The sequence below is a fragment of the Mustela putorius genome, unplaced genomic scaffold (assembly GCF_011764305.1).
Source record: "Mustela putorius furo isolate JIRA1106 unplaced genomic scaffold, ASM1176430v1.1 tig00003987_pilon_pilon_pilon, whole genome shotgun sequence".
Taxonomy (NCBI): domain Eukaryota; kingdom Metazoa; phylum Chordata; class Mammalia; order Carnivora; family Mustelidae; genus Mustela; species Mustela putorius.
Genome location: NW_025422126.1, coordinates 5451978 through 5688766, shown reverse-complemented (window position 1 = coordinate 5688766; position 236789 = coordinate 5451978). Strand labels below are relative to the sequence as shown.

General features: G+C 42.4%; 5 protein-coding genes and 1 pseudogene across 34 annotated transcripts; 3 read left to right on the top strand and 3 right to left on the bottom strand.

Annotated features, from left to right (window-relative positions):
• Window positions 1-10056: 10056 nt before the first annotated feature.
• LOC101684494 (olfactory receptor 2AT4) lies at window positions 10057-11400 on the top strand. The gene is given in 2 exon segments (XM_004768215.2): window positions 10057-10983; window positions 10986-11400. Coding segments are annotated over 2 exon segments (1035 nt in total). The 3' UTR covers window positions 11094-11400.
• Window positions 11401-11655: 255 nt separating this feature from the next.
• On the top strand, window positions 11656-14513 carry LOC101684768 (annotated as a pseudogene).
• Window positions 14514-34027: 19514 nt separating this feature from the next.
• Window positions 34028-49933, bottom strand: NEU3 (neuraminidase 3). Of its 4 annotated transcripts, none has more exons than XM_004768039.3 (3): window positions 49307-49933; window positions 44699-44904; window positions 34028-39127 (listed from the first exon to the last, which is right to left on the bottom strand). In XM_004768039.3, exons 1-3 carry the CDS (start codon window positions 49329-49331, stop codon window positions 38048-38050), a joined length of 1311 nt encoding a protein of 436 aa, XP_004768096.1. In that variant the 5' UTR covers window positions 49332-49933; the 3' UTR covers window positions 34028-38047. The 4 variants fall into 4 exon arrangements, with proteins under 4 accessions (XP_004768096.1, XP_004768095.1, XP_004768098.1 ...); XM_004768038.3 differs by having other exon boundaries at window positions 44693-44904; window positions 49307-49929; XM_004768041.3 differs by lacking the exon at window positions 44699-44904 and having other exon boundaries at window positions 49307-49925.
• A 7551-nt stretch (window positions 49934-57484) lies between these two features.
• SPCS2 (signal peptidase complex subunit 2) lies at window positions 57485-81448 on the bottom strand. The gene is made up of 5 exons (XM_004768051.3): window positions 81298-81448; window positions 68960-69043; window positions 66904-67064; window positions 65177-65311; window positions 57485-58256 (listed from the first exon to the last, which is right to left on the bottom strand). Exons 1-5 carry the CDS (start codon window positions 81409-81411, stop codon window positions 58070-58072), a joined length of 681 nt encoding a protein of 226 aa, XP_004768108.1. The 5' UTR covers window positions 81412-81448; the 3' UTR covers window positions 57485-58069.
• Window positions 81449-81506: 58 nt separating this feature from the next.
• On the top strand, window positions 81507-153557 carry XRRA1 (X-ray radiation resistance associated 1). Of its 27 annotated transcripts, XM_045071406.1 has the most exons (21): window positions 81655-81771; window positions 83081-83196; window positions 84179-84234; window positions 87025-87122; window positions 91878-92062; window positions 95844-95915; window positions 97030-97102; window positions 100377-100474; window positions 104759-104833; window positions 107748-107881; window positions 120453-120581; window positions 121247-121464; window positions 125458-125498; window positions 129021-129146; window positions 139202-139295; window positions 140086-140201; window positions 141843-142187; window positions 144858-145056; window positions 145784-145899; window positions 146069-146174; window positions 146586-147069. In XM_045071406.1, the coding sequence occupies exons 4-21, from the start codon at window positions 87029-87031 to the stop codon at window positions 146837-146839; spliced, it is 2475 nt and encodes an 824-aa protein (XP_044927341.1). In that variant the 5' UTR covers window positions 81655-81771; window positions 83081-83196; window positions 84179-84234; window positions 87025-87028; the 3' UTR covers window positions 146840-147069. The 27 variants fall into 27 exon arrangements, with proteins under 27 accessions (XP_012919802.1, XP_044927343.1, XP_044927344.1 ...); XM_013064343.2 differs by lacking the exon at window positions 83081-83196 and having other exon boundaries at window positions 81643-81771; XM_004768047.3 differs by lacking the exons at window positions 83081-83196; window positions 104759-104833 and having other exon boundaries at window positions 81643-81771.
• RNF169 (ring finger protein 169) lies at window positions 150974-235560 on the bottom strand. Its single transcript, XM_045071421.1, has 6 exons — window positions 235013-235560; window positions 204322-204395; window positions 179479-179625; window positions 175222-175340; window positions 157654-157753; window positions 150974-157052 (listed from the first exon to the last, which is right to left on the bottom strand). Exons 1-6 carry the CDS (start codon window positions 235512-235514, stop codon window positions 155883-155885), a joined length of 2112 nt encoding a protein of 703 aa, XP_044927356.1. The 5' UTR covers window positions 235515-235560; the 3' UTR covers window positions 150974-155882.
• Window positions 235561-236789: the final 1229 nt, after the last annotated feature.

Here is a 236789-nt window from a genome sequence, read left to right as displayed (position 1 = left end):
AATAAAATCTGTCTGCTAAGTGACATATCTCAAGTACATATATCATGAGCCTACTATATGGTATATTTTATATCTCAATGTTATTGGGAGAGGAAGGAAGAAAAAAAACACTAAAAAATGAATTCTGAAATGTCAAATGCTAGTTTAAAATGCTTCTAAACTTGGTTACAACGCTGAGTTCTAAAGATGGTTCCACTTACCACTTACACGTAGTGAAAATACTTATGTAGTCATGAGATTATGATTCCATTACAAGAATGATATTTATGGTAATACCATTTCCTCTGCATTAACTTCTTATATTCTTGATGCTAAGTAAAATGCTTATAATATGTTAAATTCTTATTTTGTGCTTCCTGTTTGTTTCAAACAGCATGATTCACTTTAATTTCTTTTATCCTCCTCTTATGTTTTCTTCAAATATATTCCCAGCGTTGTCCACAGTACCTGGTCTAGTTCCATCTTTAAAGCCATCACTATTACTAAACTAGATATTTTGGTCCCAAGCTATATATATTTTAAATAACCTGCCCATTATACTATTCTATACATCTTTAAAATAATAAAAATTCTATCACTGAATGCTGCTTCCACAAATATGTGGAAATTAAACAGCACACCCTTAAAAAACCAATGGGTCAGGGGCACCTGGGTGGCTCATTGGGTTAAAGCCTCTGCCTTTGGCTCAGGTCATGGTCCCGGGGTCCTGGAATCGAGCCCCTTATCAGGCTTTCTGCTCTGTGGGGAACCTGCTTCCTCCTCTCTCTCTGCCTGCCTCTCTGCCTACTTGTGATCTCTGTCTGTCAAATAAATAAATCTTAAACAAACAAACAAAAAAAACAATGGGTCAAAAAAGAAATCACAAGGAAAATGGGAAAATATCTTGTAGAAAATGAAAGCATAGCATAGCCAAAATCAGGGGATACGGCTAAAACAAGTGCTTTGAGAGAAATGTAGACCCATAAATGCTCATATGAAAAAAGAAGAAAATCTCAAGTTAATCATCTATTGCTATTAGATTATTTATTAAATTATTTATGATAATCTAATTTTTACTTTAAGAAATTATTCTTTTATCATTTTCCTTTAAAAACAAACTCAACTCAAAGCAAGCAGTAGGCATGAAATAACAGTAAAGATTAGAATAGAAACAAATAAAAAAGATGGGAAAAATTGACAAAATCAAAACTGGGTCTTCGAATACATCAATAAGATTGACGAACCTTTAAGTAGATTGATTAAGAAAAAAAAAAAAAAGAAAAGACCTCCAAGTACTAAAATCAAAAGTGAAGGAGGGAACATTACGACTGCACTGCAGAGACATAAATACAAAATGTCAAAGGCAGAGACCAGCATGCCACACCTGAAAACAGAAGGCTGAACTTACCACCACCTTAAGCATTGGGAATGTTCCAGCATATGGTTCTGAGGAACACAGGGAGCTAATTTCACACAGGGCTGGGGACGATGTGGAAGGGAGGGGCTGGTGGACCTTCAGGGGTGCTGGTATTGAGGGAACAGTTTGTCTTTGGTGGTGGAAGTGTGGTTACTGGGGTGAGGGTGTTGCTGGGTGGCTGACTTTTAGACTGGCTGGCTTTCAGGAACGTGGATATTAGTGCAAAGCTGTCATTGAGCCATTAAACAGGTTTAAAACAAGTTCTGAGGACTATTTGTAACCATGGCTATCGAACAGCCCATCATTTCCTAGAAACCTGAGGACATTTTCCTTCTCAGAGGTAATAAATTAAATCATATTTTATCCCCTAATGTTATACTAGGAAGTCTTAAAGTGTTGGCTTTTTGCAAAGAAATCTCAGCCACCAGATTAGTTCTATTTTGACTCATTTTTGTAGGTAAAACGAAATAAACTTAGAAACCTGAAAGGGATCTAAATCTTGGTTTCGGTTTGCTTTCTCTGACCTATCATAGTTCAAATGCTGGTGGTTTTCTCTGTGATCCTTTCCTACCAATAACCAAGTCTTGTCGTTAGTTTCATTTGTCACACCCCAAAAAGACTTTAGTCTTTTTCATGCTGCCAAAGGCTGGTTTGCGGGGGTTTCTTTGTTTTCTTAAGATGTTATTTATTTATTTTGAGAGAGAGAGAGAGAGAGAGAGAGAGAGAGCAGGGGGAGAAGGGCAGAGGCAGAGGGAGAGACAGAATTCGAAGTGGACTCCCTGCTGTGGCAGAGCCCAAAATGGGGCTCGACCTCATGAGCCTGAGATCACAACCCCACCAAGAAGCAAGAGTCTGACACTTACCTGATTGAGCCACTCACGCGCACCTGTTTTTGTTTTTGTTTAAGTGCAAACCTGGTTAATTTTTTTTTTTTTTTTAGAGAAGTATAGTTGATGCACAACGTTATAACATAGTGATTCGGCAAAGTCTAGACGTTATACTGTGCAGCTACCATCTGTCACCATACAACACCATCATGGCAATAGGTGTTTATTAAGGAGCTCTGTCGTGGGCAACCCTGTCGGGGTCCCCTCTCACTCTTGAGAGCTTTTTCTGTATCTTCACTTAATAAACTTCTATCATTTTATTCACACACACACACACACACACGCACACAAAAGGAGCTCGATCATGTCTGAGGAACAGAAAACAGAACAAAAATCCACCAACAGTCCAATGATTCTGCGGGAATTCTTTGGTTAGATCTCCTCCCCTAGAAAAACCCTCAGCTTTTGCCTTTGTGGCCGTGAAGCAAAGATCCACATATACAAATTTATCCCAACCCAAAATTCCTCTCTTCAGTTGGAAGGAGTAGATCTGGAGAGGAGGAGAGACCAAAGAAAGTTCTGGTTTGTTCTTCAACAAAATTTCCCAAACCATCTTCAGTGCCCTCAGAAGTTCCTTCGATCAGAAGGGGCTACAGCCTCTGCTGTACTATTCTTTCGGTTTCCAGGAAGCTGCCAATGGCTTAGTAATCTTACATCCCGCAGTTGTAAATCTACAGTCCTCAGACATCGCTTCTGGAAGTCTCTACTGTGGGCTGAAATGCTTTTGCCCTGGGTCAGGGCAGCAGCAATAGGTCCAGGTGCAGCAAGGTCATCTCAGTCATTGCTGGAGTTCATGTTCTCGGAGTCTCAGGGTTTGAAGCTGGGATGTCCCTGCTGCAACAGATGAATCCCTAAACTCTACCTCTGACCCTAACAATGCACTATAGAGTAATTAGTTGATTTAAAATAAAATAAAATAAAAAGTGCTTGCTGCTTGGATCAGGAGTTCTACTTCTAAGGACCTATCTGAGAGAAATATCTGGGTACCTATCCCCAAAATGCATGTTAAAAGGACATTAATTATAATAATGTTCAGAATAGCAATAATTGTGTACAACCTAGATGTTCATTGGCAGGGAAATGATGAAATATTTTGAAATCTGAAAATACATGAAATAATTGGTGTCATATCCATACTATGAAATACCAAGTAACAGATTAAAAGAATGAAGTATGTCAGACAGAAAGGTTCCAAGACTCAGTAAGTTGGAACATAAGTGACACCATAAGAACAAAATGACTCTATGTTAAAGGAAAAACAAAACAGTCCCTCCAACCCCCGCCACACACGCATGCTTAGGGAAGGTGTGGAAGGAACACACCAAATCGTTACCTTTGTCGGGGGGAGGGGAAATATGAGGAAGGGTTGGTGTGAAGAAAACATTTACCTTTTACCCCATAAATCTCCATATTGCTTAAACTATTTTACAATGGGATCTATTTATTACTAGTGAAATTTTAAAAATTGTTTAAATTTTATACAGATTAGTGGAAGTGTGACAGAGTCAGAAAGTGAGAGCTATGGAGCCACAGGAAGGAATCTGACCGACTGAGGTACAAAGAGGCTGTGATCCAACTTGGGCCCTTCCTGGGGCTGGGGCACAGTCCACCCTACCCCACATTCTTCCCACAGAACCTTAGCAAGTCCCTCCTGGAATAGCTATGGTAGTGTGTCCCGGTGGCACAATAGGGTTTTCCTTTTTTGGTTTATCCAAATAACAGCTCTCCCTTACTGAACGTTTACCATGTGCTAGACCCGAGCTCAGCACCTAAACCTTCCCAGAAACCTGCAGGATAGGCAATGCTGTTATACCCTTTTGCACAGATAAGGAAATAAAGGCCCAGGGGGGTTAAGGGATTTATCCAAAGAGACACCACTGGAAAGAACTGAGGTCTCTGCTAAACAGCTGAACCGCAATGGGAATCTTGGGCCCAAATTCCAGCTCTGCCAGCAGCCACTCATGTGACCCTGGGCAAGTCATTTCCCTTCACTGGATTTTTCCTCAGCTCTCAAATAATGAGGACAATCCTGGCCCTGCCTGTCTTCCCTGGCTGTTGTGGGGCCAGATGGGAAAAAAGAATCGAACTCTTACATGGGTGATAAAGTTCTGGGACCCATGAGGGTTGTTAATGACACTATTTCCATTACCTGCAGAGCCCAGGGCCACATCCCCCACTCCACCCTAGGGAGGTGGTCCCAGCTGGCGGGCGTGGAGTCCTTTAGGGGAACCAGCTTGAGGGAGAAGGCCCCAGCAGGCCATGACTCCAGGGTTTAATGGGCTGTGGCCCAGCTCCTTCCTGGCTCTTCTACCAGGGCCAAGTGTGGTGACGCTACAGAAGACAGCAATGTGGATCAGGCCTGCAGGTGAGCTGAGCCGGGGCTGGAGTTTTCCAGAAGCACACAGGTTCAGAGAGGCCGGGAATGTGTACAGCCATAGTCAGGGGCCCAGGGTGCACCCCCCGTCTGTGTGGCTCTGGGACAGACACCCCAACAGGACGGGCAGGGATGGGCAGTCACAGGCAAGAGGCTGATGCTTTTGTGAGAAAGTTTCTCACAGAGAGGCAAGGCCGATGACAGTGAAAGAAAGGGAAATATTTAGTGAGGCATCTGTAACACTGTGAGTCACAGGTGAGGGAACTGCAGTTCAGGGGAAACGTAGAAAGCGGTGAGGCCAGAATGGAAACCCAGGTCGCTGTAGCTCCAATTACTGAGCCAGACTCTATCACGTGCACATATCCTGCTCTTGGACTACGGGAACGGCACAGGATGGTGGGAATACTGTGGGAGGATGGCGTGGATTTGGGAGTTGTGGTGAAGCGTGATGATGCGGTCACCATGAGAGGCAAGCATGCCACAGGGCCCTCGCTCTCCCTCCTCAGAGGCTGGGGCCATGAGATGGCTATTTTGGCCCCTCACCGGGCCAGACACAGAGACGTGCTCCAAGATGCTCACTGAGCCAGAGGAGATCATCTCTTCCAAAGCCTTCTTTTACAGGTGGGAAAACTGAGGCTCAGGGACCCAAAGTCACAGCTGGCAAGAGGCAGAACTTGCCCAGGAAGTGGCACTCTTGGTCACTAGGCGGGATTCAGGCCTTTGCCGCAGGCTAGCCCCAGATCACCCTCTGCTCCCACCCCAGAGAGATGGACCTTGGGGACTTGGGGACCTTGGGGACTCAGTTTCTCCTTTGTTCAAGAGATATAACCACTCCCTGGCAGGCTTGGATGCTGAGAGGAGAGGATGTATGTAAATTGTAGCATCGGGCTGAACCCTCTAGTGAGTGGTTTTTCCGTCCTCTGTCCCCCGCCAGTGCTGTAATGTGGCTCACAGATATTCCTGACCAAGGAAATTTCCCAAACAATATCTTTGGTGCCCTTAAGCACCAAAAACACCCCTATAATACATATTCAACATGAACTCCCTTCATCTAAACTACAAACTAAATGTAAGGAAGTCCAGAAATTTCTGATTATGAGCACAATGCTACATTGGGGCTTTTCAAAAATAATCAGATACCAAATTCTGGCAAAAACGTTTTTCAGCGCTCTTGTCTAGTGGTGCCCAAGTCTGTGCTCTATCTGTTGCCTAGGTGCATTCTGAGAAAATGGGAGTTTAGGGAAGGGAAGTGCCTCAGTGCTTTTCAAGGGGAGCAAATCAGTCTCACTGGTGAGTCTGTTCCGTGGCCCCAGGAGGGAGGGCAGCCAGGGCTCCTCCTGAGGGATCCCCAGCTCCAGGGGAAATCCAGTCCCGTGGAGAGTCTAGTTCTTGTTCTGTCACCGGCTTACTGGGTGCCCTTGAGCAAACCACAGCCCATTTCTGAACCCTCCCTCCCCACCCCCATTTGTGTGCCCTAGCTATGTGAGAAATGGTCAAACTAAAACTCTCTGCTTGCTAATGACTCCTTCATGCCGCCTGCATGATTCAGCAGCCACTCAAGGCCTGCTGGGAAAGCTATGTCTGGCTCCTGTCTCTGGACCACCGGGCTCCTGGTAGGGGTGGTGGCTCACTTTCCAATAGAAACAGTCAGGCTCCATGATGGCCCTGTGTGTGCTTGGGCCTGGTGGACCCATGGACAGAGAAAGAGACAGACACCCCCACCCCCAGTATGATCGTAGTGATGACGAAGGAAAGCACAGGGACCCTAAAAGCCAGAGAAGAGGGCCCAAGCCAGCCAAGACCAGCAAAGCCTCTTAGGAGAGGGAGCATTTGAATTGAGGCAGAAGAAGGCAAGAGTAAGAAGTTACCGTGTGACTGGAGTAAGAAGGCTGCCAGAAGATCGATCTCAGACGGCAGGTGAGGGGGTCATCTTCTCTCATGAAAAATCCTTATGAACACCACACAGGAGCCAGAAAACTGGTCTCAAGACCCTCCTTGGCTGTGAACCTGTTGGCTGACCTTGAGAAGACGCTCTGTTTCCCAACTTCAGACAGCATTTGCCCTCTCTACCAGTGTTGTTGAGTAGAAGTGGGACAGAGGAGCAAGGATAGGGGCTACTGATGGACTTGCTGGCTCTGAATTTTTGCACCTCACACCCCAGCTTGACTTAACTCAGTGACCATCAGTCCCAAATCATCTCCTCTGAGCTATAATGACATGTAGGCAAATGTAGCTGGCACCATTTGGGGGTATGAGGAAAACCTGGTCAGCTGGCCAAGGCAGGTTGGATCTGGTGGTCTTGTTAGCTGAGAATGAACTCTTTTTAGCTGAGGTGCAGCAGCTTTGCTCTCCTGACTGGGGACTGGGGCCTGACCTTCAGAACACAGTATTTTTTTTTTTTCTTTCAAGGAAGCATTCACAATGAAGTGGTTTGTTCCATGTGTCTTTTGGGAAAGGCATTTTACCAGCCTTCACTCCCTAAGGAGAAGCCAGGCCACCCACCACATACACTAAAGAGATTAAAGAACAAATTGAAACTACTTTTTTCCCCCAAGTTGAAATTTCTGATTGTGGCTGCCAATGTCAGCTTAGAAATGGAGAAGAAAAGAGGAAAAAACTTTGCCCCAATCTCTTCCCAAATGAAAACTTCCAGATTGTCCAGGGGACATGATCTAGAGAGAGAGCCCCAGTCTGGGAGTCTGAGACCTGAGTCCTTGTCCTCGTTCTGTGACTGACTGGCCCCATGTGATCTTGGGCAAGCCTTTGGCCTTTCGGTCTATAAAGAAAAAATCTGGCAACCATTTTCAGGTTTAGTATTCTTATGATTCAATGACATGAGAGAGGTTTTAGCACAAGTCAGAGAAACAGGACAGTTCTGGAAAAATCAAGAAGGGAGTCGTTTTAGAAATCATCAAGGTTAACGAGGCCATGATATAAAGTGACCATGGACTTGTTCCTGTGTATGAAAGGAATCCATATACCCAGTCGGTTGAAGGCCTCCGGGTCTGTGAGTGCTCAGAAGCACACATCTCTCCTTCCTTGACAAGGGAAGCCCCTGAGGGAGGGGCTTGTGCCTTAGGCACTGTCACAAGAATACTGTTTTTGTCTCTCCAACAGTGGCCCCTAAGACCCCTAAGTTTCCAGTTTACTGCAGTACCTTCTTAGCTGGGGCTAGGGAAGTCTACAGGCTACCGTTCATCAGGAAATCCTGCTCTCCTGCAGCAGCAACTAGGAGAGAGGGAACAAATCATATCATACTTGAAAGCCTTTCAATCTTTCTTTCTGCCACTGGATTGAATATACCTTTAACCCTGACTCCTATCAGCAAGCAACTTCTCCAACAAAAGGCTGCCTCTGCCATTCCTCTAACTGTAGTAGGACAAAAACCCATACACACAGAGGCAAGATTTAAAATATCCTGTTGTTTTTGTTTGCCTGCTTGCTTGCTTGTTTAAATAAGGTATAACTCAGGCGTAATAAAGCCTACAATATTAGGTACAAATATAGATCTAGCTATAAATATAGCTATAGCTCTAGATTCAGAGATCATAGTCACAGACACAGATACAGATATTGATATACATGCAAATATAGATCTATAGGGGCACCAGAGGTGGCTCAGTCAGTTAAGCAGCTGCCGTCAGCTCAGATTATGATCCCGGGGTCCTGGGATCAAGCCCCGCATTGGGCTCCCTGTTCAGCGGGGAGTCTGCTTCTCCCTTTGCCCCCAGCCTTGCTCATACCCTCTCTCTTCTCTCTCTCTCCCTCTCTCAAATAAATAAATAAAATCTTTTTTTAAAAAAGACAAATATAGATATATAAGTGTAAATAGATCAGCTAAAGATATAGCATATTTTCAGCAACCCAGAAGGCTCCCTTGAGCCCAGCCTAGTCAAATCTCCCCACAAAATTGAGCTAATCAAGGCTTGAGTTAGGTTCAGTTTCAGTTTTCATAAGATTCATTCTAACTTGAATTTGCTCTTGTTCTTAAGGTATGGCCTCCTGGGCTGTGGATTGTTAACATGGCGGATCTCTGTCTCCTCAGCCCTGAAACATTATAGATTTGTTTCTACCCTTTGGAGGTTTTGAACTTAAGCTTTAGCAACCTTGCCACCTACTCTCTCAACACACACACACACACACACACACACAGAGCTTCAGATTTTTTTTTTTTTTTTTTTTTTTTACAGCTTCAGAAATTTTGAAAATGTTTTGAGGATAAGACCTTTATGTTTTGGAGGCAGGCTCTTTCCCTCTAACCTCTTAAGCATCATGGGATCTACCTTTTAGAAGTCTCTTTATTATTTTTTTTGGAAGCTTCAAGCCCTGCTTCCCAAACTCTTTTGCATAGCCCCCAGATTCAGAAGCTGTCCCATGGGGAAAACCTGTTCTGCATTTAGATTGTCTTAAATTCCCAGTTTGTTTTACAAACCTTTTTTGACTGCCAAAAAGCACTGCTTTTTTTCCTTTCGTCATCTGTGTCCCTCTGCCTGGGCCAAGTCCAATCCACGCAATGGTCCCCAAATCAAATGTTCCTAGGAAGGATAAGAACCGGTGCTTGGCAGTTCACTTTGGAAAGTCCCTCCTCTCTGGAGTTCCAATTCATTTCATCCTCATGGAAGCCATGTTTCTCCAATTTATTTTTAAAAATGTTATCTGTGTATTTTCTCCAAGTTTTCCTAGTTGTTGCCATGCAAGTGTTGGGCCACCATGACCTATTACATCGTACATAGAAGTCCAGATATGTAGCTTAAGAGGTATGTGGAAAAAAACACTACTCAAGGCATACAAGCAAGAAACAGGTTTAATAAGTATGTGAGCAGAAGCAAGTTGTGGAGAGCCTTGGAGACAGCAGCCCTTACAAGATGGCGGCAAGATGGTAGAATTTGAGTGAGTGCAAAACTAGAAACACAAGTGTAAGGACTTGATTTGAGAGAAGAGACATCCCAAGCCAGACAACATGGGACCCAAGATGAAGACCAGAAGAACTCTTTCTAAGCATTTTTCACAATTATAATTCTATAATCAACTGTTAAGATCTGACTTTCCCAGTAAGACATGAACTCTCAGATAGGAATTTCGTCTGCTTTCTTCACTTTCGTCACTGTATCACATGAACACAACATAATGACTTCTGTCTGGTAGGTTATTATGAACTAGTAATTAATATTTGACCAAAGAAGAAAGGGAGGAGTTTGGGGTTCCCATGATAGATATCATAGATAAATACCACAACTTACAATCAGTCTACTAGAATTGGCTGTAAGTGATTGTGCTTATGTTAACTATAAACATTAAAAAATGTCATTCCAGTGCCCTTTGTTTCTATGGTTTTCAGATATCTCCAGGATCCAGATGTTCCAGCTGCCTATCTCCCAGAAATCCAGCGCTGCTTCACTATGGAGGCCACAACCTGCAATGGATCAGAGGATGGATCACCAGTCTTCTACTTGGTGGGAATCCCCTCTCTGCCAGAGACCTTCTTCCTCCCTGTGTTCTTTATTTTCCTCCTCTTCTATCTTCTCATCCTTCTGGGAAATGCCCTGATCCTGGTGGCTGTGGTGGCAGAGCCCAGCCTCCACAAGCCCATGTACTTCTTCCTGATCAACCTCTCAACCCTGGACATTCTCTTCACCACGACCACTGTCCCCAAGATGCTGTCCCTGTTCCTGCTTGGAGACCACTTCCTCAGCTTCCCTGCCTGCTTATTGCAAATGTACCTCTTCCAAAGCTTCACATGTTCAGAAGCCTTCATCCTTGTGGTCATGGCCTATGACCGCTATGTGGCTATCTGCCGCCCCCTGCGCTACCCTGTCCACATGACCCCACAAACCAATGCTGCACTGGCAGCCTGTGCCTGGTTTATCGCTCTCCTCCTGCCCATCCCAGCAGCGGTCAAGACCTCTCAGATGGCATATAAAAACATCGCTCACATCTACCATTGTTTCTGTGATCATCTGGCTCTGGTCCAGGCTTCCTGCTCTGACACCATGCCCCAGACCCTCATGGGCTTCTGCATCGCCATGGTGGTATCCTTCTTGCCCCTTCTCCTGGTGCTTCTCTCCTATGCCCACATCCTGGCTTCAGTACTTCGCATCAGCTCCCGAGAAGGACGTTCAAAAGCCTTCTCCACCTGCAGCTCTCACCTCCTGGTGGTTGGTACCTACTACTCATCCATTGCCATAGCCTATGTGGCCTACAGGGCCGACCTGCCCCTTGACTTCCACATCATGGGCAATGTGGCATATGCCATTCTCACACCAATCCTCAACCCTCTCATTTATACGCTGAGAAACAAGGATGTTAAGGCAGCCATCACCAAAATCACGTATCTCAAGACCCAGTCTTGGATAAGAACCCTCGCGCTTTAGACGCAGCTTATTCTGCACTCAGGACACCAAATAACAGTGCCCGAGACAGATTAGGAGCTCAATAAATATTGTTGCGTAAATAAATTAATGAATATAGAATGATAAAAGAGAATTCAACCGAGCAGACGGTTCCAACAGGCCAAGTCAGGTAGACAAGATGACACATCCATGCATTTCAGTTAGACTTCCCATTAAAATAAAAAGCCTACACCATTGGCATAAAGGGTTGAGCCCTTGAGGGCTGTTAATGGTACTCTTCTTGTTATCGGCAAAGTCTAGAGACAAAGCCTACCCTCCCCCATATATGTCCTAAGAGATGCCAGGGAGTTGATCGCTGAGGGATGGAGGGTACAGTTCCCATAGGAGGACCATCTTGAAAGAAAGTACCCAAGAGACCTGGCTAAAAGAAGAGAGCTTAGGGTCTAATGGGTCATGGTGCCACAGCAAAAAAGCCTTGCATGGAGATACCACAGGAGATACCCGTGTGGACCAGGGCTAGCCGGTGAGTAGGGCTAGGGATAAAGTGCCCCATGACAGACAGAGAATGCTGGGGTGGGAAAACGAGGCAGAGAGGCCAGGACCTATAAACCAGGACCAGGGATGAGGAAGAGAGATTGGGTGCACAAGATGGAGGCAACTAGGATCCAGGCTGGCTGTGGATACACGGGCTGTGGGACCTTAGACCTGGACAGATCTGGACAAGGTGCGCCTCTGGATGGAATTGCAAAGCAGCCAAGCAGAGGAGGGAAGAGAAAACTGCTGGACTCAGTGACCCCTGAGGACCCCTTTGGCGTTGACCCTTGGCGTTTCTGCCTCCCGATGTCCTATTCTGCCTCACCCGGGACTGTTGGCCTCAACTCCCTCTCTGAGCACAGAAATGCCCATGCCATGCAGTCACATTCTTTCAGGTGTGAGAAAATCCCAGAGGCCCAACGTCCAGGGTGGGGTTCGGAGAGTAAGGGATAAGCCTCTCAATTTAGGACAGAGGACTTTCTCTCTTGGGCAAGGTCCTTGGGTCTGACTTCTGGAAGATTTCAAAGGAATTTGAATTGGCAGATACCATGTCTTGTTTCAGCACTCACCAGAGGGAGACTCAGAAAGAAATATGAAATATAGATGTCTCTGATGTTATCAACGGAAAAAAAAATGGAAAGGGAAACAGAAAATCTTTGTCCTAGTATTTTCTCCTCAAGTTTCTTTCCTGAAAACTTGAGCTTCTGGATCCTCCAGGAAACATGACATAGAAGAAAGAGCCTGTTTTTGGAAAACGAAGGCCTGAGCTCTGGTTGGGGGCCCTGCAGGTTGCCTGTGGCAGCTGAGAAAGTCCCTTTCTTTCTTTCTTTTTAAAAAATATTTGTTTATGTATTTGAGAGAGACAGAGAGGCTGGGGGAGGGGAAGAGGAAGAGAATCTTCAAGCCGACTCCTCCCTGAGCATGGAGCTCAACAGGGGGCTCAATCCCACGACCCTGAGATCACCATCAAGTGTCAGACGCTTAACCAAATGAGTCTCCCAGATGCCCCAACCCTCTGCCCTTTCTATGCTCACTCTCTGGTCTTTGGGGAGAAAATTGTTGCATTTGAAAATAAAAATGTTTTTTCCAGTTTTTACATTGTTGGTCTTCCACACAGAGGTGTTGTGAGAAGAGAGAGAAATTGGAGGTGACTCCAGGAAAATCACGGGGACACTGCTCATGGAGTCACCGGAATTAGTGAGACAGGAATATCGATATCTATATAGATTTCTCAGGGCCCTTCGTCCAAGGGACAAATCCAACAGGGAGGGCAAATCAGTATTTCCCTTCTCAAACCCCCAGATCTGTGGGTTGAAAACCCAGAATCCCTTCCGGTTCCTCCGAGAGGGGTTCTTTCACCTTTGAGCAGCTACTGCAAGCCAGTTTCTCTCTATGGTCAATGCCCCCCCAGGTCCCATGACAACTTGTGCCCAGACGCCAGGGGCCTGCTGGGTAGCGGGCATGCAATGGTTAAACAGAAGCCCCCCACTGAGCCACAGCAGCCAGCCTGAAGCTACAGAAGATACCTATGTCCTATGGAGTCACACAGATGCTGTCTTGGATTCTTTTTTGCTGCCAATTGTGGGAGAAGCCACCATCGGTTCTGACTCCAATTAGGAATGATTCTTCCCATCAAGAGCATTTCCCTTCACTGTAACCTGACAAAGAGCCTCACACCCAGAGACAACAGAATCCTTCCATAACATGTAACACAACTATAATTAATATGTGATTCGTTGCTTAATGTCTCTTTTTTCCACTAGAAACATGTCCATGAAGTTAGAGACTGTCTTGTTCAAGTATTTACTCTATACCCAGCATGTGACACATGGTTGCATATTGTAGACACTTTCCCATACTTGATTATAAAAGAAAAGAGGGTAACCTTAATTATTCAGTGATAATCACAAAATTATCATTCCAGAAGCATTGATTGTTCTGATTTCCAGATATGATTTGTCCCCGGACGTTTCCACTCCCTACTTCCTGGGCATCCATAGTAACCCACCACAGAGACCATAGCCTGTAATAGATCAGAGGAGTCCTCAGCCATCTTCTACCTGGTGGGCATCCCCTCTCTGCCTACATCCCTCTTTCTTCCTATCTTCTTTGTCTTTCTCCTGCTCTATCTGCTCATCCCAGTGGCTGTGGTGGCAGAGCCCAGCCTCCATAAGCCCATGGACTTCTTTCTGATCAGTCTCTCAGCCCTGGACATCCTCTGCACCACGACCACTGTCCCTAAGATGCCATCCCTCCTCTTGCTTGAGGACCGCTTCCTCAGTTTCCCCGCCTGCTTCCTGCAGATTCACCTCTTCCCCAGCTTCTCCTGCTCAGAAGACTTCATACTGGTGGCTGTGCCTATGACCGCTATGTGGCTATCTGCCGCCCCTGGGCTATACCCTGTCCTCATGACCCCCACACCGATGCCACCCGGGCAGCCTGAGCCTAGCTCACTGTCCTTCTCCCACACATCCCCACCGGGGTGCAGACTTCCCGCTTGGCCTTTGACAACACAGCTCACATCTCTCGCTGCTTCTGTGACCACCTGGCTGTGGTCCAGAACTCCTGCTCTGACACCAAGTTCGAGACCCTCATGGGCTTCTGCATCACCATGGAGGTGTCCTTCCTGCCCCTTCTCCTGGTGCTTCTCTCCTGTGCCCATATCCTGGCTTTGGTGCCACATTTGCATAATCTCCCAAGAAGGACACTCAAAAGCCTTTTCCACCTGCTGCTCCCACCTCTTGGTGGTTGGTACCTACTACCTATGCACTGCCATAGTATCTTCTGTGGCCTACAGGGCCGACATGCCCCTCGACTCCCACATCATGGCCAATGTGGTGTGTGTTCTTCTCACCCCTGTCCTCAACCCTCTCATCTATGCCCTAAGGAACAAGGATGTCAAAGCAGCCATCACTGAAACGACAAGTCTCCAGGACCCAAAGAATGTGAGGAACCCTGATTCACAGGTGTAACTTTACCTACTCACAAATGCTAATAACAATAGAGGGAAAAGTGGAAAATTCAGATAGCCGGGTAGAACAAAAATCTCAAAAAACAGCCCTAAGTGTTTCTCCTCCCTTATAATAAAATAATGATTTTCTTTCCTTTTTTTTTTTTTAAGATTTTATTTATTCATTTGACACAGAGAGAGACACAGTGAGAGGGAACACAAGCAGAGGGAGTGGGAGAAGCAGGCTTCCCGCTGAGCAAGGAGTCTGATGTGAGGCTCTAGCCCAGGACCCTGGGATCATGAACTGAGCCAAAGGCAGCTGCTTAACCACTGAGCCACCTAGGCACCTACCTTTTCTTAATTCATAGATAAAACATAAAGGATTTTTCTATTCAATTTTTAAGTTATGAATCCCAAATCTCACAAGACTATGAAGATAATTGTGATCACAATTCCATTAGTTCAAAGAATTTTGAATCTCAGAGACTTCAAGCCTTTGACTAGCAAGAAATTCCATCTTTCCCCTTGTGTCTCTTCTTCCCGTATTTCTAGATGTCCCCAGGATTGCCAACAGATAGTGTGAATCAGCCTTGCCCTTTTCTGCTGTGGTAGCAAGTCAGAAATCCCCTTCCAGGAAAAAGTCTGACATTGCCACCCTCTAGATCCTTGTTGCCTGAAAACTCACTGCCACAACAAATACTATAACACCAGTCACACAGGAAATTTTCCTCTGATTTCTAGACACTCGTGTCATAAAAGTAGAGCAGACCCTTCCTCTAGCTTCTGCTTAGATAAGGGACGTTCCTTCCCAAACCTGTGTGGGCATCGAAGCCTTACAGTTCTTTTATTTCCCAGTCATTCCACAACAATGGGGAGCTAAGTAGAGAAGTCTCCCTTTACGATTACTGTGTTGTGTCTACAACCTCTACTCTTTCTCTTTTTCCTCTTTCTGGCCCTAGCAGCCCAGCCGGACTCCTTATTCTCCACCCCTGCCATGCCAGATTGTCTCTTGAAGACCTGTCCAGCTTGTCCACACAGGGACAGACAGACCATGCAGCGAAAGTATCTGGGGGACCCAGGTGACAGAACCTCATTTCTGGCTCATCACAGATACTCTCATTCCAGTTTCCAGGGTTCAATGTTCTGCCACTCATGGAGCTAACTTTAACCATTTTCCTGTTGCATAAAACCCAAGGTAGCTGGGAGTTCAACCGGTGTTGCAGCTCAGCCAAGGGGAGGATTTGTTCCAAGACTCCGTGTTCCACGGTCTCACCAATCCTGGTGTGGTCAGAAAGGGTTTCTGGAAGCAGAATGACAGCAAGGCTCTCACTCTCCTTGTTGACTGCCCCTGAGCAACTGAAATCTGGACTCATGCTCTTCTATCTAAATCACATGCACTCTGCAGCACTTGCCTTAGTCCTTGAAATTGGTCTCTAGACCTTCAAGGGACCACAATCCTCAAGGTCTAAAAAAAGACAACTTAGTAAGTTGCCTTGCCTCTGAGCTCCATAAACTCTTAGAATCTAACCTAGGGACGTGGAAGGGATTTTTTTTCTCTTTACTCCACTACCACCCGATAAACAACTCCACAAGTATCACCACATAACTACTGAAGTTCTGTCTTGTGAAAATTCTTTTCTGGTACCAGTTTCAGATTCAGTTCAGGGCTGTGGTTTCCTGCGTGTCTGTCAGAGCCTCATGACATCTTTTCATCTTCAGTTCCCCTTCTAGAAGGAACATTGACCGAACCACAGCGGATTATGGTGCTACGGAATCCCAGGCTGGTTCCACCCCACTCACTGGGTCCCTCTCCTAAACATGTTTCAGAAGCAGGCCTGAAATAATAGCAGCAACAATGATAACGATAATAACGTTTCCCGCCTGCAGCCTCACCCACCACGAGGCACAGTCAATGCGTATCTCCTGGTTAAAACAATAGTTTCAACCTTTTTGCATCACAGGACACTATCAAGAAAGGGAAAACTGATCCCCAGAATGGGAAAAAATATTTGCAAAGCATACACCTGACAAGGGATTAATATCCAGAATATATAAAGAACTCCTACAACTTCACAACAGAAAAATTGACACAATTCAAAGGTGGGCAAAGGAATTAAATAGACATTTCTCCAAGAAGATATACAAATAGCAAAAAAGCACATGGAAAGACACTCAACAACATTAGTTATTGGGAGAAGGCAAATCAGAACTAAAATGAGAAACCACTTCGCACAAATTAGGATGGGCGTTGTTAAGAAACACACACACGCGGAAAATAGCAAGGGTCGGTGGGGACGTGGAAAAATTGAAATGCTCTGGCATTGCTGGTGGCTGCTGAATGCAAAGGCATGGCCTAGGGTATGGCCCCTAGTGAAGGCTCAGTGTAGGACAGTGCTACCCAGGGGAGGGTGATTCTTGTGATAACGATGAAAGACCTCACACAGAGTTAGAGGATGAAAACTCTTCTGTGGTTATGTGCACTTGTATTTTTCCTGTAAGTGGACAGTTTGCCTCTGAGACCTGCTATCCCCAAGAGGGACGCAGCTCAGCACAGGACAGATGGGCCTGCCTCCAGCCCATACACACGTACCTCCCTTTCCTCTTCCAAGCTTCCAGTTGCCCTAATTGGCCTCCAGCGGGGAAACCGTTCTCGTTGAAGGGCCCTAATTAATCCCTAGGAATTCGGTTCCCCACATTCTCCCCTCGCTCCACTCCAACTCCCTAGTTACTTGTTCCAGACAGGAAAGGAACTTCATAGACTCCCTGAGGAAACAGAGGCTTCGGAGGGGATCATATATGTGGCCTGTGCCAACTACCGTAATGAGGCCCCAGGAGACCCTGCCTCATCAAAGCAGACCCTGAACTTAGAAGGTGAATGCTCAGGCCTCTTCCCAGCCCCTGTTCTGGCTTCATGTCCACACCCACTGTGCCCCATGTCATAGGCACTTGCACTCTCACCTGGCTCCCTACGAGCATCTCTGTTTATACAGCTCTTTCCATCCCATGGCTCTGGAGACAGGGTCTGGGTCTCTGCCAGACTCAGGAGGTCCTGCCTTCATCACATCTGTTTCCATCACACACTCCTGCTCATCCTACAAGGCTCAGAGCAAATGCTCCTCAGTGAAGTCTTAGCCCAGTGCTAGACAGGCCACTTCGCCCTCTGTGGGGCACCCATGGTGTGTGGCTCCTGGCAGAGCCCTTAGTGCTGAGGGCCTGGAGCAGAGCTGGTTGTGTGCGTGTTTTCTGGCCATGACCCCTGATCCATAAGCAAGCAGAAGCTGCATCCAAGGCAGAGGAGGCCTCAGTCTTCGTTCTGCTCTATTATCATCTTCCAAGGTGGAAGATGCTCAGCATTGTGTTTGTAACTGTAACTAAAAAATGGCTTCTGCAGTCAAAGAAAATTATGGAAGAAGACCTAAAGCTTTCCTTAGATGCAAGGCTCCTTAGAGCCTTTACTAGGTCCGTATCCACTGGGAATCTCTGAGAAGGTCATTGAGGATGCAGCAGTTCCTAGACTTTCTCACAACAGACCTTTTGACTCCCGAGGATCTTGTGGGGCCAGTACGCTATTGAACCACTCCGGAAAATTCTTACGTAGATCGCAATTCACAGGTACTCAGTCCAGTTGAAAGAAAATTATTTTATTTTATTTTTAAAGACTTTATTTATTTATTTCACACACACACACACACACACACACACACACACACACAAAGAGAGAGAGAGAGAGATCACAAGTAAGCAGAAAGGCAGGCAGAGGGAGAGGGAAAAACAGGCTTCACTCTGAACAGGGAGCCCGATTCCAGTGGGGCTTAGTTCCAGGACCCTGGGACCATGAACTGAGCCAAAGGCAGATGCTTAACCAACTGAGCCACCCAGACACCCTGAGGAAAATCATTTTAAAGCTTCACCTTTTATCATATTCCAAAATAAACCCTAGGTGCATTAAAGAATGAATGCAAGAATGAAACTATAAAAATGAAAGAAGATGCAGGCGGGGAACTGTGGCTTCCCAGAGCCTGAGCCTGGCCCCCCAGTGTTCTCTGATGATCTGTGGGATGAACACGGGGACTGCAGTGTCACTGACAGACATGCTATGGGGGTAACATGCGATTGGGTGTCTTAAACAGGCTGCTTCAGCTGCAAGATTGATGAGGGTCCATTTTGGCCATATTCCTCCTATGAAATTACATCTAGGAAACTAGTAACCTCACACCTGGAAAATCTCCCTCATGGCACCACTTAATGTGACCATCATGTTGAGCCCACCCGCATAAAACAGCCTTTCATCCTAAGCAGTGACTTTAGCCCTGAGACAATGATTCACTAAAATATGGAGAGAGATGGGGAAGGCTCTCCTGGCCCTTTCCCTGGCAGGGGCCAGCTTTCTGATCAGGACTCAGTCCTCTGCAGGCCCCTGTGGGTCTGAGACACATACTTGGCATCCTAGCTCAGGTCTGGCTACCGTCACCCCTGGGCACCCAGGATCCTGACAGCACAGGTCCTCTTGCCAACACCCCCTCTCGGGCACCCTCCCAATCCATCTCCACCCACCACCACGATGATTTAGCCTCATCTTCTTTCCCCTAAAGGATCCCTGTCCCCGATCTCCAGGCCTGTGAGCTGCGAGGGCAGTGACCAAGTGTCCCTGACACCCAGCCGAGGAGTTCGTTCCACTGAATGGGTGGCTCCCATTGGTTAGAGAAAAGTCTTGTCCAGAGATGAAAATGATGTTGGGACAGCCAGGGAGGGAGCTGGGCGCCTTCCAGTGTCCAGGTGCTCACCACCCCCTCCACGTGCCCCAGAGTAGGAATGTGGCAGGCTGGGTGGGCTCCTAGGGTCTTGGATTCTGGTGTCAGGCTTGGTCAGACCTAACATTCTGGGGCATGTGGGCAAATCCTATCCTACCCTGTGCCTTAGTCAGCTAAAGCACTGAGACCTACAATCCCTGATATGACAGAACCAGCAAGGGGCCCAGTAAGGATGGGAACTCAGTCCATAGAAGCCTCTCCCCATCCTTGAGTCTCTCTGGCTGAGCTCACCTAACCACTAGAGGAGAGGCACAGTGGCCAGGAGGTCCCTTTTGCCCAATCCCCTTTCTCTGTCTCTCCTGCAGTTCTGCTCCAGCCCTGAGTCCCCCACCCCAGAGAGCAGGCACCGGAGGAGACCCACCCCCGGCTCTACACTGACTTGCCATGTGGCCACCGCCCCTCTCTGGGCCTCCCATTTCCCCATCCATACAATGGGGGACTAGAGGAGGTCACTTCTGGGACCCCTGTAGCTCAAACATTTCTGGTCGTCAGCTGCAGGAGGGAGAAGAGGTGACATCATTCATACTTGAGGCTGTGGGGACTCGGAAGTCCAGAAGCTTCTGGAGAGGCTAGAGCAGGGACCAGTTTGGGAAGATCCTGTGTCAGAACTGAAGAGAGGGCAGGCGGGAGGTCTAGGAGAATAGTTTGAGCAAAGGCACTGAGGAGACAAGTGAGGAGACCAGCCTGAAACGTGCAGATAGGCGAGGCACAGAGGACAAGACTGGGCCAGATCACCTAGCATCTTCAATGTCAGGGAAGATGAAGGAGGGTTTGGCACAGGGTCCAATACATGCTTTAGGAGGGTCACGTGACCGGAGTGTGGAGAAGGGTGGGCAGAGAACCTTTATGCCAAGGTTCAGGCTGGGACACCAGCCAGAAGGCCCCTGGGTTGGTCCCGGAGAAAAAGATAAGTACTGAGGGGAGGTAGTAGCCCTTATAGGAGGGGGGAGGGGAGGACTGGGACACTTGGAGGGATCCATGACAGGCCTTAGTCACTGACTGGCCCTGGACTCGGAGACCTTAATTACCTCATAGATCACATAGAGAAATCTTACAGACAGGGAAAATGAGACCGGGAGCCGGTCAGAGCCCTGCTAAAGGTCACATAGCAAGATAGTGGTAAGACTGGTCCCAGGCCTCCTGGCCCCCAGCCTCAAACTCTTTCCCCACAGTGATACCGAAACAAAAAAACAAAACAAAACAAAACCCAGAGTTAGAGCCTGAATGCCAAGCCTGGAAATTTGGATTATTTCCATGAGCCAATGGGAGCCAAAGCAGATTCTTACTATTTGGCAACATTTCCTGTTTCGTTGCTTTCCCCAACAGGGAACCTTCTAGTGATGTTGCTAAAATGCAGGACTCAGTTGCTTATAGATCACCCCAACCCCCCGAGCCTTCACACGGAAGACAGAAGCATCCTCTCATCTTTACTAGGAGAAGGCACAAATCTCAGGGGTCCAGAGATTCACCTAAAGCCACACAGGGAGTTGGTAGCCTGGATTTTCCCCAAATCCCGGTATAGCTCTCCTATCCCCTGGTAATGAGATGCAGAAGGCTGAAATGATGGGCCTGGAGGAGGAAGAGTCTGACTCAAGGTCACTACAAATAGATGGTAGAAGTGGGACCTTGACCTCTTGTGGAGGGGACTCCCAGGGCCGGTGCAGCTGCCCACTAGCCGCCTCCCCTTCTCTGGCCTCCCCTCCAGGGCTGCCATCCCGTGAGCATGTCTGCATCCTGTCATCCTCCCTTAGCCGGCATTGTGCCCCCATCTGTCTTGCCAGGGGCTAGTGCTGGGACATCTCCAGGCTGCCTTCAATTACGAGCCAATAAATATGAGATGTGCTGTGCGAGGAGCTGCCGCTTGGGCTGCCGCCCTCCCCCTGCCACCGCCACCTCTCCCAGCCTCTGCACCAAGGAAGATTGGATTTTGTGCCGTTCATGTTTTATCTCTCCTCCATGTCAGATATAGGACGTGGGCAGTAGATAATTTTATCCTTCCCCCACTTATCGAGTGCAGCACTGAGATGAGTGTGTGTGATGTCCCCAGGTCAGCTGCTGCCGTTGCAGGGGGAGACACCACCCAAGCCACCAGCTCTGGGCTTCTGCTCTCTACGGGAGCAGAGTGACCTGTGTGGTGAAAAGAGTCCTGGACAGGAAGACCAGGAACCAGGGTCCAAGGCTAGGCAAGCCTTGGGCAAGTGTCTGAAGACATTCTGTGAGGCCTTTCTTTATGCCAAGCCCTACACAGGCAAGCAGGGGTCATAGAGCTGAGTCAGATCTGGCCCCTGCCCTCCAGTCAATTTCAAGTATATAGACAACACCCTTGGAGGGGTGGCAGGTGTTGGCTCTGGACATGAAGAGGGAGGACGTGTCAGGCAGGGAATAATGGAAGGGTGGGAAAGGAAACCTTCAGGCAGAGGCCATGGGAACTGAGTGAGTAACGTGCTCTGAGACCTGTGAGTGTGGCTGGGACACAGATCAGACAGAATGGGGGAGAGAAGAGTTTTAAGCAAGTAACTGTCTGATCTGATCTGCATTTTATTTTATTTTAAAATATTTTATTTATTTGACAGATAGGGAGAGAGAGGGCACAAGCAGGAAGAGGGGCAGAGGGAGAGGGAAAAGCAGGCTCCCCACTGAGCAGGGAGCCCAACGCGGGGTTCGATTCTAGGACCTTGTGATCATGGCCTGGGTTGAAGGCAGATGCTTAATGGACTGAGCCACTTAGGACCCCCCAGATCTGCATTTTCGAAAAATCTCTCCACCTACTGCCACAAAAGCAGATTTGGAGGTGGTGATGGAGAATGAAGGCTGGGAGCTCTAGGAGGAGGTTGATGCCATCAGTGGTCCACAAGAGAGAAGATGAGGCCCTGGATTAGAGCAATAACATGAATCCAGAAATAATAATAATCTCTGTCGTTATGATGAGTACTACCAGCAAGTGTTAGGACCAGACAGGCACAGGGTAAGGATTTACATCAGTGTTTCTAATCCTCAAAACAAGTCTTCAAAGTAGGTTATTATCCCCATTTTGTACATTAGGAAATTAATCCTTGGGTAAATTAAGAGAGTTGTCCAAAGTCACATTGCCAGTAAATGGCAGAGGCAGGATTTCAACCCAGGTCTGTTTAACCTTAAAGCCCATACTCTTTCAACTGTGTTCTACAGTTTCCAGAGAGTCTATGAGGGCATAGATACATCCGATTTTTGTGTGGCTTGAGTGTGGAAAGCGAAGAGCAGAGGACTCCCGAGAACTGTGTGTGCTTCTGGCCAGGGAGGCAGGGGTGGGGAGAGGGAGCCCAGGAGGAAGGGCAAGTTTGGGAGCAGCCCATGGGCTTGGTCTTGGTCATGGAATTAGAGGGCAGTTCAGTACGTGGGTGTGGAGCCCAGACCTAGCATGGAGATAGAGATTCGAGAATGGCCACGGTTGTGAGAGTGGATTTGGTCATTAGAGGGAAAGTATATAGCAAATGGAAGATCAAGGTTGGAACCTAGAATTCCAGTCCTTAGAGGATAAGCAGCAGAGGACAGATAAGGAATCAGAGTGGTATAATGTGATGTCGGCCCAGGAGGAATGGAATTGCTTCCTGAACGTCAAGGAGTCTGAGGCTGCCGGGTGACCTGGGCTGATGGCCCAGCAGGCTGCAGGCGGCAGAGGAACTCCGTGGAGCAGTCCTTGGTAACCTTGGCAATGCAGCCTTCCTGGGCCCAGTGTTACCGAATGGCTGGAGGGGTCTATCCACACCAGACCCCGACACTGAATTCTCTCTCTTCATTAGGTCTGGGGACATCTTTTGAAGCTTCTTTTTAATCTCGATTACATTGGCCATGGAAGTGCTACATCTGGAACGTGTTTTACAACTTATGGAGCTGATCCCGTGTTTGGCTGACGGGTTTTTTCCAGCTGTGGATGGACACGCCGTTTTCCCTTCGGAAAGGGGAGGGCACCGTCTCCATCTGCTTAGGGCAGAGAGGGAGGAGTGGAAGTCAGTTTGGAAGAGGAGTGAGGAAGTGTAGACAACACCTGGAGAAACTCTGGCACATGGGCTGTGAGTGGGGGAAAGGAACAGAAGTCGCTGCAGAGTAACGTGGGACAGAGGATGTCATTGGCAAGGGAAAGTCGCAAGTGGGCTGGGTGCTAAGGAGCCCACAGAGAGACCTTAAAGGGGTGTGTGCATGTGCGTGTGTGTATTGGGGAAGGGGTGACTGATGGACCCTTCCCAGAGGAAGTAGACAGAACATGGGCTCCAGGGCCTTGAATTGGAATGTGGGCAGCTCTGTGCTGCTATGCTGTAGCACAATAGTCTATGCTGTAGCCATACAGCTATGCTGTAGCCAGGGGTCTATGGTGAGAGGCTGGATCTGTAAGCCGGGGATCTACGGTGAGATGGCCAGGCTGTGAAACCTGGCTGCATCAGGATGACACAACTGTGGCCCACTTATTGAACTTGAGGCAGAGCTCTCAGCTGTTTCCAAAACAGGGATACTGAATGAGCCTATCTTCTAGGGTTATGAGGAGGACCCAGTAAACTGCTTACAAGTAAAGTGCTTACAACAGTGCCTGGCATGCATAAAGGGTCTGATAGAAGTTAGCTGTTAGCTACTAGAGAGAAGGCAGGAAGTACCAGTACACCCCGTGGAAGCCGTGCTTGGGTGGGATTAAGGATGCCTTAATCTGGGGATCTGCAGTTCCAGCCGGCTTCACCTTCTCTCACCGGGCCAAACCTCCCTGTTTTCACGGGGACAAAGCTTCGTCTCAAGGACTGTAAAGCATTCATAATGTGAGTGGGTAAATCACCGAGCACCGGACCAGGTCCTTAAAGATACTCCGTGACTATTCACAGTTGTCACCTACTCCCTTCCCAGGGACAGAGACCTTGCTTGGCAGGAGGTCTGGGAAAGATGGCAGAGCTGGGGTCTGGAACTTTAAGTGGGAGAAGGTTTGCTGGGGTGGGGAGTGGGGAGTGGGTACTTACCCTGTGCCAGGCACCCCATGGGCCTTTTACATGTGTGAGCCTGTCCAGCCTCAACCCTCGTCTGCTAAGAGGCATGGCAGTCCAGAGGCCTGTCCCTCCCACAGATCCATGAGGGACTTGTGACCTCCTAATCAGGGGCAAATTCCCTCTGTCATGAGAATGAATTGGGAAGGATGATGGGAGCATCTGGTAGAAGAAGTGAAGACCAAGGGAGGAACCATGGACTTGGTTGTAGCCACGAGAGGTCATGGTGTAAGCAAAAGCTGGACTCAGCCCTCTGGCTAAGTGTCAGAGCTGGAATTAGAATCCAGGGGCCTTCTTCCTCCAGAGCCCACTCCTCCTGCCCCAAGGGCACCAGGGCTGCTTCTCTTCATCCCCAGCTCTTACCCTCAGACCCTAATGCCTCTGAGAGAAGGGGATGACAGATCCCTCAAATCCCAGCCAGAGTCCTGTGAGTGGGAGCAGAATCAGATCCCAGCAAGAGGGTCTCCCAGAGAGCGTGGAAATGGCCAGACTCAGGACTGATTAGTTCTCTAACCCCATCTTCCCCTCGGGGCCTCCTCTTGGGATCCTCCAACCCCTTGGTTTCCCCACCCTTCTGGGGACCTTGACATTCATGCAGAAAGTACCCACAGTGGCTGGGCACCAAGTTTTAGGGCCCTGGGGAGGGTAAGGAAGGGTATACAGGCCCCAGATGGGGGGACAAGGGCCAGACCTGAGCAGTGGGGATGAAGATAAAAGCTTCCAGGTCTACAGAGGGCCCAATAATGTCCTTGGATCCTGGCAACTTCCTAGTGAAGTCAACACCATCCTCCCCATTTTACAGTTGTGGAAACTGAGGCTCAAAAGATATTGTCACCTTTCCAAGACTACAATGCCATTAAGCGACAAAGTTGGGACTTCCCCTCTGGCCTCCAGACTCCAAGCCCAGGTTCCTCCTGCCCCTGCAGCTGCTGCTTGTCCCCAGGAATGGCCTTCCTCCTGGGGAGCTCCCCTACACCGCATCCCACCTCTGCCATCAAACATGGAAGAGCTAGGGCTCTGGGCCAGCAGCTGGATGGGGAGAGGTCCACCGGATTGCTGAGGTCTGGCTGCCTGCTCCTGTGGGGGGTGCGTCACAGACGCCACTGCCAGGCATCATCCCAGCCACTCCCCCTCCTCCCTAATAATTAATCTCCAGCCAGCAGTCCCAGCTGCAGTGCTTTCATCATCCAATTACCGGGGCTGCTGGCACAATCAATCTTGGTCACACAAATGCAGGCAAATCTGCGGCTATTTGCACGGCCATTACTGTGCATAGGACGTTGAGACTCAGGTCATTTGCCTTTCTGACGTGGGCCATCATTTCTCTGTGGAAGCTGCCTCCTCCCCTTCCACCTCGTATCCGCCTCAGCACACAGCTTCCCTTCACCTCTCCTATCTGGATGTGGTGGGGTCAAGATCAGAAGACTCTCTGTGACCTTGGCCAAGGCAGTTCACCTCTCCGAGCTTCTATTTCTTCACCGGTGAAACAGAAATAACATCACTGACCTCACAGGGTTTTGTGAAAATAAATACCCCAAGTGTGGCAAACATAGGATGTTTATTGGTGGTCTCTGCTAATATTCTTAATAGTTACATATTTATTTTAGTGTGTATTTTAGAAAAAAAAAATAAAACTGATATATCAAGCCTATGCTTTTATGAGTATTATTACTTAGGAGATAGTGAGATTAGGTATATACGTAAAATCTACTGAAGAAAAATATTAAGAATATGTCGATTTAGCAAAAATCATGGAAGAGGCATGAGAAGGAGAGAAGTATGGAAACCCGGAAGTCATAGCTGAGTGGTGCTTGCCTTCATAGACATTTCTTCTGTCCTCCATCCTCCCACTCCCTGCAGAGGGTAATGGCAGAGGGGGGCTCCAGAGGGAGGAGAGCCATCCTGCTCTGAGGGGCGACCCAACTTAATCCAGGGTGTCGGGGGAGATCACCTCAGGGCCCCTCACTCACATGAGAGATCTGCCCAGGCCTACTCCATGCAGGCCCTGTGATGCGTGCTGGCAGCGCAGAATGCAAATGGCAGCTCCCTGCCTTCGTGGAGCTCCTAGTCTCCCTCACTTCAAAACGAAACCCTTTCAATGTCTGTAAATGTAGCTGCCAGGACCTTTGCTTGACAGGATGTAGAAAAGGGCTTCCCCTGAGGTCGCAGGCTTGTGGAACTGCAGGGAAGGCCCCCAGCCGAGGATAGGAGGCTCTAAGACCACACTCTATTGAGACTCTGTGAAGAAACACACGGAGGTCTTAGGAGGGAAAACAGGGGGATGTCAGCTTAGGCCTGGGAGGAGTACTCTGTTCCTGTGGAGAAGTTATTGCCATGATGGAGAATGGGAACTATTCCAGAGCTCCTCAGAGAAACTGGCCAGGGCAGCCAGGAGCAGAACCTTGCTCTCTTACCCAGGCAGGAAGCCTGCTGAGCTGGGAACCCACAGGCCCACCCCGAGCGGTGCGGAGACTGGGACGAAGTTTCTAGTAGAGACATCCAGTGGCAGGAATCCACTGAGAGGGTGTGCTGTTCCAGCCAGCAGCCATGAAAGGAATGTGTGAAGTGTTCCTGGAAGGATGCAGAGGTCCCCCTCCTAGTTCCTCCTGGCTATAGGCAGGCGTGGAAGGAGATCGCTGGTTACAATGGGGCCCGGGTCTGTCAGGCTGTCCAGACAGCCTCAAACCCAGTGAGGGTGACCCACCTACAGAAGAGGCTGGGCCGTGCACCTCTCCCAGAGTCAAAGGACAGCTCAGCTGCCACCACGGAGCAAGGCCTGACAACAGAAGGGGCAGAGGGGTGCCGAGGGAGTCAGGCTCAGCCTGTCTCAGCTGGTGACAGGGCAGCAGGTTCACCAGTCGCAAATGGAACTGGACTGAAGCAGATCCCATGCCCAGGCACACATACAGAACCTCCTTCTCTGGAAGGCCACAGCCCCTCTCAGGGCATTTGAAACATGTTGTTTCCCTGGTGGGAACAACAGTGCTAAGTGATGCTTCAGGGCTGCTTTGAAAGACCAGCCAAAGGCAAGGCTATCAGAGTCGAGGCCGCCTGCCGCCCACAGCAACTTGGGGGAGATCGCCACCTGGTGGACAATGTTGGCAGTGCTACGGGGCTACAGGTGGGAGCACTCCGGTCCTGACTTTGTGTGACCTTGGGCAAATCACTGCTACTCTCTGAGCCTCACTTTTGTCATCTAAAATGTGGGATAGCGAAGCCAGCCTCTCGGGTCCATGGTGAGCTTTACACTAAACAATCATACTGATGTACCCATCTTGGGCAGGCTCTCAGCACACGTTTGACCCACCCGGATCTTGTTCCAGCAGGACTCTAAGCAAGGGGTCAGCCCCAGGAGATTGGGGGGATGGTGTGGGGGTGTGGTGAGGCAAACTCACAGAGATCCCTGCTCCTCGGGTTTCTCTCACAGCCCCCACCCAGGACTCATTCCATGTGGGGGGAGCAGTTCTCAGCCCAAATCCGGACAGTTCCTGGGATTACAGAAGTGCAGAAAAGTGGGGTGTTGACTTCACAGAGCCTCCGGATCAGGAAACTTGGTTCCAGCCTCTGTTCCATCACTTGTTGTGTGACCTTCAGTACTTGGGCAAGTCTACGCTTTTATTTCTTCTTTTATACAAAGCAGGTACTTGCTCCTGGCCCAGAGGAGCAGTGAGGACTGGCTGGGCAGCCTGACAGGACATGGTCACTGCCTTCACTAGCACAGCCGTTCCCGTTGCGAGGAGCCCAGCCTCCTCCGTGGGTCACTGTGGTCCCCCCGATACGAGAGAGACCCCTTATGGCTCTAGTTTCATTGACAAACTGCCTCAGGCCCCCTGGCACTGCCCAGAGATGCAAATAAGAGGAAAAAAGGCGGGGAGCGAGAGGACAAGCTGGCCCATCCCTGCCCCCATTGCACCACATAGACACACTCTGAATCCTCTCGACAACCTGGGGTTCACGTTATTGTGCCCACTTTACATGGAAGAAAAGCAGCCTCAACGAGTTTAATAAATTGTCCAAGGTCTCACTCAGCTGTTTTTTGTTTCTTTGTTTTAAAAAGGAAGAAAGAAAGGAAGGGGGGAAGGAGTGAGAGCTAAAAAAAGAAAAAGGTCTAAGAACCTTTACTGCCATTCCAAGCTTCCTTTTGATTCCTGGCATAACCCTAATTTCCTATCATTTCGCTCTTTTCCGTAAGATTCTATTCAATGAAGTGCCTTCTCCTTAATGTCATTTCAGTGTTACCCTCCCTATTGCCACATCCTTCCACAGTCTGTTACTAATTCCTACCCACAGGCCAGAGGGCCCACTGTCAAGTACATAGGCCTCTTTCGAGAATGGTCTGGGTACAGGGTAGCTCTATCCCAGGCCTAGGTCAACCTCTCACAGACATGGCAAGAGAAGAGGCAGCTCTTGATCCCAGCACCTCCCAGAGAAGCCAGGCGTGGGTTCCCCAGTCCAGAGCTCTCGGGAAGTCATGCTTAGTTTCACCTGAGGCACCCCAATCCGGGGCTTTTCCATGGTCTACCCTGTACTCATGGGAAAACAGGCATTTGCTGCCTTACAGGTCCATCACTGGGGAGCTCTGCATTGGCTGGATTTTGGCTGGGCATTTTAGTACGATACACCAAAAACACCAGCCTTGCCCAGACACATCACCTACCTGAGCTCCTGAATCTGGAACCCAACTCCGAAGCTGGTGGGATCAGGGATAGCTCCTGAGCAAGCCTAACTGTTTGCAGCTGTGGATGCATCCTTGTCAGTCTCCACTGGGCTTAGGGAGGTCTGATGAGGGAGGATCTGGCCCTACCTCCTGACTCTGGGTGGAACAGGAGGCCTGTACCTTCTGTTTGCAGTTCTGGAAGCACTGGGATACTCACTGGCCTGGAAAACAAACATGGCACCCTACTCCCAGCCCCACCCCGATCCTCCTGAGTGTCCCAAGGAAACTGTTACTTTCCAGCAAGGTGGAAACTTGACATGAGGGGTGGAAGGCTGACACACCAGACTTTGGCCTTATGATTCAGCTTCTCCTTTAGGTCTTCTCTCACTGGTTCCTGCTACTGTTACCACACTGACCTTGGGAACCTCACTCCCAACTTTTCAGGATCCAGGCCAGTGGAGCTCACCCAAGTATCCCTCAGTGCTTGACAACACAGCAGATGCCAAACTACGGTGTTCAGATTGGGCTTTAGGAAAGGTTTTCCAGTAACAACACAGACCGTGATGCAGACCCAGATTACTGGGATGACAAAGAAGGTGTCCCTCAGCTCTGGCCTGGGAGACTGCTCAATAACACCTCCCTGAATCCAGGGTTCATTTTAACTCAGGCTACCAGGGATCATCTTCTGGATCATTTAGATGTCATCAAGTCTCAAACCAAAGAAGTGAGGTCAGGAAAGGCAAGCGTGTCCTATCCTGCCTGATATCCACCTTCAAGTTCCCAGTTTTGGAGGATTGAATATGGAATGGCCATTCATTCATTCATTCAACAAATTTTTATGGAGTATCTACTATGCCAGAGGATGGATTAATATGGAGAGCAAATGGACATGGTACCCTACCCTCAAACCTGCCCATAGGACTTGACCTTAACCCAAACTCCCTGGCCTATAACCATCTTTCAATTTCAGTACAGAAACCTCAGCTTTCGAATTGGGCACACAGAGCGGCAAAAAGGGCACCAAACATTCCTGACCATTTTCCAATGTCTCGATCCAAAGATATCTGGGCCTGGGGCCCTGAGGGGAAGGAGCTAAGGAGAGGGTTATCAGGAGAAAGCAAGGATTACCTTTGCCTATGGCACACACTGTGCAGCCACCAAGGGCAGAAACGGACAATCTAAAAGAGACACTGAGTCAGATTATTGACCTTTGACCCTCATACTAATAGAGTTCAGCAATCTCTAGCTTGGCAACTCTCCAGGCTTAGCTCATGCTCTGTGCTGAACCTCACGCTCCCCTGCGCAGGTATGAAAAGCCCCTCTTCATGGAGCTGGGTCCCCAGCAGCCCCACTAACCCAGAGCCTCTTTTTCTGCTGCTTCCTTGGTACTCACTGAGTACAGGAGTCTTGTAAATCTCTTTTCCAGTCAGACAATCACCCTATGCCCACAGGCCCACATCTGTGCCCAAGCTGTAGTGTCCCCTTTAAGCTCCATGAGATTCGACAAGAAAATCAATAGGAATCCCAGACAATTACCATGCCACTGGAAAGCCAAATTTCTGACCCAGGCAAGATGCTGCTCATTGGCAGCCTAGAGACTGAAGTTAGACATCTATTGGGGAAATAAAACGAGCTTCACACAGACGTTAGTAATAGCAGGCTATGCTCCTCTTACACCTGGAGCTGGCCAGGGTGTGAGTGAGAGGCAGCTGGGGCAATGGATGGAGAGGGGAGCACTGAAACATAGAGCTCGCTATTCAAAGAGTAGTCCATGGACCTGCAGCATCAGGGATGACCTGTAGCATCAGGATGTCAATTTTCAAGCCCCACCCAGATCTACCAAAGTAGATTCTTTGGGGTTGGGGTGGGGAGACAGGAATCTATCTTTCTTAACTTTTCCAGGTGATTCATATGCACACGTAACCTGAAAAGTACTGTGACCCCACTAAGCACACTTGATGGGCTAATATAAGAGTATTACAGGGGAAAATCGTAATCACAGCAGATCCCATTCTTTGATGATCTGTTTGATTTTTATCTAAGTTTAAATACACATAGATTATTTACACTTAACCCTCACCACAACCCTATGAGGTACTTTTAGTATCTTAGTTTTTATGGATGAAATTATAGTTAAAATACTTGTCTGATCTTTTCTCTTTTCCAAGGCTCAGTTTCCTCGTCTGTACGCTGGGGAGAATAAGGCCTCGTTCCCCTGGTTGTAAGGGTTAGAGACAATGTAGGGTGGACCATCTCCACTGCATGATGGGCTCAGGCCTGGCCACTGGGTACAGCTCCAAGGACCTGGCCTAGGTGGGGAAAGGCAGAGGTAGGGTTGCTCTCTCCAACCTGTGGCTCAGTCCGAGGCCTGCCCGGCGCATGCTGGCCCTGACCTTCTCACTCGGCACTAAGAAGGCTTCACCTGCCATCCAAGTTCTATGTTTACCCTTCAAGAGAATCCATGCTCTCACCCTGATTCTATTTCTGGTTGATGACAACACAATCTGTGTTTAGGATGACGTTGGGTCGTGGGAGGCAGCTGTTCTGAAGTTTGGAGCTACTGGAAAATAATCTCCAGCTAGATCTGGGCTTCCAAGGAAAGAAACTAATGCATTACTTTTTTTTTTTAATATTTTTTAAAAAATTATTTTTAAGAGAAAAACTAAATTAAGCACACAGGCAGGGAGAGAGGCAGAGGGAGAAATAGGCCCCCCACTGAGTAGAGGGCCCAATCCAGTACTCGATCCCAGGACCCTGGGATCATGATTTGAGCCAAAGGCAGACGCTTAGCTGACTGAGCTGCCCAGGCACCACTAATGCATTTCCCTTGAATGAAATAAAAGGGGAAGAAAAACCTTTGGTCTGAGAGGCCACTTTGGTACGACTATAAAATTACTACAGGGGTCATCATCATGAGCCTCTTACTGGAGACTGGATGCCTACCGTGTTTCAAGGGATTAAGAGGCACTATCTCTGCCTCATGTCACCTACAGCTCTGCTTCTTATTTGCCATATGACAAAAATATAGGCTTGGAATCGGATCCGACTTCATCACTTACAGGTGTGTGACATTGGACCACATCATGTAACTTTGTTGAGCCTCAACTTTTCCATCTCTAAAATGGATTGTTGAAGTAAAAGAGATAATGCATGTATAACAACCCACAGTAGGCACTTTACAAATGCTATTTCTCTTACATCCTTCTTTCCTGTATGTGCTATGCCTGGCCTTATGGTGGGCACTGAAAACACAGATGACTCAGACCAAGTCCCTACGTACTTGAGGCTGGATCATTCTTCATAGAATGGTGTGGGGCAAAATCGGAAGGTTGGGCAAAACCATGAAGGCTGCAGTTTGTTAAGGACAGGACAGAGGTGAGGCAAGATCGCTGTCCAGCCTTGCAGTGCCTTCCTCCGTGTGCCCCCCTGCCTTCTCCTCCTTCCTTCTATCCATCACCTTAATTTTCAGCATTTGACTGTCAAATGTTGCCAATGCTGATGAGTAATGGAGATAAAGGAGTGAAAGGTAATTTGTCCTCTATTTACACGACATTGCACCAGTTCCTAAGCCCTCCTGAGGATTCAGTAGCTCCTCGCCATAACTCCTGGTGGGTCGGAGGGCAAGGATTATCCCCCTGCTGTAGCTGAATAAATGGGCTCCCAGAGAGGGCCAATGGCGGGCACAAAGTTGCCCATCAGATCAGTGACAAGCTCTAGGACAAAGACCCGGGACCCTTAGTCCCGTCCTTCCTCCCATTCTCTCCCAAGGACTCTCCTGGTAGTGTACTCTTTAGGGAATGCTGTTAACTTCAGTAGACTGCACTGAAAGGTAATGCGGTTCTGTTTCAGGTAGTGACTCACACACAGGTTGGGGTACCAAGTAACCAAATTTCCCGTGAACATGGATAGTCTTACTCTTTTACCAGCAAGTGTATACACCCAACTCAAACTGGCTTAAGAGGGAAATAAAAATAAAAACATTCTGGCGGGGGGGGGGGGCACCTGGGTGACTCAGTAGGTTAAAGCCTCTGTCTTCAGCTCAGGTCTCGATCCCAGGGTCCTGGAATTGAGCCCTGCATCGGGCTCTCTGCTCAGCAGGGAGCCTGCGTTCTCCTCTCTCTCTACCTGCCTCTCTGCCTGCTTGTGATCTCTGTCAAATAAATAAATAAATCTTAAAAAAAAAAAAAAAGTTTGGGGGATTCTATGTTCCCTTAACAGGGAGAAGCCTAGTAGGGATCATTAGGACTGTTTCTGCGTGGCTGCATTCCTTCAGGCTTCTCCTGCATTCAGGTATTTTCCACCCATGGAGAAGAAGCTGTGGTTCCAGGCCTCCAACCTCCCATGTTAATGCTCCCAGTGGAAATGGTACTTGTCTGAAATGGTACTTTTCTTTGGATCTGCTATTACTAAAGAGCTAGAAGGTGTGGCAGTGGGGACAGCCTGATCAACCCAAACTCTGGAGAGGTCTTAAAAGTCAGAACCCTCAAAACATGTAATAACAGTAACTAACAAAGTTAAATCTATGGCATCAGCTCTTCTGTACTCCATTTTGGTATAAGGGTATCTTTTATAGTCATTGGACTTATTTATGTTTTATGTACTATTTATGGTGTTTGAAATTTCAAAAGGCTCAGTTATACTAAATTTGTAACTGGTATTTCTATTGAAGGCAGTTTAATCAAATTCGTTACTGCTTAAGTATTCAAGAGATTTTCCATGTTTTACCGAATAGGAATTTAAGAAATTGAGCACCAGGGACACCTGGGTGGCTCAGTCGGTTGAGCGTCTGCTTTTGGCTCTGGTAATGATCTCAGGGTACTGGGATCGAGCCCTGTATTAGGCTCCTTGCTCCACGAGGAGCCTGCTTCTCCCTCTCCCTTTGCCTGCTACTCCCTTTGTTTGTCCTCATTTTCTCTCAAGTAAAATCAATCTTAAAAAAAAAAAAATTATGAAGTGCAAGAAAAGGCCTCAAATCCAGTTTTCGAAAGAAGCTGGGTACAAACGAGATGAAAGTATTAGGATGATAATCACCTCACGGTTTGACAACAATGAAACACACAAACAGCAGTCACCAGAATTAAGCTCTTTATTCATCTCCCTTGTTCCCAAGAGTTCTGGTAGTTTCTATAGAACAGAGGGCACTTTAAGCACTTGGGATCACAGAGCAAGACACGCTCAGAACATTGAACCACGGCCTCAGCCCCAGAGTCCTGGAGGAGGGGCAGTTACAGAAATGCCAATCAGGGACAGAGGGGAAATACCACTGACATGAGAACCCATATCGAGGCTTGGCTTTGGGCTTGGGCTGTAATCCTGAGACACCCAGGCAGGACTCAGCTGAAGCCAGAGAAGAGCTCTTTAGGGACTGACCTGGAAGCAGGCCAGCAGGGAGAAGACCCATTTCAGGTACATGGTCAGCGGGTTAGAACACTATCCAACCCGCAGAGGGAGGCAACCTACTCTTGGGGGGCTCGCCCTGGCCCTCTCACTTGGCTCCAGAAGGCCAAGGATCTTTGATTCCTTGATCCATTCAGCAGAGCCTTACTGCTGCCCATTCTGTGCCGGGAGCAGAGGACAGCGAGAGGAATTGGGCACAGTCCTTACCTTCAGGGAATTCCGAACACAACAGAAAAAGCCAATATTTATAAAGAAATTATTGTTAATTCCAGGTAAAAAGGATAGAGAGAGGATTCATACAGACTTGGCCCTCAAGGAATTCACAGCCTAACAGAGGCCCAGAGGGCACAAGACAGACCACAATGATACCCCGCACCCTATGGTAATGAGCAAAGGGGGGCCTCAACTGGGCACTGTGGGAACACAAAAAGGGATGACTTGACACCTACCGCATAACGCAGTAGGGGAAACGCACAGCCTACTGCAGAAGACTGGGGAGGCTGAGCTGGCCGAAGTGGAAGTATTGAAGCCTACTGCCCTGGAGAGGAGGCAGGGCTGCCTCAGGGTGGCCTCTGTGGGTGCCTCAGGTTCCCCAACAGACAGGGCACGATGTCTCCTATCTATGGCTACTGTTGCATGATATCCCAAAGGACAGGACAGGAGGGAAGACTGATGATCAGGAGAAACAGATCCAAGGAAAGCACCCACATAAAAGCCCTGAAATGAATAGCAGGGGCCTAGGAGTGAGGGCTTCGGGAGGTGAGGAGCCTGAGCCAGCTCAGTAGCTTGAAGGGGTGGGAGTGGGTCTGGATACCTATCAGCAGGAGGTGGCCCCTACCTATGCTTTCTTGCTCTCCCAGGGATGCGCCATGTGTGCCGGATGGATCCATTCTAAGGGCCCAGAGACAGGGGAGAAGCACATCGGGGCAAAGGGGCCACAGCCTCTAAACTAGAGGCCTCCAGTCTGCTGTCCTCTTTTCTTCACAGCTGCCATCACCCGCCCTGTCTTTTTCACTCTCCCAAGCTGAAAGGGCTTGGAAGAGGCTTGGTTAGGATACCAGGGTCACGGGATAAGTCCCAGGGCCCTGAAGGCCTTGGGGAATGGGCACAGACAAGTCAGGAATGCCTACAGCTGTCTCTGTTGGTCATCTGGAAGGTGAACAAGCTAGGTCAGCTTCCAGTGACAGGGCCGGGGAGGAACCGGTCTGTAGCCTGAAGCGCTGGCCGGTCGCACAGCTTGGAGTCAGCTGCCCCAGGGCTCCTCCCACACGCATCAGGAGACACCCCCAGTCTGTAGTCATTTCTTCTTCACAGCAACCACCACCTACGCTGCCTCTCCGGCCTAGGTCTCTTATCTGAGCCACATTCTCTTTCTTCCTAAAGGTGCCGGAACTCCTGCCCTGCTGTTTTCTTCATAGCTGCCACTGTCTGCTCTTCCTCTCCAAAATCTTCATCCTGCAGCCAATGCTCTACCCCTGAGCTCTATCCCCATTTAGCCTCATTCTGGATTACCTCTGTCCCCAACCCTCTTTTCTTTCCAATCCTGAATGATGCACACAGGCCCTCCACCTATGAGGAGTTTCACTTCTAATCACTAAGGAGAAGCAAACATAAAGCAAAGGGGAGGGTAATTCAGAGGAGGATAAGACATCTTTTGAGTGCTGGTCCTGGACATCTGTGGTCCACACTGGCATGTGACTGAGGGCCTGTCCCCTACTCCCCTCTTGGATGTTCCCAAGGATGTCTTGCTATTTTCATTCTCTTCCTCCTTTAGACCTTGTTGGAGAAGGAAGCCATCCCTGCTATTCCTATCTATTTGGGGGTACAATGCTCAGGAAAGATCTGCAGAACATGAAGCTGCTATGACTTAGGAGAGGGCTGCCCGTCCCCGGTTCCTCCCTGTACCACCAACTGCCATGCCCTCCACTGCCAGCTTAACAGAGATCTTCTCTGACAATGGGCTTCATACAAAGAAGCAGAGGTCAGTACGCCTTATCTCCCCCAACAACTGAAGGCCCTACATGCCAGACTAAATGAAAAACACCCTTTGGCAGGCAGTGAAGAGCCACAGATGCTTTTCAACCAGGGAATGGCAACAGATAAAGCACCTTATATTACAGACGGGCTCCCAAGAATATTTAGATAACTGTATAAATGAGTGAATGAGTGAGCAGAACAGCATACTGGGTGGATAAATTTGACAAATGGATGAGAGGTTAAGGGAGTTTTATAAAGTCATTCTAAGCCATGGACTTAAGCCATATGCAGGGGAAATTAACTTCTACTTTCATCCTAGAGGACTCTCCCTCTTATGACAGGAGCAACCGCAGCCCCCAGCCTCCTGGGCTATATTCTACAACTAAGACTTCCTCCCTAGGCAATTACTCAGCACCAAATTTGGTTATCTGATACAAGTTGAAGGTATTTCTTCTCCTAAAATAGGCTAAAAAACCAAGTCTTTTGTGATAATTTCTGTTACAGAACAGGCTCCAGGGGAAAGATTCTAAAATAAGAGCAACTCATCTGGTATCATCTGAGACACCCAGCCGTGGTCAATTTCAGCCCCAAACCCATCAGAAAAAGGAACACCCCTACTTCACAAATAGTGATTGTAATAGGTACAAAAAAAAATTGGCTCGATTCAGAGGTCTAGGGTCTAGAGACCTTCCTCATAGTGAAGACCTTCTCCATGAGTAGAGGAGTAGCTAGGCCAGAACAATATTCTGAGAAAAGCAGACGTGGGAGGAACTCAGTGGCCGGCCAAGCCCTGGCAGCTGACTCTAAGCACAATGAAGATGTGACTAAGACAATGACGTCAGGAGCTACCATAACCCCAACTTAAGGCCCAACGTCTATAAACCAGCTGCATCGGTTTTCTTGAATTCTCTCCACTTCTAGCCCCGTGAACTGTGAGTTCTTTGAGGGCAGAGACCATGGGAAGTTCTAGCCAATGCTTTAGAGTCCTAATCTACGACCTTTTCTCCTCAAGAACCTTTCTAGTACATAAACTTCGGGTTCATCTTTCATAAGATTAACACCCTCAGAAACAATAAGTACCATTATCAAGGGCCACTGGCCTTGTGCTTCCTATTTTCTCCCCAGGAAATAAGGGTTCTGGAGGAGGAAGGGAAGATTGAGCAGAGCTGCAAAGCTGGAGAAGGCAGGTGACCTCATGATTCTACTGTTCTGCCCAATTCCTCACACCTGCCCAAGCCTCACACCTGGATGAGGGGTAAGTCACTGGAAAAGCTGAGTCCTCTGACTTCCACTTCAAGATTAGAGTCCTATCAGAGACCCACGCAGCCAGGACCTGTTGATCGTAGAGCCTACTGGCATTTTGCCTTTCCTAAGAATGGAAAGAAGAAAAATCACAGCACCAATCCTCTCATTTTACAGATGGGAACCTGAGGCCCGGAGAGTTCAGGGGACATGTCCAAGGTCCCAAAGCAAGCCAGGGGCACAACCAGGACCACATTATTGTTCCCCAACTCATAGTTATCCCCACTGCAGTAGCTATGGCATAATTTTCCTTTTGCTCTTTGGGGGAGAAGAGAAAAAAAGTGGAGTGCAGAATATGAATTTTGGATTTTCTGTAGACTTCAACCACCTCTGTTAATCTGGCCTCCATTATCCTGGCTGTGGTTGCCTTCTGTGGTTTCCTTTCTATGGAAATTTGGGTCCTAAGCCAATTTTAGCTTTCAGTTGGCTCAGAGCTCCTACCAGGGCTGCAGCAGTCCTCATACATGTGGCTCAGGATCTCTCGGTCTGTAAACAGGCGGAAGACAATCTGCTCACACTCTCGTTTGGTCCCACATTCAAACAAACATCCAAACAAGCCCTCCTTTTCCAAAGCAGCCAAATCGGAGTAGCCACAGGGCCCGCAGTGCAAAATCCAAGGGCGGGACCAGCAGGCAGCCCCCAAGGGGGTCTGGTTGAGGTAGATGCCTAAGTTGACCCTCCGCTTCTTACTGGTTGGGTGTGAGTACAAGAGCCAAGACTCAGAGAGTGGGCCGGCTTCCTGCTCTAGCCTCGGTGAGCTGTCCAGCAGAGGGCTCTGCTGACCGGTAGAAGCATCTTTGCCATTAGGGTCCTGGCACCCTTGAAGGATCTCCATGGGTCGGAAACTCACCACACTGCCTTGGCAGCCATGTGGGGGCTCACAGAGCTGAGGGCTCAGGGCTGGTCTCTGAAAGCATTCACCATGGTTAATGCTGAAAGCCTCTGCCCGGCACCTGTTTGGTGTCCGGGCGCTGCAATACAGCACGGGGTCGCCCGCCCTCCCGGTCACTTCTGCCACTTCACATTCTACGGTTGCCATGGGCTTTATGAGGCTGCCATGGTGCCAGGTGGCCCCCAGGTCATCACTGTAGATCATCAGGGAATGAGGCTTGGCTTTACATGGTAGCCGGAAGCAAAAGAACCAGTAAGGGATGTAGTAGGCATATGCAGGGATGACCAGCCTCCCCGACTGCAGCTGGATCCCATGACCCGGGCCCACAGCAAATGTGGCCCAGCGCTTCACCTCGGTGCCAATAACCTCTTCAGTCAGGTCCCTCACCTCGCTCCACGAACAGCCAGCATCCCGACTGCAGATGAAGCAGAGGCGGGCCGCATTCCTGCCTGACACGACCTGCTGACGCTCAGTGACGTGGCCCCGCACACAGATGAAGAATAGGTACACGCAGCCACTCTTCTGCTCCCACACAGGACAGGGGTTCATGGTCCGATGCCCCGGTAGTGTGGCTTCCATCAACGGCAGCAGGGGTCCCCACTAGACAAGGCAAAGGGAGAGGAGGAGTGAGACTAAGAGGAAGACATGAGGCTCACTGAAAGCATCATTTTTCAGTGATAAAAAGTAACTGGTATTAGAACCTATGAAATCATGTCATATTCACTAATAGTCACTAATTCTCAAATATTACAGGACAATTTATAAAGCTGGGAAGAGGCAACACCAGATAATGTATATGCGGTCCTCTGTCTAGAACACTCTTCCACACTTTGTCTAGATGCCCAATTCACCCTCCAAACTCAAAAGTCACCACCTTCGTAAAGCAGTCTATGAAACTTCCTCCCCCCGTCCCCTTCCAAAAGCAATTGGTAGCTTCCTCTTTGTACATACAGAAGAGTTATAGCACTTATTATATAATAATCATAATTTTTTATGTGACTGACTGACTTCCTTCCTTCCTTCCTTATGAGTCTTTTGAGGACAGAAATCAAATTATTCTAATTTTGTATTTCTTGTACCTAGCACATGATAGGAGCCAAATAAATATTTTTTAAAAGTAAGAAAAAAGGAAGGAAGAGGGGGCAAGAACAAAAAGAAAAGAAAATGAAGAAAAGCAAGCAAGGTGGACAAATAAAGAATTTAGGCAAATAAAGGGAAATTTAAAACAAAGATTTTTTTCCTTCTACTATCCTGGGAAGGCAATTCATAACACTGTCATTAAAAACTCAAGCAAGGAGTCAGAGATGACTAGGTCGAAGCAGACTTTATCACTTTTTGTGAGGCGCTGGGCAATTTACTTAAACTTACTTTACCTCAATTTCTTCCTCAGTTAAATGGAAAATGTAGTAACATGCTCACATAGTAATAACATGCTCACAAAGGAGTTGGTGTAAGGCTAAAATGAGATAATGCCTAACGAGACGTATCACAAAGAAAGGCCTGATTTCCTTAATATACTTTAAAAACTTTATTAGAAATTGGTAAGAGGGGCTCCTGGGTGGCTCAGTCAGTTAAGCCTCTGCCTTCGGCTCAGGTCATGATCCCAGGGTCCTGGGATTGAGCCCCACATTGGGCTCCCCTGCTTCTCGGGAAGCCTGCTCTCCCTCTCCCACTCCCTTGCTTGTGTTCCTGCTCTGTCTCTCTCTGTCAAATAAATAAATAAAAATCTTAAAAAAAAAAAAAAGAAATTGGTAAGAAAATTTCCAGAAACCCAACTAAAATGGGCAAAGAGCAAGATCAGGCAACTCACAGAAAGAGAAAAAAACAATGAAAATATGTTTAACCTCACAGATAAAAGAGAAAAGCAAATTAAAATGATGTCATATTTTTCATCTAATAAACTGGCATATCATGAACACATCATGAACGTTGACACTATTCTGTTGGCAAAAATGTGAAGAAACAGGCACCTTCTTACATGGACCGAAGTGCAAAATGGTTCAGTATTTATGTAGGGTATATCAAAATTCCAGACGCATTTATCCTTTTCCAGCATGCCCAATTCTGGGAATTTATTCTAAAATATCTCTGCTCATCTAATTAAGTATATACAAGATTACTCACTGTGGCATTGCTTGGAACATCAAGATATTCTGCATCCAAATAACCATTAACAGGGGACTGGTTAAATGAACATCCAATGCAAGAGATGAAAAAAGAATAAGGAAGGCTTCTACACATTGAGATAGAAAGATCTCCATAATATATTGTTAAATGAACACAGTACAGGCCAATGTATGTAGTATGCTACTTTTTGCATAAGAAATAAGAAGAAAAATCCATTAACAGAAAACCAGGTAATTTGAACCAAGCTTTCCACTGAGACTAGTGAGGACAGATAAAACCTTAAAGAAAAACATCTGGTTAAAAGCACCAGAGAGGACATAAGACAATGAAAAGTTATAGGCCAAGAACAGAGAGAAGTTCATTCAGACATATTGGCCTGATATTTCAAGTCCCTTTTCCTTTCAGCGTGTCTCTGCTGATTCTCAAAGAGAGAACTGAAAAGCTGAGAAGCTGAACAATTTGTTTGACAGCCATATGGGGCTAGGAGAACAGAAATTTGGGGACCCTGGTAAACCCCCATGCTTTATGACGGAACTTTAAAGAGCTAAATGCACAGAGTAAGGGTGAAACTGATGTAGACCAGTTCTCACGACCACCACTCTAGAAAACTAGATGGCATTATCTACTGAAGTGGAACATACACCTACCCTATGATCCAGTAACACCATTTCTAGACAGAAACCCAACAAAAATGCACATATGCCATAGCAAAAACACGTACAAGAATATTCAGAGCAGCCTGTACGCAACAGTTCAGATAAATCTCAAAAATACTGAACAAAAGAAGACAAACATAAAGAATATAGATTAAAAACAGGCAAAACTGGGGGACCCGGCTGGCTCAGTCAGTAGAGCAAGTGACTGTTGTTGATAGGGTCATGAGTTCAAGCCCCACGTTGAGTGTAACGTCTACTTTAAAAAGCAACAACAAAGACAATCAAAACTAAGCTCTAGAGCTATAAATCAGGATAGTAATTACCTTTGAGAAAGAGAGGGAGGATAAGAAAAGTTTCTGAGGCGCTGGTAATATTCTATGTCTTGAGCTTAAGTGATGAGTCCACAAGTGTTGGCTTTCTCAATTCACAGGGATAACATTCATGTATTGTGCATGGACATTTATGTTTTATGTTTTCTATCTATGTGTTATCACTTCATGTTAAAAAGTTTCAAAGGGGAGCATTAAGAATATATACTCGTATTTCTTTGTTTCTGTAAGAAGCAGCACTAGAAGGGTAGATAAGAAACAATCGTTGACAACCTATAGGAAGTAGGGCAGCAAGAATGGGATATATACCTTTTTATAGCATTTTATATCATATATGCCACATGAATGTATGTGAAATAAAACATTAATTTGTGCATAAGTAAATAAAATCTTTAAAAAAAAATGAACAGCAAACATAATGGCCAACAAGCATAATGAAAAGATAGATACTCAGTATCACTAATAATTAGGGAAATGGAAATCAAAACCACGATGAGATATCACCTCATATCTACTAGGATGACTACTATCAAAAATAAATAATGGGGAGCCTAGGTAGCTCAGTGGGCTAAGCCTCTGCCTTTGGCTCAGGTCATGATCCCAGAGTCCTGGGTTCGAGCCCTGCATCAGGCTCTCTGCTCAGCACGGGAGCCTGTTTCCTCCTCTCTCTCTGCCTCCTGCTCTGCCTACTTGTGATCCCACTCTCTCTCTGTCAAGTAAATAAATAAAATCTTAAATAGAATAAAAAATAAATAATAATAAGTACTGGCAAGAATATGGAGAAATTGGCACCCTGTACAGCCTTGGTGGGAATATAATGTGGTCAAGTCATTGTGGCAAACAGCATGGAGGGTCCTCAAAAAATTAAAAATGGAATCACTACACGACCCAATAATTCCACTTCTAGATATCTACCCAAAAGAATTAAAAGCAGGAGATATGTGCATTCCCACCTTCATAGCAGCATTACTCACAATAACTAAAAGGTGGGGAACACAAATGTCCATCAACAGATGAGTGGGTAAACAAAATTCAGTATACACACACAATGGAATATTGTTCGCCTTAAAAAAGAAAAAAATCCTGTCACATGCTACCACACAAATGAACTTTCAGGACATTATGCTAAGTGAAATAAACTGATCACTGGATGAGTCTACTTAAATGTGTTATCTAAAAACTCATAATAGCAAAGAAGAAAGGTGGTCATTAGGGGCTGGGGGAAGGGGAAATGAGGAGTTGTCCAAAGTGTATAAAGTAGCGGTCATGCATGATGGAAAAGCTCTAGAGATCTGGTGCACGACAGCGTGCCTCTAGTTAGCAATACTGCAACGAACACTTAAAATGGTTAAGATAGAAAATTTTATGTTAGGTGTATTTTACTATAATTAAAAATTGTTTTTAAAAAACAGCAAATGTGAAATGGATTCAGAGGTTTTAGCTGACCGTCTACTTGATGTTAGTCACCCTGTGTTGACTAAAGCAGATGCTTCTTTATATTAAAATTGCTTTAAAGAAAGGATACAAAATGGGATAGCAGCCTCACTGCTGAGCTGGTCAGGCTATCCTTGGAGCCCTAAATTCAGAGTACCATTCTTTGAAAAAGGACACCGACATCCCAGATCAAATCCCAAAGTCAATAATCATGGCTTTCATGGGACAAGAAACCAAATCAAGACTGTGGCCCAACAAGCCACTAAAATGACTAAAGCTGGTGAGCCCCCAAATCAGAAGACCCAGAGGGTATGAACATCAAAGAGCATTCTCTGGAAAAGAGATCTCAGGTTATATATAGATGAGATGTCCCAGAAGACCAATGGGTGATTTGAGAGAAGTATAGTTTGTCTCTCTCCCAAAACAAAAGTTAACAGTTGCCACAGGATCAAGTTCCTCACTTGAGGAGTTGTGTAAGCAGATCCTTTATGGAAGATGACTAATGTTGAGTTCCAACTATGTAACTGCTATTATTAATTACATTTTACAGATGATGAAACAGAGAAGAGTCAAATCCAAGGTCAAACGGCCATTAAATGGTTAGGTCTTGTCTGACTTCAAAGCCAGGGGCTTAACCCCTAACTAAGCTCTAATGTACAGGTCTGTGAATGCGAGACAGCTGGGCAGTGAGGTGATGGGACAGGCATGGTCTGGTAAGAAGTGCTCATATTTCTGTGGGTAGAAAATCAGGGCAGGTTAGGGGGATGAGAGGGCCTATTACAAAGACATCTATGTCTGTTTGTTTGTTTACAAAAGACTCTCAAATTCATTGTCTCATTGATCCACACTTGAGCCAGCTCTGCAGGAGAAAAGACAAATGGGAGTCCTAGAGTCCCAGAGGCAGCAATCACTCTCTTCTAAAAAATTCAGTGAAGATGAGCCCCTTAGAGGTGAGAACTCCAACACCAGCTCTGTTGCTTGGGATGCCTGTGCCTGAGGCAAACCACTTTAATCCCATTTCCGCCTGTACTATGGGGCTGCTGTGCGCCTCACATAGAACATGCAGGAAGATGAGGATCATTTTTTTCCTTACCCCGACCATCTTGCTAGCTGTGGTCTTGAACAAGCTACCTATCTCCTGGAGGACCAGGATCCCTCACCAGAAAACTGGACTAACAGTGCTTACTTCCCCGGGTGACTTATAAGAACAAAAGAGAATGTGAACGAAAAGCATACCGCGTGTCAGTTGAATCTGAATGAACCCTGGAGGCCTCTGGAATCTGAGATGGGAGTTTAAAGCCTGCTTCTGCTGCTTCGTTATAGTTGTGTGACCTTGAACATGTGGGAATGTCTCTGTGCCTCAGTTTCCTTATCTGTAAAATGGGACTGACAACCGTTCCTATGTCACAGAGTAGCTACTGAGGATCCAAAATGGGTCTGGCACACAGATGTACTCAGCAAGTCAGAGCCATTGCTTTTACTGTTTTGGGGGGTTTGTTTTTCCTTCCTTCCACACAGGGCTTTTCCAGAGTGGACAAGAAAGGGCAGAGACCCTCAAGCAGTCTAAGCAATGTGGAGAGAGACTGAGGCTCAGAGCCAGATCTGGGATGAGGAGTCACCTGTACCGAGTGCCCAGTCCTCAACCCTCGCCTCAGCACCAGGTGGAGAGCATCCTCGTCCCTGCTCGTGGAGCGCTTCTCTGCAAAGGCCAGGAAGGTGTGGGTGGGGGGGATGTAGAGCAGGGCTGGGATCCGGTAGGTGACCCCTCTCTTGTCTTCCTGCTGGAACAGAGGGCTGTTGGAGGAGCACGATGTCACTTCTTCCATGACCTCTGTAAGGATAGGAGGCAGCTAAATGTGTGTCCGTCCCCCAAATGCTGCCCTGCATACAAGTTCCGCTCCATCACCCCATTTCTGGAGATCACATACAGGGAGGGAGAGACTTACTCAGATGTTTATTTTTGAATCCAAAGTCACATTCATGGTCTCAAAAGCATACAGCATGGAACAAATCTCCATGGAACATGCTCATGGAACAAATCTATCCTCCAGACTCTACGGAAATCCTACACAGCCTGTGCCCAGTATGTTTCTCCAGAGATTCATGCATATACTTCTGCCAGGCATCCAGGGGTAACACGGGCCTTGACTGTTTCTAATGTCAATTTCTTTGGAGTTCTTAGGCCATTTGGGAAATGTAAATATAAATCCAAATCCACATGTGGAAATGGCTGTGGTTAAGGATTCTCTGGGGAAACTTCCTCCCTCTACTAGAGCCTAGGACATAAGGCAATCTTCTTTATCATCTCTCCATGTCAGCAGTGAGAATCCTTTTTGCCTAGTCCACCCCATCAAAGGATGTGGACTTGCAAAGGACCTAGCCTCATGCAGGGATCTCAGTTCCTGAGAGCCTAACCCATGTCGGCTCATCGTAGCAATCACTGCAACAGCAGGTCTGTTCAAGCCCAAACTACTAGGTAGGGGAGACTAGCAAACATCCAGGGCAGCTGAGCTCGGGTTAAAGAGCTAATTACTCTGGTTTTCAGTTCACTCTTGGTTTCTAGGCCCCTGAGAATTTCTCTTTCCTTGCAATTTCAGCTGTAAGGGACTTTGTTATATTTTATCCACCATGGTACAGGTTAGCTAGCCATTAATGCTGAAATGGAAGTCTCCACACACACTTCTCAAAGAAAATCAGGTACTCTACTTCTCAGAGGCCCAGAACAGGAGTTAAGCCAGACAAAACCAGGCTTAGAATTCTTTTTTCTTTTTCCCCCTCTCTCATCATCTGTCATCCCAGCCTTCTTTTTATAAATCACTTGTAAAAATGGTCAGGCTATAAAAACAAGGCTTTATTCATTTATTTAATAAATATTTTGGGGTGCCCACTCCAAGTCAGGCCATAAGGTAGGTGCTGAGGCGACAGAAAGAAATCAGAAGTCCCTGCTTTCAAGAAATCCGCATCCAAGTGAGGGAAAGAGACATAAATGACAATTACAACGTCATGCGGTGTGTGCCACATGAGAGGTAAACATGAGAGTATGCAAGAAAACGGAAAAAGAGCATCTGTCCAGATCAGGGCAGCCAAGTGAGCTCCCGTCTCATATCCTACACTCTGTGCCTTTCTGGTACATTCTCCTTTCAGATAACCTAGAGCTCACTCCCTCAACTCCTTCAGCTTTGTTCAAATGTCATCTAATGGAGGTGGCTTTCCCTGACAACTGCCATGCTCCTCCCTCTCCCCTCTCTCTGCTCTCTTGGCCATGCCACTAAACCTCCAGATCATACCTGTTTAATACAAACTACAGAAGCCCCATGAAGGGCAGGGATTGGTCTGTTCTATTCTCCGCTACATCTTTATACCCAGGATCATACCTGGTAATTGATAGGCACTTGATGAATGACTGAATGAATGGGCAAGCTGGCTCCTAAAGGGTGGTCAGCCAGTTGGAGGGGGTGAAAGGGCAGAGGGAGTAGATGTAAAAAGCCTATAAAGGACAGAAAACAGAGTGAACTCTGGGGACTATCGGTCAGCGGTAGGACTAGAGTGGAGTGCAAAGGTGGGACTGATCAGGAGAGGCTGGATATCTTATTAAGGTGTTTATCCCACAGAGAGGGGGTCACTCGAGAGTTTTTGGCAGAGGAATGGCATGATCAATTATGCATTTTAGACCAATCTCCCATATAGCCTGTAGGTAATAAACGGAAAGAAAAAGTTGTACTGCTTTTGGCTACAGCTGCCTAGTGTCAATCAAGACAAACTTACCCACAGCATAGGAATGATTCATGTGTTCACTTGTTCCTAACTTAAAAGAAAGAAGAACCATGGCTCATTATCATGAGGGGGACTGGTCTGGGGGCTGGCCTCCAAGGTCCAGAAGAAAAGCCTTTCCTCACTCCAATTCTAGGCACTCAGTAGCAGAATTGAAAAGCAAGTGAGAACTGTCTTCTTCCCACGGTGCTAGAGCACACCCCTTTCTCCTCAATTCAGGCTCTCCTCCACAGAGGATCCGGCTTTTTCTGAGTAAACATCTATCCTGGAGCCAAGCTGTTTTAATGATTAAGAACACAGGATTTGGGGGCACCTGGATGGCTCAGTGGGTTGAGCCTCTGCCTTCAGCTTGGGTCATGATCCCATGGGATCCCTGGGATGGAGCCCCGAATTGGGCTCTCTGCTCAGAGGGGATCCTGCCTCCCCCTCCCTCTCTGCCTGCCTCTCTGCCTACTTGTGATCTCTGTCTGTCAAATAAATAAATAAATAATCTTTTAAAAAATCATATTAAGAACACAGGATTTGGGCAACACTAGGGACTACATGACCTTGGATCTGTTATTTAACTTTCCTAAGGCTTCAGGATCTTCATGTATAAAATTCAGTAAAGTTGCTGAGAGAATTAAATTAATAAGTTAAAGTGACTGTTACAGAGCCCATGACATAGTATGAACTCAATATATGGTGGTTATTATTTTCAGACTGTCAAGCAATACACATTCTACACTTGACCTTTCAACAACACAGCGACCAGGGGTGCTGACCACCCCCACCCTGGCAGTCATAAATTCATGTATAACTTTTGACTCCCCCAAAACTTAACTATGAATATACTACGCTTGACTGGAAGCCTTACCAATAACATAAAGTCAATTAATACATAATTTATATGTTATATGTAATATATACTGTATTCTTATCATGTTAGAGGAAAAAAATCTTAAAATCACAAGTCAGAGAAAATGCATTTATAGTACTCTACTATATCTATGAAAAGAAATGCTTATATAAGTGAGACCATGAAGTTCAAACCTGTGTTGTTCAAGGGTCAACTGCAGTTTTATTCCTTGAAATCCGTGGGTGATGATGATGATAATAGTTAACAACTCTCCTTCTTAAAATCATTGAAATCCCTCTATGTCTCTGGGAAAGATCATAGTTTGAATTCTCATGAGCCAACTCTCTAATTATGAGTTACTACCAACACTGTTCATCGTCAATCAACACATGATTATTAGTTAACATGGAAAGAGAAATTCTCTGGGCGATAAGCATGGAGTGAGGAGATGGGACTAGGATAAAGGAAAGGGAGAGGAAGGGGGAGAGCACCAAAGCAGAAGCACAGCTTGTCAAAGAGGACCTCACTGGCATCCCAGCTACACTTCTGTGTGACCTTGCTTGAGTCACTTAATCTCTCCCGGTCCTGGACTCCTTGTTTGTAAAATGCGGGTAATAGCTACCTAAGATGACCAATATGAAGAACCACTCAAAAGTGCCTTATAAACTTTAAAGCACTACATAAGTAAAAGTATTATAAATTTTGAGGTCTTCACAATTTCACTTATGGCTTTGCTATCCCTATAACAACTGGAATCACTATCATTACTTATTATTTATTAATTTTTATGAATTATGATTATGCTGAACATGATGATAGTGGCTCACACAAACTATATGCTGGAAACGAAGGATAGAGAAGAATCAGATAGAGTTCTGCTTTGGAGTTGGTCATTTTAGCCAAGAACACAAATTATTAATTGCTGCTCCATATGATCACCTATCAATCAAGTCTGCCCTGCTCTCTTAATGGGAAAGAGTACAGTGGGGCCAGGACTTTGAAGTCTGACTTACTTCTGTACCTCTGTTTCCTCACTTGTAAAGGGGACAATGCCACCTATTTCTCGGCACTATAATGAACGATGTAATTCCAAAGACTCCAGTTAATTCTGTGCACCAGGCAGCTTCCAGTGAACCCCAGGAGGAGGACTTCCTAACTCATTTATTTACTCTTCACAGCTCATATTTAAACAGCACCCATCCTTTGTCAGGCCTTTGGAGATCTAGTACTCCAAACCCCTCTCACTGTACACATGGGAAAACTCAGGCCTGCAGTGGGGAACAGCAAACCTGGACCAAGATTCAGGTCCCTTAAGTTCCAGCTGGGGACTCTCCATGATCCCCACACCCCTCTCTAGAAAGAAGGGTTGCCCCAAGCTCAGTTCCCTTTCATCTCTAAATGGTAACTCTAAGGTTTAGGTCTGGCTTCACTGGAAGGAAAACAAAAATAGACCAACCAAGAATACTCTCTGGCTACGTCTGAGATCCTAGTCGATTGCGTGACTCTGACTCAATATTCTCCCCCAGACTGGATTTCCTAAGCCCAGACGGTGCTGCCGAACCTGTCCCCACACTCACAGTGCCCCACTTTTGGGGAATCTCTGCAGTGTCGCCGCCCGGCTCACCTTCGCGGGACCCCGGCTCCTCCATCTCTCCGGGCAGAGCTGGGCGCCGGGCAGCCCTCAGGTCTCGGACACCGAAGCACGGGAGAATGACCCAGGCTAGGGAGACGGAGGTGGGGGGTGGGAGAGGAGAGAGCGAGACTGCGGAGGACTCGGAAGCAAGCCACGAAAACTAAAGAAACAGGGCGACAAAACCCACGGGGAGGCGGGGAGACCGACAGACCCCAGACGCCCCGAAGAGCAGGCCGGGATGCGGGGGCGGGAACGCGCGGAGGCCGCTGACAGCCGGCCGTTGGACCTGCCGTTGGCTCCTCCCCAGACTCAGCCCCGCCCCGTAGGACGGACGCCTCCTCGAGGCCCCGCCCCTCCCCGCCCCCTCTCTGACCATCCGCGGCCGCGCTTTCCGTCTCTCGCCTCTAGCTGAAGCGATATGGAACCTGCCCCTATCTCTCCGGCCACCACCCGCTCCGGCATAGCCCTGAGTTGGTCCAGGCCCTGGGCCTATCGCGGGTCCCACAGGCCGCGGAGCTCCCTGGCTCCGCCCCGCACCCTTCTATTTCCTCCCCCTCCTTCCCTCCCTCCCATCAATCCCCTAGCCCCACGCTCTTATCTATTGGGTCGCCTGTCAGTTGATAGGTATCACCGCCTAAAATTTCCCCGGACAGCCTGAGAGCCAAAAAAAGGTTCCGGCCGCCAAGCGAGGACTCCGCAAAAAGGACGGGAGATCTAGAGCAATGGACACCCGCCCTTAGAAAAATAAAAATTATATAATTTTAAATGTGTGTGCATGATTATATATTGAGTGCGAAAAAAGTATTACAAGCCACTGAATAAAAACCCATGAGTTCATATTGATGTAATTGAATAAATGGAGGAGAGAGGACAGCCCTTTCTACACTAGAATTCCAATTAATCAGTGTAGACTGTGCACAGACTGAATACGATTTATTGTCTGTGCACAGACAATACGATTTATTCTGAACACCTGCTTTTCTTCTGGGAGTCTGGAATTTTGGTACATGCTAGGAGAGGGTGTCCACACACCAGCCCTCAATAAATCTGTGAGTACTGAGTCTCTTAACAGATTCCCTAGACAAAAACAAGGTACACAAGCTGCATTTTCCTTGCTGGGGGGAAAGTGCGCTTAGTGCAACCCCTCAATGAGAGGGAGAAGCATAAGAAATACTACACATGGATTCTTTCAGACTCCGCTTGTGTATTTTTCTCTTATGATCCCATGTGTCCTTACTACATTGCTGTAATAAATCTTAGCTGTGAGTCCAACAATAATGCTGAGTCCTGTGAGTCCTTCTAGCAGGTCTGTGAACCTAGGGCTACTCTTGGGAATCCTTAACCAAATACCATGTATAGTTTTAAAACATATAAAACAATAACATATATTAATGGATGGGCATGAAGAAATTGCATAGGAATAATAAATAGCAAATTCAGGGTAGTAGTTACTTCTGGGAGTGCAGGGAGTAGGACCTCATGAAGGATAAGGACCTGATAAGGATAAGAAGTCCTGATTAAGGGGCGCCTGGGTGGCTCAGCGGGTTAAAGCCTCTGCCTTCAGCTCAGGTCATGATCCCAGGGTCCTGGGATCGAGCCCCGCATCGGGGTCTCTGCTCAGCTGGGAGCCTGCTTCCCTCTCTCTCTCTGCCTGCTTCTCTGCCTACTTGTGATCTCTGTCAAATAAATAAAAATAAAATCTTTTAAAAAAAAAAAAAAGAAGTCCTGATTAAGGACTTCAATTGTATTGATAATTTATCTTAAGGTGGTTCGCTTTATTCTTCTTTAAATCTTATTGTTGAAAATATTTAAGTTTTATTTAAAAAAATTTTTTCTAAATATCTTCGTTTTCAAAGATTGGCTCATAGAAAGTCCTAGGGTTCTTCACCCAGACTTCAAACTCACAATCACTAACTCTGTAGATCATTCAACTAGTCAATTTAAGAAAAATATCTAAAGCTAATGCCAAATTTTTCTCAATTCTTCTTTGACTGGTGGTCTCAGTCTTATGCCTGAAACAGTGAGTAGCAATCGCTATATCTGGAGGGGAAGAGATTTAAACCTTGACTTCCCACTCCTAAACTCAGTAACATTGGCAACTTATTTAACTTCTGTGCCTTAGGTTCCACATCTGTAAAATGGACACATGTGGGACTAGTTCTCATTCATGGCTCAGATCAAACAGGTTTCATTTCCTATATGAGAACCTCTCAGGCTTCCATTTAAGTTAACTCCTCTTCCAGCCCCCACAGCAACTTGTACAGATGACTTCTGATGAATTTTCTACTGGCCGCTGATTAATCTGACAGAAATGGGACCAAATCCCTTCTAATGGTTTCATACAGAATTTATTTAGCATTCTATCAACAGAACTTCAAGCAACAGGATGAGACCAATCTGCAGAATTGGTCAGAACTCGATCAAGGGCCAGAACTCAAATAGCTAGAAAAACGACATCCAAAAAAACCCCAACCATAAGCCATCAAGGTCTGCCTTAGAAATCCGGTGGCATTCTCTAATTCCTGTATTGGCTCTATACCGAGCCTGAGGGATTAATTCAGGTACAGCAGGATATACTTGTGATGGAGACCTACCTTGGCCCACAGAGAAGTTGAGGGCCATTCTATCATCCATAACCACATTGGCCAATGAGCTGAGGTTCCCCTGAATGTCTTCCAGGGCTGAGATGGTATCATTGATGGCTTCAGCTAAAGTCAGGGGCAAATTTCCTATCAACATTTCAGATAAGATGACTCTCAAGATAGGGATAACTTCTTGCAGAATGTGTATATATAAGCCACCCATCCAGAAAGCTCTTCCATATAACCAAAGGTAGCCTAATTTTGGCGCAATCTCCACAGTCATCTCAGGGATACGTGATCCAATGGTGATGCTAATGCTCCTCCCTATGGTGCAAGGCACCATGTTTTCAGGGAGGGGGGCAAGCTAATGCCTGGCTTCCACACAGAAGGTATAGTCCTGAGGGAATATGTGCTACCTGTTTACAGCTGTTGGGGCCCCCCAAGGAGGACTTATATTATTCAGGGAACAGGTTGACAGTGTCACTAATGAGGCCACCGGGGCACCTGGAAGGCTTCAGAGTTCCCCTTAACTTAGAATAATTGAAACCAGTCCTTATTTTTGGAAAGACTGCCTGATGGCAGTTGGCCCAAACTCTCCCACAGGTCCACAGCACCAGCTGTGTGGCATTAGTCCACCCCACAGGAAAACAGAGGAACAACTACTAGAATGGGGATTAGGGAGACATCTACGGGTTGTGACGTGTTTTGCAGGAGAGGTATGGGAGCGGAAACGGCACCTGAAGCTTCTGATAGACTTCTCAGTAGGTTAAATACTAAATTATGGTGAGAGCCATCTAGGAGCAGATGTCAAAGCCAGCAGTCACTCAAGTTTAAGGAGTCTGTGATAGTTTGTGAGAGTTGTACTTGCCCATTTTCCTTTGAGACAAAGGCTCCAAGGGTGACTCTTTTTCCAAATGTCATGATATAGGATCATGTCAAACCAACACGAGAATCCAGGTGCCTGAACCAGAACTGAATGAGAATATTCTAGCCTCCTTTGGCCAGACTGCCACCTGGAAGTCACAGCAACAAGGCAGGCCTGTGAATGTTGTTACGGCAAAGATAACATCACACCTAGCAATAGTCAGGGCAGAATACTGAATTTTCGGAATACATCTACACAATACTCTCCAGCCCTTCTCATTCTGATCACTGCACCATTGGCAGCTATGATAGTTAATTTTACATGTCAATATGACTGGGGCACAAGGTCCCCAGATACTTGGTTAAACATCATTTTGGGTCCATCGGAGGGTGTTCCTTGATGAGATTACTATTTGACTGAGTAGACTCAGTTAAGTAAACTGCCCTATCCAATGTTGGAGACCTGAATAGAACAAAAGTTGGGTTAAGGGAGAATTCATTCTGTCTGCCTGTCTTCAAGCTAGAACATGAGTCCTTGTTTCTGGACTGGAACTTATACCATCAGTTCCCTTGGTTCTTGGGACTTCGGATTTAGACTGGAATTAGGCCACTGGCTCTCCTGGGTCTCCACCTTGCAAATGGCAGATTAGGGGACCTTCCAGCCTCCATATTCATGTGAGTCATTTTCTGATAATACATCTGTTTATATACACAGGAACTATTGGTTCTTCTTTTCTGGAGAATTCTAGTATGTAACGAGGAAGTGACTGCTTTCTGGGGACAGCCATATTCAGTGGCCAAACTGTCTTACAAAGGTTTATTGATCAGGATGAGATAGTAGAAATCTTTTAAGTACATTTTTTGAGTAGGCAGTCCCAACATACAACGACAGTCGATGCTGTGGATGGAGAAGTGTAGGGTCCATCAAATACCTTAACTATCTGCCCTCTTTTGAGTGATTTTTGCAGTAAAAGATTCACCATTGTCAGGTTGTATGTAGTCAGGAAAAACATAAACATGAGGCAGATTAGGTTCAAAATCAAAACAGTGTGGTTGGAGTTGGCTGATTGACTAGAACAGCAACACTGTAAACTCTAACCTGAAAAAGTGTCAAATAACCCAAGAGGGAACCAAATGTCTGACAGAGCAGTCAGTCAGGAGTGGGTGAAGGCCATGCCTGTGCTATGTGGTTTCACTCATGGTCAGACAAAGACTTTTAATAGGAGTCACAAGCCTGATCTGTAGTGGTGACCTCTGCATCAGAAGCATAAATATTTTACTCTGTGCCCAGGCTATGATGGTACATGTAAGGGCGTATCTGGTATGATGATGAATCCAGGCACTGATGGTGGCAATCAGGCTCCATCAGCAGCTTGATTCCCAGGTGGTCTCATCAAGAATGAACCCCCATGATGGGTATCTACATGTGGCCCACACAGTTCAATGACTGCAATTCATTTCTAGTTTGTGGCCCCCAAGAAGAGTGTCTTGATTTAATCTGACAGTCTTCTAAGTGAAAGAGCAGAAGATAGGCCATTGGCAATAGCCCGAGTTAGTAAAAATGTAATATGTCTGGTCCCTAGGGATTGTCTAGGACATGGTAAATTTTCAATTCAGCCCATTGTGCTTATCAGCCTTCGCTGCAGTTTCCAGAATGATCACTTGACACCATCAGCTCTTAACTTAGCTGGACCATCAATGAACTGGGCCCAGGCATTTGATTAGGGAAGTCTCTGTGAATCCAGTGTCCTATTGAGCCAGTGGCTTTGCTTCAGGCAGCTGAGTGGGAAAAGAGTTCTTCCAAAGGAGTGACTATCACTTCTTCATGTGAAATTAAGAGGGACAGCTGACTGTATCCCCAGAACACATAATTTCCATTTGACAAGGGAAGGCTGTTGCAATTTTTGTTAGTTTCACATCTAAGTTCACATAACCCCAAATGGGGGTGTAGGCCACTTACCAGGCTTCCATGGGTCGGATATTATTTCAGCAATAGCTCAGTAGTAGTCTTCTCCCGGCTGTCCAACTTTTGTTTTTGTTTTTTGAGAGGGAATCTTAAGCAGGCTTCACGTCTCAGGTCATGATCTCAGGGTCCTGGGATTGAGTCCCGAGTCAGGATCTTTGCTCAGCAGGGAGCCTGCTTCCTCCTCTGTCTCTGCCTGCCTCTCTGCCTACTTGTGATCTTTCTCTGTGTATCAAATAAATAAATTCTTAAAAAAAAAAAAAAGAATATTCTACTAAATAAGAGGCTTCCAGTGGGGACACCGATACATTCTAGAAAACTGATTTAGCAGTTTTCTCAGATGATTTCCATCGGGGAGACAAAGTTTGGGGTAGGGAGAGGGGTGTCTAGCCAGGGGTGGACAAGAAGTAAACAGAGAGCGGGTTCTCAATGAAGGAGGAACCTAGGCCCAGAGAAAAATAAAACTGGTGTGTGTTCAAAGGAACTTTGCATTTTCGGCCATTCCCTTAGGCTGTTTTGAAGCAAAAAGACAGTTTCTAAAAATATATAAAAGCACCAAACATCAATACACATTAGCAACTGAAATTTGCAAATAGTGAACATTAGACATCTTTTCCCAGTTTCCTCTTTAGTCTTAACTATTTTGGAAGACCCAAATCCATTCTAGGCAGGTGTGAAGAGCTGAGAGCCAGGAGGAGAATGTGCTGGATGTCAGGGTGTGCTAGTGGAAGGGTGCTGCAGACCTAACAGAGGGAAAGGAGCAGCCCAGGGGCACTAAAAGGGGCTGGAATGACCACTGACCAATGGAGGTGCTAAGACCCAGCAGCGGTGCTCTGCAGCTCCACAAACCCACAAGCCCACAAACCGATGCTGAGGCTTGAGCCTGCTCAAGTGAAAGGAGTCCTAAAATACCACAAACGTGGCAGTGAGGTGGGTGACCAAGTGCAACACATGGCTGGGAGAATATCATATTGCCTCAAATGGTTTCTGGAGTCAGGGAAAAACCTTAAGAGATCCATGCAGCCTAGGAAATCTCGAAGCAGAGTTTATGGGCAGACTAAAGGGATTACAGCACTCTTATCTTTATGCTCCTAAGAAGTATTTTCCATGTGGGCATTGCTGGGAGGTAAAGAGCTTTAATCATCTCAAAACATACGTGATCTAAAACCTCTTGACAGGTTCAGACACATTCCTGAGAAGGAATGAGATTTACCAGAGGTCTCTAGAATAAAGATGGAAACAACCCAGGTTTCTTGTCTCTGTCACCCTGAGGAACTATTTTTTTCCCCTCTCTCTCCCAAAGCCACACCTCCCTTGGGATAGTGAAAAACTAGAAAGTAAATGTTATCTTTCAATAGGGAAATAGTTAAACTTAAAACGTTTATACTGATATGGTATATTATGCAGCTATTAAAAATGAGTTTGCTATATATACACTGACAGGGAAAGTACCTAAGAATATTAAGTTAGGGGCACCTGGGTGGCTCAGCTATGCCTTCAGCTCAGGGTCCTGGAATTGAGTCCTACACTGGAGTTCCTGGTCGGTAGGGAGCTACTTCTCCTTCCCCCTGCTCTTGTGTTCTCACTCACTCACTCTCTCCCTCTCAAATAATAAAATCTCACACAAACACACACAAAAGATAGAAACATTAAGTTTAAAATACAAATTACAGATGGCGGAAAGGAGCAAGAAAAAACAAAAACTACAAGACATATTTCAACATACCTGAGTTTTTGTAAACAAAACCAAAACCAAAAAACGGACTTGTGTTTGTGATGTAAAGAAAAAGGAACACCTGGTATGACAGAACTCAAAAGAATCATGGAGAGGGTTAGTCCCTACACCCACAAGCCCTGGGACTCCCCTGCCTAACAGTAACTCCTTCATTATAAAAATATGATTATCCAACTATATACTTTCGAAAGCTCCAAGCAGCTGACAGAACAGGATTATCACCTTAAAAAAAAAGGAAACTAGGAGCTCAAAGAATTACGTGACTTACCCAAGGTTTTTAAGAGTAAAGAGTAAATGGACTCCAAGGCTTCGACTCCCCATCCAGAGATGTTTCATAATCCCCCACTGTGTGGTACCAGATAGGGCAACATTCCCACAGGAAAATGTGATAAGCATTTATTTCTTATAAACTGAATATAGTTTTAGGTACTGGGCTCAGCTGGAATTGTACTTCTGTAAGCTAGAGGGCCAATATTTCCGAAGATTAGAGGATTTAGGCAAGTGCCCAGTCCTCCTCTGCTACAGTGGGAAAGTACTAAAAAAGATACCAACTCACAACTCTGGAGCCAGACAAACCAAGGTTAAATCCAAATTCCAACACCAGCTGTGTGACAAATTATTCAACTTTTGTGCCTCACTTTCCTCATCTATAAAATGGGGATAATAACAGCACCTGCTTCTTGGGCTGTTATGAGCATCAGTGAGTTAAAATACCACAAACACATCAAGCACTCGGCACACTGGCTGGCACCAAGTACTGAGTGTCATAATTATTATCCCTGGAAAGCTAGCGGTTCCTCACCTACAGGTATGCACAGGTTTCTGACCAGTAAAACAGCCTAAAAACAAAAGAAACCTATCATAGTAAGACTGTTAACACTTGCTGCTCTGTTTCTTCCATCAAGACTATGACTCCATTTTTTCACATCTTCTTTCCTTTTATTGAAAAAAATTTTAGAAAATGGCAGTTAATAAAGGGCACAAACAAATCAACAGGGATATACTGGTGGAAAACATAGACGATATAAAATTAAAAATGCCATTGGCTTCTTTAATTGGTTAAGAGCACAAAATGTAACAGAAGGTCTGTTTTAAACAAATTAAAAAGCTGTGTTTTTTTCCCAATTCCCCCCAAGTCAGATATATACACACCCACAAAAATGGTGTGTGAAGGAAAACTGTCATACACAAGAAGTTGTATCCTGAATTATGGGAAATAGCTGTTGAAATAGGAATTAACACAATAAAGTCAGCAACAGGTTAACAATTTTAAAAACTGAGTCTTTAAATGCTGCATGGCACAAAGCTATACAATATAAAGGACTACTAGGTATGAAGGACAAAGTCTGTATGGCTGCTAGCAAAAGTGCTTTTCCAGAAAAGCAAATCAAAACAATGCAATTAGCAGACCAAGGCTAAAGGCAGATATCAGAGCTACAACTTCTCATATCTGGACTAGAAAATCCCATTTATCCGGAATGGACTAAAATTTCAGGACAAAATAGGGACATTTTAAACATATCTTACTTTATCCATTTTAAGTTCTGTTTCCTTCTCCCTCACCATGAAATTCAGCATGATCCAGCAAAGATGGTTGCTTTTAGACCTGGCTATTTTATTTTTCTTTCTGTTGCAAGGCTGTCATGAAGCCTGGATATTTCCGGCTCGTATGCATCCATGACCAGTGTCCCACTGTGGTCAAAAAACTTAGCAATGGACTTGGTGAACTCGGCCTCTCGCTGCTGCTTTGTTCTTCCACTGATAAAGGTCAACTTCAAAGTGTATTTGTCATCGAACCTAAGCAAAGATAATAAATCAAAAACCAAACATAGAGATTCAACAAGTAACACTAGAGCATCAAGTGCTTTTGAAGAACAGAGCTGAGGTGGCTACTGGTGATAGAGGTAACATGCAGATTGATCCTTTAAAAAAAAAAATCCAGGGTTCCTAATTGCCTTCAAGATATTAGTTCTGGGGGCACCTGGGTGGCTCAGTGGGTTAAAGCCTGTCTTCAGCTCAGCTTCAGCCTAGGACCTTAGGATCGAGCCCCACATTGTGCTCAGGAGAGAGCCTGCTTCCTGCCCCCCCCACCTGCCTCTCTGCCTACTTGTGATCTCTGTCAAATAAGTAAGTAAAATCTTAAAAAAAAAAAAAAAAGACATGAGTTCTGATTCATAGGTATTGCCATGTCTGCCTTACTTACTGTGTACCTCCTTTACCTTGTCATAGACCGTTAAATTATATGGCCCACCTCCTACCTCTGAACCTTAAACTTGTTATGCTAGAAGGGTCTTCCTAGTAGACACTTCTCTCTAATCTCACCTGACTAGTTCCCATTTGTTAATATTAAGGCATAAACTTTTCTGGGATACCTTTCCAAAAATGGGTCAGATGTCTCTCCTTTGTCATACACCATCAATTGTCACCATACCATCAACTGTCAACTCAGATACTGAACACCTAGCATATGCCAGGTCTAATGCTAGGCTCCCATGCTGTCAATCAAATTATCTACTGGAAGATGTTTAAGCATCTGTGTTCTTCATTAAACTCAGAGATTCTTAAGGATAAGAATTCCGTCTTACTTATTTTTCTATTCCTAGCTTGGCACTTGGCACCAAATCTTATGAAAAAATGAAGAACCTTTGTTTTCCAGAGATGTTCACCAATTCCAGGATGCTCAGTCCATGTTCCCTGTAATCAATTGAGTTTCAGGTTCTACCCATATTTCAGGCCGGAAATATCTTTTACTACATGAATTCCCAAGATTCCTTACCTATACCTTAAGGTATTTTCAAGGCCTTCGCTATCTCCACACATTCAAAAGGGTTTATAAAAATCAACCTCTGGCAGGATGACGTTCCTCCCCCTGACTGTGACCTGTTTGTTTCTGTCTCCATTTAATTAGGGCACATTCAGTGGACTGTCAAGCTGTTACTACCTTTAGAGAAAGCAACTGCTGAAGCCTCTGTTTCTGCATGTTTAAAACAGGAAAACTACCACCCAGTTTTCAGTATCACCGTCAATGTTAAAACAGTGCCTATTATTAACCAGCGCTCAAAAAATCATAGCTCAATAAATTATTGTCTAAGAAATAAAAAGTGTTGGTAAGGATGTGGAGAAAAAGAACACTTTGGATTGTTGGTAGGAATGTAAATTGGTGCAGCTAATTATAATGGAAAACAATATGGACGGTCCTCAAAAAATTAAAAATAGAAATACCATATGATCTAATAATTCCACTACTTGGTATTTACCCAAAGAAAATGAAAACACTAATTTGAAGATACATACACCCCTGTATTTACTGCAGCATTATTTACAACAGCCAAGATATGGAAGCAGTGTCAACTCAGATACTGTGTCCATCAATAAATGCATAAAGAAGGTGTGGTGTATATACACAATGGAATATTACACAGTCCCAAAGGACAAGATCTTGTCATTTGTGACAGAGAACATGGATGGACCTAGAAAGTATTATGCTAAATTAAATAAGCCAGAGAAAGAGAAATATAACATCATTTCACTTATATGTGGAATCAAAAAAAAAAGGAATTAACAAACAAAAAGCAGAATCAGACCTGTAAATACATAGAACAAACTGACTGTTGCCTGAGGGAGGGTGGCTGGGGAGACGGGCAAAGTGGGTAAAGGGGAGTGGGAGATACAGGCTTCCAGGTATGGAATGAGTAAGTCACTCAGTGATAAAAAGTGATAAAAAGCACTGCATGGGGAGTATAGTCACTGTACTGTAACAGCACTACATTGCATAGTGTAGACAGTAGCAACACTAACGGTGAGCTAACTACAGAGCTGCTAAATCACTATGTTGTACAACTGAAATTACTGTAACATTGTGTGAACCATACTAAAAAACAACAACAACAACAAAACTGTTATCTAGCCAGTTAGTCCCAACCTGGAAAGCTATGAGTGGAAGTCCTTAAACTATTTTCAACACCTCAAAATTTTTCTCAAACTCCAGCCAGCAGCTATTAATTGATTTTACAGTAATCTCAGAACTTTTAGGCCAAGTTCCACTGGCCATTCCATGGCTTTGATGGTAGAACATGATCTGATGAGTTGTGATCTGATGCACTTTAGTTAGTATTTATTTTATATTATGTAGTACACAACTTACTATACAATTACACAACATATAATTACATCTAAAATATTCTCAGAAAAATCTAACAATATATTATAGAATAATTATATATTCATTCAGTCCTAACTTTACATGTCAGGTAGTTTCATATGTTAAGGCTATACAGCAGTGAACAAAGAGGCAAGACTCTGCCTTTTGGGACTTTTACTTTAGTGTATATGAAAGAATCAGCAATAAAATAAAAAATATGATATTTTAAATATAGTAGGCAGGAAAGGCTTCACTAAGCAGTTATTTGAGCAGAGCCCTAAAGCAGAGAAGAACAAGCTATCTGAAAAAAGAATAATCCAAGTAGAGTTCACAGCAAATGCAATGGCCTAGGGCAAGAACATGCTTGGAACGTCTAAAGAACAGAATGAAATTAGAGAGGAGGAAGCCACGGAGATAAGGAAGGTATGTGCACTATGTGTGGGGGTTGCAGAGGAAAAGATGAGTATGGACTTCTAAGATAGGCTTAGGATTTAGATTTTTCTGAGTGACATGGTTTGGAGCAGAGGATATGCCTTCCATTCTAAAAAGGAAATAGACTATGAGCAGGGAGAGCAGCTGTGGAGGTCCATGAAGACATTGTTATAGTAACCTAATTGAGAGATGAGGTAGCAGAAGAAATGGAAGTGGTCAGACTGATACATTTAGAAAGCAGAGCTGATGGGATTTGCTGAAAGACTACTGGAAAGACTGAGAGAGAGAGAGCAGTCAAAATGACTGAGTTCTGGCCTGAGTAACTAGAAGGATGGAAGTACCATTTATTGAGATGGGGAAACCTGGGAGGAATGCAGGTTTGGATGAGGGATAGCAGAGTTAGATTTTTGAGTGTGTGGATTTTGAAATGCTTATTAGGATCCGACATCAAACAGGAAACTGGAATGTAGCTGGGAGTTGAGGACAGAGGTCTAGGATGAAAATACAAATTCAGAGATCTTCATCATATAGATGGTATTTTAAAGTCTTGAAATTCTTGAAATTCTAGATAAGATTACACCTAGTGAGTGTAATAGAGAAGAGGCACTAGTAACAAGCACTAGTGGCATTTCAAATTTAGAGGCGTCACAAAGAAGACTAAAAAGCAGACATTAAAAAGAAAATTAGAAGATTATGGTATCCTAGAAACCTAGTTTAAAAAAAAGACAAGTATAACAAGGAGAAAGTAATCCACTATCAAATGCTTGTTGAATAAGATGAGAAAAGAGAAATAAAGATAAGCAAATCCAAGAGATAGTGACAGGAGAAAAAAGGGATAGAGAAATAAGACCATGCGGGGCGCCTGGGTGGCTCAGTGGGTTAAAGCCTCTGCCTTCGGCTCAGGTCATGATCCCAGGGTCCTGGGATCGAGCCCCGCATCGGGCTCTCTGCTCAGCGGGGAGCCTGCTTCCTCCTCTCTCTCCTGCCTCTCTGCCTACTTGTGATCTGTCAAATAAATAAAATCTTTAAAAAAAAGAAAGAAAGAAGACCATCTGAGGAGAAAAAGAGGAACAAAACGGATTTTCTTTAGTTGGGAGAAATGACAGCATGTTTGCATGCCGCAAGGAATGATCCAGCAGAAAGGCAAACATCAAGTAAATGAGAAGAGAGAGAATCTAGTAGACAAATCGACAAAAGGCAGCAGACAGAAATTCAGGAAGAAACAGACTCTGAAGAGCACTGCAAGCAGGTAATGACGGGAGATTTCTGACTGCTTCGATCTCAGCAACAAAAAGAGGCTGAGAGTAAAGACGGGAGAGGAGGGTAGGTTTGAGGACAGAGGAGAAGGTATCAAAGATGCTCTAGGACAGTGAGAGTAACTAAACTACAGAAATGCCATGGAATATAAATTGGGTAAGGGAGAACTGAGACAATGAAGGAGAAAAGGGACAATGAAAAAGTTGGGACTCTCAATGAATCAAGGATGGCACTGGGGCTGAAGAACCAATGGGACAAGAGAACCAGAAAAAGAGGAATCAGAAAGCGGGATACTCAAAACTGAAATTATTGAAGGTAATTAGTTATCAGCCAAGTCTAGGATATATCCAGGAAATAAGTGTTAAAGACATCGTAGAAAACAAAACGATCAGAAGAGAAGCCAGAGAACTGGAACTCATCATCTATTTGGATAATAAAGTCACCAAGACTTCCAAAAGGAGCTCTGCTAGAGAGAGTGCCAAATGAGCCAGGAGCTATCTTCAAGGAAAAGGAAGTGAACCCGTATTTAACTGCAATGAGAAGGAACAGGGGTGGCATATTTCCTCACTACAGGAAATAACAACATGGCAGCTGGTAAAAAATCAGCAAGAATGAGGAAAAATCAGAATCCTTGTACACTGCTAGGGGACTGAAAATGGTGCAGCTGTTTTGGAAAACAGTCTGGCAATTCCTAAAACAATTAAAAAGAGTTACCATATGCGACGCTGAGATGGCTGAGTCAGTTAAGCAGCCAACTCTTGATCTGGGCTCAGATCGATCATGATCTCAGGGTCGTGAGACAGAACCCTGTGTCAGGCTCTACACTTGGCTCAGAGTCTGTCTGACATTCTCTCTCCCTCTCCCTATGTCCCTGCCCCTCTCCCCCTGCTTGTGTGCATGCATGCTCTCTCCCTTTCTCAAATAAATAAATCTAAGGAAAAAACCAAGGGGGTTACCATATGACCCCCAATTCTTCTCCTAGGACATTACCTGAGAAATGAAAACATATGTCCACACAAAAACTTGTATGTGATTATTTATAGCAACATTATTCACAATAGCCAAAAGTGGAAATGACTCAAATGTCCATCAACTAATAAATGGCTAAACAAAATGTGGTATAGCCATGTAATGGAATATTTGGCATAAATACTGATACATGCCATAACGTGAATGAAACTTGGAAACATTATGTTAAGCCAAGGAAGCCAATCACAAAAGACCATATAGTCCAGGATTCCACTCACATGAAATGTCCAGAACAGAGAATCTATAGAGATGGAAAGCAGAACAATGGCAACTTTAAGACTAAAGGAATGGGGTGGGAGACCATGGATAGGGAGAAGATAGCTAAAGAGTACAAGGTTTCTTTTTGAGATGATGAAAATCTTCTATGTTGGCTGTTATGATGTCTGCATTATCTGTAAACACACTAGATTACTGACCTGTATACTTTAAGTGTATGTATGGTATGTGACTTGTATCTCAATAAGGCTGTTAAAAAATAATACACTGTGTAAGGGTGCCTCAGTGGCTCAGCCGGTTGAATGTTTGCCTTTGGCTCAGTTCGCAATCCCAGGGTCCTGGGATTAAGCCCATGTTGGGCTCCATGCTCAGTGGGGAGTTGCTTTTCCCTCTTCCTCTGCCTCTTCTCCCAGCTCATGCTCTCTCTCAAATGAATAAATAAAAATCTTTTAAAAAATACACTGTGTGTTTGAATGCACATATGAATGAAATGGAATGTATGAATGAAAATAAAGAAATCAAGATGTTGCTAGGGTCTAGAATTCTGCAACTCTATTTTTAGGAGCCTGGCACAAGGTATAGATTTATGACCTCTGAGGTCAAAAGGCAGGTGGGAGCCCTGCCAGAATTCAGCTGGAAGGACATTTTGCTCCTCCTCAAAGGCATCTCCACAAGCTGGTAATGAGAGAAGCTCTTTGGTGTTGATGCTATGCTTACCTTTGCATATGCATTAACTATACTTATAATTTAAGAGCCTACTATGTGCTGGGACCTATCCCATGTGTTTTCAGGATAGGAACGAAGAGTATGACGTCTGAACTCAGATGTGGGCTGGGACACCTACTAGATTTCCCTTCTGGGGTCTAGGACCCTGGAAGAATTAAGTAAACCTTTTGGGTCTGTGTTCTTATCTACAAAATGGGGTGTTCTAATGTTGAATGAGATAATGCACTTGGCATAATACCCAGTATATGGTTAATGCTCCACAGACATTTGCTATTTTTACTTGGTATATATAAAAGCTGGCATCTTCCCAAAAACCCTCGGAGTCATTCTTGACCCAGTTTTGACTGAAGCTCAAACAGTTTCCATGATATACAGGAAGTCATACAGCTAGAGATAAGCTGAAAGATAAACCCAGCTCTGGATACCTAAAAAGACCTCAGGTGTCACCTGCATGAAGTTATACTCACAGCTGGTCAGAAACACTGAAATGTGCTCCTCTGAGTTGCCAAGTGCATTGCTGCAAATATTCCTGATTGCAGAGACTGCAGTCAAGATCACAGAAGACATAGAAGCAATAGGGTTCTTCAATGACAACTCACTTCACAACTTTGGCCTTCATAGTTCTGTATTCTAATTGGGTCCGTTTATTGGCCAGAGGGAAAGAGACCTATTCTTCTTCGTTCCACCAAAGTTCTTTCTCCCACAGTTTATCTTGAGGGCACTTCCGTGATAATACAATCTCAGAAGTATAATGCTAGGAAAAACATTCTGGACCATTCATACCCCTTAGTTAGTTTGACATGACTGGCACTATGATCTGCATGGAGTAAGCATAAAATTGTCTGTTGCTGAAAATGACTCGACTCTGAAAGAAAATCCAACAGTAGGAGTTAAGGATCTATGAAGATAGTCATACCTCTTGAGACTGGAGGACAGTTGCCAAATATCATCAGGATCCATTCCTGTAGGATCTTTCCTGTGGGCCACAAGAAAGATGCTCTTCTCCTTATATGAGGTATAAATCGTCAGGATCCCCATCATCACAAAATAGGTTCAGATAAAGTTAAGGAGAAAACACATACACACGCAAAAGAAATAACACAAACTGACAAGGGCTATGAAAACTTACATAATGATAATCCTGGAGAAGACAGTTTCATCTTGCTATAAAAACACTGAAAATTTAGCTATTTCATTTTTCATCCTTAAGTGTGTGTGTGTATCTTTAGTGTCTAGCACAGAAGAGTCATTACCATTATATGTAAAACTAAGATGATTATAAAAATAGCAAGATCATGCATGTTTTGCTTTAAACACCAAACAAATGAAGCTTCATCATGGTAGTTCTCTTAGAAGCCATATATTTGTAATAATGTTGCCCTCACAGTTTAAACTTTTTGGAACTCCTTTGGTAACTGCCTCTAAAACCTACAGCATAGTCTTTGGAACTGCCTTAATGGTGAAAAAATTCATACTGGGATGATTTATCTGATTACCAAAGGGAGTGAAGGTGCCAATTCTGGGGCTATGATTTGGGATCAATTTGGATAATACCATTTTTAATCAGGACCTGCTTTATTAAATGGCTTGATAGAAGAAAAATCCCCAAAGCACATTTCTTAGAAATATTTCAGGTAGTGGCAGCATTGTTAAGAAAAGTAAACTGCCTACCAAAATGATTTGTTTTAAATTAGTACAGTGCTGGCACATAGCAGACACTCAAAAATACTGTGTGGATATTAATAAGGCAGCCCTATATATTCCAACATGAAAAGACATCCAATATATTTTAAGTTACAAAGAAAAATTCAGTATGTCCAGATTGACTTAGGGAGGAGGTGGTAGGCACCACAAGAAAACTGTTACTATGAACAAGTGGAATTTTTATAATTACGGTGACAGTGTAAGAAGTTCTTTGCATTTAGCTTTTTGAGAAATAATCAAGGTGGATAGGTAACTAACATGATTCTACTAATATTGTAAAAGGAGAGGGGAAAGGAAAGAATCTGACAGATTACAAAACCAAACATTATGAAATGTCTCATTTAATATTTTTAATTCTGAATGTGCATTGCCCCTATTTGTAACAGAGCAGCATTCAGTCTCCAGTAAGTTAAGTTCTTATTATCATAAGATCACAAAAACAGCTTGGATTTCAAACCCAGAGCTCCAGAATAGGATTTAATTCCATGTTACACAAACCACACCTCTATCTCATACTCAGTAATTCTCAGTCTAGCCCTTCAGCTTCAGGGAACCCTGAATCTCCAAAATCTGATCCTTCCCTACTATCCTGCAATGAGTTTCTTGAAGCAGTAGGTCTAATGGGAATGTGGTAGGCTAGAAATGAGAACTGGGTCTCACTATAATGGGTGTTTTGCTCTTAGGCACTCACACTTGGATTATAATCATCTCTACAATAACTAAACAGAATTAAAGATAAAATAACCACATTAAATCTCAAATATCAATGATAATCACTAACTAAAGTTACAGAGGCTCATAGCTCATAATGTTAAATTCTAACACTAGCGGGCCCTAGAATCAAAGTTTATTTTTTTTTGTAGGGAGTGGGGAGAATTATCAGTAGAGATTTTAGTAAACAGTCACTAGAAAACAAACCTGAGCATAAATAAAGGATATGATATGACACACAAAGCCAAAACAGGCTTAGATTCTGGAAAGGGGTGCATATAATCCCAAATCAAAGCCACTATGGCAAAGAAACAGGAGATGGTACAGATGGTGAGGCGACCGTCAATCAGACCAAAATTCTCCACATACTTGTACTTTTCCAGAAGTACCTAGTAAAAAGAACAAGGAATCAAGCTCACAGGACTTCTTCCTTCCTAGTATGTGCTTTTATTCTTACTTCCATGATAAAAGTTGTATTATCATACAATTACCAACAGCTCTCTCCAATCAGGATTTTACCACTTCAAGCAAAAGAAGACTCAAGCTATTCTCAGTGACCCCAGAGAAAAAGTTCATCAACTTCTCATCATTTTTTTAATCCTCAACTTTTTCCCTGGGAGGAAGCTAAAAGTTCCCCCTGCATTTTTCTTTTAAAGAGAGAAGGGGGGACACCTGAGTGGCTCAGTGGTTAAGTGTCTGCCTTCGGCTCAGTTCATGATCCCAGGTCCTAGGATCATGTCCCGGGCTCCCTGCTTCTCCCTCTCCCTCTGCTTGTGCACTCTTTCTGTGAAATAAATAAAATTTTAAAAATAAATAAATTATCTCAATGTGGTTTTAATTTGAATCTCCCTGATGGCTACTGATGATGAACATTTTTTTCATGTGTCTGAGAGCCATTTGTATGCCTTCATTGGAGAAGTGTCTGTTCATATCTTCGGCCCATTTTTTTATATGATTGTCTGTTTTGTGTGTGTTGAGTTTGAGGAGTTCATCATCACTAGCCATCAGGGAGATTCAAATTAAAACCACATAGAGATACCACCTTACACAAGTCAGAATGGCCAAAATTAGCAAGACAGGAAACAACATGTGTTAGAGGGGATTTGGAGAAAGGGGAACCCTCTTACACTGTTGGTGGGAATGCAAGTTGGTGCAGCCACTTTGGAGAACAGTGTGGAGATTCCTCAAGAAATTAAAAATAGAGCTTCCCTATGACCCTGCAATTGCACTACTGGGTATTTACCCCAAAGATACAGATGTCATGAAAAGATGGGCCATCTGTACCCCAATGTTTATAGCAGCAATGGCCACAGTCGCCAAACTGTGGAAAGAACCAAGATGCCCTTCAACGAACGAATGGATAAGGAAGATGTGGTCCATATACACTATGGAGTATTATGCCTCCATCAGAAAGGATGAATACCCAACTTTTGTAGCAACATGGACGGGACTGGAAGAGATTATGCTGAGTGAAATAAGTCAAGCAGAGAGAGTCAATTATCATATGGTTTCACTTATTTGTGAAGCATAACAAATAGCATGGAGGACAAGGGGAGATGGAGAGGAGAAAGGAGTTGAGGGAAATTGGAAGGGGAGGTGAACCATGAGAGACTATGGACTCTGAAAAACAATCTAAGGGTTTTGAAGGGGTGGGGGGTGGGAGGTTGGGGGAACCAGGTGGTGGGTATTGGAGAGGGCCCGGATTGCATGGAGCACTGGGTGTGGTGCAAAAACAATGAATACTGTTACGCTGAAAATAAATTCTTAAAATTTTAAATAAATAAATAAATAAAATAGAGAGAGAAAGGGGATGGGGCAGAGAGAAAGAGAGAATCTTAAGTAGGCTCAATGCCCAGTGTAGAGCCTGACCTGAGGCTCAATCTCACAATCCTGAGATCACAACCTAAGCCAAAATGAAGAGTCAGATGTTTAACAGAGTGAGCCACCCAGGTTCCCCTCTTCCCTTTTTAAATAGAGAGATGTCCAATCATGAATGAATTTCCTATATTCCCTCAACCCTCTTAGCTCTAGGCCAAGTAACCTTAAAAAACAATTTATTACCAGCTTTCTGGAATTCAAAAATTAAATTTGACAGAAGCTTGAGGTAGCTAATATTTTAACACATGTTCCTCACATTTACTGACTGTAAGGATTTCAGAAACTGCTTTATGGCTCAATTCCTTAAACTAACAACTACAGCCATTCCAAGTCTCAGAAAAAAAGATCTTGCAGACATGTCATAAGCTATATATACGCTAACAGACTCCCAACCTCAATAAAATACCTTTTTGGCAGAATCATCCAAAGAATTCTTCACAGCTGATCCATCCCACTTGTCAATTTTTACAGGTTTATCATCAATCTTCCACTGTAAAATAGAAAAGTTGTGAATCAAGAGGCATAGGAGCTTACTGAAAGTAAAACGAACTACTTCCTTAAGAGTATTTAAATGCTTCCCCCCCATCCCAGGCACAAAATGGTGTCACTTAGGTTAAGACCTCACGTCAGTAAACTACGACCTAGTACCTAACCTAAGGGCAGTTTTAACCCCCAAGAAATATGCCTTTTAACCAGTCAACAGAAGAAATTCCTGGTCAGCACTAGGAAACCAATAGGCTCCTTCACCTTAAAACAATGGCTTCTTCACTAATAATTTCCTTTTTTCCACTCCCTCTCCAGCTTTAAAAATCTTTCCATTTCTGTAGCCTTTTGGAGCTTCCCTCTACCTGCTAGATGGGATGCTGCCCGATTCAGGAATCTATTATTAAAGCCAATTAGATTTTTTTTTTTAAGATTTTATTTATTTATTTGACAGAGATCACAAGTAGGCAGAGAGGCAGGCAGAGAGACAGAGGAAGCAGGCTCCCCACAGAGCAGAGAGCCCGATGCGGGGCTCGATCCCAGGACCACTGAGCCACCCAGGCGCCCCAAGCCAATTAGATCTTTAAAAACTACTTAGTTGGGGCACCTGGGTGGCTCAGTGGGTTAAAGCCTTCTGCCTTCAACTCAGGTCATGATCCCAGGGTCCTGGGATCGAGCTCTGCATGGGGCTCTCTGCTCGGCGGGGGGCCTGCTTCCTCCTCTCTCTGCCTGCCTCTCTGCCTACTTGTGATCTCTTTCTCTGTCAAATAAATAAATAAAATCTTTAAAAAAAAAAAACTACTTGGTTGAATTTTTACTTAACAGAGTATCTTCAAGTATATGTACATTTACTCCTTGTCCTCTGATGCTAGACAGCTAAAAGACAAACACTTAAAAATGAAGTTGAAGGAGACTAAGTCACTAGAATCAGGTGGTACTCATATGATTTTGCCAGTATCCATGCCGGAAAGTTAAATCTACAAGCTCCAAACCAAACATTTACCTAGGCTACAGAGACGACAGTGTGATTTCACATATTCCATTCTCATTTTACCCAAATGTGGGAACAAGGAAAAAAGCTCCACTTGTTCATCCTTTCATTCTATGACCACAAAACTTAAGACAACTTACATCCATGAACTTTCAGACACTAACAAAATGTCAGCTAACAACTTTTGTATTTCACCAGCGTGTCTTAACCATAGGAAAACAGCAAATCCAGTGTAGTCTGTTGGAAAGAATATTCTGAATTAAAAATCAAGCCCCAGTTAGTTATATGACTTTGGACAAATCCCTTTCCAATTTCCATCATCTACAGAGGTACAGAATCAAGTGATTGTCTCACATGTTGTTGGTAGAAATTCAAAATGGTACAACACATATGAAGACAATTCAGCACCTTGGATTCCACTTCTGGGAATTTTTCCGTATCTGCATGCACACTGACTAATATACAAGCCTACTCACTGCAGCAGTGCTTTTAATATTAAAAAAGTAACTCAAATACTCAACTACAGAGGAATGGTTAAACAAACTGGTGCACCCAGGTATCCTGAGATGGTCCAGGTACATGGGTGGGACTGACTTATCAATGTATGGCTTTTTGGATTTTTATTTTCTTCAAACCACTTTCAATTTTATTTGATTAAAAAGAATGCCTTTAAAATTTTTAAACACGTGAATATTTTATACAGTAAAAATGTTCTCAAATGCAAATTACATGAACATAGTTTAAGTGACAGGGTACTACAAATACTCTAATAAACCTATCTTTTATAGATCATAATGCTCAACTCTTAATTTTTTATATCAAGTAAACAAATACCATATTTGATAAAAATTTCAAACCAGTAGGCAATCCATTTTGGGTGCGTGAAAAAACCTTTAGCCTATTTTAGAGGAAACAGCATCTCTGCTGTAGTATAGAGACTTCTGGAAAAGAGCAGGAGGGTGGACATCAGGCACTTATTTTTCTGATTTACTTTCTGTAATTCTTAAAACTGCTCATCAACTAAAATGTATGCTACTCTTCTATTTTCTCTCTACTGCTATTTGGGGCATTTCAGAAACTTTTTTCTCCCACTCTTAACTTCTTCAACCATAAGTGCAAATTGCTTTCCCTTAGTAATAAAAAGGCACAGCCAAGGTTGGCTTCTTTCATGTGGGACCTCACAGGATAAATTACGAAGAAAGGTTCTGTGCAAAAAAGAGGTAATTTAGGCATGAGACTACCATCCCTCCCGAGAGTTAGAAAGGCTGGTGAACAGTCTCCTACGATGATAAAAAAAACTTTCCCTAAGTGATCTAAACCGTTTGTATAAATAAAGTGGTTTATGCTAAACACTAGTTTTTTTTCTCTCTAGGAGTCTGGCATTTGGGCACAGGTTAGGCAGAAGGTGCATACTAAACCAGCTCCCAGTAAAAAAATCTGGGCACTGGGTTTCTAATGAGCTTCTTTGGCAGACAACACTCCACATGTACTGTCAGAGCACTGCTGCCAGAGGAATTAAGCACAACTTATGGGACTCCACTGGGAGAAGACTCTTGGAATCTTGCACTTGGTTTCTTCCAGACTTCCATCCTATGCATCTTTTTCCTTTGCTGAAATAAACCTTGTCCATGAGTACAACTATACACTGAGTCCTGTTGAGTCCTTCTAGTGAATCACTGAACATAGTCTTGGGGATCCCTGATACAGGCATATTGCCAATTAAGACAGAGCAGATGCTGTAACTTCACACAGTTCCTCTTTCCCACATTCCCGCCTGCATATTACAGATACGTGTATACTGGGCCTAATTAACAATCACAGATACTGACTTTAAGACCATTGCTATTGTCAATCCCATTCCCCAAAAGAGACACTACTTTTATCTCCTTCTGATTTTTTAAAATATTTTCATCTTTATTAAAAAATGTTTACATTGCTATTTCTTAATTTTTCAGTTTTTGACATTAAATCTATGGACTTCTCACCATAAAAAAGGAAATGTATCCATTTCATCCCTGCCACACTCACATTAATTTTTCCTGTTCCTCCTCCACCACATTTTTAATACAGTCATAGCAGATCACTGGTGATTGTGTCTTCTATAATAGCTTAATTTTGGCTAGATCGTTATTCAAACGGTACATTGTGATTATAAATGCTATTCACAAATGAATCATGTAGTATACTTGGATTACTTTTTCTTTCCTGATAGCTTTTGTTTTCCTTGAAGCTACTGTTGTTTTGGTGGTTGTTTTTAATCAATGTATCTGTCACCAGTATAGTTTTGAATTCTCTTGCAATTGTTTAATTGCAATTAATTGAATTCTCTTGCAATTGTTTAATTGTTTAATCTCCTCTTAATATGTGCAAAAGTATTCAGCATTCTGTGATTTTCATCTTTTTAGAGAGATTGGTCTTGGAGCCTCCTGACCTGCTCTGACAGGCCTGCTATACAGTTGTCACCCTGGAATTTCCCTTTACTATTAACTATTTACTATTTCCCTTTACCTTCTCGTGGGCTGAACCTACTTTTCTTAGACGCCATGTTTTACTCTTTTCTTGGTTTACTATTCCCTTGATCTTGTGAGCACATCCTCTAGGAGGTTCCTTGAAGAATGCACATGGGAAATAAATTTTGGGACTGCACATCTGGGAATGTCTTTTTATTCTACCCTCACACTTAAATAAGAGAAGTAAGTTCTCTTCAAAAATTTTAAAGTTGTATTCCATTGTCTCAACAGTTTGTGGGATTCCTAAAGCCATTCTGATTCCTGATCCTTCATTCAATGCTTTTTCCCTTCTGGAAGAACTCACACGAAGTTCTTTATGTCATGTATCTAAAATTTCAAGATGCTGTCCCTTCTGCAGGTCAATTCTCATTCACTATTAAACTGCCACTATTACTGCTAGGCTGTAAGCAGATCCTCAATCTGGAAACCAATGTCTTTCAAATTAGAAAACTAGCATTCAGGGATATTAAGTGTCACACAGACAGTTAGAGAAAGCAACAAAATTACTTAGGGCTAAGTTACAAATACAGGGCTCACCATAAAACTGTCCCTTCTTCAATGATAGAAATTTATTTTTAACTTGTCTTCATTTCTGAACTCAATCCCAAAGAAGATGGCTGACCAATTCATAGAACATACACATTTGATAGCTTTGACAGAACATGACAAAGACTCATTTCAGTTAAAGACTCATTTCAGTTACAAGTCTCTGCTGCAGATATGAATAGTAAGTTCTACGAAGACATTTCACTGCAGATGTGGTAGTAAGAACTCTACCTTCTAAGGACTTTGGAAGAATATTAAACACAATCCAGGTCTTGAGCTTATGTAAATAGTGCAGGAAGACATTTTCTGAGTTAAATGATTTGAAGATTACAGGCTTTTCCTGTTCCCCATGCATCTTCTGGCCTTAACGGCAAAAAAGGACAAAATACTTGGTCATTAAAGGCATGTCCAGTAATACAAAACTGCCCTGGGTATGAAATAACAGGATGAACACTTCTATTTTTTTTTTTTTTTAAGATTTTATTTATTAATTTGACAGAGAGAAATCACAAGTAGACGGAGAGGCAGCCAGAGAGAGAGAGGGAAGCAGGCTCCCTGCTGTGCAGAGAGCCCGATGCGGGACTCAATCCCAGGACCCTGAGATCATGACCTGATCTCAGGGCTTAACCCACTGAGCCACCCAGGCGCCCCTATTTTGTTATTTTAATGAATGTGAAAACAGAAGTTATGCAGTGATAAAGACTTCAATGAATTGCTTCATAAAGTTTCTTTGCTGACAAAGGGCAGTAAGACTCAAAAGATTCAATTTGAAACTGAAGAGATGAGCAGTGCCACCGGGACCCTGCTCTGACTCAGAAAGAGCCTTAAGTATAGCTCTAAGAAAAACTAACACACTTTCTCTCTCCCTTCTTTGAAAGGTCTCTCCTAGTTTAGAAAGGGGATATAAGCTGCAAAGAGGAAAAGTAATAAGAGATGAGGCACTTGACAGAGGAATATATCCTAGATAATCTTACTATGTTAAGGGGCTTGGACTTTATTCTGAGACAAGCAATAGAGAATATTTTAAGCTGACAGAAAAACAACACAATCAAATTTATGTTTTGTTTTTTAAAGTCATTTTTAGTGGCAACTTGGTAGATGGTCTAGAGGGGAGTAATGATGGAGAGAAATACATCGGATAGGGACCGATTTAGATGCACGGGCTGAATAAGAGCAGCAGCAAAGGGATAAAAAAAAATTCAGGCTTAGACAGCTGAGCCATCATGTCATTTTCCAAGAAAAGCCACATAGATGCACAAAGGAGAAATACACATTTGTATATGCTGAGTCTGAGACGTTTAAACTCTAGTTTTGAGATATTTCAGAATTTTCTAAACCAAAATAAGAATATAAAAACCGATGTTAGGGGCGCCTGGGTGGCTCAGTGGGTTAAGCCGCTGCCTTCGGCTCAGGTCATGATCTCAGGGTGCTGGGATCGAGTCCCACATCAGGCTCTCTGCTCAGCAGGGAGCCTGCTTCCTCCTCTCTCTCTCTGTCTGCCTCTCTGCCTACTTGTGATCTCTCTCTGTCAAATAAATAAATAAAATCTTTTTTAAAAAAATAAATAAATAAAAAATAAAAACTGATGTTAGACTCAAAAGGTAAGATTACTATTTGAGTTGGAAATATGGATCCCTAAAGCCATATGCACACATTCAAAATAAGAAAAAAATGTTCGACCTGGAGAGAAAATAGTATCTGTCTTAAGAATAGACACTATCACCAAATTTAGATCCCAACTCAGAAACACCACAATATCTCAAAAAGAGATTATAGCTCTTGGTAACATACTTCATTTTCAATCTTTTTTTTAATTTATTTTTATTTTTTTAAAGATTTTATTTAATTGGGGGAGAGAGAGTGAGAGAGAGCATGAGAGCAGAAAAGGTCAGGAGAAGCAGACTCCCCACAGAGTTGGGAGCCTGATGCAGGACTCGATCCCGGGATTCCGGGATCATGACCTGAGCTAAAGGAAGTCACCCAACCAACTGAGCCACCCAGGTTCCCCTCAACCTATTTTTTTAATAAAAATGACCAAGAAATACTGCAAAGAAAATTACTTACTAGTGGCTTATTAACAGCTTCATTTATCCCTGGAGTTAAGCTGGAGGTTAATAATTACCATGTGTTAATTATAAGCATGAACATTAGTGGCAACACCAGAGAAACGAGGTTAAGTAGACTGGTTCTGGCTATTTAAGTCTAATATACCTACTATTAGATATCCATGTGGACATGGCAAGTAGGTGGTTGGACATATAAGTCTGAGGTTCAAAGGACAGAACCAGGTTGAAAGTTCAAGTATGGAAATCATCAATTTACAGAAGATATTTAAGCCAGGACACTGGTATTTCCTAGGGATGAGTATAGAGGAAAGGGGCTTACCAGTATTTACAGGTCGTGAGAAAACAAAATAGTGACAGTAAAGGCAGAGGCCAATGAAGGAGGAGGAAAACCAGAAGCAAATGATCTTCTTAGGAAGACACACACACACACACACAAATTCAAGAAAGAAGTGATCAATGAGTCAAATACTACTGAAAGTTCAAGTAATACAAAAAACTATTACTGAAATTTGACAAAACAGAGATCAGAGCAGAGAAATGGAGCAGGAAACAGCTAAAAAGAGATGTGGCAGATGGAGACTGTTAACATCTGTGATATCACTGTTACATAATTGTGAATGACTGGTTAAGAAAATAGTAATAATAATTTGAAACTTTAGAGGTTACTCCATAAACATAAGGAGTATGTTTAACTCATAAAGGAATGAGTTAAAACTGAGATGTAATTCACACACCATAAAATTTACCATTTAAAAATGTGTAACTCAGTGGTTTTTATTATGCTCACAAGGTGGTAAAACCATCACCATTAATTCTAGAATATTTTCATCACCCTAAAAACAAACCCCATAACCATAAGCAGTCATTCCCAATCCCCCTGGTTGCCCCAGCAACCACTAATTTACTTTGTGGGCACCTGGGCTGCTTCTACCTTTTGGTTATTGTGAATGATGTTGCTATGATCATTTGTGTACAAGTTTTTATGTATAGACATACACTTTCAATTCTCTTGTGTTTATATCCAAGAGTGAAATATACTAAGTCATATGGTAATTCTATGTTTAACCTTCCGAGGAACTAATAAACTATTTTTCCAAGGGGGCTGCATCATTTTACATTCCCACCAGAAATGCAGGAGGGTTCCAATTTCTCTATTTCTCTACTTCCTCACCAACAATGGTTATTTCTCTTTTCTTTTTAAAATTATTATTATAGCCATCCCAGCGGTATCTCACTGTGGTTTTGATTTACATTTTTCCAATGACAAATGATGCTGATCATCTTTTCATGGGTCTATTGGTCATTTGTTTATCTTCGTATGAAAAAATGTCATTCAAATCCTTTATTCTTTTAAAAATTAGTTTGTCTTGGGGTACCTGGGTGACTCAATCGATTAAGCATCTGACTCTTGATCTCAACTCAGGTCTTGATCTTAGGGTTCTGAATTCAAGCCCCTGCACTGGGAGCTTTATGCTAAGCATAAAGCCTATTTAAAAAAAAATTTTTTTTTTAGTTAGTCTTTTTATTATGGTTGTTAAGATTCTCTATATAGTCTAGAAATTAGACATTGATCAGAAATATGTTTTCAAATATTTTCTCAGTCTATGGACTATCTTTTCACTTTCTTAATAGTGTCCTTTGACATAAGAGTTTTTAATTTTGATGTAGCAAAACATGAGTTTTGAGATGTTATTAAAGTTTCGTTTGCAAAACAATGTTTAAAAGCAAGCACCTTGTTTCCTTAAACATGTACACACACACAAACCACAGCAATGCCATAAAACTGTTCATCTTTGGTCAAGGGTGGGTAAGGGTTCAGGCATATCATATCAGAAATCTGGCAAGCTAAACTACCACTGAAGAAGCCAAAAGGAGATACATGACTTGTCTAAGGACACATGGTTGATGGGTGATAAACCCAAGACTTGAATCTAGGTTTTCCAACCTCAAAACAGATGGTCTTTCCACTACTGCAGTATTTAGCACAGGGCCTGCTCCAGTATGAGAGGCAAGAGCACTGGATTAAAAACTGGGAAACCAGGTTCTGGAACTGCAACTAACTCAATGTCTCATCTTGAACAAGTTGCTTCGTCTTCCCCTCTTCAACTGTGTCATGTCTATAAAATGAGGAGGCTGGAACAGATCAATTTCAAAATCTCATTATAAAGATTTTAGAGAAACCACTATTGATTAAGCAGAACAGTTATAAACCAAGTAAAAATAAACAAAAAACTCTTACTGTATTAGAACCAGAAGTGAGTGCTCGCTTCGGCAGCACATATACTAGAAGCAGAAGGGATTTAAAAAGTAATCTAAGATAATTCTCAACCTGGAAGTAACTGTCAAAATGTAGAGGAAAGAAATAAATAAATAGCTATGTGTAAAAACATACACCTGTCCATGTCCCACCTCCAGAGAATCTGATTCAGGTCTGGGATGAGGTCCAGAAATCTGCATTTTTAACTAAAACCCCAACAGAGTCTGATATCTTTAAATGATGTCAGGAAAAAATATGTATCTAAGGAAGCTGAAGACCAGAGTAACCGGCTAGTTAGTAGTAGCTACATATATTTTTTGTTAAGTGCTTACTATGTGCTACTCATAGTGCTAGACACATTTTAAGGTAAATAATATATTCCCACTTATAGATGAGGAAATCGAGACACAAAAAATTTATTAAATTGTCTAAGAATACATATCTGCTAAGTGGCACAGCCAGGATTCAAAGCCAAGCAGATAGGCTGGCTCCAGAGCCTGTGTCCTCAAATATTAAAATAAAAAACCTGTTTTACCATCAGGATGACAGTCCAGCCAGGAGACAGAAATGAAGTTAAACAGGTATGAAGTTAAAAGGGTCTGAATACAGCTTCTAAAAACACAGTTTAACACTGCATTTTCATAGCCAAACAATTTTAGTAGCCTAAACTAATCCAGCCAGGGGATAGAAATCCATGTACAAGGTTAAAAAGACTTGGATATAGTTCTGGAAAGCATGGTTTAATACCACCTGTCAATTATAATAGCTAAAACAATTAAGCAAGCAATTTTCTTTATAGCCTGTTAGGTAAAAGAAAATGCTTTGATGTATTCTGGGCAGAATAACTTACTGCAATGATCTAAGTTATTCTGTGACGGAGGTTGGAAGATTGCATTTGCATACCTATTTTTAAGATCAGGAAACTAGAACTGCTTTGTTCTCAAAGTCAGTTTCACAGGAGCAGAAATTCACATCTGCTTAGGGAAAGCTAGAAGCACAGTGAAGCACATTTACATCTTGTTATTACATTTCTTATGGCAAGTGAAATTACAGCTGCAGGAAACAAAGACCCTCCAAAAAATCAAGACAAATAAAATTAAAGAGATTATAAGGTAACAGGCTCTCAGTCCTGCAAAGCAAAAAAGCTTCTCTATTCATTCAGATCCTGCTCCCCTGAGAATAATATTTTCTCCATCTTCTCTTCCACCGTACCTTCCTTCAGTTTTCAGACAATTAAAAGCATCATTCTCTAAGGCAATTTCTGAAGACTGAGGAGGCAGATCTGAGGGGTTTTTTGTCTGCTAAATTTAATGAAGCAAGTACTTATTCTGTGTTGTTTGTCTCAGAGAACTATAAGGACCTTTCAGGGGAAACTGGACAAATACAAATTGGTAGGAAAATATAAGACAGTATGTCATATTAAGTGACAGCTTAATTCCCACGTGCAATAAATGCTAGAGAATTCAGAGGAGGAACAACTTTATGTAAAGCTGAAATGAAATTTCCCGAGAAAAATCACCTAACAAGATCTTATTTTCTATCCTCTATGACCCTCACTTCTTGGTTAACTCTGTCAAGTGCTCTTTTTTAAGGCCTTTTATCTATTGCTGCTACTCAAATTAGGGTTCTCATGGCCTGGCCATTCTATTTTTATAGCAAAGAATGCTTACCCGATACTGTACAATGTTTACAACAAGTCCACAATACATACGGGAACCTACATTATTTACATAAGGAAATTTAAGTTCAGTAGTATCATGTAACCTATCCAAGGCCATGTGGATTTTAACAAGCTATATTAGAATTCAAACTTGTCTTTTTTTTTTTATAATAAATGCTACACACTAGTACGATATAAGGTCTTATTCGAAAGCTTTTAATTTCTAGCTCTCCAAACTAATTTTCTGAAAACCACTTCATATAGCCTCAACAGCTTCCTACTCCAAGCAATCCATGCCCTCTTCAATCTGATTCCACTGTCATGTCACTACAGGTCTCTTACAGAGCAATCCAGTCAACTCACTACCTGAAACATCAAGCACCATCTGCTCAAGGACATTCTCAGCTAGTATACCATCCTTCTCTCCCAAAATAAGGTCCCAGGTCCACCCTCAGATGTGAGGTCTTCCCCTGAGCCCTCACCTCCTTATCAATTAGTTCTGAGGAATCACTCTCTTTCTCCTTTTTGTAAAAAGCACACATCTGAATACACCAAATACTTTTAATATTTGGGATTCCTCTTCCTAGTCAGCTATACTGAGTACTTTCGGACAGTAGGATTCTTGACTTTTTTCCTCTGCCATTGCGCATGTGTATGCAACATGTGTTACAGAGATCATTCTTGTATATAACCCCATTTGGTTCTCCCCAAAACCATACGATTTCAGATGGAAGGTAAGCTTAACTGACTTGCCAGTCTTCATACAGTTTGAAAGTAGCAAACCCTGCATCTTATGATCCTCAGATCCAAGTTCTTTCAATAATGTAATGATACCATATACTCTTCAGTAAAAAATGCCCCCGATAAATGTTTGCTGGTAATGATCCAAACGGAGAGAACAGCAAGAAGAGCCAATGGGACAGGATGAGCAAAGGCTGTGAGATGCTCACCAGCAGAAAGGCAGGGTTTATGTATGAAAATAAACATCAGTTCCCAAAACTCTCACATGTCTTGGAGCAACTTAACCATTCCAATCCCCAGAACTCGTTCCTCTTAAAAATGGTTAGAGTGTGAGAACCATATGATTCAAAACCAGTGACACCTGAAAACAGAAGCACAAAGACCTGGATCTGAACCCCTCAATATGATCACATATTTGTTTCTTAGACCCTATCATGCGTTAGGCACAGGGTGTCTGAAAGGTGCTTTCCATTACAGCAAAAAATCCTACTTACTATATTAATGGTCCCATGCTTAACATTTCTCATGAAACTGGCCCAGAACCCTACAATGAGAGAACTGGAAGGGACTAAGTGTACTTTAGGCTAAGCCCCTCATTCACAGAAGAGCCCATAGACACAGGGAGAAAGCATATTTCAAGGTCACACAGCTAATTAGAGGAAGAACCAGTACTAGGACCTACATCTCCATGCAACTGTTTCTTCCAAGATCCTCTGCAAAGGACAAGAAGGGCCAACCGAGGAGCACGGTTCCCCTTTTTGCCCTGTTACTAGGGTCACAGTTTAAAAAAAAAAAAAAAAAATGAATGGGCAGAGAGGGAAACAGGGTACCCAGAGCAGGCAGCAAGCTCAGAATCCGAGTCACTTACTGCACTTGGTTGCAGGCAGAGAAGTAAAATGGGGGGGGGGGGGTGTGAAGAAGGAGAAAGAAATAAAGAAATCTTAAGAGGGTTCCTGTCAGCTCAGTAAGGTAAGTAAATACTCAGTAAACTTAGTATTCGGACTCTCGTGATAAAACGCCTAGAAACTTCCATAAGCAAAAGGTCAAGGAACACTTAGAATCTGTAGCAGCACCCACTGTGGTGGTCGTGGTGGAGAGTTTGGGGACTGCTGACTTCGAATAGCTGCGTTCATGCCTTCGGGCTTGGGCTTGTTTTCCCCGTGGGTGAAATGGGCACATTCACTGTGGCCCCAATCACCTCCGAGGAAGTGTCGGCTGCACTGAAATTGGGGATAAATTATCCCAAGTGTGGTGGCTAGCGTTAAGGACCATACACACTACCAAGGAAAAAAGAAGGCCTGAAGAGGAGATCTGGGGTGCGAGGTATGGAGACACCCGCCTACAAGCGCCGGTAGGTTTCCGAGGGTGGGCCAGATGAGGACTACCCGCTGAGAAGCCACAGAAGAAAAGGGGGGCGGGGATGGGAAGGTGGGCTGGCCGCCTCCCGGGCCTCCCAAATTCTCGTCCGTCCCCAAGAACCGGCTCCTCACCTTGTCCAACAAGCCGCTGCGGCCACTGCCCGTCCCGCAGTTGGGACCACCGCCGGCCCCACTACTGCCTCCGCCACCACCACTCCTCCCGCCCTGTGCAGACGCCGCGGCCATCTTGTCTGCCTCTGTGTCTCCCTCCTTCCTACTTGTCCGAAGCCAATTGGCTGAAGCTGACGGCGTGACGCGCCGCCCGGAGTCCGTCGGGATCCGTAGTCCGGAGCTGGATGACGCGAGGCGGCCAGCGGAAGTGGCCGCGGGGCTTGCCGGGACTTATAGTAGTTAGAAGCTGCGTTCACCGGTTGCCGCCTACACGGTCAGCTGCCGCGTCGCGGTTACCAAGGGGTACAGAAGGTTGTGGTAGGCGCCACCGTGGAGCGGCTCCGAGGTCCCCGGGAGTCTCGCAGGCGCGCCTCCCGCGTTGCCGGGACGCAGCCCCTGCAGACGCCTCGGAGGCGGAAGCGACGACGGAGGCAGGTGAGGCTGGAAACTTAGTTTGCGTGAGGGATTAGAGTCTCCTTTGCCCTAGAAGAGTTTCCAAAGGGGCGACCAGAGCTCGTTCCTCATCCTTTTACAGCACTTACCGGTTATTCTCTCTGGTGACTGTCAACTAAGGTCTTAGTAGTGTTTTCGTGTTCTAGAGAACTCACATTTGCTGAGTGTCTTCCTCTGGAAGCTGTGTACCATGGGCGTTTATAGTCATCCTTTCAGGAGTCCCTTAACACCCCAGTCAGATGAGGAAACTAAGAAACTTACCCAAGGCCGAACAGCATGTCTCGGGACCTCGTTTAGAAGCCAGGGGGGTTTAGCCCCCTGGTATGTTCCCTTTGCCACTCTGCTTTTAATCGTTTTAGAATGTAATAGTAGGGGCTCCTGGCTGGCTCAGTTGGTGAGCGTGCAACTCTTGATCTCAGGGTTGTGAGTTCGAGCCCCACGTTGGGTATAAAGATTGCCTAAAAATAGAATGTAATAGTATTCTAGATTCTTATTAATTCATTTTTCCACTTTTTTTTTTTTTTTTTTTTTTTTGAGAGAGAGAGAGTACCCTGGGGAGCGGGGTGAGGGGCAGAGAAGAGGGAAAGGGAGAGAAATCTTGAGAAGGCTCCACACCCAGAGCCGAACCCAACTGGGGCCTCCCTCTCACGCGGGACTTGAACTTGGGGGCGTGATCTCACCACCCTGAGATCATGACCTGAGCTAAAATCAAGAGTCAACTGCTCAACCAACTGAGCCACTCAGGCACCCCTTTTCCATAGTATTTATTGAGCACCAACCAACATTGCTCCGAAGTGTACTAAGGGATACTGAAAGATCAAAGCAGACCTGTTCACTACTCTTTTGGAACATCTACTTTAGTGACCTAGAGTTACCACATAACGGGATTATATTATACTATGATTGTATTATACTATGATTTCTTACATTGCATCACTTGTTGGTGGTTTTTTTTTTTTTTTAATCACCTCCTAAGTGTCAAAATGTTGAACAAATACTTATTGAGTGCTACTATATAGCAGTCGCTGTTCTGGTCACTGGGGATACATTCCTAAATAACGTAAAATATAGGCAAAATACGTCTTGGTGAAGCTACCATTCATGGGATAATAATTATCAGTAACTACTGTTCGTTGGGATTTCTTCACTTCTGTGAAGCAATCCAGTCAGATGCTCCTATAGCTTTTTGCTGTTTATCTTCTGTACTATCCTTCTCATTTTTCAAGACCCAGCTCTAATGTCACCTGCTCTGTGAAACCTTTCCTGATCCTTATTTTTTCCTTCTTTGCAGACAGACTGAAGAACTCCATAGCATTGTTTTTATGGTTCAGTTTAGTTCAGTAAACACTCATTGAACCTCTTCAATGGGCCAGACCCTGTATTGAAGTGCTGGGGATAAAGATATAGGTAGGCCTGGCCTTTGAGGGGCTCACAGCCTGGGATTGGGGGTGTGGGGAGTGGGGAACAGACAGGTAAACAGACCATTGTACTACAGCGTGTGGTGGAGTGTTTCCATTAAGAGGTGGGCTGAGATGGTAGCACAAAGAAAGGTCAACCTGAGGAGGGGAAGATATAGGAAAGCTGTCTGTATAAGCCAGGTAAAGAAATGGAGCAGCACTTATATGCAAATGAGCACCATTACTCTGTGTGTGTGTGTGTGTGTGTGTGTGTGTGTGTGTGTGTTTTTGCAGCTGGGAGACATTACAATTAGACTGAGATTAGCCGCTTCAAGTTTGAGACAGAGACCTGAGATAGCTGAGGTTAACTAGGCAGGCAGCCTCTGAGTCCGGAACTTGGACTTTCTCTTTTCCACCATCCAGGTAAAGTTCATATTTTCCTTAGGGTTACTTTCTAGACAATGTAACATCAGGATTATGTGCCCTTCCTAGCCCATTAGTTGTATAGCCACACTTTTCTGGTGTTCTTTGGGAACTGGAAGTTACCAGTGGATTAGTTGTGTCCAGATCTGTATGCCCTCCCCAAGTCTGAGTCTGATTGAGCCTTATATATGTATAGCAAATATCTTTTCCCAGATTGTGTCTTATCTTTCAACTCTGTCTTTGCTGTTTTTATTATTACATATTTATTTTGTATTAATGATTATATAAAATATTCTTCCTTCCTGATTTGTGATTTGTACATCATATTTAAGCACTCTAGCCCCACCCCATCATCACAAAATTACCCCCTTGTTTTACCTTCCTCCCATCCATGTTTCTGTCTATCTCTACATCTCTAGTTATCTGTTTCTGGGAGCTTTAACTTTGTGGGTTTTTTTTAGGCCCCAGCTGAGACAAATTTTAGAGGCAAGGGTCACAATAGGATGCAATAAGAAAGTTCAAGAGCTCTGAATGACAGGCTAAGAAGGAGTATAATATCTGTTTTACAGGTGAAGAAACACAAAAAAAAGCAAGTCAAGGGGTCTTTCCCAAGGTCAAAGATCAAGTAAGTACTATGCAGATCAGAAGCAAGGTCCTCATAGTCTGTAAGTTATTTCTCCCAACAGCCACCATCTCTAACATTTCCCAGCCAGCAATTTACTCATTCATTCATTCACCTGTGTAGCAGATAGGTGTGGTTGGTCACAAGATAGGTTTCCTGAAAGACAGATTAACTGAGTGACTGTTGATCTTTCCCCATCCATCCATCCTTCTGTTCATTCATCTTCTTTACACATTTTTAGTGAATTCTAGGTTCAATGCTAGGCTCTGGAATTACATACATGAACAAAGTATCATAGGACCTATGGCAGGTGAGAAGTTGATGAAGGGGAACAATTACCATAAAGTGATAAGCACTGCACTAGGAGAAGTACACTGTATTGTGGGAACACACCAGAAGGGCATTAACCCTTCTTGGGATGATAACAGATTAGGAAATTCATAGTGCCCTGTGTTGAACCAAAGGAGATACCAACATCACTCATTTATTCCACGGATAATTGTGCATCTGTTATGTGCTAGGTGCTGTGTTAGGTACTATGAATAAAGAAATGAACACTATAGCGTAGCATAGCATAGCGTAGCATAGGTGCTCTCCCTCCTTTAAAGGAGTTTAGAGTTTCATTAGGGAGATCAGAAATATATCCTTGGGCCCTGGGAATACATCATATCCTTCATTTGGCTCACACATGTTTAAGGGTTATTTCCTGTGAGCATTCCAGAGGTGGGAGAGAGATGGTGAATTGGATATGTTTCCAGACTTGGAGGTTCACAGACCATTGAAGGAGCCCCTTCACGATTATTAGTAATCTTATGAAGTAGAAAAGACTGCAGCCATGAAAGAGAGAAGAAATACTCTGGTATTTAGCCAAAGTAGCACTTATTTCCTTCTGGAAGTTTCAGTGAAAGCATTGAAGAGAGCGTGACATCTGGATTTTTTTTTTTTAATATTTTATTTATTTATTGGGGGGGTAGAGCGCAGCGGGGGAGTACAGCAGGGTGGTGGTGGGACAGGCAGAGGGAGAAGGAGAAGCAGACTCTTGAACCCAGGACTCCAGGATCATGACCTAAGTTGAGGCAGACACTTAACTGACTGAGCCAACCGGGCACCTCCTGGCTGGATCTCTTTATTTTATTTTTTTAATTTATTTTTATTTATTTGACAGATAAAGATCACAAGTAGGCAGAGACAAGCAGAGAGAGAGGAGGAAGCAGGCTCCTGTTGAGCAGAGAGCCTGATGTGGGGCTCGATTCCAGGATCCCGGGATCATGACCTGAGCCAAAGACAGAGGCTTTAATCCACTGAGACACCCAGGCACCCCTAGCTGGATCTCTTTAAAGAAAAATCTCAAATCCTTAAGAGCTCAAGTTTTAAGAAATTTAGATCTTTGATTTATTCCTAACAACAGTAACATTTGAATTGAAAAAAAAAAAATTTTTTTTTTTAAAGAGAGGGAGAAGGTGGGGGGAGGGGCAGAGGGAGAGGGAAAGAAAGAGTCTTAAGTAGGCTCCATGCCCACATGGAACCCAATGCAGGGCTCTGTCTCACAGCCTGAGATCATGACCTGAGCCAAAATCAAAGAGTTGGTTGCTTAACCAACTGACCTACCCAGATGCCCCTGAACTGAATCTTAAAGCATGAAATTAACCAGGTAGTGGTGGAGAAAACTATTTTAGGCCAAAGGAACAAAGGCAGGGAAGACTGAATATGTTTGGAGACTAGAAAATGATTGTGTGCGACTGATGGGCAGGGCTGACTAGAGCTAGAAAAGTTAGAACATGGGACTCCAAGAGCTCAGTGGGAAATCTGATCAGAAGGCCGTTGCAGTATTCTAGGTGAGAGATGGTAAAAGATTTAATGAAAACAGAGAGAGACAGAGAAAATTACATTGGAACAGTTTTCCTGAGCAGGAATTTTCTTGACTCAGTGATCAGTTGATGAAATCCCATTTCACCTAGCATTATTTTTGTCAGAGCTCTCTTTATAAAGCACAGCTGGAGTCATGGCTCTCACCAACTCAGATATAGTTTGTGGCTCTCAGTTACCTACAAGGGGAAGACTGAGCTCCTAGCCTGGCACTGAAAGCCTTCAAGAGCAGGCACCATCCTTTCTGTCCCGAATTAATTGTCCCAAACACAGATCCTTCTTCCTGGATCTGGTTGTTTCTTTACTACGCCAGATGTGCCCCCTACTATGCCCTTAGTCCTGTGGCCCTTTTTGTTTAGAATGCTTATCCTTTTCTCTATTAGCAAACTCAGTTCATCTCTCAAATTCTATTTATGCAGTTCTAATATTATTTTCACAACATCTTGCCTAAAATGTGAGCCCCCTCTTCCCTGAAGTCTGTTAAAACAATGAACATTTCTAGTGAGCACTTAATATGTACTAGGCACTATCTTTCTAACTTGATCCTCTCATCTGTCTATTAAGGTAGGTGTTATTAATCCTTATTTGCAGATGAAGAAACTGAGGTTCAGAGTAGAGGAACACTACCAGTCATAGAGTGAGGAGAGACAATCAAAATTCAAATCAGGTCTTTCTGGATCCAAAGGTATTCTGTATAGTGTTCCACTGAGTTAGGGTTGATTTGAACCAAAAAACCCAGGGTCTTGATCTCCCTCTTCATTCAAAGGGCCAGCCCATTTCTGAAACAGGGGAGGGCCTCCTAGGCCCCAGAGACAGGGTGGATTTAGGGATGGTGGTACTGGTGGGCTCACAAGCCACATTGTGTGAGAGACTATGCTGCCCCTTCTCAGTGCTTCTACTTCCTCACTTTCCTTGCTTGACTCTCAGGGAGATGGCCTCTTCAGGAATATACAAGCTGGATAATGGGAAGTCTTACCTGAACAACTGCTTTCCAGCCAAAAATCTCCTTCGGATGCCAGACGAAGGTCAGCTGACTTCTCAAATTGATACCTTTGCTTCACACTCAGCTCCTACATCCATTTTTTCCCTTTCCAGCCCATTTATTACGGGTCCCTGCACTACCCAACCCCATCCCTTCCCATCCATCTTCCCTCAGCAGTCTCAGGGAGCTTTCAAAAGTGCATGTTGAACCATAGTGTTCCATTCTGTTCTGTGACTTCTCATTGCTGACTTCCTTACATGATATTTTGTGTCCACAGTCTGACCTCCATTTGTCCTTTGCTACACCCCCATTCCTTTACGTATGCCTTGTTCCATTGTACTCTCTTTTCACATAGCTTGTTTTATTTGCCAGAATATTACAGCTGTCATTTCAGTTATCCAAACTCTTTCCATCTCACAAAGCCCAGATCTTTTTCCAATAAGCCCTGTCTAGCTACTCCAGCCCTTAGTGACCATACTCTTGTGAGCTGTCTTCCTCTCTGTGTTTATTAGTTGTTGAAGAATCATATTCTGCCAGGCTCCTAAATAAAATGACTCTGCTAAGTAGTTTTTCAAACATTCATCTAGTTAAAAGCTCCCATGGGGCAGGGACTCCTCATAACTCTGAGCAGAGCCATACAGATAGAACACTGCTGAGAAGTATGAGTTCACTGGATTGGATTTGTTGATTTGAAAGGGTAGAACAAGAGGGAAGTACCCCTTGTTTACTCTATATGAAATGGCTTGCTGGTTACTCTGTATGTGGAATATTGAAAGAACTTTCTCCTTCAGTCCATTCTCCCCATTTCTCTAGAGCAATTTCTTTTTTTTTCATGCAGAGACCTCTGGCCACCTACCTATTTTAAACCCTCCCATGGAGCTCTCAGTATGAACTCATGATTTCATCCCTACACCCCAATACACATATACATGGACAATAGAGAAATAAATGCAGCCAGGTGCATCTGCATGTGTTAGTACAGATATGTATCTTTCCTAGTCCACTGAGAGCAATGACACCTCACTCACAAAGAGCATTCTTGGGCCCTAGATCTCGGTTTCTGGATACGATTCTCCAATAAAAAGAGCCAGGACTTCTCAGAGAAAAAGTTGTTTCCAGGGCTGGGGCCAGAAAAATAAAAATTGCACCTAGAATGTCGTATAGTGATAGGAAGTACAAAAGTGCTCAGAAAAATGATGAGTGCATATCAGAAGGACATAAGGGCTAACCTGAAGGAGCTCCCAAAGGTCAAAGCTGGGACCTAAACAACAAAAAAATTAAAGTAGAATTGGGTTGTAAACTATACAGTAAATATCCATGAGCCCATACTGATACAAATAAATATTTGAATATATAAAAAAGTGTAGGCGAAGGAGCAGCTCTTCCTACAGTAGAAGTTCAGTTAATAAATGTGTAAGGAATGAATGAAATAGAAAATCACTGCTAAAGCATCACAATAATAATTTTTACAGGTAAGAAGTTTCTATAGATGTTGTATTAGGATTCTACAGCAAAATAAAACCAATAGGATATGTATGTATATTCTATTTGTTCTGTTTCCATAGTCATATGTGTGAATTATCTGTTTTAAGGAATTGGCCTATGGAATGATGGGAGCTGGCAAGACTGAAATCTGTAGGGCAAGCAGGCTAAAAACTCAGGAGAGAAGAGCTGATGTTGTGGTCTTATGGCAAAATTTTTCCTCCTTTGGGAAGCATCAGTTTTTGCTTTTTTTTCAGCTGATTGTGAGGCCCATACACATTATAGGGGATAGTCTCCTTTACCTAAAATCAACTGATTACAGATGTTAGCCACATCCATAAAATACCTGCACAGCAACACCTAGACTAGTATCTGAGTAACTCCTTACCACAGCCTAGCCAAGTTGACACCTAAAATTAACCATCACAGATGCTAGAATTAGTGCGTCAAAGTATGATGAAAATCAGATTGTTAGCATAGTCTCAAGGTATCTTTATCAATTACAAAGAGAAAAATCATGACTTCTCTGTAGGGAAAGTAGGCTGACACCACCTTAACCAGGTGATCAAAGTTAGCATCACCAGTCATCAGACATACTGACATCACCTGCCATCTGATTAGATGCACCGAGAAGGGCACCACAGACTTTTGTGGTAGTTTTGGCAAAGCACAGAGCCTTATTTTAATTATGGGAAAGCATCAAACAAATTCAAATTGAGGGACTTTCAATAAAGTAATTGACCAGTACTCTTCAAAAGTGCTAAGATCACACAAGAAAAAAGAAAGACTGAAGAGCTGTCACAGATTGGGGGATTCTAAGAAGACATGATAACTAAAATATGAGATTCCCTTGGAACAGAAAGGAGACATTAGTGAAAAAACTAGCAAAATTTAAAGAAGGGCTATGGATTAGTTACTGATATTGTACCAGTGTTAACCTACTGCCTTCAATCATTCTATTATGATTCCATAAGATATTAATATTAGGAGAGGGAGGTAAGGGGATAAGGTAACTGGGTGATATACTATATGTTAATAAATAGAATTTAAATTTAACAAATTTTATAACAAAAATGTTAGCATTAGGGGAACTGGGTGAAAGCTGTACAGAAATTCAGTATTATTTTCATAACTTTTATGGAAGTCTTAACTTATCTCAAAATGAAAGTTATGGGGGCGGGGGAGAGGATGTTCCCATGGATACTTTTTGTGCTGAAAGCCTCCCCCAATAAACCCAGTACTGTTCTGTGTACTACCCAACCTCATCACTTCCCATCCATCTTCCCTCAGCAGCCTCACGGAGATTTCTTTCTTTTTTAAAGATTTTTTTTATTCATTTGACAGAGAGAGATCACAATCAGACAGAGAGGGAGAATCAGGCTTCCCGCTGAGCAGAGAGCCCAACGTGGGACTCGATCCCAGGACCCTGAGATCATGACCTGAGCTGAAAGCAGGGGCTTAACCCACTGAGCCACCCAGGTGCCCCCTCACAGAGCTTTCTAAAGGGCACATTGAACCACAGTGTTCCATTCTGTTCTGTGACTTCTCATTGCTGGCTTCTTTACATGATATTCTGTGTCCACAGTCTGACCTCCCTTTATCCTCTGCTATACCCCCATTCTTTTACCTTTGCCATATTCCATAGTACTCTCTTTTCATATAGCTTGTTTTATTTGCCAGAATATTCCAGCTATCATTCCAGTTATTCAAACAATCTCCATCACACAAAGCCCAGCTCTTTTCCTTTTCTTGTTCTGGTCCTCTAGACTTTTTCTGATCTGACTCTGCTGACCTCCCCAGGCTCATCTCTTTTGTCTCCTATTCAACTCTGGACACAGTCTGGGCCTTCCTTGCTCACTTTGTTGGGAGTTTGGACACCAACGCACACTGGAATCTCTAGGAGTCAGAGCTTTTGGAATGACAAAGTTCCATGACCCAATTGGGGGCAACCCTGGAAAGTAGAATCCTGGCCACTCAGCCCCAGAGTGGGAATGGGAAATAACTCATGGCAGACATAGGATAGGAGTTGCATTCAGGAGTCAGGATTGGCAGCTGTAGTTAGGTGAGCCAGGGCAAGCCCCCAAAGCAGAGGCTGTGAGGGCAAGGAGCCAGTGATCAGAAGCACTGAGCTGGTTCCCGCAACTCTTTGCTGGTCTGTATTTTTCTGATCTTTAATGGGGCCCAGATACTTTTGGGGCCCTTCCTCTGCCCAGGCTGCCTGTTTTCTCCATCTCCATCTAGTCAATCTTAAACTTACTAGATCTAGCTCATGAACCTAGACTGGTAGCTCCCCTTTCTGTGCTTTCATAGCACCTCTTCTACTAGGCTTCTTTGTGTCAGGACCTCCATCTTAATTCATCTCTACAGCCCTAGTTCCTAGCACAATGTAGATGCTTAGAAAAGCTCTGTTTGGGCGATTGTGGCTAGGGGCTGTGGCTCAGCATTCATTCAGCTGTTCATTCAGTCATGCTTACAATATGGTAAGCTCTGTGAATATTCTTGGGAATACTGAGCTGGATCAGACAGACAAAATCTGTCTGGGGGACAAGGCAGACAATAAACAAGTGAACAACAACAACAACAAAAATTACAGATTGCAATGAATGCCTTGGAGTAAATAAACTGTTGTAAGAGCAAACAGATTCTAGAATGTTGTCATGATTTTTGTTAGGTGAGCTTACTAGTAAACCTCATATTCTTTTTTGCTTACATAAATTTTCAAGTTCTTTCTACAGTGAACATTATTGGATTTTTAAAAAAAGTTTCAACTGTCGTATCATTTTCGTATTGAGCTCCTAATATAATCTTTACACTATAGTGATGGTATCCAGGGTAAGGTTTCTCAAGATGGAGCCCATTGAGTTGATGCCACTCATTTATTTTTACCCAAGAGATGACAAATGGGAGAGCTGGCATAGGAAAGAATAATCAGTTCTGCTTAGGAGAGTCAGAAAAGGCTTTGAAGAATAGGAAATACTTGGTCAAGGGTCTTGAAGGAAAATTAACATTTGGAGACAAAAGCGTCGAGGAGAGAACTGGGCAAGTCATTCCACATCTTTGAGTCTTAGCCTTTTCATCTGTAAAATGGGGACAGTAACGTGTCCTTCATTGGGGTTTGGGACCAGTTAAATGAGATAGCTATGCAGACATCCCCATCACCAGCCCCAGCAACAGCAACAGCACAACAGTATCTGGTGCATATCAGGTCCTGAGGAGCTAGTTTTGGTTTTGGTATTATATGTAAATATTCTGTAAGCACACTAGTTGTGGCTTTAGAGGAGTTTGCTCCTCCTCACTGTTCTGATCTTCTCAACAGGCCGAGGACACTGGTTAGTGGCTCGGAAATGTAACCTCAAGAAGAAGCCCAAGAGTGTGCTTGAGGCACCCGCTGAAGTTCAGGAAAGCCAGAAGAAATTTTCTTCTGAGGTCAGGGGAAATAAAGGGTTTCAGCAGGAAAACCAAGCGGACGTTCTTGGACATGTGCTGGACCGGGCTTTTCTGGTGAGAGTAAATGTATCCTGGAATGACTGGCAGCATTAGCTGACGACAGTCTTGGTGGGAGACAAGGATTTGCTCTGTTCCACTCTGGTACCATGACCCCCAACCCACCCCAAACTATTAAAGTGATCTTGACTAACTGAGCACAGTCAAATTGATGAAGGGACCCAAAGCTTTCTTTACATTCTTTACATGTTTAGCTTTCTTTACATCCACCTTGTGAGATAGGTATTATGGTCCCTATTATGTTGTGCCATTGTGAAGATGGGAGAACTGAGGTCCCAAAGAGGTAATTTGCCTTGGCCATGGTCTCACAGCTAATAATTAGAACTTTGTCTATTCAGGATTAGAACTACTCAGGATGAGAGCTCTGGTCTACTAACTCCAAAGCCTGTGCCTTTTAGTATATTAGGTAAAAAAAACTTTCAATTGAGTTGAAGAGACAAAGGAGTACGGGAAGAGGAGTACAGGGAAGAGTAAAGTGAAAATTCCATTCCTGCACCTGGTAGGGGTAGAGATTCCTGTTCTCTGGGGAGACTTTTCCAGGAATGGGGGAACTGGAGAGAGTCCACACTCCATAACTTTTGTCCTTTGGTTTTAGTATCTGGCTAAAGTCTGGGGGAGCCAATCAGATAGTACCCACTGTCTGGGGCAGGCTTTATGAAGAAGACTGGGGTGTCTGTATTGGAAACCAGCCAGTTAATTTCACATCTGCTCTTTGCAGTGCCTCAGTGGCTTGGCAAAGAGAGACATATTTTGTAAACCAATATTAATGTCCAGACCAGTTCTCACAGCTCCCTATGATGTATTCTCTGGCATCCTGCTTTGTTCCCAGATTCTGCTTATGGTTTCCAAGAGGTCACTTTCTACACAGGTCAGATGTTGAAAGAGAGCTTTGAGAAGATGGCTTTGAGGTTGCAACTTACCTCAAGTGGGTAGTGTAAGCTTTTTGCAGAGTCCCATGGTATGTCCTTTGTTGTAATGTCCGCTTCTCACTGGGGATGCAGAGGACTGAAAGAGCAGTATTGAGGAAGGGCAGAAAGCACGTACCATAGTAGTCTTCTTTTGTTTTGTTTTCTACAACATACATTCCCACTTTAATGGAGATGGCTATTTACCCATGCTACGGCTTTGTATAGCAGAAGCAATGTTGTTTCTTACAGTAATGGGATACCTACTTACCTGATGGATAGTTCCACTTGAATGTTTCATTGACACCTCCTATTGAACTACTGCACCAATCCCCTTACTCCAAATCCCAAGACATACCTCTTTTCTAGTGTTTACTATACTGCCTCAGTGATGGTGCTATATCCAGTCACCAAGCCAGTAATCTGGGGTTATCCTTAACACTTGCCTCTCCGTCACCACTCCACTACCACCACTAGTAAGTCTGACGCTTTTATTAAATAGTTGTCAAATCTGTATTCTTCTCATCTCAACTGCCTCTATCCTAATCTGGACTACCATCACCTTGTATTAGAGTAATTAAATAACTTCCTGACTGGTCTGAACCAATTAGGATGCTTTTATTTCATATAAAAAGAAGCCAGAGGCATTGTTATTCCAGGCTAGGTTAATTTACTATTAAAGGCCCTAATGTGCTTAGCATGTTAACTTGTTCTCTTCGGCTAATTGCCTTCACAATCCCAAGATGGCTGTAGCAAGTCCAGTAATCGTATATAAAGAATAACATCCAGAGGTACAAAAGGGATTGTCATTATTTTATATCTATATTTAAAATTAAGAAAGAGCTCCTCAGAACTGGCCTCCTACCCCCAGCATCCAGTGTCTGTCTGATTGGCCAGACCTATAACACAAGTCCTTACAGTCATTAGTTAGGGGATTGTGACCTCCAAGATTGGTTTAGACAGTCAGGACTTAACACTTGGAGCTGGGGCCCAAGGACACATCTACTCAGAAAAATGGAATAATGTTGGGGTTCTCTTTCTCTCTCTTTTTTAAAGATATATTTATTACTTGAGAGAGAGGGAGATTGAGAGAATGAATACGAGGAGGGGCAGAGGGAGAAGCAGACTCCCCTCAGAGCAGGGAGGCCAGCATGGGACTCCATTCCAGGACTCTGGATCATGACCTGAGCTGAAGGCAGACACTTAACCGACTGAGCCACTCAAGCACCCAACATTGGAGTTCTTTAATAAGGAAGTAGAGAGGTTGCCCTAGGGAAGGTAATTAACAATGCCTAGTGTATTGGTCTCATCCTATGAGTATCAGACAAAGCAATTTTTATAAAATTGCTATCAGCTCTTGCAATAAAAAAAAGTCTGTTAGCTTTCCACTGACTATAGAACAAAATCCACACTCCCTTACATAGCCAGGGACCCAGTTGATTTAGTGGCTGCCTCCCTGGCCTTGTTCCTTTCCTTCCTCTCAGAATCACCTGGCTTTTACCTGTCTTGATAGCTTTCACTTCCTGCCTCCCACTTTCTTGGGACCAACTCCTACTTAGCTTTTGGTTCTCACTTGAAATAGTACTTCCTCAACTAAATAGTTCCTCTCCTCCAGGCTGAGGTCAGGACCTCCTGTATTGTCTCCCATAGCTTCTTGAATTTCTCCTTTAAAATATTTATCACATTTAGGGGTGCCTGGCTGGCTCATTTTGTAGAGCTTTTGACTCTTAATCTCGGGGTCATCAGTTCAAGCTCCACATTAGATGTAGAGATTACTTAAATAAAAAATAAATATGCAAAAAATATTTTTCACATTTATAAATGCTTGCTTGCTACTTGGCTTCCATGTTGTGAGTTCTGTGACTAGAATATTTTTATTGGTTTTTTTTTTTAGACAGATTGGACTCTGTGACTAGAATATTATAAACATCTAATTCCATGCCTAAACATGATACTATAGATAAATGATTAACAGGAAAAAAAATGAGGCTTGGTTAAACAGAAATAGAAACTCCAACACTGAGATTTTCCTCTAACTTTTAACCTAAGGGGGCAACATATAGTAGTCAGAAAAGCAGAGGTTAGTGATTCCACATTTGGATTCAAATCATTTATCACTTACTAGCTGTGGGACCTTCAGCAAGGCATTTTATCTCTCTTAACCTTATTTTTCTTATTTAAAAAGGAAAATGGTCATACTTATGTTAAAGGGCTTAGTTGGGATTAGAAGAAAACATATTGATGTGATTAGCACAATATATGGCCTAAAGCAATATTTAGTAAATATTTAGTGAATGAAAGAACGAACAAATGAATGAACAAGCAAATTATTATAAGCATGAAGAGATTGGTAAGGTCCCAGAAACAAATATTTTTTTTTCAAAGATTTTATTTATTTATTTGACAGACAGAGATCACATGTAGGCAGAGAGGCAGGCAGAGAGAGAGGAAGGGAAGCAGACTCCCTGCTTTGCAGAGAGCCCGATGCAGAGCTGGATCCCAGGATCCTGGGATTATGATCTGAGCCGAAGGCAGAGGCTTTAACCCACTGAGCCACCCAAGTGCCCCGAAAGAAAGATTTTTTTTAAAGAGCCAGGTAGAAGTGGGGCTCAGAAAAGACAAAGAAGAAACAGAGAGGAAGGAATTCTCCTAAGAACCCTGTCAAGTCAGTGTTACTACGATCTCCATCTTGCAGATGGGAAGCTGAGAGGTGGAAGAGCTGAGGTGGCAGCTCTGGTCTAACAAACTCCCAAAGCCCATGTTCTTTGTGCTGTACGAGGCCCCCTTTCTCAACAGGGAGTCATTTGTTTTCTTGGCCAATGATATAAACTTTGTTGAGGCCTTGAGAGCTGACTCTCTGCACTGTGTTCCAGCTGAAGCACCATTGTGTGAGGAAGCCATCAGACCTGATCAACATCAATGTGAGCGGCCTGAAGTTCTCCAAGGTAGGGCCAGCCAGCAGAGATGTGATTAGGATGAGCCAGACCTGAGGTGGCTCCTGGCTGTTTGTCCATTGTACCTCCAGAGTCCCTAGGGACTGAGGGGTTAGGGTAGGGGACATCAGACAAAGCCTCACTGGGTAGAAACAACATTCAGACACAATATTTTGCTGTAAATTTGGTATTACCATTGGCTTATGTGCGGTGAATTAAAGGAAGTAGCATTATGGGAGTTGGTTTGAATTTGTTGTAGACCTCTGTTGGGGTGACACTGAGTTCCCGTTAGAAGAGCCTCTAGGAGAAATTTCTCTCAAGTCTCAGTGCCAGGATGCTGGCTTGTTCTTATATATACTGTGGCTCATGTAATGAGTCATATTTTTCCTATATTGGCTAATTGGCAGCTTGAGCCACATTTGTGCCACCTCCCCCATTAGCCAATGTATATGAAGGATATCATGTCATATGTTTTTGGTTTATATGCCTACCATGGCATATGAAGAGAGATAAGTGGTATAAAATATACAGCAATTAAAATAGATATATCAGTACCATAAGTAACATAACCATAGTAAATCTCAAAAGATCTAGGTGTATCAACACAAATAAATCTCAGAAACATAGTGTTGAGTGAAAAAGGCGGGTTGCAGAATGACACAGTATCATTGCATCTAATATAGAGTTTTAGAACTTATAAATAATATTACATATAGTTCATAGATATACATATATAGAATACAAGTATAAAACAAGTATGAGAATAATAGTCACCAGTTCAAGATAGCTGTGAATAGTTGGGAAATGTGGGGATGGGGGGCATGGTCAACTCTTTAGTATTTTATTTCTTTAAGGAATTGAAGGGAAGCCAGCAAAATCTTCTTATTTATTAAAGGTGGATAGTGGTTACATGGGTCTTCAGAGTTATCATTCACTAAATTTTTCTGTACATTGGAACTATTTCATAATAGAGAAAAAGAAGCAGAAAAGCTGTTCTGGTCCTCAGCAAGTGGGTGTTCTTTGCTAAGAATATAGCTTATCCCTGTAGGTTGTTGTGCTCTGGAGCTTTGGCATCGTCCCCTTTGCAGGGGCTAATCTTGTGTTCTTTTGAAATGCTTTCCCACAGGCTAAGGAAAAGGACTTCAAGCATTTTAATTCAGTGATTTACATCAATGCCTCAGAAAACCTGCTTCCTCTAGGTAAGCTTTTCTTCCTGAAAACTACCTTCTGCATCTTAGCAAGCACAATCAGTCACTCCTGTTAGAACTTGCCTAATTATTCAGTCATTCATGACTGGCAGCTCATCCCTTTTTCGGAGTGCTGTAGGCTAGGTGCTGGAGATCACCCAGACCCGGATTTCAGCCCAGAGCTGGCACTACCTCCTTAGAGTGTTTCTGTCTGGGCTGCTGCTTCACTGTCTGTAAATGGAGACAGTTCCATTCCTTTCTTCCTCCCCAAGGCAGGATGCCGTGTAGGCTGAGATGAGATAGGTACATCAAATTTTTTTTAAGCCTGTACGAGTTCCTATGGGAGCATAGAGACTTCTCATTTATTCAGCAAGTCTACAGCGACCCCTGCTGGGTGTCAGGACTATGTGAGTGCTTGGCTTTTGAAATGAATGCATTCAGTTTATAAGGTGAGCCTATAGTTTGGTGGGAAAGATGGGTTCAGATACAGATAATTATAGCAGAATATGGTAAGTGCAATGATAGAGGGAATCAGAAAATGCTGTGCAAGCATATAAGCGGAGCACCAATCCAGACCAGAGTGTCAGGAGAAATTTCTGAGGAAAGGGCAGCTAGCTGAGACCTAGAAAATGGACAGGAATGAGAAGGTATTTCAGTTCAGTGGAGCAGATGTGGGACAGCAGTGCCTGATAAGGACACGGAAGAGGCTCTGTATGTTTGCATGGGATGTGAATAGGGGAAAATGGAGACCAGAAAGGCTGGCAGGGACTGGAGTATCAAGGGCCCTGAGTTGTCACTAATCCTGCAGGCAAAAGAAAGCCTTGGAAGGCTTTTAAATAAAGAATTTCAGTGGGGGCCATGAGGAAGGTGAATAATGAAAGAAGAAGATGGGGACCAGGACACCTGGGAGGTGATTTCGTTTTTCTCAGGGGTAAGGTAGGGAAGCCTGAGCCAGGCAGTAGGGATAAGGGCAAGTGCAAGAGAGATTCAGCAGGAGGTAGAAATAACAGGATGTGATAGCTAATGGGCACATGGAAAGAAGAAAGAGCCAAGAGGGTTCACTGAGAATGGAGAGCACTAGAGGAGAGGCAAGTTTGGGGAGAAATAGGATGAGTTCGGTTTTTAGTGGTTGAGGTTGAGGGGCGTTTTTAAAGAAGCTTGTGACACAACCCCTGCCCTTAAGGGAACAGTGCAGTCTGTCAGGAAGGTGGGCTTGAAATACAAAGGCCAGTAGGCATATGAAAAGATGCTCAACCCCATTAATAATTAAAACAGCATCAAAATCCCATTTTTTGCCCATCAAATATTGGCTAATGTAAGAAGGACTGATTGATGACAGCCAGCATTGATGGGGAAATGGATACTCTCATTGAACCAGCAGAAGTATAATAAATTGAGGCAACATCTTTAGAAGACAGTTTGGCAATGACTCTTAAAATAGTCATTGCCTTTAATCTAGTAGTTTCCCTTCCAGGAATTTATTCTACAGAAACACACTCGTACAAGAACGTTCATTGGAAACATCCTGAAATACCTATTAAGCAGTCTTTTCCGTGGGATCTACTGAACATTCTGACTCCCAAGACCACCATAGGCCCCACTTGACACCAGGGAGCTCTAAGTCATTCCATATAGTATACCTGTAGCACAGCACCTGCAGTTCCTCTTCAGTGGGATCTCACAGCAGTGCCTACTGTAGCAGTCCGTGCAGCCATCTGGGCCATTCTCTGCAGCCACCTGCTCAGGTCCAAGGCAGTAAGACTTGCATTTGGTGGATGTAGGAGCCATTCTGGCTTAGAAGCCTCATTACCCAAAGGAGCAAATAGCTATTGTAATGCTCCATAGACATAGCTCCTAGAGTTCCAGCAAAGGATGCGACTAATTATGGGATTCACCACACACAGGGAATCCAAATTTCTGGTGCCCCTTCAGATGTTTATAGTTACTTCTAGTCCAGATGTGAGATACCAGTCTGGCATCATTTTTACCATAATAATATTGTATAACTATGTTACCGTATCATCTGTTTAGATTATCAGGGAAAAGGGCTAGAAAGTTAACCCAAAGACCAGTTCTCATGCAGAAGGGAAAAAGGGTTCTTGCTTTTTATCCAGATAACCCAAAGGCTATCAGTAGGTGAGTCGTTCATAGATGTGTACCCCTCAGGCTAATAATACATTATATGTTAATAAAAAATAAAACATTTTTAAAAAGTAGGGGAATGGTTAAGTAAATTAAGATACATCTATAATGTAGAACATAACTCAGACATTTTGCAGATCTATATGTTTTGACATGGAACAAGCTTTTTTTTATTTTTTAAGATATATTTATTAGAGAGAGACAGAAAATGCAGGGCGGAGGTGGGGAAGAACAGAGGGAGACAGAAACTAAAGCAAACTCTGCACTGAGTGTGGAGCCTGATGCAGGGCTTGGCACAGGGCTCAAAGTGGAGCTCAACATGGGGCTCAGTCTCACAACCCTAAGATCACAACCTGAGCTGAAAGCAAGAGTTGGACACTTTAACCAACTGTGCCACCCAGGCACTCTGGCATGGAACAGTCTTTAAGTCATACTGTTAAGGGAAAAAGGCAAATCAGAGTACAATGTGTATGGTATGATTCCATTTGTGTATAAAGTGTGTGTGTGTGTGTGTGTTTCACTGTACGCATGAGAAAAATTCTGGAGTATTATAAATGAAACTTTCATTGGTTATCTCTGGGCATTGAGATTAAAGGGAACTTTTTCTGTATTAACTTTTTTTGGTAGACATGTTTTACTTTTACAATAAGAAATAACAAAGATAATTTTTTTTAATTTTTTTTTTTTTAATTTACTTGTTTGACAGAGATCACAAGTAGGCAGAGAGGCAGGCAGAGAGAAAGGAGGAGGCAGGCTCCCTGCTGAGCAGAGTGCCTGATGTGGGGCTTGATCCCAGAACCCTGGGATCAGGACCTGAGCCAAAGGCAGAGGCTTTAACCCACTGAGCCACTCAGGTGCCCCAAAGATAATTTTTAAATAGGCTTTGGAGTTAGACATAGACTCAATTCTTGACCCTTTCACTTCCCAGCAATTCCATTTATAGCAAATCACTTAGCTTAGACAAGCTACAATTTCCTCAGCAGTAGAATGAGAGTAGTAACTCTTATTTCAGGGGTGTTAGAGATTTAGAGGCCATGTGTATAAGACACCTGACCATAAGCTTAGTCAGTGGGAATCCAGTAAACAACCACTCTTAACAGCTTTCTCTTAAAAGTAGCTAATTCTCTTTCTCCTCTCCCTGTAGAGGCATTTCATACATTTCCAACCTTAAAGGAACTGGAGCTCGCATTTAATGGAATCAAAACAGTCTATGTGAAATACGGAGACTTTAAGTTCTTGGAAGTAAGTTGGAGGTAGGGAGTTTTTGGTGCCCACCTGTTTCTTTATAAAGAATGGGTATAAAGGTCCCTACTGATTATATCTGTTGGGAAGGAGCTCTCTGGGCCTTTATAGTCAGACTATTGCTTCACAGCAGTCTTCTGCAGAGAGTGGTGGGCTTGGTGGTGCTCATGACGGTAGTGGTAGTGGCAGCTGTGGCAAATAGGTGAGACTGTATCATATCTGTGGCCATTGTGTGTGGTCCTGAAAATAAATGCCAAATTTCATGCCAGAGGGGTCTGTGCAGAAAATTGAGTTTAAACAGAATAGGAAGGAGAGTTTGAGGGGATATCTGGATCCAGTGGGGGTTATGGAGCCTGAGAGGTTAAGTGCTTGGCACAGATCAGGCCAGCTGAACTAGAGGCATTATGGACTAATGCCAGAGACCCATCCTGGTCCAAATGAGCCAGATTGGCTCCAGTGGGCTCAGGTAAAGGAGGCTAAAGGCCTAGTCTGTAGGACAAGAGATGACTATGAGATTGAACGGGACTCCTATAAGTTCCGTAGCGCACACTTTTTTTTTTAATGTATTTATTTTTATTAATTATTTTTATTAACTATAATGTGTTATTTGTCCCAGGGGTACAGGTCTGTGAATCGTCAGGCTTACAGACTTCACAGCACTCACCATATCACATACCCTCCCCAGTGTGCATAACCCAACCACCCTCTCCCTACTCCCCTCCCCCTGGCAGCCCTCAGTCTGTTTTGTGATAATAAGAGTCTCTTATGGTTTGTCTCCCTCCCCATCCCATCTTGTTTCATTTTTTCCTTTCCTACACCCACACCCCCCACTCTGCCTCTCAAATTCTGTATATCAGGGAGATCATATGGTAATTGTCTTTCTCTGATTGACTTATTTCACTCAGCATAATACCCTCTAGTTCCATCCATGTCATTGCAAATGGCAAGATTTCATTTCTTTTGATGGCTGCATAGTATTCCGTTGTGTATATATACCACATCTTCTTTATCCATTCATCTGTTGATGGACATCTAAGCTCTTTCTATAGTTTGGCTATTGTGGACATTGCTGCTATAAACATTCAGGTGCACGTGCCCCTTCAGATCACTACATTTGTATCTTTAGGGTAAACACCCAGTAGTGTGATTGCTGAGTTGTATAGTATCTCTGTTTTCAACTTTTTGAGGAACCGCCATGCTGTTTTCCAGAGTGGCTGCATCAGGTTGTATTCCCGCCAACAGTGTTTCCTGACTTGTTAATTTTCGCCATTTTGACTGGTGTGAGGTGGTATCTCATTATGGTTTTGATTTGTATTTCCCTGATGCCAAGTCATGTGGAGCACTTTTTCATGTGCCTGTTGGCCATCTGTATGTCTTCTTTGCAGAAATGTCTGTTCATGTCCTCTGCCCATTTCTTAATTGGTCTATTTGTTCTTTGGGTGTTGAGTTTGATAAGTTCTTTATAGATTTTGGATACTAGCCCTTTATCTGATATGTCATTTGCAAATATCTTCTCCCATTCTGTCAGTTGTCTTTGGTTTTGTTGTCTGTTTCCTTTGCCATGCAAAAGCTTTTGATCTTGATGAAGTCCTAGTAGTTCATTTTTTGCCCTTGCTTCCCTTGCTTTTGGTGATATTTCTAGGAAGAAGTGGCTGTGGCTAAGGTCATAGAGGTTGCTGCCTATGTTCTCCTCAAGGATTTTGATGGATTCCTGTCTCACATTGAGGTCTTTCATCCATTTTGAGTCTATTTTTGTGTGTGATGTAAGGAAATGGTCCAGTTTCATTCTTCTGCATGTGGCTATCCAATTTTCCCAACAACATTTGCTGAAGAGACTGTCTTTTTTCCATTGGACATTCTTTCCTGCTTTGTCAAAGATTAGTTGGCCATAGAGTTGAGTTTCTATTTCTGGGCTCTCTGTTCTGTTCCATTGATCTATGTGTCTGTTTTTGTGCCAGTACCATACTGTCTTGATGATGACAGCTTTGTAATAGAGCTTGAAGTCTAGAATTGTGATGCCACCAACTTTGGCTTTCTTTTTCAACATTCTTCTGGCTATTCGGGGTCTTTTCTGGTTCCATATAAATTTTAGTATTATTTATTCCATTTCTTTGAAAAAAAGTGATGGCATTTTTATAGGGATTGCATTAAATGTGTTGATTGCTCTAGGTAGCATAGACTTTTTCACAATATTTGTTCTTCCACTCCATGAGCATGGAACATTTTTCCATTTCTTTGTGTCTTCCTCAATTTCTTTCATGAGTACTCCAAAGTTTTCTGAGTACAGATTCTTTGCCTCTTTGGTTAGGTCTCTTCCTAGGTATCTTGTGGTTTTGGATACAATTGTAAATGGGATTGATTCTTTAATCTTTCTTCTGTCTTGCTGTTGGTGTATAGAAATGCATGCAACTGATTTCTCTGCATTGATTTTATAACCTGACACTTTACTGAATTCCTGTATGAGTTCCAGCATTTTTTGGAGTGGAGTCTTTTGGGCTTTCCACATAAAGAATCATATCATCTGCAAAAGAGTGAGAGTTTGACTTCTTCTTTGCTAATTTGGATGCCTTTTATTTCTTTTTGTTGTCTGATTGCTGCGGCCAAGACTTCTAGTACTATGTTGAATAGCCATGGTGATAGTGGACATCCCTGACGTGTTCCTGACCTTACAGAAAAAGCTCTCAGTTTTTCCCCATTGAGAATGATATTTTCTGTGGGTTTTTCATAGGTAGCTTTGATGATATTGAGGTATGTACCCTCTATCCCTACACTTAGAGGAGTTTTGATCAAGAAAGGATGCTGTACTTTGTCAAATGCTTTTTCAGCATCTATTGAGAGTATCATATGGTTCTTGTTCTTTCTTTTATTAATGTATTGTATCACACTGATTGGCTTGTGGAAGTTGAACCAAGCTTGCAGCCCAGGAATAAATCCCACTTGGTCGAGGTGAATAATCCTTTTAATGTACTGTTGGATCCTATTGGCTAGTATCTTGATGAGAATTTTTGCATCCGTGTTCATCAAGGATACTGGTCTGTAATTCTCCTTTTTGTTGGGATCTTTGTCTGGTTTTGGGATCAAGGTACTGCTGGCCTCATAAAATGAGTTTGGAAGTTTTCCTTCCATTTCTATTTTTTGGAACAGTTTCAGGAGAATAGAGATTAATTGTCCTTTAAATGTTTGGTAGAATTCCCCTGGGAAGCCATCTGGCCCTGGGCTTGTTTGTTGGGAGATTTTTGATGACTGCTTCAATTTCCTTATTGGTCATGGGTCTATTCAGGTTTTCTATTTCTTCCTGGTTCAGTTTAGGTAGTTTATATGCTTTTAGGAATGCATCCATTTCTTCCAGATTGTCACATTTGCTGGTGTATAGTTGTGTAGCACACTCTTGACATTTGTACATCCATAGCTGCTCTTTCCTGCATGTTGGCCTTATAGTACAAGTGTTTTATATTCAGATCTCAGCAGAATGTCTGTGCATCATAAGCCTTGGCGTTGACCCCAAAGAGTTGATAACTTTAATTATTTAATCTGCCAGCATCAAGAGTCAACCACTCTTCACAAAAGCCTCACTTAACTTAGTCTTGCCAGAAGGAGAGAGAGAGTTCTTCCACAAGAGTGAATATTTCAGACTTGATGGCCTATGTATGCCAGAGTTTTTAAAAGCTTTAACTGCTTGGGACGGCAGTCTTCTTAAATGGGTTATTTGTCCTTTTGTTCTTAAAACATGCTATACTAGATGTAATGGTACCTTTTCTCCATGGTTTCAAGCTATATTGAGGATGGGGTGATTTACTATGACTTGGAACAGGAGTTGTCCCCAGACTTGTCCAGGAAGCAGAGCTCTTGAAAGTCCAATGAAACAGAGAGTGTAAATTGATAACAACTGGTAGTTTTTTGCTATGTTAAAAATAAAATTGAATACTAGAATTTAGTATAAACAGTGGGAAACAGATTCCAGATGCTAGAGAGAGAGGTAGCCATTTCCTTTATCGATAGGCTTGGGAGCTTCTTATGAACTTCCATTTTTTTGTTATTTTACCTTTTTAAAAAGTAGTCATTTTGTGTGTCATATATTGTCATGCATTGTGCCAGGCATCTTGTTTTCCTCTCCCCTACTATTTCAAATCCCTAATTCAAGTCCCTATGGGCCCTGGGGAGGGAACATGACTGTAGGCTCTGATCCCACAGCTGACTAGCTTGGATCTACTGATTGATCATGATTGACTTAGATGCCCTATTTCTTAGTTTGATAGCTTCTGATAAAGTTTATTTATCTGGCAGATCCAGCCTTACCCAAAGGAATTTATTTACATAAGAGAGCAGACCAAAGTCAAGATGCCGAATGTAAATGAGAAGGTGAAATCTCTTGGCTAATCATTTATTTCTATCTCTGTGATTTATAAGGTCTCTCTAAGAAAAAACATAAAATTGTCCAAAGTCCTGAATTTGCAGTTCACAGTAATGAATACTTTGATGTATAATAAAACTTGATGTGACTCAGCAGGTATAGTAGGTTAGGAATCTTCTGTTCTTGTTTGCCAGAAAGGCTGCCACCCGAGGAGTAGAATTCTTCAGCAGTCAATTTAGAAAAACTTAACTTTGCCATGATTTGATTTTCTGCATACTGGTCTGAAAAAGTCTCAGCTGGAGCCTGGCCCTGAGAGTCAGGAGACTGTTTCTTGTTTTGGTTCTGCCACTATTTTGATACAGCTCCTTGGCCAAACCACTTCTTTTCTCTGAGACTTAAGTATCCCCCTCTGCAAATTCTGGGTCAGCTGTCAAGTTCTGTGACCTGTAATTCTAAAACTATTCGTTTCTTTGAGCTGTCCTTGATTCTGTGGAGAGCAGATTTGGCCCCAACATTAAGTAACCAAATCAGCTAGGACAGGGGTCAGTAAACTTATTCTATAATGTGAATATTTTAAACTTTGTGGTCTATATGGTTATAACTAGTCACAACTGTGATAACTAGACAACTCTGCTGTTAGAGAAGGAAAGGAGCCATAGATACCACATAAAAAAATGAGTGTGGCTGTGTTTCAACAAAACTTTATGATGCTGAAATTTGAATTTCACATAATTTTCACACAGTATTCTTCATTTGATCTTTTTTCAACCATTTAAAGTGTAAAAATTATTCTTAGCCCACAGGCCTTACAAAAGAGGCAGCAGGATGGAAATGGCTGAGAGGTGTTAGTTTACCCACTCCAGAGCTAGCACACTGATGAAACAGCTCAGTGTGATTGGAATGGAAAGTGAAACACAGTGGAGTAGTGATAGGTGAGCCTGGAGAGGTAGCAGAAGAGAGACTGTGGGAAGCCTTGGAAGCCTCACTATGGAGTTTGAAATATCCAGTGGGTGTTAGGTATGGCTGCTGGCATGAAGCATGAGTTGGGGGGAACAGTATGAGAGATATTGAGACAAAATCCATAGGTCTCATTGACTGCTATGAGGGAGAGGATTTTCCCACCTTTACCTATGATTATCTGAGTCCTCTTTCCAGGTCTTCCTCCTTAAAGGCTTCTATCTTTGCCCCTGCCAAATAGAATCACCCGTTAGTGTGAACTCTCAAAATTTGGAATTTGCTGATGGCAGCATGAACTCATCACTCCATTGGTGCTTGGCACCTTTCATAGTCTGCCCAGTCTTCTCAAACCCTCTTATACCATGGACTCTAGTCATACCCAAACTATTTGCAGTCCTTAGAACAAAGTACACTACCTCCTGTCTCCGGCTACAGTGCTTGTTTTTTTGCCTTTAACAATTTGGTGAATACTGACTAGTCTCTGAGGACAGCTCCAGCGACATGTGCTCTGTGAAGTCTCCTGGATCCTCTGGTAGAGCTGACTGTTCCTTTCTTTGTGCTTCCACTGGTCTGTGTTCAGACCTCTATCCCAGCAGCATTTCTACTTAGTAGACATATATGTTTATCTACCTGAGCAGCTAGGTTGTGAGCTAGCAGAGGACAGGCTGGTACAGAGTAAGCCTTCAGCATATGGTCCTTGAATGAAGAGATGGTTATAATGATGACAGCCAACATTAACTATACTTACTATGTAGCAGAGTCATGCTAAGGGTTTTATCTACACAGTTTTTCGTAAGAACTCATTATTATTTCTATTTTATAGAAGCTCAGGTTAGGTAATTTGCCCAAATCCCAAATTTGGCCAGTATTTAAACTCAGGTCTATGGAATCCATCAATTGATTACTACAGTGGAGTCAGACCAAATCCAGTCCTCCTCTGTTAGTGGCCTACAGCCACTTGTTTATATGTCTGTTTGACTGTGCAACACTGATGTGGTCAACCAGCTGGGTAAGAGGCTGAAATGCCTCCATTCAGTAGGCTTCAATGAGTATGTGTGGAGAAAGAGGGAGGAAAGAAAGCAGACTTACACATGAGAGCTTAAGTGAGTGTGTAGAGGCCCAAAAGAGAAAGAACAAAGATTGGGTTGATACCATTTATCACAATTGTCTTTGTCTTTGCAGACAGAAACTCAGTTTCCTCACTGGACCCTGACCTAGTCAACTATTTCATGAATCTAGGTGGCCAGTTAGAAAGTGGTTGATAGTGACAGTTTGGATTATTGCCCTCATAAACCTGTTCATTTCAGATGATTTTTTATATGCACCTACTATGTACCAGGTCCTATCTAAGTTACAAGGATATAGTGATACAGTAACATGGCTATTGACCAGGAAGTTTATGGTCTAGCCTACCATCATGTGCCAAGGTTATGCTAGGCACATCCATGTACCAACATCCCTGTTCCTCAGATGTGTGTCTCCTTATCAGGTACCTGGCTGACCATGAGAAGTATCCCTAGATAAAGCACCCAAATTCAGGGGAGAATTCCCTGAGAGATTCCAATTGGCTGGTAAATTAAGAGAAGTTTTATAAGGAGGCAGCTTTTGAGTTGGCTTTCTGGGGCTTAAATTCAGATACATGGAGAGTGAAAAGCTCTCCAAGTTGAGTGAAAAGCTCAAGCAAACACCTCTAGGTGGGGTGGTGCAGGAAATAGGGAAGGAGTCACTTTGGTCAGCACCACAGGATAAATCAGGATTTGTAGTGAGAGCTAAAGCTAGCAAATAGGCTGGGAACAGACTATAGTAGGCCTTGAATGTTAATCCAGAGAGTCAAGAAGGTTTGAGGCTTATGAGTGATGGGGTTGCCTAGAAGGTTAAAAAAAATGGTGAGCCCCCACCTCATGTATGAGCATCATTGTCATGTGTAGTACTTCTGTTCTCCCATCTTTTATCTTTGTACCATAGTTCCTGGACCTTTCCTTCAACAGCCTGACTGCAGAGGCCATTTGTGATCTGGGGATTCTCCCGCACCTCCGTGTCCTGCTCCTTACAGGCAATGGGCTCACCTCCCTGCCACCCAATTTGGCTGTCAAAGAACAGTAAGTTCTACATCCTAGGGTCCATCCCATGTGTTCCCTCATGAACCTTTGGGTGCAAATATGCAAGGTAATAGCCCAGAGCAGCTCAAAAGTGCTATGAAGACGGCTGTGAGTGTTCAGAGCAGGGAAAAATGCTGCCTACCGAAGCTCCTATGAAAGGAAGTCATGGGAATGGGGCCCCAAAGAATGATTAGGGCTCAGATGGGTGTCTTCACACTCTCCTATGCTGTTAGGAGACCCTCAGGTATCTAGCAAGTCACTTTCCCTGTCTCTGATTGGTCACTGGTAAATTGTGGATATTGCTCTTGCCAGACTTATCCCTTCACAGACCTACTGAGCTTTGTATGTTCCCATTCTGCACCTTGGTTCAGGCTGTGCCTTCTGACCATGATATAATAATGGTCAATGCAATATACATCATAATAATAATGCTAATGCAATATACATGTGCTTACTATGTGCCAGACACTGTTTTCAGCATGTTATACATGTTAACACATTTAATCCTCAAAACAGCCCTATGAAGCAGGTGTCCTGTTATTATCTGTGTTTTATAGATGAGGAATTTGAGGCCCAGCTATGTTAAGTAACTGCTGATAATGACTAAGCCAGAATTTAATGAAGTCCATCTGATCCAAAGACCATGCTTATGACCATTACGTTCTCTTCTCATATGGATTTTGCATATCTTCCAAGGGCCTATTCAGACCCTCCTCCTCTCCCTATCAGAAGCCTTCCCTGATGGCTTTAGACCATACTTCTTCCCTTCTCTAAGCATCTGTTGAATTTAATGTTTTCCCTCTTACTTTAGAAGTTTATATATTCTGTTGTGACTTATGTCTCACAAATAGGTATATATATGTAAATAATAGATAAATGGGTGAAATACATAGAGTCTCCCAAAAGTATTGTGAGCACTATGAGGGCAGAGGCTCTGTCTTAGTCATCTTTGATCTGAAGCAGCTGGTTGAGGAGTCAGTATTTTGGCACAAGTACCTATTCAATGGATGTTAACCAGTTTAGAGATGGTGTAGGCAAAAGTCATGGTGATAATATTTGTTGTGATGATGGCAGTTGCGATGGAGTTTATAGTGATGATAGTGGTTGGTTAGTTACCCAAGAAGTTTGGATAATAGTAGTGATCATTGTATTAGGGATTTCATTAGGCTCCTTTTGTTTGCAAGTGACAGAAGTCAACTCAAACTAGCTGAAGCAAAAAGGGAATTTATGGGGCGCCTGGGTGGCTTAGTTGGTTGAGCATCCAACTCTTGGTTTTGGCTCAGGTCATTGTCTTGGGGTCATGGGATCGAACCCACACTGGGGTCTGCACTCAGTTGGGAGTCTGCTTGAGGATTCGCTTTCTCTCCCTCTGCCTCTCCCCTGATTTGCATGTGTGCACTCTCTCTAAAATAAATAATTTTTCCCCCAAAACCCCAATAAAGCCAAAAGGGAATTTTTGGCACATTTACCTGTAAAGTCCTAAGGCGAATGCTGGATACAGGTGCACAGCATGTTGTCAGGACTTTGCATGCATCTCAGTGTCTTTCTTCATCATGTGCGTAACTTCTCTCTCATCTTTCTCTCACTTACTTTCTCAGGCACATGCACACATCTTTTTTTTTCCTTGGTGTTGGCAGGCTTTCTCTATGACCAGACACATATCAGTCAGGGTCAAGTCAAGAATATGAAAACTACTTGAGGTATTGCAAATTGAGGGGACTTAAATGTTTGTCATGGGGAGAGATAATAGTTGGCATTTTATTATGAAAATTTCAGACACACATAGAAGTAGAGTCAATGGCAAAATGAACTTCCATGTACCCATCACCTAATGATTATTGCCTGACAGTTCTGAGGTCACAGACAATCCTGTTTAATCTATACCCCCACCACTTTTTTGAGCTTTTATTTATTTGTTTGACACAGTGAGCAAGAGCATACAAGCAGGGGAGCACCCAAGGGAGAGGGAGAAGCAGGCTCCCCCCTGAGCAGGGAGCCCAACATGGGGCTCAGTCCCAGGACCCTGGAATCCTGACCTGAGCCAAAGGCAGACGCTTACCCAACTGAGCCATTCAGGCACCCCACCTTAAATTAGTCTTAAGAAAAATCTCAGACGTATCTAGCTATCAATGAATACTGCAGATTCATGTAGTTTCATCTGTAATAATCCAGTGTATACCTCTCTAAAAGAGAAGGACTCTTGAAAAAAATCATAATCAGAGTACTTTTATTCCACCTAAATATTAGCAACAATAAATAGAGGGAATTGGTTTTATAGGTGGTGGAAGGGCTAGAAGAGCAAGAAGGAAAAAGATTGATGCCCAGAGGTCAGATGCCTCCCAAATCCTGGACTTCAGGCCACAAGCCTGTCCCTGCTGCTGGGCTTTTAGAGAGGTTGTTGCCGCAGTTCTAGATCTGCTGCAGATGTGCTGCCCCAGTCAGGGCTGGAACCTCACCAGCAGGGATGCCGGTGCAGCACTGCTGCCGCCAGCAAGCTGTCAGAAACAAATGAGAGAGTTGCTTCTCCCCCTCTTCTGGCCTTCCAGTCTCACCAATCCCTCCCTTGGCAGTATCTCACTGGAAGCCAATTGGAAAGATGGTCTGGGAAGTGTAGGTTAGGGGTGACCATGGCCCATTAAAATACATAGCAGAACACAAAGGAAAGGAATAAAGTTCAAGAGCAAATAGGCAGATGACTGGTGCCTCCCAGCCCTTGGAAGCCCAACATCTACTCTCCTTCTCTCCATATTTAATCACAATATGCTTTCATCTTAAGTGAAGGATCTTTTCCTTTTCCATGAAGATACTTTCACCCTCTTCTATAAAGGGATATGAGACCGTTCCATAGGTCACTGTATCCATTTCTGAATGATATCATTTTCTCTTCTAAAGCAGTCACAGTGCCAAATAGATATTTTATAACCTAAAAACTAAGTTTCGAAGTCATTCACCATTAGTAATTTACACACAACAAGCAGAGAAGAAAATATATGTATTTGCTACAATAATCTTTTCTTAACTGGTCCAGAGGCCATAGTACACATTTATGAATCCTTCCTTCATCACATATTTAATGTTTCCTTCTCCCTTATCTAGCACCTTGGCAGTTTGGGCTCTTTAACTGGCATGATATCCTAAATGATCATTCCTGAAGAATCAGAGTTATGAATCCTTTTTTAATAGGCTGTGGTAGTTTTCTACGAATGCTTTTTAAAATTGTGGTAACATAACATATAACATAAAATTTACTATCTTAACCATTAAAAAATTTTTTTAAATAATCTCTATACCCAACATGGGGCTCAAAATCATGACCCTGAGATCAGGAGTCAGGTGTTCTACTGACTGAGCCAGCTAGGCACCCCGTCTTAACCATTTTTAAATGTACAGTGGCATTCACGTAAGTCCCTTCACATTGTTGTTGTACCATCACCACCATCCATCTTCAGAACTCTTTTCATCTTGCATAAATTCCATTAACTTTGATTAATGGACATGACACTTCTAAGAGGAATACCTTATAATTCCCTGGATTCCAGTCATATTTCTCTTTGTCCTCAAGGTATAACAGCAATCATACCTACTTTGGATAATCAGTATCAATCACCCAGCCAATATAGTAAACTCCTTTTTTTTTTTGTCTAATGGTTTGTTGGATTGAGGAACCCAAGTGGCCAGTAGCAATCTCAGGTTCTAGTTAAGAGAAACTATTCTTTGTGTCCTCTGTAAAAGTATTCCTCCCTAGGCAACTAAGACCTCTACTTGTAGGAATGGAGGCAAAAATTCGGCAAGTGGATGATTGTAAGAGGATCTGTTCTTATTTCCTTTCATTAATTCCTAGATCCTATGTTCTGGTTATGAGGAAGACCGCATCAGTACTGGTTGCTGGTTTATGTGAAACCTTATCTTTTTAGTAGTCAGAGCCCTGTCTTCACAGGGGTTAGTCTCCTAACTGGTATGATAAATAAGTTGTTAAAAAACTGCTCTACCTTTCTATTAGATCAGCTGCTTCTGATGGGGAAAATGTGGTAAAAAAGTGAATTCCATTTTTATGGGCTCATCATTGCACTTATGTGCTATCAGAGGTGTTCCATGGTTAGAAGCAATGTTATGTGAGGTACCAGGATAAAGAATATGATATTCTGTAAGTCCCCTGATGCCGATGCTGGCAGAATATTAGGGAATGTAAATCTCTATCCAAAACACATGTTTATTCTGGTAAGCAACAAAACAAACCACTGTTCCTCTTATGAAGGAAGGTGCTTATTAAAGTCATCCTCCCACGAGGTGGTTGGCTAATCCTTGCAGAAATGGTGCCATGTTAGGGGCTCAACGTTGGCTTCTGCTCTTGGCAGTTTGGGTACTCAGCAGGGGGGTAGCCAGATCTCCTTGGTGACGGGATGTGTGTAGCCTCCATGCCTGTGCTAAAGGCCATTTTTCAAGTACTAGGGTATCTGAGGAGAGAGGCCATCTGACTTCATGGAATGGGTCATCTTATCCACCTAATCACTGAGAGTCTCCTCTAAAGTGGATAGCCTTTGGGAAGCATTCACATGGGATGCAAATAATCCTTGTACTCTGTCCATTCTGAGAAGTCCACTCACATAATTTCCCCCTTAGACCTTGCTCTCAGCAGTTTTACTTTTTTTTTTCCCAAGCTTGGACTATTCTGCTAAACTGTTAGCCACTGCCCGTGAATCAGCGAAAACAAAAAAAAAATAGATATACACATTGCTCTAAGTTTTACCTATTGGGAGGATTTTTCTTCCCTTGTCTTTCAGAGTCACCCCTGTATAAAGTTGTAATACTGTAATAGTCTTTTAGTGTCAGCATATCATGAACAATCATTTGTAAACCCAACTAGGGTGTTTTCTCCTACATCAACTGCTCACAGAACCTTAGTTGTGCTTTGATGGAGAGGTAACAGCAGGAGTAGGCATCATAGGAATCTGAGCCATATTCATTCACACATTTTTTCCAGACTTGCTTGAGCTGGATCTCACATACTGCTTTCACTTGCTGAGGGAATTCTGCCCATTTAGTTCATGTTGAGTCACTCAGGTCACATGGTCACTTCATGTTCCTATGATCAGCTAGCTGTTCAGTCTTCACCAACATAGGGTAGTAAGCCAGAAACTATTTTTCAAAAGGAGAATAGTTATCCACAGAATAGGGCATATATAACTTTGGAGTGCCTGAGTGGCTCAGTTGGTTTAAGCATCTGACTTCAGTCCAAGTCATGACCTTGGGGTCCTGGGATGAAGCCCTGTGTCAGGCTTCCCACTTGGCTGGGGGTCTGCTTGTCCCTCCTCCTCTCTCTTTGCTTCTCCCCCTGCTCGTGCTCTCTCTCTCTCAAATGAAAAAAGAATAGGACATAACTTGGCTCAAAAATTATTCTGCGGGGTGTCTGTCTGGTTCAGTTGGAAGAGTGTTTGACTTTAAATCTTGGGGTCGTGAGTTCAAGTCCCCTGAGGGGTATAGAGATTACTTAGAAAAAGAAAACAACTTAAAAAATAATTCTGCAATTGGGACCTATAAAAGGCTCTATTCTTAGAAATGATATAACCTATCCATCTAACCAGGACAAACTTGAGAGGGAAAAGGAACACTGTTAATTATTTTAGGGTAACAGGTGAAAACCCAGAGTGTCCTTGAAAACCAGGACGTTATGGTAACCCTGTACTATACAGCACACCCATTTGCCTTAGACATTTAGAACACTGTTGGACCTATTACAAAACCGCATCTTGCTCTGGGCCGGACACAAAACTGGCATCCCCTGGGATGTTCAGTAAATGGATTAGAATAGCACAAATGTTTTATGCATTGCTTCCCAAATCTAAAAAGACCAACAAAGCTTTGTGTCTTTTTCTTAAGTAAGAGGTGGTGCGAGGTGAAGGATTATGTCTTTCACATTGGAGGTATATCCCAGCATGCTCCCAGCTACCTGGACATCAAGAAAATCGATCAAGGTGGTAGTTCTTTGAATTTTTGTAGGGTTTCCCTCCATTCTCTGACATGCATGCATCTTACTAAATTGTCTAGAGTATTTGCAACTTCCTGCCCATCAGGTCCAGTCAACATGAGGTTCTGTGGAATACCAAACTGGATTAGCAATAGATGTGTAATAGATTATGTAGGCTGAAAGAGTTGATGTTGATGTGGCCCTAAGAAAAGAGAGCAAAGATGTACTGTTGTCCCCATCAGGCAAAAGCAAACTGCTCCTGGCAGTTCCTATTCACCAGTAAAGAGAAAGAAACATTTGATGGGTCCTTAGCTGTATTGCAAGTGCCAGGGGCTGTGTTGATGTACTGTAGTAAGAAGAGTCCACATGTGGGGCAGCAGCTGAAATTGGAGTCACTACTTGATTAAGTCTGCAGTAATCTATAGTCATTCTTCATGACCTGTCTTCTTCTACACAAGCCGAATAAAACAAGTTAAGCAGGAATATCATAAGACCCAGTATCCTTTCACCTTTCTTGTCTTTAGTAATGGGAGTAGTCCCTGTAGTTACCTCAGGGATGCAGAATAACTTTCAGCTTACTGTTCTAGAAACGGATAAACTGGGGCTTCAGTTTGTCCCTTCCTGCTGTAATAGTTCTCACTTTGTTGGTCAGTAAACATATGTGGTTATTCTGTCAGTTGCTTAGTATGTCTGTTCTAACTATCCATTCAGGAACTGGGGAGATAACCAAAAAGTAGGCTGATGACTTCACTGGGTTCATTCACAGGCTAAATTTCCATTCTTCTGTAATCCCCTGCTTTGAGTGATAGACCACCATACCTTTCATATCCCCCGACATTAGCACTGATTTGCAGATAATTGTCTAGTAATCCTTGAAAGGCCTGGTTCAGACTATCTGATAGAATTTTCCACAATGTTGCCAATGTTCTATATCTCCATTGTCCAATATGGTAGCCACTATTATTAAACACTTGAGATATGATCAGGGTGACTGAAGAACTGAATTTTTACTTTGATTTAAGCTTGTTTTTAATTAAATGGAAATAGGAAACTGATTAAGAGGCTGTGACTCTCCCTTTGGGCAACTCAAATCATTTTTATTCTCACCAGCTCTAGATTTTTTTTTTTTAATTGTATAGTTCACGCATAATTATTTGAAGCTAGTCTTCAGTCTCTACAAGGACCACACTATTTCTAGTTTACACCTTCCTATAGGATTTAGTCCTGCAAAGCCCTAACTTAAAGCAGGGGCAGTTTATCAGGAATCCCCTTCTCTGGTGCACCCTGGACTCTTGGCCCCTAGACTAGCAAGGTTGTCAGAATCTCTGCTTAACATCTCAGCCTGTCTGCCACTTCTGGCCCTAGGGGAAAAGAGACCCCCAATGTTGCAGAATCCCCTTTGATCTTAGCCCCCTAACTTCTCACAGCTTGTTAGTTCCCAGATACCTTAAAGAAAATTGTTTTTAATATATATATTTTATCTGGATTTGTTTATACTCAGAGAGGTGGCCCAATTATTTAGTCTGCAATACCATAAACCTTTCCATTTATTTTGGCCAGGTGCCTAGGGTCACTCAGTATGGAACCATTTTAAACTAAACCAAACTAGCTGGATATTCTCTGAGCCATTCCAATGATACAAATTTGGGCTACAGTTTTGCACAAGAGCAAATCTACTCTCTCCCTTCCCTTCTTTTCATTCCAAGGTAGTTTTACCCTAGCTGTGGGATGAGGAGTGTGGGTTTAGTGCTAGTTCTCGCTCTTCTGAGTGTGTATCTGTTTAGGATCCTACGTTCATGTAGGGGGTCTCCAATTACATGCTATTTCAGCAAGATCAGCAAGTGTCTAAAAAGGCTTCTTGTGCTTGGTTTCTGTCTCTGGATTTTTAGATTTTGGCATATGACTGCTTTATTGTCTTCACATCTCTTACATGTTTTAAAATGATGAATCTTTTTTCTTTTTAGGTTTTATTCATCATTGTAGTTGTTTTCAGTGGGAAGTCTTGTTGCATAATGCAAGGCAAGTCTTCACCACTAGGTATTTCTATTTCTTTATATATAAGATGGGGAGAATAAATGTACTCCTATTTACATCAGAGTATCAATTGAAATAATTGTGCTTTGAAAGCTATGAGGCTCCAAACAAACTGTTATTTTCTTCCTGGTTGTCTGTCCACACAAGAATGTTCTGTGGATTCGCCTTCTTCTGCCAACTTCTTAAATGTTGATGGTCCTCAGTTGTCCATTCTCAACCCACTGTTTTTCTTAATTTTTTTTAAAGATTTTATTTATTTATTTGACAGATAGAGATTACAAGTAGGCAGAGAGGCAGGCAGAGAGAGGAGGAAGCAGGTTCCCTGCTGATCAGAGAGCCCGATGTGGGGCTTGATCCCAGCTTGCTGAGCCGAAGGCAGAGGCCAAACCACTGAGCCACCCAGGCGCCCCTGTTTTTCTTAATTTTTATAATCTTCTTTGTGGTTTCATCCTTTCCCATGTCTTCTTTATATCTCTACTTCACATCCATCTTCTGAGCTATAAGCGCATATATTTTACTTAATCATACCAAAGTCATCACACACATGCCCGTGCTGAGATCTTCTCCTCCTATGTCCCTGACCTCAGTGACAGGAGCTGCTGTCCATCAGCTGTGCAGTTGTCCAAGTGAGAAACGTGGGTATCAGTCTGCATTCTTCCATCCCTCACCCTGCACATCCATTCAGTCACTGGAGGCAATGAGTTGTGTTTCCTAAATGTTTCTCAAACATGGCCCTTTCTGTAGCCCATCAACACAGCCCCTGCTACTTGGGATACAGCTAATGACCTGTCACATTTTTCTTTCTCCTTATCACCTCCTAACCAACCCTCTTCATCATCAGCCGGAGGGATGTTTCTAAAAGCACCTCTGATTCTATCACTGCCCTGCTTGAAGTCCTTTGGCAGCTTCTCGGCATTCTAAAGATAAACACCATTAACATTGATCACAAGGCTTTTCGTGACCTGACTCTCTCTGCTTCTGCATTCTCCTTTCTCTTCACTTTTTTCCATTTCACCACATAGCTCATCTACTCTGAATTATTTGTGTCTCCATTTCCGGATCGATCATATGACTATGTCTGGGTAAGTTGGAATTGTATCGTTAGGGTCCGTGATCAAAGGAACGAGACTGATACAAAGTGAAGGTCAAGCAAAACTTTATTTCGCGCCAAGCATCAAGAATCAAACTGACCGGTCAGGGCTATCTCTTATGAAAAGGTGATGATGATGATCCCAACAAGGTCACTCCCAAGAAGGCCGCTCCGGACGAGGCTGCTCTAGATGAGGCTGCTCCGCAGATGAGGCCACTGCTCCATGAGGTTGCTCCCCAGACAAGGCCGCTCCCAAGATGCCATTCTGGACAAGACCGCTTCCTGGACGAGGCTGCTCCCGACAACGAAGAGGCAACGATGACAGCGACAATGACAAGGAGGACAACCCGGATGACACAGACTCTGCTCCCCACGATGCCACTCTGACAAGGCTGCCACCCAGAGGAAGCCACCGCTGCGGACAAGGCCACTCGTGGCTCGGGGTGGCGAGGCATTTTGCGGCGAGGCTGCTGGCGGCTAGGGGCTGTTGGCATCTCAGGGCCGCTGGCGTCTCGGGACCACTGACCGCTGGACTGCTGGACCGCTGGTGTCTCAGCACTGCTGACGTCTAGGGGCTGTAGGCGTCGGGACCGCTGACCACTGGACCACTGGTATCTCAGGACCTCTGGCGTCTAGGGGCTGCAGGCGTCGGGACTGCTGGCCTCTAGACACCTGGCATCTCGGGACCGCCATCAGCGCAACTGCCGGAGGCTGCAGCTCTGGGCTGCTGAAAGCGGGGCCGCTGGAAGCTGCAGGTGGCTGGAGGCTGCAGGCGGCATTTCGGGGCCGCCAGAGGCGGGGCCGCAGGCGGCTGGAAGCTGCAGGCAGCTGGAGGCTGCAGGCGGCTGGAGGCTGCAGACGGCTGGAAACTGCAGGCTGTGGCTCTGGGCCGCCGGAGCCGGGACCGCCAGAGGCTGGAGACTGCTGGCGCAGGGACCGCTGGCAGCGGTTATAGCTCTTACAAGAGCTGTTACAGCTCCTCCACTCCTCCGACTCTTCCACTCCCGTCGACTCTTCCACTCCCACCAACTCTTCCTTCTGCTCCCGTTACAGCTCTCCTCTTCCCCTGCTAGCCTCGCACAGCAACCTTTATGTGGTTGGTTGAGCCCCACCTGTATACAGGTGGCCAGTCGGATCTCAGTTCACCCTAGTGGATATACACATGCCGCACTGTTTGGACATCTCCACCTGGCCTGCCCCACCCCTACATCCGGGGTCCACAAGCAAGTTCCTCTGGGAGGGGAAGGCCCTTACAGTATTTGACCTACTCCATCATCAGCCTACCCGTTACTTGTTTGGATAGGCATCTGAGACTTTGGGTGTCCCTTGTGGCCCATTCCCTGTCTCCCCTTGGACTGTACAAGTCTGCCACCCAGGCTTGACCAGCATGGAATAGAGGGGGATGGTGACCTTCTGTTTTCTAACCACTGTTTTCCTTAAAATGCCTCCTAAAGGAGCGCCAGCTTTTTTAGCAGCCACATCATAAGTCCTCTTTTACACAAGTGAGTTGGGAAGCTACATCTCCCACATTCTGTGTTTGCATGGTGCATTTTCTATATCTCACCACAGAAGTTGACCTGACATTTTCATGGACATTACCACTTGCTCAGTTTCATCTGTTTTACTGCAGCTCTTTGTCCAGTTTGTTCAGCAATATTTTTAGCCTCATGCAAAGTCTTACAATGTGAAATAAAAGACATCCTCTTTCATCGTTTAGATAGAACTGACTGGGACCAGAGACGCTCAGCACCAGCTTGAAGTTACCCAGCAAGCCAAACAGCAGCAGCGCCAGAATGAGAGGCCAGGGCTGCTGACCCCCATTCCCAAGTTTCTTCTGATCCAGCACACCAGTTCCCATTCCTGAATCCAGTCACCAGGGCATACTCTTAGCTTCTAAAAAAAATTAGTCAAATCTATCATATTTTAAATGCTATTAATTCCTTTTGCCAAGAGAAGGTATAATAAAAATAGCATCACTCTGAACAGCCAGAAACCTCAACCTCTCCACACTAATAGACTCCCGCCACTTCAGAGAGCTTTTCTTCCAAAACTGCCATGGGAAGGACCCAGTGGAAGAGCCTGATGCTGTCCTCTGAAGCCTTGCATCTTGTCCTCCTTACCCACTCATTGACTCCCCCCTATTTTAAAACATCTGTCTTGGAGACAAAATGAAGCTTTTATATGTTATAATTAGGGTGAAACTTGTAAAAGGCAAAACACTATAACTTGTCATAAGAGACAGGATAGAGCTTCTCCATTATGGAGTGTAAGGGGAATTTTTTTACAGGCTTATTTTTTAGCTCTTTCACATCTGACTGGAGTAAAAAAGAGATGGGTCAATTAATTATAAATAACAGAGCTGCTATGTACCCTCCTGTAATTGCTCTGTGGTAGAAATTAAAAATTTAGTGCATGAAAGTTGGTTCTTTCAGAAGAGGAAGAGAGTCATCTGTGTCCTTCAAATACCATCAACTAAAGGCTCCTTTCCTTCTTGGTTGAGTGTGTTGAGTGTTCATTTGGGTGTATGGAGGGGAGAGAGTTGGAGGGAGGAATGAAAACATGGTTTGAGTCATCTGCCTTTGTATACTTAAAAAGAATTACGTAGGGGCACATGACTGGCTCGTTTGGTAGAGCATGACTCTTGATCTTAGGGTTGTAGGTTCAAGCCCCGTGTTGGGTGTAGAGATTACTTTAAAAACCAAAATCTTTAAAAAAAAAAAAAAAAAAGTTGAAAAAAATAAAGTATTACCCAGGTCTCATCCACATGGGGACATAAGTCAGGCCACATTAATGGTAGTATCTAAAATACCAGAACTTCCTGCCCCACCAGTGTGATTCAGGATCTCAGCCCATGGAATTCCACTCTCAGGTATTTCTGGGACTCCTCAGAGAGTTTGAGTTTTGAGAGACTTTGCAGCTCCTTACTGATGTGTGCATTTTATTGGTCACTTTAGAGAAGAGCATCACTGTGGCCAGCCTGCCTTACCCACGTGAACCAAAGCTGTGGTCCATGCCAAGGGCTCTGTCTCCTGATGCTCCCATGGTTGCTGATACTTGGGGTGATGCAGCATACTCAGGAGTTCGACCTGACCCAAAAGTGTTCAGTATTCTTTCTGTGGAATGTTTTCCCTCAACTTGGCCATGCCTTAGTCACTCTGTTACTTTCCACGAGCATTCCTGGTGGCCCCATCCTGCTCCAACCCATTCTCACTGAGTCCATCTGTGAATATGTGCAACCTTTCTCCATACAGAAGACTGATGTGTGAGTGGGATTTGGGGAAGAAGGTCAGTTGGGGAAGAACTTACACCTTCGGGTCCCTCTCTGCAGGGATGTCTCAGGGGCACTAGAGAAGTTCCCAACCTGGTTATGCCTCTTGATTGATTCCCTGTCCTCCATCTCTTCCTATCCCCACTCCTGCTTCCTGGGGATGGTAGAGTTTGTCCCCTGCCCTTGCTCATTACCCAGGATCTTGCACTCACAGGGAAGCATCTGTAACATCACTGACAAGCAGGAGGTACATCCTGAGGTTCCCAGCACTGGAGACGCTGATGCTAGATGACAACAGGCTGACCAGCCCCAACTGCTTTGCCAGCCTGGCCGGGCTCAGAAGGTAAAGCCACAGTCCCCTCTCTGTAGGACCACCTGCATCCCCAGCCTGGCCCACACCCTGAGCTGCTCTGGAATCCGAAAGGCCTGGTCTTAAATCCTGGCTCCACCACTTATCTCTCCTGTGTGGCCATGGGTGATTCACTTCTCCCCTCCTAGCTTTAGCTCAGTTATGAAAGTGGGGCATCAGTAGGACATTTCTGATCAAGTGCCTGGATTATAAGTGGCAAAGAGAAAGGAGGGTAAAAGGAGATATTACCAGGGATAGGCTCCTGACCCTTGAGAGAGGGGACAGAAAAGAAAAAAAAAAAGGAATCAGAAAGATAAGGTTACCTGCTGAATTCTACGTATTTGATTAGATTACGGAAAATGCTGACATTTAAATGGTTAAGCTTTAGATTCAGGTACCCTTTACTGAATACTACTTTGTGCCTAGCCATTTACATTGCTTTATTCACCTTTACAGGAACCTTGAAAGATTAATGAATATTATCCCCATTTTAGAGATAGGGATATTGAGGCCCAGAGAGGGTAAGTCACTGGCTCAAGGTCACAACAGAGAAATAAGTGTCCAAGCCTGAATCCATGTTCTTTCCCTCCAGTTGCTTAGTAAATGCCCCTGAAGTATCATTATTGCTGTGATTCTGTATTCACTTTCCTTACTTGAAGACTGAAGAAATTAAGCCTGGACCAAAACAGGATTTTCCGGATCCCGTACCTACAGCAGTTTCAGCTCCGTGACGGGTCAGGGGACTGGGTTGGAGGCAGGGGGTGTCCCCAGAAAGAGCTCCATTCCATGCGACAATCCAAGTCATGGATGTTTGAGGCTTCTGATGAGCAACCAGATTATACTGTACTGCCCATGAAAAAGGATGTTGACCGGACAGGTGAGTGATGCCCCTTGTTCAGAGATTCAAGCCCTGTGGTGGGAATAATCTTCTAACAGCTTATTCTGAAAGTCTGTGACTCCCTGAGAAGCTGCTGCCTGGGAAGGTGGAGGTCTCCCATGAATTATTCCAATGACTTCCTGACTTATTCTCTGTTAAGATCCTTTTAAAATCCAGGGGCCTGTGGGTGGCTCAGAGGTTTAAGCCTCTACCTTCCGCTCAGGTCAAGATCTCAGGGTCCTGGGATCAAGTCCCAAATGGGCTCTCTGCTCGGCTGGGAGCCTGCTTTCCCCCCTCTCTCTGTCAAATAAATAAATAAAAATCTTTTTAAAAATTTTAAAAGATTCTTAAAAAAAAAAAAAAGTTCCTTTTAAAATCCAGTTAAAAGTAGCTTTTTAAAAATCTCAAATAACCAGAAACTCAGAAGTGAGGCTTTCCAGAGATGGCTAATTCTGAGGTGCACTGATCTTCTCAAGGAATTCAGGTTCTTTCCGTCCTCTTCTGCCATCCTTGCCCTGCTTGCTTGTCTTTGTAGGCTGGTTCCCATTGAGGTCTCAAGATCACTACCATGGTGCCAAAAACTATATCCAAATGGCAACATTAGAGGCAGAAAAGGAAAGGAATGTTACCTTTATTATAAACCAAAATCTCTTTAATACATGAGTATTTTTGGATTATATACTCTGTTTTACTGATCTAGTTATCTGTTACTGTGCCAGTATCGCAGTGGGTTTTCTTAATATTTATTTTAAATTGAGAAATAACCAACTTAAACATATAAAAGTATTGTGTACAGCCTGAATTTTTACAAACATGCATCCTTTTAACCATCACCTGTATTACAATATAGAACATTTCCAGCATCCCATGTGATATTCTCCTGATCAGTCCCTCCTCCAAGAATAATCACCATTCTGACTTCTGTCACTAGCGATAGCTTTTGCCTGATTTGAAATTTATGAATATGGAATTATACAGCATGTGCTCTTTTGTGTCTCATTAATTTCACTCAATTTTATGTCTGTCCAATTCATTCATGTTGTTGCATATATTGGTAGTTCACTATTTTTCATTTCCCTTCGGTATTCCAAGTTATTTACCATTCTTACAGAGTAAGAAGGATAGACATTTTGGTTATTTTTATTTTTGAGGCTATTATGAATAAAGCTACTATGGATATTCTTTTACATCTTTTGGTGGACATAAGCACTTGTTTCTGTTGGGTATATACCCAGGAATGGAATTGCTGGGTCATAGAGTATAAAGTTATGTTTAACATTAGTAAAAACTGCCAAGTATTTTTCCAGTGCAGTTGTAGAATTTTGATCCCTATATTAATGTAAGAGATTTCATTTCCGGGTGCTCCCCAGAGAGGGGGGGTCCCCTTATGGGTGTCCCCAGATTATGGGATGTCCATAATCTCATTGCGGTTTTAATTTGCATTTCTTAAGTGACTAATGATCTTTTTTTTTTTAAAGATTTTATTTATTTGTTTGACAGAGAGATCACAAGTAGGCAGGGAGGCAGGCAGAGAGAGAGGAAGGGAAGCAGGCTCCCTGCTGAGCAGAGAGCCCCATGTAGGGCTCTATGCAGGGCTCCATCCCAGGACCTGGAGAACAGGACCTGAGCCAAAGGCAGAGGCTCAACCCACTGAGCAATCCAGGTGTCCCAGGTGACTAATGATCTTAAGTGTCTTTCATATGTTTATTCCTTATTTTGATATGCTCTTTTGGAAGTACCTATTCAAATCTTTTGCCTCTATTTAAATTGAGTTATATGTCCTTTTCTTGTTGATTCGTTTGAGTTCTTTATATGTGCTAGGTACAAGTCCTTCGTAGATCTATATATTACAAAAATCTTTTCGCAGTCTGTAGCTTGTTTTCTCATGTTCTTGATGAATTTTGGTGAATAGAAGTTCAGTTCAATCTTTTATGCTTAGTGCTTTTTATTTCCTGTTCAAGATTTTTTGTCTACTTCAAGCCATGCAGATATCTCCCTATATTTTCTTCTGGAAGCTTGATTATTTTAGTTCTTAAATTTTGATCTATGACCTGTCTAAAAGTTTCATATATGATGTGAAGTAGAGTCAAAGCTTACTTTTTTATATGGATATCTAATTGCCTCAGTACCACTTGTTGAAAAGACGATATCCTTTTCCCCACTGAGTTATAAGAGAGGTATTATGATAAGGTGGTGTCTGTACGGGTCTACATTATTATAGCTTTAGGGGCTCTTGCGTGGTTCAGTTGTTGAGCATCTGACTTTTGATTTCTACTCAGGTTATGATCTCAGGGCCATGTGGGGCTCTGTGCTGGGCATAAGCCTGCCTGGGATTCTCTCTCTCCCTCTGCCCCTCCCACCACCCTTCTCCTGTGCATATGCTCACTGTCTCTTTAAAAAATAAAAATAAAAAATTAGTGTAGCTTTGTAACACATTTTGAGAACTGATAGTGAAGTTTTCTAGCTGCGTTGTTGTGTAAAAACTGCTATAGCTATTATAAAGCCTTTGCTTTTGTATATAAATTTCAGAATCAGCTTATCAATTTCCACACAAGATCCTGCTAGGATTTTGATTAGAATGGCATTGATCATGGCTCAGTCTGTTAGGCGTCCAATTCTTGATTTTGGCTCAGGTTATGACCTCAGGGTTGTGAGGTTGGGCCCCACACTGACTGTGGAATCTGCTTAAGATTGTCTCCCTTGTCCTCTGCCCCTCCTCCCTTCCTCTGCTCACTCTCACTCTCACAAAAAATAAAAAACAAAAGATAAAAGAATTATATTGATCCTATAGACCAATTTAGAGATAATTGACATCTTTACAATATTGAGTTTTCTAATTCATTAAAATAATATATCCTACCATGTTTTAGGTCTTTTAAAATTGTTCTCATCAGTGCTTTGTAGTCTTCAGTGGTGAGTTCTTACATGTCTTTCATTAGATTTGTTCTTAAGTATTTGGTCTTTGTCAATGCTATTGTCAATGGGTACTGTTTTTTTTATATTACATTTCCACTTGTTTGTTATTGCTACATAGAAATTTTGTACTTGTATCCAATAACCTTTCTAACCCGAGATTATAGGGAGAAGATATGCATTCAGGCAGAGTATCCCATGGCTCATCTTTCTAGATGTGGGGGCTGTCTCCTCAGGGGATCACTCTTTAGCAGCCATACTTCAACCATGGCCTATCCTCTTGCTGACTCCTACTTTGTTTCTTGTACAAACCCGTCTTCCAGACCGTTACAGGCACTTGTCATAGGAGAAGTTATTTGGGCCATGTGATGTTCCACCCCTATTATTATTTACTTCATTTTCCTGTAACTTTTAGCAGTATAATATCATTAACATGTGCATGGGGTCCTGTTAGCCAGGGCAGTGGTGAGTAGTGCCTGCACAGGATCCAGTCCAAGAAGATGTTTTCATGTATGGTTTAACTCAGATGTTTATTGGCCCATCTCATTCCGATGATGCCGAGAACAAAAATCACTCCACAGCCTCTTCCTTACTGCTGTGCTGCTAGTTATTCTTAGTATCTCTACTGAATTCACTGACTTAACATTCTGTTTCTACTAGCAAAACCAAGAGTACTTTCAAATCCTAAGACAGTTGGTCTGCCTTCTCTGATCAGTACTATCTGCCTGCCTAACAGTACTGATGCTAAAAGAGCTTGCATGTTGCAGAGTCAGAAGGAAGATCAGTGTGGCTGAAATGTAGTGAGTGAAGGACAGAGTGGCATGAGATAAGACTGGAGCAGTAGGTGGGAGCCAGATCAGGCAGGACCTGGCCAAGGAGTTTTGATTTTATTCTAAGTCTCACCACCTGACAAGTATCACAGCCAGCTCCTCTTCCCAGTTAGCGTTAGAGATGAGGACCAATGAGAACTCTGCTAGGGGTCACCCTCCTGTACACCAAGGTTGGGTGAGCCAGACCCCAGCCTCTCTGGGGGCAGTCAGTACACTCACCAACCTTCATTCTGTTTCTCTTTTGTTTCAGAGGTTGTATTCTCATCTTACCCTGGATTTTCAACGTCAGAGGTAGGAACTGCCTGTTTTATATTTGTATCCTTAAGTTAGAACATTAATTTTAAAAAACAAAAGTAAGCTGATGAACCCATGAGCGACATTTATATATATCACACTGAGGAAGCCCGTTCATTGGTGTTTACCAAGTACCTACCATGTGCCTGGCACTGCTCTGGCCTATGCACATACAGTGGTGAGGTTACCACCAATATGGAGCCTTGGGGACTCCCTAGTAAATGCCCCCAAAAGCTAGACTCATCCTTGCCAAATACACCACCATCTAGGCTCTGATTCTTGGTTTGATTGGCTTAGATGCTTGATTTTTGTTTGGACAGAAAATTGGCTTTTCTCTCAGGGTTAGATGCTTACTAACCAAGCTCACGAGGACTGATCACTATTGATTTATTCATTTACAATAAGAAGTACAGTTTCATGTTCAGCCAACCCACATCCTTGAGAGGCACCTCAATACACTCCCTCCCCATGGATAAAGCTGGGTGAGAAGTTATATCAATTAACTCTTGCCACATGACAAACCAACCCAACAATTGAGGACTTAAAACAATAGCAATTTATTATTTCTCACAATCATTTGGGCTGGTTAGATGTTCCATTGGTTTTGCCAGGGCTTATTCATCCAGCTGGCTAGGTCACTGGGGCCTGGTTTCTTGGAAAGCTGGTGTGGCTTGGCATCTATACGGAGTCCTTTTAATTAATTAATTAATTAATTAATTTTTTAAAAGGTTTTATTTATTTATTTGACAGAGATCACAAGTAGGTAGAAAGGCAGGCAGAGAGAGAGGAGGAAGCAGGCTCCCTGCTGAGCAGAGAGCTCGTCGCAGGACCCCGAGACCATGACCTGAGCTGAAGGCAGAGGTCCAACCCACTGAGCCACCCAGTCGCCCCTATATGCAGTCCCTTTTATTATGGACTTCTTTACAGCATGGTGGCCTTAGGCTTCCAAGAGGGCAAGAGTGAATTGCAAGGCTCTGAAATTCAAATGGTGGCACTTCTGCCACATTCTATTGGTCAAAGAAGTCATAAGTATAATAGGTACAATTCTGCATGTATAATTCTGTATGCTAGCCACCTTGAGATAGCCCAGACCCCACAAGTGCAGGGCACACTGCACAAGACTGCCCTCACTCAAGACACTAGCTGCAAATTTGGGGGTCCCCAAGCTATCCACACTTAAGACAAACTGGCTATAAATTCTGGAGTTCACACAACCTTCTCAGGCTCAGTAATTTACTAGAACAACTCATAGAACTCAGGAAAGCACAGTCCTTATGATCACAGTTTTACTACAAAGGGTACAAATCAGGACCAACCAAATGAATAGATACATAATGTGAGGTCCAGAAGGGTCCCAAATGCAGAGCTTCTGTGCCCTCTCTCTGTGGAATCTGGGTTTGTCACCCTCCCACGTCTGCTGTTCTCCAGTCAGGAAGTTCACTCAAGCCTCAGTGTCCAGAGATTTCTTTGGAGCTTCACTACATAAGCATGGATGATTGAACCACTGGCCACAGGACTGAGCTTAATCTCTAGCCCCTCCCCTTGCCATAGGTGAAGCTGGCTCAAAAACCCCAACTCTGTAATTGAGAGGCTGTCTTTCAGGTACTCCGACCTCCATCCTGAGTCATTCATTAGCATAAGCTTAAGTGTGAACCCAGGGCTTACGAATAACAAAGGTATTCCTATCACTCAGGAAGTTTCAAAAGTTTTGAAAGCTCCCATGCTAAAAACCTGTGACAAAGACCAAGTTCTTTATTATACAATAGCCAGTCTAGTTTCAAGGGCAGAGAGATACAGACTCCACCTCTGAATGAGAGGAGCACCAAGGTCACACTGCCCATGGGCATACATATGGCCTAGAGGGACTTGGGGCCGTTAAACAGTCTGCCACAAAAGTCAGAGATAATTGGTGGTTGTTCAGTGCTCAGATCCCAACTCCCTGGCATCTGAGTGTGTAGTCAAGTGTGTTAGATGGTTGAGACTCGTAGTGGCCCCTGTCTGTAAAAGTCAGGTTTGTATCCCTCATGCCCTCAGGTCAGGACACTCACGCCCCTGGATAGTGCAGTCTAACTGCAGGACCCACAGCCTTGCTTCGCATAGGGAATTGCAGGGTGGAGGAGTCTGCCTTACCACAGTGCCACCACTTTCCACTGTGGTGTCTGGCAGATTGCATTTGGATCGCCTGGAGGGGAGAATGCTAGACGTTCCCAAGCACCAACACTGGCTTTTGTTTACTCTCACCCATCACTCACCTGTCCCACTTGTGTGGGTGTACAAGTTGGACCCTAGGAGGGCACAAAATACTTCCTCCAAGTAGGTGCTCTGCTAATGTTCACTGAATGAACAATTGAAATTTAAGTGACTTGCTCAAGATTACACAGCAATTAATGTCGTTTAGAACAGAATCCAGTTCATTTGAACCCAGTGATTAGCCCAACATCTACCCTGTAATTTCCTCTGGTCCCATCTAACTCAAGGAATCAGTGAGTGAACTGAGCCAGGCACGGTTAATCCAGTAAGTTTTATTTTCTGTTTAATGAAACATGTTGATCCTGGCTGGGTTGTGCTGAAAAACCACGACTTGCAAGTGACCCGGGTGCACCAAGTCACATTCAGGCCCAGACTGCTTGAAGTCATCCAGGATTTAGCTATTGATTTATCCTGGAATGAAGAGCCTCCATGGTAGGGTGTGAGCTAACCCATCAGACCAGGTACTCAAGACTCAGATCCCTCATGCTCTCCTTCTCCCAACTAGGAAAAGTCCCCTTTAAAATGTAAGTAGCTGCTGAGACAGGAAAGTGTGTAGCTCTTGATAAGGTGGTGAGTTCAAGCCCCGTTGGGTGTGGAGATGACTTAGAAATAAAAAAAATCTTTAAAAAGAGAAGTAAGGGGGTGCCTGGGTGCTCAGTGGGTTAAAGCATCTGCCTTCGGCTCAGGTCATGATTCCAGGGTCCTGGGATCGAGCCCCACATCGGGCTCTCTGCTCGGCAGGAGCCTGCTTCCCCCTCTTTCTCTCTGCCTGCCTCTCTGCCTCCTTGTGATTTCTATCTGTCAAATAAATAAATAAAATCTTTAAAAATAAATAAATAAATAAAATAAAAAGAGAAGTAAGATAAAATGCAAGCACTGTCCTTTTGATTTTTGGAGAAATTTTAGCCCAAATGCAGAGAAGAGCCATTTCATGATAAGCTGCTATAGGGCAGAAAGTGGGAGGTGGGGGCAAGGAACTTCTGATGTCTGCATCACTGCTCTGTTATCATTTGGTCTTAGAGCACTTGAAACCTGAACTTTGGATGCTGGAGAATTAGCTCACCATGTGACCTCAGAGAACTTGGAATCAGAACTCTGGGCCCTTGGTAACATCTCCCATTATGATCCTAGATGTCTCTTTTGGCCAAGACTCTCTAGAATGGTTATTCTTTCCATCACCTTCCATAGGAAGGTGCCACAATGGCCCTTGGCAGCATTCAGCCTCTTATCATCAGGACACTTTGTCAATAGACCTTTTTTCCTTCTAAGGCAACCAAGGTATGTGCACTTCCTCCCATATTTGAGATTCTTCCCGTGAAGTCACTGAAGGCCAGGAACCAGACGCTGGCCCCACCCTTTCCAGAGCTGAGGTACCTTAGCCTGGCCTACAACAAGGTGACTCTTCTGCTTCTCTACCTGTTTCCTCGGGGGCACAGATGGGAGGGCGGGATGCAGTCTGCTCTGGCCTGAAGGCTAGCCCTATAATTCCCCATTACAGATATGTGGGCTCGGAATTCTCAGGGTAGGGGAAGTGGAGAAAGTGCAGACCAAGGCAGGAGTCCATCCATTCAGTTATAGATGTTTACTTACTACCATGAGCCAGGCTCTATGCTGCATACTAGGCCCACAGCTGTGCAAAGAGAGATTGTGCTTCTTGCTTTTTGGAGCTTGTCACCCATAGGGAAGACTGATAGAGGACAAATGGTCTCAATATAAGCATGCTTAGTGTTAGCAAGAAATTCACGATGCTATGAACTGTATGATAGGGGCAGTCTAACCTAGTATTTGGGAACAAGGAAGGTTCCCCAGAGAGTGGTTTCATGAGTTTAGGTAAAGTGTGAGGGAAGAGTGAAGTGAGAAATGTTCTAGTATGTGGGAACAGCAGATGTAGTCCATGGGACAGATTTAATATGTTTCTCCTTCATGTTTTATGTTAACATATTTTTCCAGTAGCCATGTACTCTTTGACTTCTATAAACCCCACCAACTGAGCTCTACTTAAGTCTGAAATGTAACCAACTTTTAAGGTACTCCGTTTACATTCCTTGTAAGGCAAACAGTTGGTACAGCCACATTCCTCAAGTGTTTTCTTCCTAGGAGTTTTATCATTTTAGCTTTGACATTCAGATCATTGATCCATTGTGAGTTTATCTTTATATATGGTGTGAGATAGGAGTTCAACTTCATTCTTTTATGTGTGAATATGCAGTTTACTCAACACCATTGATCAAAAAGATTACTCTTTTCCCATTGAATGGTCTTATCGCCTTGTCAATAATCAGTGGACCCATAGATGTATGATGGATCTCTCTTTGATTCTTGAAATTGGTAACTCGTGTCTTTTTTTTTTTTAAGATTTTATTTATTTATTTATTTATTAGACAGAGAGAGAGTTATCACAAGTAGGCAGAGAGGCAGTCAGAGAGAGGGGGAAACAGGCTCCTTGCTAAGCAGAGAGCCCAATGTGGGGCTCTGTCCCAGGACCCTGAGATCATGATCTGAGCTGAAGGCAGAGGCTTAACCCACTGAGCCACCCAGGTGTCCCCACTTGGGTCTTATTTAAAAAAACTAAACTGCTGGTTTCACTGGATTTTTCTACTCATCTCTTTTCCCATTTCTTTTTTTTTTTTTTTAAGATTTTATTTATTTATTTGACAGAGAGAAATCACAAGTAGATGGAGAGGCAGGCAGAGAGAGAGAGAGAGAGAGAGGGAAGCAGGCTCCCTGCTGAGCAGAGAGCCCAATACGGGACTCAGTCCCAGGACCCCGAGATTATGACCTGAGCCGAAGGCAGCGGCTTAACCCACTGAGCCACCCAGGCGCCCCTCTTTTCCCATTTCATTGATTTCTGCTCCTAACTTGATTTCTGTCCTACTCACATGAGTTTAATTTGTTCCTCTCTTTCTAGTTTCCTAAATAATCTAAATAGTGTAGTTTTAGATTATTGATTTAGACCTTTTTCTTCTCTTTAATATAAATATGTAAAGCCATAAACTTTTTCTGTAGGCACTGTTTTAGCTGCATCCTACAAATGATTTGTGTTTTTATTTTCATTCTATTCAACTTTTTAAATTCTTGTTGTGATTTCTTCTTTTACCCATGGATTATTTAGATAAGTGAAATGCTTCATTTCCAAATATATGGAGATCTTCTAGATGTCTTATACTTACTATTTTACTTTAATCCTGTTGTGGTCAGATAACATAACCTGTAAGATTTCATTCTTCTGACATCTATTGAAACTTGTTTTATGTCCCATCCTATATTCTGTCTTGGTGAATGTTCTGTGTGCGCTTAGAAAAAATGTGTCTTGTGCAGTTTTAAGTAATAGTGTTCTATAAATACCAATTAAGGTGGTTGGTAGTATAACTCAGATCATTTCTGTATTATTGTTTGTCTCTTTGTTCTACCAATTATCAAGAGCAGCATGTTAACATCCCCAATCATGACTGTGGATCTCTTTATTTCTCCCTTTAGTTCTGTCAGTTTTTGCTGCCTTTGTTTTGAAATTTTACCATCAGGCACATAAATATCTAGAATTTTTATATCTACCTGATGTGTTGATTCTTTTATTATTTTGACTTGTTTCCCTGTGCCTTGAACAAAATTTCTTGTCTTGATATCTGTCTTGTCTGATTTTAATGGATTATTTGTTCTTTGGGTGTTGAGATTGATAAGTTCTTTATAGATTTTGGAAACTAGCCCTTTATCTGATATATAATTTGCAAATATCTTCTCCCATCCTGTCAGAAGTCTTTTGGTTTTGTTGTCTGTTTCCTTTGCCATGCAAAAGCTTTTGATCTTGATGAAGTCCCAGTAGTTCATTTTTGCCCTTGCTTCCCTTGCTTTTGGCGATATTTCTAGGAAGAAGTGGCTGTGGCTAAGGTCAAAGAGGTTGCTGCCTGTGTTCTCCTCAGGGATTTTGATGGATTCCTGTCTCACATTGAGGTCTTTCATCCATTTTGAGTCTATTTTTGTGTGTGATGTAAGGAAATGGTCCAGTTTCATTCTCCTGCACGTGGCTATCCAATTTTCCCAACACCGTTTGTTGAAGAGACTGTCTTTTTTCCATTGGACATTCTTTCCTGCTTTGTCGAAGATAGTTGGCCATAGAGTTGAGTGGTGTCCATTTCTGGGCTCTCTATTCTGTTACACTGATCTGTTTGTCTGTTTTTGTGCCAGTACCACACTGTCTTGATGATGACAGCTTTGTAATAGAGCTTGAAGTCTGGAATTGTGATGCCGCCAACTTTGGCTTTCTTTTTCAACATTCTTCTGGCTATTCGGGGTCTTTTCTGGTTCCATATAAATTTTAGTATTATTTATTCCATTTCTTTGAAAAAAAATTGATGGCATTTTGATAGGGATTGCATTAAATGTGTTGATTGCTCTAGGTAGCATAGACATTTTCACAATATTTGTTCTTCCACTCCATGAGCATGGAACATTTTTCCATTTCTTTGTGTCTTCCTCAATTTCTTTCATGAGTACTCCAAAGTTTTCTGAGTACAGATTCTTTGCCTCTTTGGTTAGGTCTCTTCCTAGGTATCTTGTGGTTTGGGGTGCAATTGTAAATGGGATTGACTCCTTAATTTCTCTTTCTTCTATCTTGCTGTTGGTGTATAGAAATGCATGCAACGGATTTCTCTGCATTGATTTTATAACCTTACATTTTACTGAATTCCTGTATGAGTTCCACCATTTTTTGGAGTGGAATCTTTGGGGTTTTCCACATAAAGAATCATATCATCTGCAAAAGAGTGAGAGTTTGACTTCTTCTTTGCTGATTCGGATGCCTTTTATTTCTTTTTGTTGTCTGATTGCTGCGGCCAGGACTTCTAGTACTATGTTGAATAGCCATGGTGATAGTGGACATCCCTGCTGTGTTCCTGACCTTACAGGAAAATCTCTCAGTTTTTCCCCATTGAAAATGATTTGCTGTGTGTTTTTCATAGGTAGCTTTTCATAGGTAGCTTTGATGATATTGAGGTATGTACCCTCTATCCCTATGCTTTGAGGAGTTTTGATCAAGAAAGGATGCTGTACTTTGTCAAATGTTTTTTCAGCATCTATTGAGAGTATCATATGGTTCTTGTTCTTTTATTAATGTATTGTGTCACACTGATTGATTTGCAGAAGTTGAACCAAGCTTGCAGCCCAGGAATAAATCCCACTTGGTCGTGGTGAATAATCCTTTTAATGTACTGTTGGATCCTGTTGGCTAGTATCTTGATGAGAATTTTTGCATCTGTGTTCATCAGGGATATTGGTCTGTAATTCTCTTTTTTGGTGGAGTCTTTGTCTGGTTTTGGGATCAAGGCAATGCTGGCTTCATAAAATGAGTTTGGAAGTTTTCCTTCTATTTCTATTTTTTGGAACAGTTTCAGGATAATGGAGATTAATTCTCCTTTAAATGTTTGGTAGAATTCCCCTGGGAAGCCATCTGGCCCTGAGCTCTTGTTTGTTGGGAGATTTTTGATGACTGCTTCAATTTTCTTATTGGTTATGGGTCTATTCAGGTCTATTTCTTCCTGGTTCAGTTTTGGTAGCTTATACATCTCTAGGAATGCATCCATTTCTTCCAGATTGTCTAATTTGTTCGCATATAGTTGCTCATATATGTTCTTATAATTGTTTGTATTTCTTTGGTGTTGGTTGTGATCTCTCCTCTTTCATTCATGATTTAATTAATTTGGGCCCTTTCTTTTTTCTTTTTTGATAAGTCTGGCCAGAGGTTTATCAATCTTATTAATTCTTTCAAAGAACTAGCTACTAGTTTCATTGATCTGTTCTATTGTTCTTTTGGTTTCTATTTCATTGATTTCTGCTCTGATGATTTCTTTTCTCCTCCTTGGTTTAGGCTTTTTTTTGCTGTTTTTTTTCTCTTGCTCTTTTAGGCATAGGGTTAGGTTGCTGTTTGAGGCCTTTCTTATTTCTTGAGAAAGGCTTGTATTGCTATATACTTTCCTCTTAGGACCGCTTTTGCTGCATCCCAAAGATTTTGAACAGTTATGTTTTCTTTTCATTTCTTTTTTCCTTTTTTTTTTCTTTCATTTGTTTCCATGAATTTTTTTTCAATTCTTCTTTAATTTCCTGGTTGACCCATTCATTCTTTAGTAGGATGCTCTTTAGCCTCCATGTATTTGAGTTCTTTCCAACTTTTCTCTTGTGATCAAAGCCTTGTGGTCTGTAAATATGCAGGGAATGATCCCAGGCTTTTGGTACTGGATGAGACCTGATTTATGACCCAGGATGTGATCTATTCTGGAGAATGTTCCATGTGCACTAGAGAAAAATGTGTGTTCTGTTGCTTTGGGATGGAATGTTCTGAATATATCTGTGATGTCCATCTCGTCCAGTGTGTCACTTAAAGCCTTTATTTCCTTGTTGATCTTTTGCTTAGATGATCTGTCCATTTCAGTGAAGGGGGTGTTAGAGTCCTCTACTGTTATTATATTATTGTTGATGTGTTTCTTTGATTTTGTTATTAATCGGCTTTATATAATTGACTGCTCCCATGTTAGGGGCATAGATATTTAAAACTGTTTGATCTTCTTATTGGACAGACCCTTTGAGTATGATATAGTGTCCATCCTCATCTCTTATTATCATCTTTGGTTTAAAATCTAATTTGTCTGATATAAGGATACCCCAGCTTCCTTTTGATCTCCAGGCTTCCTATCTTTCTGACAGTGGCAGGGGCTCTCCTCCTCCAGGCCTATGCCCCAGGGATGGCTTTCTCTTGTCTTGCTCCCTGGGTCCAGTCTTTTGTGTATAAGTGGCCATGAATTCTCCTTCTCTCTGCAGCTCTTGAGAATTCTCATCTCCTGCTCTAGTGCACACATAACCTTCAGCAGCTCATTAAAATGGTAGCTCATTTCTTTCTAGTTGCTTGTATGGCACTTACCATCTCTTCCTCCCATTTTCTGCCACACCTGAGCCAGTGTCCATGTCTCATCATCCCTTGGAGGTACCCACCTTTCCTTACATTTCAGTCCACCTGATTGACCTGAGACCTTAGCTCTCTGATAGATGCAAGAAAAGTTATGATGTTATAGGTTATTCTGTCTTTTTTCCTATTGTTAGGAGGGTAGTAATACACTCCATTTTCCTTTTTCTTTTTTTAAGGATTTTATTTATTTCAGAGAGAGCATGAGTGGGGGAGACAGGCCAAGGGAGAGGGAGGAGCAGACTTCCCTCTGAGCAGGGAGACTGACATAGGGCTCGATACTAGGACCCTGGAATTATGACCTGAGGGAAAGGCAGAGACTTAACCAGCTGAACCACCCAGACACCCCTACTCTCCATTTTTCTACATGTTTACTTGAGTTTTTAAATTACATTTTTCTTTATGATGGTTATCACCTAATATATATATCTTTTTTCTTTATTATCAGTTGTCTACTGCCAGGATGTAGGTTTGAGAGTAGGATTTTGTTTTACTTATAACTATATCCTCATCGTCTGGAATAGAACCTGGTACATGATAGGTACCCAGTGAGTTTGTTTGATGAATGAATGATGTTTTGATCACATCAAGGAAAACTCATGCTACCTGTGTTGAAATTAACATTCCATTTATTTTTTTTTTTTTAAAGATTTTTATTTATTTATTTGACAGAGAGAGATCACAAGTAGGCAGAGAGGCAGGCAGAGAGAGAGAGAGAGGGAAGCAGGCTCCCTGCCGAGCAGAGAGCCCGATGCGGGACTCGATCCCAGGACCCTGAGATCATGACCTGAGCCGAAGGCAGCGGCTTAACCCACTGAGCCACCCAGGTGCCCCTAACATTCCATTTATTAAAGTTACAAATTTTAAAACCTATTTTGTGTTCAAACAGAATTTAAATGTCTAGAATATCCTCTCAAATCTAATAAGTTTTGTGTCAAAAGTAAAGTAAATGAGGTGCCTGGGTGGCTATGTCAGTTGAGGGTCTGACTCTTGATTTTGGCTCAAGTTATGCTCTTATGGTCCTGAGATTGAGCCCATGTCAGGGCATGAAGCCTGCTTAGGATTCTCTATCTCAGGGCACCTGAGTGGCTCAGTTGGTTAGGTGTCTGACTTGTGATTTCAGCTCAGGTCATGCTCTGAGAGTCCTGGGATCAAGCCTTGCATTGGGATCTACACTTGGTGGGAAGTCTGCTTGAGGATTCTTCCTCCCCCGTCTCTCTGTCCCTTCCCCAGCTTGTACACATGCACATGCTCTCTCTCTCTCTCTCTCTCAAATAAATACATAAATCTCAAAAAGAAAACAAAAAAGAATATCTCCCTCTTCTTCTCCAACCCCCCTTGGCTGATAATGCTCATTCTCCCTCCCTCTCTCTTAAAAAAAAAAAAAAAAAAAAACAGGCAAAGTAATCACTTTCAGTCAACCTTTAACTAATATTTTCTTAGTTCATAAATTTGGTAGGTTAAATTGTATTTGCCTTAACCCAATGAAATTGGACAGAAATAGTAAATTGACATTGGATCCTGAATTTATTTTCAAGGGCATTCAGTTCACCTTATGGGGATAGGCTAGCCCAATGGCCACATTTTCCTCACTATATCATCCAGAATCCCAAGCCCATATCTTTCAGCTGGGACTTAATTTCACAGAAAATGACATCCATGCCATGGATATCTTTCAACTTTCTATCAGTTTTAATTGTAACTTTCTTCAGCTTTTTAGTCACTTGATTTGGATGGATGGAATTTTGCATCCTGACAAATTTAATTTTCCCTCCCTCATTTTGTTGTCACTGCTTCTTGACCACCAGATTTGCATATGAGAGACTCTGCACTCTCTTTAACCACTCTCTTTAACCTCTCTTTAACCAAATATAGTTATTTACCATATTATACTTCTTTGTAGATTCTTCCTTCTTCCCTAGAGTCTAGATAAGAAGTCAGCAAGTGTTTTCTATAATGGGCCGGATAAATCCATTACTCCGTCACAGCTACTCAGCTTTGCCTTGTAGCACAAAGGGGAACATGTAAATGGATGAGCAGGGCAATGTTCTGACGAAGCTTTATTAAACAGATGGAGGGATGGATTTGGCCCACAGACATTAGCAACTGACCTTGGGTTTTGTATAGCCTTCAAGCTAAGGCTTTGATTTGTAAGTGGTTGAAAAAATCAAAAGAAGGATACTACTTCATGACACTTTAAAATTATATGAAATCCAAATTTCAGACTCCATATCTAAAGTTTTGTTGGAAAAGAGCCATCACACTTAACAATATGAATTGTCTTGTGTTACAACACAGACCGTATGGCCAGTAAAGCCTTAAATATTTACTCCCTGGTCCTTGACAGAAAAGGTAGGCCAAGTCGTGGTCTCGATGACCAAATTTAGAGTTGCTCAGAGGCCAAGCCTGGTCCCTCTCCTCTCACTCTGGACTCTCCCAGTAGGGATGGCTTCATATACCCACTGTCCCATGAACTGTGGCTCACAAAGTTATAATTCCAACACAGAACCCTCCTGTGTACTCCAGACCAGTATATGCACTGCCTACCTGAATCTCTACTGGAAAGTACATGTATCCAAAGTGAATTAATGATCTCCCATATCTTAAAGAAGAGCACATGGTTTACTCACACCAAAATCTGGCTGTTGTCCTAAATGTTTCTCTCTCCTTTACATCTTTCCTCGCCATGCATATCTAATCTGTGACCAAATCTTGTCATATTTAGGTCCTCCTACTTCTACAAATTTATGTAATAGGTCCCCAGGGACCAAGATCTTTCTAGCTTTGATCTGCCCTCAACTTACATCTCTAGCCTCATTTTCTTTCTGCTGTTAATCAAAGTGGCCTTCCTTCGTCCTTCCAGCTGGCTTTCCTACTCCTCGCTGTGAGGGCCTTTACGCATGGTTCTCTGTGTCGGGCACTTCCTCTCTGCAGTAGGCGGAGCATGCACCGTTAGCTGCTGCCATACACCTTAAATTCCCCCACGACCTCCTGAGTAGGAGTCTATTTCTTGATTTCATAGAATCTACTATGAGAATTCCAGGTGGGCTGGTGGCCTCACACATGATCTCCCAGAGACCCAGGTCCCTTCTGGCTGTGTCTTTGTCATCCTTCATTCCTGAAGGGGATTTTATTGGCTCCTTTGTGTCTGGCAGACTGATTGCTGAGTAGGGGAGGGGGTAAGAAAGGTAGAGGGTCACACATGAGGTTTCAAATGGGCTGTGCCCAGAAATTATCCCTTCCACCCTGGTTGCATATGACGTGAGTCATACCAGCACATCTAGCTGCATGGAGGCACGAAGATCATGTCGCTGTGTGCTCAGAAAGTAGAGGGAACGGTTTTGGTTAATATCGAGGTTTCTGTGGTGTATACTCTGTCCCTACCTCCTCCTTAGCATTCAAATCTCAGGGAAGCCTTCCCTCTCTCCCTGCCTGGACCAGATCACCCTGGGACTTGACACGTCCTCTCTTACAGCGCTCATCACAGCTGCTGAGCTCTTGTGCTTCCGGTTACTACTTTGGTGCCTGTTTCCCCACAGGCAGTGCTCCCTGAGGACAGGAGTTCTAGCTGTTTTGCTCATTTCATGTTGGCATTCACTAATATTTATTTATTGAATGAACACAAAGGAATAAGAATGGATAGATTCATTGCCCAGTGGACATCTAGTGCTACCCACTGGGGCTCCAGAGGAAGCCAAACTGAAGGGCCCTCCCTCTCACAGTCCTCAGGTCTTGTTGCCTTCCACGGGTCCAGAGTCTGACCCAGTGACTTTCAGGGTGCATCTGAAAGGCCACTGATCCACTCTTTGCCCCTCTTATTGTGTTCTGTTGCTAAAAGACACCCTTCCCAGGGATGTTCCAACCACTCTGCTCAGCAAGGATTAGGTATTTTTCACCCTTCAGAAGCTGGCCACAAGAGGGTAGAGCAGCCTCTGGGCCCCAGACAGCTGGGAGGTCTTATCATTGGCTCGGCTTTTCCCTTAGATGAATGGGTCCCCCCTGTCCTGCCCTCTGTCTTTCCCCAGCTTAGTGTCCAGGACAGGTCTTAAAAAAAGAGACCACCAGGAATGCTGTTGACAGACTGTTGGGGTGTGTAGAGGTTGCATTGAGGAAGGTGAAGTGTCAGACAAAGAGTATCCCGAAGTCAAAATCAATGCCTGGCCATACTTCCAGACTCCTTGTGCTTATTCTCATTTTGTCACCAACATCTCCATTCCTTGGTCTGGGCTACATTTCCAGTGTGGAGAAGAGAAAAGAATTCTTAACTTTTAAACGTGAAATAGTGATGTGGAATTTCAGACAGGATCCTGATCCTGTGGGTGTGAACAGGTGAAACCACAGGAGCAGACCATGCCCAGCCCTGAGGTCTGGCACAGCAGCCTCACGTCCCCGGCCCCACCCCTGCCCTAGCAAGCACGTAGCCCCACAGTATGGGACCTGGCAGCCCTTGGGCAGAAGTGGGGCAGCTTTGACCCAAAGCTTTTCCCTGTCTTCCTTATAGATCGCCAAGGAGGATGCCATCCTGCCAGTAGCTCTTTTCCCGTCTCTCTGCGAGCTCATCTTTCATAATAACCCTCTGGTGTCCCATACACGAGGTATGGTGCCTGCAAACCTGCGCCCCCATCCCGGTGCCCAGGGGCAGTCTGGGCACCCTCAACCCCACCTCTTTGAGGCTGAGTCCTGGGCTTGTCTGTGCATCATGGTGGACATGGGTGGACATTCATCTGGGAATGGAGAGAATCACAGACGTTGCTAAGCACTTCTGTACCAGCTTACCTGACAGCAACCCTGTGAGGCAGGTGTCATTGTCCCCGTGCCCAGTGAAGGATGCTGAAGTCCAGGAAGGTTCATGATCTACCCAAAGCCTCACAGCAAGAATGAGGCAAAGCTAGATCCTGCATGAGATCTTGGAGTAACACCTGGCTTTGTAGAACAGGTCTATTGTGACCTCATTTCCTACTTCCCATCTGGGGAGGGGCCTGCAGGGGAGGCGTGGCTGAGCAGGGGAGGGGGTAAGAAAGTAGAGGGTCATGCAGGAGGTTTCAAGCAGCTGTGTCCAGAAGTAGGTGTTGCATCGTGGGTGCGGTGGGTGCTGCCACTAGCGCTATACCTTGGAGGCACCTTAGAATCCTGGGTCCTAGAGTGACACCAGCAGAGTTCTTACCCTTGCTTTGAACTATCCTTGTTGCCGTGGGCAAATTTCTTAACGTCTCTGTGCCTCGGTTTCCTCACTTATTGAATGGGAATAATACAGGTACCTACCTCCCAGGGTTGGTGTGAGAATGATGTAAGTTAATACAGGTCTGGCAGTTGGAACAGCGCTGGGCGCATAGTAAGCCCCCAGTAAATATCCACTAATAGTAATCTTCCCCGTCATGGCTCCAGGGGTCCCTCCACTGCTGAAAAGCTTCCTCCAGGAGCGGCTGGGGATCCACTTGATTCGCAAGAAGATAGTAAAGGCTAAGCATCATATTTTGATGCCTCGGAAGGTCTCGAGGAAGGTAAGGCCTCCAGGGCAGGACTGCCAAGGCCGGAGGAAGTGGAGCCCATTTTACTGCGTGTGAACTGATCTTTCCCACTCATCATGGATTCCTTCTGTTGGGTCTGTAGTACTGGCTTTGTCTTCTGCTTTGTGTGTCTGTTACACACAGATACACGCAGAAGGAGGACAAGACAGTCACAGGGACCCAGTTGTCAGAGTAGGGAGAAGCTGTGAAGGTCATGGAATCTTGCTTCCAATTTTGACAGAGAAACTGAGGCCCTGAGAAAGAGCTGTGGAGAAGTAGGGGAGAAATTGGTCTGAAGACCCAGGGATGAGCCTGGCTTCATCACTTTGCACAGCTGCCCAAACTTGGGCAAGAGCTTAACTCTCTGAGCTTCAGCTTCTCAACTCCAAGCCTCCCTGAGGTGCTGAGAGGACTGGATGAAGCAGCAGATGCAAAAAATATGTTATAATCTCCCAAATCTGCCCCTATGCAAGTTCTAACCACCTGTGGGAATCGTGAATGGCTGCACCAGGCCTAGAATACATATCTCTTACACATAAAGAAGCATTTCCCTATGTTGAGAGCACTTTGCTCCCCCAAACCAAACCCAACCAGTGGTCTTAGCCTTCTGGGATGCTGTAAAGTAAGTCACATCTCTCCTTCATTAGAAGGATTGCAGAAATTTCTGTGAAATGCTTTTCCTTCCTGAACTTTAGCCTTTCCATGACTAAAAGCTAGACTGGGCATTGCTGATCACAAAAGTTATCAGTAAATACAGTTACTTCCTCTTGACTCCCTCTGCAGCCTGTCACTGTCTAGCCAAACTCTAGTTTTGGAGCCCTTAGAGGACCAGAGTAGAATTAAAAGCCGGAAATAGACAGGAGTTCAAAAGGTTTCCATCATCTTCCCCTTGTTTGTTGCCTCCTCTAAGGACTGGACTGTCTCTTTCCCATCAGCCAGCTTGAGAGGGGCACAATCAGAGTGAGGCAGATGCTCAGTACAGAATCCTCTCTCCCAGGATGGTGGGCTTTTGCTAGTTAAAGAAGCTGAGAATTTCAACAGGAAAGAAGTTATCGTCTTGGTTCTGAACCCTGAGAAAGATTTGCCATATGAAACTTCATTTAAGGTGTAGGCACCAGCATCCTGAAAGGGGCCTGGTGCTGCTTCCTTCCAGAAGGGACAGGACCATCTCCTCCAGGTCTTACTAGGAGTCTCTGAGGAAAGTCAAGGGCACCATGTTAAAACTCCAACAAAAGAAGACTGTTGAGAGCCAGAGTAATAGGACCGGGGATGTAGAATGAGGCAGAAATCAGATACCGGCTCTGCCACCAAATGATTCTGTGACCTTGGACAAGTCATCTCTCTGAGCCCTCGCTTCCACTTTGATAAAATAAAGAGAATTATTTATAATGATAAATATTTAATATGTTTTATAAAATAAGAATTATTTCCTGGGTAGTTTGAGGTGTAAATCAAGCAACATCTGCCATGTACAGGGCACATTGTAGATGCCCAGTTAGTGGGATTTGGCTCCCTCCCTCTCCTATGAGCCCTCGTCTAGTACCCTGGTCACAGTACCACTGCCTTAGTCTGGTGAGGTCCAGGAAGAGAGATTCTGATTAGGAAGCTAACAGTCCAACATTTCTCCCGTGACAGGTGAAAACCCAAGTCCCAAAGGTGCCAAAGCAGCCTCTACTTCTCCATCATCTCCCTGTGACCGCAGTCCCATCTCCCTCAAAGGAGATCCCAGAGTCTGAGGCAGGGCTGACTAAAGAGCTGTCTGCGGCCGGCAGTCCTCTGGAGTCACAGATACCTGTTGAGGCCGTGGAGGGCCTCTCCCTGTCCCACCGGACCTTCGTGCCCCTACCTCCCATCTGCTCCGATTCCACCGTGCACAGTGAAGAGACCATGTCCCACCACAGTGACAGACCCAGCCGCCTCAGCCCAGAGCACCTATCAGACGAGGACACCAAGAGCATGGAGTCCATATTCTTGACCCAGGTGCCTGGTTCTCCTTCCTCTGCCTTGTTCCTAGCTCCCGGAGGCTCCTGTATGACCTTGGCATAGCTGGCTTGCCGTAGGCAGCCAGAAGTGAGCCCAAGACAGGTCTGGAAACCAGAAGGAATCACCCCTGGCAGGCCTGCAAGCCCCTCTGGGAGCTCCACTGAGCCAAGGCTACTGGTGGGGGGTTACCCCCAGAGAGAGTTCATGGTCCTGTGGCACAGACAGCATCTGGGGCCTGGTTGGGGCACGGTTCCGACCAGTTTTTCAGAAGAGCTTGACACTGCCTCAACCTGTCTGTATAAGGTCACATCACTTCTCCCATCCAAGTGCTAACCAGGCCCAACCCTGCTTAGCTTCCGAGATCAGACGAGATCGGGTGCGTTCAGGGTGGTATGGCCGTAGACAGGTCACATCACTTCTGATGCTGCCTCTGAATCCTGGGAATACAGATGGCTGAGATGAAGGTCCTGCCCTTGAGCTATCCTCAGCCTGCTGGGGGAGTGCAGGAACAATGCTTGCAGTCAGGGCTGAGACTAAGGGAAACCCAGGTGCTGGGAACCTGGAGTAAAGCAGGATCCTCTGCCCAGACCAGGAGGGCTCCTGAAAGAGGTTCTGATGAGCTGAGCTTTGCAGGCTGAGTAGACAGTGACAAGGTGAAAAGGTGGGCAGGAGGGCATCCTGGGCAGAGCAAATAGCATGAAGCAGGCTACAGAGGACAGAAAGTGGCAGGTGCAGAAACCACAAATGGTTCAGTGTCTGGGGAGCAGGGTGACACTTAGGAAAAGGGAAATAGGAAGCTGGAGGAGCTGGCAGGATCCCTTGAGTGTTACTATACCACTGCCTTTCCTCAGCTCCCTACCTGCCATCTCACCCCTCCAATCTGCCAGATCTTTCCAAGATACACACGCATACATCTACGTCTGACTCCATCCATCTGTTATTCCACAAGTGACTTACAGTGACATACATATTTATATGATATAAAACTATCTTTATGAACTATAGCTGAACCTTTTAGAACAAAGCAGAGTGTAAATAAATATTTTAAAACGAGCTTGAAAAAAATGAGCTTGCTAAAGTTGGATGAAAGGAAAATACGGACAGGAAAGGAAGTAAGGTCTCACTCACTCTGACCTGCTCATCTGCCCTGCTGCTCTGGGAACAGAGGTGTATTGCCAAAATGCAATTCTGGGCTTCCTAGGAGCCAAAGGAATACAGTCAACTGTGAATCACTGTGATGGGAAAAGTCTTTTCTCCCCTTGCTGAATTGCCAAGGCTATGACCTCCAGCACAGAGTGGAACAGAAGCAGAAAGAGCAGACATGTCTTACTCCTGACCACAGGGAGAAAGCTTTCAGTCTTTCACCATCAATTCTGATGTTAGTTGTGGGTTTTTCATAAATAACCTTTTTTGTGTTGAGGAAGTTTCTATTCCTAGTTTGTTGAGTGGGCTTTTTGTTTTTGTTTTTGTTTTGTTTTGTTTTTTTGGGTTTTGTCACAGAGATGTTAGATTTTGCCAAATGCTTTTTCTGTGTGTACTGAAACAATCATGTAGTTTTTGTCCTTTATCTGTTGAAATAGTATATCACATTGATTGATTTCCAGATGTTTAATCAAGCTTGTCTACCTACGGTAAGTCCCACTTGATCATGATATATAATCCTTCTTACAGGTTGTTGATTTGGTTTGCTAATATTTTTTGAGGATTTTTGTGCTTACATTCATAGGGATATTGGTCTGTATTGTCCTTTTGTGATGTATTTCCTTAGTTTTGGCTTCAGGATAGTAACTCAGAGAATGAGCTAGGAGTGTTCCCCTTTCTAATTTTTGGAAAAGTTCATGAAGGATTGGTGTTAATTCTATAGATACTTAATAGAATTCACTGGTGAAGCTAACTGGCCCTTGGCTTTTCCTTGGAAGAATTGTTGAAATCTCTACTTGGTACAGATCTGTTCAGACATTCTGTTTATTCTTAGCCACAAGTTTTCGTGTAGGGTATAAACAACATCCCTACATATGAAACCCAGTCTCAGCAGTATGTCTCTTATAAAACTATTAAGGTAAGCTAAAAATATGAGTGCAGACAGTGGTCACTCACCCCCTTAAAACTCCTCTGCTGATTTTGCCATCTCCATGAGAATAAAGAAGATTCAAAAACAACCCAAAACCCTCAGGTTGGCTTTTTAAAGTCCTTACTGATCTGCAGCCTGTTTATTGCTCCAGTGGCCCCTTTCTTCATAGTACACCCCAAAGATACCAATTTGAAGGTCCCCCAGATCCACCTTGCCGGGACTTACATGGGTGGCTTGGTCACTGCTCTTCATGGCCTGCAGCAGGCCTCTCTCCTCAGCACTTGTTGCCCACCCCTCTCCCCACGCCTGCGTGGGGACGGCCATCCCACTGCTTCAAGACTTCATGCAGGTTAAGACCTCACTTCCTCCAGGAGGCTTCCAGGCTTCGCAGGAGGGGTGAGGGCTTCCTGGGCCCACCCAGAACCTTTGTGCTCCTTTCTCCTCCAGTGCTTACCAAGGTGCACGATCACTGTCTTTCATGACTGCATCCTCTTACCCCAGTCTTGGTTCTTTCCCTTAACAGGGCCCAGCATGGGAACCTGCACAGAGCTCATGCTCAGACGTGTTAATGGAAGCTGGTTTTCTTTTGGACACAGGTGGGTGAGCTGCCTTCCTCCATCCTCCAGAGGGATGATTCAGCCATGAAGGAGGAAGAGCAAAGACCACCCCACACAGCACCCAGAGAGGTAAAGAGGGCTTGTCGGAAGCCCCCGACTGCCTCCCTCCCCAGCAAGTACCATGGCTACGAGGAGCTGCTGACAGCCAAGCCTGATCCAGCCTTTGTTGAGCCAAAGGGTACGTGAGGAAAATGGTTCAAAGCAGGGTCCCTCTCCACAGCCCAGAGCAAGTCAGGGCAAAGCCTCATTTCTAGACCAGGATGCTGTCCTTTGTCAAAGGGCTCCTGAAGGTATCCTGGTTTGGAGCCTCCCATATCAGGTCCCCTGGCCTGGGCCTGCATTGGATTTTGAGGCACCACAGGTGTTCTGAGATTCTAGCCAGTCTAGCCCCAGCTGCTCGCTCTGGTTGGAAAAGTGTCTCCGGGAGGTTTTTGGGAACAGATACCTAGACTGGTCGGATTCCTGAGCTCCTTCCCAGCCCAGCTAAGGCTCAAATGGGACATCCCCAATCCTCTCTCTGTGGTTTGAGACAAGGGAGGCAGTGCTTCCTCTGAGCCCTTTATTTTAGACTGATGTGTTACCAGTGTTTGTGCTTTCAAAGGAACTTGCTGGCACTCAGCTGTGGTGTCATGGGAGTCCATCCCTGTAGTGGAACCCACTGTGTTTAGTGGGGTTATACTGGGGTCAGTTCTTTTCCCCTAGTGCACCCAGGGGACGAGTATTCACCGAATGAGTGATGGAGGTTCAGGCACTGCAGCAAATCAGAGAGAGATGTGTGTTCATCTTGGGGCCTCTGAAATCCTTGCACCCAGGGCTGCTGTGACAGTGGGGAATGATGAAACTGGAGGAGGCATCCAGCAAATGGAGGAGGAGTACCTTGCCCAACCCTCACCTTTTTGCCTTAGGAATCCAGAAGAACACACAGGCCCTGCAGCGCATGCTGAAGTACCCGCTGCTGTGCCACTCCTCCAAGCCCAGGCTGGACACACTTCAGAAACGTTACGTGCCCAAGAAGAAGCGGGTATACGGGTCCCCCCCATGGTGGCTGTCACCTCCCCACCTTCTCAGGGCCATGCTTTCCCAGTTTCCCCAAGTGCTCCCCTGCTTATTGCTGCGTCTATATGAGGAGTGGAGGCTGTTGGAGGCTGAGCACCGACCTGTGGTGACCGGCTCCTCTTACCTTGTGTCAGGCCCAGAGGATCCCTGTTCCACCGCCACGGAAGACTCGAGCCCAGCTGCTGGATGATCTCTTCATTCGCATGCGGGATCCCCGGAACATTACAGAGGCTCCACTAGGTACAGCTCTGCCCATCCCCCACCCCCATCCTCAGCAGCCAGAACCCAAGATCGAGACATTCGCTCACCTGCTGGGAGGAGGCCCAGGGCCCTTGGCTTCTGCCCCAGCCCTGTCTGGTGTGCAGATGGAGAAGAAGCTAAGGCCTGCCTGGAGGGAGGCAGGGTGTTGCCTAGACTCATACAGCACGTTACAGACCAGAACTAAGGCTTGAGGTAGCATCAGGAGGGGACACCACTGGCTTCTTACTGCCCTGAGCTGGGGAGGCCATTCTCAGTCCCCATAGCATCCTCTTTTCACTCCATCCCACTTTCACTGGGTTTGGGGGGGGTGCTCTGGACGCAGACCGCACTGCTTTGGGCTAGGGGGAAACCAGAGCAAGTTTGGTGCCCCTCGGGCCTCTTTCCCTGCAGGAGCTGTCCTGCGCCAGCAGACTGAGAGGCGGCTGGTGAACCAGAAACAATACCTGGAGGCCAAGCGGCTGCTGAAGGAGTTCCAGGCCCGCTACAGGCAGCTGGTGCGCTGCTCACTGCGTACAGTGTTCAGGGCCGCAGCGCCACCCCCGGGCCGCCCAGCACTGAGTGAGGGCCAGCCTAGGTTCGGCCGCTTCCTTGAGTTCATGGATGAGTTCTGCCAGGGGCCCACGGCCAGCGACTCGAAAGGCTAAGGGCTATGCACGGGGCCATGCGCACTCCCCGGCCTGTGCCTGACGCCCTCCCAGGGCTCTGTGCCCTGGACCACACCTTGGGGCTGGGTGTGCCAGGTGCAGGCCTCAGATCTTGGCCTGGCCTTGCTTGCTGGCCGCAGAGAGTGGGGAACTGGTCAGGACCTCCCCTCCCCGGGCTGGGCAGGACCCAGCCCCTGGCCAAGCAGCAATAAAGAGTAGGTGCATATAGAGCAAGGTAGCCTGTGTGTTTTCTTGTAGTTTGGGCCTGGCTGCCAAGCTAGAGAAGGATCCCGGCTATGCGTATCCTTCGGGAAACCTGAGTCACACCTGCCCAACAGAGCTGTGATGAGCACTGGCATGAAAACAAGTGGGTTGATGGAACAGAAAAGCAGCACAGACTAAAGCTCAGAGAAGTGAACTAATCCATCCACAGCCAACAAAGCATACATGCTTTGGGGGCAGGGGGCAAAACTGAGGTCACCAGGTCCCTGAAAAGCAGCTTTATTTTGTTGGGCAGCTTTGTCCATGATGAGGGCAAATGGAGAGGAGGGAGAAGAGAGCATCAGGAATTCCCTTACCAGATGGCCATGGCCATGGCCAGAGTTGGGACAGGCCGAGGGGAAGGCTTGCATGGTTTCCTAAGGTCCTCTAATCCTGGACACCAGCTGCGGTCCCATATGTGAACGCTGGGGCACGGGAACGGATCCTGGGGCTATGCAAGTCCAGCCTGGGCTCACAGGTAACCTGATTCCGGCCAACGCAGCCTGTGGGGTTGCCCCATTTTTGTGAGTCTCCCAAGAGTCAGCACCTGCTACAGAGCTGGATCTAGAGAAGCCAGTGGGACTGACCACAGCCAACTGTGGTCATAGCAGACACACTCATCTATGTACCTGTGAGTCACACACATAGCCACCTGTGGCACAGGCACCCGGACGGATAGATGTGGTACAGGCTCACCCCACAGTGGCATTTGCAGGCAGGGTGTGTTGCTGACTCGCCACTTGGATCTCCTGGGGCCCCAAACCACCCTTCCCCTATAGCCTTAGGAAGGAGAAACCACCCCAGGGGTGACCCTGCAAGCCCTGCTGGGCTCCAGTGCTAGAGAACTAGATTGCTCCTTTCAGCTAGAAATACTTACCAACCATAGGCTCTCCAGCCTGAAAGTCTCTTGGGAACATCCTATCCCAGCCTCAAGACCTGAAGCTTCCTGCAGTCCCTGGAGTAGATCATTCAGCTCCAGCTTGCACCCCTGGACAGGGAACTTATTCCCTCCAAAGGCTGTCCCTTTTTTTGTTGGCAAAGCTACCAGACAGTTTTAGCTACTGGGCTGACCTGTCTGCCTAAGTCCCTCGGGATATCTAGCACTGCTACTGGCTTGGGAGTGTGTCAGCTCCCTCTGCCCAGCCAGGCCAGAGCCCTCACCAATGTGAGAACATCCTGGAGAGGCTACACCTGTCTGGGCTAAACGCTCTTCGACTCAGTTATTCCACATAGGATACCATGTAAGTAAGTTGGTTGCCTCTCCTAGTGCCTGTTTGAAGTATGCGAGGCGGGGTTTCCGTCTACTAGTCACCCTCCCACGCAGGCAAATTGCTGCATCTCTGGAAGCCGTATTATCGTTTACCAATTGTGTCCATTCTTTTCTGTCTCCAGAGTGATCTGGACTGAATCACATCACCAGGGTTCCATGTATTAACTCTCTTACTTGCTGTAGGATAAAGGGCAGGTTGCCATCTCCTTACTGCGCACGGGAGAAGAATGAGGCACAAACAAATCAGCTGCAAGGGAGTGGGAGCGGGGGCGCTGGTAGAAAAGCCTATGTCGCTGCTCCCTTCTCTCATAATTGACCTGTGTCTGCCTCATTCTTCTGTGCGCCGTCAGGGGGCGGTCGCAGGTCATTTAACCTTACCTACAGTGACAGTGGGGTTTGCAATCTCTGTGGGTCCTTTTGGTGTTAAAAATGTACTTTGAGGGCTCTTGAGCGAGCAGTGAAATCTGCTTGTTTTCCTGAGTTTTGTCGTTTTTTGAAGAGACCTGAATTGGTCCACACCTGACTAGAATTGTCAGCCTCTGACTAGAATTGTCAAAGGAGCAGGAATTAATAACTATTTGGGGAAGCCTTTCGGGCGGCATCCGCCCTCCCTGCTGCCAGCAGTTACTTACTCTCACAGAACATCTGCACTAGAAGCTTCGACGCCCTGGGCTGCTTTCACCCAGCACCCCCTTCCTCCTCCATAAGCAGATGGGAAGCTTGCTGCCACACTCTTCTGAGCCTTCCACAGCCCTCTAACAAGGGCAAACCAGAAGAAATAATTTCTCCCACCACTAATTCTCCAAAACTAGGTAGGGCCATCCTGTTCTCCTAGCCACTCATCCAAGATGCCGGTAACTCCTTGGGAGCTGGATGTGGCCACAGGAGAGAGAACAGAGAACTTAGACGCAGACTGTGTCTCACGATGCTTGGTGCTGCAAGATACCTCCCACCCCTACGGTGGGTGCAGAGGGAAGATTCTGGTCTCTCTCCCCTTGGCAAGCCCAACCCAGAAAGCAATGCAACCTTAGAGTTAGTCGAGAACAGAGAGGGAGGGCACCACCCTGAATTGACTCAGTCCAGGCAACAGGAAAAGCAATCGGTGACTTGGAGTTGGAGGACCCAACTTTCAAGCTATGTCAGGGCCAGAGTTTCCCTCCCATCTGTAAATGAACCCCCCCCCCCCCGCCACCCACCACACCAGGCTAGCATGAGTGAGCTGTGTAGAACACTTTCTGTTACTTTAGAGGTCAAGGGACAATCCTATTCTGTTCATATACCTCCAAGCAGCTGCCTTATTTCTTGCAAATCATTTTAAAAACTGTCTTTTGGAAGAGTCTTGGGCCAGATTTCAAAAGTCCCTTAAGTTCTGCTTCACCACATACAGCATGTCCTACATTAGTCCTTCAAACTGGTTTTACACGTTTAGATGGGACAGCAATACATTTGTTCTGTTTGATGAGAAATGGACACCAAGGGGATTCTGATGAATTCCTGAGCATTACTTCCAAAGCTGGTATTTTTAAAATCAGACGTTCTGAGTATAATAGCCCCAATATGCAAGGACAGTCTCGCCCTGTACATCTGTTCTTTACTCAAGACTCTTGTGCCTTCATTAGGAGTAAGACTGGTTGAATAGACCATTCTTAACTTAGACCTCAGACACACAGCACACCATGGAAACCCAATCTCGCCTCCTAATTTCTCCCATCATTCTGAATGCCAAAGCAAGGCGTTCCAAAGTGGAGCATCTCCCAGAGCAAAGACAGCTCCAAAAATCAAACACACCTAGTCTAAGCTTAGCCCAGATTTGCCTGTGATTGCGCTCTATAGAAGTTAAGACTTTTGACGAGAAAGAGAATATTCGCTTTCATGAGTTTCCTTTACTGTGTTCTCAACGTGGGCTTCTCCTTGAGCAGGCAAACATACACTGAAGTATGCACTTTGGTACTGTTTAAATAACCACATCATCCTGTTTGATTCTGTGCCATTTCTTTGTTGGCAGCAGCATCCCTGACAGGGCCTGCCCTGTTCTGGGTCTTTCTTTGTCAAGATGCTATTTGTGATAAGTCCACAAGGGTCCAGGCCCCGTGTCCAATTCTAATGTACACAGTAGGTTGGAAACCACATACATCCCATTTTCTGTTCCTAAGTGGGAAGAAGAAAGCCCCTACAACTGTGTGTGTACAGACTGAGAGTAAAACAGCACATGGGGAGAAACAACAAAAAACCATTAGGTGGCATTGAAGATAATTTCCCCTGGGTAGTTCTCCATTCTCTCCTTAGGAATTTAAGGCCAAGGACTAGACCTACTGACAGAGGGGCCCTGCTCCCACTGGTGGCATAGTTGGAGGGTAGACAGGGCCACCCAGGGAGACTCAGCTGCCCTCCAGACCCAGAACCCAAAAACTACTCTTGAGCTCTAACAGCTTCATCTTTGAGGAATGCATTGCCTGTTTTTACACTTATTAAATGAGAAAAAAAATGAACAAGCCTGGCCTTCACTCGGTTTTGTCCAACTAGTTGATAGAAGACCCCAGAAAGGATAGAGAGGAAGCCTGCCACTCTTATTAACAAGAATTAAGGAAGCATTTACTCACAAATCAAAGTGTGTAAATATTTTTCTTAGGAAGAATAAAAATACTGATAATACATCGAACAATGTGCACATTCAGTCTTGGCACTTTTTTTTTTCAATTTAACCAATCTAAGCTGATCATAACCTCTGCTTATGTCCCTTTTCTCTGTAGAACAATCTTTTTCTGAAAATTACAGTGAATAACAATCGTGTACAGATGCAACTTCTGTATCTTTGGTGGAAAAGCTATTCAGCAACAGCTTTCCCTAGAATCCTGACCCCCCCCATACCTGCTTTGTCACTGATTCACAAGAATTTATAAGCAACTATGCTTGCTTCTAAAAACCAGGCCAAAAGACCACTCTATGGGAAAAGGCTGGTTGAGGAAGGTAAGTTCCTAAGGAGTTCTTGATTTTTCAAAGAAAAATGAAGGGCTGGCTGGGTTTTAACCCTTGGTTAAAATGAGGACTAGTCCAATCAAAATATATAACTTCCCAAGATTCCATATTCACATTAGTCACCTCGTGGGGTTTTCTCTATCTGGGTGTGTGTTCAGGAGATATAGGTATATTTTAATTCTAACTGAAAAATTTTAGAAGCAAAAGCTATTAAAAAGCCTGTATCATTTGGGTGTCCTCCTCATTAGCAAATTGTGTGTGTGTGTAATTTAAACGGACTATTTACTTAGATCCTAGAAAACTAAAATATAAAATAGGGCATAGCACAGTGGGCCTCATCTTCCGTATTTCTTAGGGAAAAGGGGCAGCAGGTGGGCAAGTTTGATCTGAATGACTTCCATGCCCTTTCCAGCCATAGCATTTTAGGATTATAATCCAGCTTTCAATTTTTCTTTCCTTCCTCCCCCACTGGTTTTCCATCTCAATGAAAAGTCAGGCAGGAAAAAGGAAAACGAATCCAAAGTTGCTGCCAGCTGTGGTGAGAGGTCTGGTTGGGAAAGAGGTGAGCAGGTCGGTGAGTTGGGATGTCGGCCTCCTCTGACCCTGTCAGTGATCCCTGCCCTGCCTCACTTCCTGGCACTTGTGCAAAAGAGATTACTGTCCTGTGTCACTGGAGAAGAAAATTCATTCTCCTCTGGTAAAATTACTTAGGAAATGGAAAGCAATGTTGCAATTAAATTCAGAAATATTGTTAGGGGCTGGGGGGCAGGTCTAAAATGTTCAAGGCAGTCTGCTGGATGCTGGACAGCATCTTAAATGGGGCCATCCAAGATGGTCACTATGAAGAAGTGCTCTTTCAATGACCATGAACAAACTCCAGCCACCTAGACATTCAAATACATTCCATTAGAGACTGAGCTCAAGAGCAGGGACTGTCCCTTCCATCCTGTATCTCCACGACCCAGTATAGGGTTGGCACAAGTTCGAAACTCAGGAACGTCTGTCAAACGGAATAGAAAGGGCGAACAGCACAGCCTTTGGTCATCAGCTTCACCAGTCAAGCGCAGTGGCAGCTTCCCATCTTAGTTTGTCACTTTATACTCAGACAGCAATTAATTAAGCAGCTTTAATCTCTTAAGGGCATTTTTCTTTTAGGGAAAATGAGCAAAAACAAAAACAAAACCCTAAAAAACAATAAAATCAGAAGGCATTCATCACCAGTTCTTCCTCCAAACAAAAATCTAAAAAATTTAAAAAATAAGAAATGGAACCACTCACAAAAGGTTTTCCTGGGAAGCTTCAGCCAAGACGAATTAACCTTTTAAAAAGAGGCAATTATATGAAAGGGTCCAAGGGCTGGATGCTTAATCCTCTGACATGGATCCAGCAGACCCAGATGACTCCTTCCAGTAGATACAATCAACACATCACGAATATGCTGCCCACGGTCTTCCCCACTCTATGGGAAAGGGCTGAGAGCCCCCTTCTCAGGGCACCACATTTCTTGGATTTCCCATCAGAATGACCTTCATCCTCCAACCTCTCCTAACTTCCCTTTTAATAAAAACCAAACCACACCAAACAACAAAGAATGCCTAAACACAAGGAGCAGAGCTTGTAGGACGTGGGAGATTTGTATGATGAATCCGATTCCAATGATTCATGAGACATGTTTGGTTTGTGAAATAGTGTCTTTCTCGTTCTCCCTCACCAACCCTCCTCATCACTCTGTTTTCCCTTCTTGTCTTTCTACAAATAATTCATATCAACAAGCAAGCAACAGGACACAGACATTTTTCATAAGGAGAAAGTGTTCAGATTTTAGTTAAGTAGGGGAAGCATCTTAAAATACAGATAATACCTTAGTGGTTTTTTCCTCCTCCAAAGCCGAGCAGATGAGAGGTTAAGCCCTGTAACTCCTTAACCTAAACTGCTTTCCCTCCACAGCAAGGACTCCAGCTCAGCCGGAAGTCTGGACAACTGTCAGGCCCCCTCTGGACACAGCAGGAGGTGCAAGGGGCAAAGTCTGGAAGCTGGATCTAGCATTTGGAATACTCACTTCACAGGAGGGAGCTTTGCACTCAGCACCTGAACCTAAAATTCCTTGCTACTGCTATGTTACTTCTTAAAACAAAAGTATGACTTTGGGGAAATATTTAAAATATATATATCTTTTTCTATTAAAAATATCTTTTTTTCCAGAACCAAAAATTAGTTCCAACTGAAACGTGTTTTTCAAATGAGTGAAGACATAGAAAAAAGGTGGTAAGTGGAAAAAGAAGTGTTTTTGCTACCACCGAGTGGACGAGCCCCCTAGGGGATGTTCGCTCAGGCCAATGAGCAGTTCTAGGAAATGGCAGGAGCTGAGGCTTTTTCTCTAAGGGTCTTTAGTGAGTCACCTCCCCCTTCCTCCGCAGACCAGCACCGGCTCTGCTATCCTGGGGACCGACCGTCCAGCAGCCTGTGGAGGCCTATGTTGCTGGCAGGGCCTGGAATCAAAGTGGTGCGCATATAGAGAAAGGCGGTGGACGCATGTTTTTTAAACACACATCTGCACGTGTGCACGCACACAGACACACACAGAACACATACATTCAAGTGAGGGACACTCCCACCTAAGTAGTCACCAAGGAGGTTCCACATATCTCAATGATGACCAAAACACTCACATCATCTCTGGAACTTCTCTCTGGAAACTATTCATGAGCCGCAGGAAGAAATGGCTCCAACTGCTTGATGGCTAGACCTTGTCTGTAACTCCAAACAATTCTGACCAACCTTCTCTTCTAGAGGCTTCAAACAGCTTCTGACTAGTTTCAGACTTAAAATTCTCCCTCCTGTCACCACATAGCTGCCCTGAGAAGAGGGGGCAAAAATCTCCTGAGAGAAATCAAATGAAGGTGATACAGGAAATCTCTAGTCACCAGGGGAGTCACCATTCTGGATCTCAGTTTCTGCCTTAGTAAGAGGAAGAGGGTGGAAAAGGTGACCATTAAGGTCCCTTCCAATTCTAACATCTTAGAAGTCTGTATTTCTAGATGTTTCTAGATGCTGAGGACGGTTCCAGAAATGTTTTTGCCAATGGCAACATCATTAGAAATCTGTGCAGTCTCCTGCTGGAGCCACTCAAGGGGGACAACACATACTGGGATACAGAAGCTCTAAAACCTTCGTTAAATTGCCAGTCACATGACTTTATAGGAACAGCTCGTACATGCACAGGGAATGCCAGCCCGAGATTCCCTAAAATCATCTCTTAATCCCTATTCTCAATGAGCCCAGACGGGCAGAAGCACCAAGCACCACCAGGGATGCAAAAGACACATGGTGTCAGCTCCTAAGGAAAGTAAACCCCAAAGGTCCATGGGACTGAATTTACCAGCTGCATCCAGCCAGATACCTTGTTTCCACAGTATGGAGTTTCAGCATCACTCTTGCCTGACTTCTGGGCAAATTTGGGGGGATTTTAGATCAACATTGCAGATAACCCTTGGACATGTGGAGAGTAGTAACGAAGTTCAACTGTAGTTTGTCTCACAAGGTGGAATCCCCTCTACCCCCCCACCCCCGCCCAGAAAACAGAAAGCTGTAAAGTGGGGGGCTGGGCGGGCAGAGAAGGGTGGATATCTGCACAGTACTTTATAGCTCCCATCGATCTCAATTCTCTGCCTGTGGATCTTGCACAATCAGTACTCAAATGCTCGGTCAGCTTTCCCTAGGCTCCCCTGGCAGGTCCCTGGGTTGCTGTCCATTATGGCAACCTATCGAACGTGTTAGTGTGAAAAAATCTCTGGGATCTGCTGACAGGAGCCCCAGCAGTCAGCTGGGCTATGCCACTGAGTGAAGGACAGGACCTGAACGTCCGCCCTGCAGTTCCACCCTCAAAAATGGCACTGATCCCACTTACAGGTGAGGCTCCCAGGAAGACCAGACTGAATGATAACCGTGAATGTGGTCTGTCAACTACAGAGCATTAATCCAATGTTAGTTTTTACACGGGAAAGGTAAACTTTTGTAGTAGGGTAAACTCAACTGATTTCATTAGGTGTATTTACTTGCAGCACAGGTAAGGAAAAGGGGGAACATGATTTTTGGGGATCTGCCAAACAGCGACACTGCTCCACTTCTCTAAGAGGGAGGGAACTTTTTATCTGCAAGGCTGATTTAAAATAACACCCTGTTGGAAGAAGTCAGGAGATCTGTCCGTTTCAGAAGGTATCCCCTGCCTCCTCTACCATCTCTAACTCTGGCCCCTGTGCTCCCGCATCTCCTTGCAAGTGGGTGCTGCCAGACCTGGCCCAGAAGCCCTCAGGGCTGGGGGTCTCTTAGGGGTGAGGCGTGCTTCTGGCTTCCGTCACCGAGAGGCAGAGACACAGCATCCTTGGACAGAGACCACAAAGGCCCTGGGACCTCTCCAAACTGTAGCAGACAGCGTTTTGCCGTGAAAAGAAACCCAAAGTGAGAACGCCCAGCTCTTCAGGATAAAATGATCAGGCCCAGAGACCTCGTGAAAACAGTTCACATGTTCCTGGGGCACTACTTGGCCCCGGCCACGTGGCTGGACCTCAGGAGATACTGATCCACGCTCCCTTTCCTCCGGCTCACAGTCCGCCTCTCGCTGTCGAATATGCGTTGCAGCTGCAGGGCCAGCCGCCGGTCCTCCTCCTCCTGCCGCAGCTTCTGTTCCATCTCCCGCAGGGCTGGGCCTGCCTCCCCGCCGCTTGGCCGCAGTTTCTTCAGGGAGCCATTCTGTTCCAAGTGCTTGGTCTTACAATGTCTTTTCCGGCCCCGGCGCAAGGAAGGAAGGGGCTCCTCGCCGAGGTTGTCTGCCAGCACACCATTGGGCAGGTCAAAATGATTCACAGTCTTCAGCGGCTTCTTTGTTTTGAGGACCGCCCCCAGAACGCTATTTTTGGGTAGCGCGGAATGAACCACCGGGTTTTTCACGGTTGTGCTCTGACAGGTGGTGTCTAACTTGGCCTCTGGGGTGGGCCCCGGCCCTTCCTCCTGCTCTCTCTCTGAGGAAGTCCCACTGGCGCCCACACGCAGTTCTGAAGAGCAGCGGGTTTCGGATGCAACCTCGGGGCTCCTTTTACTCTCGCTGCCGGCTTCCACTTTTGTTTGGCTCACAGAGGGGAAAGAATCGAGGCCAGTGGGGGTGGGTCCGGCACACGCAGAGAGGGCCTGCCCACCCGCCAGTCTCGTCTGGAAAGTCAGAGGTGGCTTTTCCTTGCTAGAATGGGTAACTTCGGACACTACTAAGTCTTCCCCTGTTTCTGGAGCCAGGGATGTGAGGGTGGCTTTTGAAAGGGTCTTTTTGATCTGCCGCTCCTGAAAGATCTGTTCCCACTTTTTGAGGATCCTTGGGCTAGCCTCATAAGAAGTCTGCTTCTGCAGGCTTCTGTTGAGGTTGCGGGGTGTTGATTTGATGATGAGGGGACTGAGCACCCGGCCATCGGGGAGTCTCTTGGGAGGAGTACAGGGTGAGCAGACAATGGGCTTGAAATGGTTTAGCTCCTCAGAGATGCTGTCGTTGCTCTCAGGACTGATAGAGCGCTCTGGCTTATGCAGAGAAGCCAAGGATGAGAGGGAACTGAAGGGGAGACGTTTTTCCACCGTTAAGTCCGGGGCGGAGAGGCAGCGGTTGTTCTGAGTGGACAGGAGGACGCCAATGATGGGGTTGGAGCCTGGGGCCATAGCTGTGACCTAAAAGAGGTTAAAAAGATTTTATAGACATGCATATAGACATACTGTCTCTCTTCACAGTTCCTTCATGATGGTAGAAAGAGGACAGCAGGGGAAGGCTAAGAAAAGGGATAAAGGGTGACATGAGAGTAAGAAAGGGGGAAAATCCCTACCCAGAACACACACCATTTGCAGAAATTCCTACACAACTGAAACAATTAATAAAATTGAAAACCTACGGGGAATAAGACTGATGAATCACTGAACTCTACTTCTGAAACTAGTAATACACTATGCATTAATTCATTGAATTTAAGTTTAAAAGAAAGAAAAAAAAGGGTAAGAGAAGGAAAGGAAAGGAAAAGAAAAGAAAAGAAAACCTACGGGGAAATAAACTCAACCAGAACTTTCAAAAAATTCTTCTACTGGCCTTCAATTCCACCCATCTGGCTACTAATTCAAACTCTCGTCCTTCACATTTATTTGCAAACTTCTTCAACATAATCAGTATGCCTGGGACCCACTGTGCCTCTGCTCATCTGGAATAGTGTCTTCTGTGGCCACGTGCAGGAAGCCACCAGATGGGAGCGGAGAACTCCAGAAGCCCGTGTCGGCGGTGTACCTTGGTTTTGCTGGTTGGGGCTGCTCGTAGTCGGCTCTTTGCTCTGTCTTGAGCAGTGTCACTGCAACTCTGACTCCTTTCCACCTTGGAATTTAAGTTCCTAAATAAATAAACACAAGACAGTCAAAAGGAGCCCATATGCTAACTAAGGAAAAAAAATGACAATCTCTTCTGTGCTTTAAAAGCCAAGTGCCAAGAAAGACATTCCCTTGGGAAGCTACAACAGGAAATCAGTTAGTTTACTAAATCAATTAGTTTACTAAAAAACATGCTGTAAGAACAAATCCTGTCAAAAGTACTTTTGGTTTAAGCCTTTGTTTCCAAACTAGACCTGGCTTAAATGATAAAAGGCTGTTCCAGGCTGTTCTGCTCCTGCTTAGAGAGATGCAGGGATACTCTGCCTTCTTTAATAGGGTGGATCCAGTGTTAAAACCACCAATACAAACAAATTTTTTTTAGGCCCAAACATCTCCTCAAGCAATCTGTTAGCCACAAAACAAATATTTAAGTACTTACAAAATACACAGCAGTGCACTAAACTTTTAAGTAAGGAGTCAAAATTAAATGCAGTCTCTTCCTTAACTCATTACCTTGGAGCTTCCGAAGGCCTAAATCTTGGTGATTTAAGGCATTTCAAGGACACATGGTTTTTTGGTCTTAGTCATGCAACATTATAACCCAATCCAACCCCACAGTACCCGTATGGTAACATTAATCTTACTGTGTAAGAATTATATGCAGATGACTGTTACCTACCCTGCTGAGAAGGGGGGACTGTAGGAATTTTTTTTTTTAAGTCAGGATTATCTTATTATTCACCTTTTTTTCCTACCCTCCAATCTGTGCCTCATATACGGTCTGTGAGAAAAATGCTTTTACCACCAATGTGTCCAGCTGTTACTTTACCCGTGCTGCAACTCTATGCAACAAGCATTTATCATACACTTCCTATATGCCAGTCCCTGAAAAGCACCATGTGGGCGCTGGGAATACTGAGAAAAATGACATAGTTTAAGGTCTTCACGGAACCAGAGTCCAGTGGGGCAGACAAATAAATAATTCAGTATACTACAGTGAAATGGTACAACAATAAAAGTATGTCTAGGAGACAGAATGGCATGAAAGAGTCATGAAGTACCTGGGATGGAGTGAAAGCCGGGCTGGAAAAGCCTCCCTGTGGCACATGTATTTTGAAGGATCAATAAGAATTTGCCAGAAGTCAAGGTGGATGCGGATGATCCCAAGCAGAAATGATTTCCTTGAATGATTTTATTTAGCTTTAGAATTAACTACATCATCATAGCTACTCTTTTGTAGCAAAAGATTTACTTTTTTAAAGTTTCAGTATGCTAGGATTAGCTCAGAAAACTTACAAAGGAGGAAATAAGGTACATTTCTAGGTGTCTCTCCTCTCCCCATATCTCTAGCAAAGGCCTGTCCTACCTGCCCTCAGTGGCTTCTATTCTAGCATTTCTGTGCTATTCCTCCCCTTCAAAAACCTCTCATCTTCTGTCTCATCACCTTGCTATATGGTTCCATCTGCTATACTCATCTAGGCCACGTTATCAATAAGAAAATATGGTGGCCAACCTGCATATGTCTAAACTTTGTCAAGAAAATTCAACACCGAACCTAAGCGAATAATGTGAGCATCGTACTGTCTAGTAGGAAATGTGTTCTGGAACAGGGAGGAAATTTCAACATCACCCTACAAAGGCAGCTGCTTAAAAATCAGCTTGGTTCATATTTTACCTAGAACAGTATTGAAATTCTTTTGCATTCCCACCACTCACAGAAATTGTCAGTGGTGTAAGCTGCCTGGAAGTTAAGTAGATGACAGATTACAATGCTGGAGTGAACAACATAGACTTTGAGTCAGGTGGAATCAACATAGGGCTGAAAGAGAATGCATTACTATTTCAAATATGTGACTTGTTTGACATCATTCCACTGGAGTAATAGTAGACATTAAGACAAAAAGGATTTTCTGACCAACATAAGAAAGAACAGAGTAACTTTTATTGGAACGGTTCACCAATAGCTGCCTTGGGAGATACTGAGCTCCATATCATTACAGGTGCTCAAACTGAGGCTGGACCCATACTTTAAGGTCCAAATATTCCATAATTAAAAATTAGCTTAGGGGCTCCTGGGTGGCTCAGTTGGTTAAGCATCTGCCTTCGGCTCAGGTCATGATCCCAGGGTCCTAGGATCGAGACCCGCATCAGGCTCCCTGCCCAGCGGGAAGCCTGCTTCTCCCTCCACCTGCTGCTCCCCCTGCTTGTGCTCTCTCTCTCTCAACCTCTTTCTCTGACAAATAAATAAATAAAATCTTTAAAATAAATAAATAAAAATTAGATTAATATGATTTTTAAAACGGGCCATGTATCCGTATTTTCAGCAGTAGCAGTCGAATTTGAAGACTCTTGGCTACATGCCCAAATTATCAGATGTACAAATCACAGCCACCTATCTGGGGAGAACCTCTTCACATGCCCCCTAAACTCCATTCTGGTGAAAGAAAAGGCCCAGAGAGGAAACCTGTAGTTGCAGAGTTGAGCACACAACAAGGACACCCAACATAGTTTCTGATGATTTAAAATCTATTTCGTAAACCTCGGTATGGCTGACACTGCCATTGTCTCTCCCATTCGCCTGGTCAGCAGACTTTACTGAGCAACAGCTCTGTGCAAAGCAAGAGAGACAGACTGATGAGAGAGAATCTTGACCCACGGGAGCAGCCAGTCAGTTAAGTCCACCATAAATGTCACAGAAGTGCTATAAGAGAGCAGTAATTGTACAGCTAAACTCTTCAAGCATTTCCTTCTGAGAGTTTCATAGTTTCTGCCCTTACATTTAGGTATCTGATGCAATCTGACTTCTCTCTTGTATTTGGTGTCACCTCACATAATTACCATTTTTTTGTGGTGAGATCATTTAACTTCCAACTTCATTCCTTATTTAGCATGTGGCTATCCGGTTGTGGTCCCAGCACCTAAACGAAGACTATTCTTCCCCCCATAGAACAGTCTTGGTACCCTTACGGAAAATCAGCTGACATATGGGTTTATTTCTGGACTCCCAATTCTGTTCCGCTGATTGATATATCTACCCTTATTTCAGTACTACCCTCTTAATTACTGTAGTATGCCATAAATTCTGAAATCAGGCAGTGTGAGTCCTCTGCCCTTGATCTTTTTCAAGATTGTTTTGGCTATTTGGGATCCTCTGCAATTCCTTATGTGAATTTTCATTACAGCTTGTTCGTTGCTGCAAAAGAGGAGACTGTAATTTTAATAGGTATTACAATGAATCTATAAAACAAGTTGGGGGGTATTGCCATCTTAACAATGTTAAATCTAATCCATGAACATAGAAGGTCTTTCCCTTCATTTAAGTCTTCTTCAACTATTTCAACAATGTTTTGTAGTTTTCACTTTATAAGCCTTGTACCTCCTTGGTTAAATTTACTCATGACTATTCTATTCTTTTTGATGCTATTGTAAATGAATTGCTTTCCTAATTACATTTTCAGATTGTTCATTGCTAATAGTATAGAAATGCAACTGATTTTTATGTGGTGATCTTCTACCCTGCTACTGGTTAAATTTATTAGTGTTAATAGTTTTTCCAAAATTCTAATATTTTTTAGGATTTCCTAGGAATAATATCATGTCATCTGTGAACTGAGATAATTTTACTTCTCGCTCTATAATCTGGATGCTTTTTCTTTTTTCCAGCTTTATGAGATATCATTGACATATAATACTGTATACATGTAAAGTGTACAATGGGTTGATCTGATACACTTATATATTGTGAGATGATTACCATAGTAGAGTTAACATCTCCATCACCTCACATAATTACCATTTTTTGTGGTGAGATCATTTAACTTCCAAGTATATTTGAAGGCAGCTTTCTTTCAAGTATAATACAGTATTGTTAACTCTAATTACCATGTTGCACATATGATGCCCAGAACTCACTATGGAGTGTACCCTTGACCAAGATTTCCCCATTTCCTCTATTCTCTGACAACCATGTTTCTGCCTTCTGTTTTTATGATTTGACTTTTTTAAGATTCCACATATAAGTGATATCATAGAGGCAGCATCTTTCTCTCTTATTTTACTTAGCATATTGTCCCCAAGGTCCACCCATGTTGTTGCAAATGGCAGAATTTCCTTCTTTCTCATAGCTGAATAATATTCCACTGTGTGTACGTGTGTGTTTGTGCGTATACAGATACCACATTTTCTTTATCTATTCATCCATGGATGGACACTTCGAGAATTTCCATAGCTTAGCTATTGTGCATAATGTTGCAATTAACATGGGAGTGCATATACCTCTTGGAGATCCTCATTTCATTCCTTTGGATGTATATCCAGAAGTGGGATTACTGGATCATATGGTAGCTCTGTTTTCATTTTTTGAGGAAACTCCAAACTGTTTCCACACTAGCTGTACCAGTTTGCATTCCCACCAGCAGTGCACAAGGGTTCCCTTTTCTCCACATCCTCACCAACACTCATCTCTTATTCTCTTGAGGAAAATGGCCTTTCTGACAGGTGTGAGGTAATAGCTCACTGCGGTTTTGATTTGCATTTCCCTGATGAATAATGATACTGAACATCTTTTCAAGTACCTGATGGCCATTTTTTTTTTTAAGATTTATTTATTTGAGAGAGAAACAGAGAACAGGGGAGCAAAAGCAGGAGGAGTGGCAAAGGGAGAGGAAGAACCAGGCTCCCTTCTGAGCAGGGAGCCTGATGCAGGGCTCTAGCCTAGGACCCTGGGATCATGACCTGAGCTGAAGTCAGAGGCTTTAACCCACCGAGCCACCCAGGCACACCCCTGTTGGCCATATGTATATGTCTTTGAAAAAAATGCCTGTTTAGTTCCTCTGCTGATTTTTCATTTGGGTTGTTTGGGGGGTTTTGTTACTGTTGTTGTTGGGGTGTGTGTGTGTGTGTGTGTGTGTGGGTGCAGGTGTGTGCGATGTGCTATTGAATTGTATGAGTTCCTTAAATACTTTGGATATTAACTCCTTATCTGACAGATGATTGATAAATATTTTTTCCCATCCCTCAGGTTGCCTTTTCATTCTGTTGACTATTTCTTTTGCTGTAAAGAAGACTTAGCTTTAAAAAGACTAATAAGACTTTAGCCACTTATTTCCCTTTTTGCTTTTATTGCTTGTGGTTTGGGTGTCATATCCAAAAAAATTATTGCCAAGACCAATATCAAATAATTCTTCTCCTATATTTTCTTCTAGGAGTTTTACACTTTCAGGTCTCATGTCTAAGTCTTTAATCTATTACAAATTAGTTCTTGTGAGTGGTGTAAAAATAGGCATCCATTTCATTCTTCTGCATGTGATTATGCAGGTTTCCCACTACCATTTGTTGAAGAGACTGTCCTTTCTCCACTGACTATTTCTGGCTCCCCTGTCTAACATTAGCTGACCATGCATGCACTGGTTTATTTCAGGGCTCTCGCTTCTATTTCTTTGGACTATTTTTTATGGCAGTACCACACTGTTTTGATTAATATAGCTTTGTAATACAGTCTGAAGTCAGGAAGTGTGATACCTTCAACTTTATTCTTTCTCAAGAACAAAGGCTATTTTGGGTCTTTCATGGGTGCATACAAATTTTAGGGTTGTTTCTGCTACTTCTATGAAAAAGGTCATCAGAATATTGATATAGGTGGTTTGGTTGGTATAGAGTTTTTATTATTAATTCCTCTGATCCATAAACAGGGATAGCTCTCCATTTATTTGTGTCTTCAATTTCTTCCATCAATGTCTTCCAGTTTTCAATGTACAGATATTTCACCTTCTTGGTTAAATTTATTCCCAAGTTTTTTGTTTTTTGATGCTATTGGTGAATAGGGCTGTTTGCTTTTTTTTTTTTTTTTGTAAGATTTTTAAAAAATTTATTCATTGGAGAGAGAGAGCAGCACAAAGTAGAGGGAGGGGCAGAGTGTGTGTGAGAGAGAGAGAGAGAGAAAAAAGAGAGAAGCAGACTCCCTGCTGAGCAGGAAGCCTGACACAGGCCTCAATCCCAGGACCTGGAGATCATGACCCAAGCTAAAGGCAGATGTCTGAGCCACCTATTTCTTTTTCTTTTCTTTTCTTTCTTTCTTTCTTTTTTTTTTTTTTTTAAGACTTATTCATTAGAGAGAGAGTGTGTGTGTTGGGAGAGGGAGAAAGGGAGAGATTCTCAGGCAGACTCTGGGCTGAGTGCAAAAGCCCAATGCGGAGCTTGATCTCACAACCCTGAGATCATGACCTGAGCTAAAATCAAGAGTCAGATATCTAACTGACTGAGCCACCTAGGTGTCCCGGGGCTGTTTTCTTTCTTTTTCAGATATTCCATTGTTAAGTGTTAGAAACGTAAGTGACTGCTGTATGCTAATTTTGTAGCCAGCAACATTACTGAATTCATTGACTAGCTCTAACAGTTTTTTGGTGGTCTTTAGGATTTTCTGTATATAAGAACATATCATCTACAAACAAAGACAACTGTACTTCTTGCTTTCTAATTTGGTGAAGACTCTCCAAGTTTGTTTGGTGACCTGTGAGCTTCCCCAAAATAGACAGCCAAACCTCTCCCCAAATTTAGTTCTTTCTTCTTCAAATAACTTTTCTACTCCCTCCTCCTGCTCTTCTCCTTCTGGAACTCTAATAATTTGCAAATTGTTTCTTTTGATGCTATCCCACAGGTCATACTGGCTTTCTTCACTTGTTTCTCATTCTCCTTTCTTCTGCTTGATCCACTCTGATGTTGATGTTCTCCGCTGTGTTTTTCTTTTCATTCACTGTATTCTCCAGCTCCAGAATTTTTGTTTGGTTCTTCCCTAAGATTTCTCTTTGTGAGATTTCTCTTTCTTTTTTTTATTGTACTGTTGTCCTGATTTAGTTGAACTGTCTTTCTGTATTTCTTGTAGCTCACTAAGCTTCCCAAAATAGCTATTTTGAAGTCTTTATTGGGTATATCACAGATCTTCATGTCTTTGGGATTCATTACTGGAAAATTATTATGATCTTTTAATGGTGTCATATTTCCTTGGTTTTTCATGCTTCTTGAAATGTTGCAGTACTGTCTTCACATCTGAAGTAGCAGTCACTTCCTCCATTCCTCTTCATTAACTGCCTTTGGGAGAGAAGTATCTTCCATCAGCCTTGGTAGGGATTCTGAGGCTTTCTTAGACCTTCTATGGGTACAGCTGCTCCTTGCTTCTTGCTTCCTCTTGTGGCAGAATTCTTAAGCTTGTATGACTTCTCTTGATCCTGGAACATACCAGGTCAAAGCATCCCTTCTGCTTTTCCAAGGGTGGCACTAAAGATCAAGTTTGTGGTCTCTCCCTCCTCCAGAGAGTCTGACTGGCTTTCTACAGTAGTCATCTACCAATACTCATTCTCACTACCACTGGGAGTATGTACTGGAAGCAGGCGACAGGGTGGAGGTGTGAATAACATGTACAATGTGCTGGTAGTGCCTGTGAGTCAGGTGGGAAGATCCACAGATGAAGATCTGGTTATTTATTTGAGATTTTTCTTCATTTTAAATCTAGGCCTTTAAAGCTATAAATTTACCTCTAAGCACTACTCTTAGTGCATTCCAACAGTTTTAGTATGGTGGGTTTCATTTTTATTCCTCTGAAGGTATTTTCTAATTTCTCTTGTGATTTCTCTTTTGATCCATTGCTTTTTTGAATGTATTGTTTTAATATCCATATATTTGTGAATTTTCCAATTTTTCTTCTGTTACTGACTTATAGCTTCATTCTGTTGTGGTCAAAAATGGTATTTTGTATTATTCCGATCTCTTAAAATTTATTGAGATTTGCTTTAGGCTGTAACATATGGTCTATTCTAGAGATTGTTCCACATGCACTATAGTAAAATGTGTGTTCTGCTGTTGTGTAGGAAAGTGCCTTATATATGATAAGTCTATCTGTTATATAGTGTTGTGAAAATCTTCTATATCCGTGTTTACCTTTCATCTGTATATTATATCTATTACTGAAAGTGGGTATTAAAGTCTCCAAGTATTATCATTAAAATTCCTACTGGCCCCTTCAATTCTGTCAATTTTTGCTTCACATATTTTGTGCCTTTATTATTACGTGTATATGTGTTTACAATGATTATATCTTCCTTTTTTTTTTTTAAAGTAATCTCTACACCAAACATGGGGCTCAAATTCACGATCCAGAGATCAAGAGTCACATGTTCTACTGACGGAGTCAGTCAGGTGCCCCATATAATGGTTATATTTTATTAACAGATAGACATTTGTATCATTATACAATGCCTGTCCTGTCTCTTGTAGTAATTTTTGTCCTAAAGTCTACATTGTCTAATATTAGTTAAGCTACTCCAGCCAGTTCTCTTTTGGTCACTATTTACATAGAATATCTTCTTTTATCCTATTGTTTTCAACTTATTTCTGTCTTTGGATCTAAAGGGGTCTCAGCATATAGTTGGATTTTTTGGGGGGAGGGGGAGAGGCAGAGGGAGAGAGAGAGAATCTTAAGCAGACTTCACGCTCAGTGCAGAGCCCAACGCAGGGTTCAATCTCACAACCCTGAGGTCATGACCTGAACTGAAACCAAGTCAGACACTTAACCAACTGAGCCACCAGGCACACCTATTAGGATCATAATATATATATATATATATATATTTTTTTTTTTTTTTAAGATTTTATTTATTTATTTGACAGAGATCACAAGTAGGCCGGGGTGAGGGGAGCAGGCTCCCCACTGAGCAGAGAGCCCGATGCGGGGCTCGATCTAAGCACCCTGGGATCATGACCTGAACTGAAGGCAGAGGCTTTAACCCACTGAGCCACCCAGGCGCCCCTAGGATCACATTGTTTTAAAAACCATTCTACCATCTCTTTTATTTGGAGAGTTTAAGTCATTTACATTTAATGTAATTACTAATAAGGAAGGACTTACTTCCGCCATTTTGCTATTTGTTTTCCCTATGTCCTATACCTTTTTTGTTTCTAAATTCTCCATTAATGCCTTCTTTTCTATTAGATATTTTCTGTGTATTACTTTGAGTCTTTTCTTATTACTTTACTAAATATGTTGTAGTTATTTCCTAGTGATTGCTATGGGGACTACAATTAACATCTTAATTTACAAAATCTATTTCAAAATTAATAGCATAGCAGAATCTATTTTAAAATTAATAGCAATTCAATAGCATACAAAAACTTTGTTCTATATAACTCTATTCTTCCCCTTTTACATTGTTGTTACATGAAGAGCCACAAAAATCATGATGGTAAAAGCATCTTATAGCAATAAATGTATTATTATTGTAGTATTTGGTCACAGCAACAGGATTCAAGACTAAGAATAGTCAGGACTAGTGAACTTGATAATATTCTTAGGGTTGGAAGAACTCAAAAATAAAAGAAGTAACTACTCTTACTACTTTGTGCACATTCATTTTTGTACCCCCAAACCCTAACACAGTGGATATAATTTAAAAATTTTCTTATAAATGAACAAAAATTAAGTACAGAAACATCTCTCTCCTCCTTATGAAAACAAAACAAAACAAAACAAAACCAGAAAACTTCAACATTCATTAGGAATGTAGTATCTGTCAGGCACTGAGCTGCTTTAAATATATTTTATCACTTTTAATACATAGAAAAACCCTACAAGACAAGCATCATCATCCTCATTTTACAGACAAAGAACTGAGGGAAATGATCTTCCAAGGTCACACAGCTGAAGCCAAGGTTTAAACCCATTTCTCTATAGATACTAAGCCTGTGCTCTTTCTACCACAGCATATTGATCTTTCATTCTACTCTGCCACAGAACAGACCCAGCACATCTAGGGAAGCTCTCTTTTCCAAAAACATAATGGAGTCATAAACAAGAGAAAGCAGCATTGTCTGAAAGGCAACTGGCTTAAAATTTCCATTGCCAAGAGACCAGATGGTTTCTGGGATATAGAGTTAGGCTAAAAATACCAACAACCACAATGAATCTGACTTACAAAGAAAAGGAGGGGCAGCCAGTATAAACATGCAGCTGGAAAGCTAGAAGATTTAATGCTTATAAAACATGGCTTAAAGGGTATAAAACATTAGACAGCTCATGCTCTCAACTGTTCAATCATCACTCTCACATATCCAAACCACATTAATTTTTTAATTAAACTCTCAAGTCTGATAGAGCTGAGTTCAACCAAGAAGCTAAAGGCTGGAGAGGAGACTCCTTTGAGCCCCTAACCTGCATGTATGAGCCCTACTACCACCACATACACACATACTTGAATGAAAGCAGCAGCTTCCTTAGGCTCAGAAATGGGTGAGATTTTGTTATAATCCTTCCTTTATATATTTATGATCTGGGTTATCTGCCTGGTGTACGCTAGTATTCTTTTTTTTAAGTGTACAGTTTAATAGTTTTTAATTCACAGTTATTTAACCATTACCACAATCAATTTTAGAATATTTCTATCACTTCAGACCCCTCAAATGGCAGGATAACTGGACAGGTTCTGTTTACCTCTGATAGAACTAGACAGAGTATAAATTAAACCAACAGAAAGCAGGCAGCTTTCCTTTGCAAAGGTAGATCATTTCAAAACCAGGTTCCAAGTGCAGAGTCTTTGGTCACAAGGGTTCTGACAATGGTTTGATGAGAAAGTGCATAAGTTTGATATAAAGAGAGACCTGAGTTCAGTTCCACCTCTGTCACTCTAATGAGGTGAGAAGCTCTTGGGTGATTGACTTAACATCTTTGAGCGGCATGTTTCTTAGCTATAAATTGGAAACAGTACTATAAAACTTGTAGAATGATGTGAGAACTAAATGAAATGAGGAATGTAAAGTACTCAACGTGACAGGAAGCACGAAGAAAAACTAGCTCCCCTAATAGAGACCCCAACCACTGCCCATCCTGCCCTCTGAAAACTACCAAGTATTTCTGTGCTGGTGCGGCAGAGATTACTGACACCTATAATCCTGCCTCTCTCCCTAAATTCCACATCACTTCTCCTTAAGCTAGCTTTCCTTTTCAAACAGATTCCACTACTTTTAACAAGATTTGTCCTCTTAATAACCAGCCCATCTGCTTGATTTGTTTCAATTCCTTTATCCCTCCCAAACACACACACACACACACATACACACGGGCACAGGACATGACCCATGCCATCACCAAGTCTGTGGCTTCTTGTAACTCACTATGTCATCTTTTCTCCCAGTCTCCACTCCCCCATGGCTATTGTTGGGACTACTCCCCACATACAACTTGCTATGTCTAATCCTTAGATTTTTACAGAACTTTCCAACTACCATCACCCCCTTTATTTTCATGCCACAGCCTCATTCTCTCCACTCTTTAAAATTCTGCTTTAAGCCACTTCTAGATGCTTCCATTTTAGAGGTCGAAAGAATCTTAAACTATTCAGTAAAATCCCTGCCCAGCAGTAGGTCACCAAAACAACCTGAATTTTATATATATGACACAGAAGGGGGTCAATTGAGTTTACTAGGGCTCACACTCCTACTTCCCTACCATCTTCCTAGACCAGCCTCCCCATCCCCACCTCTCTGGCTTTGCCTTCTTTCATCCGTTCTAGAGCTATTCCTCCAATATCATAACACTCATATATGTATGGTATCTGTTACCAGAAATCATCTATATTTTCATTGTTCATTTTAAGGAAGAGGGACAAGTCTGCTTATTTTAATTTACTCCAACACTGACTGGGCACATTTAATACTGCTGAGTCTGTCAATCACTAACTATTTCTCCACCAAAACACCTTATAGTAAGCACTTAAGGTCTCTTGATATGTCCCACTCTGAACCACAGACTCAGGCTTAAAGTATTTGGACATTAGAAAACAAAATAATGTGGTTCATTTCTACTTAATTAAGGCTTAATTACTACTCAATGAGAAACAGATTTTTCTTTTATACAATCTATAAAAAGTATCACCATACACTGCTGTTAATGCATTAGAAGGCTAAAAGCAACTTTATACTCTATAAGCCTTATCAGTGTGGTCACTAGACTCCTCAAATCCCATATTAATCCTATGGAATCTAGTCTATAAAATAGCCACCAGCCCGTCTGTTCCTCAACAGCTCCCAGAGCCCTCCCTCCAATGCCACAAGTCTGGCAGTTGATTCTGACAAAATTCCGGTTTAACTAGCCGCAGGTACAAGACCTATCTTATTCGATTACTCCCCAAGTATTTCTTGAGCTTCCACTACAGGCCAGGCACTGTACTAAGCACTGCAACTATAAGATGTTGTCCCTGTTCACAAAAGATTTAAAGTCCAGTGTGAAGACGGGCAGAGGTGCAGAGGGGTCCACACGAAGGAATGGTGGACAATGGGGTAGAGTAGGAAGAGCCAAGAAACCTCAGTTCTCAGATCCCTACTGTTCTAGCTATCTACAATTTAGCAAACCATGTTGTCTCTCCAGGCTTTAGTTTTCTCATCAGTAAAACAAAAGAATTAGATAATATTTAAAATCTCTTCCAGCTCTAAGAGTCTACATTCTAAAGATTTTATTAATTTGACAGGGAGAAATCACAAGTAGATGGAGAGGCAGCCAGAGAGAGAGAGAGAGATAGGGAAGCAGGCTCCCTGCTGAGCAGAGAGCCCGATGTGGGGCTCGATCCCAGGACCCTGAGATCATGACCTGAGCCAAAGGCAGAGGCTTAACTCACTGAGCCACCCAGGTGCCCCCAAGAGTCCACATTCTAAAAGAATTTAACAGGCACACCTGGATGGCTCAGGGGGTTAAGCCACTGCCTTCGGCTCGGGTCATGATCCCAGGGTCCTGGGATCGAGCCCCGCGTCGGGCTCTCTGCTCAGCAGGGAGCCTGCTTCCCCTCCTTCTCTGCCTCTCTGCCTACTTGTGATCTCTGTCAATTAAATAAAAAATATATATATTTAAAAGGATGTAACAAAAGAGTGGCAGTAATAGTCACTGAACTTATCATGTACCAGAAATCCTGCTAGGCGCTGTATACTTAAGATACAATTTTATATGGAATGGCAATACTGGCAATGCTGGATTACTATCTTCTTTGTTGTTGTTCATTTTTTAAACTGGAAAGAGGATAGATGGTTGAATTATATTCCTTTTTATAATTATGCCTATTTCCAAGAAGAATCCAAAGTAACTTACTGCAAAAATACCTAAGACTGAGCCTTAACGGAGGACAGAGATCACATCAAGTAATAAATACAGAAAAAGTATTATACCAAAAGTGTTTTTTTTTTTTTTTAATAGGCCATGTTGGAAAGTCAGGATGACTGAATTAAAAACCCTGTCCTAATTCTAAACCTCCTGATAGCCAAAGCAAAGAGGAGAATGCAAGTAGATATGTAGCCTTTTGAAAAGATACTACCGCAACACAGAAAGTTTTTTCAGCCTGAGCTTTTGGAAGAATTTGCAATCAGGTTTTTTGTTTGATTCTAGTGAGGAAGAAGGGAATGAGGACTGAAGGGAAATAAGTATAAACAAACAAAAAAGTTTCTCAATATTTAAAACAAAAGTTTAACTTTACAATGATATATCTTATGCTTCAAGTTCATTTTTTTCAATTAACATATATTTTGTGATTAACTTAGAAATGATCTTGGATTAAGTATTACTCTATCTGCCTCCCATCAAGAAGTTTCATTTTCAATAGGACTGCAAAAGTTTACAAACAGTGCTTTAAAGCTCTCTTTGCTTTGAATTTTTCACATAGAAAGAGACTGAGCTGTTGGCAAGACTTATAACCAGAACCAAGTAATGGATTCCTTCCAAAATAACCATCCTATTAGGCCTACTCACTCCTACCTCCATGCCTTTGGGCTTAAGAAACAGTTATGAAGTAGATAAGTAAAACAAATGCAGATTGATTTGATTTAAATACAGTTTTTAAAACTTCCAAACCTTTTATATATGACCTCTCTTTAGGATAAGAACTTAACGGAGAAAACCTATTTTTTTTTTTAAGATTTTATTTATTTATTTGACAGTGATCACAAGTAGGCAGAGAGGCAGGCAAAGAAAGAGGGGGAAGCAGGCTCCCTACTGAGCAGAGAACCCGATGCGGGGCTCGATCCCAGGACCCTGGGATCATGACCTGAGCCGAAGGTAGAGGCTTAACCCACTGAGCCACTCAGGCGCTCCAAAAACCCATTCTTTTGTTGTTGCTTAACACATGGAAAAAACGTCACATGAAATATCCAAAAACTATTAAAAATGCCAATACTTTTTTAACACTTTTTTTACAGTGGTAAAATATATATAACATAAAAGTCACCATTTTAACCATTTAAGTTTACAGTCACACTGTTGTGCAACCATCGCCATGCTAATTATTTTTTAATATATCCAAAAGCTACATCCCATTTTGTTAGAGTAGGCAGTTAGTTAGGCTTTAACAGGATGCCTGGAGGCCAGCCAAGAGGGGGAGGCACATCATGGCTCACTACTGCTATCAGGGAAAGTTAGAGACCCATCCTGGCTGTGTTCCAAAAACAAAGCCACAGAAGCCAAATCAAACCAGACAGATCCAAGACAAAGAAGGCCAGAGACCTAGACCAAGTAGGGAGGACAGGTGTGAAACCCTGCTCCCAAGAGATAAATATCCCACACCTTAGTGAACAACTGTCAATAAGAGACAGACACCCAACCCCAGGGCACTCTCCCAGAGCTTGCCCATCCTCACATCTCAACAGTGGACTCTCGCTTTCATAAATTCTCCTACTTGCACCGCTCAACTGTTCTGTCTGATCGATCCTTGAATTCTTTCTTGCAAGGAGACCCCGAGCCTTCAGCAACATCTTTGGGATGGGATGGGCTGGGTCCAGGCCTCAGGGCCGAGGATCTCACCAGCTAACCTGGCAACAATTTCAGCACTAACAAGTCCATATCGTTTTTCTAAGTATCCTTTGGAACTGAAATTTAAATATTTTCTTATCTAAGGAAGAAAAGCATGTTGACTACATAAAAGAGGCAATTCACAGTATTACCATAATTGATCTTCCAACCTAAGTTTTCCATGACATCAGCGAACTATATCCTAAAAAGATAATATGCCTACCAACCAAAACCAATGAATTGTTTTAATCATTGTACTAATAACTGAACTCACTCCACAACCTTGGATATTGGGAAATGAATGCTGAAATGTGTAAGACAAATTGCAAACATTCCTTAATAGTAAAATGTTAAGTGACTCTTTTCCTATAAAGTAGTCCCATTGTGGCTCAACAGAGTAAGGGCAAGCGTGGGCCAAGGAGAAGGAAAAGAAGATATGTTACAGAGATTCCAGAGCCACACATAATCAAAAGCAAACCCTGGGCACCTGGGTGGTACACTAGGTTGGGCATCTGACTCTTGGTTTTGGCTTAGGTCGTGATATCAGGATCATGGAATTGAGCCCCGATTCAGGCTCTGTGCTCAGTACAGAGACTGCTTGAGATTCTCCCCCTCTCCCTGTGTCCCTCCCACTGGTGCGCTCTCTCTCTCTCTCTCTCCCCCAAATAAATAATAAATCTTTTTAAACATTTAAATTTAAATTTAAAAAAAGCAAACCCCTTCATAAGAGCTTTACATTTTATCCCTTAGAAAGAATTTTCTAAGTTCCTTGCAAGGCGGTTCTAAGTAATGACATATTAATCTGCCACTCCCTTTACAAGAACGAATTGTAAGAGTACAGACTGGAATTGGTGATAACCAATTGGGGCAATTTGGCCTTGGCATCATACTTGGATTTTAATAAAGAGTTCTCTTTTTTCTCAGTCATTTCAAATTATGAGATATTAATTAGCTAGTCATAACTGCCTAAAAGCAATATTTACTTGTTTTCAGGAGTATTTATAATGACTTAACTGGAATGAATGATATAATCTTTTTCTCTTTTCAGTAGATCTCTCTTATAATCATTAAAATATGCCTGCTGTAAACGGGGAACTCCATATATACAATCAGCAGCTGAAAAATTCTTAGGTAATCTTGAATTTTTTAACTTTAGAGGGCATCTGCAGTTCAAGCTCATATGCACAATGTAAGAGTTTCATCTTTACCATAAATGGAAAATATGCTGGCTTACATCTTTCCTTTTTTTTTCTTTTAAGATTTTATATGTTCATTTGACAGACAGTGATCACAAGCAGGCAGAGAGGCAGGTAGAGAGAAAAGGAAGCAGGCTCCCCACCAAGCAGAGAGCCCGACGCGGGACTCGATCCCAGGACTCTGGGATCATGACCCAAGCCGAAGGCAGAGGCTTTAGCCCACTGAGCCACCCAGGCGCCCCTGGCTTACATCTTTCTTATTGGGTTCTGATTACATCAATCAGACCTAAGTGGCTACAATATAGTGACCATTAAACAAATGTCAAATGAATGAATAAATACTCTAGGAAAGTGCCTTCCTGGAAAAAGGAGTTACCATTACCTAGCGAAGGGAAGGCATTTAAGGGAGCGGGGCGGGGGTGGGGTGGGGTAGTGAATTTTACTCTCAGAAATAACAGGAAAATCAGACTGCTCCAAAAGAACACATACAAAAAAGATTCAGAGATTCAGATATAAAAACTACATCAAGGGTCACAATAGTTTGTAATTTATAAAATTTGTAAACTTGGAAGCTTTTTGGGGTCACATTTATTAGTGATTAGAAATAGCCTCAGAATAAAAGAATAAATAGGTGCATCTCCACAGGGACAGCAAGAAGGAGAGATCTACCTTATGGGGCTGCTGGGAAGGAGGAGAGGAACCCCAGACATAAGGGTGCGCAATGCCAGTCTTAACCAGAAACAGACAACAAAATGGCATAAGATGATGTCTTTTCATTTTAAACTAAAACAGAGAGCATGGCACATAGTTGCTGTTCACAAAATGCCTCCTGAGTGAATGATTCTCTTCTGCCATCCCTTCTTCCCTTTGTCCTATTTATGTATCCCGCCCCCCCAACCTCCCTTCCTGCTCTTTTTCCTTCCATCCTTCCTCCTTCTTTCCTTTTTCCTTCCATCTAGTCCTTCATTATTCCTCCATCATCAACATCCATCTGTTTCCTCCTCCTTTTCCTCCCCACAGCCTGCAAAGTCTAAAGGATCAAGAGATTCCTTGAGGAAGGCCTTAGAAACTTTTCAGTTTGCCCTCTTGAAATCTATTCAAGATATATTTTAGTTCTAGGCATTGAAAATAAAATGAACTCTGGCCTCACTTCCTACGAAGAGAAAAAAGTCCACTGAGAGAATGGTTGGATATTGTTAAAAGAAGCTATCTTTGTGGTTCCCTCCTAGGATAGAAAGGCCACACTTCACAGCACAGAAATTAGCATAATCCTACCCTGAGGATCCCAGAAATATGTTAAACTTCCTTTTAGATCAGCTCCATGTTCCAAATGGATATCCGAAAACCAATTCCCACATCATTCCCCCCTTCCCATCTCCCACAAAGTGGCTGCAACAAATACTTTTGCTCCCTCCTGCCCCGGTCCCCTTCAGTCTCATACTGTAAAACGAAAGAACCGCAACTGAATTCAGTACCAGTCTCTTACCCTGCCAGGAAAGCTAAGGAGTAGGAGTTGTTCTTGGAAACAAATGCGGAACGATGGGTCTGTGTCATCTTGCCTCGGGAAGGTTCTTCGTTCTCCGAATCTGAGAGGCGTGCAGGACACTGGCAAGAGACAAGGGAGATAACACAATTTGGTGGGTCCACGGACTCTCCCAAAGCTACTGTTTCTCAGCTGGTGTAGGTCATGTCTCTCTGAGCACCTGTGTTTCCAACTGCCTGTTAAAGATCCCAATCTGGATATCCCAAATGTGGCTCAAACTTAATACAGCCAAAATTCAGTTCACTCTTTTCTTCTCTAAGCCCCACTACCAACTCAGCTAGAAGCCTCAATGCCATCTCTTACTCTCTCCTTTCCCTTTCTTCAAAGTCATAATAACAGCGTATGGAGGTTCTGAATACACCCAGTACTTCTTGATAGTTTATTTCATTTGTGTTTAATATCAGCCCCATTAAGAAGAGATGACCCGCCTTCTCTAGGTGGCAAACTGAGGCTTAGAACAGTTAATGTAGAGGACTGTAGAGTTAGTAAGTAGCTAACACAAGGACTTCAGAATGTCTGTTTCCAAGCTGCTTCCATGCCGGTTCCACTCTACTCCACTCCACTCCCAAAAATGCCAGTCAGATCTAACTCTTCCCAGGTATAGTCACTGTCACTGTCTTTCTTTAGATTCTCATCCTCTTCTGCCTGGACTGTTGCAAAAATCTCGTTACTGGTCTTGCTCAGCTGGCCTCTCTTCCCTCTGATCCTACCATACCATCAAGCACGCGGATAGAATCCCATCACTCTACTCTCCGTGTACCATCATAGCATTTCAAAGCCTCCCTTCTGGGCATGCTATTATTCCCTTTGCTTAAAACTCTTTGTGCCACATTACCTGCCTAAAAAATATTCATTAGCTCTTCAGGGCTATCTCAAATGCCACTTTCTCCGCAAGGGCTGCTAAATACCCCTAGAGTCAGCTTTTTCCATTTTCTTGATACTCATTCAGTTACCTTCATTTTATTTTAGACTCCTTTTTTGAGTTTTTCAATTTACATTTGAAGTTTCTTTATATGCACTTAGAAAAGAAGTCTGGAAGGATGGTTACCAAAAATGTTCATAAGGATTATCTCTTAAGTTGCTGGGTGATGAGCAAGTTTTCACTTTTTCTTTGCTGTAACTAAAATTGTTATACCACATTGTTTTCCAACAATTCACAGTTATTGGTATTAACTGTACCATAACAAATCATAAATTGCCATGTCCATTGTATTTCCACTCCAAACTGATAACAACAGATGGTAAATCTTCTTCTAGGAAAAGCACTTTCCTCCATTTCAATTCAACTTGACAAACATGAATCAAACACTTCGTGATGTATAAGACACTGTAGGAGATTTTCAAATAGCGAGGATACATTTCTCTTACTCAACAAACTTAAAAACCTAGTAGAGAAACACAGATACAAAAGCATAATGTAAAGGAGAATGACACTGGTCCTGTAAATTTACGAAGCTGGGAGGGGCGAGAGTAAATAATAGGAGGGAGAAACAAATGAGGAATCCCTCGAAGTTCCAGGAGGGTGACAGGTTTTGCACTGGGTATGGGCAGATGAATAGTCTTTCAACAGGTAAGCAGGGAAGCATTTCAATTAGATGAAAATGTAAGAGCAAAGACTAAGGAGGAAAAGAAAAAGTTATATATTTGGGGGCACTCAAACAGCTCTGTTTTCTAGTACTTGGGGGTATGAACAACGATGGGAAGAGCAGTTCAAACCATACTAAGGACCTGAACACTGGGGTAAAGAATTCTCGTTTAATTCCAGAGGAGGGGCGCCTGGGTGGCTCAGTGAGTTAAGCCTCTGCCTTCAGCTCGGGTCGTGATCTCAGGGTCCTGGGATCGAGTCCCTCATCGGGCTCTCTGCTCAGCAGGGAGCCTGCTTCCTCCTCTCTCTCTCTCTGCCTGTCTCTCTGCCTACCCGTGATCTCTGTCAAGTAAATAAATAATTCCAGAGGAAATGGGTTGTCTTTTGGTGCAGAAAAGTAAAACAATCAGTTCAGCTCTAATCATACTGTTCTTTGTATAAAATACAATCCCTTCAGCTGGCTTTCCACTGAGCCTCTCTTGGAGCCTCTCTTCGGTCCCAATTTTAATGCAGTCTTGGCAGACGAAATTATTTTTCCAATACTGAAGACTCTTAAGAGACATTTAAAGCAAAATCAGAACTATTTAAAAATCAAAAAGACAAAAGCAAACAGAAAAAGAGGTAAAATCACAGAAGTCTAAAATTTCAAGTGTTCATAAGTCAGTTTTTATTCCATGTGTTTTTGCATATAAAATTTTGTGAAACTGGCTATTACCAACAAAAACAAAAACAAACAAACAAATAAAAAACCACCAAGTCTGAGGATTTATATACTTCCTGATTACTTTTAAGATTACAATTGGGTTACAATTCTTTTTAAGATTACAAAATGCAGTTGATTTCTATTTCAAAGCCAGTAGTGCAAAAGAAAAATTAATTAGAGCCATTTCCTCGCCTTGACATGAATTAATACTAGAGATCATTTCCTGGAGGAAACTTGGATCTGGCAAGGCCAAAAACAGCAGGTTCTTTATATCAAAGGACTGCAGTGGAGGGTAAGCTCTCTTTGTCAAGATCCGTTTGTCCTAAAGATAAAGGTCCTTCTGGGTCATTTTGCTTAAGGGATCTAAAGGATGGCCCTGTTGGGGTGAGGAGGCAGAGCTGTAGTCTAGAGATCACAGACCGCAGTTGGGGCTGGCTGGGGCTATTAGTCAGAAAACACACTGTATGCACAAGGCTATCATATTTCATTCTCACCTTCCTAGCTAAATTGCATCCTCTCCAGTCTTTTTCCTTTTGTAGCTCCCAATGAACAGAGGATTAAGAGAATGCAAACATTTCAGGTTTGTTAAACTGAATCTTTTAGAAGGGTGAAACCCTCCAAAATCTAAGTGACTACTTTTAGTAAGTAAGTAAGTAATAATTATTATTGTTATAACTGGGATAAAAGATGCACAGTTAACAGCAAATACCACTGATTCAAGAAAGCTTAAATAATTTCATTTCCTAAAGTTCAGGAAAAATGCCTTTGCAAAGAGTAAAGCAAAAGCACAGTGAAATTAAGCTGGCCAAAGTTGTACAGTCTGTTACAATGCTGGGACATGTTTAAAAGGCTAACTTCTGGTGCAGAGATTTTTTTCCTCTATTCTCTATTATCTATCTTATATACAATAAAGCTTTATTAATCCCAGCTAATTAGAAAGTTAACCTGAAATACTAACAAGTTTAAATGACAAACTCTTTTAATCTTTTTTTTTTTTTTTAAGATTTTACCCATCTGTTTGACAGAGAGACATCACAAGTAGACAGAGAGGCAGGCAGAGAGAGAGAGAGAAAAGCAGGCTCCCCGCTGAGCAGAGAGCCCAATGCGGGACTCGATCCCAGGACCCTGAGATCATGACCTGAGCCGAAGGCAGCAGCTTAACCCACTGAGCCACCCAGGTGCCCCAATGAAAAACTATTTTAAAAGATTACAACTCTAAGTCTATCTTAAGTACACACAGCAAGCCACAGAAAATGTCTGATGCAGTATGATATACTAAAGAAAAAAACTCAATTATAATTATCCATTTGAGCATCCAGTGAGCCTTCCAAAAATGCTTTCTTACATACATTAAATATACCACCTACAACCTTTCCCAGGAATTTGCTTGGTAAATAAGTAACGAAAAAAATTCAGGCAAGATTTGGCAAGATTAGAGGTCTAATTAGGGTTAGTTTAAACTAAGTAATCTAATATTGAAGATCTACCTTATATCTAGCACTATGTTGCTTAACGCATTAAAAAGAATAGCAGGAAATCAAATCCAAGTTTTACGGAAACCTAGCTTAGGATGTAAGATGTACAAAACTCAAACATCAAATAACAATACGTAGGTCAAAATGACAACATACGTATAAAATTTGCACAAGTAATATTCTATACTATGTCCCTCCCCTCACTCATTTTTTTTCTCTGACTATTCCCTTACTCTTTCTACCCAAGTCTGTTGTCCCACTCATGAATTATTCTCTCTAGCTCTCATCTGGACACTAAGTTCTCCACTACTTGTATACTACATGGTCAGCAACTGTTACCACCCTCATAGGTCAACAACCCAGGTTTTCAGACCCAAGTGACCTGGGCTAACGACTGATTTTGAGACAGCTGTCCATCAAGATGGTGATCTACTTACATGCTCCAGATCTGTCTTCAGTGCTAATGGCTCATCTCTCTTCTTCTGGTCATCCATTTTCCTTTTCCCCGTTTCCATATCCTCTGATAACAGCTTGTGGATTTGATCTTCAGAGGTTTTCTCCTCTTGTAACTTTTCCTCTCTCAGCTAAAAATACAAATCACACCGTGAAGGAGAGTTTTAGGCAACGGCAGACTTCAAAACATCTACTCAGTAGTATATCAGAACGAACAGAACAGATCACATGGCAGTCTGGGACTATTTTTCTTACTAGATGTAAAGCCCTCTTAATTTTTAAGTAAGTCTGCTTTTATTTGATTCTTGTCGAACTTACACTGCATGGCTTAAGATTTAAATGCTCTGCATTCTTGAGCAATCTGAAATGATAAAAGCCAAGATAATACATCATCAAAAAATAAGATTGATTCACTTAGCCAAAAAAGGTTGAACCTAAAAACGTTCCTTATTCCCATAAACCTGATTTAACTGTGTTAAGTGTAAAGAGCCCAGATAGAAGCTACAGAAGGCCAGAGAAGCGGGCGAGGCAAGGCAGTTCTTCAGTCCTAGAGGCAACAGAAAAAATTATCACAGTTTCAATGTTCTGCAATTTATGCTATTATCTTGTGGTCCACAGGGTAGGTCAAACTACATGGTTTACAAAGAAACTTAAGGTAGAGGCCTATGCTCCTAATATAGAGGAGACAGCAAGGCATTATGAAAATAAGATGAGCTTTGGAATAAAAACCTGGGTTCTGGTGGTTCTGTCACTTAGTTACCAGCTATATGATCTTGGGCAGATGAAGCATCAGAAAGGATCATATTCTCACCTATAGAATAGGGATAATGCTACTTACTTTGCAGATACTGTTGTAAGAAATAAATGAGATAATATGAAGTACTTAATGTAGTGTCTTGCTGTGTCCTTATAGTACATTAAAAGTTTCCTTTCCAAATCTCCTTTTATTTTCTTCACTGCCTGGGGTTTTAATAAAACTTAAATGCCATAATGAATAGCAAAGCAATTATAGGCTACTAATATTTTCAATCATATTTATAAAAAATAAATAAACCTAAAGAACAAATATTTTTCATTGGCTGTTGCCTCAGGGTTATAAAGCAAAATCAACAATAACAATAAACAACAATAAACAAAGATAAGACTTAGTCTTATCTTTCCAATTTCTATAGGTCTGATTGCTACAGGCCTGAACTAGTCTTTAACACACTGAGTCTAATTCAAGAGGTTACCAATATACAAAGAACACCACACACAATGTTATGTCAGGAAGGGGCTCAAGAGAAACAACGTACTCCCAACTTGCCCCAAGTCAAACAAGAACACAAAGAGGAAAAAAGCAAATCCACAACCAGGGAGAAAGTAAGCCTAACATCAATGCTAACTGCCCACATGAAAGCTCAATGCCTTTTGATGATATTAGATGAGAAATTCTCGTTCAACAAGTTGGCCAACAGCTACACAAACGGGTATTTCATTTTCACAATATGAACAGGCAGTGTGGCAAAAAACAGAACTAGTTTTAGCATTGCAAGAATTGCTATCATTTACCCAAGTCCTAGGTATAAGGTGTCATACATATGTACATTATCTCATGTGAGAAAACGAAGTTCTAGGAATTAGGTAATATGTTCAAATTCACAGAGCCATAGTCCTGGAGCTAGAATTCAAATCTAGGCTTATCTCAGTGGTTCTCATCTGAAGATGATTTTACTTCCCAGGGTACATCTAACAATGCCTCGTTGTCACCACTGAGGGTGTGGGGTGTGCATACTACTGCTAGACAGTGGGTGGAAGCCAGGGATTGCTACTAAAACTCTTAAATGCACTGGAGAGCCCCCAATAACATACACAAACATTGTCATTTTCTTGAAACTATTAAATTTCCTATTTTATATATTTTAGCGTTTTGTTTAGTGGTTATCAGAGTTTGCATACTATGTCCTCTGGTTTTACCAGTGTTTTAAAGTATATCCTTTTGCTTCCTAATAATGTTTATTGTTGCTTTCAAAGTTTTTGCCAATGAACTTTGACAACCACTATGGCTGGTGAAACCACCTTTCCATTGCAATGTTGAGTCTCTAACACTATCATGTTAACACAGCTAAAAATTTAAAACTTGAAAAACCCACATATGGATTTAAATCTTCACTCGAATCGTGTTTGTGTCTTCTCCATACCGGGTTCTTTTTGTTTTGTTTTGTTTTTGTTTTTATTTCTTTTCAGTGTAACAGTATTCATTGTTTTTGCACCATACCCAGTGCTCCATGCAATATGTGCCCTCCCCAATACCCACCACCTGGTTCCTCCAACCTCCCACCCCGCACCCCTTCAAAACCCTTAGGTTGTTTTTCAGGGTCAATAGTCTCTCATGGTTCACCTCCCCTTCCAATTTCCCTCAGCTCCCTTCTCCTCTCCATCTCCCGATGTCCTCCATGTTATTTGTTATGCTCCACAAATAAGTGCTCCACAAATAATGTGCTCCACAAATAAGCTCCAATAATATGGAGCATACTGGGTTCTGTAGAAGTTATTTTCTTGTCCCTTCTGATAGTTTTTCATAAGGACTTAAGAACTTGGGTCTCTAGGAAAGAGTTTTCATATTCTGGGAAAATGCCTCAGGGACTGTCAGAAAGTAGCATATACACTTGAGAAAGAATTATCAATAGCTGCCCTGTACTGAACTTTTCTTTGTCCAGGCATTAGGTTTATAGAGCTATCCTCATTCAAACATTAAGGGCTCTGTGTGTATATCCATCATTATCATTTTACAGACCCAAATATTAACACTCAGCAGTTAAAAGTTGCAGAGACTGAATACTGCAGAGCTTGGATTTTAAAGCAAACCACTGGCTTCAGAGATCAGGGTTTCCCAACCTCAGTACTTGGGGCCACATAGGTACTTTTTTGGGGGAGCTATACAGAGTCTGAGAAGAAGGCTCATGCATAATAAATACCTTATTTGGGAGCAGGAGTTAAGGACAGAGTAACATAACACGGAAAGAAAGCCAATAAAAGTGGTGTGACAGTTGGTCCAGTAACTGGCTACAAAGGACAATATGAGAAACCACATGAAACACATCTCAAGACTATCAGTGTGAAGTGAGAAAAAGGGAAACAGATCAATTGACTCCAACCTCCCACGGACCGAAGTTCGCTCCGCAGTGTGTTAAACCCCCCTGACACTGGCTTGTACAACTTGAGCAAGTTCCCATGGTGGGCACCGCCACAGCGATAACAGAGAAGCCCAATGCTAACAGCAAGAGGCAGGCAGTAGGAGCTAAATGAGATCTCAAGCTGCGCCAAAGTGAAGCTGCCTACAACTGTAAAAGCAATGATTTTTACTGCCACTTTTAGATGCTAATTATTAGAGAAAAACTACTGACTTCTGTACATTCATCTCATACTCAGTCACATTACCACGAAATACCATGTAATTTTTTCCTGAAAATATCTTTACTTGGCCTTCACTAGTTTTTTTAAGATTTCATTTATTGATTTGAGAGAGAGAAAGAGAGCATGCACAAGCAGGGGGAGGAACACAGGGATGAAGACACTCCCCGATGAGCAGAGAGCCCGGCGCCTGCCTGGCTTGATCCCAGGACCCTGAGATCATGACCTGAGCCCAAGGCAGACATTTAACTGACTGAACCACTAAGGTGCCCCTTTCATGTGTCTAAACTGGTATACCTGAGAGCACCAAAATTCGTTTATCCATTCAAGTGCTGGACATTCGGGTTGTATTTAGTTTGGGGGTATTATAAATAAAGCTGCTAAAAAAACAAGTCTTTTTGTGGACAGATGTTTTATTTTGCCTGGCTACATAGCTACAAGTGGAACTGCTGGGTTACATAGTAAGTATATGGATTTTTTTATTTTTGTTTTTTAAAGATTTATTTATTTATTTGTCAGAGAGAGAGCATAAGCAGAGGGAGCAGCAGGCAGAGGCAGAAGCAGACTCCCCACTGACCAAGGAGTCTGACGTGGGACTCAATCCCAGGACCCCCAAATCATGACCCCAAATCAAAGTCAGCACTTAACTGACCGAGCCACCCAGGCGTCCCTAGTAAGTATATGTTTAAAATTAAAACATAATTGTCAAAATGTTTCCCATCATGGTCATACTATTTTATACTCCCACTAGCAATGCATGAGAGTTTCAGATGATTCATAGTTTCATATTCATTCTCACTCTTGGAATGGTTAGCCTTTTAATTTTAGCCATTTTAGAGGATGTAAGGGGACATTCCACTGTGGCTTTAATAACTATTTCCCTGTAGGCTAATTCCACTGAGCATCTTTCCATGTGTATAGAAGCATATTTTCTTTTGTAAAGTATCTGGTCAAATCTTTCACTCTTATTATTATTATTACTATTAACCTTATTGTTTGCTAGGTGCAAGAGTTCTTTACAAATTCTGGATACAAATCACACATTTTGAGAATATTTTCTCCTGATATTTGCTTTGCCTTTTTATTTCCTTAACAAGTAAAAAAAAAAAAAAAACTTTTTTTAAAAGATTTTCTTTATTTATTTGACAGAGAGAGATCACAAGTAGGCAGAGAGGCAGGCAGAGAAGCAGGCTCCCTGCTGAGCAGAGAGCCTGATGTGGGGCTCGATCCCAGGACCTGAGATCATGACCTGAGCCAAAGGCAGCGGCTTAACCCACTGAGCCATCCAGGTTCCCCAACAAGTAAAAATTTTTACTTTGATAAAGTCCAGTATGTCAATTTTTTTCTTTTGTGATTAGGATTTTTTGTGTTCCTGTCTAGAAAATCTTTGCCTATTCCAAGGTCAACGTTTTTTTCTTCTGTGTTTTCTTCTGCATAATTTTAGCTTGTAAGTTTAGTCTATGACCATTTCGAACCAACTTTTGTATATTGTATAGAGATCAAGATTCACTTTTACATATTCATAGGATATTCAGTTTGTTCCAGCACGACTGTGGACAAGACTATTCTTTTGCCACTGAATTACTTTTGTGCTTTGATGAACATTAGTTGACTATATATGAGTGGGTCTATTCCAGCACTATATTCCATTCTATTCCATTTATCTATATGTCTTTTCCTTATGCCAATACCATACTGTCTCAGTGACGAACATCATAGCAATTCTTGAAATCTGGTAGTAAAGCCCCCCAGAACAACATTCATTATTCACAGACAAATAATGCTCCATCTAGAACATCCACTAGAACCTACAAAAAGGCTACTAGAAATATTGAAGAAATTTTAGCAAGGTAATAGGATAGAATAGCAAAATATAAAAATCAATTGTGTTTTCATTGACTCACATGAACAACTAGAAAATGAAAATTCAAAAATACCATTTACAGTAACATCAAAAATATCAAATACTTAAGATAAATCTGACAAAAGATGTGGAAACTGAAAGCCACAAACACTGCTGACGTATTAAAAAAAAACAAAACAGGACATATCATGTTGATGGGTCTGAAGACTCAATATTATTGAGATGCCAATTCTGCCTCAATTGATCTACAGGTTCAATGCAATCCCAGTCAAAATCCTAGAAGGTGGTGGTGTTGTGTTGGAGGAGGAACTGGCAGGCTGATACTAAAATATATAGAGAAGGAAGAACAAAGATAACTTTGAAAAAGAACAATCTGGATAATTAACACTATGAGATTTCAATAATTGTTGTAAAGCTACAACATTCAATCAAAACAGTATGATAATGGTATAAAAATAAATAGGTCAATGGTACAGATAGAATATACAGTTTAGAACCTAACCCACAAATATATAGATAACTCATTTTTGACAAAGGTATGAAAGCAATCCAGTGGAGAAGGGATAGTCTTTTCAACACAGTACTGGAACAATCGAATATCCATATGCACAAAAAGGACCTTGGATCTATACTCACATCAGGTATAAAAATTAACTCAAAATGGATCATAGACCTAAATGTAAAGCCTAAAACTATAAAGCTCCTGGAGAAAATCTCTGTGAACTTAGGCTGTGCAAAGAATTCTTAAATATAACCCCAAAAGTACAATCTACAAAGAAAAAAAAAACTATAAACTATCTTTCATGAAAGTTAAAAGTTTCTGCTCTTCAAAAGACTCTAGGATGGGGCACCTGGGTGGCTCAGTGGATTAGGCCGCTGCCTTCGGCTCAGGTCATGATCTCAGGGTCCTGGGATCGAGTCCCGCGTCGGGCTCTCTGCTCAGTGGGGAGCCTGCTTCCTCCTCTCTCTCTCTCTGCCTGCCTCTCTGACTACTTGTGATTTCTCTCTGTCAAATAAATAAATAAAATCTTTAAAAAAAAAAAAACAAAAAAAACAAAAGACTCTAGGAGAATGAAAACACTGACACGGACTGAGAGGAAAACATCTGCAAAGCACATACCTGATAAAAGATTTGTATCCAGAACATACAAAGATCACTCAAAATTCAAAAGCAAGAAAGCATGTGACCAACTTTAGAAATAAGGCAAAAGATGTGAACAGACATTAAGCCAAAGAAAATATATGGAAAGCAACTAAACACACGAAAAGATGTTCAAGATCATTAGTCGTTAGGGAAATGCAATTTTTTTTTTAAGATTTTATTCATTTATTTGACAGAAATCACAAGTAGACGGAGAGGCAGGCAGAGAGAGAGAGAGGGAAGCAGGCTCCCTGCTGAGCAGAGAACCCGATGCGGGACTCGATCCCAGGACTCTGAGATCATGACCTGAGCCGAAGGCAGCGGCTTAACCCACTAAGCCACCGAGGCGCCCCGGGAAATGCAAATTTTAAAACCAAAATAAGATACCATTATATAACAATTGAAACTGCTAAAATGAAAAAGACTAACCATACCAAATGTTGGCGAACATCGAGAGAAACCAGAACTTTCATACATTGTTGGTAGGAATTAAAATAGTAAAATCACTTTGTAAAAGTTTGGCAGTTTCTTAAAAAACAAAACACACATCTACCATATGATCCAGCCATTTCAGACCTACACATTCACCCTTCTAAGAAAAAAAAGACTTGTCTATACAAAGACATACATGAATGTTCATAGCAGCTTTCTTCATAACAGCCAAGAACTAGAAATAACCCAAATGTCTATCAATGGGCATATAAAGTAAACAGATTGTGCATATGCATACAATGAAATACTACTCAGCAATAAAAAAATAAAATACTGATACAGGCAACACAGTGAATGAATCTCAATATAATTTTGCTGAGTTTTTTAAAAAAGCCAAACAAAAAGAAAAAAGAGACACACTAGACTTCATCCAAATTAAAAACGTTGTGCATAGGACACATTATCAATAAAGTAAAAAGATGACCTAAGAGTTATCTACACTAAGAGTGTGGGAGAAGATATTTGCAAATCATATAACTTATAAGGATTTCATTAAAGAGCTCTTACGACACAACCCAGTTCAAAATTAAGCAAAGGACTTGAATAGATATTTCTCCAAAGAAGAGACACAGGTGGTCAATAAGGTACTCAACATCATTATTAATAAGGGAAATGCAAATCGAAATCATTATGAGATAACCATTAAAATGACTATCACAAAAACATTTTTTTAAAAGATTTTATTTATTTATTTGACAGACAGAGATCACAAGTAGGCAGAGAGGTAGGCAGAGGGCGGTGGCGGGCGGTGGGGTAAGGGTGCGTGTCGCAGGCTCCCCGCTGAGCAGAGAGCCCGATGTGGGGCTTGATCCCAGGACTCTTGGATCATGACCTGAGCTGAAGGCAGAGGCTTTAACCCACTGAGCCACCCAGGTGCCCCTATCACAAAAACATTTTTTTAAAGATTTTATTTATTTATTTGACAGAGATCACAAGTAGGCAGAGAGGCAGGCAGAGAGCGAAGGAAGCAGGCTCCCTGCCGAGCAGAGAGCCTGAGGTGGGCTCAATCTCAGGATCCTGAGATCATGACCTGAGCCAAAGGCAGAGGCTTTAACCCACTAAGCCACCCAGGCGCCCCTCACAAGAACATTTTTTTAAAAAGTAACAAGTACCAACAGGAATGTGGAGAAACTGGAGCCCTCAGACATGGTTGGTAGGAATGTAAAATGGTGTAGCTGTTGTGGAAAAGTTTGACGATTTCTCCAAAAACTGAACATACCATCACCCATATGACCCAGTAATTCTACTCCTAGGTATATACCCAAAAAACCTGAAAACCAAAACTCAAAACAAATACTGGTACACTAGGGTGTATTGCAGCATTAATCACAACTGCTGAAAAGTGGGAATAACCCAAGTGTTCAAGAGATGAATGGATAAACAAGATATGATCTGTCCATACAATGGTATGTTATTCAGCCACAAGAAGAAATGAAATACTAAGACATGCAATAGTGTAGACAAACCTCCAAAACATTATGCTATGTGAAATAAGCAGACCAAAAGTAGAAATACTGTATGATTCCATTAATATACCTAAAATAGGCAAATCTGTAGAAATAGGAAGTTAGGTTAGAGGTTACCGGGGGCTAGGGGAATGGAGAAATGGGGAGATATTGATTAATGGATACAGGGTTTCTGTTTGGAGTGATGAAAAAAAGAGAGCAGTGACAACTGCACAACACTGTGAATGTACTTAAGGACACTGAACTATACAACTTAAAATGGCTAAAACGGCAAATTTTACATTATATATATTTAATAGCACTTTAAAAAAATGTTAAGTGTTGGGGTGCCTGGGTGGCTCAGTGGGTTAAAGCCTCTGCCTTCAGCTCAGGTCATGATCCCAGGGTCCTGGGACTGAGCCCTGCATTGGGCTCTCTGCTCAGCAGAGAGCCTGCTTCCCTTCCTCCCTCTCTCTGCCTGCCTCTCTACTTGTGATTTCTGTCTGTCAAATAAATAAACAAAATCTTTAAAAAAAATGTTAAGTGGCATATAAACTATTCTGTAAGTATCATTAAATTCCAGCTAGCTTTCTATCCTCTTAGATACTACAATAAATACCTTACATGACAGGTTCACTCTAGGCAATATTTTAGAGACACGATTCAACTAATCTCCTGGTCAGAACCAGGTAACTGAATTTTCCACTAACAGCTAAACACAAAGCCAAACAAAATTCCTAGCCACAGGGCAACGTTCCAGAGATAGAACAGGCTACTGAGCTCACTGGATTCTTAAATCCTACTCATGGAAGTTCAGAAATGCCTGTACAGTATTTGTAGCTAATTCATCTGTCTTGAACAGGTAATACTCGTTTCACCATGAAAAATTATCTTCAAAATTGTAGAATCTAGCTATCAATATCCAGGCATTCATTTTATTGTTCTCTCCACTTTTATATTTGTTTGAATATTACAAAAATTTGAAATTTTGAAATCATTTCTAACATCTGTTACGCTAGTTAACAAACCTCAGGCACTAGATGACTATAGAAATAAAAGGGCTTATCAGAGCCTATGAAGTGAAGGTTCTGATCATAGTATTTCGAGGGCTATATAACTACTCCAAAGCGTGTATTATCTAGGAGTACTTTGAATGTTAACTAGCCATGCTTAGAGATTAAAATAAAACAGATACATATACCACACTATTTTTTTTTAAAGATTTTATTTATTTATTTGACAGAGAGAAATCACAAGTAGATGGAGAGGCAGGCAGAGAGAGAGAGGGAAACATGCTCCCTGCTGAGCAGAGAGCCCGATGTGGGGCTCGATCCCAGGACCCTGAGATCATGACCTGAGCCGAAGGCAGCGGCTCAACCCACTGAGCCACCCAGGCGCCCCTACCACACTATTTCATATGAAATATTTTCAAGTCTCTTTTATAACATCCAGAAAGTACTTCTATTGTGGATTTTCTAAAATAAATTACCGGCATCTAGCTACTTGTTTTCAAATCTCTTGGCCCCCAGACACTATGAGCTTCTTTTGAAGGGGAACATAGAACTGTGTCCTATTGATTCTTTTTTTTTTTTAAGATTTTTTAAAAATTTATTTATTTGACAGATCACAAGGCAGAAAGAGAGAAGGAAGCAGGCTCCCCGCTGAGCAGAGAGCCCGATGCTGCAGGATCCTGGGATCATGACCTGAGCTGAAGGCAAAGGCTTTAACCCACTGAGCCAACCAGGCGCCCCGTGTCCTACTGATTCTTGATTTCCTCTCTCCTGCTTGGAGTTCTAAACTAGTATCTGTGTTCAGAAAGTTCAGTTACACAAATAATTACAGAGTACTAGAGGCTACGTGTCAGGCATATTTTTAGTGCTGAGGATATAGCTCTGATCAACAATGACAAAGTGGTTCGCACTGGGCTTACATTCTTGTAGAATGCAAGTGAAGTGAGTAATAAGATTGGACCAAACAATTTTGAAAGGTCCTTCCAACAAATACTCTCTGTGATACAAATTGTACTGCTGTGGTGACCAACTAGTCCCCATGCTTTGGGGAAGCTTCTCTCAATTGCACAACAAAAGGTAACCAACCAACCTGCGGAGCAAACACAGAGCTGGTGGGAGGAGGGGTGCCCGACACTTTTTAAAGACAAGCGGCTCATTCATCCGTAATTTCCTCATTTTCTTATCTGAATTAGTATAATGGTCTACTGTCCAATGACAGACTACAGAAATAGTTTGTGACAACTGTAGGACCATAAAGCTTCCTTCACGGTGTTTCATTTATCTGCCTCCTACCAACAAGTGATAACAAATTTTTCCTATAAATGAAGATGATGATATAAGAAAACATTCAGTAAATTATAAGAGTTACACACATGTAACTCATTTCCTACATTTTCTAGTTATCTCCAGGCCAAAGGGTCTCAAACTGGGATCCTAGACCCCTAAGATATCCACAAAGGTGGTAATGGGAATCTTTAAGTTAATTTTCAACAAAAAGATTAACAATCTTACAGATCATACACTTATAGCCCATAAAGTTGTACCCACTAAATACCACCATCTCAATAAATGGGTCGAATACATTTTTGTTGATGTCTAGGGCTTATTCTTTAATCGATGGTATTGAAAAAATTTTCAATTCTTAAGGAGCTTATGAAAGGAATATAAGCTGATAAAGTAGTATAGTACCACTGCTTCAGAACCATTACTCCAAGCATAATGAACCTGTTAATCAAATTAGTGTCAGAACATTTTAATTTACTTTGGTATCTAGAGAAGTCAGTGCTTTACATCTTCTATCTGGTTCCTACAGTCTCGTTTGATACTAATGGCTACCACTTCTATAGGGTCTAACCGGTGATTATTGCTGATGCTGGCACCAAAAAAAAAAGCATTTGGGGTAAACTAGAACTATGCGCAGTTTCCGTTTCAAAGCATCCTATATCATAACAAATGATCTCTTGCATACAAGGCTAAAGCCTTAATTTCTACTTGAGCAATCACATAAATAGCACCAAAGCAACTGACTTGCTCTTATGATTCTTCCCTAATTTTAAAGGTATCATATGGATGACACTATGCTCCCTTCACTTTAAATTCTCAAACACTTTTCAATTTAAATGTTATGTTTAGAATTAAGCACCTATAAATATTTATGCCTAGATAACATTTTACAAATTTTCTCCTTTATGTAATAAGGTATTTAAAATTACTCCGAATAGGTTTTAAATTACATGCATTATGCAGAAATGCATATAAAAGTAACTGCAGGCATTCAAGTTTACATGTAAATTCAGCCAGCAGATACTGTAGAAGGCAGATGTTTAGTTGCCAAGCTAAAGGGCCGAATGAATTACAGGGAACTCACCTATGAGAAGTAGAAAGAAAGGTCACTAAGTAATCAATTATGAAAAGGCAAAGACAGACTTCTTCATTGTCCAAAGTTCAAGAAAATTTGAATTCATTTGATTCATACCACTAACTTTCCAGCCTCCAACTATGACTTTTCCATGGTCAGTCACTGCTTACTCAAATGAACAAATGGTAGCAATGGAGGGGGTTACTTGTGCTAGATATTTCAGAATTCCAAATTTTGAAGAATAATGATAATCCTTATATATGAATTACTACGTGCCAGGCATTATTTCACAGTAACCCTACAAGCTAGGTACTATGGTGTACATTTTACAGCTTAAGAACTAAGACACAGGGGCGCCTGGGTGGCTCAGTGGGTTAAGCCGCTGCCTTGGGCTCAGGTCATGATCTCAGAGTCCTGGGATCGAGCCCCACATCTGGCTCTCTGCTCAGCAGGGAGCCTGCTTCCTCCTCTCTCTCTGCCTGCCTCTCTGCCTGCTTGTGATCTCTGTCTGTTAAATAAATAAATAAAATCTTTAAAAAAAAAAAAAAAAAAAGAACTAAGACACAGAGAGACAAACTAACCTGCCCAAATTCACACACAGAGCCAGTATCTGAACTCAGTTGGCTCTTACTCATTTTAATATAATGTCACTCGGCGTAGTATAAATTATTCACACTGCATCTGTATTGTTACCTGTAGAATACATGCATTTTTTTTTCAGTTTAAGATAAACAGAAATGTTGAGTCTCAGATATAAGAAGCAGCAAAGGAGATTTTATTTTATTTTTTTTTAAGATTTTATTTATTTATTTGACAGAGATCTCAGAAAAGGCAGAGAGGGAGGCAGAGAGAAAGGATGAAGCAGGCTCCCTGCTGAGCAGAGATTTTCCTGATGCGATGCGGGGCTCGATCCCAAGACCCTGGGACCAAGACCTGAGCCGAAGGCAGAGGCCTTAACCCACTGAGCCACCCAGGTGCCCCGCAAAGGAGATTTTAAACTCTCATTTGTATCCAGAAAAATATAACAATGCTTACAATTCCATTGAAAGCAAATTACTTGTGAATTTTCACACAAATCTGGCTAAAGATGAAGAAATTTTTTAAAATTATCTTGTGAAATCTTTTTGAAATATCATTTTTAGAAGTTATTTCTCATTCTTGAATGGTTTTTGGCTTTAAGGAAAATGTTAGTATATATGTGATATATTACGGTAATATTTTCTGTTATTCAATATAATCATAAAAATGTTGGCATGTTTCTAAATTTATTGATACAGAAAGTTTCACATGATATGCGGAATAAAAATATCAGTAAAAATGACTTGTACAGGGGCGCCTGGGTGGCTCAGTGGGTTAAAGCCTCTGCCTTCAGCTCAGGTCATGATCCCAGGGTCCTGGGATCAGGAGCCTGCTTCCTCCTCTCTCTCTCTTCCTGCCTCTCTGCCTACTTGTGATCTCTGTCTGTTAAATAAATAAATAAAATCTTAAAAAAAAAAAATGACTTGTACAGGTTGCCTGGGTCGCTTAGTTGGTTAAGCATCTGCCTTTGGCTCAGGTCATAATCCCAGGGTCCTGGGATTGAGTCCCACACAGTCTCCCTGCTCAGCAGAGAGTCTGCTTCTCCCTCTGCCCTTCCCCCTGCTCATTCTCTCTCTCTCTCTCTCTCTCTCACAAAAATAAATGAGTAAAACTACTTTAAGAAAATGGCTTGTATAATATGATTCCAAATCTATTTTGTGAAAAGTCTTAGGCTTTATGATAAACATTTAAATGTCATTATTAAAGGTGGCAAGATTACTGGTAATATTTCCTTTCTTCTTTTTTTTTTAAAGATTTTATTTATTTGACAGAGAGAGATCACAAGCAGGCAGAGAGGCAGGCAGAGAGAAAGGAGGAAGCAGGCTCCCTGCTGAGCAGAGAGCCGGATGCGGGCCTCGATCCCAAGACCCTGAGATCATGACCTGAGCCCAAGGCAGCGGCTTAACCCACTGAGCCACCCAGGCACCCTATTTCCTTTCTTCTTTAAATCTTTTCATTACCTGAACTTCTTCCCTTTTTATAATTCTGTTTACTTTTATAAGCAGGAAAAAAATTTAATTTATTAAAATCTTCATTCATCCATATTTTTTATTTTGTAAGAGTTTTATAAACAAGAGTTGCAACTGCTCTACAAAATTCCCTAGTTTGGCTTTCATAGGTGGTATTGAAATGACTTTATAAAAACTATTATACTAATACAGTAATCTTATAACTACTGATCCTCTCCTCTCACAAATCAAAAAGATAAGGAAAGATAGCACATCACAGAAATCACTTGAATAGTCTGTTAGTATAATTACATTTGATCAGGCTTTGCATTTCCTGAATGTTATTTTCTTTGAAAAGCTATTAGGTGATAAAGTTGCTCCTGATCTTGTCTGAATAGTTACAAATAGCAAAAAAAAAAAAGAAAAAAGAAAGAAAGAAAACAACCAGGTTTAACATTTTTAGATTTTTCAGCAACAGCTGTTCTTCCCTCAGGCAGTCAAAATACAATTTATTGTTTTGAGTTTTTCCTTCTTAATACCACCTAGCTTACCTTCCCTTAAGGTACTATGTACTATGAGATGTACTATGAGATACTGTACCTATTTTCTGGCTCTAGAAATAGGCACATCAGCACCTGCCAAAAGCAGGCACTTCCTCAAAGATTACACAATAATATTTCAGAGGAATAAGAATAACAAATATTGCAGCAAAAAGAATTCTAGAAATTTTAAAAACATATCTAGTTCTATTGTGAGCCAGCTCTATATCCCTACACAAGCCATTTATTTATTTATTTATTTATTTATTTTAGATTTTTTTATTTATTTGACAGGGAGAGAGAGATCACAAGTAGGCAGAGAGGCAGGCAGGGGGCGGGGGGAGGAAGCAGGCTTCCTGCAGAGCAGAGAGATGTGGAGCTTGATCCTAGAACCCTGGGATCCTGACCTGAGGCGAAGGCAGTCTTTAGCCCACTGAGCCACCCAGGTGCCCCACACAAGCCATTTATCTTAAAAGAAGGAGCTTTGAAACTAGATGGATCGACCAATGGATTCAATCATCGTTCAGTGAATACCTCTGTGCAAGATCCTACAGTAAACTGCTCCCACTGCCTTCTCACCCATGAAACTGCCCATGAAACTGCCATGAAACTGCCGGCAGTTTCAGTCAACCATGGTCTGGAAGCAAACGATCCTCCTTCTGACATACCATCAGGTCAACAGTAGCCTAACTCTACCTCACAGTCAGTGCCTACTCACTTCACTTTATCTCATCACACGGGTATTTCATCACCTACATTACCAGGAGAAGGGTAAATACAGTACATGAAGATATTCTGAGAGAGAGAGGGAGAGACCACATTCACAGAACTTTTATTACAATATACTGTTATAATAACTATTTTATTATTAGTTATCATTGTTAACCACTTTACTATGCCTAATTTATAAGTTAAGCTTTATCCTAAGTATGTATATGCAGGAAAAACCACAGTATATACAGCAGTTGGTACCATCCACAATTTCGGGCACCCACTGGGAAGTCATGGACCGTATTCCCCATGGATCAGTGGGATGACTTTATCTTACACGCAGTGGAGAGTTAAAGAGACTAAACAGATCCACCTTGAAAAATTTTACAAGCATTTTGCTGCTTCGACAGTATGCCAGAACATATTTTAAACTTTCTAGGTAAATACAAGCTCCTTTTAAAATAAATGGAATTTTTAAAAAGGCGTGGGGGGGTGGGGCTGCTGAAGGCCAGCTCAACATTCAGCTCGTGATGCACTGAATAGCCAAATAAACTTAAATGTTCTAGAGAGAGGAAAAAGAGAGACAGAGAGCATGAGCAGGGGGATGGACAGAGAGAGAACCAGGCTCCTCGATGAGCGCGAAGCCTGATCAGGACTCTGGGATTATGACCTGAGGGGAAGGTAGAAGCTTAACCTACTGAGCCATCCAGGTGCGCATGAAATGTGCTAGTTTTAATAGAGTGCATTATATTTTAAGTTCATGGCATAAAAATAATAAAAGAGACTTTAAAGATACATAATTTCAAAATCAATTAGCTTCTACAAGTTTACTTACCTTGAAAAAATTCTTTCACAAAAGTTAGGATCTGCCTTATAGAGACAGTATTCACTTTGGTAACCCATTGACCATATCTGATTACCCTGTGCTCTGGCTGAGGACTAAGAACTGCATACTTACTACTTGAATAATTCAGCCAGCAATGGGGAGAAAATACTCCTCAAAAATGAAACCAGTAGGGAGGGAGAAAAAAGAAAATGGATAGGTCAGTAAACCAATTCAGAGAAAGCCTAAACCACTCATGTGACCCACAGAATTACCGAGAGCAGTTCATCTTTCCCACTACAAAAACCAGGGAGATAAGCAGTCTAGAAGCAGAGGCTGTTTTTTTCCCCTACTTTCAACCTTTCAGAGTCCAATGATTCAAAGAAGACAAACAAGAGCATGTGGATTATAGGTTTCCTAACTCTAACATAAAGCAACTATTTAAACATGTAGTCTAAAAACTATATGGACAGAAGAAATAATGGTGTAAAAATAAGCTTAATCCAATAAATAAATAGAACTTACAGAGAGGAATCAATTATTTCAAAAGACAAAAATCACTAACAGTCTTACATAGAATAGAAACATGAAGATATCAATATTGAAATAATTTGCTATAATTTATTTTTTGATTTCAACATTATAGATAAGAATGTAACAATATATATATATACACACACTATATGCACACACAAACAAAACACACACCTATATATACACATGTACATACACATACGTATTCAAGAATGAATACAACAAAACTATTAAAAAAAAAAGAAACTATTTCCTTAAGCAATGTAACAAGACAGAGGACTGAGCACATGTTAATTTTCTCTTTCCACTTAAAAACCCCATAAAATGTCAAGGAAAAAAAGAAGCCAGGAACTTTTTTCAATCAATATAATACATCTATAAAAGCATGGGGGGTGGAGGGGGAGGAAGCATGCCATTAGTAATCAAGTTTACAAATGCTCAAAAGATAGAACTGGTTTTCACGTTCAAAGACTGTGAACAAGTGATGTGCAGAAAACGTATAAATGACCAGCAAATATACGATGCTCCTCCTAGCTAGTAATCAGGGAAATGTAAACTAAAACAATGAGATATCATTTTTATCTAGCAGATTAACAAAATACTAAAAATAATGATAAAAGTGGGGTGCCTGGGTGGCTCAGTGGGTTAAAGCCTCTGCCTTCGGCTCAGGTCATGATCATAGGGTCCTGGGATCGTGTCCCACATGGGGGGGGTGTCACTGCTCAGCAGGGAGCCTGCTTCCTTTTCTCTCTCTCTCTCTCTCTCCCCGTCTGCCTCTCTGCCTACTTGTGAGCTCCATCTGTCAAATAAATAAATAAAATCTTTTTAAAAACATGATAAAAGTTTGGCAAAGATTTAAAGAAAGGGGAATCTCTTTTACTGATGGTGAGAGCATTAGTTGAAAAAACGTCTTTCTAAAAGGCAATTTTTTAGGGGCGCCTGGGTGGCTCAGTGGGTTAATCCTCTGCCTTCGGCTCAGGTCATGATCCCAGGGTCCTGGGATAGAGGCCTGCATCAGGCTCTCTGCTCAGTAGGGAGCCTGCTTCCACCTCTCTCTCTCTGCTTGCCTCTCCTGCTTGTGATCTCACTCTCTCTGTCAAATAAATAAAATCCTTAAATAAATAAATAAATAAATAAATAAATAAATGGCGATTTGTTGGAGCCCTTGGGTGGCTCAATTGGTTGAGCAGCTTCCCAGGGTCCTGGGATCAAGAGCTGAATGTCAGACTCCCAGCTCAGTGGGGAGTCTGCTTCTCCCTCTCCCTCTGTCCCTCCTCCCCCGACTTGTGATGGCTCTCTCTCTAATAAATAAAATCTTTTTTTTAAAATTTTTTAACTTTTTTATAAACATATAATGTATTATTAGCCCCGGGGGTAGAGGTCTGTGAATCACCAGGTTTACACACTTCACAGCACTCATCATAGCACATACCCTCCCCAATGTCCATGACCCTACCACCCTCTCCCAATGCCCCTCCCCCCAGCAACCCTCAGTTTGTTTTGTGAGATTAAGAGTCTCTTATGGTTTGTCTCCCTCCCGATCCCATCTTGTTTCATTTATTCTTTTCTGACCCCCCAAACTCCCCACGTTGCATCTCCACTTCCTCATATCAGGGAGATCATATGATAGTTGTCTTTCTCCAATTGACTTATTTCGCTAAGCATAATACCCTCTAGTTCCATCCATGTTGTCGCAAATAGCAAGATTTCATTTCTTTAGATGGCTGCATAGTATTCCATTGTGTATATATACCACATCTTCTTTATCCATTCATCTGTTGATGGACATCCAGGTTCTTTCCATAGTTTGGCTATTGTGGACATTGCTGCTATAAACATTCAGGTGCATATGCCCCTTCGGATCACTACGTTTGTATCTTTAGGGTAAATACCCAGTAGTGCAATTGCTGGGTCTTAGGGTAGCTCTATTTTCAACTTTTTGAGGAACCTCCATGCTGTTTTCCAGAGTGGTTGCACCAGCTTGCATTCCCACCAACAGTGTAGGAGGGTTCCCCTTTCTCCGCATCCTCGCCAGCATCTGTCATTTCCTGACTTGTTAATTTTAGCCATTCTGACTGGTGTGAGGTGGTACCTCATTGTGGTTTTGATTTGTATCTAATAAATAAAATCTTAATTAAAAAAATAAAAGGCAATTTGTTAATATCCACCAAAATACAAACTGCACATCCCATTTGCCCTGGAACTTTCACTTCTAGGAATCTAAACTAAAGAAAGTACTAGCTTGCATATGTTCCTGTGTATTCAGCATAACATCTCTTTAAAACTGGGAGAAATTGGGGGTGCCTGGGTGGCTCAGTGGGTTAAAGCCTCTGCCTTGGGCTCAGGTCATGATCATAGGGTCCTGGGATCGGATCAAGCCCTGCATTGGACTCTCTGCTCAGCATGGAACTGCTTCTTGCTCCTCTCTCTCTGCCTGCCTTTCTGCCTACTTGTGATCTCTCTCTCTCTGTCAAATGAATAAATAAAATCTTTTAAAAAATAGTAATAAAAGCTTAAAGATTTGAGAATCCCTATCTTCCCCTTATGCTACGGAGCTAATCATTAAGTTTGTTAAATGCCGGGACTTAAGGAATCTTGCCTTCTCAAGTACTATTCTAACATAGCACTTTGTGAAAGGATATTTCTACCATCTCACCAGCATTTTTAGCTGTAATGATTTTTCTCTTGTCTCTACTTCTGTGGAAAAAGAAATTTTGACCTGTATCCCTGGAGTTAATAATACATTATATGTTAATGAAAAATAAAAAATTTTTTTAAAAAGAGAAGCAGAGAGCCTGCTTCCCTTCTTCTCTCTGCCTGCCTCTCTGCCTACTTGTGATCTCTGTCAAATAAATAAATAAATATTTTTTAAAAAACACATAGTGGAAAAAAGAGCAAGTTACAGAAAAGATCATACTATTCCTCAAAAAACCTAGCTTCTCTGAAATATTTACCCTCAGACTATAACACCCACAACCGCTCTTTGTGGTAGACACCCACCAATCTTTGTCAATCCCCTTATTCACAGAAAAACTTAGCACCTACATTTCTCTCCAACTACTCTAATGATCATTCCTAAAGAATTCAGCCTTAGTATACTCTCAGTTCCTTTACTTCCTCCTAAATAAGTCTTTTCTTCCATCCTACTTCAGTGTCTACTCTCTGATCATACTCTGAACATTCTCCTGTCTAGTAACTAAACTACCTCCCAGTCTCAGTTTTGAGACTCTCACATTTAGACCACAACTTCCTAGCTTTCCAGCTTGACTGGTATGCCAGTGACCCTATTTTTACAATTCTCTATCGCCATCAAAACCTCGATCCATTGACCCTACTGCGCAACCACTGTCTATCACGTAGTCATCTCAATTCCCTCCTTAAATAACCTCCTCAAAAACCATGGTCCAAAACGAAACAACCTCCTTGTATACACTTTCCTATCCATTGCATCTCTCCTTCCATCATCTTCTAAGCAAAACCCTAACTCTGCTTAAACCCAACATACTGCTGAATCCAAAAGTGCCCTAATTGGTCTTATTTCCATTCTTGTCCCATGAGTCATAGACTGCTAGCCACCTAACCCATTATCTGTTCTTTACTTCCTTTCCAAGAAAACCCAGATTTTATGTGGAAAGTTAATGTACCCAGCTAAAACACTGCCTCCCAGACTCCCTGGCAGCTAGCGACAGTCTATGACACTGGACTATGAAGCACACATGAAGTCACTTAGTTGGGTTCTGGAGAAAACTCTTTTAAAAAAAAAAGGAAACCAGGAAAAAAAATAAAAAAATAATAATAAAAAAAAAGAACTCAAGGACATCAGGTGCCTCAGTCGGTTAGGCATCTGCCTTCGGCTCAGATCATGATCCCAGGGTCCTGGGACTGAGTCCACATTAGGCTCCTTGCCCATTTGGGAGCCTGCTTCTCCCCCTGCCTCTGCCTGCTGCTTCCCCTGCTTGTGCTCTCTCTCTTTCTGACAAATAAATAAGATCCTAATAAATAAATAAAGATTTTAAAATTATTTTTTAATTAAAAAAAAATTCAGCTGACATGTGCCTTTCTTCCCCTACCTTCTGTCTAGATGTGATTCTAGAGAAGGATCAGCCATCCCACAGTACAAGGAAACAGGCACACTTGAAGATGTCTAAACAGAAAAACAAAAGGAACCTGACTTCCTGATGTCATGAAGCTGCTGTATCAGCTCTGGGCTGCCTACATCTGGTTTTTGTTAATTGAGAAAAATAAAACTCCTAATTTGCTTGGGTTGTTATTTTTGGGTCTCTACTATTCACAGTAAATACATTTCCTAACTCCTAGGTGCATTACTGTTTATTCCCTACAGCACAACCAGAGACCTTTAAAAGTATGAGTTGGATCATATTACTGATTTCACATCACACTTAAAATAAATTTAGGTTCCTTAAAAGGTCAACTAGGCCTTCTTTGATGTGGCCCTTCTATTTCTCCCAACTCATCTCCTACCAAATCCCCATACCACCCTGCCCACCACTTGCACACCCACACTGTTCCTTGAACAAGCCAAACTTGTTTCTGTCTCAGGATCTTTGCATTTGCTGCTCCTTTGCCTAAAATCCTCTCTCCTCATACTTTTACTTGGTTTGCTACCTCATTTCTTCGAGGCAGCAACTCAAACGTTGCCTTCTCTGAGAGACCTTCCTGATTACTCTATTTAAAACAGTCTTTTTGTGTCTCCTCACGTTTCCTCTCCATTCTCCCATAACTCTTCTGATCCTATCTGATCCTACCTTATTAATATATAGTAATTATTTGTTTGCTTATTTACTGTCTTTTGCACTAGAATGGAATCTCCCTGGGCAAGGGCCTTGGGTGTCTTCTTCAGCACTATTTCTTCAGTGCCTGGCACATAGGACACAAAAAATATCTAATGTATAAGTCAATATACATCATCATTTCATTAGTACTGAAAAAGACTAAAGCGTGTGTGTGTGTGTGTGTATGTGTTTAAGTATATAAAGGACCTAAGATAATACACTAACTGCTGATACTCGTTAACCATGGTGAAGAGAATGAGAAATGAGGAACTTTCACATTTTGCTCTACATATTCCTCTATTTTTAAAAAAAATTTTTTTTTTTAAAGATTTTATTTATTTATTTGACAGAGAGAAATCACAAGTAGATGGAGAGGCAGGCAGAGAGAGAGAGAGAGGGAAGCAGGCCCCCCTGCTGAGCAGAGAGCCCGATGCGGGACTCGATCCCAGGACCCTGAGATCATGACCTGAGCCGAAGGCAGCGGCTTAACCCACTGAGCCACCCAGGCGCCCAAAAAAAATTTTTAAAGATTTTATTTATTTATTTGACAGAGAGAGAGAGATCACAAGTAGGCAGAGAAGCAGGCAGAGATAGAGGGGGAAGCAGGCTCCCCACTGAGCAGAGAGCCCGATGCGGGGCTTGATCCCAGGACCCTGAGATCAAGACCTGAGCAGAAGGCAGAGGCTTAACCCACTGAGCCACCCAGGCACCCCTCTTGTTTTTCTTATTACGAAAACAAAATTACCTATGATATATGGCAAGAAGAAAGCTTTAAACATATTCAGAAATATAAATCCACTCATAGAATCATACAACTTAGAAACTCAGTAACCTTAGTAAGTGTAACAGTACCTACAGGTAGGAGGATCTATGATTACTAAGGAAATATCTTTTAAAAGAACTAGAATTAGGGGGCGCCTGGGTGGCTCAGTGGATTAAAGCCTCTGCCTTCAGCTCAGGTCATGGTTCCAGGGTCCTGGGATCGAGCCCCACATCGGGCTCTCTGCTCAGTGGGGAGCCTGCTTCCTCCTCTCTCTCTGCCTGCTTCTCTGCCTACTTGTGATCTCTGTCGTCAAATAAATAAATAAAATCTTTTTTAAAAAAATAACTAGAATTAGAAGAATAAAAATTTCTTATTAACTTTTTGTAGCCCTTATAAAAGTTTTTACTCTCACTTAAACAAAATAAAATATACCAAACAAAAAGTATGTTAGTAGCATATTATACATCAAAATAGTAATGATAAGTTGCATAGAACTAATTTCCACTCACCATCCCTTGCTTGTAGCAACTTTTTTTAAAAGATTTTATTCATTTATTTGAGAGAGAGAGAGAGAGAGAAACACCATGAGTAGGGGGGAGGAGGCAGAGGAAGAGGGAGACCTGAGCAGAGCACTACTGTATGGCTCCAATCGCAGGACCCTGGGATCATGACCTGAGCCAAAGGCACCCAAGGATCCCACTTATAGAAACTTTTAAGGATTTTCCTTCCCTGGATATTCATCCAATAATCTAGATATTTACTTTGTTTTGTTTTAGAAAATATGTACTCTACGAGAAACCTTTTCTCTATCAAGTTCTCCATCTGAATGTCTAGTGCTTTTTAATTCTTCTTTACAACTTTATTGAGACACATTTTACATGTTATATATATAATCTATCCACCTCAAATGTACAGTTCAATGACTTTTAGGAAATTTACCAAGTTGTGGAACACACCAGATTTCAGTTTTAAAAATCTTCACCACTGCAATTAAATCACTCATGCCCTTTTATTGTTAATCCCCATTCCCACCCACTAATTCAACGAGCCACTGGTCTCCTGTCTCCATGACATCTGTCTATTCTGTACAGTTCCTACAAATGGAATCATAGAATATGTGGTCCCTTGTATCCGGTTCTTTTCACTTAGCATCTTTTTGAGGTTCATCCAAGAGGCAGCATGTACTAATAGTTCATTCTATTTTACTGCTGAATATTATTTCACTGTATAGATATGACACATTAGGGTCTTTCGATTCTCTGACTTGAATTTCCATTTTCCAGGTTGTACCATGGGTGCCAGCAACTTGGGAATTGTGGGCAAGGAGCTATATATGTCATTTATTTAACCCAAATGACACAGGTGAATGTTTTTCAAACCCAATCCAGTTTATATAGGATAAGATTGTCCTAGCTTCACTTAACATCATTTCTGCCATTTAAAATGCTTTTAAAACCATTTTTCTGTCCTCCCTTTTGAAATGAGTAAAAGTACAGTTCCCCAAGGTTTCTTTCTCTCTCCCAAAGCTTATAAAAACCTCTACTCTTACTATGCAATCTGTTTTAATCATTTTTCTACCTTCAATTCCTTGTTTTCTCTTTATCTTCAAGCTGATAGCTTTCCATATTCTCCAAGTTTGTAAAAAGGTATATTAGAATTAAGTATCTGCAGATTCTGGAATTTTATTTAAGAGAAATCTGTGGTTTTTTTTGAAGTGGTCCCTATAAAGAATTTCTTCCTATGTAGAAAAAAGCTTTGTAAGTCATTTAAAAACCAAAAAACCCTCACAATACCATTATGAAAGGAGCATGAGGACCCAAGTTAACATATGACACTCTCATCTAAAAGAGAAAGTCAAAGAATGTATAGTAATTAAACAAAGTTCTCTATTTTCTCTTTAATATGGCCTTTTAAAACATTTTTTTCATTCACTGTAAAATGCCACAATAATGTTACTATCTCACCTGTTTTATGATGATGTCTGATTCAGATTAAATGGATTATTTACCTTTATAAAATATTAAATATCCATATGTAGAATCATTTACAAAGGTAGATAACAGGGAAAGTGCTAGGGAATGATGACACAAATCTTATAACATACCTATCACCAGCCTTTTTGACACCTTAATTCTCTAAGTGATTTTGCAGACAATTAGCTTGAAAACCTTGCAAATAAGATGATGGGGACATAGCTAAAAGCTTTCCTAGAGGTAAACATTCTCTACCTAGGAAATTATTTTACTACCCCCCTTACTATCCTAAGTTATAGTTCTTCTGCAGTATATAACAGAGTAAAGGCAACAAAAGATAACACCAGTTTCATGTAATTAGAGGAACCTTGCAAGATAAGGAAAAATAATACAATCTATTATTTTTAGAGCTTAAACGTTGGTTTTTAACCAAGATTTAAATGCCAAGAATAAAGGCACTTGGGTTGCTCACTGGGTTAAAAATTTGACTCTTGGTTTGGGCTCAGGTCAGGTCATGATCTCACAGACTGTGGGACTGGAGCCCCACAGAAAGCCCCATCCCCCCAACCCTGTGGCAGGCTCCAGGCTCAGCAGGGAGTCTGCTTGAGTTCTCTCCCTCTGCCCCTCCCTACACTGTAGCCTGTGCTTGCTCTCTCTCTCTCTCTAATAAATTGAAATAAGTAAGTAACTAACTAAATGCCAAGACTACTCCTGTTAGTGGTCAGTTATTGTGTTAGGTGTAAGACAGGCCAGGTGAGCTACAGTTTCATCTGTAAAAGGACAGCCAAAAAGGGGTTCTTAGTTAAGGTATACTCTATGTCTATTATAGCTACAGTATAAGGTGATATGGAGAAAGACAGGCTCTACATTGTAAACTTGAAAAAACTCTAAATACTCTTTAATGTCATCATTTTAATTTACTTTAAGAAAACGAGTGGTGTGATCATGCATACACTGTACCTTTCTCAGGCTTTCATATTCCTCACGAAGTTCCCCAGGCTTGCTTAATTTGATTGGTGCTCTGAATATAAACTCTGGAGGAAAGGGAAAAGAAAACACTTTTTAACAGGAGTTTCTAAGAAAGAACCCAAAACCCCACCTACTGCTGTCCCACCTTATAAACCACATAAAAAAAATTACGGTCATCTTAGTTTAAATATTCATTCACTCATTAACGAATATTTATTAAAGGGTATAAACAAGGCACAATTCTAAGTACAGGGAAGAAGCATTGAACAAATAAAGCCCTTGTTCTCAGGGAGTTTACAATCTTACAAACAATAAGTAAACAAGTGTGTGCATATAATAGAACTGGTAGGATAAAGTATTATGGAGAAAAATAAATGTAGGATGAAAGAAAAAGATTATCTTATAAAGAATGGAGCCTCACTGATAAAGTCACATGTTAAAGGACCTTAAGGAAAAAACATATTTAATGTTACCAAGTAACATTTTAAATGAGTTAAAGTTTTATTCATAGCACTGTATTTTTCTATCTCTTTTTCAATATCGCCAGCAGAGTATTTTCCTGCATATAACCTGTAGATATTTTTGGCATATAACCTGATTTTTTTTTTAAAGATTTTTATTTATTTAACACACACAGAGAGAGATCACAAGTAGGCAGAGAAGCAGGCAGAAAGAGAGGGGGAAGCAAGCTCCCTGCTGAGCAGAGAGCCTGATGCGGGATGTGGGGCTCCATCTCAGGACCCAGAGACCATGACCCAAGCTGAAGGCAGAGGCTTAACCCTCACCTGAGCCATCCAGGCACCCGAACCTGATTTTTTTTTTTAATCCTTAAAGCCTTTGTGGTTTTTATTGGCCTAGAGAATAAAGTCAAAACTCTTCAAACTGTCATTCAATGCTCTCCAAAGATGGATCACAACTTCATCACAATTTCTTCTTTCTCCAGCATTAGATCTCTTAAACCTTGACTATCAAATTACAATAGATACATGCCATATATTTTTAAACCTTCTGCTCTGTTTTCTTAGCTGACATTGTTTTTTCACCTTATCTCTACATATTTTTAAATCCAAGATATTCAGGACTGCAGGAGGCACACAACACAGGTTAGTAATATAAATAGACGATTAAAACCCAAATTAAGAACAGGAATAAGAGAGAAGTTCTAAATGCTATCAAAAAGGAGGGGGGAAGTACACACCTCTGCCTCCTTAAATGTACATGACACTTCTATAAAATTCTATGTACCTGCAGTGATCAAAATATAGTATTAATTTTAGGACTTACTAAGAACTCTATACCCCATTGAAGATGATAAATATTTGTTGTAGAAAAGCAGGCTCCTTAGAAAGTTGACTTTTGTCCCTTTTCAGTTGTCTCAACTATTCTGAAAGACTCTTATTTAATACACCTGAGAAATGTGGAAGAGACTTAGAAACACTGGATCTAATGCAAAGGCAGGGAACAGCAACTTAAAGGCCTACAAGTACAAGGGAATTGTCAGACTGTTGGTGTGGGAGGCAAACATTCCACCACCTTCACTCACTTATTAAAAAAAAGTCCTGACGACTATTTTAATCACATCCCTTAAGCACATTTCCAATTATAGGCAAATAGTATTTAAAATCTGATACTTTAATAGAGAAGGAGAAGGAGAGAGGGAAAAGAATCCTTAAGGCAAAAAAAAAAGTACTTTCAATCCATTTATGGAGAAACTATCAGATGTAAAATACTTCATATATATTTCCTTAGTAAATCTTCACAGAAACTTTATAAGGTAGGTCTCAAACCCATTTTACAATAAGGAAAAGGAGAGGATAATGACTTGCCTAAGGCCACAAAACCAGTACATGGCAAAACCAAAAGCATTAATAGGAATAAAGAGGGAAATTACATAATGATTAGAAAGGCAACCCAAAAAGGAGATATAATAATCATGAACTTGTATGAACATATACCACAGCAAAAACTAATTAAGATTATAAGGAGGTATTAAGAAATCCAAAATAATGCAAGAAATTTTAATACACCCCAATTAAAAACAGATCAGGCAGACCAAAAGGTAGTAAAAATGTAGAAAAACTGAACAAAATTAACAAATTTGATCCTAATGTATTTATATATATATATATATATATATATATATATATATGTATAGAGTGTGTGTGTGTGTATAATAAACAGAATATATATTCCTTAAAGTAAACAAGGAACAATTAAAAACACATCAGGTAACAAAGAACCTTTAAAGAATTCATATTATACAGACTTTGCTCTTGGATCCTAGCTACTATTTTCCAAGCCAAGTTTTCTGGCTACCTGGCTGATAATTCTGGATTACCCAATATTCTTTCTCAATAAATTCTTCTGCTGCTTAAATTTGCGAGTAGATTTCTGCTGATTAAAATGAATAATCTGGCTGATTCCATCTTTTATACAGAACTATGAAATGACCATAAACCAACCTCTAAGAAAAAAAAGACAGACAACAAAGGAATACTAAGAATAAAGAGGACCAAAATACAGATATCAAGGGGAGTTCAAATCTCCAAAGACTACTCAAACAATGTTCTCATGAATAATCTTACAGGTATAATATTTTACAAGTATATTCACAGATTAAATTGCTGGAATCAGAATTACTGTGTCAAAGAATATGTGCATACATGCTTTTGTAATTCTGATAGATAATACCAAGCCGCCCTTCCTTCCTATAGCCTGTGCAGACTTAGGTCCCACCAGCAATGCAAGAGAGTGTCATCTCCTTGTATCCTGTTATATCACACAATGAGTGTGATTTTTTTTTTTTAAGCTTTGTCAATCTAACAGGTGAAATTCTGTATCTTATATACATACTTTGAGTAAAACTGAGTACTTTTCATGTTTGAGTAATTTGCGTTTACTTTGATATGAAACGTCTATGCATTTCCTTTACTCTTTACATTAACTTTTTCTTCTTGATTTGTTAAAGCTCTCTATAAGGCAAATTAGCCTTATGTCATATGACTAGCAATACTTTTCCTAGTTTATCATTTGTCTTGACTTTGCTTGTAGTGGTTATTTTTATGTAGTTATATTAATCAAACTTCTTTTTCACAGCTTCAGTATTTTATATATTTGGAAAGACCTTCCCCAGGCCAACATATCATAGTTTATTCTGGTACAAAGTATAAGGTACTTCTCCTACCTACTTCAAAAAATTCTATACCTGGAGCACCCACGTGGCTCAGTTGTTAGGCATGTGCCTTCAGCTCAGGTCACGATCCCAGGGTCCTGGGATTGAGCCCCATATCAGGCTCCCTGCTCGGTGAGAAGCCTGCTTCTCCCTCTCCCACTGCCCCTGCTAGTCTTCCCTCTTTCGCTGTCTCTGTCAAGTAAATAAAATATTTTTTTAAAAATTCTGTATCTTTATTTTTATTTGGGGAGCAACATAAGGAGCATAATCTTATAAATTTACTATCCAACACAAGGGACCAAAATCTTTTAGTGATGGCCTGATGGAAATTATGAAAAACATTTTCTTAAAGATTTATGTATTTATTTGAGAGAGAAAGGGGGGGGTCAGGGCAGGGGGAGAGAATCTTCAAGCAGACTCCCCATTGAGTGTGGAGTGTGACATGGGGGCTTGATTGTACAACCCACGAGATAATGACCTGAACCAAAACCAAGAGTCAGCTTCTTAACTGATTGAGTTACCCAAGCACCCCATGAAAATTTTTACTTACTGTTGGGTAACTGGCTTTCTCTATAATGGTTCTTGCTAACATTTAGAACAAAAATGTCCAAATAACTTAACATCTTCATTATATCATGTAAAATAATGCAAAAAGCCTGATCCCCAACTTAGAAGTTTCCAGAGCCTTGGATAAGTCAGTCTTAACTTCCTCTCCTATAAAACTAGAATAATACCCGTCATGACAGGCCATTATGGCCAATAAATGAGTGTATTGAGAGTGAATATACTACAAACTATTTTAGTCAATAGAGTGGCATACAACAGAATCTAAGAACTACAAAATTGTCTCTGGTGTTGGAGAGAGAAAGAAACTGTGGTTTGGTCTGATTTACTTGCAAGTATAACTTCCAAGAAACAGAGATAAATGATCCAATTGCTTTGACACGTGTATTACATGAAAAGTTAAAGTCACTTTAGGATACCTATTAAGAAATCTCAAAGTTCATATATAAGGCCAAGTAGAACTCAGTATAGTGACTGAAATCTTACTATGCCTTGACTTATTTGAGAGTAAAAGGTAACAGTAGGGTAGAGGTAAAGGAGCAATTTACATTCAACAAGATCAGTACTGATATAGATTAGTTTAATCGTGGATTAAGATTAATAAAGTTTAATTCATTAAGAATATAAAATGTTAAATAGTCAAGATCACTTTTTACCTCAACAGAGCTGTGCTACATTAAATGACATTGTATCCAAAAATTCAAAAATTACATAGCTAAATATAAAACATGAATTGGTCTAACATGGCATTAACTTAAATATTTAATCCTATTTCCTATTTTACTAATGCCCTTCAGAAATGTCAACAAGGCAAAAAAATAAAAAATCCCATCTTTTTCCTATGGATTTACAAAAAGAACATATTAGATTCTGATACCTGCTCTGTCAATTAAGTGCCAAGGCTTCTCTTTGCCTTGGTCTCCTCATCGATCAAATGAAGTTCAAAATACTGGCCAACCTACCTCCTAGGAATGCAGAAGATCACAATTAATAGAAATAGTAGTAATCAATGAAGAATCCCTATAATAAGAACATTTAATAAAAGCACACTACATGCTAAGTGTGACACACACACACACACACACACACCATACACTAAAATTAAAATATCTTTAGATCTCAGTTTCTACCCAAGACACAAAGGCAACACACTGGATAACTTCTGAAATTAATGATTCAGTAATAATATTTTTATTTCATTTTAATTTACCATTCAGTAGCTTTCTCTAAATTCTTAAATACTCTATAATAAAGTCTAAACTGATGGGTAAAAATGTTATTAGGATTTTAAACTTACATAGAGTAGCTATAATATCAAAATAATTTCTTTGAAACTTTATGAAACATGGTGTTTCATTCCACTTGGATGACTGACAAATGGAACAGAAAAAGGCTAGAAAAATGAAAATTCCCCATTTATTTATTTATTTATGAGAGCAAGAGCTGGGGTGGGGGGGATACAGAAGGAGAGGGAGAGAGAAAATCTTAAGCAGACTCCATGTCCAGCACAGAGCCTGAGGCAGGGATCAATCTCACAACCCTGAGCCAAAATCAAGAGGCAGACACTTAACTGACTGAGCCACTGAGATGCTCCAAAATCTCCCCTTTTAAATCAGAGTCTTCTATGGGGTTTCTTAAAACTGATTGGAGAACATGTATATAACCAACATTTAATTTTATATTTATCAAACATTATTAACCTTTCAGTTTCCCTGTTTTTTTTTTTAATTAAAAAAAAGCAATCATTTGTAATAAAATAGTTGGTGTCTGCTGATGTAGGACTCTCTTAATTTCCTTCTGCCTTTCTAGGGTCATATGTCAGATTCCTCCTCTCCAAAAGATGAAATTGTGGTTGAAACACATGCAATACTACTGCTAAAGCAGAGAAACAGGAAAAAAACCCAGATGACCTTGGTATGGAGATGCCTTTTTATTTTATTTTTTTAAGATTTTATTTATTTATTAGACAGAGAGAAATCACAAGTACACTGAGAGGCAGGCAGAGAGAGAGGGAAGCAGGCTCCCCACTGAGCAGAGAGCCCCTTGTGGGACTCGATCCCAATACCCTGAGATCATGACCTGAGCCGAAGGCAGTGGCTTAACCCACTGAGCCACCCAGGTGCCCCGGAGATGCCTTTTTAGATACACTTTCTTACTTTCTTTCTTTTTTTTTTTTTTTAAGATTTTATTTATCTATTTGACAGAGATCACAAGCAGGCAGAGAGGCAGACAGAGAGAGTTGGAGGGAAGCAGGCTCTCCACTGAGCAGAGAGCCCAATGCGGGGCTCGATCCCAGGACGCTGGGATCATGACCAGAGCTGAAGGCAAAGGCTTTAACCTACTGAGCCACCCAGGCGCCCCCTAGATACACTTTCAAAAACATAATCCGTGTACATCATTAAAATTAAAAATTTCTGCTCAGCAAAAGACAATGTCAAGAGAATGAGAAAGTAAACTACAGACTGGAGAAAATACATGCAATAGATATAGCTGATTTAAGATTGTTATCTCAAATATATAAAGAACTAGTGGTGCCTGGCTGGCTCAATTGGTAGAGCATGCAACTCTTAATAGGGTGGAGAGTTCGAGCCCCTCGTTGGGTGTGGAGATTACACACACAAAAAAAAAAAAAAAAGAAAGAAAGAAAGAAAGAGAAAGAGAAAGAAAAGGTAAATAAAATAAAATATACCAATAACTATTAAAATTCAAAAGTAAGAAAAAACCTGATTTTTTTTAAATAGGCAAAAGACCTTAAGAGACACCTCACCAAAAATATTCACATGGCAAATAAGTACATAAAAAGACACTCCATATTGTATGTCATTAAAGAATTACAGATTGAAACAAGGTACTACTGCTCCACACCTCTTAGAATTGTCAAAATCCAAAACACTGACAACACCAAATGCTGGGGAAGATGTGGAGCAAAAGGAACTCATTCATTGCTGGTGGGAATGCAAAATGGTACAGCCGCTTTGGAAGACATATCTGGCAGTGTCTTAGAAAACTAAACATAGTCCTACATATGATCCAGCAACTGCACTCCTTAATATTTACCCAAGTGAGATAAAAACTTATGTCCATACAAAACCCTGCACAAAGATATTTTTATCTGCTTTATTCATAATTGCCAAAACTTGGACGCAACCAAAATATCCTTTAGTAGGTAAATGGATAAATTGTAGTACAGACAGAAAATGGAATATTATTTAGTGTTACAAAGAAATAAGCTATTAAAGATATGACATGACATGGAGGAAACTTAAATGTGTATTACTTAGTCAAAGAAGCCCTTCTGAAAAAGCTACATACTGAATGATTCCAACCATAGGACATTCTAGAAAAGACAAAATTATGGAAACAATAAAAAGATCAGTGGTTGCCAGGAATGGAGGGTAGTGGGGATGAAGCGGCAGAATTCAGAGAATTCTTAGAGCAATAAAAAAAACTCTGTATGATATTACAGATGGATATATGTCATTATGTGTTTTTTCTCCCAAACCCACAGCATGTACAACAAGAGTGAAACCTAAAAGTAAACTATAGACTTTGGGTGGTTATAATGTGTCATTTTAAGTTTATCCTTAGTAACAAATCTATCTGGTGAATGTTATCAATAATGCGGAGACTAAAAACACCATCACCCTCCTTAGTCCAGAGGAGTTAGTCCCAAACCCAATTCCTCCACCACCTTCTATAGGGATTTTCAAATTTTATCAGTACAGAAACAACTCCTCACACTTCCTTCACTGCACAGAAAGACATGCTAGAAACTACTTCAGGTGTCACCGAGGTGCTGGATATCTTGGTATTTGTAAATGAATCCAATGGTTGTAGGAATTCTTAATGCCTTTCCTCCAACAATGACTATGTTTAACAGGAAGAGAAACTCTCTAAGGAAATGATGCCTTAAGAATGACCCCACCTATGGCTGGTGACGTAAGCTGAGCACTGCACTCAGTCTAATGTGAACTGTAGGAGCAGCTCTACTTCCTTGAAGGTCCTTCCTGAAAAGGATTTTCTCTGTGGTAGGGTGACTGGTTACTAATAAAAGCAAACAAACAAAACTAAATATAAAACAGGCATTTTTCTAATTGTACCAAACCTCAGGAATGAAGTATCATTGTCAAACCATACTCAATACAAAATTAGAAAGAGAAACTCACTCAACTCTACTGGAAAGATGTTAACCCTAACAACTCCAAAGCCAAAGTTAATCATGTCTTGGTACCTGACGGTGCTTGAGTTTTCACCCCCATAGGTTCAGTATCTTATCAGTACATCAGGATGAATAAGAACTTTGGAGTCAGATCCGAAGACCTAGATCCTAATCTGAATACTCCTACTTACTAGCTATTTGTCCTTGGGCAAATTTTAAAAAAAAAAAATCTCTTTGGATGTAGTGCCTGGTGGGCTCAGTCGGTAGAGCACACAACTCTTGATCTCAGGGTTCTGAGTTCAAGCCCCACATTGGGTGTGGAGCCTACTTAAAAAAAATAAAAAATAAATAAAAAAAGAGAGAGAGAGAGAAAAGCAAAGCAAGGGAAAGAAAAAAGAAAAAAAATCTCTTTGGGTAATTTCCATCTCAATCAGCATCACAGCATGGCTATGATGGCTGGCAGTTATGTAGCACTTAAATTATATGCCAGGCTCATTTCTAAGCACTTTGCATTTATTAACTTATCTAATTTTCATAATGACCCAAAGGGAAGGCACTATCATCCTCATTTTAGGTAAGGAAACTGAAGCACAGAGCATTTATTTTGCCCAAGGCTATACTGCTATCAATGAAGGAGCTATGACTTGAACCCAAGCAATCTGACTCCAGAATCTGTGCTCTTACCTACTATGCCTTATTACTTAATAATTTTTTAAAGATTTTATTTATTTATTTGACAGACAGAGATCACAAGCAGGCAGAGGGGCAGGCAGGGAAAGAAAAGGAAGCAGGCTCCCCACCAAGCAGAGAGCCTGATGCAGGCCTCGATCCCAGGACCCTGGGATCATGACCTGAGCTGAAGGCAGAGGCTTTAACCCACTGAGCCACCCAGGTGCCCCTAATTTTTTAAAAAGGAAAAAAAAGCCTAACAACCCTATAAAACAATGGGCAAATGCCATGAATAGGCAGTTTTGGGAAAAAGTAAGCTCAGATGACTTAAAAATCTATTAAAATGTGTTCAATGTCACTCAGATTTTAAGATATTAAAAACTTAAAACAAAATACTTCTTTATATCAGATTAGTAAAGACCAAATAATTTGATAAAGACAAGAGTTAGTAAGGGTATCCTTTATCTTAAAGATAAATCATACACCGACCTAGTACAAAAACGTAGTACAAAGACATAGTATAAAAATGTTCACTATGGATCATCACAATACTAAAGACTGGAAACAACCTAAATATCCTTCAGTCAGAAACTGACTGAATAAATTTTCAGATGACTGGAATACCACGAATCTTTTTCTATACTGTCTGTTTTTATTCCTGGTCTGGTGTCTGGGTTTACCCAGTAACTTTTGTTAGAATGTCATTCATTGTGTATGAAAAGCTGTAGAGGCTCTGGATGCTATTATATTCCCACAGAGCATTCATCATTCTCCACACGCAGAGAGAATGCGGGCAGATCACCTCACAATCCAATCAGGACATGAGCTGATTCAAGGCTGGCAGTGATCTTTGTTAACACTAGTGAAGCCTAGCCTAGTTTATAGTCCAAATACCAAACCTTAAGGCTACTTACTTAAGTACCATAACTAACACCACATATTATTCCTGCAAGAACTTACCCTGCTTTTATTTTAAAACTATCCTTTAAAAAATAACTAATCTAATCAAAATGTCATAGCCCACATACTAAGAACATATACAATGCTTATAATTTTTGACCTAATAATTAATTTCCAGGAATCTATCAAATAAAATAACCTAAAATACAGAACAACTTTTATATAAAAAGATTTTCATTGTGGGGCTTCTAGGTGGTTCAGTCAGCTAAGTGTTTGACTCTGGCTCAGGTCATGATCTCAGGGTCCTAGAACTGGGCCCAGCATTGGCCTCCACATTTAGTGGGGAGTCTCTTTCTCCCCCTCTCTCTGCTCACCCACCCCCCTTGTGCATGTGCCTTTTCTCTCTCTTGTTTTCAAATAAATAAATAAATGATCTTTTAAAAAAAGATCTTCATTGCAACCCTACTCATAATTGTAAAACAAAAACTGAGAATAACCTAACAATCCAATTTTGAGGGAATGGTTAGGCCAATTATGGGTAGTCTATATAATGTCTGATCATCCTACCATGAAAATTATATAGAAAGACTTTTTAATAATGAGAGCTATTGCATTAATAAGACAGGAAACCATTTGTATGAGAGATGCAAGTTGCCAGACTGAATGGCTTATAATTTCAAACATAAAAAACAAAACAAAACAAAAAAACTATTAAACAGGGGTGCCTATCTGGCTCAGTCAGTAGGGTATATGACTCTCAATCTTGGGGTGGTAAGTTAGAGCCCCACAATGGGCATAGAGCCTGCTTAAAAAAAAAAAATTAAACACAGAAATGGCAATAACAAAGGGACAAAGAACAGCAATATAATTGTAGAAATCACAAAAGAAAAAAAATAGTGATTAGATATCAAGTTATCCTGCAAAATTATGTAAGAATAAGGAAAAAGGTTTCCAGAAATTAAGAAATTAAAGCAGGAATGATCATTAAAGAAAAAGGGAGTTGCTGTGGAAAAAGAAAATACACACAAAATAAGGCACAAGACCCTTTCGCCAAGCTTATAAGTGAAGATGGGCTTATAGTTTTTCAAAATATTTAAATAACAGAGACAATGACAGAATATCACAAGTAAACAATTGCTAAATGAAGTTTACAAGCAAACACTGCAATCAACAGCCCCCACATCCCCATTCCACAGGAGGAAGAGAACCAGGAAAGAGAGGCAGGCTTTTAAAGATGGACCAAGCAGAAACTAACTGGTAAAACTTAGGTAAGTCCAGAGATGGAGAAAGAGCAATGCATGTGAATAACGAAGCACAAAGTATGAAGGCTGGACAGTGAATGAATATGATTTGCTAGAGCAGAAAGGTTGTTTGGAAGAGATGTACAGGTCAGATAGGTAGGCTGGGGAATAGGGTTTTCTTTACTTTTATGTGAAAACAATGCCAAATTTGGGGAGAATCTCCCCTGCATAGAATATGAAGGGTCTACTTTTGGGACTCTATCGTAGTGTCTACCTGTGTCGGTCACTCAGTTAAATATCTGTTTGTCTGTCTGCTTTTTTAATATAGCATATTACCAGCCACATGAGTATGCCTGATTCCACAAATACAAACATCCTGGGCTGAGGAGAACACTTAGACACTATCACTTACCAGTGTGACACTGGGCACACTACAACTTCTCTGGCCCTCAGTTTCCCTATTCCCAAAAGGATAACAGTGCTTCCCTCAACAGAACCATTATGAGTAGCTAAACATGATTTAATGTAATGTGTCTGGTACAGTGTTGGCTATATAACTAATACTCATTAAATGTCAGAAACTTCCCCATAAGGAAAAAGAAATATTGTACTTAACATTTTTCAGGGACAGAAATTTCTTAGAATTGTAGGGAAGTATAAGGAATTCAGTGGGAAAAAAAAAGATTTTTTTTTTCTATATATTAGTGGGGCAACTCAAAAGTACTTACTAAATTAATTGCTTAAAAAAATGAATGATAATACTCAAATTTCAAGTTATATCTTGCTCCCTTTGCTTAAAAAATTAATCTGATTTGTACCTTGATCTGGAAAGAATAATGAGCAGCCTGGGGCTATAGACTCACGGCCAGAAATTAAATGTTTTTGGTTTGGCAGACCATAAGGTCTCTGTAACAACTGTCTACTCTGCTATTGTAGCATGAAAGCAGTCATAGACAATATGAATGAGTATGGCTATGTTCCAAAAAAACTTTAATTACAAAAATGAGCAGCAGTCTGGATCTGACCTGTTGACTCTAGTTACCAACCCCTGGAACTAAATGTTTGCATCCCCCCAAAATGCATATGCTGAAACTTAATCGCCAGTGTGATGGAATTTCAAGGTGGGGCCCTGGAAAGGCGATTAGGTAATGAGAGCAAAGCCCTCATGAATGGGATTAGTGTTCTTATGAAAGAGACCCTAGAGAGCTCCCACTTCCCTCTATCAAATGAGAACATAGCAAGATGAACTAGGAGGTGGACTCCAGTGTGACACTAAACTATATGCACCTTATCTTTCACTTTCCAGCCTCTGGGAACATGAAAAACCAATTTCTGCTGTTTTGGTGTTTTTTTGGTTTTTTTTAAAGATTTTATTTATTTGAGGGGCAAGTGGGTGGCTCAGTAGTTAAGCATCTGCCCTAGGCTTGGTCATGATCCCAGGATCCTGGGATCCAGTTCCACATCCGGCTCCCTGCTCAGTGGGAGGCCTGCTTCTCCCCCTCCCACTCCTGTTTGTGTTCCTCTCTTGCTGTGTCTCTATCGAATAAATAAATAAAATCTCTAAAAGAAAAAGATTTTATTTATTTGAGAGAGAGAGACAGAGACAGAGATAGCAAGAGAGATAGCACAAGTAGGGAGGAGAAGCAGGCTCCTCACTGAGCAGGGAGCCCAATGCGGGGCTCAATCCCAGGACCCTGAGATCAAAACCTAAGCCAAAGGCAGACACTTAACCGACTGAGCCACCCAGGCACCCAAATTTCTGTTGTTTGTAAGTCCCTCAGTCCATGATATTCTGTTATAGTAGCCCAAATTGACTAAGACACATGGATGGGAGAAAGACAGAGTAAGAGTAGAGACCCACAGGATTTGCAAAAGCAGGTATTAAATAAGAGCAAAGTGAAAGCAGTAAGTTCCTTGTTGAATCCAGAAAAGGCCCAAATAATAAGACACAGTTAGGGAGCACCTGGGTTGCTCAGTGGGTTAAGCCTCTGCCATTGGCTCAGGTCATGATCCCTGGGATAGAGTCCTGCATCAGGCTCTCTGCTCACCCGGGAGCCTGCCTCTCTGCCTACTTGTGATCTTGATATCTCTCTCTCTCTCTCTCAAATAAATAAATAAAATCTTTAAAAAAAAAAAAAAGACAGTTAGGCAGCCTGCACTGGATCAGCCCAGTCAAAGCAACATGAGACACACAGTAAAAGAGGTCGCAGAAGCAAACACAGGTATAGGAACACTACAGAGATGAAGGCCCTGTAGATCTAAGCAGAAAAAGACCGCCATATGATTGCCCCCACCACATCCTTTGGATTTACTTTCTGCTCTGTTGGAAGCAAAGAATCATTCACACTACTCCATAAGGTGAAATGATACCAAAATTAGAAAGAGTACAGGATTTGGAACCATACCACATACATTCAAATCTACCACCCACCAGATAAATACTGTCTTTACGAAGTCTATGTTTCTTCATCTGTAAAATGGGGAGTCATATCTAGCTTAACAGGGTTGTTCTTCTCATCTAATCTTCCAATATCTACTCTAAAAATTCTGTGTGTATTAAATGGTAGCCTAACTGGCCTGTTGACTCTTTTTGTCTTTACATCTATCATCAACACTCCTTCCTTGGTTCTTCATAATATAAACAGACTCCTGACCCTATCATTCTCCTGCTTACTTTTATTGGCTTCTCTCTGCCTCCAAGATTTATAACCAGGACCCAATCTACCATTCCAGTCACATTCTTCCATTCCTGCAATACTGATCCCCTCTCTAGCCTTAACACATCTCACTATAACGAGATATGCCATACCTGTCTCCTCTATGAGAGGAAGATGATTACTTCAAAACCCTGCCTACTGCCCTCTCCTTTGTGAGGCTTTTCTCACTAACCCAGAGAGAATGACATTAGCTTCCTGCAGGCTCTCATAACATTCTGGACTTAACTCAATGGTAGTAGCATTTATTACCTGTGTTATAATTACTTATCTCTGCCTCTGCCTCCCCAAACTAGAAGATTTCCTTGAAAACAGGTATCTGTCCTAGTGTAAGATAGTGGCTTAAAAACTTTTTGTTGAATGAACCAATGAGAACGATCTTTAATACCGTTAGCACTATTGGGGCACCAGGGTGGCTCAGTCAGTTAACTGCCTTTGGCTCAGATCATGATCCCAGGGTCCTGTGATCAAGCCCCACATCAAGCAGCTCCCTGCTCAGCAGAGAGCCTGCTTCTTCCTCTCCTTCTGCCTGCTACTCCCCTGCTTGTGCTCTCTCCCTCTCAAATAAATAAATAAAATCTTCAGAAATAATACTATTAGCACCATTTCGTACTAAAGTCTTTCAAAGAATGTACTGTCTGAAGGGAATTGTAGTAAAGCTTTTCTTTACAGTTAAGGCAAAGGTAAACTTCAGAGTCCAATCTTTTGAGGTTTTTATTTTAATAGTTCTACAGAACCAAACACTGGACAAAACACAAGAGAAATAGCAAAATAGAAGTAAAGGGAAAATAAGTTCACTGCTACTCAGAAAATAAAAACCAAACCCAAACTGGAAATAAGTTATCTTCAAGCCTAAAAATCTTGTGGTAAATACATGTGACGAGGAAGACCGTCTGATAGCAGCTCACACCAATAACAAACAAGCCAGTTTTGTTGCTGATAAATTCAGTTGAGTAAGGCTAATGCTACCTTTAGCAGTATTAGGAATCTAGCATCCAGATGGAGAGACAGTCCATCCCATTACACTCTGCACTAGTCGGGCATTATTTTAAGTATAAGGGTATACTTTCCTCTGAAAGGGTAAAGGAAACATCACATATAATCAAAAACTTTTAGGGATTTTTTTTCTAAGGAATCGTTTTCCTTCATTAAGCATTGTCTATGTATCCAATACATTCCAAGTACTATACTAAGTGTTGAAAACAAAGAAACATCTTCTCTGACTTCAGAGAGTTCACTGTAGTGCCAGACACACAAAATGAGGAACTGAAGTCCAGTGACATGAGTGACAGGCATGCTTATGTGGTGGCACAAAGGAAGGTAGCTGACTCCTATGTGGGTGAGAAAAAATTTCACAAAGCACTTATGCTTCACCTGGGCCTTAAAAGATGAGTATAATTTAGCAGGAAGACAGTGCCTTCTAAGGCAGAGTAAGGTCAAAAAGGATCCAAAAAGCATATCCATTAACTAGATCACTAAGTAATGTCTTATGGCCAGAACCTTTGGAAAGGGAGGAAGAGAACCAAAGAGATTAATTTAAGAAGTTCAACCTAAAAATTCAGATAGAAATAATCATTTTCTTTAAATACCTGAATATTAGAACTAGGCAAGCAGATTTTAATTCACTAGAAAACTTAACTTTCAAACCATTAAAACTCTCCAAATATAGAGAGCAATGAGTAGAGTCACCAGAATGGTAGAAGTATCCCTATTCACGTGTAAGATCAATCTCCCCCTGGTGTTCCAAATCACATCTTCTCTTCCTTCTTCATGACCTGAGCTCATCAGTTAACTCTCTCCAGCACCATCGATTTCTCCCTAATATGAAAATACACAAATCTAATACACAAACATGACTTAATATCATCTTAACAAGAAAAACACTCCTGAGCTCTTGTCCCAGATACTGGCCTTTTTCCTGCCCCCACCTTTACAGCAAAGCCCTCCAAAGAGTAGAGAGTATATTCAGTTTCTCCTTTCACACTTTAACCCATGCTAATAGGACCTTTTTGTTTGTTTGTTTCACCACTCTCTAAACTGTTTTTAATAAAGTCACCAAGAAGGACCTCCAAGGTTCCCCAGGGTCAGTTTATAATATAGGCATATTATAAAAGAGTTCAATCAATGGGTATAATCTGATAAAAAGAACTAAGGATCTTTCCAATCAAAACAGCTAATACCAGCCTCACGGAAAGTATAAATCTGGGATAAACCAGCTCAGATTCTGCACACAACTATCTTCATAGTAATACTATCTATTTCCTTTGGAAAACCAGAAAGGATAATGAGGTGTTGAAATTAGACAGTCTTGCATCATCTTTATCAGTATGAATATCAGCAAACACTCTTCTTCCCTTACATAGCTTCATTACAATTGTCTAACACTTATTTTAATCTAATCTTCTAAATTAGACTGAGGCACAGTTACTAAGTATGAAAGATAATCCTTCTTCCTTCAGTGTTCCTCCTCTAGACATTCTTGTTCTCTTCAAGTCCATCCTTTCTAAGTATCTAGTTCAATGACTTACACAGATGAGGTACTCTGTAAATGTCTAGTAAATAAACTGTAAAACCTAACATATGGGACCTAGTACAAAGTAAATTCCATAAATGCTAACTCCCTCTCCAAAACCATCCTAATTTGAAGAATGCAGAAGTCTGATAAAAACCTCCCTAAGGTACATGAACAAGTTGATCTATTTCTCTCTCAGAAGTACCTGCATTGTTAAAGAACGACAAGAATAAGGGACCTAAAGAGAACTTCCGATACCACAGGATATATGAGTGATATCCTGAGGCAACAGAATCTTCCCTCATCACCATAAGTGGTTAATCATCAACATGACCCTATATATCAAAAGAAAGTTAAACCATTTCTTTTACTAATTCTTATCATTAAAAAGCCATATACACTTGGCAATCACTGGAAACAAGCTAGTAAAGTCTGGCAGGAAATATATAATTATTAACATTGGATTTCTCTGGAAAGACAGACAATAATTGTCTTAACTGTTATTCATCCCCTTCTCTTTTCCCACCAAGGACAGCTGTTATTATTTTTTCCAGTACTATACTTAGTATCATTTTTAAAAATCTTGTCATGTGTATAGGTATATATACATATGAATATATATGTCATACACATATTTCTGTATAGGGCAGACACCTATTGATGGAATTACCACATGGTAAGAAATGTAGCTCTTCAACCTTACTAAGTGTGGCCAAACTGCTCTCCAAAATGGTTGTACCAGCTTATACTCTTCCAGCAGCATATAGTTCTCCATTATTAATTATCAATAACTGATCATAAATCATGCCAATCTGATGGCCTCTCATCATTGGTTTAATTTGTATTTCCCAAATTACCAACGATAGTGAGCATCATTCCAGATGTTTGTGGCCTTTCAGTTTTCCTCCTCTATGAAATGTCTATATCCCCTCACCATTTTTCTAGTGAGGTGTCTGTCATAGCGATTTGTGGTTCTTCATATATTTTGCCAAATTCATTTTCAAGGAAATAACTGGCAAAATATTGTCAGTTATTTCATTGAAAATATTTTCTTCCACCCCATGGTGTATCTTCTTACTTTATAATATCTTTTATCATACAAAAGTGTTTTACCAAAAAAAAAAAAAAAGTGTTTTACCTTTATGTGTCAAATTGTCAATCTTTCCTTTATGCTGTTTGTTTGTATGAAGAATACTTCTCTACTAGAAATACTTCTAGTATTTCTTAAGCTTTATAGTCTGACCTTTAATTCATCTGGAATTAATTTTTTGTATATGCTATAAGGTAAAGATCTATTTTTTTTCCCCTGCTTTCTCTAAGGTTGGCTACCTAACCACAACACCTGAATATGGTGTCTTTGCCCCACTGATCTATAATGCCACCTGTCATCTACCAAATTCAAATATATGAGAGCATGTTACTGGACTCTTTATTTTTTTTTTTTGGAATTTTTAATTATTTAACATTGGTTATCCAACTATCCTGACACCAATACCTCACTGTTTTAATTAATATAGCTTTATAATAGCTTAATTAATTTGATAAAGTAATGTGCTCAAAATGGTCTTGACTGTTCTTGGCCACTAAACATCCTTATTGACAAGTTCCACCTTAAAAAGTTCCCTCCTGGGGCATCTGGGTGGCTCAGTCATTGGGTGTCTGCCTTCAACTCAGGTCATGAGCCGAGGTCCTGGGATTGAGCCCCACATCAGGCTCCCTACTCTGCGGGAAGCCTGCTTCTCCCTCTCCCACCCCCCACCCCCCGATTGTGTTCCCTCTCTCACTGTCAAATAAATAAATAAATATATATATTTTTAAAAGTTTCCTTCTGTTCCAAGTGTTCTTGCTTTGTAAATAATGAGTGGCAAATTCCATCAAATACTCTTTTAAGAATCTGTTGAGATGATCTAGGATTTTATTTTCCTTGAGTTCATTAATATAGTGAATAACATTTTTTTAAAAGATTTTATTTATATGAAAGATAGAGCATGAGCAAGGGGGAGGAGGCAGAGGGAGAGGGAGAAGCAGACTCCCCACTGAGCAGGGAGTCCAATGCGGGGCTTGATCCCAGGACCCACGGATCATGACCTGAAGGCAGAAACTTAAATGAGCCACCAGGCGCCCCACACTAGATTCTTAATGTTACATTGAACTTGCATTCCTAGAATAAATGCTACTTGTTTATGATTTTTTTTAAATGTACTAACTTAGCATGTATCTCACTTGGGATTTTTTAAATATACATTTAGGAGATTGGCCAGTATTTTTCCTTTCTTATCCTGTCCTAGTATGATTTTGATATCAAGTTGTAAAAGCCCTCCAAAATGAATCTGGGAACACTTTTATTCCCCGGAATAGTTTGCATAAGGATCACCCATCCTGCAATATTTAGATAACCTGTAAAACTCTGTGCCTGGTGCTTCTTTAATGGACAGAATTTTCCTTCCACTTTTTATTACGGAAAAGCCTCAAATATTTTTTAGAGAGACTTGCATATAATGAACCCCAACCTATCCATTCCCCCAGCTTCAACAATTCATTGCCAATCATATTTCATATAATCCCCATCATTACCTTCCCCCCCCCTTGAAGGAATGATTTCTGAAACAAATCCCACAGACCATATCATCCTAGTATCTCTCCTAAAGGACTCTTTCAAAACATGGAACTAGAAAACTACTGTCACATTAAAAATTCCATAATCTTTAATACCAACAAACATCTACTCAGTATTCAATTTCCTGTCAAATGTTTTTATAGTTTTTCAAGCCAGGATACAAATAAGTTCATACACTTAAATTTGTTGTATCTTTTAATCTACAGGTTTCCTTTCTATTGCTCTTCTTCTTCTTCCTCTTCCTTCCCACCTCTCCTCTTTTTCTTCTTCACCTTATTTGCGGGAAAAAAATGGGCCGTGTATCCTGCAGCTCCCAACATTCTGGATTTTGCTTATTACATCCCCATATTACTTATAATATTTATACTATAAACATAAATATAATATTTATATTACCCATATTAAAAATAGATTTTACTATTTAAGTTCTTTTTTAGTTATACTTTTATTCATATTTTCTATTTATTCTTGAGTAAGCTCTGACAGTTTGCATTTTCCAGGAAGTTGACTATTTATACTTTTCAAACTCATGGCATAAAATTCCATATTCTATATTTATGGCATTTTTATATATTTATCATATCTATAGCTGTGTTCCCTATTTCATTCCTAACATTTATGACTTCTTGTTTTTTTCTTTAGCCAATCTTGCCAGAGATCTGTCTATAATATAAATCTTATATTAGTACCTTCTGTGAAATTCCCATTTTGGCTTTATTAATCCTCTTCACTGTTTGTTTTCTATTCCATTAATTCCTGTTATCTTTATTCTTTCTGATCTTTACTTCCTTTGGATTTAATTTGCTGTTACCTTCCTACCTTCTTCAGCTGGCCACTTAACTCAATAATTTCCAGTCTTGGGGCGCCTGGGTGGCACAGTCTTGGTTTCGGCTCAAGTAGTGATCTCCAAAACCATGAGATCAAGCCCACATTGGGCTCTGTGCGCAGTGCAGAGTCTGAGACTTTCTCTCCCTCTGCCTCACCCCCTGCAGTCTCTCTCTCTCTAATATATACATAAATCTTTAAAAGATAATTTTCAGGGGTACCTGGGTGGCTCAGTCGCTAAGCAGCTGCCTTCAGCTCAGGTCATAATCCCAGGGTCCTGGGATTGGGCCTGCACTGGTTTCCCTGCTCAGCAGGAAGCCTGCTCCCTCTGTTTGTGTTCCCTCTCTCGCTGTGTCTCTGTCAAATCAATAAATAAAATCTTCAAAAAATAATAATTAATAATAATTTTCAGTCTTTCAATTCAAATACCTTGAAGATTCGGGCTCTGGCTCAGGTCATGATCCCAGGGTCCTGGGATCGAGCCCCCCATCGGGCTCCTTGCTCAGCAGGAAGCCTGCTTCTCCCTCTGCCTCTACCTGCGACTCTGTCTGCTTATACTCTCTCTCTGACAAATAAATAAATAAAATCTTTAAAAAAAAGAAATACCTTCAGATTCTAGGACGTATATTTCTTCACGTTAACATCTCTGAAATTGGGATGTTTCTTACAACTTAAGTTCTATTATTCAGGCAGCAGTGACGATCCCCCTGTCCTTGCTTATGCATAAATGTAGATAATTACAGAATAAACTTGCAAAAAAAATGTAGTGATTTGGTGGCTATGCCTGGTGGCATGATTGGACAACTGTAATCTCTCAATATTAGCCAACAAACCTATTTAGACCATCTGACAAAGAACTATGAGTCTCATCTGAAAAGCTTTTGTTGAAGCCATTTGGCAAGCTCAAGAAAGCATCAGCATCAAAACTTGCTGGGTGCCAGCAGTGTCAAAGAAAATGATAAGGATAGCTATAGGGCACTCTTTTAAGAAATGCTGTATCACCAATGATCTCTCTGACACAGTAAGCAATACTAGGTAGAAAAACACAAACCTCTATGATTCAGTTGAAACCTGATTTAGAAGAATCATGAACAGGAATATCCTAATCTATTACCTCACTTCCTTTTATAAATACATGCTCTAGTCATATGTTAAATCTATAAATAAATTTATAAGAGCTCTTGCAGGAAGCATAAAGTTAAAAGGTATAAGTGATAGGAAAGCATTGTTTGGTAAATGATAGTGCATCTTACAAAAGATGGCAACCTAAGATTCAATGAAATATAATATAGGCACTTAAATTTTCCTTAGTTTTGCTTTAGCTGTATTCTACAGATTCTGAATGAGTTGTTTCCACTGTTACTCAATTCCAATTTCCATGATTTTGTTTTTTACCATACATATATAAGTCTGTTTTTGCACTTTTAATTTCCAAACAGACTAGGAGGGATATTGGTTATATTTGTCAGTAATTTCTAATTTTACTGTATTGGGGTCAGATAACATGGTTTATATAGCAATCTTTGGTATTTGTTGAAACTTTATGAGCCTAATGCATATTCTCTAATTAGGGAAAGGTATGTTTCTCTATAAATGCAGCAGATCAAGTTATTCATAGTATTTCTTTTGCGGTTACCCTTAAATTTTTAATATATGCATCCAAGAGCCTAGTTAATCAATATCTCTATCTCCCTGAACTATATATGGAAACTTAGAACTTTTTAATACTGACTACTTTCCCTCCCAGTTTACATTTTATCCTTGTCCAATATTTTAGTTCCGCTTTGGTTTTGGCCCCCACAAAATAATGATCATTATTTTTGTTTTATATGGTCAATCTTGGCTTAGTTTACACACCAATTTCTCTATTCACCATGATTTCTTGTATCCTACTTTCTCCCATTACATTTCTTTCTTCCTGAAATACATTCTTTAGCATAAGAGTTCTTTCAGAAATAGCATGGTAAATACTCCGTATTTTTGTTTATCTGAAAATATTTTTATTTTTCCCTCACTCTTGAATGATAATTTAGCTGAATACAAAATTCAGATCTCTGTCAACACTTAGAAGACATTATTCTATTTTCTTCTGGCCTCTTTTGTTGATTACAAGGTGTCTGATCTCGGTCTGTTGCTCCTCTTTTCTTTCTGGTTGCTTTTTAAATTGCCTTTGTCGTTCTACAGTTTCACTGCAATGTGTGTGGTTGTGGGGGTTTTTTGTTGTGGTTGTTCATTTAATTATTTCTAGAGCCTCTTAAGTCTAAAACCTAAGGATTCACATCTTTCTATTAATTCTGAAATATTCTCAAGTCATCATCTCTTTCAATTCCATGTCTCCTCATTCTACTCTTCTCCTTCTGTAATTATTATTACATGTTGGGTCTTCTTGATCTTTCATTTTTCTTCCCCACTTTCAGATTTTCCTTCATTGTTTACTGTTTTGTTCTTAGGATTTCCATATATGTAATTACCAGTTTACTGATTTTCTCTTCATCTGTGTAAGCTATCGCTTATTTACTGAACTTTTTTTTTTAACCTAACGGACTATATTTTTCATTATGTTTAGCTCTTTTTCAAATGTACCTGTTTCATAACATCTTACTCATTTTCTGGGATGTCAATTAATTCTTTAATGTCTTTAGTCACTTAAAATATGTTAATTTAAATTATCATTCAAGCTGCTATTCTACTATGCTGGTTCCCAGAGATATAATCCTCTTGCTTGTTGTATCTACTAACTCTCATTTATGTTAGAAAATGGTTTCCAGGGTGCCTGGGTGGCTCAGTGGGTTAAGCCGCTGCCTTCGGCTCAGGTCATGATCTCAGGGTCCTGGGATCGAGTCCCGCATCGGGCTCTCTGCTCAGCAGGGAGCCTGCTTCCTCCTCTCTCTCTGCCTGCCTCTCTGCCTACTTGTGATCTCTCTCTGTCAAATAAGTAAATAAAATCTTAAAAAAAAAAAAAGAAGAAGAAAAGAAAATGGTTTCCACATGTGTCACATTTAATTATAAGTTCATCTTCAGCTGGGATTCTTTCTTAGAGAATCTCTTCTGGCCCAAGCTGGGAGTACCCCTTGGAGTCTTGTTTTTCCTTTCTCCAGGTGACCCAGGGGTATTACTAGTTTGGAGACAGCTTTTATATTAATTTCTCAGCCTGGTGATACTTAAACCATATAATATAAACTCAGATCCCAAATATAAGCAAGGCATGTATCTTGCGCTTCAATTCCTCAGAGAAGCCAGGATCCTGGGATCGAGCCCCTCATCGGGCTCCTTGCTCAATGGGGAGTCTTCTTTTCCTTCTCCCTCTGCTTGCCTCTCTCTCTGCCTCCACCTGCCTCTCTGCCTGCTTGTGTGCTTTCTCCCTCTCTCCTTCTGACAAATAAATAAATAAAATCTTTAAAAAAAAAGAATCCCAGTTTTGTGCAGAAGTTTTAGTTTTGGTTCCTTTTTCTACATGGTTAAAACTTAGTCCATTAGGAATAGAAACCAGAAATAACCCCTCACCCCGCCCCATCACCCTACTCCAGGACAGCACAGCATGAGCTCAAGGCTTACTAAAGTTCTGGTTTTTAGTTTCATTTGTATTTCTAGAACCCGGAGATTTTCCTCTATTTCCTGCAAGCTCAGGAATGCACTTTAAAAAAATGTTAGTTCAGGGGCTCCTGGGTGGCTCAGCGGTTAGGTGTCTGCCTTCAGCTCAGGTCATGATCCCAGGGTCCTGGGATCAAGCCCCACATCAAGCTCCCTGCTTGGGGGGAAGCCTGCTTCTCCTTCTCCCGCTCCCCCTGCTTGTGTTCCTGCTCTTGCTGTCAAATAAATAAATAAAATCTTAAAAAAAAAAAAAAACCTGTTAGTTCTATATCATCCAGCTTTTCTGGATATTTGTAGCAGAGGAGTCTTCTTAACTCAGTTATCCATCTTGCTAAAAGAGCATCTGGGTTCTCCAATCTATTTCCTACATTAACCCCATAGGAGTAATCACTCTAAAATGCAAAGATGGAACTCCTCTTTAAAACTCTTCAGTGGATCCTTAGTCCTGAGCACAGCATTCAAAGTCCACTATTATCCAGTAACTGCTTATTTCTGGAATTCCATCTCCTTCCACTCTCCCACACACACTTTTTGCTCCAACAACTCCTACTTACAATCCCTAGAGGTCTCCTTGTTACTTCATACTCCTGTGCTTCTAAATATACTGATTTCCCTCATCTTTATCCTGCCCTCATCCACCTACTGAATACTCAGGGTCAAGTGTCTAACTTTTACTGCAGCCATTCCTGACCCATCCAAGTTTGATCCTCTTCATTGTGAAATGGCTAACATTCCTTGAGCTCTTTATATGCCATGCATTCTAATAATTCACTTAGTCTTAACAACAACCTTCTGATTTTGCTATTACTATGCCCATTTTCTAAATGAGGAAACTAAGGCAAGGTCAAGCAATGTACCCAAGGACACACAGCTATAAATGGCAGAGCTGGAATTCAAATACAGGCAATCTGTCTCCAGATCCTGCTCTGTTAACTGGCTCTCATAATATATACTTTATTGCCTTCTACAATTATATCTTGGATTATGGTTATAAGTGCATTTATTACACATTTCAGTGGCATGTTTATATACTAATCTTCCCAACTATACCACCTTGAAGAGAAAGAACCATGTTTTTATTCTTTTTGTAGTTCCAGTGCCCAGCATATAGAAGACCCTCAAATGGTTACTAAATTAATGCATGACTGAGGGAAACATCCTCATAGTCACTGCTTTAGTCCAGCCTCTCTTCATCTCTTGCCTGAACTACTAAAATAACCCTCTGGCTGGACTCCCTTCCTTGTTTTTATTCACCTCTTCCCTCCATACTCCAACCAAGCACATTATGATGATGTCATTCCACTTACTTAAAAATCTTTAAGGGCAGGAATGCCTGAGTGTCTCAGTCAGTTAAGCATCTGTCTCTTGGGGTGCCTGGGTAGCTCAGTCGTTAAGTGTCTGCCTTCAGCTCAGGTCATTATCCCAAGGTCCTGGGATAGAGCCCCGCATCAGGCTCCCTGCTTAGTGGGGACCCTGCTTCTCCCTCTCCCACTCCCTCTGCTGTGTTCCCTCTCTCAGTGTGTCTCTCTGTCAAATAAGTGAATAAAATCTTTAAAATTTAAAAAAAAAAAAAAAAGCATCTGCCTCGATTTCAGCTCAGGTCATGGTCTCAGGGTGGTGAGACTGAGCCCCGTGTTGGGCTCCATACTGGGCATGGAGCCTGCTTAAGATTCTCTCCCCCTCTCCCTCAAAAAAATCTTTAAGGGCTCTGCATTATCTACGGGATAAAGTTCCAAATTCTTTAAAGATTTTATTTATTTATTTATTTATTTATTTATTTGTCAGAGAGAGAAAGAGAGAAAGAACACAAGTAGGCAGAGTGGCAGGCAGAGGCAGAGAGAGAAGCAGGCTCCCCACCGAGGAGGGAGCCTGATGTGGGACTCGATCCCAGAACCCTGGGATCATGACCTGAGCTGAAGGCAGTGGCTTAACCGACTAAGCCACCCTGGCATCCCAAGTTCCAAATTCTTTAATCACAACTTTGTGATCTAACTTCCACAGTCCCTTCTCTTCTCCCTCCCACTCCAGTCCAAATTTCCATCAATATTTAACCCCTGTCAGTCCCTGAATATGCCAACAGTCTTCATGCTTTTGTACATACAGGTGCTTCTTCCTGAATGGCCATTCCCTCCTCCCTCATCTGATGAATTCCTATTCTTTTCAACATATAGTTCAAATGCCTCAGCTCTCCTCACTTTCACCTCACTTACCACTTTGTAATGTTATTTGGTGAGGTGTTTGTCCAACCAGGTTATGGAATCTCAGAGACATAAGACAGGGACCAGGTCTTATCCATCTTTTTTATTGTATTATCTTACAGAGCACATGCTCCAAAAATGCTCATTGAATTAGTGGAATGCTATTTGACAAACATATCCTATATCCTACACTCAAAAAAACTCAGCTATAAATGAATTCAAGGGTAATAAGCAACTCATCCAGATTAACTGGAAGTTAGGCAGGAGTGGAAATATGAATGGACAAAAACAAATACCTCCTAAATTCCTGCTGCTCAATCCTGAATTCTATAGAATAGAGATGGTCCTCCAATGGCAATTAATGTTTAGTTGGTGAGGTTATCTCATTCTGAGTTGTTTCCTGCATTAGTATAACACATAAAGACACTCTCAAACTCTGGACTATATCTCATTAAGGATAAAAAGTTGACTCATTTTACACATTTTAAAACAAATCCTTAAAGATGAGGGGAATTCTTGTCCTTTTACACTACAATCACATGATTTCATTATTCATTAGTCCTAAATGCAATTTAGGCTGCACACATAGCAAACATTGTCTGCCAACTGAGTAATAAACCAGAACTACTTGTCTGTCACAGAAAGAGGAAATTTTTAAAATGTATAATGTTAACCCTAAGTGAACAGGAAGGTTGGGTAGGATTACAATGAAGGGATAAATGAGGTACTATTCATTTTCTGCAATGCACTTTTTTTTTTAAAGATTTTTTTTTATTTGACAGAGGGAGAGATCACAAGTAGGCAGAGAAGCAGGCAGAGAAAGGGGGGGAAGCAGGCTCCCTGTGACCCGGGGCTCAATCCCAGGATCCTGAGATCATGACCTGAGCTGAAAGCAGAGGCTTAATCCACTGAGCCACCCAGACGCCCCTCTGCAATGCACTTTTTTTTTTTTTTTTAAGATTTTATTTATTTATTTGACAGAGAGAGATCACAAGCAGGTAGAGAGGCAGGCAGAGAGAGAGGAGGAAGCAGGCTCCTTGCTGAGCAGAGAGCCCGATGCGGGCCTCGATCCCAGGACCCTGAGATCATGACCTGAGCCGAAGGCAGCGGCTCAACCCACTGAGCCACCCAGGCGCCCTGCAATGCACTTTTAACACTAAAAATTTTTTGAAAGTTCTACTGCCAGTTTAAAACATTCATTGGCCTTTGTCTAACTTTTCAATTGTTACCCATGGTAGAAGAAAAAGAACTGTCCTAAAAGGTCTTGGCTCTTCTTTCTTTCTTACTAATATTTTATTTATTTATTTATTTATTTATTTGAGAGATTGAGAACACAAGCAGTGGGGAGGGGCAGTGGGAGAGGGAGAAGCAGACTCCCTGCTGAGCAGGGAGCCCACCATGGGGCTTGATCCCAGAACTCTGGGATCATGACCCAAGCGGAAGGCAGACACTTAATCCACTGTGCCACCCACAGGCACCCCAAGGTCTTGGTTTCAAGTTCAAAGGCAGTGTAATTTAGAATGATCACTCTTGATTTCAAATCAAAACTAAATGAATTCTTAAAATTCATTATTATGTAATATATATACTTAAGTCTCATTGGTAATAATTATATTTTTTAATATTTAATATGCTATATTACACATTATATAAAATATGTATACTATTTTACATATTATATAAATATATATTACATATTATATATATATTATAAAAATATAATTATTACCAATGAGACTTAAGTATTGCTGTTGTATATACAACTGACCATTGAACAATACAGGGGTGAGGGGCACTGACCCCTGGTACAGTCAAAAATCCACAGTAACTTCTGATTCCCCCAAAACATTACTCATAGCCCACCGCTGACCGGATGCCTTACTAATAACATAAACTGCTGATTAGCATATATTTTGTATGTTATGTGCATTATATACTATATTCTTACAATAAAGCTAAAGAAAAGAAAATGTTAGGAAAATCCTAAGAAAGAGAAAATACATTTACGGCACTGTAATGTCTTTGAAAAAAAATCCACTTATAGGTGGAACACAGAATTCAAACTCCTGTTATTCAAGGATCTACGGCAGCTGCAAAGGTAGCTATCTATGTCTGTGTGTTCCTTTATTATTTTTTTTTTAATCAATGGACCAAGACTGTCTCTACATTTAGAATAAAAGCTCCACAAGAAAGAAATCTTTGAATATTTGATTCACTAATGTCTCCCAAAGTCCTAGAACAGTGCCTGGCTGGCAGAGCAAAGGCATTCATTACATACTTGTGAATATTGCTCAAAATGGTCCAAATACTATAACAGTATATATACAACGAGCTACAGCTCCTTGAGAAACATGAAGTAGCCTTCACACAATGTTGCACAAATCAACTGATACTGTATCCAAAAGCAAACTGACAATGCATATAATAAAACAAAACATTTTACACAAGAGTCCTTAAGGTCCTGAAATTTAAAGCTTGCCAAGAAGCTGGCAAAAAACAAAAATGTCACCAACACAACCAAAATTTTCAACAAGCACAAACTCTTACACTTATTTCATAGACAATTCAATTCTAAAAGAGCCATGAGGCTTCAACAACTAAATTTTAAGAATTTCACTTAAAAACCAGTGCATTTACTACAAAATTTAATTTCAAGTATTATAAAGCAGGCTTGACCTTTATCAATTGGCCTAACTAGGCCAAAAGAATATTGCTAAGCAATATACCTCTGAATATACCTAAAATTGCTAATTCTATTGCTGTTTCCCACTCAAAAACACAATGTAAATACTTATAAAACTGGTCTTTAGTTTTCCCTATTAAAAGCCATATGAGACTTAAGTATTGCTTAACTGTATGAGCATTTAACTGGGAATCAGACTATGTTTATTGGGTTATTTAGGGGGTACCCTTTTGGTACTTGATTATCTGCTATTCACTCATGATGACGACTAGCTGGTTACATTTTTTTTTTTTTTTTTTTTTTTTTTTTTTTTTTTTTGAGCGAGAGAGCACAAGCGGGGGAGCAGTAGAAGGAAGGGAGAGACAGGCATGATCCGAGGACCCTGGGATCATAACTTGAGCCTACCCAACTGAGCCACCCAGGTGCCTGTGGTCACTTTCTACTCTGTTTTGGGCCTCAGTTCTCCCTTCTGTAGAATGAGGAGCCTGTGTTAAAACAATGGTTCCTCGCTTTCTTTTTCAACCCTTTGAGAATCTGGTGAAAGCTATAGGTGACCTCTCCTTAACAGTGCACATACATGTGTATGTAACAATTTTATGAACAGCTATTTACAATAGTAAAAGATTGGAAACAACCTAAATGTCTACCAACTGATGGTTAAGTAAATCGTTACAGCCATTCAACAAACTCCTTGCAGCTGTAAGTAGGATAAAGAAACCTTTCATATACTGATATGAAAAGATTTCCATCATGTATTGTTACATGAACAAAAGCAAGTTACAGTGTATACAATATGCAAACTTTTGTGTAAAAAGATCAAAAACTATACCGGAATTTTTATATATAAACATAAACTGGAAAAAACGAGAATTTTGATGTTCATGGAAAATGAGTAAAGGGATAGGAGGAAACTTTCCATTGCATACTTTGTTATATTTTTGTTTGCATTATGTCAATACACTGCATACTAAAATTTTAAAGTAAAAAAATTGTATATAACTTCAAGAAGTCCAGGCGACCCACTGAAGCTAGAAGATAAATCCCAAACCCTGCTCAGCAATATTCTTCTATAATGACTTGACTTAATAAGCCTGTAATTATATACACTCACACAAGAACATTTAAGGAAAAACATTTTTCATCACAGTCCTCATAAACATATAAAGTAATTGGTGAATACTCAGTGATTCAATAGATCCTAATTTGGAATCTCATTTTATATAATTTTCCTTAATTATGATACACTTCATGACAAATTTCTTCAAGGGAAAAAGTTTGCACATATTCCCTCTCATGGATCAAATTTCAGACTATTTCACTGAGAAGTCCAGACTTTAGAAATAAGAATACAAATTTCTATCCTATTTGACCATAAAATCAATAGTACTAATAGGGAAACATGAGAAATGCTTTTCTTTCCCATAATCTCAGAATGTGAAGCAAATTAAAGAGCATATGAGAACATCATACAGCACCCATAAATTAGATGACATCTGAGGAGACCTTCTTGCCTGAATTGAGCAGCAATCAGATGGAACTGGGTTTTCATCCTTAAGGCAAATTATTTAACCTCTCTGGGTCTCAGTTTCATCTGTAAAATGGAAATAAAAGTACCTATCTCATAAGGATGTTGTGGAGCTTAAAAGGAGTAACAAGGAACACAGAAAATAAGACAGAAATAAAAAGTAAAGTATCCTGGACAGTGGCAGGTGTCCGCTCAAATCACAACAGACTGCATTCTGGAACCTGTAGTTTCTGGGGACTGCACTTTCATACACAAGCAACGCCTTCTTTTCCCTACAGAATTCCCCACACAGAATTCCCAACACAGAAAGTGCAAATATCTGGCCTTTCCTAATTATGCTTCTTGAAAATCTCCTCCTAGGCAAACATTTCTTATCAAATAGCTGTAGATGTTGTATCAATTGGATGTGTCAGAGAGAGTCTGAAGTTACAAGAGTTTTGTTTTGTGGTTTTTACAGGACACTTCCCCTGTCAAGTTCAGCACCAAAGAGTGGCAAGCTATGCAATGTAAAGAAAGGCAAGAAGTTTAAAGCAACAGTCCTGCAACAGACTTTTAACTCCCAGGATGATAGCAGGAAACCTACACTGCCATAGAGGTAGAAGCAGCCCCTGCCAACCAATCTCCATTTACGAAACTTTTATACCCCATCCAGTTTTGTTTTGTTTTGTCTCCAACACTACTGGAGCTTATTAACTTCTGGAATTATTATAAATATAATTAACCCTGATTTACTGCTTCCTCACTCTGTTCTACGCATGCATTTTTCAAGACTTTGTGAAAACTGCACATGTGAGTTCATTCTCTCAACCTACTTTACACTCAAGTCTGAAAAGCTCCCTTCACATCCTCAAGTGCAACCCGTCCCCTTAATTCCAGATACTCCATACCTCTCACTGATCCATTCAGGCCCAGGAGCCACTTCTTTACACGCAGCTCGCGCCCCAACTCCTCACCCAACACTAAACCGAGCACTTCTCCGATCCTCCAGGGCCCCTGCAAAGTTCGGAACCCTTCACCCACACACCATTCCAACCTGGCCCTAACTTGTTCCAAGAATGCTGTTTCCCTCCAAACTTCTGACTTCCGTAAGGCGCGGGATCCCCTCACCGCCGTTCCAAATCCATTCCACCCGTACTTTATTCTGAAGTTCAAAATTCACAAACAGATGCACCTGGACAGAGCCCAGTTCCAACCCCACGAGAACGCTATACGGCCGCTCGAGTACGGCCTGGGACCCCCCACCCCCTAACCAGGCCAGGCCGGGCGCGCTCGGCCTCGCTCCGGACCCCAAGGGGAGGAGGGGAAGCACCACCTGGCTCTGCGGCCCCAGCGCGCGGCTCCTGCTCCGGCCTGGGCCCCGCGGCGGCCGCGCCCCCGTCCCGGCGCGGGCGGCAGCGCTCCGGCTGGCCGCGGCGGGCGCGCTCGCCCTGCACCTCCGCGTCGGCCTGGCCGTCGTCGCGGGCCCGACGGCGGGCCCAAGTAGGGCCGCGGGCTCTGCAGCGGGGGCAACCCGGGCCCGCCGCGTCGGCGGCGCGCTGGGCGCAGCCTCGGCACAGCGAGTGGCCGCACGGCAGGGCCGCCGCTTCCCCCGGGGTCTCCAAGCACCCGGCGCAGCCCGACTCCTCCGGCCGCGGCGGTGGCGGCGGCTGCAGCAGCGGTGATGGCAACACCAGCAGCGCGGGGCCAGAGGCTGCGCCCGGGGCCCCAGTCTTGACTGCCGCCATCTCCTCACAGCGGCCCCGTCGGCCCCGCCGACTGAGAGCCGCCGCTGCCGCCGCGGAAGAGGCCCGCGTACTCGGACCTGCCGCCGCCATCTTGTTTCCCGTTTGAAGGGAGAGTCCGTTGCGAGGGAGAAGAGTAGAGGGCGGGGCAGCGCGGCGGGCGGTGCTGGCTACATATTTATGAGGGGGCGGGGCTCCAGGGACCCCCCCGCCCGGGGCTGGTTTTCTCCGGGTCTGATTGGCGAAAAGCGGAGGCTCATTGATATTTATGAGTTACCCTATATGCAGTCTTCAGCCTCGCCCTCCAGTCTGCAATTTCCTCTTATTGAACCAGATGAAGTTGAGGACTGAGGGGATTTGGAAATTCTGAGCGATATTAAACTTTATGAAGTAATTACACGTATTTATCCTGCAATACCCTGATAACTAAAGCTAAAGTGAGTGGGGAATATGTGACTTATCCAGAACCTTCCCTCAGTGCTTCATTTGATGTGAAGGTAGATGTTGTGACCAGGCCTACTGTGACCAGCAACTACCAAAAATAACAGCTTCTTGTCAGTCCTCATCTCCATATCCTCCCTCTCCACATCCTTCCCGGAACTCCCTTCCCTTGTCTGGCAAAACCATACTTTCCTGGTTTTTTCTCAACGCCTCAGCTCTTTCTTACTCTTTTGAGCCCTCCACCTTAAGTGTGGGTATTCCTCTAGGCTCAGGCCTCAGTTCTTCTTCTCTCTTTGGATGCCACCTCACCCTCACCTCACACTTTCTTCCAGCTGAAACCCCCAAATCGATATCTGCAGTCCAGACCTCTTGACTTCAGCACCGTATATTCAACTACTTGATGGAAACATAATCTTGGATGTCTGGATTCCTCGTGTAAAAAACTGAAGTCACGGGGCGCCTGGGTGGCTCAGTGGGTTAAGCCACTGCCTTCGGCTCGGGTCGTGATCTCAGGGTCCTGGGATCGAGTCCCGCATCGGGCACTCTGCTCAGCGGGGAGCCTGCTTCCTCCTCTCTCTCTCTCTGCCTGCTTCTATGCCTACTTGTGATCTCTCTCTGTCAAGCAAATGAATAAAATCTTAAAAAAAAAAAATTAAAAAAAAAACTGAAGTCACTGTCTTCCACCCTACTCCCAAAACAGCTTATTTCTTGCTCCCCATATCCTATTAAAGGTACTATCCTCCCAGTTCCTCAAGCTCTAGACCTAGTGTTCTTTACTTTTCCCTCATCTCCCACATCTGTCAGTTTCTTATTCTCCCAACAAAATGACTATTTTCCCACCTATCTTCTCCTCTTCATCGCACTCCCACTGCCCAGTTCATGTCTCCTCATCTCTCACCTAGATTAGTGCAGTAGCTCCTATAGGTT

What these genes read in the sequence shown, in the direction of transcription:
- NEU3 (XM_004768038.3), bottom strand. Translation starts at nt 49,331, where the DNA reads ATGGAGGAGCCGGGGTCCCGCGAAG. An exon ending in GGAGCCGGGGTCCCGCGAAG is followed by an intron (nt 44,905 to 49,306) that starts GTGAGCCGGGCG and finishes CTATCCTTACAG; the next exon opens with AGGTCATGGAAGAAGTGACA. An exon ending in GGACTGGGCACTCGGTACAG is followed by an intron (nt 39,128 to 44,692) that starts GTGACTCCTCAT and finishes TGCCTTGTCTAG; the next exon opens with TGGGGACCCCTGCTGCCGTT.
- SPCS2 (XM_004768051.3), bottom strand. Translation starts at nt 81,411, where the DNA reads ATGGCCGCGGCGTCTGCACAGGGCGGGAGGAGTGGTGGTGGCGGAGGC. An exon ending in TTGGCTTTGTGTGTCATATC is followed by an intron (nt 65,312 to 66,903) that starts ATATCCTTTATT and finishes CTTTATCTGAAC; the next exon opens with CTATTTTGTGATGATGGGGA. An exon ending in CTGTCCTCCAGTCTCAAGAG is followed by an intron (nt 58,257 to 65,176) that starts GTATGACTATCT and finishes ATCTTTGCTTAG; the next exon opens with GTTCGATGACAAATACACTT.
- XRRA1 (XM_013064343.2), top strand. Translation starts at nt 87,029, where the DNA reads ATGGCCTCTTCAGGAATATACAAGCTGGATAATGGGAAGTCTTACCTG. An exon ending in AGCCTGGCCGGGCTCAGAAG is followed by an intron (nt 120,582 to 121,246) that starts GTAAAGCCACAG and finishes CCTTACTTGAAG; the next exon opens with ACTGAAGAAATTAAGCCTGG. An exon ending in TCTGGTGTCCCATACACGAG is followed by an intron (nt 139,296 to 140,085) that starts GTATGGTGCCTG and finishes TCATGGCTCCAG; the next exon opens with GGGTCCCTCCACTGCTGAAA.
- RNF169 (XM_045071421.1), bottom strand. Translation starts at nt 235,514, where the DNA reads ATGGCGGCGGCAGGTCCGAGTACGCGGGCCTCTTCCGCGGCGGCAGCG. An exon ending in CGCTGGGGCCGCAGAGCCAG is followed by an intron (nt 204,396 to 235,012) that starts GTGGTGCTTCCC and finishes CCTTTCCTCCAG; the next exon opens with AGTTTATATTCAGAGCACCA. An exon ending in TCCTTAGCTTTCCTGGCAGG is followed by an intron (nt 157,754 to 175,221) that starts GTAAGAGACTGG and finishes TTATTTATTTAG; the next exon opens with GAACTTAAATTCCAAGGTGG.